Below are 288,358 nucleotides of genomic sequence, written 5' to 3'. Positions count from 1 at the left end.
ATTTTAAAGACAACAGTTTCTACCTGAAGACGCTGACTGTAACGCCAGCGAAACTATTGTCTTTAAAATATAACAAACGCGGTGAAAAAACCCGAATAGAATGGAAAGATCATATAAAAGTTTTGTTTTTCTAAATTTTAAATTCTCATTGCTAGTCCACATCTGCGACTATATAATACCTTGCGAGCCGCCTCGAGGGTGTTAAGCAGAGGGAGATCAAGCACCAGCAGTGGCGTTACTATGGGGGGATGAGGGGATAGACCCCCCCCCCCCAAAAAACTCAGAGAAATAAAGAAATTATTTAAAACCATTGACTAGTTTGGACATATAATAACTGCATTTCTTTAAAGCTAAAATTTTGCTCCCTAAACAATGTAAAATGAATTTCCATTAGGGATGGACGGATCCAGGAATTTTTTCGGATCCGGAATCGGATCGGATCCTTTATTTTCGGAACCGAATATTTCGAATCGGATATTTTCGGATCCAAATGCATTTTCAAATTCTTGCTATTAAACGAAGTAATTATCCAAGTTTATTCTGGGTACGTACAATCGAAGGAATGTTTTTTAGATTTTCATACACATTTTAATATTTTTATAAATTAAAAATCATTTTTATAGGCTTACAAGTTGTTTTTTTAAACATCTTTACATGCTCAGGACCTAAACTTTTACGCTTGGGTTTGGAAATGAAAATAGGAAAAATCTTCGGATAAACCACTGACCAGTGGCGTAGGACAAGAATCGCATGCGACGGCACATTCGAAGAGAGAATCGGAACTCTTTCCACCCTTATGGGGCGTTGCATTCACTGAAGCTATTATTCCAAATTTCGGATCCAGATCCGATGTCTTCCGCGACTTTGGATCCGATGTATCCGATGAAGGGCAATATTCGCGGATACATATTTGGATCCTAGGTATCCGATTCGAGGCATCCCTAATTTCCAGGCATGTCATTTTTTTATTTCCCGAAACCCCCGTTGCCTAGGGGGGATCGCCACATCAGGCCATGTCCTCCCCCCAAAGCATATTCCTAGTTACGCCACTCATCACCAGCATGCAAAACGATTCCCACATGCACACTACAAGGGCGTAGCCGGGATCAAAACCGGGGTGAGGGAGGCAAGCCGTGGTTGATCAAGTTGTAGGTACGATTTAAGCATGGAAAAGGTGAATGAAATCAACATTTTATGGAAAATGTAACAGCTCTTTATTAGTTTTTAAAATTATTTTCTAGAAAAAATGTTATTCTCCTTAAAGACATTTGCGATTTTTACTTCTGGGGGGGGAGGGCAGCTGCCCCTTGCTGGGTATGCCCATGGCACACTACGCGGTCATAAAAATGGTACGAATACTAACAAATTATACTTCCACATCCATCCAAATGCAAAACTGGCCAGCTACTCATGGTCCCAATATGCCTATGAATCTAGAACGTGGAAAACAAGCTGTTAGAAATACAAGGAAAAGTCAGAAACATGCTTTAAGGATTACATAAGATCAGTGGCGCAGCGCGGGGGGGGGGGGGGTTTGGGGGAAAACCCCCCCCCCCCCCCCCCAGAGCTCAGAGAAATTTTTGAGTTAAATATATTTTATTTAATTGGATTAATGTTGCTTATAGAATAGTGTGACGATTAACAAAATATCCCTCAGAAAGCCGTAAAACTCAATATTTTGACCCATTTATCTTAATTTCTTTCTGGCGGAGGGCCCCCGCACCTCCCGCTTACCCTGGCGGGTATACCACACCCCCAGGCACCCCAGTATTAGTTGCGCCTGAACCCCCCCCCCCCCCCAGCCTTAATTCCTAGCTACGCCCCTGCATAAGATAGTAGGTTAAACTACAAGTTAACTAATAGTACTCGTAATAATCTATCAGTAAGTCACAACGCTGCCGTTATAATCTCTTATCGATCGTGGAAAACGATATTCTGAATCTATCTGCCTTACAGTCTATCTCTCTTATTTTATTTCAATTATCCGAATGATGCTAGTCGTAAGGTTAATGTGCCCTGAAGTCAATTTCTTTGTTTATGGAGAGGATAGCGTGAATCATGAAAATAGTCAATGGCGCCCCAAGCTTTAGCCATCAAAATTCGATGCGAAAAATGGAGAAAGCGGGGGGTGGGGGGGGGGGGCAGCGGGGTTCGGAGTGAAGGACATCCCTCTCCACCTGGCTCGTTCCCGCCAAATTTTTTCCACCCAGTCGGCGAAAGGAGCGAATCTTTGACCTTCTGAAGGGGCTCGGAATCAAAAAAAAATTAATAGCCAGCGACTCCATTCGGCCCTACCGCAAAAGCTTGCGGGTAAATCGCACTACCAGCAGACGAATCTCAAATACGCGAAAGTGCGGCCCAATACTCCAGACGACTCCTGTCTCGGCTTTTCAATAATGGTCATTAAGCACCGATGGGATTTATGGGAAAAAAATTTGATACGTTCGTGCGGTAAGAGAGAAAGATTGTAGAACAGACAGATTCCGAATGTCAATTTTTCCACGATCAATAAGAGATTATAACGGCAGCAATAGAACTCGTAAACAGATTGCATGACTTGTAGTGTAGCCTAGTAACATATGTAAAAATTAATGCATGTTTCTTCATTCAATTATTATTTCTAACAGCATATAGTAGTTTAGCTTGTTAGTATACGGGACGTTTTTTGGACGGTGTGGTGTGCATGTGGGAGTCCAAATGCATGCTGCATGCTGGTGATTGATCACCCCCTGCCTAACGCCCTAGAGGTGGCTCGCAGGGTATTATGTAGATGTAGATGCGATCGGGTACAGGCGTACTTGACAAACTGAAAGGTACTTGAGCGAAGAACGAAATAAATGCTGAATCTAGGAATCGGATTCAGAGAGGACGTGTTCGCAGATGACATAATCATAATAAGTTTTATTACTTCCCAAAACAGATAAACAGTCTTCACAAATAAATTATAGGGATTAAATCCTACGGAAGTTTAAGGTAGCCCCTAAGAAATATATGTGGTGAGGTTACCATCCCTGAATTAGAGTTGCTTATTTCTTTTTCACAGAAAAGCTAAATCAATCATAGTTTTAATGCAATTTTACAATAGTTTTACAACCAACGTAATGGGATACAATAAATAAATAAAAAAATTCATATAATCAATACTACATGAAAGTTATGCTTCACTCTCCACCGTATTTTGGTAGATGAGATCACCAGAGGTAGATAAAGAATTAAATTGCAGAACAGAGAGATTAAAAATGTCGTTTTTTTCATAGGACTATCAGGGATGAAAGCAGATGTGTCATAAATGTAATTAACCGTTCACTCGCTAGGTCGACCAAAAGCGTGTTTTTTCTCTTTTCTTCCCTTTTCTGGGTTGGGCTTGTTGGTCCTTGTATTCTTTTTCGGCATGTAACTAGTTTGATGAGTTTGCACGGATATTTATCCACTTGATAATTTTGTATTTTTTGCATGGATGCTGTCAACTTGCTTGGAGAAATGCATAATGAGTGAGAGCTCACGCCATTTTTTAGCATGTGCATGTGCTACGACCATTTTTATTGGCGATAACGAAGACGTTGCATACTATATTGCATGCTGCTTGTTAGTACATGCTCACCCCCTATCAGACACCCCTGAGGCGGCTCGTAGAATATCATGTAAATATTATGGTGCACTTTATTCTCCTACACTTCTGTATACTTCCCGGTTTATCCTCATATACATCCATTTGATATTCATTGTCATTCACCAGCAGCAAATCTCATGGCTAGTACTCTTCTGGTGATTGGTCACCCCCTACCAAACCCCCTTCAGGTGGCTCGCTGAGTATTATGTAGATCTACATCATCTACGCCAGCATGACCGGTTCTAGACATTTTTGTAGTGTAAACAAACAACATTCTGCACTCCATCCCCTTCAAAAATAACCTGAGAGATATTTGGGATTCTCTCTGGGTGTATTGTAAAATAAATACAAATACTTAAGGAATAAGGGTCGAGACAGGGATGCCGACTTACAAAAAATGTTGGGGAGCCCAAACCGGGGATCCTGGCCCGGATTATTTTATAGGTAGTGAGATTTAAGTTTTTTAAGCATTTTAGAAGAGTCATATAATCAACATTAGAACCCTGATAATTCGTATCTCGATATCTGGACACTCCAGGGAAAATCAACAAGCCTGACACATTTTTTCCTCACACCCATAACGAATTTTTTAGGGTGCTCGGGCCCCCTCAGGCCCATGCAGGGGCGGAAACAGAAAACACTCAAGGGGGGGGGCGCAAAAGATATATTGAGTTGCCTTTACTTTTTATCGCGATATCGCAATAAAAAATAATCAAGTCACAGGCAGAGTAAAATAAAATTTTAATTGATGTAATTATACACATATATAAGACAATGCCATCTTATGATATAAAAAAGTCACAATCGTGGTTCTGCCATGTTTGCCAATACGGCCGGACCCGCAAGGGAGGGGCGCGCGCCCCCCGCGCCCCCCATCTGTATCCGCCACTGGGCCCATGGAGTCGGCGCCACTGTCGAGTTTTAAAAATCAGCGAGAAATTAATGCGTGCTTGCTCTTATGTATTGAATTGTGTAAATATTTTGTGGAGTAAATCAGCTCTAAATCTTTAATCTACTCGTTTGATTAGTATTGACATTGGAATGAGAGCTTAGGTGCCCCATTTTTCTTGGCGCCCTACGCGGTCGTGTACTCTGCTTAACACTTACCCCGGCCCTGGGCGCCATTTGCTATTTTTAGTTTTCACGTTAATTTCTCCATGTTCATAGAGATTGACCTCATTGCACATTAATTTCACGAGACTAGCATTAAATGAGATTAGAAAATGTAAAAGAGAACTTTTACATCTACAAGCCACCTCAGCAGGTGTGTGGTGGGGGGTGTTAGGAAACGAGCCGTTTGCTAATAAAATGGAAATGCTCTAATCAATAAAATATATTTTTTTCTGTAATCTACATCTACATCTACATAATACCCTGCGAGCCACCTCTAGGGTGTTTGGCAGGGGGGTGAATGATCAATCACCAGCATGCAGCATGCATTTGGAGTCCCGTAATAAAACGAAACTGACAACGAATCAACTCAGGTCAGTTAGAAAGATACTAATCATTATCCCATAATTACGGAAGATGGATGAAATCATCATCTACATCTACATAATACCCTTCGATCCACATATAGGGTATTTCGCAGGTGGTGATGAATCACCAGCATGCAGCTTGTAAGAGGAAAAGTACCCTTGAGCTGAATTCCCCAAAGGTTGCTTCCATCATAAGGACTTGGATCGAGTGAAGAACACTTTGTGGTGATATCCCTTCGTCCTGCTCCGTCCCTATCGCGACCTTCCACCTGTCCCTTTCCCCCAACTGTCCTCCTTTGAGCTCCCCTCACGCTCAGAGCATGGCAGTCCTAAATTCCCCGAAGAAAACCGAGAGTGGACGAGGACTCAACCTGTGATGCAACGGTTTGTTGCCGCGGGCGTAACTTTCTCTTCTCGGGGAAGAATGAAATGGGGGGTCGTGGACAAAGAGGATTACAGGGAAGTGGGAGGGGGGAGAAAGGCGGTTTGGGCAGAAGTAGACGGGGGGAAGATGAGAGACGTCGAGGAACATCGCCTCCATCGTGCCCACCACGTGTCCACCGGAGTGAGTGTCATGAGTTTAGTGGGCTGTTGCCCCCCATGCGGGAGAGGGACGGACGGTAGACAGGGCCACTTCAGGGCGCCACGCGGCTGAGTCCACCTCGCCCTCTGGCATGCAGCCCACCCAAGCAGGCACGTAGCCATCCACTTAGTGCCCTGAGGTCGGGTAATCTACATGTTCATCTAATCTACATCTAAATGAGGTGAGAGTCACTTCTGGCGTCCCTCAGGGTAGTGTCATAGGGCCACTCCTATTCCTTGTTTATATAAACGGCAATGGCGAAATAGTACACAGTAAGTTACGATTATTTGCAGACGACGAGGTAGTTTACAGAGAAATCCGTTCCAGCAAAGATATAGATGAACTAATGAATGACCTTGCTGCTATCCAAGCGTGGTGAGATGCATGGCAGTTAGAATTAAATTTGAAAAAATTCGTCGTAATGAATTTCTGGAAGAAGAATAGCTCCCTAAAACGTGGTGATATAATTCAGGGTACCCAATTAGAGACTGTTGAATCCGTGAAATATCTAGGAGTTAGGCTCGATAATGATCTATCGTGGGTGTAGATGTGGATACATAATACCCTACGAGTCACCTCTAGGGTGTTTGGCAGGGGGTGATCAATCACCAGCATGCAATTGGACTCCCACATGCACACCACAAGTTCCAAAACACGTCACGTATTCTAACAAATTATACTACCGTATGCTGTTAGAAATAATAATGAAATTAAGAAATATGCATTAAGTTTTATATAGGTTAGTTGGCTACACTACAAGTCATGCAATCTATTTATGAGTTCTATCGCTGCCGTTATAATCTCTTATCGATCGTGGAAAAAAAGACATTCTGAATCTGTCTGTTCTACAATCCTTCTCTCTTATTTTATTTATATTATCTGATCTTCCATTGTATGTTGGCGTCCGTAAGATATGGTTAACTTCGTTAGAAAAGACACTGCTCTTGAATTTATCAAAAAGGTTTAGTCTACTTTTCAATCTACGGTCCGACAGAGATTCCCATCCGAGTTTATCTAAGAGGTCAGTTACACTAACAAGACTATCGTAACGATTCACATACCTGGCAGCTCTTCTTTGCACGCGTTCTAACTCTGTTATCAAGCCTTTTTCATTAGGATCCCAAACACTGGCAGCGTATTCTAAATGTGGTCTAATGAGGGAAAGTAGCTAATTTCTCTCCCTTTGTCGTCGGACTTTCGTAATATTCTTTAGACAAAACCCATTTTACGATAACCTTGACCGGTTATTTCGAGAATATGTTTATTCCACGATAGATCATTATTGAGACTAACTCCTAAATATTTCACGGATTCAACAGTCTCTAATGGACAATCATTATCTTGCGCGCCGCTAGGCGCGTTCATTCAAATATGTTCGCGACAGAGAGGCAGGCCCAATTTTTATGGGAGGGTGAGGGCGAAGGGCACGTGACTTACTGAAAAACAACCGAAATGCGATAGGAGGAGCTTAGCCTTCGGGAGATGCAGACGCTTTCAGACATCCGTGGTGCACGCTTCGTGAGTAATACCCCGTTTACACCACGCACGTACCGACCACGATCGCAACAGGGTAGTTTCTTTCATCAAAGAAAACGAAATGCATTGATTGCGATTCGTTACCCACCATTAGTGTATTCATAATATACAAATTATTTGGTTTTTGAAATGCCAGTTTAGACGAATGGCAATGGTCAATTTTAACCGCATTTGAAAAAGGCCAGATTGGCGCACATGCGATGCCACTCCACGTGACGTCACAGGGACCTAGTTTCTATACATCTACATCTAGATCTACATGATACCCTGCAAGCCACCTCAAGGGTGTTTGGCAGGGGGTGACCAATCACCAACATGCAGCATGCAAGAGGACCGCCACATGCACACCGGTCGGTCATAGAAATATTACGCACACTAGAAAAATATACATGCTTATTCATAAAAAATTGCTATTGGTTAGTAATTCTTAGTGCAAATGTATGCAGGGTTAGAACTATGAAAAAACATGCAATGAGGGATCCTAGCGAGCGACGCCATTAATCCTATCAATTGAGACAACGTTGCTATCCTTAATAGTACGAGGGAAGAATGACATTTTAAATCTCTCTGTTTTGCAGTCTATTTCTTTTATTTAATTCTCATGATCACGTCTACTATAGTGTGATGGTAAACGAAGGATATGATTCACGGGCTTTTCCCAGCATTCATACTTAGCCGTCGTGTTTTCGCGCGCTTGAAATTTTTCTCTTTTCATTGAATCGCGAAAAATAGATATCGTTATTAAACAATCTAAAAGCGTGAAATGCGTACTCCAGGAGTAATAATCTTTCGATTTAGGCGATAAAAAAATAATAGGAAGCCACCCTATTCCGACCAGCGTCGAGCATAACCCTGCTGGGTAAGTTACCTTTACCCTAGAAATAGGTGTTCGTGCTTGTAGAGGTGTCAATCGAGGGGATACGTGATTTAAAGTCCATCGAAAATTATTTTCATGGTAGTTGGTGGTTAAAAATAAAATAAATTGATTTTTTTCTGACCCAAGAGAAACATCTCATATAGACTTACATATCCCATTTATTTCTATGAACCAGCCACCCGCTGAAACAAATATGGTTTCCTGAACATCGAATGCTTAAAATAAAAAAATAAAATGATTGCCAATTCCACCATATGCCTCGTGGTTTATCAAAATCCCATTATTTTCTTTAGCTTCGTTGCTATGATTTGATAGAAGGAATATCAATGTGATATGCAATGAGGTAAGCACCGCATAAAAACTCGTGATTTGTTCGTTCAATTGCTTTATTATTATTCACTTATCAGGAAAAACTATTTCAGTATACGAAAATTAACTCTCTTTTAAGAAAAAAATTCATAAAGAACATATAATACATAATTTGGATAAAAATGCTCTTAAAAAGATGAAACGAAAGTTTTTCAAGATGTGTCCCGTGGAGTGGGAACAGGATAGAAGGCAGATGAGCCGTGATTTGATTGGAGGTGGGCAATATAATTTAAGGCCATCAATTTTATTTCATTTATTTTTCTTGACGATCGTATAATGGTACCTCCAATAAGAGTGAAAACTCTCTTGAATGATTATACGAATCAAGCAAAACACGGACGAAAACTACACGATAGGCCAACACATGGATTAGAAACATGAGAGATAATTTCCATTTGAATAAGTGGGCAGGAAATTTGATTTTAAGTGCTCTTCAGCGTAATTGCTGGCTAGCTTTTGGAAAGAGATTCTAGCCAAACCATATTACGATTGACGTTAAAATTGCCCAAAATAAATATTCTTCAAATATTTATGTCGCTTTAGAAATTTTAAATCATTCCTTCAGACGTGTTTTTCTGTGTACAAGGTTCATAGCAGACATTACTCTTGTCCTCTATACAAATGTTATACTTCATCAGATATGGCCAAATTCAAGTTATATCGTAATTTTCGATACAAATAGCGAAATTCTAGAATTACATACCCTAAAATTAATGATTTTGAGGGATTTTTTTTCTTACCAGCGCAAATAACAGCCTTAAAATTTTCTTTTTTAATTTTTTTTCTTGGCTAAGTGGTTTTTGTTTTTCTAAGTTTTTTTCGCCTGTTAATGTAATATTATAATCTCTAATTTGAGGTATGTAAGATTTTGAATTTTGGTATGATTCATCATACAGGCTATCATAAAACATTCATATTTTGAGTACTCTTGTACTACGTTGCTTTGTGAGTGTTAATATCAATCAGAGTGTAATATTAAAATTTGCTTGATATTCCTGATATTAGAATTAAATGAATCTTTCATTGTGCACAACTCATCAGGTAATACCGATGAGTATGATTGAAATAGAGAGTGATGAAGTTTTTATCATTTTAAAGTTTTCTTCTCACCCAAATAACTCAGTAATTTTTATTTTAAAATTTTTTTTCGTGAATTAAATATAGCTTTGAACAAGTTTTCGCTCGGTTAACAGCTGATTATTACAGCCAGTTAAAATATCTTCGGGTGTGACCAAGTTTCCCCGTATTTAACTTCAGCATTTAAAATATTTTGAAATTGAAAAAGGTAGGATTTAAAAACATTTTCCAGAAGGAGGAAGGACAAATTTTGAAAGTATCACATTCACCTAATTCTTTAGGTCTTGGTTAACCTACCAAAGTGGTTAGTGATGCTTCTTGTCTCTGTGCTTCGTGGAAGCTACTACCACTACGTTACTGAATTCCGTAACCAGTAAAACCATGAAAAAAATATGTATCCTGTACTGTTCTCACTACTGGTATATTTAAACAAACCGATGAAAATTTCAAGCGTAAGATTTATAATTATTTCCCGTCAACGCCCTTAGTTAATGATCTTCTCATCATTTGACTATACGACAGGAAAATATTACTGATATTTAGGCAAACATCGATTTTTATGTGATCACTAACAGCAGGTATTTTAAAAAGAAAAATACTTTTTAAAATATTTGAATTCCATATTTGACCAAATATATTCAAATATGTATTTTTATCTTGATAATTTTGTGCAAAATAGAGTTGAATGTTCTAAAAAAAATATTGCTCGTTAGTCTGAAGTTCAAACAAGGTCAAAGATCAGACGTTGAACAATTTGAATGGGGAACTTGCATGAATTTTTTTTATTTCATAGGCGGACAGAAAATTATTTTCTGAATACAACAAAGAAAACCGCATGTAAATCTGAGTTTTCCTTCGCAAGATATTTAATGATAAATATAACGAATTTTAAAGCGCGGGAAAAACTCCCTCACCCCCCAAGCCACTGCCGACGAAGCCTCGATGACGTCAAAGGTGCCTAAACATCACGCGAAGCTATTGTTGTGATTGTTTTTAATAGTTGCCAGCAGTTGTGAGAGCTTCGTTTGTTAGACGTGTTGATTATTTTATATTTAAAGATAAATATCCGACGATAGAGGCTTGGAAGCCCTCGTTTTTTGCATTATTTATAATATTAATATCTGAGTAAGGGCATAAAATATAAAACTGGAGCAGTTAAACCAAAAATTTGATAATACCTAAATAACATCGTTGTAGGAGTCTGAGCCACGGCCATTGGAAGGGGGATACGTTAATTTAAGTTGATGTTATCGACGGCATATCATTCATTTAAGTATGTAATTAGAACGATTTTGATGTTTACTAATGTCCGCTTAGATTTTGTATACAATAAATTCATCCGTTTATTCGTAGGTACCGGAGAATTCGTCGTTTAGGACTGTCTGTGCTTGTATTATGGGGAGAATTCCAGTCAATGCAACTTTTGCTCGCTGATTGGAGACATCTAGGAACATTTTTGTGCCAAAATAGTGTTATTTTCAACGTGACATCTCCCGTTAAGCTACTGCTACTAATCACAGTGCCAGTGGTTGTAATGCACTAAGTTTGACAAGGTTGAAAAATATCGGCCAAGAGTTATCAGTGTTCCATCGTGATTGAATTGTAAAAAGTGCTATTACGCTATCGATAAATGTCTAACAGTAGTGTAAAAATTGTTAGTGGCATGCTAATCTCCGTTGTTCACCGTAGATATGACATTTCACGATCACGCTATTGAAATAAAAACTGTGTGTGAAGTTTGTTATTCCATTATTTCAACGAATAGTAGTGAGAAATGTCACCTGTGTCACTTGTGTGGGCTAATTTAAGGGTTTAAATCAGTGAATAAATAGTTGTATTCATCATAACGAGTTCTGTTATTGTAAGTTGTACGTGATGAATATAAGAATGTGATAGTGACATCCAGTTTTGATAAGAGTATTTGCCTATTTCCCACTATATTTTTATGGTATATGCTAGTATATTGTTTATGGATTTACCTATATTATTGAAATAGGTTGTAGCTTGTGTGTGTGTTGGCAGCGGAACCGATTCGCGATCTCACATGTGGATTGTGTGCAGACTGTTTTGCTGTGAATTCGTACCGTAGGATGGATAGGACTACCTTCTCCGTTAATCCGGCGTTGCCACATTCAACAGCACAGCTTACTCTAATGTCAACAGCACAGCTTACGATCGTTATCCTCCAGTATTACAAGTTTCTTTTACAACTCGATTTGCCGCCGACGTATAGCAATAATTTGTCTTAACAAATTCCATGAGGGTCGTGGCATCAATTTTTGGTGTCCTAAAAAAAGGCTGGTGTCCTAACACCCCATGCCACACGCCTTTTAGGCGGCTTGCGGGGTATTATGTAGACGTAGATGAATTTCAGGTGTACTATTCGAACGAGTGGCAACGTTATCATCCATTTTTCTGATAACCAAAACACACGAAGTGAAACGCTTGTACTTCATCATCCCGATGCCGCATTATTAATATCCCAAGTAATAATCTAGGCACAATAGCAATAGGAAAACTTGCCAAAGAATAACAGAACAAAATAAAGTGACGATGAGCGGCTAAATACTCCCTCAAAACAAATTTTACATCATGCGCTCAGCGTATTTCCCTACTCCCTACGGTTGTTTAGGCACCTATGAGGTCACGCCTGGCCTCGGCAACGCTCGGGTGTCTTCGCGCAGTGGTCGGCTCAGAGAAATTTTTCTCGATTTTAAATGCAATTTTTTTATTTCTTTTGATGCTGAATGGAGAAACTGAAGGTATTTTTGCGAGCTAATGTATCCATTTGACTTATTCAAAATAGTTTTTAGAGCAATCTACGACCCATGCAAGTTCCTCATTACAAATGGTCGAGGTGCATTATCTGGGGCCATTTCTCCAGTAGCCCTGAGATGGGTGTGGGACACCTTCGGAAGGATCGCTAACCCGCAACCCTTTCCACGACTGGCTTACCCTCGCTGGCGCCTCTCCGCGACCCTCACAGATAGGGGGCACCCTCCCGAAAACTGACTTCTCTGACTGCAATTTTGACTTTTTTTTACTAATAGGGTAGTTTCCTTCATCAAAGACAACGAAAGGCATTGATTACAATTCGTTAGCCACCATTAGTGTATTTCATATAGTTCATATTTGTATATAGTGTATAATATACAAATTATTTATCAATAATACTTTACATCGTCATAGTAACCACGATGATAAAAGCGTCGAGAGATCGTTTTGAATAGGATAGTTTCCTTCATCAAAGAAAACGAAAGGCATTGATTGCGATTCCTTACCCACTATTAATGTATTCATAATATACAAATTATTTGGTTTTAGAAATCCCAGTTTAGACGAATGGCAATTGTCAATTTTAATCGCATTTCAAAAAGGCCACATTGGAGCCCATGCGATGCCACTCCACGTGACGTCACAGGGACCTAGTTTCTATACGAGTAGATAGGACTTTTACATCGTCTGAGATTACCAATGCATGCATGAGGCACAGAGCTCAGGGAAACATCTCTTTATAATCAATCACCTATTAAAATTACCCTTGGTCGGAAGGTTTCCTTCGTTTGATAAGGTATTAATAATAATCCTTATTTAAGCCAAGCCCTACCTGCTAGCAGGGTATTATGCTACCTGCTAGCATCCTGCGTCGTATCAGCGCTAAAAGCCTCGCACCAAGGTCACCTCACTTGCCTGCAGCGGGAACCAGAACGACGTCACACGGGGTTTTCCCAGCATTCATTCTTAGCCGTCGCGTTTTGGAGCGCTTGATTTTGAAATTGAAAATTGATTGAAAATTTTCACTTTTCATTTAATGGCGAAAAATATGTATCGTCATTTAAAAATCTAAAAGCTTGAAATACGTACTCCAGGAGTAATAATCTTTCGATTTAGGCAATGAAAAATAATAGGAAACCACTCTATTTGTAATTAATCAAAAAAGTTGTGTTGCCACCAATCTTGCGATAAAGTAGGTTTTTTAAACTGTATTTCTGTGGTAAAAATTAACGGTTTATGAACTTCACTAAAAAACGTGGCTGTCTACCGCCGAAAAAATGGCACCAGCGCGCTTTAAAAAAACTATAATAACAGATTATATAGTTTTTATATTCCGTAAGAATCCACCTTTAGCTTCAGCATCTACTTCATTTGAAAGATTTTAAGAGAAAATTGAGGACTGACATATTTATGGAAATTTGATCACGTTTGAGCCTCTGTATCTCGGTAACGGGTAAGAATCGCGTCAAATCAGGTACATTTCCATAAAGTACAATCATTTTTGAGTTGACAGGCGAAATTTCAAATGTATAACTCTAAAAAAAAGGCCATTTTGAAATATTGTCCGGCTTCTTCCGCCCACCGTGCCGCGCTAAGCAATGGTTGCGTTAGCGGTGTATTTGACTCAAATCACGACAGGCATTACGTGAGCACTCCAGGTTAACCGATCGTATCTCCTCTTAGGGTTTGGGTAAATTAAATTTTCACCCTGCCGATGGTGTGATTTTTTGACCACCACCACCACCACCGACTGGTGGTCACGCCCTCCTATATTTAGGGCCATATTCCAGAACGTCACTCGAGTGTTGATTTCCCTCACTCGTCACTCCAACTGCACTCGGTCGCTACTTTGGTATTCCAAGATGTCACTCGAGTGACGTTGCTCCCTCGGACTGCCCTCGGAAACGAGTGACCTGTGTTGGACACTCCGAGTGATCACTCAAATGGAGTGAGCAAAATTCAAGATGTCTGCCGTTAGCACCTCGCATATTTAAAGCGGAATATTGGGAGTAAAGCGATATCCACCAACAAAATTTCATTCCAGTGATTTAAATAAAGCATGATTAAACAAATATAACTTAGTTTAGAGGCTTCAGCCGTTTTAATTAAGTTCAACTAACGTTCCTTCCGATACCCCATGGTGTCCACGGGTCCGTGATTTGGCATAATTTATAATCAGATAATAATTACCGATTTTATGAATGGAAATCTATGTGATATAGTAAATATATAATCCGGAAATACTAATCCAAATTTTGATACCATTTTACTTATGTTATCGGCTCATATTCGAAATAAATCGGAAACATTACGGAGACCTTACTGACTGGTTTTGATTCGGCTTGGGTTGCGATTTTTAAATCAACTTACAATGACCATATATACCTCTGTTAATAAAGTATGATGATATTAAAGTAATATAAAAGTATTTTGACCCCCTGCATGACATGTAATGCATCATTAATATTCCCCGAAGAAATATATTTTCAATTAACTTCTCGCGTCGAGGTTCAAATTTACCGCTCTTCACTGCCGCGAGTCTTCTATTAAAGTTTTGCTATTGTTTTCGTCAAGTAAACAGATCGTCGAACAGCCCAAGAGGAATCACATTTATCTTAAAATAGGTTTGCATAAAGTATCCTCAAAGACTTTCAGCTTTAAGGAATGTATTAAAATGTTACAGGTAATCATGAACTAAACTTTGTCAGTGTGAAATGAGCAGGTAATATGAATTCGTTCCAAATTGGCGTTTCTGTCATAGGAAGTTAGCTTGTCGACAAATTTTGAGTTCTCAATTCACTATTTCAAGTAATATAAGTGCATACAGAAGGACTGATTGCAGCTTAATCAACAGTGTTTGTGGTAATGTGATCGTGTGTTACTGAATATATTTTTGTGCAATGAAGCATTAGTTACTAAGTTTTTGTGTACTTGTGGCTAATATTTTCAAGTTTTGGACTAGTTTTAGGTTTCACGTTACTTTCTTTCATGTCATCAAGGTTTCAAAATGTAGTGATTATGATTACTGCTATTGTAACATACTGTGTGTAGCATTTGTCAGTGGACCTTCGAATATGCATTCCTTTTCTGATAGGAATTATCGTTTTTTAATACTCATGAATTTGTTTATAAATTGAGATAAATCATCGATGTGAAGAGAAGAATTTTGATGTTACAGGATAGTGTTTCTTTTCCTTGTTCCTTGCTCCTATTGGATCATAAATGTATACAATTTGTGTATCGTAGCATACAACGAGGAAACCTTATTAATTTTCAATGTCCATTGGGTATATGTGAACGAAAGTTGGATGGGTAAAAAGTTGGTTGGATCTCCACGATTTCGACGATTATTTGCAAGTTAATGGTAACGAAGCTCTTCCTCTTGAAAGTTGGCGAATAAGGGATCTTAATAACCATATGTAAATGTTCAACGACAGAAGTCCGCGCAAGATTTAGATTTCCTAAAAAAATGGTCAGAGTTTTCATCATCCCCATAGCTTCGACCCCACACCTTAGCATTCTTTAACTGCCAGTGCCAGTAGCAATTCAGACATTAGTGTTTCTACGATTTGTAGCCATTTGTTGTTTTTAACGTTGGTAAAATTATTAATTACTGGATACCACATTATGTTTGGTGGTGCATATGGCGTTAAAAATCTAGAAGAATTTTTATTTCACTTCACATGTCTTGTCCTAGGTTGTTTGTGGTGATTTATTCAGAATTATTCTACCAAAAAGATCAAAGTTTGTTAAGGTTAGTTTTTTTTTAAGGGTACCTATTTAAATACACGGGATATTTTCACTTATTCAGTAGACTTGAATCTATTGTGATATAATATAACCAGGTTATAGCATGCAGCTCACCCACCCTCTCATCCACTGGGTAGGTATGCCAGTTGGTTATTGAGAGTACAATTGACATTTACACAAATTTCACATTTTCCTAAGTATGTAGTAAATGTTCAGGAAAGCATTTAGAGTACCATTTTCTCTTTCACACCTTTTTTGATTATTTGAAACCTACATCGCTGTCTATGACGCTCCCTATAGTTCATATGAATTTGAAAATATATGCTCCAATTTATGTGTGTGTTACACTCACCAGTCTAAAATGATTTGTAAAACTTCCTACTAGTAAGTATTGAGCGTAGTAATACACCTATGATATTGCCTACCTTTACTTTCAGATGATCTGCTGAATAGAAATGTTTAATTTTTAAGTGTCCAGGGATTTTAACAGAGAAAAACATAGCAAAGCCAGAAATGAGTCAGAATTGGATTATAAAACCACTCACTTTATCAAGTTATATTACTGAAAGGAAATATATGACCTATTTTTGCAATTTTTGAACTAACTTCTTAATATTCCACTTCAATAATTCTTCAATTATTAAGCCTGCAAACTTCATGTCGTGTATTTATTCCATTAGAATATCTTGAAAATAAAGGTTATGTACAAGGAATTTATCTTTTTTTGCATGGATAGTAGGGTATTAGCTCATTAATTGATCTTATTATAGTTAGATTATTGTGCCAGAAGCTGTAAAGATTTGCTTAGATTATTTTGTAAGAATTGGTATCTTATGGCCCATTGATGACAATGTATAAATGTATATAAAACAATGTTTTCACTTTTCAAAGCTGTTGAGGTAATCACTCATCTACAAAAGAAATGTGAATGGACCTAGGTTGCTTTTTGAGGATTGCCATACCCATGAAATCCTTTTTGAAAATTGCGGACTGAAGTACATGTGATTGTCAGTGACCTTTGGAAAAATATTTCTTCAATCCTCGATTTAACTTAAGCTGATCGCATAATTTTAATAGATGAGATAGGCCACGAATCATTGATCTATGCAGGTGATAAACATTTTATAGTACAATTATGTATATTTTGTTTATTAGTTCCTTTGAAGAAATATTTTATAGTGAATAATAGCTATTTTAAGATCCACCCTGATGGTTCACTATCTCCAATTTAGAAAAAATATGAAAGAATTCAGTTAACCATGTTTCTTCCATTGTACTAATGATTGCTCCATTAAATATGACTGCATCAATATATTTTGTCCTCCTGATTGAGCATAGCTAGCTGATACAAAGTAGAGTTATCTGTTGCCCTGGCTAAAATGCAGCGAGGTCATAAAGGATTAACGTTGAGAAAGATAATATAGGAGTGGTTAGGATGAAAAAATAGTACATAGCAATTTATAGGTTCATTTTGTTGGATTACAAGTGTGACTGTACGTGCATGAGCAAGAGTGCACTTCAAGTATTATGGTTGCTAAAGGATGCATGATACTTAGATTTCTAAATCGTGGGTTTGTATATGCCGCAAAAGTCATAGCATAGCTCATAGTTGTTACTTTGATATTTACTCAAGCTAACTCAAATTGCCCCTTGGTCTTGTGAAAATCAGTTCCTTTCTTAGTAATAATATTCATGCCTAACATTAATTATGCAAATTTTTCTCCATAACTTATTTCTTTTCTGTGCTATTAAAATTTAAACTGCTCATTCAATTTTAATTATCACGTTGAAATAGAGCGTAAATAGTATGCTCAAAAGAATGCCATTAATTTGGTTTCCATAATTAGAGGGACTGGCTGTGATTTTTTGTAAATCGTAGACAGTATTTCTGATACAATAAATAGATTGGAAAATCAAGAGAATTTTATTTATTAAAAATGAATATTGCAATCAACATATTAAATCATCAGCTGCATAACTGGAGACAAAGTATAACTGAAAGAAAGACTGAACAGAAAGTAGAACTGGAGACTGAAGAACATTTATATAGAGATACAATTTATTTTTTTACCACATATTGTCTTACTACGTTACATTTTGCTGGATGTATTATTATATTCAGTAGTGCAAGGTGGTAAACCACACTCTGATCTCCTTTTTTCCCGGATAGCCTGTGAGGAAACATTCATAACAAAAGGTGATTTCCTTGTGTCTGTTCAATTTTTCCGCTTCTAATTAATTTTAACTAACCCACCTGATTTAGAGCATACTCCTCCATTTTATCTCTTAATTCGATTTCTTGTATTTTTTCCTGGTGAATCAATTTTTTATTTCCTATTTCAAGTTCAATTTTCTTAATATTTATATCCATTAGGGCTGCCTCTTTTCTCATCTTCAATATTTCCTCTTCACCTTCACATATAACCTTACATCTTTTTGTCCTGGCATCAAATTCAGAATTAACTATGGCTCTTTTAGTGGGTGGGTGGATGGTTGCTGGATGGTGTTCAGAGTTAGCATTGGCGTGTGGCTGAGGTGAAGTACAGGGTGGTAGTGGTGCTGGTGAGAGTATGGATGTAGGTGTGTCTGTATTTTTGCAAGAACTGGATGATGTTGATGGATGGATGGTGGTGGTGGCATTTGAGGGGGATGGAGCTCCTTCTTTGTTGATTCCAGCCATTGTAAAGATGTCAAGACAGAAGTGAAGGTAATACAAAATATTAATTAAATTAAAAAATGCAATAAAAATCAAAAACTTTTGAGAAAAGTACTTCAAGACTAAAAATATAGAAAATACAATTTGTTTATTGTATCTCACCACTACTATCATAATCTATATTGTCACTATCCCCAGTGTTTGGTATGTGGTAAGAAATGTATGGCACTGCCATCTCCAGCAAGGGATCAGTATTGGGGGGCTTGGTGTAAGGCCCTCCACCAGTGCCCATTCTTTCCTGTGCCTCCTTAGCTAAGGTGGCCTTCCTTCGGGCTTTAATGTTCTCCCATGCTTTTTTTAGCTGGGAGACTTCACGCTAAGGCAAAAACAAAAATTAATTCAATAGACATTCTTGTTATCATGTATTTGATAGCATACGATAAGAATTTAAATTAAGGAAAACGAATGTCTCATATCATAATTCACAGTCCATCAAATGCATAATAACTTAAGTGAGTGTTCAATAAGCACTAGGTATTCATCGTAATAATAATGTTTAACTGATCGTGACTTAACGTAGGTCATCCATCCAATTTCCATAATTATATCTCAAAGACTTAATTTCTATTTTCTTTTCGTCTCGGCTAATAGAATCTATTATAAAAGCATTAACAAACATACCCTATGGACGAAACTGTGCGCGTTGTATTCCTCTGCCAGCTTCATCCAGCCTTTTTTCTTCTCTGCAGACGTATGCGCGTCTGTTTTCTTATTTTCTATTATTGATTTATGCTTTAACACTAACGAAATCACCAAATCCTTCTCTTGGTCAGTAAACCTCGCGTTAGTCGACATTTTCATTTACGTTTATATTTGCCGCTGGTTATTATCGTTCGTCATTTTTGTTGTGTAAACACGTCATAGTAACTAGCAATCCCCAGTTACTTGTATCGATACTGACCCTCAAATGAGTGGAGTGTGAGTGTGTTCTTGGAATACCGATCAACAATCACACTCATTTCGAGAATGAGTGGTCACTCGAATGAGTACGAGTGATCACTCGGAGTGAGTGACGTTCTGGAATATGGGCCTTAATCCCGAGGGGGAGGCGATGGGGTGATCGGGGCGTGTGTATATTATGAGCGTAGAAACGGCCTTGAGAGAGTGGGGGGGGAAGGGGGAGCGGTGTCTATCCAAGCGGCGATGGGGTGGGGAAGAGATGTGGGCGGGGCGCTTTCGGGATTTGACTGGGGCGATCGGAGCTGGAGTCTCAATCCGCATGCGGAGAATCAGGAAGTGTGCTGTGGAGTGCATATGTCCCAAGAAGGTCCCTTCGAGGCTGTGCGACGAACGCTTCATTTGGCTTCCCATAGACATTTTCGATAAAATTTTACCTTAAGCCTGAATCACAGGTTCATTTGTTTCGTCCCTCTCAAGTGATCACTAGAGCGATCGATTTTCGCGACCTGAAAAGTGATCGCTCGAGTGATCATTTTTCTGAATCTTACGGTTCCATCCCGCTGCGCAGTGGGCTGAAATCGAAAAAAGCTGGACAAAACCACAAAAACGATTTTTTTGAGTGCGTAACTTGAAACTTTGCATAGTTGTTAATGCAGTAGTGCAGGGGTCTCCAAAATACGGCCCGCGGGCCGGATCCGGCCCGCGCACTCATTTCATGTAGCGCGCGATTCTCGCTCGTTTAACTCAGTGACACGCCGCTAGGAGCACTGCAGCGCTGTACTGCACGTCAAAGTCGCCTTCAACTGTTCGTAAATAAGAAATACGCCACCGGATACTTCAGTAGACGTTGCGTTGGTATCGAATACTTCAGTCATCGGCAAATTTGCTATCCGGCCCTCGGGGCGATTCGGAACTTGGAATGTGGCCCTCGTGGCCTAGTAAATTGGAGACCCCTGCAGTAGTGCATTTTTTTACGCAAACCGTTTTTCATAGGTTACTTTTATAAACAAATTAATTGACCTCAAAGTTGAACAAATTTCGCAAATATTGCCCGCATTGAATTTGTTTTTCGAAATTCGGCATGTTAAAACTATGACACACCTTCTGTAGTAATTCAATAAAAACAAAAATTTACAATATTATCATGCGTTTTATATTTGTTAGTTCTTGGCAACTTTCACGACTAAGTTGTGTTATTTGTAGCCGATACGATACAAAATGGCGGACCCTGTTTTTCGCCAAAATTTTGTGTTCATGTAGGATTATTAAAAAAGTATCACCGAGTTACCTCAAGATATTTACACCACATATACAACAAAACCTATAGACCATGATGCCTAAAGGAGAATTGCGACCACCAGCAACGCCGAAATTAAGATCGATTTTTCGAACGTGCAGCACAGGTCGGAGCTTGCTGCTGGCCACGGAGAATTCCGTGCTCGACGTACGTTGGAAAGTAGCTAAATCTTTTAGCTAGTGAATTGTGAATATGATGTGATGTATTTAGTTCCAATTTATTTGACATTTCAAGTAACCTGATTTCTTCACTTTCTTGCGACATTTATCGTCGATACGATACAAATTGTAGGCCTCTGCTTTTCGTCGAAATTTTGTGTTTGTTTGGGATTATTAGAAAAGGATCACCGAGTTACCTCGAGATGTTTACGCTAAAATTCACATCTAACGTTATAGAGTGTCCATCCAAATAAATCAACCACGACCGTTAGCATCAAGCAAAGCAAAATCGATGTTTTTGACGCGCGCGCAGTCCGCGGCAGTTCCCTGATGGCATGGAATGCCTTGATGCAGGCAATTTTTGTGAAATTTGTTCAACTTTGAGGCCAAGTAATTTGTTTAAAAAGTAACCTATGAAAAACTGTTTGCGTCAAAAATGTACCAATGTATTGACAGGTACTGTTCAAAGTTTCAAGTTCTGCACTAAAAAAAATCGTTTTTGAGGTTTTGTCCAGCTTTTTTCGATTTCAGCCCACTGTGCGCCGTCGCTTTTCGCATCATTTCCGATATCACAGCTCGTTGTCATAGGACCCGCATCGCATCGAAAATATGTAGCGTGTTTATGTTTACCAATGTCGTTTTCACGATTGTCAAACGTTGCGCTGCAATCGCTCCGTACGGGCATGCGTTCCGATTGGCTGACATAAGGTTTTAGCGACGGTTTTAGCGACGGAAAAAGCGACCGGACGAGAGTTGAAAAAAGTGATGGAATCCTCATCATTGGAGTGATCGCGAAAAACAATTGCGCGCGACGATCATTTGCGAGTGATGACTCGAGTGATCGCTACAGAGATCTCTCGAAAATGACGAAAAAATGATCGTGCGGCCCAATAACATTTATCCCCAAGTATCAATCTGGCATTTCTTTAAACTTCCTATCTATTTTTCTGTTCTGCGGTCAGTCTCAAATAGTTAAACTCGATAAGGTTATGTACAAATGAAGTAAATTTAATTTAAGTTCAATTTCATTGGATTCATTTACATTAGAATTTGTTATATATCGCTACTCTATATTAATTATTTATCAAATGTTCTTGTTATGTATCAAGAAAAGTTTTTTTACTCAAAAATATAAAGTATTACGATTGTTTTCTCAAGGCGATCCCACCGACACGAAAAAGCCTCTAGGGCCATTCAAAGCTCTAACCTTATTTTGTGTGCACGATTAAAATGTTAAATGAGCAAAAAAATATATTATTGTCATAAAATAATTTAATCTATCATGGGGGACGCGTCACTTCATCTCCGCCGGTCTTTTTTCGGTACAAATTATTTTTTTAAGCCAATCGTGGTCAAAGGTTTCGGGCATAGATAGAATTCAGAGACAAGATTTGTTAAAAATTTTACCATGAACATAGTAGTGTTACTGAATTAATTAGGAATTTAGAATGGGAAAGTCTAACTGATCGTAGGGAAAAATTTAGATTAAATCTTTTGCGGAAATTTCATGTGGACTAATTTTTGCATTGTGTGCACGATATTTTGAGAGAGCCTAGTAATTACGGAAGAAAATATATTTTCGATATTCTTTGGGAAATATTTATTTTAAATTCTTTAAATTCTTTGGAAAAGATTTAAGATGTCCTTTTTCTGCGTACAATAAGGGATCATAATGCGTGCGATAGTTTGGTTTTGGGATACATGTAATGGACAGGCAAAGACTCTGACTAAGTCAAATAGGCTCTGCATGACTATTTGATAACTTAATATACTTGTAGATACTAACTTTCTAAATGAATTTTTTAGCATGCTATAATTCATGCATGATTCGCTTACAACGCCAACTTTTCGTTTTCCATTTCAAACAAATAGTTTAATAAGCATGGTACCATGTTCGTATCCTTAGCACTCACTTAGTTTTCTCCTTTCATTTTCAATTATCTCATCCTTGATGGGTACATGGTTTTAGCTTCATCATAGTTCATCTTCATTAGATATTTCCTTTTGCATTTTCTACTTAACCTTCCTAACAATCTCCAACACAACTGCCTGATTCGAAGCGAATCATACTGCCTCTCTCAATTTCGCTACCAAGTTCAATACCTCCTATTTACTTTTGAGGCACTAGCATTAAAATGGGCGGACGAAAATGAACGACCCAGTCAACGTAGATTGTCGATAAATTTTTAAATAGAATTTTGACGTACTAAAGATCGAGAAGAATGGAATCAGTTTTAAAATATCGTAACTAGCATTACATGATAACTGTAGGACTGTGAAGAAAGGTTCGAAAATGAATATGAATCACCAAAGTGTCCTCCAAGAGAGACTTTGGTGATTTGAGAAAATAAATAATAGTAAGAAGGAAAATAATTATTTCTCATTTTTATGCTACATATTTTTATTTCGAGGTGGCAATCAACATTCTTAGGTGTAAAATTGAGGTAATTTGTCTTCATATAAAAATTAAAACAAATTAAATACTTTGTAAAATCCACTTCAAAATTTTTCTGCATTCGTTATATACTGCACACTGATATTCGTTATAAATAGGTATAGAAAAATTCCCTTGCCTGAAATGAAAAATGGCGTCGTCACAGCTGGTGATCTTAACGCCCGCCTATATTTTAGCTGCGCGACTCGTTCTAATAAGGATTGATGCTCATTTTTCAAATCCTGTTCAAATTCTGGATCAAAATTATTGCCACCTATAGATATTAGATCTATGGCATAACACCTTGGCTCTTATTAGCTACACCTCTGGCGGATCCAAGCTCCCTATTGGCTCGCCTGGGCTTCGATCTCACATCCCGTGATAAAGAAACGGAACGATAAATTTAAAAAAAAGATGAAAATAAGGATGCCCCCCGCCCTATCCAGATATGTATTTTCGGAGGCCTTGAATTCGGTCCAAATACGTGACTCCGGTGTCCAATCCAATCCTTCCCCTCCTCGCTGTATCCACGCAGCCTCCCATTGGACGAATCCTCGCGACGAAGGCCGCGGAAGGTGGACAACGCACCCGACCATCTCTCGAGAGAGAAAGCCTGCCTCTTCTTACACGGGCACAAAAAATGCCCAAATTCTTTCGCTCACGCTTCACTCTTGGCATCTTAGCATTCACCCTTTCAGGCCACAGAGAGGTGTGTTGGAGGGAGGCTCCAGGGTTTCCCTCAAAATTTCTTTAACAAAATAATTATCAAATAATTAATGAGAAAAAGAAAAGTAATGAATGCTACGTATTTTTATCTCGAGATAAAGGTGGCAATCAACATTCTCCGGAGTAGCATTGTGTTATTTCGCTCACAATAGGGTAGTTTCCTTCATCAAAGAAAACGAAATGTATTGATTGCGATTCCTTACCCACCTTTAGTGTATTCATAATATACAAATAATTTGGTTCTAGAAATACCAGTTTAGGCGAATGGCAATGGTCAATTATAACCGCAATTGAAAAAGACCAGATTGGCGCCCATGCCATGTCACTCCACGTGACGTCAAATGGACCTAATTCCTATACGAGTAGATAGTAGTTTTACATCGTCTGAGATTACCAATGCATGCATGAGGCACAGATCTCAGGGAAACGTCGTAATAATCGCCTATTAAAACCGCCTATGGTCGGAAAGTTTCCTTAATTTGATAAGGTATTAATAATCCTTATTTAAGCCAAGCAATACCTGCTAGCAGGGTACTCTGCTACCTGCTACCAGCCTGCATCGCATCAGCCGTCAAAGCCTCGCTCCAAGGTCACCTCACACGGCGACAGCTGGAACCAGAATGACGTCACACGGGTTTTTCCCTGCATTCATACTTAGCCGTCTCATTTTCGCGCGCTTGAAAATTTTCACTTTTTATTCAATCGCAAAAAATAGATATCGTCATTTAAAAATCTAAAAGCGTGAAATTCGTACTCAAGATGTAATAATCTTTTGATTTAGGCAATAAAAAATAATAGGAAACCACCCTATTCACTCTCAGCCTCTTAGCAATCACCCTTTCAGGCTTCAGAGGGGTGTGCGTAAGGGATGGTCCAGGATACCCCTCCAAAATGAGGAATGAGGATAATAACTAAAAATGAAGTACCGCGATCTTAATTAGTTAAATTTACATCTACGAGGTACGGTGCAAGCCTCCGCCTGGGTATATGTGGCAGGGGGTGATTCCACATCAGTCATGCAGCACTTTTGCTAGCCTTCGTCAGAAACGCGCTCTTTCGCCGGGCATAGTCCAAGCACTCACTACAACGATACGCAGTCAGACCTGAAACTAGAAGAGTGCTAAGGACACGAAAATGCTACCATGCAAATAAAACCACACTTTAGTAATAGAAAAATTCTTAGTACCGGATCAAATTTCAAAGTTTCTAATTTATTGAGAATTTCATCATCATCATGGAAGGCCAAAAATCCTAGGAATGCTTTGATGCAGTCCTTAGCCGAACTCTCTTGACTTTTTAAATTGAAGGCTACATAAAACTTTTTATGCTCACGCCTGTCTTCTCATGTATATCTTTGAAAACTTGTCTCGCATAACTCATTCGTGGCCTCCCTAACCACATCTTCCCGTTGACTGACGATAATACTTCATTAAACCATAACGCCGTATGATTTGGCCAATTTTTAATTTAATTCCCACTTCAAATACTTTTTTCCACCTTACAGACCGCTTTTATCATAATTAATTTTGAATTGTAACTTACGATTTAGGGGGAAATGCTGGCAAGCTGGGGAGCAAGGTCATCAAAAGATAGATTTAACCGGAGAAATTTTTAAGTAGTATTTGAAATATTTTTTCATGCCTTCGCTTTGTTGATAACCCAACTAATGAAGTGTGTGAGATAAATTTCAATTATTTATCCGCACTCCATTTTTTTTCAAGGTTTTGGTAGAATTAGCAATAAACGTAATAAATTCTTAATTTCAAACAATGCAATATCACGACCTCGATAATGTTTTAAATATTTATCAAGAACTTTGTAGGTCATAATCAGTGCTCTAATATTTCGATATGTTCTTACTGATTAGTATCCCAGCATGGAAAGCGATATCCGAAGTAGTTTTTGTGCTCTGGACTGAGTATCTGATGACTACAGTGTTTAATAATGACTTACGCTTATATGTTGCTCCCATTTGAATAATGAAACTTATTTGGATAACAACTAGCAGACATTGATGCGAGTGATAGGGCAATTTGCTGTAAACGTCGAGGAAATAAGTTGGCTCGGAGTAAGGTCAACCTAATCAAAGCTATCTGCTCAAATTAATGAGTACTAAATATGAGTGAAAAAATAATTTGTGGGCAATTCGAGAAAGCTGTTGAAGTTATTCGCATAGGTATTGGTTTCTTTGTGGAATATTTGAGTTTTCCTTTGGTAAAAAATGTATTCCTTATCCAGAAAATACCTCCCGGATATCGATCTAAGCAACTACAAGTTTTCTCGCTGATAATAAAATAGACGGAGGAATGCATTATCTAAATGAAAAAAATATTGTTTTTTTCAAGCCATTGAATATTTTTCCCGAAGAGAGAAAATATTTGTGCATTAAGATTGACCACAATTACAGTTATCACCGACTATTTGCATGCTGACTCTAATAGTATTTAAATCGATAGATTCGACTTTTATCTGGTGGAAATTCATGCTGGATGAAGATAGGCAACCTTTGCTGATTTTCGCAGAATTTTTTCCAGGTACCACGCGTATCGACGCTAACGCGTATTTCTCGGGCGGTCGAGAAAGTACTTGAAGAACTCGATAATAACGCCTTAGCGCCGAAACGCCTCGTACCAAATAAAAGAATCTGTGAAAATTTACTAAGGTCGATTATATTCTTAAAGTATTTTTTTTTTCTTTAGGGTTTGACCACATGTAGTGGTAGAACTTAAAGTGAACCAAGCGTTGGCGTTTATTCATCACATTCAGGACTTCGGGAGTGTGCATGACAGCGATCGGTTTTCATAATGAGCAGTTCGTAACACGATCAGGATTTGTTGTGTTCTAAATATTTCATCTCGACGGCGACGGCCCTCAGTTGACGGCTCCTGTCGTCGTCGACGTTTAAAAATATCAAGTACTTTCTCCAAATTCCGAACGCGTTGCTAACTACTCGGAATCTCCACTCGTATTTACAACCGATGGGAATATTTCCGATTAGTGTTAAGGAAACCCGCCTGGGGGGTTGTGTTTGAATCGCTGTGGAATTTATCCGAGCACGTAACCAAGGAGACACGTGGTACAATTACGAACGATTCGGGATTTTGGTGTGTTTGAATCTCTCGTAAAAATCTCACCCGGCAAAACCCTTCGTGATTACCTCAATCGGTGGCTATCTGTAGGGTTGATCCCGAAGGGCTGATCACGATGGATATCTATTAAACAACACCATATCTTTCTCAGGTCAGGGTTTTGACGTCATGGGGAAGCATAACTTTAACAAAGGTGAGTCAGTACAAAATAAAATATCATTGCAAAGTCCATCCGGGCTGTTGGCAATTTCAAGTTTTTCCATAAAATCTAAGTTAAGCTCTTTTTCAATACCATGTAAAATACCTATGTCAAAATTGCTAAAATGGTTGTTCAGGCAAAAATGATTTGCAAAACAAGATTTTCCGCCATTATATATAAAACTTCTTCTGTGTTCCTTCACTCTGTCTTTAAATCTTCTACCAGTCTGGCCAACATAACACAAACCACAGTCCTCACACTTTAATTTGTACACTCCACTTTTCTCCGTACAGTCATAATTGTCCTTAGAATTGAATAAAATCTTGTCAAGCGTCAATGGGTTATAAAATGAAATATTGTAATTATTTTTATTTTTAGAGAAGATATTCTGGATTTCATACGAAAGGTTTCTAATGAAAGGTAGTTTGACCCAGCGGGTAATTTTAGTCGGGACCATACACAGAGATGTCAGTAAATTTGTAGTTCTTTTGAAGCGCTAGCGTTTAAGCATCTTGTCCAAGCACAGGAGATTGAAGCCATTTCTTACTGCTATGGTTTCTTTAATTTTGAGTTCTTTATCGAAGTTGTGGACAGTCATAGGAATATTCATTAACCGGTGGATCATACACCTCAATGCAGCTACCTTATGCGTATGGTGATGAAATGAATCTACCGGAATAATAACATCAGTGAACGTTTTTTTTTCTGTATAGATCATGTTTACCACCTTTAATTGAAACATTTAAGTGTAAGAAATTGATATTTTCCCCACCATATTCAATCTTAAATTTAATCTTGTCGTGGATTGAACGATTTTATACGTCACTGCGCAACGTTGTTGACATACCGGTCTGTTTAGTGTAAATGCACTGACACAAAGGCGATTATTCTGAAACTTAAGCAGACGATAAATTCGTACAATTAATAAGGCAAAACAGTGAAAAGGGTGGCGAAGATCCCACGCGTAGTTAAGATTGCTTTTGCCACTACGTACCTAGAATTTGTACTTGTCCGCGACGCGCACTAATTTGAATAAGACGGAAATCATAATCGAAAATTACAAATTTTTCACATCTATCAAATTCGTGGAATGCTCTAGAATATTGTAACATATATGTACATGGTGAATCTCACATATCTTGGATATGTAATAGAACCTACCGTGAACTTAAATTAATATGTTTGTTCATAGCACGTGCACTGGAGATGAATCAATGAATCATTCATTCATTAAACAAATTGGTATGGCAGAATAAGAAAGTTTATGCGTCGGAAACCTTACTATAGTTCCATACTTAATGTGACCCGTATGCATAAATGCGCGAAAAACGACAGATATTTCTAAAGATATTTCCCTGCGTTTACTAATCTACCCCTAGAGTATCGCGAGACATTATTCAAGACACCATGATCGACAAATCTCTCGAAGTTAGCAAACCAAATATTTCATATAGGTACTCAAACATTTATTCTCATACAGCTTGTCATTTTCACATATGATACTTATTTTTAAGTAGAAATTAGGGGCATATTTGCTCAGTTTACGAGAATATCCTGAATAATATTCATGATTTCCACTGCAACATCTATGTTGGAAAAGTGTTGGAATTGCGAGAATTCGAGTTCGAAATTAGACCAGGGGCTATATTGCCGTCTAGCTTCCACGCCTTCTCGCATGTGTTCTAGCAATTCACCGCTTGACACGACGCAATTTTGATTGCACCTTCGTACGCACGTCAGATTGCGCAATGACTTTCCCCTTGTGAAACGGCCTTTAGTTTCTGGTCTGACCGTGTGTCGTTGTCCTGAGAATGGGCGGATTTAGGGGGTGGGCACGTGACTCACCCTCCCCCCCCCCCCCACACACGCTTAAACAATGGACAAGATTATTATTTGGTGATTGTTTTTCGGGTTCATTCCGCGTTGACTCACATATTGCGGACAAGATTTTTCAATACGGTTATAATAACGTTCGCTTTGTTTTGTGCATTACGGAGCTTCGATAATTTGAGTCAAAGTCAAGAAGACAGATTTGGTGGTCATTAATCAATCATTCGCTAGTCAGCGCTCGAAAAAAAGCATCATCCAAGTGGGAGATGGACTTTAAAATTGCCGTCATTACATAACATGTTACTTATTTATATTTTCATTTTAATAAATTTCATGTTACAATAATGAGTAAATTTGGTAAAGTAATTGTTGTATCCTGTTTTTAATCTCAAATTTGAGAAGACGGTTTGCCTGTCAAATCCTTGTGCCCCCGCCCCCAAAAAAATCCTGGATCCGCCCTTACATCTACATACTACCCTGCAATCCGCCTAAGATGCGTGTGGCAGGAGATGTTAGGACACCAGCCATTTACGCATAAAAAGGAAATGCTCTAACGAAATTACGATTAGCATTCACTACAGTCCTTTATGGTTCGCGGGAAAAACGAATTCCCATATCTATGCGATCGGCAGAACATCTCTCTTATTTTATCGCTTCTGCCGGACGTGGAAACAGAGTGGAGCGCTACTATTATCTTCTCCGTGTCGCTATTAAAGATATCCATTCTCCATTGTCCAAGCAATCCTAGCCTAGCGCGCAGCCTCCGAGTCCGAGTGGTTCTGAGTGTCCGGCGAACGAGTGCGTTTCTGATTAAGGCTAGGATGTGTGCTGCATGCCTGGTATGGAATCACCCCATGCCACACACCAAGATGGTGGCTTGCACGGCACCTCGAAGATGTAGATGTGCTAATTGAGCGAAGGATCATGCCCAGGATGCCGCACGCAAAAATGGCTGCTGCTCACTGGTAGAAGCTTTCATGGGCGTACCCAGCGAGGGGTAGGAGTGGGCAGCGATTGAACATTCGCTAGTCAGCGCTCACCTAGAAGCAAAAAGCGCAAACATCTTCAAGGAAAATAATATTTTTTCAAGCAAATGATTTTGAAAACTAATGAAGAGCTGTTACATTTTCCTCAAAATATTGATTTCATTCACCCTTTCCATGCTGAAATCTTACCTATTACTTGAACAACTATGGCTTGCCCCCCCCCCTATTTTGATTCTGGGTACGCCCTTGGGAGCTGTGTCTGACAGTGCCGCAGTGAGGGGGGTTTTTGGGGATAAACCCCCCCCCCCAGAGCTCAGAGAATTTTTTAAGTTTAATACATTTTACTTCTTTGGATCTGTATTACTTATCGAATAGAGTTAGGATTAATCAAATATCCCTCAGAAAGCCGTAAAAATCGCCATTTTTAACCATTATTCTTTAAAAAATTCTGGAGGAAGGCCCCCGCAACTCCTGCTTACCCTGGTGGGTATGCAATACCCACACACGCGTAAGTAATGGTTGCGCCTAAAACCCCCCCTAGCCTTAATTCTAAGCAGCGCCCCTGGTGTCTGAGGGATTACCAAGAGGAAAGCGACCTTTATGACGGCCACGTCTTCGTTGGAAGAACCAAATACTAAAAGGACATGAGAAATAGGGTAGTTTCCTTCATCAAAGAAAACGAAAGGCATTGATTGCGATTCGTTTCCCACCATTAGTGTATTCATAATATACAAATTATTTGGTTTTACAAATTCCAGTTGAAATTACACACCATATGCTTGCTATTGCTTGCTTGAAGTTTTATTAATAATTTCGATTAACAATTTATAAATTAATAATAATTATTGTTAAATAATTTTATGAGAAAAAGTTAATGACTTTTCTCAATAAACTATTCTAAATTTGCCGCCCCCTGAAATTAGCCGCCCGGGGCACGTGCCCCCTCTGCCCCGCCCTTGTTCCGGGCCTTTATCGACGTGTTTATGTGTTGAATGTCAGCTCAAACGTGTTTAAATTCCCTTATTTTCCTCGGCACTTGTGGAATGCAAGGCCCACGCATGAAATGCAAAAAAGATGCAAATTGTCTTTTGGCCAACCTTTCAAGAGAGAGATGGTCCACTGAGAGATAGAGAGAGGAAAACGCAGAAGACCTTGAAGTCACCGAAAGGCTTTCCAGAATGAAGCAATAAACCAATACCTGCGTGATTGCACCCATGGTAAATCCTCAGCAGTCTCAAAGATATTTCCCATTTTTCGGGAAGTGGAGGACCTTTCGGGAATATCTTACACGGAGTATCGGAAAATTACTCGGCGGAACATCGTGATACAGCGGAATTGTGATTGTGCCGAGAGCCTGCGTTAAAATGAAAATATAAACGACGTGGTTTTATTTCTGAAGGATTAATCTTACCTGGAGGGAGAGCTGAATAATTAAATTAAAATATCTCAAAATCATTGATTGATTGACTATGAGCTTGACTTTGTAAGTAAATAAACAAGACTTGATTTTATTTTTCGAGGAAAAAAATTTTGTTTGTTTGGAGAAATAACAATTTCATTATAGAGCCTCTAAATCAATAAATACCTCAGTTCACCCGACCTAATCGTAAATGAAAATAGTGGGCACTGTAAAGTTCGTCGAATGTCTAATGAAACTGACCCAGCTACCAGTTGATAACTCTTTATGTTCCAGCTATGCAACAGTCGCCATCAAGGTCATTGATTTATCAAGCCGTCGTTTATGTCTGTAGCTCTGTATTATAGACGAAATCTGGTTCACTATCGTTGAAATCCCTGGCACTTTAGAAAGTTTAAATACTTTGATACTCATTCACTTTTTCCTCAAAAATGTTCACAAAATTACCCCGGTCACAATGAAATATTTACCTTGGAATGGAATTGGAATAAATTGCTCTCCGTTAACAATCTGCACGTAATTTTATTTGATTCGTTTCATTTCGAGTATTCGGGGGTTGGGAAGCTCTTCAAATCTACGCCCGAGCGATATTTGCCAGGTTGATAAATGTCAATGGCTCACCTAAGATGCGTTGGCGAGCGTCCGCGTTCAAGGCATTTCGTAAGTGCCTGTTTGACCTTGCTCAGGTCGCCACCATTCGCCTGGAGAACTTCCCTCCACCGAAACGACCGCTGCAACAGAGAATCCGCCGCAACGCTGCTGGATGGCGCTACCTAGCGAGTTTAAAACTAACTCTTTAAAGATGGCCAGAGTGCGCACTTTTCAATTCTGAATCATGGCGATCATGGCAGTTGCCGGCTCTCAATAATGATAATAATAATTTATTTTGTCCAAGGATCTACAAGAAGATATAAGACACGTCAAAAAAAGGGAAGAAGGATATTCATACAATTTAGTAGATTAAAAACGTATAGTTGAAATGTTATGTACAAGTATGTATTTTCACATATAATATATTTTCAAAACATGAAAATGAAGCACTAGATTGTGGATCCCATCAGGTATTCCGTAACAGAATAAAGAATGCATTAGCTACATATTTCATGTTTTACGACGACTTAAATGGCTTCTACGAAGCCCAATTTCCGATGTCTTCAAATATATTTCGTATACTTTGTCGCTCTGGTTGCACAATGATTCTACGTCAAGTTTATGGCTTTGGTGCATTCCAATATGTACAATGTAGGCAAAAATTAATAAATATGTATTAACAGTGCCAAAAAGTGTATCTAGAGAAAGATCCCTGGATTTCTTTCCTCATATCATAATCTACCTAATTTTCTTTGAACAGCTAATTTGTATCGCAAGTGGTGATCCGCATCGCCTTTATGATGACAGCATCTGGATTCTCCATCCCAACCCTTTCCTACAATATCCTTACCTATGGAGGAGTCAGTGACTTTGCCAGGTGGAGGGTTTTCTGGGCAACAAGCCCCCTTGAGCTATTAAAAGAGGCAAAGGGAGGAACTCCGGACCCTTCTTTGCCCTGGGCTGTTTTCCATACACCCCGGAAGCAGTGGCGCTGCAAGGGGGATAAACCAACCCCCCCAGAGCACAGAGAATTTTTTATGTTTAATCCATTTTACTTAATTGGATTGATATTACCAATAGAATAGTGTAAGGATTAATACAATATCCCTCAGAAAGCCGTAAAATTCACAATTTTGGACCATTTATCTTAAAATTCCCCGATTTATTAATCTCACACATACCACTTATCCTGGTGGGTATTCCATACCCCCACACACCCCGGTATTAGTAGCATCTAAATCCCCCCTAGCCTTAATGCCTAGCTGCGCCCCTGCCCGGAAGAGCCCTGAAATCTCTGCAAACCCCCTCCCTATTTCAATGTGGCATTTTTAGTGTACCCCCTCCCCCAAAATTTCTGGTACCCCCCACAGAAATTCCTCCAAATTCCTCCGAACCTCCTCCGAACTTATCTGCAGAACTTAGCGCGAAAAGTCCTTAGCAAAGAAGGTTTTTCGAGCAAAGGATTTTCACGCAGAGGCCCTTCGGCTCAAAGGCTCGGAGACAAGTCTTGGAACTCTTGTCTCCAAACTCTGCCCTCCGAAATCAGACAACCGAATCAGCCTACCGAACCAGCCATACCTAGAGATCAAGACTTGTATAGGTAGTACGTCGGAGGAATACCTACTCCTTGGCAATCAAGGGGAAGTGGGCGCTGAGGCATAAGAATGCAGTTTGGAGTGAGAAGTACTCCACTTGTCCTATCACAATTCTCTCTCCCTCCAGCACCTCAACCCACTATGTCTTTCCCCTCCTTGAATTCCAATGACTTGCCTCTATAAACAGCTATCACACCACTTGGCTATGTCTCCAACCCAGGAGGTAGAGGAGAGAAAACCCAGTGGTACGCAGTTGATCAGAGACAGATCTAGTGACAGATGATCTGAGTTCCCTGTGTCTGGGGCTTACGTTCAGAATCTGGAAGATTTAAAGAGGTAACGCCACATCAAAATCCTGGCCACACTACTGTTACTGGATCCTAATCTTGGTGGTGGCGCCTCCATTCTGTTACTTTCCCCTTGTCCACCCTCCCCTCTCGAGGTGCATTCCATGCCTCCCACATTATTTCTTCTGTACATACATTAAACTGCAAAGATAATTGTGGACAGTCCTGTCTCACACCTCAACCAATGCTTCCCCACCCTGGCTCTCCATTCATTACCCTCACTTGAGAGGTCTGAGAGGCAGTGGCACATCTATGTGGGGCTAAGGATCTTGACTATATTTCCCCCATTGGGTCAAAACATAATCTAGATAAAATTGAAATTTTTGGTGGTTACCTCTTTCTACAAAAGTATTTATGTAGTTATATTTTATGGTAACTTTACTCACTATAATGAAATAAAATAGAAATTAGTTTTAAACTTAGGGCCTATTTTATAGGCTTCCGTACCAATAAAACCACCTACTACAAGTGCTTAGTTGTCATGGGCGTACCTAGCGAGGGGCAGCTATCCCCCTAGAAGCAAAAATCGCAAAAGTCTTTAACCAAAATCAGTCCTGAATTGAAACGAAAGTATTCAACAAATTTTCTTTAAACCCACGAAAAATTATATATATATTGTGACATACCAACCATATGTCTAGTATTTGTTTTTCTTTGTGCGATGACGCCAGCAGGGGATGATTGAATGTGTGATTGTGCGTGCCTGTATGAATGTGTGTGTGGGTAGTATAATGTCATGCCTTAGGCATCATGAATCTGTGATTCATAAATGTTTGCTCTGCGATATGCTGGTCAATGTGGACCGCTTGTTGATCCACTTGACCTGAGAGGTAAAGTGAAACCCCCTCTCACCACTAAAACCCCACCCCTAGTGCCTCATTCCCCTCCAACTGGGTATATATCCACGGAGAGAGAGAGAGAGAGCCTAGGGGGGAATCCTTGCTATGAATGCTTAGAGGAAGGCTTGCTAGAAATGCTAGCTGAGTCGAGGACGGAGAGAAAGGGAGAGTGTGGTGACGTGCATAATTGTCGTCATTCTGGGAGTCACCAGAGTACCGCCGGCGGAGGGTGGAACGTTCGATGGTACACCTGAAGCTGCGAGTGATTGCAGGCAATCGGCGGACGAGACCAACGCCCAGAGATCGGGAGGAGACAGCCCTCGATCCCGCCAACACTTGGGCCTGAGCCGTTGCCTCAATGATTGTTTCTACTGCTCCTGCTCCGACAGAAACCGTAAGAACGTCGCAGTTAGCAACCCGTCCCCCGTGCTTGTTCGCCATGACCCCTAATCACTTCCCAAATTGTGGAGCCAGAATTTTGGTTATCTCTCTCTGTCCCGGTGCACCGTATCCTTCAATAAACTATTGTTAGTGTCAGAAATATTACTCAGTGTGCTAACACAAGCAACATAAAGACTTGATTTGGGCATGTTCTGAACCTAGCCCACCATATTCTCTATAATATACACGAATTGTTCTTTTTTTTTTGGAGGGGAGGATAAATGAGTTATATCATTCCTGTATTATTGTTGCATTTTTGTTCACCTCATCTTCATCAGGGTAATTAATTTTGATAATTCTATAGCAATGGAGAGAGAAAACGAAAAATATAAGTAGGGATCTTATGGGGAAAGGTTATTTCAAATTTTCGATGGGACGCTGCCCATCTTTCTCAAGTGAGAAATATATACTATATATATCCTATAATCTCATAAATCCCTTGGCTTGCCCCCCCCTAGTAATGATCCCGGGTATGCCCTTGTTAGTAGTGTCAAAGAATAAGCCAAAAACCACTGTTTTTAAGTCTTGAAAATCCCAAATTTCCAAAATCTCCAAAACCCCCTTTTGACAGGAGAGGAATTCCCCAGATCTCCAGTTTGCCTCCCTCTTGGTCCAAGCCTAGATCCACCACTGCTGAGGGACATGCAGATTATTAATGAGTTGACTATCCCTCCAGTCACTTTGATTTTCTAAAGGATGCCCTTTAACTTCATGCAATTCACTCAATCAAAGGCTTTCTCAAAATTCAAAAAGGAAGCATACAAGTCTTTGTTATATTCTCGGTTCCTTTCCACCAGGGTCCTCATTACTGCTATGCAGTATTGAATATCAGCTGGAACAACATTCTGGCACCTCTCGGGAAAACTTGGTAATCAAAATTTAACTGGGTTCTATTAGTAGGTAAGTTCCGTATAAAAAATAAAAAGTTTAAAATATTAATCGTTTTTTATATTTGGTGAAATATGATTCAGCAATGTAACTTTAATCACAAGTTTTAAAAAATTGGAAGATTTAGGGGAAGAGCACTAATATTTGAAAATCATGTATGGATAAAATGCGTGGTAATGCATTCCGTTTAATCTTTGCTCGATAATCAAGAGGGATATCATTTCAGTTGTCCTTGGTAGCATTTGTAGTCCTGAAAGTGTTACATAATTTTCATTGTGCTGTGATTGCAGGAGTGCCACCCCCCACACCTTGAAGGGTTGATTAAGTAATAAACCCCAAAATGAACAACACATCCCCTACTTCCCAAAACATTTTGTGCACATTTATTTATGCTAATATTTGAAGAAGCTCTTTTTCCATTTTTACTGATATTTTACTAATAAACACAAAGAAAACCAAGATACTAGTTAGTAGCAGAAGAGAATAAGTTAATACGGAAGGCCTGTTTACACGATACTTTTAAACGCATGAGTTAATGTCTGTTCGCATGAATGATTTTTTTGAGCCAAAACAGAACATATACGAATGCATGAACTAAATAACAACAGGTTCTATTTTCTGCACTTGCATTTGCACAAGTTGGGTGGTTATACGGTACATTTTCGTGTTCATTTACATTTTCATGCATTTAGACATAAAATTGTAAAGGTTAATGTATATTGTCAACAGGTATTCATATTAAAGTAGGGAAACAAAACTGGTAGAGGTAGATGACTTCTGTTATTAAGGAAGTAGAATAACTAGCGATAGAAGATGCAAAAAAGAAATTATCAGCAGAATAGCCCAGAAAAGAAAGCATCCCACCGGAAGAAAGAATTGCTAATAGCAGGAAATTATAGAAGCATAGAAGAATATATATAACATAGAAGCAAGGAAACAATTTATCAGAACTATAGTATTATAATATTTGAAATATGCTTCAGTATGAAAGTGAGGCATGGACAATGACAGCAGCGGAGAAATCAAGGGTAGTGGACATCAAAATGTGGTGCTAGAGAAGAATAATGAGGATTAAATTTATTGATCGAGTAAGTAATGAGGAAGTCCTTAGAAGAGTAGGAGAGAAAAGAAGCCTCATGAAAACCTTAATAAGTAGATGGAACTACCTTGTAGACCATAGTTTGAGACATGATGACCTGAAGACAATTGTTGAGGTATATGTGGATAGCAAGAATGGAGAAGGAAGACCTCGAATGATATGTATGGAATGGTTAAAAAAAATATGCGAGAAAGAAGAAATTCATAGGTGTGAAAAGGTTAGCGGATAGGAAAATTGATTGGAGAGCTGCATCAAACCAATCTTAGGATTGCTGACCAGTGATGATGGTGACTGATATTTTTTTATATTCAAAATACCTCAGTAGCAGGGGAGGTGAAACTATCCCATTATCATGAGATAAAAGTTTCTTTTAACAATAAGTTATACGAGCAGGTAAGCAATAAAAACTGTATGCTCGCATAATAGGGTGCTTTCCTATTATTTTTTTATGGCCTAAATGGAAAGATTATTACTCCTGGAGTACGTATTTCGCGCTTTTAGATTTTTAATGACAATATCTATTTTTCGCGATTAAATGAAAAGTGAAAATTTTCCAGGAGACGGCTAAGTATGAATGCTGGGAAAAGCCCGTGTTACATCATTCTGGTTCCGGCTGCCACCGTGTGAGGCCACCTTGGTACTAGGCATAAATACTCTACACAGGATTCTCCACTCCCTTGGTTCCTGTGATTCCCACCGATCGCATCAAATAGCGGCGCTGATGTAGCGAGCCCCGGTTGTCACGCCCACAAGAGGCACGCTACGCGGCGACTTTGAATCCACGTTTCGCAACGCAGAGCTGTGAAGGGCAAAATTTGCTGGCGGAGCGGGAGCTCTCGTGGCGTCGACGCAACGCGGAGCTGTGAAGGCACCCTAATATGGCCGCGAGAGGCACGCTTTGCGGCGAATTTGAATCCATGTCTCAATCGTTCATTGCTAAGAAATAAAGTTCGTGTCAACTGTCCACGAAAATATAACTATCACCGTGAGTTTATGTAGTTTCCTGGTGGTGAAAATGTACGTAATCACAAAATCGGTACGCTAATTCACGTTGAGAGAAGGGAAGAATAAGTGGGTAAGGAAACGCTGTTAACTTTCCCTAGCCTGAATTAAGTTTGAGGGCCCATAGATATCAACCATGTCTTTAAACTTCCGACACCTATGTTTTAGAGAATTAAGAATGATTCCTGCGCAGCTCATAAAGAAGAGCACTCGTTGACATCATTACCAGACCACCTAGGCACACTTGGGGAAGGGTCAGATCCGGTATAAGGACCATAGCAAGAATTTTTATCATACAGACTGTCCCAAGGGTCGTGTGTCATTTTTGACCTGTAATTTTAGTAACTTTGCATGGAGCAATATTCATGAAAATTGTCACACTTATGGGGAAAGGTCCTAAGTTTTGTTAAGTGTAAGCAAAATTTTACAATTTTGACCTTTTGACCTCACAAAGTGGGTCCAAACCAAAAATTTGAATTTGCCTTATGGGGTTTCAATGTTAAAAAAATCGAGATAGACAAAAGTGTGAATTTCATTGACCAATATGTCAATTCTTAGGTTTTCGGACACGAGAAACCCGAAAATAACACTTTTATTTACGAATATTCAACCGTTGACCCAGTAAGGTCACCGTCAAGGTCATAAGGGTGGCAAAAGGAATAGCATACCAACAAAGGTGTCGATCCATGGGTTTTGTAGGGTGCCCAAGTCATTGGTATTGTCCAAATACCCGTATTAATCACTAATTGACCTCCGAGGGTCACCACGGGGGTCAAAGGTCATAGAGTTAAAAGTGGGGTAATCATAAAAACCAAGGGGTCAAACCATAGGTTTTGAAGGGTGCCAAAGTCGGTTAGGCTGTTCGTAGATCGGTATTGTTGATATTTTGACCTCCGAAGGTCACAATTGGGGTCAAAGGTCATAGAGTCAAACGTCGAGCCATCATGACAACCAAGGTGTCAAACCATAGGTTTTCAAGGGTGCCAAAGTCGGTTAGGCTGTTCGTACATCCGTATTGTTGATATTTTGACCTCCAAAGGTCATAATGGGGGTCAAGGGTAATAGAGTTAAATCGGCCCACCATGACAGCAAAAGAGTGTAACAATGTGTTTTAAAGGGTGCCCAAGTCAGTTTTGCTGTTTTTAAATCCATATTGTCGACTTTTTATTACCAGCGAGGGTCACAATGGGGTCAGAGGTCATAGAGGTATGTTTTGAAATAATAGGAAAACTAATGTCCCCAACCAAAGGTTGTTTTGTTGTTTGTTTCCTATTATTTCAAAACATGCCTCTATGACCTCTGACCCCATTGTGACCCTCGCTGGTAATAAAAAGTCGACAATATGGATTTGAAAACAGCAAAACTGACTTGGGCACCCTTTAAAACACATTGTTACACTCTTTTGCTGTCATGGTGGGCCGATTTAACTCTATGACCTTTGACCCCAATTGTGACCTTCGGAGGTCAAAATATCAACAATACGGATGTACGAACAGCCTAACCGACTTTGGCACCCTTGAAAACCTATGGTTTGACACCTTGGTTGTCATGATGGCTCGACGTTTGACTCTATGACCTTTGACCCCAATTGTGACCTTCGGAGGTCAAAATATCAACAATACCGATCTACGAACAGCCTAACCGACTTTGGCACCCTTCAAAACCTATGGTTTGACCCCTTGGTTTTTATGATTGCCCCACTTTTAACTCTATGACCTTTGACCCCCGTGGTGACCCTCGGAGGTCAATTAGTGAATAATACGGGTATTTGGACAATACCAATGACTTGGGCACCCTACAAAACCCATGGATCGACACCTTTGTTGGTATGCTATTCCTTTTGCCACCCTTATGACCTTGACGGTGGCCTTACTGGGTCAACGGTTGAATATTCGTAAATAAAAGTGTTATTTTCGGTTCTCTCGTGTCCGAAAACCTAAGAATTGACATATTGGTCAATGAAATTCACACTTTTGTCTATCTCGATTTTTTTAACATTGAAACCCCATAAGGCAAATTCAAATTTTTGGTTTGGACCCACTTTGTGAGGTCAAAAGGTCAAAATTGTAAAATTTTGCTTACACTTAACAAAACTTAGGACCTTTCCCCATAAGTGTGACAATTTTCATGAATATTGCTCCATGCAAAGTTACTAAAATTACAGGTCAAAAATGACAGACGACCCTTGGGACAGTCTGTATGATAAAAATTCTTGCTATGGTCCTGTATCCCCAACCGCTTATTTTCCCTCAGCTCCCAATCGTAGCCTGAGCTGCATCCGGGCACAAAACACCGAGATTTACCAATGATATTTCGTAAATATCTTACTGGTGGAGAAATACTTAAAAAAAACACCAAAATCGGTGAAATTCTCGGCTCACAGAGGATGATAACAGCCGCTCATTCATAAGCCGCCATTGACAACAAGCCAAATGAAAGGAATAGTAGTGTCGGTCGCGCCACAAGTGGCAAAAGTTGGAACTTGAATTAATGCGCGGGACCCGTGTTCAAATTATGACTGCTACCGCCACCTAGTGGGGCCTCCTTAGTAATGTAAACTCTATGGTACTAGGCTATGAGCGCCGCTACGATGAAGGCTGCTTAGCAGGTAGCAGAGTACCTTGCTAGCAGGTAGCGCTTGGCTTAAAATGAGGATTACCTATACATACAAACAAAGGAAACTTTCCGACCACAGGTAGTCTTAATAGGTGATTATTAAGAGATGTTTCCCTGAGCTCTGTGCCTTATGCATGCATTGGTAATCTCAGAGGATGTAAAACTCCTATCTACTCGTATAGAAACTAGGTCCCTATGACGTCACGTGGAGTGGCATCGCATGGGCGCCAAACTGGCCTTTTTCAAATGAGGTTAAAATTGACCATTAACATTCGTCTAAACTGGGATATTTAAAACCAAACAATTTGTATATTATGAATACACTAATGGTGGGTAACGAATCGTAATCAATGCCTTTCGATTTTTTTCGTTATTAAGGAAACTACCGTATTCTCCTCGGTACTCGGGCAAATCAGAATGGCGTTTAAAGACATTTGAAATGTACAATTTTCACATAAAACCCTGAAAATATTTAAACTTACGAATAAATAAATTACTCATGCATAATTATTGGTCCTCATTTAAACCTCTGAATCGTCAATTACTTCAAAATATTTACAAATGAATACAAACGTGAATCAGACGTCTAGTTCTACCAAGATATGATAAAATTATTGTTTTGAAGGTGTTTCTAACAAAATTGAATTCATTACGGATATATGATGCCACAAAAAATACTTAGAAGTATAATCATATAATCTAAAAAAACTTTTTTCCTGTATTATTTGATAACTTCATCGCAGAATCGCTAGTAGCAATTTAAAAAGCCTCCGTTTTCAAAGGACTAAAACAGCGCCATCTAACGATACTAACGTCAAATACAATGCAAATACGAAAGGCGCCAACCGCCAGCAGCGGCAATTCGAAAAAGAGATCGGTTGGCACCTTAGCGCTCACGAAAGGTACAAATATAACTTTCAATCCGGCAATGACGCTATAGCAGTAGGGGTTATATCTTCAAATTTGTGAGAACATCTATCATCATATTAAAGAACCTAAATTGCATGAAATTGAAACTTAAATGGTAAATTTAAATATTAATTTAAAATGATTTGAAGATTTTGCCAAAGATTTGCCACCCCAAAAATGGACCTGACTTGGAATGGACGCAACATGAAAATGAAATAGTGTGTCAAAACCATGTTTGGTGGTAAATTTATATATATAAGTGTGGAAATTATTGTGATGGTGTTTATATTTTATCATGGATGTATCACATTTCCACCACGTCAAATGTAAAAAATTTCATATATAATTTCCAGATTTATATGTGAGATTGCATAATAATTTTCTAATGCTTATTTATGTAGTGTCCATGGTCTTTGACTCTCAGTAAGACCAAGGTTTTAAGTTTTTTTTATAACCTGATATTTTCTGCAATACATACATTTTACTAAGCAATGTGCCATAACTCAGAATATTCAAGGACCTTACCTATATGTAGGTACCCTTTTTAAGGATTTACTCTTGTAAATTCACAGTAGCAATGGACAGTCCTGCTACGTTGCAGGCATGTAACGATGCGACCAACGTGAGGTTCCAGCAATGCCACAGGAGTGGCGGTCACATCACAGTGACGTGTCCATAACGTGGGAAGTTTCTGATAGGCAATAGACAGCTAAAGAAACACAAAACGTGCACAATGGCCGTATTTTTAAACGACACTCTTTCTCTTACTCTTCACCAGAGTGGGAAGAGTTACAGTTGTATCTCCAACTACTATTCACAGTCAAGAGTGTTCCAACAGCAAAACCAAACTCTTCCTCTTTGAAGTATAACTGAGTGTTGAGTGGATCACTGAAGTTCTCATATCTACGTCATACTTCCATGGCGTTTCGTGTGACATTTGCTACCCACAGTTCATTGCGCCAGGAGGACAGAAGACGGAAAATAAGAAGGACTGTACCGACTGTACTCATCAATCAAAATGGAGGACAACCGTATGGTATGCCTCACAAAGGAAGAGACGAAGTTGCTGGTTGACATTATAATTAAGCGTCAGGACGTGTTGGAGAGCAAGAAGATGGATGCACTATCAAAAGCAAAGGTGGCGATTAGATTACCTTCAACTTATCATGTGACTTCTTAGTTGGAAGTTTCCCAGACTCTACCTAACCAGGCATCCAGGAGATTTGATTGAAAACAAGTCTCTTTGACAAAGATAGGTTTACTTACCTTAGTTTAAAATCTTTTATTAGGAGGTATGCATAGAATCGAAGTTCTACTCACATTTTTCCTTGTCCTTCCCATGTTAAAAATACAATTCCAAATATGATTTATTTGTTTGTGTATTCTTGTGACTAAAGGCGGTGGAGCATAAATAGTAACCATAATGAAATCATAAATGCTGGGAATCTGAGATTGGATCCTGGCAGTATATTACTGTGTATATGTTGGGTGTTGCATATTTATATTGCTGATATTAAAAGGAAAAATAGGAATATGTCATCAGCATGTCACACTCTAGAAACAAAATTTTGAATAAGTGTTGTGGTCATTGTTGTGGTTGTTATTAGAGTATTCTACCAATTAAGGCTAGTTTCCATGGAGTACGTATGTAACAAGAATTCTGGGAGTATCCCCTTCCATCAAGCACTTCTCTCTTAACCTAGGGGAGGGCGCACAGCAAAATGTAACATTAGAAGGCTCAAGGGGTGCCATCGAAACCCCAAAGAAATTTTTTTTTCTCTTTCCTTGGAATGATATACATAAATATACTGTGTTCTTTTTTAAATAGATCCACCGAATTAAACTGATGTTAATAATTATTCTTATTAAATAAAGAAGAACCATGGGGTGATATACACCCTGCGTGCCCTTTCCCGGGTTAAATTCACAATAAGGCCAACTCTCTGTCATTCTATCTAAAAACCCTATTCTTTTTCTTCCTCTCCCTTGTTTACCTAACATTCTACCCTCTAGCACTATTTTCAACATCCCCTCCCCGCTAAGTACTTGCTCCATCCATTTCCTCCCGTCCTCCTTCCTTAGTGCCCACGTTTCCGCACTGTAGACAGCAACACTCCAGATCAAACTCTTCTCTAACCTTTTCTTTAAATTAATACATGGCGAACCTCTCAGGAGCTCCTTCCTGTTCATGAATGCCTCCTTTGCTAATGCAATTTTTTCCTGATGTCGTTACTACTATATCAGTTAACCTCTGATGTACTGCCTAAATAGTTGAACTGCTCAACCTGCTAAAGTTTTTCACCACCCACCTTTATCTTAAGTCTCACATTCCTCGCTCGTGATGCTTTACAAAACGGCATAACTTTGATCTTCTTGTGATTAATCCTCATCCCATACTCCTCGCAACGCTCGTATAACGCATCCACTAGAGCCTGAAGCCCCCTCGTTGACTGGCTAATCAACACGTGATCATCCGCGAATCTCAGTGATTCAAATATCATTCCTCCCACTTTTAATCCAGCTTCTAACTAATCCCATGGTTCCCTTACCATTCCATCAGCATGCACGTTAAAGAGCAGCAGCGATAGAGGACAGCCTTGCCTCACTCTTCAGCCAATGCTTGCCCACCCAGATTTTCCGTCCGCTACCCTCACTTGTGCAGTTTGGGCCTTTTACAGATTACAAGTGATTCGCCTATACCTCCAATTTACATCTATTTTCTTGAGAATATCCATTAACTTTACCCATTTCATTCTATCAAATGCTTTTTCAAAATCCACAAAGCAGGCATACATGTCCTGGTCATATTCTAGGTTCCTCTCCATCAGGGACCTCATTATCGCTATTGCGTCATGAGTTGACTCCTTTTTCTAAAACCAAATTGATCATCGCCCAAATATACCTGTTTGCCCTTGCCTCCATTCGTCTGTCCAATATCCTCAGTACCACTTTTACCGCATGCAGGGCCGGATTTACCCAAAGTTACACTATAGGCTTTTGAGAGCAATTGAGCGACCCTCCTCAATTGAGCCCCACCCCCTCCCCAATTTTTATGATAAAACACAGCCACTCGCATGAGGTAACAAAAGGCACCCCTAGGCACATGTCTATTTTGCCTTACGGTAAATCCGGCCCTGGCCACGTGTGATGTGAGGCTAATAGTCCTATAATATCCTTATTCAACAGCTTTATTTTTTTCATTAGAGGAATAAGAACTGTCTTCATGAAAACACCCCTCCTCATAGATCCTGCATACTAGCTGGAAAAACTTTTTCTTGCTAGCTCTCCCTAGATTCTTTTACACAAACTGATCTTTGCCCCTACTGACCAAACTCCTAGTGTTGGCCCTGTATGTATGTCTTCTCTCTCACATTCTTGATGCCCATAGTTACTACTCTTTCAAGGTCTTCCATTAGAATTCTTTGTGCCCACTTGTCTTTTTCACAGTTGTCATCATTCGTAATAATGAGGCCAATTAAGTTAAATTGATCACTCTGTAAAAATGTGTACCTATTCGTCAAATAAATCCTTGGTTACTCCTACCAAAGACCCCTTGCAAAGACACTTTCATAATGATACTAGAACCTTGAAGTATGAATTGCAGATGGAATCTCTCTCCCACTGATGTATATACTTAGTTTTTCAACTGATTATTCATCAATCTATCCCAGTTTGCTCTGCCAAATGCCATCTTGAAATCCAAAAAGAAGTGGATATACCTCTGCTGATTATAATGCAGATTCTTGCCAATGAGTTTTCATCGCCTCCTTGTAAACTCTTATCGTCATCATCCCAAAAATTCATTTTGTTGCTTCTTTTCAACGACTGTGATTAAAATAGGGTGGTTTTCTATTATTTTTTATTGCCTAAATCGAAAGATTATTACTCCTGGAGTACGTATTTCATGCTTTTAGATTTTAAATGACGATATATATTTTTTGCGATAAATGAAAAGTGAAAATTTTCTAGTGCGCAAAAATGCGACGGCTAAGTATGAATGCAGGGAAAACTCTTTGGCTTTGAGCACTGATACGATGCAGGATGCTAGCAGGTAGTAGAGTACCCTGCTAGCTGTTTATAGTGCTTGGCTTAAATAAGGATTATTAATACCTTATCAAACGAAGAAAACTTTCCTACCTTAGCCAGTTTTAATAGGCGATTATTAAGAGATGTTACCCTGAGCTATGTGCCTCATGCATGCATTGGTAATCTCAGACGATGTAAAACTCCTAACTACTCATATAGAAACTATGTCCCTGTGACGTCACGTGGAGTTGAATCGCATGGGTGCCAATCTTGCGTTTTTCAAATGAGAATAAAATTGACCATTGCCGCTCCTCTAAACAGGTATTTCTTAAACCAAATAATTTGTATATTATGAATACACCTAATGGTGGGCAACGAATCACAATCAATGCCTTTCGTTTTCTTTGATGAAGGAAACTAGGTACCCTATTATCTTCACCAGGCTGTCTATTACTCAGATAACTTAGGTCTTATGGATTGGATCAAGAATTAAGAATCCCATGCTTCCCAGATATGGTTTTATCATCTATTTAGTGAATTTGTTTTTTGAAACAGCATTGAAGTCCAAAAAAACCTCGTAAATAACCTTTTCAAATTACTCTTTCAAAAAAGCATCAGGTTCCCTTTTATCTTCTGACACTTTATTTTATTTATTTTTTATCTAATCTTTTTTCACTTATAGTATGTTGTAAATAAAGCAACTAATGAAAACATTATTTTATGATTGCAAAAAAACTTTGGTTTAGGTAATCTGAGTCTTTATTTATTACACCTTTCATTTACGCTTCACTAGTATTGTGAGAGTCCCCCAAGCTTGGGACCCTCTGCGATTGCTGACCAGCTGACCTGGCAAGACCGCCCCTGCCCATAGCACTCTAGCTAACAACCACATAGTGTATGCCAAATGATAAAAACATCCCTGAGTTTAGTATCTCATACCAAATATTATTAATTTAATTAGTATACCTTTTTCTAAATCAGATTGATTTCAGTGATTAGACTCATTCCAATTGTCAATGATTCAGTTTAAAAAAAATTCATTCCCCGACTTTTATTTCTCAATTAATTTTTTTGCCAAAAATTTTCAATTTTATAACCTAATTTATGGTACCATCCGTCGTTTTCTTTCTAATTTAACTTGACGTTGTATGTCTAAATATTTTACGCTCTATCAATTGATCTTACAATATTGTCTCTTCTTTACAATGAGAAAATCACATTAGAGATTACTATCAATTCAGAATTTTTCGTACCAGCTGGCACTAACATTATGCCAGAAAATATAAAATGGTATCAGTTGACGGCAGCCATGAACAGCTGGTAGTTATTATGGATCTTTTTAAGACATAGGTGGTCAAGCTGACGTCTATTGCGACAAAGTGAAGTTATAAGCCGTCTCAATTTTTCTCTCTCATCTTATACTTTTTCAAATTTTTTTGTCACTAATCCAGCAAAAATATGTGTGTAATTTTCATTTTTATTAATGGTGAATGTAATAGTCCAACAATTACTTAGTTTACGATAGATAATATGCCCACAGTTTACTAAAGCTAACGCTTAGGTTTTTTGAATGAGCCGCGCTAGTATGTAAACATATCGGCGAACGTCGTTCATCTGTTAGTCCACGGCCGTGTTGTGACAGGTGCGATAAGTCAGGAAGGAGAGGAGCGCACTTTAGTATTTCGATTTTATATTCTGGTAGAATGTTTCCGGAATGATTTAAGTACGACATGAATGCTGATGTAAATCAGGCAGATATTGAAGGACCTAATTAAAATGGAAACCCCGGCTGTCCTTCTTGACCAGTGGACCAAGTATATTTCTTCTGTAAGATAATGATTAGTGTTTTCCTTGTCGGTGTCTATTCTTGAATTATTTCTGGTTTCATAAATGTATTATTTATTTATTTTGAGGAGTACTGAGAGTTGTACTTTCCGGCGCATAATTGGCAAAAGTGGAGGTCAATTCATACATCTTCAACACCCGTTTGAGTCTATTATATTTAAAAATCAATGAAATCTTGGGACATACTACGGAATTTAATGTTCTTTACTGTCTATCGTCGATCTGAACTGTCGCTTGAAAAATGTGATCGTAAATTTTTGCTGTCTAATTAGTTAATTAAACGGTGTACGTCAGCGGCACCGTTGGTTCAGGGTGTGAAAACATTTTTTGTACCTCTTTTGCCTGTTATTGTAGGCAATTTTTATTTGAGAATAAGTTACTTAGTTAGTTTATTTTATTCCAGAACGACGAAAAGACGTTTCACAGTTTTATAAATGATTTTGTGTCATACTGGGAGTCGCAGTTAAATATCGAGTACCATGATCCCATCGCACTGCCTTCTTCATGGATGTGGAATCTCTCTTCGTCTGAAGTCAAATCGGACGATGGACCACACCTCTCAGCACTTCCCGATGAACTGCTTCCAGCCCTTGCGAAGTTCATCTTCTTAGCCAAGGATGAAACAGAAAAGGTTACATATGTGTTTGTTTTATAAATTCATGGGTGACTGATATGAACTTGAATTTTGCTTGTAGTTTCCGTTGATGTGTATGATGTTCGTTAAAAAACGTCATTGATATAGAGGTGCTGAATTATTGGCGAGAATATATGGAATTTTATTTTTAGTGTGTAAATAGCAATGATGGTTTATTTTTGACAAATATTTGGGTTTACAATGGCTTGAGTACGAATTAATGTGCATACTCAACACCCTAGGATGGACTGGATGTTGAAGGATTGAAAAAGCTGGAAAAGATTATCAGGTGTCTGATAATTATTTGCCGCAATTTTGATAATATACCATTCGTGGCCTCATGTGAATATGTCAGCTTAATTGTGGGAATAGCAGCAGCTGTCATACACCAGGTATGTTTCGGTCCTTGTTTTAAGTTGACCTTTTCTTTCACCTTAAGCTTAAGTCGTATGATGAGTCTGCGGTTATATAGACATTGGTCTTTCTGCCAGTATCTATAGATATATTAATATCTATCTAATGTATTTTTCTTTTTGCCAACATTGAAGGAATTGTTGTGCTCTAAGGATTTTATTCATTAATTAGAAATGGTAATGTGTCATAAAATCTTTAGGTTTGTGGTTGCAATGATGAATCCTCCTCCTAGAAAGAAAGATGAAATTAACCATTTCATGTCTTTTTCACATTTATGCTCTTGAATATCTATAAGTCTGATTTAAACATACTCTTGGCTTCAGGATGTTGATGTTTTTGAAATAAGGTGAAGGAGTTTAAGTTACTGTGGGACTGTTTCCTCACCTTCTGGTGAAAGAGAAATCTCCGTGTTAATACCACTTTTGCTTTAATCTCATTGTCCTTCATCACTGGCTTTGATCTTGGCAGTTACATGGAAGAAGGGACTTCACTGTCTCTGTAGTCTTGCCCCAGTGAAGGCGTTTAATTATTAATGAGCATAGTTGCCTCAACACCTAAAGCTTTCTTGATTTATTTTTCCATATCTTTATGTAACCTGGTGCCATTTGCAGAAATGTTACAGGAGTCTAGTAGTCTAGCACCAAAATTCCAGCAGTGGTAGGGGCCGGAAAAAATTACCATTCTATCCAGTGTAAATTGGGCACCCAAAATCCAGCGCTCTTAACATCTTTTTTTTAGTCACAGGATTGTAAAATATCAAGGCAATAAAATTAAGGCATAGCCCTCTTTGCCCCCCCATAGATCCACCACTGATTCCACCTACCATGTTGTGGATACTATTGCATTTTTTATATTTATAGTTTCTTCTGATAAAAATTGTCTCATCTGAGAGACAATTTGAAAATATCAAAAAGAAATTTATTATTGGATAAAATAAGTAGTTATTCTCTAACCATTTCAGCCTCCCTTTTCTCCCTTCAATTTAAGTTTTTCCAGGAAATTTTATTTGAGTGTTTTAGTTGCATTTTAATGGAGGAATACCTATCATTTTGGGAAACCTACAAGTTGGGTATTGTATTGTGGATCTACATTTGTCTTTATATAATTGGTCCTTCATGTTGACTCACTACTTGACAATTATTTAATGTTGTCATTAATTATTCCCCTAGGAATTATCCGAAGAAGGTGCAAATGAAGCTACAAAGGAACAACTCAGAGTGCCCAGGGCACAATTTTTATCCTGTTTCTGCTGCTTTCTGGAGTGCTTGTATGATCCGTATTTGACATGGAGAGATTTCATAAAGGGATCCCCACAGCCTGACCCTTGCAACCTCCCCCTTCACTCTGCTCTTCTTCATATGGAGGTGATTCCATTCATATATGGTAAGTAGGTGCATCAATATGGCTCTGAATGACTCGTCGCTCAATGCATTGATGTACACAATTTTGTGTGTCAAGCCCTAACAGCTTTGTTGGAACTCAATGTGACTCGTCTAAATGCATGAACCAAATGAGAAGATATATTTTACCGCAATTTACGCGGCAGGATTTGAAATATTACATATAGCGCAATGTTGTGCTATAGAGTAGGTTTGTGGCTCTCAACCGGCTGTGGCTTAACTGAAGTCCTTTATCCCTCGCGTTGCCATCCTTGATGGACCGCATAACATCTAGTACCATGAGCCTCGATACAATGGCCTTTTGAATCAAGGAACCTGGATAGCGTAGTGGTCTGCGCAGGCACAGTGGTCTGGGGTCTAGAAAGCCAAAGGTGCATTTCTCTGCCGTGCATGCGGCAGGATTTTAAATATTACAAATATAGCACAAATGAGAAGATGCTCTATTTTCTGGTCGTGCATTCTGATCAAGACGCACTAGTTTGATGGTTAGGCAGTTCACTTTCACATTCCTTCTTTCATTCATGCTTTCGTTCATATATTTGCCACCCTCAGTGGCTCCGGGGTAAAAGTCCCCAAATGCTAACCTAGAGGTCGCGGGTTCGAATCCCACCTGGATGGTTTGACCACCATCCAGGGCATGGATGTATGTGATTGTCAAACAAGTTAATTGTAAGAGAGGACCATCTAGTCCTAAATTTGCTTGTGAAATAAAGACGACATTATTATCATACTTGTGCATGTTGTGTGACCAGGCCCTATGCAATGAAATGGATTATTCTAGCCATGAAAATATTTCCTTAGTTACAAGATTCCGTAGTATGTATTTGTTAAAATAATCATCTCAAAAATGTTTACGAAATTGGATGTCGGAATAGCCAGCATTTTGGCAGTTAGCAAGTGGAATTGAGTATGAAAAATGTTAACTGTATTTTCAGTATCTTAGCTGGAGCTAAAATTTTCCAGGATATCTAATTTTCTGTATGAATACCTATTTTATGTATTACTTAGATGTTTCAAGGTTTTTTTCTCAATCTTTGCTATTCAATTGTTTGGGTGCATGTCACCCTTCATGGAGCCAATCATTGGTACTCTGCCCTTGTTGCTTTCTTAAAACTCTGTGAGGACTTGATAATTTGACTTCTTTCTTTTTCAGATTGTTTCCAAACATCCATGATGAAAAAGATGCCCTGGCTATGTAGTGATCTCATCCACATTCTTGGAGGAACAATATCTGCTGCTCAGGTAATGCAATCTTCTAATTTGTCTGCTGGAGAATTTAAGGATCTCTTCATTGAAGTGTTGATGAATAGTTTAAGTTATGGTGAATTTTTTTCTTTGTCTGGCTCATGATCACTTGGCTGTTCCACAATAATGCTTTCAAATCATTGTGTATAAATACGTAAACATTTGTTAAATTCAATTCAGAGTTAAGTAATGTGCTCAAATTTTGCATTGAAGACGATTAGGATGTTAACCTGATATTAAATTAGAATAGTGAATGTAACTTTTGCAAAAAATTCAAAACATTTTATCTTAATCCCAAGATTTCTGGTGTGTGCTATGGTGCTTTTGCAAAATTGTCAGGAGCACAATAGCTCTCCTTACATGATTCAATATTTATTAATTTTATTTCAATGTAATATATTAGTATTGTTTGAATTTATTACTGACATCACACTATGTCAAAAAAATTGTCAGTTAATATTTAAAAAAGAGGAAACCTCAGATAATAAAGGTATCTTTGAATTTATGAATATTTACCTTCACCTGTATTTGAGACATAATGTATTTTTTTCCTAAACTACTGCGAAGTCATCAAAAATCGCCCGGCAATATTAACACAGTACCTAGAAAATAGGATGGTACTCTTAAGGATTAACTCAAGGTTCACTTGAAATGTATTAGTTTCGGTGTTACTCAAGTAGAAAATTTGGTGTTAGGCATGAAGAAATACATTTGCTAGTTTCTTGGTGAAGTGCACCCAACCTTTTTCTATTGTGTCTACATTAAAGCAGTTGTGGAGCACAGAATTCTTAACTGCATCATGTGCTGGTATAAGCAGATATCCTCAGTTGTTTTCACTGTGGATCGTCTTATAATCCACTGCATACCCAATGGGGTTGCAGAGTGCAATATATCTTTCATATTTGGTATCCTATTGATTATACAACCCTAACTACACTATCCATTGGGAACCTTCCTAGGTGTACGAAATCAGGGCATGATTCCAGAGGTCACAGTTAATATAGCCAAGTAATGAGTAATAAGGCAAATTAGTGCAAAAATGACAAATGAAACTTAGGGATTTATAATCGGCAGATAAAATGAAGTTCTTATTTCTTAACGTTAAATGTAAAATTTCAAGTTTTATGCATCCTAAACAATCGAAACCTAAGTTTTTCTTCTCAATCGCTTTAAAATGGCGTGGAGGTGCTGTATCATGTGGTTTTGATTTTTGATATTTTTTTCTACTTAGAGTTAACATTACACCATTTAAAACAAAATTTTCGGAGTCCATCGATAATTATATTTACTCTGTTGTTGTTGTGAGGCCAAGATCATGTTGATAATGTACTCAGCTGTCGTCATGGTGATGCTCTTTAAAATTCTTTCGTGCACAGTGACTTCTGTGGCTGTTTAACTCTTTGCCATGAAATAAAAATCTCAGAACTAACGGTACTCTGGTATTGGTACTCCTACAAATCAAGATGAGAGCAAATTTCATCTGATCTTTGGACGATTTTACATAAGATTGAGATTGTCTGCATTGTGATTTATTTCTTTGGATTTACACTCAATATAATAGTTAATTAATAATTGATTTATAATTGTAACATATAATATTTAAGCAAGGAAAAAATTCTTTTTTTGTCATGCCTGATTAAGTCAAACCCTTGCTACATTTTTCTGGCATAGCATCTGTTGATCTTCAAACTCTCATGGTATAGGTTAACTATGAAATCTAACAATGGTGATGGTTATGCATAGTTGGTGCTAGTAATAGTTAAGATTTAAATGAAATTAAATGGAATTACTTAGGTGAAATAAATGCAATGAACAAGTTGAATGACAGAGGTTCCTTGAAAATATTTTGCTGTATGTTTCCAGTTACCTCAGGGTTAAAATAAAAGCTAAACCTTGACAAAATCTTTACAAAGGTTTTCTGAATCCTATGATTTGACCAACGAATAATGTAATAGAGTGTGTCAATGTATGAAAATATTTCTTTGCAATTTTCAGAGTGCAATAGAATGTGTAGATCCTATAGCAGTTGAAAGAAGGCAAAGTTTAGACAGTACAAGTCATTCCTTGTACACTGGGGTGAGTGAATTCGTAGGATTGCTTGGGATGATCTTGTAATTGGCTGCAAACTAAACTTAGTTGAAATTTATTAGCCAAATGCATGTTTTGCACCCGTCACATTGACCACACATATACATAGTTTTTTTTGATAGAATACTGATGCATACTCTATTGCCTGTTTATCTCAGTCCTGAAGAGTGGCATTTTGATTTTGTAGTGATAAATTAAAGAGAACTGCTATTTTTCATCTGTAGTGTTGCATTTTTGACTGGAAGACTTGTATAAACATTAAATGTTTGCTCATTTCTATATTTTTTACGCATAATATCCATTTCGTGCACATGCTTGACTGCTTTTTTATATTTCTTGACCTATGCTTGGCTTTTAGAATTACCTTGAAAATCAATGTCTTTACTTTTGTAAACCTTTAGTGGGAATGATTTTGGACCTGAAATAATTATGCCATCCTTAACTCTTAATTTAAATTTTTTATTGAATGTATTGCAGTCACAGAATGATGTATTTTGACACTTTTTTCTTCTCTTAATTTAGGCTTAACTTTTTGATGATATATTTGTGGTATTATCTCTAGTATAACAGAGTATAAAAGTTGAAATTGAGAGGAGACTGAGAGATATGTACATATCTTGTTTCTGTAATAGGCTACAAATAAAAATATTGATATTCATGTTTTGGGCCATGATATTTTATTATGTTTCTTATGCTCTGGCCCATTATTTTTGTTTCTCTATTAGTATTTGAGAAGGGTGATTTTTTTCAATGAGGTTTTTTTTTTACATAACCTTATTTCCTCCTGTTTGCGTCATATTTAGATATGTATTCTTATGGAGTTGTCACTTTCAATGGTATTTACTGTTTTCCTTATGGAGTCTTTTATATAAGTAATTTTTTTAACCCTTGTTTTTTTTAAGCTTTTTAAATACTTTATTCACTGGGTATTTCATTTTAACTAAAATACCAGGATATTTTCCATAACTATTTGCCGCTGACCTTCAACATACTAATAGAAACTTTTCTATTTTCTCGGTAGATGTCTGAATTATTTGTGATATTGGTGCCATTCTCCCTAGGCATGGTTTTTAATCCTTTTACATAATCTGGAAAAATATTTTATACATATTATGTGGTTTATGATTTTTACAAAATTATGCTTAAATAATGAACTGTATTCTTATAGATCTAAAGTCTATCAAGTACACATTTGGGGCATCACACATTGAAACATATGCTAAGGGAGATATGTATGTCTTAAACTGTTTCTTTATGCCCATCTGAATGAATTTCATCCTTTTAATTGGATGAATTATTATTTCTCTGAATGATACATAATTTTCATTTTTCAAGATTGTTTTAATTCATCATCTGCATTTTTGGTCCTAAACCTATCATGAGTATTTTTTATTTAGTAATAATTACCACATTATAATGTATCTCCACATGGTGTGAATTTCCAGTATCTTTGTTGTGGTAGTGAGGGCTCACAATTCTTCAATGTCTCTTATAGTGGTAACAAGGAATTATAAATATGGTGATATTAATTTTTTTTAAGCTATTGATTATTACTAAGCTTTATCGTATACTCCTCAACAGATTGAGGAAAGTACAATTTGGAATACTTAGGATTGTGGCCCGTATTTTGTGAATACCATTTTGGTGTCCATATATTGTAGCAGGTTAGATAAATGAGGATCTCATCCCACTAGGTCTTAATTAAATATTAACGTATGTTAATTGGCCTCAAGCAAGTTCTCTCGGCACTTATTTTCCTGTAGTGGTTATCTATGTCTTCTCTTGTCAAGAAGCCTATAAAAATCTTCTCTCATGCATTAAATGTAGCATTTTCAAAGACTTATATCTAAATTTGATCATCAGATATGTCCCAAAAAACTAAGGGAAAAATTTGAAAAGCCTTAGGTTAACAAAAAGAGCTGCAAATCTGGAAATAATAAAATATTTGAGAAAATATTTCTGCATGTGAAGTAAGTGGCAAGCAAGCATCATGTGGCCCAAATTATATCTAGTTGGTCGTTAGTATATTCTATTTTTCTAGTTGGTTGGGACAGGTGTTTGCTTTTTGACTTGAAATGCCTCTATTTATTTTCCTTGGCTTTGCGTTATCAATTCATATTTTCATAATCGTGTCTTTTCGTATGTTAATTTGAAGCAACCCTGTTTTTGGATATTTTTGCCTGCATACATTGTAATTTTATTTTGATTGATAGGATCATTGAGTGTTAACCTTATTTTTTCCAGTTGATTTATTTAAACCATGCATAATTTTTTTATTTCTTTCATTTCGTCTCAGAGACTTATACATTATAATTGAATTAATAATTGACGGTGTTTATTTTAGTTTAAAATTTAAAGATCTAAATGGATTTCTTCAGATTATTATGGATTTTGAATGCCTTAAATCCCTGAACACTTCTCTGTATTTTTTTATCTTTCATTGTGGCAGTATATTCTGTTTTATTTTTAAGTAAATTAGAAAGTAAAATAGTTTTTTCTTGTATTTGAATACTTTATTGCAACTATGTATAACAATATTTTTGAAATGCATGATGAGATAGTTGTAAATATCACTGTAAATAATTTTTCAAATTATTTTGCTCTCCTCATTCATAGAATAATTCTGTAGTTGAACCCCCATGAGTAAAGTGTTATTCTATTTTTTCAGCACAATGGATTACGTGCAATATGTCCAGCAACGATTAACATTTTAATGGATGTCATAGCTAATGCTGATGCTGATGAGTCTGTATGTGCTGTGGCATTTAAGTGTTTCATCATTATGGCTCATGTTCTTCAAAAATCACCTCCGGAAGAGGTTAGTGCTCTTCATACATAATTCATTTCATTAGGTATATCTGCTTTGCTGTACATCAGGTCGCTTGATAAAACTTCCCATTACCTCCAGCACCTTTTCTCTACATTTTATCACTGTTTCAAAGTACCGTATTCCTCCGAATATAGTCCCCCTCTGAATATAGTCCACCCCCCCCCCTAATTTAGAGGCTTCAGTTTTGGGAAAAGTTAAAAAAAATGCGTTTGAATATTGTCCCCCCCCCCCTTTACTTTTACCATGGGCATTTTTGGAAAAAAGGGGGGACTATATTCAGACATATACGGTACCTTTGTTTGTTTGGAGATGTACTTAAATAGAGAATTTTATTAAATTGAATGAAAAGTATTCTCAAAATTCTGTGTTTGAATTCTTTCTGCATTTAAAGGTCCATGTTATTCAATCCTTCTCTGAATGATAGAACTAACAGGTAACTGAACTAGGATTTCGATTCAATTTTTATTCATTTTTTTTACAGAGACAAGTTGAATTGGGAATGATATTGCAGCTCTACCATACCACTATCAACACTCTTTGTACACAGATGAAGACTTATGAAAAACCAAAAATTTTATTTATTTCAATTTCTACGTTAGGTTCCTTACTAGATGTGTCTGATAGAGTTCATAGTCCTTTGCAAGATTCCCTCATCAATAGTGGTTTTCCAGAACTCATCGTTTCTGTGCTAGAAGAAAATAAAGTAAGTTGAAGTAATATTTATGCTGCTATCGCCATATCAGGTGTTTATTCACCTCATTGTGGCTTTTTAAAATGTGGGGCAAATATGGTAATTGTGGTAATAAATATTAGGGGATGCTGAATTCATGCTTGTGTCTTGAAAATATTTCATTATTGGTTATTATTATGCTATTCCCTCTTGAGTGACAATGATTATTTATTTTTTACAATTCAACTTCTATATTATCCTGAAGGATCTAAAGGAAAAGCTTGGTGATTATGAAACTTCTTTTCTAGGAATTTTCTTCGTCTGCTCAACAAAAATTAGCTGTGATAAGTGTTAATTCTTTGACTAAGTTGCTCTCAGGAAATGTCAGAGGAAAGGTTGGTATCAGTTGAATTTATATTTTTGAGTAGTTGGATGTACCCTGTAATAGAATTTAAAGAAGTTAATGCAATCATTGAATAATGCAATTATGTATATTCACTTCTTAATTTTGCCATTATTCCTCATAATTATTTTCTACCTATAACATTATGATTTTCATGACATCTTTATTTACCTCTTAAAAATATATTTCTCTGTTGTATCTCTGATGATTTCAGGAGAAATTTTCAAAAGCTGGAGGCTATGACCAATTATTTAATGCATTACTATCGATTGGGAAGCCGAGTGATGATCTTTTGAAAGCTCTCTTCCTAATGGCAGTTGATGGAAGACTCCAGAATTATCTGCAGGTGACTACTTATTTGTTGACGGCAGAGTTTTGGCTTTCAAAGAAGCTGTAATAATTGTAAATATATGTGAAGAAAATGAACACAATACATTCCTTGTGGCATCTTGAACTAATTCAATTTCAACGAAGTAAATACTAATACAAATAGACTTGTAGAAAAATTGCTGCATAAAGTTTTTTTCTAATGCCCTATTTTTTATGAAATTATCCATCGCATTTATTTCTAAAATACGAAGAATTGAGTTAGCATTGAGAAGTTTATGTCCTTTAGTATTCATAATTACTCTTTTAGAATCAAAATTCTTTGAAAAAGTTATTGTTCTCGTAAAAAATCTGTTAAAGTGATAAGTTGGATCAGCACAAAATGATAGGCTTTGGAGTTCTTTGCAACATGAAATAATGCAATTATAAGAATCAGTGACAATGAGTGGAGGAAGATAATTATGGAATGGTTATTATTGCCATATTTGTGTCCCTGTAAGTTTAAAAAAATATATATTTTCTTACTTTTCTTGCAGAACATTGAAGTGGTCATGTTTTTACTCCAGAACCTGAATGTAGTCGAAGCTTCCAGACAAAAGAAAGTTTGTTCTTCCCTTCACCAAATTTGCATTTCTCATTTTTTAAGGTAAGCTAATGGTCGTTCAAAAGCATGCTAATGAAACTGCCAAAGGCTGTTTCTGGTCAAAAGAGCAATATTGGTGTCCTTTGCATTTTTAATTTTTACTTATATTATGTATTGGGATAAATAAATGCTGATGAACCTTTACATTGTATTGCCATTAGCAAAGAGAAGGCTTGCAGGAATGGAGTGATCAGTGGAATTTGCAAAGCTCTCTCGTGCCATGCTGATGTATTGAGCCAGGAAGCTGCTGTGGAACTGGTAGCATTTTTAGAGGATCTTCTGCAGCATACTGTTACACCTCTTGAATTGAAAAAATTGTTCTACCTTCTTCGACCCGGTGAAAGTAATTCAGACCAGTTGGTGAGTTTGTATTTTATGGTCCTCATTCTTATAACCAAGTGATGTATTTCATGCAAAAGATCCACAGAGAAAAAATCATCCGCCTTGACCGGGATTCGAACGATTTCCGGTTGAGTGCTTTAGCATTTCAAGCTACCAAGGCATCATTCTTCCCTGTGGATATTTTTGGACACTACCGGACTAGGTGTTCCTGGACTGCTGAGCACCTTGTCTGGTATTGTCCAAAAATATCCACAGGGAAGAATGATGCCTTGGTAGCTTGACTGGCTAAAGCACTCGACCGGAAATCGGGGGATCCGGGTTCGAATCGCGGTCAAGGCGGATGATTTTTTCTCTGTGGATCTTTCGCACGATTGTGCATTGCAGGTGACTCCCATATAAGTTATCACCGTAGCTAGTCCCGGTATACTTTAAACTGATGTATTTCATGTTCAAGATTGATTTTTGATATTTTTTTTCTACAGTTTCCATATAGAAGTCATGTGCTTCAGGCTTTATATTCAGCTGCTAGGAAAGGAAACCATATAGATTGCAACTGCTACTTGGATGTGCAGTCGGACACAGGTAATCATGACGTGCATGTACATCACTCGAGAATTTGTTTTGTGTTCACTTTTCAAATGCTAAGAATTTTGGTGAAAGGCAAGAGAAATGTGGTACATACATAGTTGTTATTTCAGGATTTTTAGTATTGCTCTAAGGTGGCCTGAAAGTTGTGTGTATGGATGCATTGTGACTGCAGCTGATATGATATGGCTAATCACCCTTTGAAATTGTTTGCCTTTTATGATTAAAAGTTTTTATTAGGGATGGTCGGATCGGATACCTCGGATCCCAATATCCGCGGATACTGCCCTTCATCGGATACATCGGATCCAAAGTCGTAGAAGACATCAGATCTGGATCCGAAATTTTAAATAATAGCTTCAGTGAATGCAATGGCCCCATAAGGGTGGAAAGAGTTCCGATTCTATCTTCGAATGCGCTGTCGCATGTGATTCATTGTCCTACTCATGAACCGTTTTGTTTAAAAGCTCTCGCATAGGTTACGCAGGAGAATTTCAGCCGTGGAAAATAAAAAAAGGCAAAATACGACTGGCACATAGTGTGACTCTTCCCAAGAGATTGACCAATCATTGGGGGAATCTCAGCGTCAGGAATTTGAAAATGCATTTGGATCCGAAAATATCCGATCCGAAAGATCCGGATCCGAAAATCAAGGATCCGAAAAAAATCCTGGATCCATCCATCCGTAGTTTGTATCTTTGCAGGGCAGATCAAGTCCTGCCTATAAATTGTGTTTAAGTTACATATAATCACTGGAAAATACTGTGTGAAAAATGGAAGAAAAAAATGTGAATCAGTTTATTTGCAGTGGGTTCATACCCTGTGTAAATATTGTTTCATTAACATGCAAATCTTATTTCAGATGGCATTGCAGTACCGGGCATTAAGAAGTGGCCAGGGATTGGGAATTGCTTGGCATTTCATGCATGGGTGCGCTTAGAGGCTCAAGAGAATAATGGATCTAGTACAAAATCAGGCAGGCGTCAGCTTTTCAGGTAAGGTCTTTGCTTTTGATTCGAGTTTTATGCTTGCGACTATTGAGGCATTTCATTTCTTTAAACATGTATGTTCCCTTTCAGTTTTTACACCAGTGGTGGCTCTGGCTTTGAAATCTTCTTCGCCAGCAGTGGTGATTTGACAGTTGCCGTCAGTTCAAACAAGTATTACTCCGCTGCGACTGTGTCTGACATTCCCCTAACTGATGGCCAGTGGCATAGCCTTTACATTTGTCACATGGCTGCCAGGTAATTGCTTTAAAAAAAATATTTTTTTACTGCAAATGGATTTGTTATTTATTTGTAGTCTGATTAGATACAAAGTTTTATTATGTTGTAACAACTGGCATTCTTTTATTTTTCTTTAGGAGACCCTTTGGCCAAAACCACTTGACAGTTTCCATTGATGGAACACAGCGATTGAGTGCATGCTTAAAGTTCCCTTCATTAACAGATGTGAGTACAGGAATCTCAATTTATTTCCTTAAATTGAGTTACATATTTTATACTGGTCAAAGTGCATTCTGCAAAAGGTGCCTTCTACTTGAAATCACTTGCAGTATAGATATAAGGCTGGTAATAATAATAAATTTTATTGATCCTAGGACTTATCAACATAAAGTGAAGGACAAGTCCAATACATAATAAATGTACATACAAAGTTAAACTCTTCTCTGAGATTAGATTCCTCAATAAACCTATTCATGCTATAGTATTATTTATTTACCAGGAAAATTTTCAAATTTGACTTTAATGATACCCTCATAGGGCCATTTTTAATGCTTAGAGGCAAAGAGTTTCATTTCTTTGTTGCCATCTGATAGGGGCTTTTATTGTTCATGGCAGTGCAGTAGCCATGAATGACTATCTCCACTGTGGTGAGCGGTACGACCATGCACTCGCAAATTGGTGGTTAAGTCTGTTATATTATCTTTAACCCTTTCACTGCTATGAACGTACCTGGTATGTACGCACAGCAGACTGCTGTGAACGTACTTTTTCCTCCTCCCTGCCATGCACTTTTGCCGAAGCACTCTGAAAGGTTGCTAATCCGGGACCCTATCCTCGACGAGCTCACCCACACTGGCCCCTCTCTTCGACCCTCCGAGCGGGTGGCCTCCCTCCCAAAAAGTGACCGCTCTGACTGCAATTTGAAAATCAATCAATCAATCCGATCATCAAAAAATGATTGTTTTCATCGCACTCCTGCCAATCAAGCAATCAAGTACATCTTTGAACCGTGTTTCTGTGATGAAAAATAATGATGAAACGAAAATGAAAAGGAGACTTCGTTGATTTCCACAGATTTATTTCGTCTGTACGACATGTTTCGAACCATAGAGGTCATTATATGAACGATAAATATATATATATATATACATAAAATAGAGGTCAGAATATGGACCATAGAGGTCAGTTGATAATGACCTCTATGGTTCGAAACATGTCGTACGGACAAAATAAATCTGTGGAAATCAACGAAGTCTCCTTTTCATTTTCGTGTATTAATTTCCACATAGTTGAGCCTAATACAATTGGACGAAAAATAATGGTTTTGTTAACTTTGCTAAAGTGGCCATTTTCTATTGGTCCGTAGCCACGTTTTTAGCAAAGTTAATAAAATCGATATTTTTCATCGCATAAACACGGTTCAAAGACATACTTGATTGCTTGATTGGCAGGAGTGCGATGCAAGCAATCATTTTTTGATGATCAGATTCATTGATTGATTTTCAAATTGCAGTCAGAGCGGTCACTTTTCGGGAGGGAGGCTGGTATGGTCGATGAGAAGGTCCTGCGAGGGTGAGCTCGTCGAGGAATGTGTCCCGGATTAGCGACCCTGTGGAGGGTATACCACGCCCATTATTGAAGTACCTGCTCAATGGGCCCACGAAACGCATTTTAACCTTTTCGCCACATGTGAGGAGAAGGTTTTCGGAGATTGAACAGCAGCGAAAGGGTTAAAATACATTCTTTGGTGATATATATACAAAGAAGGTAACTTAACCCTTTGTCAGGCCATTATTGGAATAGTTTAGTTCAGGTGCAATGTGCCTGACAGTCACAGATGTGAAAAAAACATTATTAACGCTTAGCATCAGCTCAGTGGTACACCTCTAAAGTTTAAAGCACCAGTATTAGCGCAGTCGAACACTTCCATTACTTGGAAGTTTCCAGGGGGATCTTTACCTCATTTCTTATTTTTCTCATGTGCATTGAAAAACTCAACGAAAGCCTGTGGACATTCCCCAGGAAATAATTCCATAAGACAAAATGTTGAAGCAAATGTGTGTAAATGCATGCTCTAATTTACATAATTCACTTGCTAATAGAGTGGAGAAAAATGATTACCTATGTATTTCTTTATTGATTATTTACAGCTTGTGAAAGATGATAAATTTGTTTTCTTAACTTTGATTGTTGTAATTTTTATATTATTTTGTGAGTCTTTGTTAATGTGTAAACACTGATGTATAAATTTGAAATTTCATGTGATAGCCATACATCTACTGTCATATTGGATCCATTGTGCAGAGGTCAGGTGTGGTTGGTGGAAAGAAAGTCTCAGGGAAAGGGGAAAATAAGGATGAAAAGGAAAGCGATGCACATGTGCTTCCCAAGGCTATATATTCATCACTCACATATTTGGTAAGTTTTTATTTTCCTATGAAGTTATTCTCAATGTTATTTTACCAAGTTGTTCTGTTTAATGTTTGATTTTAGTGAGCTGTCATTTTTACAATCCACAGCTTATGGCGTGAAAAAGTAGACCCAGGTCTGACAATTTGAAAAAAATCAAATCCTCCCAAGCATTTAAAGATTTATTAGTGTGGTAGTATTTGCCTATGGAGTCATTGCAAAGGGTAGAGATTTTTATTGATCAGAATGACTCTATTCTGGAGGACCAGCCTTTGTTCAATAGACATAAAATCATGTCATCGTATGACACACACTCACTTGACATGGTGCACAGTATGCATGTCCCTACGTTGCTTTTCTCCATCCTTCCTCCATTGCTCATTGGCTTTGTCTCATGCCAATTGCTGCTTGTTCTCCTGCTCATGGAGGATTGGTTAGGGAATGGGGGAGGGTTTCGAAGATAGTGTGATCAAGCAATCTACTACGTGTGTTAAGTGAGTGCCTTGTACCCGATGGGTGTCGTCAGGGGAGGCATTTTGCCATGCTCACACTCTTGCTATTCAGTTGTGTTCATTATGTATCTGTATTGAATATGTTCCTATTTATGTAAAATAATGCAGTAAATTTTGAAAACTCCGATGCAATTCCTCTCTCTCTCAAATGCATACTTAATACTTTCCAAGTAGTAAGTGTTCGTGGCCATTATTATATTGTATTATGCTCATTGCAGGTAATCTGAGTCAATAAAATAAGGGCCATATTTCAACTTCCTAATAGATGACGCTGGAGTTTCAGGCTCGAATCTGGGCTAAGCTGAATGATTTTTTCTTGGTGAATTTGATATTTGGTGTAAATATCCTTCAATTTTCCTTCAATCAGACCAATATCCGACACCGTGGTCCTCACCTCCAAAATTCTTCTCACTCTGAAGTACTGTCTGCCCTATCATAGGTCCCACTATCCTCCCGTAGGAATTTTCATGATATTTCCTTCATTTACAATGCATTAAATGGCAAGTTCCGATCCTCAGAAATGCTGCCTTTCTTTTCACTCCACATTCCCACCAACTTCCTCCGTAATAACCACCTACTACACCAACCTAAATTTGGTCTTTCTCTCTCTCAGAGATCACTTTTTTACAGACTCCCTACCTCTTTCAATGCCATTTCAACTACTCACCCTTCCCTGGATCTTTCATTACCCATCAGATTATTCAAGAAGCAGCTTCGAAAAGACATCTACTGAATCCCTTTTTTTTCTTTTTTATATCCTTTTCATAGTTTTTTTATAGTTTATATTTGTTAAAGCTGCAGATTTTATGTTGTGTATTCAATGTAAAGGCCATTTTAGCTGTTTTTGAATACATAATTCAATAAATAAATAATTAAATTACATGATATCCTCACAATTTCTCAATAATCAATAAAGAATAGCTCTTGATGCACTGAATTTTTGAGGCCTTTACTTTGTAGAATTCCATTTTATGGTTGGAAGAAAATTACTTTGCTTTTCTACAAAACACACACTTTATTGCCGAGTGTTTTGTAGAAAAGCAAAGTAATTTTCTTCCAACCATATCCATAATAGCTCTTGATATTTGATGGGTACTTAAATATATTTCCTGATAGAGTATGTATTTATGTTGTTGTATCAAGTGGCATCTTCAATATCACAGGTTCCGGGATTGATGCAAGGGCCAATTGGGTCCCTCCATCCTCAACAAGATCCACCTCACGTGAAGAGTGTTCCAGCTGGAGCTCAAGATTCTGTGTGGGGCCCGCCAACATGTTTGAAGGGGCATCTTGGCCAAGTTGCGCTGTTTCACGATTGTCTATCAAATCACCAGATCAAGATGTTGCATTCATCTGGTGAGTTGTCTTGAGATGTTCAGTAGAGTTGGGAAACAAATTACCTATTAGGTGGCGGGATTATGTAAAATGAAAGATTGATTTTATGAGTGCTGTCATGGAATAATGAATCACGTGCTTTGTGGTGTGCCTGTATATCTTGACGTGTATGTTATAAATGGAATAGAAAACCCTCAATAACTCCACATAAAAGTTATGGAAAAAACCGATAATGGGTTGTTTTTCATGTTTGGGGACGAAAGAGATAGAACACGGAAGTTTATGTAATTTTTTGTACTTAAAAAGATAAAGAGGAAGAATAAAGAAAGTAAACGAAACTGTAAATAGTGATAAGATAATTAATTCTATCGCTACAATATGATAATCTTAAGGTGTTAGATAAAACCATTTATTTCACAGTCATTCTTACTTTCTAGTTTTATTTAATTGCCTTGCCATCTGGGGATTTGATTTGATTTGTTTCTTATGCATACCTGGCCCAGATGAGGCCACAATCCAGCCCCCTCTTCCTATAGGCCAAGGCTCTCTTTGCAAAGATATCAGTATGGAAATAAAGAAATACAGGCATCAGTAAAAAATTAATAACTTGGATGAAAGGGCTATATTTGCATTTGCTAACTTTTTAAGTTGATTTTACAGACAAAATCTTTCATTTTGTGGGAGTTTTTGTGACTGGCACACGCAACCTCTATCAAAATTGTAAGATGATTTGCTGCTTTTATTTGGTTTCAAACATTTTTCACGGAATTACTTATGTTTTCCTATTTGTCCCTATGATTTGCATTCAACTGGGCAAAATCATTCTCCAGCTTGCTGTTAGGTGTTACCTTGCAACTGGGTGGAAAGTGATTGAACTCTCCATGTGGCACTGTGCTGTCAAACTTTGCTCTTCTTTCCTAATGAGAGCTGCTGAAAATGACCCATAGAAACTCTATGAGCAGGGATGAGCTGGCCTCAGAAATGACTAGCCTAATGAAATGCCATATCTGTCTTCAATGGAGGGGATTAACACATTCGATGCAGACCCGATTTTTATTAAAGTTATCAAAATCGGCCGTTAAAATATGAGAGAAAAACAGAGGAAGGTTTCCACGCCATAACTTCTGTTCAAACGCTGCTTTTTACAAACAGCTCACATGGTTCAAAAGAGGGAAGCTTGCTGGAGGCCTTACGCACGATCGGAAGACCCGGACGTGGATATTAATTACGTATGGATGCGGAGAAAGGGCTCCCGGCCCAACCAGCTGAGCACGTCAATTGACATGCTATGTATCTCGGCTTGGGATGGGACGACGGTAATTTACTTGCTCCGGACTGAATATGTTAATGGGGGTGGGCACTGTGTGCAGAAATTCCACCAAAAGAGATTCTCGGAAACAGGCAAATCCATGGCTTGTTTTTAATCTTTTTAGGCCATTTCTTTGGCAACAAATGGATTAATTGCCCTTGCACCTTTACTTTAAATAGTTATCTGACCTCTCCTTAAGTCTCCTCAATACTTTTCAATTTGGTTTAGTCATCAGCAAATGACTGAACACTTTGCCACTGAATGTGTGGAGACCTTAGTTTTGTGTATGTTTTTTTGAACTTATCGATCATTTTGCAGGGCCAGACTATTGGGCTGTTAATGCAGTGGATGACACAATGGAGCTCACAGACTTTACCAACAGGCTAGTTTTGTGCTATTCTCCTAGTGCTTGCTGGAAACACAACTGTCCAGACCTTGCCCCTGGTGGGAAACACAATGGCCACGTTGAAGGAACCTTATGCTGCACCCAAACTGTAAAGGTAAGCATTTTACACTCACAGTCAGTGATTAGTCTTCAGCCTGAATCACAAGATCCTTTTGTCCATCTTTTTCAAAATGATTGCTGAAAAATGACTGTTTTAGGTGGACAGTGTAGCATGAAGTTGATGACAGTTTCTGTGGCATTGCAACAAATGTTTGGTTGGGTTTCTAGATTTCATCTGTGTTAGCTCCTTGCTGCAATGAAGCAAATGCGGAGAACACTGGAAAACCTTCTTAGTTATGCAGCATATATTGTTTACCATAGATATTAATTTTTAAAGGAAGAGATGTTATTATTTTTTCAAATAATTTCGGGAATATTTTCTTCTATTGGTATCTCATTTTGCATCCTCCTGTTTTTTGTACCATTTTCATTTGGCCCTGTTTATTTATGACTCCCTATGCATACAGTTTTCTGCCTTTTATCTCTTTTGCATTATATGTATATGTATACATTTTTGGGGGTCCTTAGAAATAAGTTGAAGGGAATTTCACTGTATCTTTATGCATGTCAATTCAGAAACAGAATATCATCGTTTGTGTATTTGGTTCATAATTTTATTCACGTGAGATGCATTCATCTGTTTTTAGGATGCCCTCAATGGAATTGGTGGTGTATTGGTCTTGCACCCATTGCTTGAAAATGCAGTGGTGAATCTGGATAAAAATCTAGATGAGAATATCCCTCCAACTCCTTCGCCTCGACTTTCTCAGGAGAAAGACAAAGCTGGTTCTGAAGAATTTGATGGTTGGGAAGTTCTGCCACATAGTTCATTTTCTGGTATTGCATGTTTTTCGTACCCTTTATTAGCATGTAGGTTACTTTTTTGACGAAAGAGATTATTTATTTGTTTATTTTATGTTCTCCCAGTATATTTTGGAAAACATTTGTCCATGAAAGATTATAATTGGCCAGAAAAAAGTACCTAACATCTCTCTTACGATATGAGTCTATAAAAAATAATTGTAATAAAATTGCACTAATGGCAAGGTTACAATGTACTTAAAACAATACAAATTAAACTTCAATTACTTCATTATGTGAGATATGTATCCTTATACCTACTCTATTATGATATGTTGACGTAGATGTAGTTAATAGTTGTAGCTACTGTCAAATAGTGAATATTTTCAGAAGAATGGAGCCCATCGTCATAGAATTTGTTGGGGATTTTTCATTTTGTTGACATACCACTTACCCTCTTCCTGACTTTTCTTGGATATTACACTATTACTTATATCACTGCTTTTAAGTAATAGTGTAATATCCAAGAAACATATAATGGAATACCACAAAGTTAATAATGAATCAGTGAATTTTATTTTTTTAATCATTTATTTTTTTTCTCTTCCTGAGATCTCGCAATAACCTTGGAGAATGTATTCCTATGTGATTAGTGTTTATGAATAGCAGTCAAAGTATAGAATTCTAATTTCTTTCATGAATTTTGGTTTATGAGTGAGGGCATGAAATAAGTTTATGAATATCTGTTAAAGACATCAAATTCATGATGAACTACGTTGACACTCTAGTGCAGATTCGTTGCCTACCCAAGTTAGTAAACAGAAGTGTTTTCTAAGTGTAGTATTCTTTGCCCAACCTGGACCTTGAGTTTCATTTGACTTTATTACTGTGCATACATCTCATTAAGTTTGGAATATTTCAATTGAGTATTTCTCATTTTTCAGACTGGAAGCTTGAACAAAACCCTGTTTCGGGGTATCTGACTCTTCTACGAAACATCATCACCCGAAGTGCTCTTAATCAGGAGAGTGTTCTGAAAAGTAACTCTTTAGCCATCATTGGATATCTTTTGATTAAGGTATTGACAGTGTTTGGAAAAAATAATAAGCATCAGGGACTTGATATTTTGAGTTTAGCTTAGTCTGGTGTTACAAGTTGCAGGCTGAAGCCATTTTCTTGTGTTCAATTTATACAAGAATATTATTTAACCTTTGAAAATCCTGTATGTGATAATTTTGTCTCGTAATTTTGTACTCTAGTAGGGTAATATTGAATTCATGTTTCCTTGTTAAGTTATTTATTTATGGAGTTGAAGTTTTATAAATTTGTATTGCCCGAAATTGTCAGTAGCATTATATTATGTAGTGTTAATGCCAAACTCTTTCCAGATAAAGAAATACCAGAAAAATATATTTTTGTCCGTTTCTCTCATAAAATGGCTATGAGCTTCAAAATATCACGCTTAACAATATCTTTCCATCTGTATGAAATTTGGTTATTCTGAGTGTTTTCTCTGATACCTAATATGTATTTACTTAATAACTCTCATAGTTGCATAATCATTTTTCCACAGACCAAGGCAGAGCTGATAGATGTAAATGTGCTGATGGCAGTACAACTGTTGGTAGAAATGGCTCATGATTCACATTCTGGGAAAGGAAATCCTGGACCCTTATTGCAAGCCATTCATCGGCATCTCTTGTTTGATTTTCGTATATGGTCGAGGTCACAATTCCAAATACGCATAGGTATGTATAATGCCAATCACTTCTTCTTCTGCACCATCTGAGTCACATAAAATATTTCATTCACAGAGTAACCAGTTCCTTCACTTTTGTGAAATATTTTAACCTAAAATTTTTTGCAACCTTTTGAATCTTACCCTTCAAGGGTTCTTGTGCCCATGTGAGCACAGCTGCAATTGTCTTTAGAAATGGTTGTTGAATCTAAATAACATTTTGTAGAATGTAATACCCCCACTTTAATTGTTGGTGATATATTGATCATTTCCATTCTATGGCAATAGAAAATTAATTCACTCATAGTCAATGGTATGGAGCAATGTGTCATTATAGATTCAGCCCTTTGGAAAAGAGAGTAATATTTTAAAAGTATCTTTGAGAAGTACACCAGACTCCAGATTATCCGGGTTGGGGATTATCCGTGCATGATTTTCTCTCTCACTCAATTTTTTCCATGTTCTTTATTTAAAAAAATAAAATCGGACACAAAATCATCGGAATTACTACATTAATGCAAGGATACACCGGGCTTATTATTTCTTTTAGAATCCCCTTCGTAAAACGGAAGTGATCACGCACTAACTGCATTCACGGGAGTACTGTGTTTCTATTTTCCAAGCTTCGCAGTGCGCGATCGCACTCTATGATCACCGATACACGTCCCGCAGCAGTTGCAACCTGGGTAACTTGTGCGAGGTGCAACTGTGTGGCGTGGTGCCTGACAGTGTAGTTTCCAACGTCGAGCAGTGGTTTTGAAGCATTTGTGCAAACCACTTTACTGTACACGCGATCACACAGCCATGGATGTGTGGTTTGCAAAACCAGGTCTTACATGAAGCATTAATAATACAAGCACAACCATGTTATTGCCGCTAAAAACAAAAGATCATGAACTGGCAAAGAAAGCTCTCGTTGAGGCCAGGAAGTACTCTAAAATAACGGAATAATGCATAAATAAAAATATATTGTTTGTTTTGGGTAAATTATGAACGTTGCAAGACATTTAAGTGAAAGTTTGGGTTATCCGTGTTTTCCAATTATTCGTGCCGTCTCTCCCTCCCCATCATTAATTAGCCCATTGGGATAATGGGGAGTCTACTGCGCCAAGTGTTTCTTGTGTGCTATCTGTAATTACTGCTTATCCTTATTTGAATTTCAAATTTTGAATCTATGGCCACCTTGTGTATTCTTAATGTTAATTAAATGAATGTCTTTCTCTGGCACCCCTCTTGAAACAGGCCACTTGCAGTATGTGTCTACAGTTGTGAAAGAAGACAGACGCTACTTCCGAAAGAATTACGGTGTTCAGTTTCTCCTCGATGTGATTCGAAGGCATTACAATTCGGAAAGTATGGTGGACACCAGTGAAGATGGAGTACTCTTATGCGCTGAAGATCTTTTTACAGTGAGGCGTGCTCTTCTTGGCCTAATAAAGTATTTCATGCAGAAGGATGTCAATGTGAGAGAAGTGTATTACCTCCTAGGATTTCTTGTATCTGTTCGAGATGAATCTCTGGTAAGTCTTCATAACATCTTTTTGTGGTTTCAACGTGACTACGCCATTAAAAGCGGACAAAACACCTTTTTTTGTGCATGCTATTATTAAAAAAATGCTACTTTCAAGGGTAAAATACGTGGGTAGTAATTTTAATCCATTAATGAAAGTATAAGTATACTTCCCAGATAGCACAAAGTAAGAGAGTTATCCATTTCTTATGGTTTTCTTATGGAAAAATTTGATAAGCAGCTTATCGTAAGCTAAGGGGCTTATATAAGGCAAGGGTAAGATTCTAGGGAAGAATAAGTAAGAAATGCCATCAAATATCCTCAGGCAACGTAAGCCGCTTCTGTTGGAGTGGCAAAGGCGGCTGAACAGCGTACTACACATGCTACGCGGCTCATCCCGACATGAATTTAAAGCCTACCGGTGAAATTGAGCGAGTCTTTATAAGATTTTAACAACTGATAACAAATTTTCCCGTAAATAGAAAAAAATTAACAACTGCAAGCGACCAGCTGGTGAAGATATAAAGCATAATACAAGCACTTTATCCTTGTAGCGGAAAGAAAAAAAATTAACTCCAGGGAGAACCGATTTTATGACCTACGGATCCGTAGCTCTGTATGCTATCTACTACTACACGGCAATTGATGAGTGCAAGAGGCGTAGTTACCACTTTAAAATCCAATTATGTAGAATACCTTTGCTGGTATGTGCATGAAAAACTGAAATTATTCAAAGTCCACACAATATAACATGAATTTTAATTTATGGCCTGATAACGCGATGAATACGATATGTTTATTAGAGATTCCTTCCGGCATTTTTATATTATTCTATGTTGCTATTCGTGTGAAATTATGTGTTTTTCTTACGACCGTCATTTCGCCATCAGTTCATAAATGTGAATGATTTTCAAATTATGGCTGTATGATGTTATTTCTACTCGTTTTATAGAAGTGTCATGAATGGAAAAATTATTCTCATACCTTAATGAATACTCTAAAACGATGGAATAAAAACAGCATCTACGGAGGTGCTCAAAGTTCGGCCTCTATTTTGTCATTACTCTGGATGTTTGTCGGCCTGGCCGTAAGAAACCCATAACAAGCTTACTTGATAAGTGCCTTCATAATTTCTTCCTTTCACCTCATCTCAATGACTTAAAATGTGCTGGCTGGGTTGTTCTACTGTTTAGTCAAGGAATGCATGTTTAAATGTACACTTTGTCTCTGCTGTATTTACTGACTATAAGTTTATGTTCATCACATATTTTGACTTCAGTGATTGGTGAAATAGGCCAATAAATTAATTATGTTGTAGTAGGCAGGTTGTGCAGATACGGTGGCTATATCATTGCCAATTTGTTGTGCACTGTATGTTATGTGATTTTGGGCTGACATTACTTTACTCTTATTACATTTTATCTATGTTTTTTCTGGGTATATTAGTATGATAATTAATTAAAATCTGTAGAATTTGATATTGATTTCCATAGCATAAAACTTGGATAGCTGAATTTTATCAAATGAAGAATTTTACCTTTCATATACATATGGGAGAAGAATAGAATAATATCATATCTACCTTCTTTATTTGAAATAACTACCATAATTGCCATCTGTTGGTTATATTATTTAGTACCTAGTACATTTAAGTACCCAGTACCATAATCTATTTCAAAGAAGGAATGACTGGCATTTTTTTAAACTTATGTTTTAAACTATTTGTTTAAGGTTTCTGACTGCTTGGATATGCTGATTTCAATTGTGGGAAACAAAAAGTGTAGAGACCAAATATTTCTACTTCTTTACGAAAGACATGCTGCTGACATTTTGTATGGCCTTATTGTGGATAAAATATATTCCATGGAGCTTAAGCAGAAAGTTTTGAGGGTAAGAAATATATGTACTTCACATTAAAGTGAAGTTTCAATGTTTTTGTTTAAGATGTTTCATGTGGAAGAAAAGCCATATCGTAATCTTGCCTCATAATGAAGGATATATTGTTTGCCTCATAATTGAAATTTCCCTCAATGAAATGAGTTTTTACATGTAAGAACCTGACCTGACGAATCAATTTTCAAATTTGGATTAGCCTTGAAACTTGCTGGCAGACATCCTTTTCTAAAAAAAACATTGGCTTTGATATTAGCATGGCTAGCAGATTGGATCGGTGGTATCATTTCATCGAAAGTAATGTATTGTAGGCTGAACCTGATATAAATTGATCTATATTTACATTAATGGAGTAAATATCTCAAAGCTGTAAAAATGTGGGAATAGCCATTTAAATCATCCAACATGTAGTTATTTATTTCCTCACTCAGTCTACATTCAGGATATTTATGTCACCTGTATCGTATTGTAGCCATCACTGTTTTGTTTTCTCCTGGAGAAAAGAGGGCAATCAATTTGGAGAAGAATGGCAATGGAAGAATCAAAGTTTAAAATATAACTTGCAATGCATATTGGCTCACATCAAAATATCCCATCATCTAGCTATGCGCAATCCTTTTTTTCTGCTTCCAAATTGTCATTTAAAAATTCAGCTCGACTTAAGTTATGAAAAAGTGGTTGAGTCGAGTAAGGTTTTTTCTTGTCTATAAAAGTCTTTTATATTATCTCAAGGCACAAATTATTTTATGATTAAGCATGATTTTAATTTCTTAATTGTGAACTGTGCACTTTTTTCCAATGCCGTTATAAAGATATATTTTTAATTTGAATTTTTTGCTTACCTTATGTTAAAATAGTTACTCATCAGAGGACATTCTCATGTAAATTATAAACATGTATATGTTAACATGGTATTTCTTATTCGAATAATTTCATGTTTTCACTCATCAGTTTATGATAATTATGAATTAATTGGTATTATTTTTTTTCCTTAGGTAATGTCAGTGCTCCTTAGGACAGATAGAGTTAGAGAGAGAAATAAACGACACCTCCGTCTTCAAGATATGGGACCAAATCATGGCAACTCTTCCACTGTTGGCTTATACCCTGGCCTAGTCAGCCTTTGGCAAGATCAAGGCTCCCTCACTCCGTCCATGGAGGTTGTCATGATGTTAATGGATCAAATGCTTTCCACTGGTATGTCTATTAAAGTATGCACACCAACTGTATTGTAGTTCATCCCCTCTTTATTTAGAGTATCCCTCACAGAATTCTGTAATAACAAATAGCGTAGTTTCCTTCATCAAAGAAAACGAAATGCACGATTGTGATTCCTTACCCACCATTAGTGTATTCATAATATACAAATCATTTGGTTTTAGAAATCCCAGTTCAGGGGATTGGCAATGGTTTATTTTAACCTCATTTAAAAAGGCCAGATTGACACCCATGCAATGCCGCTCCACGTGACGTCACAGGGACCTAGTTTCTATACGAGTAGATAGGAGTTTTACATCGTCTGAGATTACCAATGCATGCATGAGGCACAGAGCACAGGGTCTCTTAATAATCACCTATTAAAACTGCCTACCTTTTGATAAGGTATTAATAATCCTTTTTTAAGCCAAGCGCTACCTGCTAGCAGCCTGCATCACAGCGGCGCACACATCCTCGCCCCAAGGTCACCTCACACGGCAACAGCGGTAACCAGAATGACATCAAATGGGGTTTTCCCAGCATTCATACTTAGCCGTCATGTTTTCACGTGCTTGAAAATTTTCACTTTTCATTTAATCGCGAAAAATAGATATCGTCATTAAAAAATCTAAAAGCGTGAAATACGTACTCCAGGAGTAATAATCTTTTGATTTAGGCAATAAAAAAATAATGGGAAACCACCCTAATGTTGATAAACAGCATTCAGGTGCCTTTTTGATGAACCATGAAAGAATAATCATAATGCTAATGAGAGGAGGAGAGCTGTAAAACTGTGATCTCAGCTGTTGTCTTCATGATATTTCTCCATGGAAATTTTCTTTTTTAAAAGCTGTATTTTCTCTGTGCAGATTGAGAAAAAGTCTTGCCTGTTGAATTATCAGCATCTATGAACGATTACTCGAAAACTTGATTATGCCATTCCTTCGCTAAAAGTCAATCTTTTTTTGTTTATCATGCAATAAGCTATCCTTGAATTATTTTTTATCCTTGCATACTGTCATCTGCCAGTTTCTATGTTTTCGAATCCAAGAATAATTAAAAAAGAAAATAAGAGAAGTAGGAAAAGAAAATTTTCTCTTAAAAGATTTCTGTGATATAGTTTTATTTTTTGGTAAGTGTCCTCAATAGTCAGTATATTTCAGAATTAATTTAAAATCATATTTTACATAGAAACAGGCAAAATACAGAACACATTGATTCACCCCTGTTTGTTTTATCATGTTACCTTACTTTTGCAAAAGTATGTATTATTGTTATAGCTAGTTCAAAAATTGAGTGGAAATGGTCCTTTTCAGTAGTGCCATTTAAAGTGTAGCAATTAGGTGAAGCAACATTTCATTGTTCTTGAGCTTTGGTTTTGCTTACATTTAATTTTTTCAGCGACAAATTTCAATTCAAGTATTAATTTTGTGTGTGCTCTGTATTTAAATAGAATTTGCAGAATATAATTTTTTTGCAATCAATTGATCAAGTAATTTTTGAAGCTACATGAGGCTCATTGATTAGAAAATCTGGTATTATAAAATTAGCATTGACTATCATTCCTTTGCCTCGAAACTTTTTCTACCTCTTCTCAGGTTATTCTCAATGAATGTGTTCCATTAAATCTCTTGCAGATTCTCCTGGAGGTTATGCCGGCTGCCTTTCCCTTCTCTCTGTTTTGTCTTTACATGAAGATCTCAGTATCAGGATAGAAGCTGCTAGGAAGACGCTGACAACTATATTTATGGTACCTGCAGCCGCCAAGAATTTTGCTATGCAGGTAATGTAGCATTTGACTTGCGTTTATGCCATTGATGTGGTTATGGGCATCGGAAATTATTTTATAAATTATGGGTAATTTTTTCTCACATTGTCCTCTTTCTTGTCAATTTCTGTGGGCGATAAGAGTACTTCTATCGAACACTTATTAAATGTGACAAGGTTTGTGTGGTGGCTAATATATAGGGTAAACATCATAATTTCACATTTCGATTCTCTCGAGTTTTTGTTGCGAATGTTTGAGTACTGTTTCATTGAAGTCTCCTCCTTGTCAAATGGTCTTTAAGATTCTTTTTCAATTGACTGTAATGTCAGGTTACTCATCCATTCTTCTCCCTGTGTGGTTCTCTATAAGTATGTACATATTCTTTTTCGTGCAGAAGAACTCCTCTCCCAGTTGGTAGCTGCAGCCAGTATCATGCCGATAATCTTAGCCCAGTGGAATGTTTCTCTGAATGCATTTTCTAGGTGTTCGTCTTTCAAAAATTGCCATTATGAATACCATTTCATAAACACTGTGAGGGACGCATCGAAAGAAATCCAACTGCATCACAGCTGCAACTGCCAAGCGTCTGCCTATATTTATGTAAATTCAAAGCCATTTGATACTTTCTATGATTTTAATTCCAGTTTGAAGGAATGGAAGGGAAAAAATTCTGTGCCTATAGATTTTATACCTCATAAATACCTGCATTATACAGTGAGTCCTCTTTTAACATCACTTACCATTCCTGAAAAATGTGATGATAAACGAAATGACATTAATCGAAACATAATATCCCATAAGAAACAATGTAAAAAGTGAATATCGGCTCCTAGACCTCACAATTCGTGCGCGAAAAAATTATAGCGCATCATATCTGGGGCATTTTTTACGATGTGAATGCCAAACTACGGCATAAATACAAGTTCCTGTCTTCATCGACGACAATAGCAGCAGTGACGTAAATCCTTCTCCATTTTTGTATCTTTCCGCATTTGCTTTTTGGCTTCGCTATGGTGGTCGACCGGGCGAGCATCACCTGGGCATCATCTTTGCTGAAACATCGTCGCAGTTACGGGAACCAAAATTATTGTGAACATGGTGAAAAAAGTGGGGACAAAAATTCCGAAGTCTACACGGAAAAATGTCTTGAAATCACTTTTTAGGTTCCTGAAAACCATTATGTCAAGTAAAACCTTGCGCACCTACCTAAGAATTCATTTAGCAGAAATTTGCTAAAACCTTAATAACAATTAGCAATAAACACACCGTTTTACACTTTGTATAGACTGACTGTATTACCACCCACAAAACGAACAACCTGCAATGCCTGCCGCTTCGCATTTTTTCTCATGCGAAATTTAAAAGACTTGAAGTTATCGCAAAGCGAAGGTGCGATAAACGAATGACGATCTCAAAATTTTCGTGACGTTATCGTGAAATGGCGTTAAACGGTGGTGACGTAGAACGAGGACTCACTGTATGTGTCAAATTGCAAATTTGAGTCACTATGTCTGACCCCAATGTTCAATGAGTAGATATTTTCTATTTTTCTCTGGGCTATTGTGACAATCCCTGCACAGAGTGTTTGACTGTTTACTCGTATATATTTGCTCAGAATCTTGGCATTCTTCATTTTTTGCCTATTGCAGGTTGGTTGGCAGGAATGTATATCACGACTCTTGATTCGGAAACCAATCAATGGAGCCACAGATGGAGGGGATGAACTTGGGGCTGACTTAATGTCATTTGGGGAAGACCATGATAAGGATGAGGACTCAGCAGGAGCAGAAAAGGACGACATAATTGCTGTGGAGGTGGACGATGAGTATGAGGTGCCTCTGTCGTCACTTCCCAGGCTGGCAAATTCAGTGACTGACGCTGCCTACTACATTGAAAATGAGGTTAAAGGTAATTTTTATGGATTCCGTTTCCCACTGTATTCCAATCCTGATGTGGATTGCATCTGGGTTATGCAGTAAGTTAAGTAACACTTCCTTTGAATGTATGGCTCGTATGTGAAAAATATAATTCACTTGTCATTAAAATACCATAGAAAATGCAGTAGACGGTGAGTATGTACATATTCCCTTTTATTTTGTATGTGTGTAATTTTCTCTGTCTCATGATAATAACCTGTTTTGCATGTAGGATGGCTCAGCGTGATGGAAAGAATTGTGTGTCAATTTTTTATATTTTCTTTTTCCACTCAAAATAATAAATATTTAAAAATTTTTAATATTTTGAATGTTATTTTGTCACTATGCATGCAATCATATTTTAAATTTATTTATTTTAAACGTCACTGAATTAAAATACATCATTGATTTTGATATTCTGGTTATAATCTTGTGTGTGCATGCGTGTTTGTATTGCAGAGGTTGCAGGGAATGTTACAAGTGCTGTTGCTGATAATATTTACTCAGCTGCAGATAATATCTCTTCTGCTGTTGCATCCGCTTATTCTGTGATCCGTCAGAAGACTTTGGACATGCAGGTAATTGAATGTTAAATTTGATCTTGGGCATTCATTTCATTTAAAGAAACATTATTTTTGTGCAGGTTTCAGTTAAACTACCTCTTTAGGGTTATCTCAAATTAAAATGTTTCTGAAGTTCCCAGTTCCTTTTCCTTGGTTAGTACAGTAAAATCTCATTACATTGTTATGGAGGGCACGAAAATTTGGGCAATTTGATGTATGGAGGTACACTATGGAGAGGTTTAAGTGATATGCACCATTTTTTCATATCCTTTGGAAATGAAAGGCACTACTGTCTTTTACACCATTATTTCTATGCATTTAAATAAGCATGCATGCATGAGTGAACATATATTTTTTATTTAATGATAACAGAAACCAAGTGGTATCGCATAATCTTTACCATGATTCAAGAGAAAATGATGTGATCTCTCTTAATTCAACAGTAACTTAAAATGATTAGGATAGTTGGATATCTTTTTTCTTATTTACTGTTAGGTATGCTCTAATATGGCACAAAATGGCCATAACTAATGGTTAGCGTGAAAATGACAGCATATTAAAGATGTAAAAGAAAAAAATAAGCGTGAAACATTTATTGCTGAAAATGTCATTCCAAGTACGTAATTGCGGCTGCATCACCGGTCTCTAGTTGCCTCGGTACACTTTGCGGAGGTAGTTTGGCAGTCTCGGGGATGTCTCCTTGGTATGATAAGTGGAGGTTTTATGAGATAAGGAGGTTAACCCCGAAGAGGTTTGCCTTTAAATTTCTGATGGGACTGTAGGGGTGGTATGAAGTATGGAGGTTTATGATGTAAAGAGGTTCACTACATAGAGGTTTTACTGTATTGTTATCCCAAAGCAGATGGGAAAAAGTGAACAAGAGGCTTCATACTTTTAGGTTGAGAGTATTCAAGTATTCACATAGAAACATCATGCCTGAAACGGGTGGATTTGGGGGGGTGGGGTTGGGGTCATGACTCCTCCAAATTTTATCAAAAAGTATTACCTAATTTTATTAGTTTAATAGTTTTTGTATCCTTAAATGCCTAAAATTGTTCAATTTTATGTTTTTATCACATTGAGTGCCATGCTGTTTTCCTTCCGCGACTTCCCCATCAGGCTGCTCATGCAAGTACCGTGGTACAGCAATGCAAAGCACAATACTGGTAAATTAGAATTTACTCGATGGAAATTTTTAAATGTATTAGGGCCATCGTTTCATATCATAGTGGAAGGTATTTCTGTTTGAAAGGGAAAGCTTATATTGGCATTCATCCAACACATGAGGTGCCTCACCTGTTTTGTTTGTTTATCGTTTGGCCTGCTAGAAATAGGATTACATTGAACTCGACCTTGGGCCAGGACGAAAATATTGGAAATCGTTCTATGAAGAAAATCTGGCACAGAGTGTCGGAAAATAGCACGAAATTTGACCAAACAGGTTATAACATTTTGTGACACTTGAGAGCGACAACCATTTTTATTTTTACCTTGTTTTAATAAAATCCATCAAAGTTTTCGTAAGAAATCTTCAATTTTTACCTTTATTATCATATTTTATACTACTACTATACAAAGTAGTTTTCTAAAGATGGCGAGTTGCACAAATTCCTGGCCTCACTTGGAGAGGGGGTATCAGTGCTCCATTGTTACTGAGCTCTTTGTAATGAAGAAGACACTACTCATGAACTGTTTGGAATATATTGAGAAAAACATTTACATATTTTCAGTTTTCTTCTGCATTTTCCTCGCAGGGACCACTATCTCCTCGATCCTCATCCCCACGGTTCTTCCAAAGGAGCCCATTTAGTCTTTCATCTTTTCGTGGTGACTTTGATGGTGTCAGCCTTGAGAAAAGGTAATTATTTTTGGTGTGATATTATTTCTTGTATCTCATGAATGATGAAGAATGTCGATGTGATACGATGCCATTTTTAAATGCAGGTCCCAGTCGTGCAGTAGTGAAGAAGAGGAGGAAAGTAGTGCCGTGTTTGAGTCGCGTGACAGCACTGCTGGAGACACTGTCAGTCTGGCCTCTGCACTTAGTATTTCTAATGACACTGGAGTAGTTTCAGAAGACGATAAGGGCACAGAAGGAAGCACAAAAACGGAGGAGTTAGAGGGAACAGCGATGGATGATGAAGCCGTGAGGTTGGTAGTTTTCCGTTACACATGTATGTATCAATAAATTGGGACTGTGACTGAGAAGAGTTATGTCTCAGAAATATCCTGCATTGTATGGCTGTTAAAGTTCCAGTCTGGCAATGCCAAGAATTTTGTAATACAGCTTAATAATTATGTTATTACTGTAGTTCATCTTATTTCGGTGATATTTTTATGATTTCCTGCATTTGCCTGTTGCGTTGGATATTGGAGTTCCCTGAGCTGTAATTTAAGTCTCAAGCTGAGAAGGTACATGGTTTATTACATCAAGTATAACATATGGTGAATTTACTCCAGTTTCCAATCCTTTCAAAATGATAATTGAATTAACAATATGGATTAATTTTTTGGTTTTCTCTGTTTTTGGTGATTTTAAAATAAAAATGTTGCTTCCTCATTAGGAAATCTCTGTAGCTTACAGTTGGCACAGCTTATTATTTTTAATAAAATGTAGATTATTCTTTTTTTATTGATTTTGATAATGGATATGGCTTCAGGTAATGATTGTGTTTGTGAATGTGGGCAGTAACATGAAACAAGAAGCTGCAGTTAAGTCAGCATTTCTGTAACTTGGTTAAATATATTTTTTTTCTGTCCGTCAAACAGTAAACCATGACATGGCCTTTATAGAATGTATCTCAGGTTGTGGTACTATTTGAAGTATAGTATGTGGATGCCAAAGAGGAAGTTGCTTCATTCATAAAAAGTGATATTATTATTTTGGAATTCCATTGATATTGTTTGGTCAATTGTAGTTACTTCTGACAAAATTATTTTTGCTCGCAGAGGTGCCACCTTCTTTGCATTTTGACAGTATGTAATGGACTAATGGCATCTATGCCAATTTAGCTATTAGCCTTAGTTTCACTTACTTAAAAAGGAATTATAAAATAATTTATTTAGGCATCATATTTACTGTTTTTTACTCTTGGCTGCAAATCATGTTTGTAATGCAACAATGTGTCTATGGGTTTGTATTTTTTCAGAATTCTGAAGGAGCTAGATGAAGAAAAAGTTGGTGACAAGGAGGATGAGCTCTGCTATCTAGTTGTGAATATTCTTTTCACAATTCTTTGGAGAGGGGTTGAAGGGTCTGGGAAGGATGCATGGAAGGTAAAGAGGGCAATATCAGACTTATGCTCTTATTTATGTCCAGTCACTATAGTTTTTCTAACTAGTTGGGGAATGTTTTAGAAGGAATTTGAGGCACATTTAAGATATGCGTTGTAATGGACTCAACTGTGTGTAATACTATATTTATTTTAATTTTCTGGATCCATTACACTTTCACATTTTGTGCTACATATAACTCTCTTAGCTGATAGTATGTAATATGTATTCCTTACAACAAGTACCCCAGCATACATTTTGTAAATGTACCTATGTGTCTAGACTCTATGCTATCTTTAAGAATTGGAAATGGAATTATAATTTAATAGTAACAATTATATCCAAACACATGGTGAAATAACCACCATAATAAGGATGCCTTGTTTTTCCTTTTTTGCCTGAGAGCAAATTTTGAAAGTTAATCCAGGTTAAAATTAAGGATGTTAATTTAAAAAAAAAAATGCTTTGTTATTATTGTTGACAAAACACTGCGCAGTGGCCTGGAAAGCCAAAGGTCTGTGGTTCGATTCCCGGTCCAGGGGAATTTTTTCTCATGGCAATTCTTGTATATTTCACCGCTGTTCACGCGGCAGGGTTTGAAATATTACACATACCGCTTTGCGCGGCTTTAGCGCAGGTTTGAGGCTCTCAACCGGTTGTGGCTTCCTTGAAGTCCTTTCTCTCTCGCGTTGCCATCCTTGATGGACCGCGAGGGCCTAACACCCAGTACCATGAGCCTCGCTATAATGGCCATGAGAATTAAAGAACCTGGATAGCGTAGTGGTCTGCGCAATGGCCCGGAAAGCCAAAGGTCCGTGGTTCGATTCCCGGTCCAGGGGAATTTTTTCTCATGGCAATTCTTGTATACATGGTGAAATAATTTTTTGCCTTAAAGTTGTCAAGGATTTTTAATTTTGAAAGGATTTATGAATTGTAAGGTGAATATTTTGGAAACTCTCTGTTATTTACCTAATTATATATTATTTTCTATAATAATTGTATAGGTTTGTTTGTGAGCATTTACTTAAAATTTTGTAATTTACTTAAAATTTTTGGTTGAATCGTGGTCCCTAAATTTGTGTGATATGATGACCTTCTTTGTTATTCTGTATTTGATGTCTGTACCGGTTGCTTTAATTTTACAGATATTTTCTGGTGGTAATAAGGATGCCTTGTTTTTCATTTTTTGCCTGAGAGCAAATTTTGAAAGTTAATCCAGGTTAAAATTAAGGATGTTAATTTTAAAAAATATGCCTTATTATTATTGTTGACAAAACACTTCAAAATTGTCTTTTTTCAGTTACAGTAACCATATTATTAAGTTAAGAAATATGTACCAGTAATGAGGAATATGTATTGGCATTAATAATCTAAATTTGCTAGTTGTAGACCAATTTTTTTTGTCTATTAGATGACTTAATATTGTGTCCCTTATAGTCTGCCTTTTAAGCATAAGGTAATCAAGTTCCCTCATTCTCCTTTTCTTTCATTTTTTAAAGAAAATTATCCAATGAGGGCATGTTTTCTTTCAACTCATTGATGCCAAGACATAAAATTTGAGAAACAAATTATAATAAAGGGAGACTTTCTATTGTGGGTTGACCGCTTCGTACAATGAAGACTTCATAAATCATTGCGTTAAGCCTTATAAATGAACAAATGAGTGTGGCTACAATGTGGTTATTATGTCAATATTTGTAATAACTGATTTATGTTTACCTAAACTAATGGTAATTCTGACTGAAAAAGTGACAATTTCAGTGTTTTTTGTGTTGAATTTTCTAGATTATCAGGCAAAAAATCTTACAAGATATTGATTGATTTAGAATAAAGTCGCATCTGCTGATATTACGTGAATGGACAACTTTTTCCCAGAGTTATGATTCATTTTGAGATATGAGTTGCAAAAGAAGTGACAAAACAAGCTTTGTAATAGTTAAGTTTTAGTATATCCATCCGATGCATATTGCCAGTGGTGAAAGGTAAATCCTCTGTTATCCCTTGGCTGTATTCTAGGAGCGTGGACAGGTACTCTCCTGCATCAACCTTGTGGGCCTCAACAATGAGCTTCTTTCCTCTCATTTGGAACTTCGCCGAAGTATTTTGGAATTGGCCCTGACAGCGTCATTGTCTGATCTCCGAAGTGTCTCAGTTGGGAGTGGACAGCCTGGGAGTGCATCTGGAGATTCGGTTGGTGGATCACAGAGCAGCGCCAGTGCACAGAAGAAGACTGAAGCAGCCAAAGAGAACGCTGCTTTCCTGATGTATTGGGTGTATGACCTTGTGGTTCTAGACCCAAATGAGGACGGGAGCAAGAAGGCATCGATCAAGGTATGCTGTGTTCAAAACTGATTTCTCATGATTGAAGACCGAAGTTAATTTTCCATTGTAAATTTTGAATTGCCATCCTTACCTTATGTTATGTATGTGGCCACTCAAACCCTAAAAGGGTTTTTGGCCTTGCCAAAAGCTGTTCGCTATCGGTCTTGTTTCTGCATTGTTTCTCCATTGTTTCATTTAACAGGGTTCCCACTCAACCGTGAAAACCTTAAAACCATATTATTATGTGATTGTTATGTGATCAATATTTCTGCCAAAAATGGCTTATCTACAAACCGTGAATTTGACGACATCTAGACCGTGAAAACCTTAAAAAAACTGTGACTTTTATATTTTAGTTAGAGTGTTTAACCTTTGAATACCTTTTTTCACTTGATCCCTCCGTGTAGTATTGGGTGCCCCAGTGATTGTCTATTGCTATTCTATCATGTTGAATTAGGTTTTAATTAGGTTATTTGGCATTCATGAATTTTTTATGTATTGGAATTGTTTTAAATCATTTTATTTATTGGAATTATTTTTCCTTCTAGCTGCTGAATGGTGTTCTTGGTCATCTAGAAATTTTACTCGTGTTCCAAGATGGGGCACGTGATGAATGGACTGAGATGGCAAAAATTACCTTGGGTATGTATTTCTATTATTCATAAAAACTTTCCTCTAAATGTATTTACTCTGTGAAAATAGCTATCTAAAGCAATCCTGGTAATATTACTCGTTTCCTCAGGTATTTTACTCACATGTGCTGCCAGTGATGATCTTGAGATCTGTGCAATGGCAACAGCTAAACTTCATGCTTTGGTACAGACTAGAACATTGAATAATCCTGATGAAGGTGGATTCATCCTCTATTCAATTAATAAAATTCTCTGCAAAGACATTGAACGTAAGTATTGTGATGGGAGGTAATCATATTATCATAAGTATTCACCTTGTGCAATTTTTTCTGCCAGAATATAACCCATGTCATGTATCTACAATCTGGATTTTCAAGCTCAAAATCATTAAAGCTTTGCTGTGTAAGTCCATAACAATCCATGCGTTAAGTTCTTTTCTGGGTTTATTTTCAAACGGGTTGATTCTTAGAAAAAATATGTTTTTTAACATTTAAGCAAATGATTTTATCTGAAAACGGAAACATTAATTGTCTCTCAAGTACCTATATCTCAAGGATTGTCATTAATTTAAAGTGCCTCTAATTTAAAGTATGCTCTCAAGCTGTGTTGCAACCACGGCGATAGAGTAGGTGGGAGTCAGAGGTGTGCTGACCCTCCCTGTCTCTCTTGCTATTGGCAGAAATTATCTTTATTGAACAAGTCACAGTTACAGGGGTAGATGGCGATGCATATTTTGTGGAAGGTTGTGACAGGTAACATATTCACTGACAAAAATTTCTGTGGTCGTCAGATTTTTTATTAAGTGACCCAGGTTTTATTAAACTCTGTCATTATTAACCTTGGTCATGACACAGTTTCTTGATACTTGATAAAAATGTGTGGAACATGCAAATGTTTGTCTGTGATTATGTTACCGGTCACTGCTAAATGCTTGCAAAGCTGTGATAAAGAGGAAAGACTTGTTCCATTATTTTGATAGTATGTGACTAGACCAAATATGAGAAACACTCTTATACTGTTATATATATTTTAAATTAATTGTGGCCATCAACCTCCATATAAGTGGGGTAGTGTGGCTTGTATTTCCCCTGTAAACATTTCTGGACTTCCCACCTATCTAAAGGAGAGAGCTTAGCAGTTTTAAATAACATCCAGATATTATTAAATTAAAGAAAATATTAAATAACATATTTTGGAAAAGTTTTGAAATATTTAAGCTCGTCCTCTATTGTAATTGCTAGAACCTGATGGTTCTTACTCATACTTCTTATTAGAAAATATTGACATTATTGTAAGGTAGTGAAAGTTACCTGCCAATCTTTCAGGAAATTGTCAAGATCGCTACTCCTTCCTCATACCAGTGGTGAAGGCTCTCCTTGAAAAACTCTCTCCGGCATTGCAGCTCAAGAACCTTTTGCCGGAACTGCCTAAGACTCAAGCCGGGCCAGTGTTCTATGAGGAATTCCGAAGTTATTGCCAGAGTGAAGAGTGGACATCGTTCGTGGAAAACACGGTAGGAATGACTTTATTTTTTCAAAGTATTTGGCTGCTGTTGGTCAGGTGTATTTATTTGACAAACGAGTGTATCATTCACACCCTATTAGATTGTGATTACTGTTTTCTTGGTTTTCAAAAATTATTTAATGGCTTGTTTGTTGTTTGATTTCCAAAAACTGATGAAAATATTGAAATATAAGTTTACTGAATGGGGAACCATGGGGAACACAGGCGCAGCTAGGAATTAATGCTGGGGGGGGGGGGGAGTTTAGGTGCAACTAATACCGGGGTGTGTGGGGTATGGAATACTCACCAGGATAAGCGGTAGGTGTGAGATCGATAAATTGTGGAATTTTAAGATAAATGGTTCAAATTGGTGAGTTTTACGGCTTTTTAAGGGATATTTTATTAATCCTTACCCTATTCTATTTGTAATATCAATCCAATTAAGTAAAATGGATTAAAATTAAAAATTTCTTTGAGCTCTGGGGGGGGAGGTTTATCTCCCAAAACCCCCCCCTCGCTGCGCCACTGCTGGGGAAAAGTGCATTGCTGGTTGGGGGTTGTTGAGATATCATCGTTTCTTTCACTGCAAACTTTCAAGTCACAGATGACATAACAGCCAAAGAAGTTATGAGGCAGGATATAGAATATTTTCCGCTTATAGGATTTAATGGATAATTATTTCATTCACTGCCTTTCCTAAGTAACCATAGGCTCTACAAAGCTTTCCTTTGACGGTGCAGTGGATCCCAGTCAGTGGTTTATTGTCCAGAAGTGATCTGCAGGCTCTCAGGAATATCTACTGGTCAGATAAATGGTTGCCGAAGTCATAAAAAAGATGATAGTTGAATAGGGCTAATACATGTTAGTCATGGGAAATTCTTTATCACTTTCATTTAATAACTGTTTCAGTTTGTTTTATATTTATTCATTTTCTTTTTCTGTAGGTTTTGTTGTTATTTGTCCCTCATATTTGACCAAAATCTCAAAAACTAAAGAAGGGAAAGATTTCATTTGACTGCTTTAGGTAATTACCTTTTAATTGGGAAATTCAGAGAGGAAGAGAGGAAGGGTTTTTGGGAGTTTGTCGGAGCTGAAAGTGGCATTAATTTAAGGCTGAATCATCCACAGACTTCTACAGGCTGGGAACCAATACCATAGCAAGGTCCGTTGATGCCTCCTAATTTTTAGAAGGAGCTACGTCTTTCAATAAATTTTGATTTTAATTTGAACGCAGTGGTGAAAAATTGAGCAATTTTTTTTCACGGATTATTTAGTTAGCTATCTGCTTTCCAAATCTATGAGGGAAATTGCTATTTTTCGTCAGAGTGAATCACCATGTGGTGTTTGAATAAATATGCACAGCTATACTTACACAATAATTTATTGCATAGACATGGGAAAATGTATCACAGGTAAAAAAATAAAATATTTACAGTCAGGAGGATAGGAATACTTAAAATGGTTAAATATTTTCTAGTCTTTTTATGCAGTTCAGTCAAACACTTTGACATGATGGTCTAAGCCAGTCATCTCTTAGGATAGGTAAATATAGCTTGGATTTTCTGGGCATAAAAAAACTTCTCAATATCACCTTTTTATAAAAGATGATGCATAATATATAAAAATATAAATTATGTTTAGTCTGTCATTAGGAGCACGGATGCACTGTGAATTTATTTACTGCCGTCGTATGATGACCGGTGGTTTGATGGGTAGGAAACTTGGGTGAATCTATCGTCACCAGCACTCAGTGTTTTGCTGATTGCATCGACTTGGTCAAAGGAAGTGTGAGATTCAAATGTTGGAATGGATGCTGATACTGAAACGGAGTGCGTTGCTGATGAATCGTAATAGTTGGGGGACAGTACGTGGCTCTCTGCTCCTTGTTGACTCTTTCTTGTGTTGCGCTGCGCTCCACCGCTGCTAGGGAACTGGACCACTTGCGAGGCCCCTTGCGTGCTTTGCGTTTGCCCATTTTCGGAGTAGGGAACAAATCCAAATGATTGGGAGGCTGGTGCTTGGAAATTTTGTGTCGAGCTTATTGTTTTGGCGTAATTAGAGGAAGCTGCCGGTTGCTGTCCACTACTCCCATGCTCAATGTATGAGAAAGAAACGGCTGGAGAGCCGCTGGAAACTGCAAATGCATGTGGCGTAGCTGGAGAATTACTGTAGGATGATGTCTGCAATCCACTGTGGGCTTCAGATGCAGGTTTACTTGCGATGCCATAGCTGGCATGAGCTAGCTGTGAGGAGGACGTTTGGTGGGAACTTGTACCTGGTGCGACGGCATGGAAACTTGATGACACAGGGGCTGCAAAGTAATCAGAGTGCTCGTTGTGCTCTGTTGTGGATGCATAACTGTTGTAAGTGGGCTTGGAGTGGTAAGATGGCTTTTCTCGTGTACCCTTGATAACTTGTGCATTGTCGGATATTGTGGACGGGAAGGAAACAGTAGAGGCAGAAGCTGTGTTCTTGGTTGGGCGTCTCACGGGTGCGTAATCCTGTTGGTATCCACTGTTGTACTTGGTTTTTGTGGCGTAGGGAGGATAAGGCTTCATGTGCATGGAGTCGGGCCTGTGATACTTTGGTGGGCCAGGCCTACCAACTGGAGCATACTTGTAAGGTGGCCTGCGGGATCCCATTTCGTGTTTTGGAAATGGGGCATAGTGGCTCTTGTGTGTTGCAAAGGATCCCTGTATGGTACGCTTTGGTGGCTGACCGAAGTGGTATTGGGAGGCTGGCGGAGACTTGCGTGGGCGCTGCAGTGGCCTATAGTTGGGGCTGTAGTATTGCCGTCTTGAGGGTGGTGGCCTGTGTCCATGATGAGGTCCCATCATGTGCATTGGCTTAACTGGAGGGTCACGTCGCATCCGGAAGGCCATTGATGGTGGTACTGGCCTTCCATACATCGGCCTCATTTGGACTGATTCAACTTCTTCAGTGAGTGCTTGGAGTGTTATGAGAAACACTCCTAGCATTATTGTCTGCATTGAAAGAAAAAAAAAGAGTATTAGTGGTGATATTTGTGACATCTTTTGCCTCTAAACTTTAGAAGCAAAGGCTCTTTTATAATTTAAGGAGGGGTCAATTACACACCCAACCTGCATTGGTTGAAAAGGCCACCCAAATGGGATTCAAATATGTGACGTTGAGGTCAGTAGGCCACCAAACCCAACTGTAACCCAAGCTGACTAGGTATTGTGTGCAATTTATTTGGTCTACTACATGTGTCGAGATAAATAGTATGAAGTAGATTTAGAATTTTCAATTTTAGCACAAATAATGTCACTCTTCAATTACTCAGGCCATAAGGTTAATTTGATGTAAAAGAGTTTTTCTCAATCAAATGATGAATATGTTTAATCCAAAGAGAAAAAATCATTCGCCTTGACTGGGATTTGAGCCCAGATCTCCCAATTTCTGGATGAGTGCCTTAGTCAGTTACTTTGTAAAGTTATCACCATGGCTAGTTCCAGTACACTTATATTATGCTTACTCCTTTGATTTTTACCATTCCCTCAGTGCTTTCATGAGTGTGTAATTGTAAGACTTTTTCTTACTATATCAGAAGCTCTGAAGAGTGAATGCAAAATATTGGTTTATCATTTTGTAGGGTAATTGTTATTTACTGGGAAAACTAAAAATGACAATTCAAAATTTGATCATCATACATTTGTGCCTGTGTAAATATAATGCATTTTATATTGAATCAAAGACATAGCATACAGTTTATAATGAACAACCCCCTTATCTAAGAAAACATGTCAGCCATAGAGTGGCTTAGGTGATGATAAAATATATTTTACGGATTGATTAAAAGTGGTTCACTACCCCTGGTGAGAGGATGCCTCTAATGAGTATTTCCAATCATCTTTAGAGGGCTTGACAGTTTGATGGTCATGAGGAAAAGGTATGCCATTGAAGGAATAAGTTAAGGAAGGGTGAGAGAGAGCATCATCAAAGGAGGACAAAATCTTTCCGAAAAATTGATTAGTGTCTTCCATCATATTATTGTTGTCTGGTATGCATCTGAAAGCCATGAAATTCATTGAATCAGCTATATTTTTAAATTTTATCAAGCTGAAATTGAAATTCATGTTAGCTACTGGCAGAAATATGAAATGTGACTTAATTGCATACCCTGTGTATCAAAAAATGGAGTATCACTGTGTTGGTGTCTGCAACGAGAAAAAATTGGGGGGCTGAAGCCTTCAAGACCCCACCCCTGGCTCTGCATGACTCTTGCTATGGAAGTCAACCTTTTCATTAATCCTTCATGATATCCCTACTCAGTATCTACGGAAAAATCTGTGGAATATCCTTAATTAAAGAATATTCTTTCATTTCTGTAGGAACAGCAACGCGCTAATGGTTGCCCACGTTGCCTTTATGATGGCAATGGGATTCTTCCATCCCAAACCATACCTTTCCTATCCCTGCCCTGGAGGCATCATCGAGCTTCTGTCGCGAAGCGCTTCTTTTCCCGTTTTCCTTCCTTTCCACCCCCCTCCTGCGGAGTATGGGTGTAAAAGTCTCAGACTTGGTTCTCGAACCTCAGGAGTGTAACCCCACAAGTCCACCCTGGGTACTCATTCCTATGTCCCTGCTCCAATGCCCTTATCTCTAGTTAACATCACACTGCAAGTCCTGTTTTGGAAGGACTTAATGAAGACCTCAATGTGTTTTACTGCAACAAATATATCCTGAATAATTAAATGTCCTTGAGCTATACTGGAAGTTCAGTGAAAAAAAGCCCCTTGATCATAGTTCATATCTACATGACAGTGGAACTAACATTTATTCCTATTACTAGGCTATCACCGTAATTCAAAATAAAAACGGCCAAAATTTTTATGTTCGAAAAATTTGGTATTCCTCCTCGTTTAAATTTTAATTTACCCCAAGCTTCTTGATTCGCATTTGAAAATTTCAGTTTATTCGTATTAAAAAAATATTATTTCTCATTTTGGAATAGTGAATTTGAATATTTTGTATTTTTTGTGAACAATAAGTGGAGTTCACTTAAAAAAATTTGGCCAGTAAAGTAATTACAATATACCATTACTTAAATCGCAGTTTTTGCGCAAATTTTAAGGACGAACTTACTGCGACTATTAAGTGATCCGTTTATGTAGGTCATGACATTGCCCTATTTTTCTCTCTCCAATAACCTCCCTTTTCTTTGCGGTCGCTCCGTATTGTGATCCTTGGCGATTTATTGACAGTGCCAGTTACCTTGGCATTGCTCGCTCTCTTCGGGTAGTTGACCGTGACATTGGCACCCTGAGGAAACTTCAATGCCTGTCCGGTTGTTCAAAGTCTGACATTGACATCCAGTGGAAACTTCAATGCCTGCCCAGCTATTCTAAGTCTGACATTGTCACTTTGGGGGGACTTCAACGCCTGACCGGCTATTCGAAGTCTTACGCGACAGTATTTAACGTAGATTCCAAATGCTGACACCGAATCCTTACTTACGAAGGAATACAAACGTCATTTTTCATGCTATCTCTTGTGCAATCCAATCGAATTTTAACCCTTATCATCTCTCTAGTGTAATGCAATCGATTCCGATTTTGATGTTCTAATTGAAATGATAAAACCCGCATAAATCTATTTGGTCAATTTATGTGATCGAATCTCGAAGCCGCATTTTCGATACCATTCGACCTATTTTTAAACCTCCGTCGCATCTTGATAAGTAATACCTCTGCTATGCGATTTAACAATGACCTATTTTTCAAAATCATGTTTTGCAATCTTTGTGGAACCAAATTTTTCTCGTTTTTTTTGGCTTTCTGTATCGTAATTTATGCAATTTTTGTATTAATCGGGAAATTAAGCCATAATTCACTGCAGTGTTACTATCAGAGTTTCTTTCCCTCGCATTTGCTTCAATATGAAGCACCGCCATGCACTGTGGTGTTATCCATTCAATGAGGCTCGATATAAATTAGGCGTGGAAACAATGCCTGGGTGAACTGAGAAGCGAACCAGAACGGTGACTTGTCGACCTAGTAACTTAAAGGTCGCGGGTTCAAATTCCATCCCTGCATGGATCTGGTGTTTGTTTTAGGATTCACGTATTCAGTGACGCTGTCGCACATATTCCGTAGTCCCTTTCTCTTACCGTTATATGCTGAAAATTTTCCTAACGCCTGTGTAGCGTCTAATTTGAACCCTGTTTCTGTAATTCACGTTTTTCCTGTGTTATAAATGATACGGCCAAATCAAAGTGAAACGCCCTGAGTTCATCATTGTCAGGTATTCATGAAGATCAATTGCATATTACGTAGCTCTCCATCCACATGTATCGATCGCCACCCTATCATTCCATGTTTTCCCTGGATATTTATTTATATGATAATTTTTTGTTGATATTTTTCCCTCTATTACTTTCCGTTAACTACTTTTATCTTTGTGAATTGAAAAATACAACGTTTTCAAAATTATATTGCAGTTGAAATGTCGAAAAATGTCTAAGTATTAGGTTATTCGCTCGAAAACGGAAAATTTTTTGGTCTACTAAAAAATAGTAAGTGAGGTTGCCAAGCGGTACCTTTTTCTGGGATCTAGCGGTATTATGAATTTTTTTCTTCCCCATTTCACATAACGGTATATAGTCCACTAAAACAATTTTGATAAGTTTTCGGCCAGCATTTTAAGTTTTAGTGGCAGGACATTGAGTGATTTAAAAATTTATCAGCTAGTATTTTTTTCGACTTTGACTATCAAAACCACGCATAAATTGTATCGTGGAGATCGAAAATTACCAATTATCCACACGCGAAGCTGTGGGAAACTAAATCACCTACGCCTTGCGGTGGGAGATTAATACAGCGCCTCTAGGATGTCTTACAGTTTTTTACGCGCGTAATCGGTGCAACTTTCCTAAAACGCCGTCAGAAAAAGGGGGTGCTTGTCTCACTCTACAATTCCTCCCAGTTTTCGCATTTTCATTATAATATCTTAACCCATTTATGGCCCGATTATGCATGCAATGAAATAAAATAGAAAAAGCTTAACTTTAACGGAGAATAATGACGCGTACGAAATTAGAGGCACTCTTCAAAATTAAAAAGTTTTATGGCACTTAGTGTTTTATTATTTTTTTAATGGATAAAAAAATCAACCGTTGAAAAATTACCTCGTGATAATACGAACGCAATAAGCTATCGACCTACCCTATGCCGCAGAGTGTGTTATTTTTCTTAAGAATCTTGCACCCTTTCTATTTAAAAGCCAAATTGGATGCACCTTCTTATAACTGTCTATATTTCTGTTTTTGGTGAAGAAATTGAATTTTTGATTAGGCGAAAAGTAGAGGGTCCGAAAGAAAAACTGAAAAAAAATTTTTTCTTTTGATGCATTTATAACAGTAATGGTGATCGAGTTATACGGGTGAATTCAGTATTTTTTCTTCTCTTATTGGCCAAGGTATTCGTCATTGAGAAGTTATCCTTGCAGTAAAGCCGAGATCATCCTTTATTGTCACCAGTAAATTGGCAACTTTTCCTTCGACTGATCAATCAGTGGAATTGGAAGTATACTTGAAGGAAACTCAAGTTACTGTTTCATTTTATAAATTCAACTTCCACATAGTTGATAAAAGGTACAGTTTCCGGCGTAATTATGAATAAATTGTTAATATTCAACAAAATGAAATCACTGTCAAATTTCCACATTATATTTTGACGGACCTAAATTTCCGCAAATAATATCATTTTCAGACCTTGGGAATTGCATTATGTGCTGAAACTTATGTAGGTAGAAATAGAAGAATGTAGAAACAAGACAAGATGACTTTGTCGTGCTAAATATCCACATTGTTGAGCCTAAAACTATTGAACGTATCCTTCGATGTCCCGTACTCACCCTCATCGTTAATGATCCCATGTTCGTTCCTCGCGTGGAGCACTGTCGCACCGTTTTCTTTTGAGGGGATGTTTCACACCACACACGAAAAGGTTTGTTTTTTTGTTGTTCCGAAGGAGCACTCGACCCTCTGTAGCGCAGAGGGTACCGCGACCGTACAGTCACACTCGCCCCGGGAGATCAGATGAGCTGCACCCCTCTAGAGGCCGCCTCAGTCGCCGCAGTAGACCTTCACCTTGGCGCTCTCCGAACGCGATATGCACTCCCCCTCTCACAGTCACCCCGACGAAAGAAAGAACACCTCCAGACTTTCCTCTCCGACACTCAATGACCGTTTACCGCTTTTCTTCCGCAGTCCACGAGCCTTAAAGGGGCAGAGACGCCCTCGATTCGTTCAAGGAGCCTCTTCCCCCCCCTACCGCTGTCTTTCGGTCCTTGCCCCTCCTCCTGTGTCTTCCCGAGTTGGTGTGCGTGTCTGCCGTGTGCTTTAGGCACTGAAAGCATTTCGTGTGTGTGTGTTGTGTGGAGCGAGTCTGGAGGGGAGGCTGTGGTTCTGATTGGACGACGTGGGTGTGAGGTGGAGAGGAATCGGGTCAGGAGCGGAGAGTCGAATGCTTAGGGATCACGACCTATCTTACGGAAAAAGTATACGTTACAGACCCACAGTGAATCCTCATTTATCATCTCTACTTACTCCAGGGGCGCAGCTAGGAATTAAGGCTGGGGGGGGGGGGGGGGGGGCAACTAATACCAGGGTGTGTGGGGTATGGAATACCCACCAGGATAAGCGGAAGGTGCGAGATTAATCAATTGCGGAATTTTAAGATAAACGGTTCAAAATGGTGAGTTTTACGGCTTTCTGAGGGATATTTTATTAATCCTTACCCTATTCTATTAGTAATATCATTACAATTAAGTAAAAGTGGATTAAACTTAAAAAAAAACTCTGAGCTCTGGGGGGGTGGGTTTAACCCCCAAAACCCCCGCTCGCTGCGCCACTGACGTACTCTTCTCAGCACTTCCCTCCCAAAAGGCCTCCATTCCATAAATATAATGTTGCATTTTCATAGGAAAACGTCGAGTTCTATCTACATTTCATTATTTATTTTATTTATTTAAATATATTTAAATCATTTTCACGTACAGCCGTGTTGCCTACTTATAGTGAAAATTTTAACAAAACATGAATTAGAAAAATACAATGAGTACAAAATTTGAGAAATAAGATACCAGTGGAGAGAGGAAATCATTCAATTAACTGATAGTTGGGACTAAGCTTGTACAATGAAAATCTTGCATGACAAGTAAAAGGGATCAGTAGAGGGAGTTAGTGAGTTTAGAAGGGAAGAGAGGTGAGCCCTTTGTTTAAGGAGATACTGGGAAGAATAGGCGGATGGAATGGGGGGAGTGAGCGGGTGGAATGAGTGGTTATCCTAAAATTCAGCAGAGAAAGAAGTTATTATACTTTATTATTGGTATAAAATTATATTTTACTCGACACTTTTGGGGCTTAATTCATCCTTGTATAAAGGTACTTGAAGCTCAATAAAGACCTCGATGAAAAACTAAGTGGTAAATATATACTGTCTCGGTAATAAAGTCTTTTTCCATTACATTGTGTCGGTCCTTTCTCCACCACCACCGGCTGTCTTTTCGTTTTCGTGTTCAATCTGTGGCGTATGCGCACTGAAAGCATTTCTCCTGCGCGGAGTATGTCTGGAGGGGGGGCTGAGGTTATGGTTGGTTGACGTGCGGAGGATATTCGGGAAGAATCAGGTCAGGAGTGGGGAGATTCGAGTACTGAGGCATCGTGGGGTGATCTCGACCTATCTTACGCAAAAAGTACACATTAAAGACAAAGGCCCTCAGTGAATACTAAATCATGAATTACTCCTCTAAATAATTTCCTCCAAAAGGCTTCCATTTTCTAAAGATTTTGTCATTATTTTATAGGAATGTATTGAGTTCTAGGGATCGGGTTGGTGTGGTGGCTAGAGTGTTGGCTTCCCACCCCGTGGGTCCGGGTTCAAATCCCGGCGGTGGCAGAGAATTTTCTGAGATTGCCCGATCCCGGCTTGAATGTTGTGTGGAGGACATTTAAAGCGGAATTATCCGTCCGTCGGATGGGACGTTAAGCCGTGGTCCCCTTGGTGCCTTTCGTTAAGAGCAGGCTAATGCCGACGCCGGGTTTCTCTCCACCCTTCCTTCCATGTCCTTCCTTCATTGCACAAATGAACTCAGCTGTCGGTCGCCTCCTCCAAATACCATGCCTATACCATTGAGTTCCACCAACATTTCTTTCAATTTCACTAAACACCTTTAGGACTTCATTCACTATTGTATAAAGTTACCGAAGTTCTAGATGAAATACAACGCATCAAATATACTTTGTCACGGTAATAAAACATTCCACATCTCGGGTAGCAAAGAAACATCCTTAGTCGATCATTATTTTCATCAGTGCCTGTAACCTTTTCACTGAAACTTTTAACCTTCGATTTCCTTGATATTCGGCCTTATTATGGATACCAGGCGTTATTCTAGCGTCTCTTTAAATTTAACTTGATACCTATAGGACTTCATTCACTAATGGATAAAGTTACTCGAAGTTCCCTAAAGACCAATTTAAAAAACGTAACAGATATGATGTATCGCGATGGCGAAACCTTCCATTACCTTCTTTCGGTCTTTGCCACGCTCCTCCTGTGACTTTTATTTTTCGTGTGCATATATATGCAGAATAAATCGTTAGAGCAAATTCGTTAATTTGAAGTTCTGGTGGAAGGCAAATAATAATATGTGAGCGGTGTTTTAACTTCGGCGTAAAGTAACCATTAGTTCCCTTGAGAATTCTACGAAATACAATGCAACGGATATTATTTCACGCCAATAAATCGTAGGATGAACGTTGGATATTTTATTCATGGAACGATGACGGAATCTCAAAGAAGTCGAAGCACTCATTCATATCAGTATAATCAACTGCAAATGAAATTTTTACCTGGCGATAAAGTGTATCGTTGAGTCGACTGGAATTTGCCAAGGCCTTTGAGCGATATTCATCGGCCTTCATGGGGTTTTGTTAGGACCACGGCTCACCATAGCTAAATGGACAAAGTTATTTCCACCTGCGCATCGGTGGAGAAATCCAATGTTTCACTTGTAACGTATCTTTTAGAGAAAAATATGGAATTCTCAAACAGTTGATTACCCTAATACCTCACCGTTTAAAAGTCGGCTTCGTAGGCCCGTCGACGATGCTGATTTTTCATTTCTTCTCGATCTTCTGGCTGGAGTGGTGTTTGTGGTTTTTGGTACTCGAGTGATGTAATCGCTGGAAAAAACTATTTTCCGACATTGATTCTCTGTGAATGCTCATCTTTACTAGTTTTTATGTACTTGAATATATTTAAAATTATTTTTAATTGTATTACATTACCATCATCCATAAGTAGCCATTGAGGTGGACACATTTTTTGTACTTATCGTTATGAAGATATGAGGTTATGTATTCGCCTTAATTTTTGAGTGTGTATTTTAATGTGATGTATCCCCATAAAATGTATTTTTTATAAATTGAATAAATTACAATGGAATGCTATTAATTAGAAAATTTGTTCAGTAAGAATTGAATATTCAGGAATTTCTTAATTTTATAAACTCCTACTATGCATTAATGGATAAACTTTTGGAAAATTGAATCCTTGCAAAACTAAATTATTGTGATGTAGTAAATCCCGCGTAAATAGCGGTGCTCAGTCAGAATGTAGTGTTAATATTTTTCCAATTTGAAAGCTCGAAGAATTTCGAAATATGGTGTGAGTTAGCAGAGGAGAGGCGTCGCATTGATTTCCTCAAAATATCCGTATGCATTTTAAATGAAATAATGCATGCTTTTTACACTCCACGATGACAGGAATATATTTGCACCCTTTGCGGGCTATAATTGTGGGCTCTGATGGTAATAGAAGTGATAAAAATTCACTGTCTATTTATCACTTCCATTACCATTACCATCACCTGAGCATATACTTATAAAATGGCGTTTTTAATGATAGAACTCAATTATTTCATTTATTAAGAGGAAATAACAATATCTACATTTTTAAATCGAGCAATAGTTAATTCCTCGAATTCAAGTAATACCTGTGCATCACTCCGTATCAAAATATTAAGCAGCTTTTAAGCTAAGGCCTAACGAGTTCCTTCATTGTCGAGCACTTGGTTTCCTGGTAACATTTCAACCACAGGCATTGCTCAACTCTGTGTATATCGCTTCCATTACCATCTCAGGCATTAATAAATATATTGTTTATTCACTCCAGTGAATATTTGAGGTATTTTATTTTTTATTTTTTTACGATCATACACTCGTAAATACTTATTAGTAAAATCTCGAGATTTACAATTGCTTTGGTTCACGTTTCTTGCCAGCGTTTCGCGGTGTGACTTGTGTGTCATCTTCAAAGATGAAGCGGTAGGTTGTCGGGTATTTACACATTCACCGGTGTGATAATATCAATACCCTACAGCTCTCCGAGAAGAACTGCTCCGACCCTGAGATCGAGTCGTATAACTTATCTTTGGCAAACGTGGATTACCGTACCCGATGAAAAGACCGAGGATATATTTATTAAAGTCGAGCGCCGGGAAAGTGCAAGTGATCATCATTATTCCTTCGTTAATTTTCATCTGTGCAAGTGGACGATCCTAATGCACTGCGTTCGCCTTAAGATAGCCTACTGCTGCCTCGGCTAAAATAGTCGCTGCAAGCGACCAATTCCCATTCCTTGGCCATGGTTCTCTCATATTTTACATCAAATCCTAAGGTGAGGACACACTTTTACAGTAATTACGAGGTAATGTTCATTTTAGATTTGAAATTGAGGAAAAGTAGACCTAAAACTAATATTTTCTCCAGTTTTTTAACATGGTTTGTTGCGGTTTCTATCCCAGAGATGATTTCACGCTGTTGCTGCAAACATTTATCTTTTACTAGCAGGCCGCCCGGCGTTGCTCGGGAAGGATAGTAAACAGAGAAGTTTGAAACTTCGAGCTTGGATTTCATGAATTACCTCTTTGAGCGTGGCAAGAGGTGTGCCTATCCGTCAGGATATCCAACCGCAGAGGTTATACCTTGACGTAACAACGGTAATGAGAAAATTTCGCAAAGAACGCGTCGGGCGCTACTGAAAATAGTACTACGGGGTCCGAGAGCATGAGATGCACCTATGTACTTACTTTGGTCGCAATCCGTGCAGCCGTATGGAAATGCATAGCGGACAAACAAACAGACACCCTTTTTTTATGTTTTGATATCGTGGAGGGTAAACAGCATGCATTATTTATAGCATGAATTAAAATCACAATTTTTAAAATGCCTGCGGAAGTTTGGAGATTTTTCACCGATGTTTGCTCAGTAGTATCGTCAAAGCGCTAAGAATGCTTCAGAAAAAATATATATTTCACGTCTTCAGCTGCATGAATTAAAATCGCAATTTTTAAAATGCCTGCGGGTGTTTGGAGATTTTTCACCGATGTTTGCTCAGTAGTATCGTCAAAGCACTAAGAATGCTTCAGAAAAATTATATATTTCACGTCTTCAGCTGCGATTACTTCGGAGAGATGTATTTTTGGCCGAGGAGGTTTACCACATTAACAGCCCCATGCCGCTTACACGTGCGTCAGTCAGTCCGTGGAGTTGCGTGTTGACGCAGAAGAAGAGTGGAAAGAATGTTCGGCTCATTTGGTGCCGGCAAGGAAAGGCTGGAGAGAAGATATCGGCGTAGTGGGTGGGTTGAGGGAAGTGGCCGGAAGGCCCTGTGGGAGGAGAATGTGGTTTCAGGGAGTGGGGGAGATGCTTTTTATTTTCTCCGTGTGGGGAGGTTGTACAGTTTGTAGGGGAGGGGATGGAGGAGAGAGGGGTAGATGGTTCAAGAATGGAGTAGATCGGGAAACGGTCCACGCGGCCCACATTTTCACTGCTTGGGTGACTGGGCTCTGGATGTTGAGGAATGGAATATACATTCTCCCCACCCCATTCCTAGCTGCATCAGCTCGATGGATTGAATACTAGATTCCCACGCGGACGTCCTGGTAGGTCTGCACAATACGTTGGAAAATATCATGATATTAAAATTTTGAGCATTGCCGGTGGTTGAACATTTTCTAGGAAACCATGTACTTGACTATGAAGGTAATCGGTAGCAGTGGCGTAACTATGGGGGGGGGGGGATGAGAGGATGTATTTCTCCCCCCCTCAAAGCCTCAGAGAAATCAAAAAAATACTTTAAAATCTTGTCTGGATTTGATGTATAATAACTGCATCTGCTTAAAGTTGAATTTTACTGGCCAAAATGATGTAAAATGTATATTCAGGCACGTTATATTTCAAAATTGTTCATGCCCTCCCTGTTTCCTAGGGGGCTAGCCCCTCACTAACCTCTCATTCCCCCCAAAGCATATTCCTAGTTAGGCCACTGATCGGTGGACCGTTGCTTGAAAGTTGGCTATGCTTTGGCATGGAGTGATGTACAGGTATTGCTTGAATATGCGAACTTTACTTCTGATCGAATAAAATGTTGTTATTATTATTATTAAACAAATTGTGTCAACTCGAAAATGTGGTGGGGTGGTAACGTACATAAAGTCCAAAATACAAAATATAAAATGCTAAGTATGAAAATACAAAGAGGACCACACGATGCAATTTTTTCAGCCTCGTCATGATAAGAGTGTTAATTAAGAAGGGCTCTAATATTTCCCTGGGAAAACCATTCCAGTCTTATTTCCTCTGATGTAGGAAGGAAAATATTATCGGTTTTGTGAGCTGCCTCGGAGGCCTATGTTAAATTATCTCTTAAAAATCGAAAGCACAGAATGGTTATAACTAGGGATGGACGGATCCAGGATTTTTTTCGGATCCGGATTCGGATCGGATCCTTGATTTTCGGAGCCGGATCTTTCGGATCGGATATTTTCGGGTCCAAATGCATTTTCCCGCAATTAAACGAAGTAATTATTCAAGTTTATTCTGGGTACGTACAATCGAAGGAATGCTTTTTCGATTTTCATACACATTTTAATATTTTTATAAATTAAAAATCATTTTTATAGGCTTTCAAGTTGTTTTGTTTAAACATATTTACATGCTCAGGACCTAAACTATAACGCTTGGGTTTGGAAATGAAAATAGGAAAAATCTTCGGATAAACCACTGACCAGTGGCGTAGGACAAGAATCGCATGCGACGGCACATTCGAAGAGAGAATCGGAACTATTTCCACCCTTATGGCATGGTTGCATTCACTGAAGCTATTATTTAAAATTTCGGATTCAGATCCGATGTGTTCCGTGACTTTGGATCCGATGTATCCATTGAAGGGCAATATCCGCGGTTTTTCGGATTCGAGGTATCCGATCCGACCATCCCTAGTTATAACATTTAAACCGCCATTTTCAAAGTTTATGCTCAGGTAGCTGGTGTAACTTCTGTAAATGTTAATCAGAGCATTCGATTTCGATGCCGTACCTTAGATTTCTATTTTCAGTTATGTGAGTCGTTGAAACCAGGTGGTACTATTGTAACAGTTAATATAAATTCGCCGCTAAATACTGATAGGTATTCGTTCCCGAGATACGATCGTAATTAACGGTTGAATTTTATTTTTTATCTATCTAATGAACGTGTTCATTTTTCAATCCTGGAAGAAGCCGAAGATGAAACCATCGATATATCTGTTTTTGTCTTTTTTACTCTAGGAAATGTGTGTTCAGAGGAAGTGGCTCTTTTTCTGGTGGTGCTGTCCGCATTTTTTTCTTTTCCCTTTGTGGTCTAGGTCCAGTTATTTGTCTGGCGAGTGCGCACAAGTGAGCTAGGCCATTGTATTCAGGTGGCGAGCAGTTGTCACTTCGATTTTACGCTTTAGCCGGAGCTTGGAAATGATGCGTTCGCGTAAGGCACAATCTCTTTTCACTACTGTTGGTTGTTCCCAAGTCTTTTTATAGGGTGGTTACCTATTATTTTTTATTGCCTAAATCGAAAGATATACGCATACCTTGAGTACGCATTTCACGCTTTTAGATTGTTTATTGACGATATCTATTTTTCGCGATTAAATGAAAAGTGAAAAATTCCAAGCGCGCGAAAACGCGACGGCTAAGTATGAATGCTGGGAAAAGTCCGTGTTACGTCATTCTGTTTCCCGCTGTCGCCGTGTGAGGTGGCCTTGGGGCGAGGATGTGTGCGCCGCTGCGATGCAGGCTGCTAGCAGGTAGCGTTTGGCTTAAATAAGGATTATTAATACCTTATCAAAAGAAGGAAACTTTCCGATCATAGGCAGTTTTAATAGGTGATTATTAAGAGATGTTTCCCTGAGTTCTGTGCCTCGTGCATGCATTGGTAATCTCAGACGATGTAAAACTCCTATCTACTCGTATAGAAACTAGGTCCCTGTGAAGTCACGTGAAGTGGCATCGCATGGGCGCCAATGTGGCCTTCTTCAAATGCAGTTAAAATTGACCATTGCCATTCGTCTAAACTAGGATTTCTAAAACCAAATAATTTGTATTATATGAATAGACTAATTGTGGGTAACGAATCGCAATCAATGCCTTTCGTTTTTTTTGATGAAGGTAACTACCCTATTGCTTGCGTTCTCATTTTTTTTTATTGTCGGCCGGTCGAATTTCGCTCCTTTAATGGCTTCCACGTGCATCGGGAGGAGTCTGACATGGTGATCCTGTGGATGACCTTAGCTCGGAGAGATTCATTTTTGGTCCAGGTGTGGATGAAGGAAATCAATTATCTCTGAAAGTGGATGGTTCTGTAATTTTTCAGATGACGACTGCGACTTATTAAACATTTTTTTAGATGGAAAAGGGAGTGGATTTAGTGAGGACAATGACTGTCGCTTTTCAAATTTGGGGCGAGTGACGGGATACCCCCTTAAATTATTCCTGAATTCTCGCAGGTTTTCCTCGTTTCCTTGAGTGTGATATGATATTAATTTTTCGTGAAGTGTTATCTATTTGTAGTTAAATCGTAGCTTTGTGATCGCTTATTCTTAGACCTCAATTTTCAATCGTTAGTAAATGTATTATGCCTTGGTATAGGCCCGTTAGAGAAACATATTTGTAATAGTTCATTGGAAATAAAAATTTGAAAAAGGCGTCCTCTGTTGAGCTGTACTTATTGTACTTTTATGTATCTCCTGGTTTGTCCATGTGCCCGTCTTATGCTGTTTTAAGCTTGCTAATGAAAAACTAGATTTTCGGGGTTAACATTCTTGTCGCATAACCTTTCTATGTGACAGATACTTTCATATCCAATCCATTATTTAATCGTACGATCATAATCGGTAATTCTTAGAACTCTTTCTTTTAATCGTTAGTGACCCTCAGTCAGACCAGAAACTAGGAGAGTGCTAAGGACACCAATATGCTACCATGCAAATGAAACTAATGGGTAGTAGTAATCGAAAAGTTAGCCTAGTAAGTGATTCAACCATCAGTTATGGCATGTCAAGATTCATGCAGATAGTATTTACTAATGTAATAAGTTGCTAACTACACATGAAAAGCCTGTTTTAGCAAGTTTTAGTGAAGTTATCCTAGGGCTAAACTATCGTAAGTATTATGGTCCCTTAATGTACGCAGAAAAAACGACATCCTAGATATTTCTGTTCTACTATCTATTTCCCTAATCATATCCATGTGATTGTTTCTTTTGGCGCCCACGAACCTGAAAATTCTATTGCCTGGAACGTTAATTACCAAACTTGCGCCGTTTCATTCATCTATTGCTCGGTTGTATGGGTGCATCTCCGCGCGTCCGATTGTGCTGGGAATTCCTCCATCCGGTTGGAGACGTCCACTGGTTGGAGTCGCAGTGACTCGCACAAACGGCCGTGGCGTGCCCCCAACCGGGCTAATGGCATCTCATCGCATTCCTCGGATGAGATGCAGTGTGGGTCGGAGGGAAAGAGGTAAAGAGTTGTCGTCGTCGGCACCCGCTTGCGAGTTAATGCGCCGCTCGCGTCGCCTCTTAAAAACGATTCGCGCTCGGTCAGTCTTATTGCGTGACGTATTGCTTCAAGATGGAAACTTATGCTTAAAATTTTGAAGATTTATAAAGTGGACTCTTTTCAGGCATTGCATATTGTAGTATTTCGAGAAAGCGACCGACAGCTGAGGTTATTCGCGCCATGTAGGAATGGTATCGAAGGAGGGGTTGGAAGAAACCTGGCGTCAGCATTAGCCTGCTCTTAAATAAAAGCGCCAAGGGAACCACAGCTTATCGTCACATCCGACGGACTGAGTGTTACTCTTGAAATGTCCTCCACACGACATTCAAGCAGGAATAGGGCAATCTCTGAGAATTCTCTGTCTCCCCCGGGATTTGAAGCCGAATCCACGGGGTGGGAAGCTCACTTTCTAACCACCACACTGATTCGAACCTCACCCTTCTCAGGATTCCCTTGTATCTCACATCGAAATAAAAATTAACTCATTGTCAGTATTTTATTAAGTGTGACGTTTTCTTGCTTGAAATACAAGCTAAGCTCATCGCCGTCTGATGGTAAAGTAAATAAATCGCACGTTTCCCAAAATCAGTTATCCCCCTCCCATCAGCCCGTGGCCACAGCTTCTGACGCTTTTCTCCCTTGAGAGGCCACCCAACAGGCCAAAGCCATTAGCTTGGTAAGAAGATATCAAGTTACAGGAGGGTAAAAGAATCGTGTTCGACCCCTCCACCTTTCTCGTCAACTGACTTTTTTCAGCTTATCTGCCTCAACGGTCACCAATTCTGGAGGTCAATTGCTATGAAGGCCGTTTTACACGGGGCACGTAATTTTACAATCTCGCGTGTGCTCGAAAAGGCGGGGTAAAAATTGCGTCGTGTAAAGCGGTGAATTGCTAGAACACATGCGAGAATGCATAGAAGTGAGGTTGAGGTTGCAAATAGGGTGGTATCTTATTTTTAATGGCGTAAATCGAAAGATAATTACTCCTGGAGTACGTATTTCACGCTTTTAGATTTTTAAATGACTATATCTATTTTTCGCGATTAAATGAAAAGTGAACATTTTCAAGCGCGCGAAAACGCGACGGATAAGTATGAATGCTGGGAAAAGCTCGTGTGACGTCTGGCAGCTACTGTGTGAGGCCATCTGGTTGCGAGGCTATGAACGCCGCTACGATGCAGGCGGCTTGCTGCCAAGCACGGAGGTAGCGTAGAGTACCCTGCTAGCAGGTAGCGCTTGGCTGAAATAAGTATTATTAATACCCTATCAAACGAAGGTAACTTTCCGACCTTAGGCAATTTTAATAGGTGATTATTAAGAGATGTTTCCCTGAGCTCTGTGCCTCGTGCATGCATTGGCAATCTCAGACGATGTAAAACTCCTATCTACTCGTATAGAAACTAGGTCCCTGTGAAGTCACGTGGAGTGGAATCGCATGCACGCCAATCTGGACTTTTTCAAATGCGTTTAAAATTGACCATTGCCATTCGTATGAACTGGGATTTATAAAACCAAATAATTAGTATATTATGAATGCACTAATGGTGGGTAACGAAACGCAATCAATGCCTTTCGTTTTCTTTGATGAAGGAAACTACCCTATTAGCCCCTGTTCTTATTTCTTTCGTGCACTCGCGCAATTCCACGATGTGGAGAGAAATTACATCCACATAATATCCGGCGAGCCACCTCTAGGGTGTTTTGCAGGGAGTTATCAATCACCAATGTATGAAATATTATAGCAATTTATATAGCGTGAAGGTTATTTGGTCTACCTTCACGCTCGGGATATTAAATATTCTAGTATTAAGATTAAATGTCAGCTATTTGCTTACAGCCAGCGTTAAGCAGATCTTAAACGAATCAGGGTGGGAGTCGCTGGAGAATCGGGGGCTGCGTTTTAAGCTTGTAGATATATTTATTTATTTCATACACCACCGAAAACAGCTCTGTTCGGCCTTTACATCGGGGCTGATAATATTTAACAATCACAAACATCCATGCCCTGGATAAGGGTAACTTACCCAGGCGGGACTCGAACCCGCGACCTTCGGTTTGGCAGGCGAGGACTTTACCCCGCCGCCACCGATTGTAGAGCGATACAGAGAAAATCGTATTAGAACCCTTAAACTGTATTAAATATGACCATATTAGAAGCCATTTTATTTCCAGGTCCTACCAAACAGTAAATTAAGAGAAATGTTTTGCCGAGTGGATAGAGGGAATTAGTTTTTCCTCCGATCAATAAAGGACTTGAATAAATGCTTGATGGACCTTCGTACGCGTTTTTCATTTTTTTGTGTGCAGTTGGTGTCCTATCACCACCCTCCACTCACCTATTGAGGTGGCTCTCGGGGTAGTTTTTGGATGGATTTCTTCTTTTTATTTCTTTATATTTTTATCCACACATCGGATTAGAGCCACGTTTGGGCCTTTTATATCTGAGTTTATATTTTATATATATAGCATTTTAACGCAAAGCACCCGCACACTCATGCTCTGAATGCGAAACTCACCTGTACTGGACTCGATCCCCCGACATATTGGTTGTCTGTCAAGGAATTTACCCTGCTGCCACCTTATTTTCAGATGAAATCTTAAATTTTGCACTAAGTTCTTAAAAATCTGAATACAGTCACCCGATAGGAAAATTATATGGCATCGCGTTTTGTTCAAGGGTCGACGGACATTAAAAAAAAGGCTTGCGGATACTAGGAAAGAACATACCTTCTTTCTCGACCGCCTGATTGACCCAATAAAATGTCACAAGAGCAAGAAATTTTTCAATAAAACATTCAGGTCACCTGAGGACAAACGGAATTCCTTTTTGCTTTGCAATTTAATTTGAAAACTGAGGAAGTGATAGTTTTGTTGCTTCTTGCGCCACAAAGTTTTGCCGTGTACTCATGGTGGTGGTATTTAGTGGCAGGGGCGCAGCTAAGAATTAATTAGGGGGGTTTTAGGCGCAAGTAATACTTAGGAGTTTGGGGGTATTGCATACCCGCCAGGGTAATCGGGATTTGCGGGGGCCCTCCTCCGGAAAATTTTAAGAATAATGGTTCAAAATGCGTGTTTCAGGCTTTCTGAGGGATATTTGATTAATCCTTACACTATGCTATAAGTAATACCGATCCAATTAAGTAAAATGGATTAAAATTAAAAATTTCTTTGAGCTCTGGGGGGAGCTCTCAAATTATCCTCCAAAACCCCCCCGTCGCTGCGCCACTGTTTGGTGGAGGCGACCGACAGCTGAGGTCATTTTCTCCCTAAGAGAAGAGTATGGAGTGAGGATAGGAGAGAAACCCGGCGTCTTCATTAGTCTGCTCTTGACGAAAAGCGCCAGGGGGACCGTGGCTTAACGTCCCATCCGACGGACGGAGTAATGCGCTTGAAATGTCCTCCACGCAACATTCAAGCAGGGATCGGGCCACGAATGTTGGGGATCCTCAAGTCTGCCTTTAAATGTGTTGGCGCTCACTCCGCATTTGAATGGGTTTACGAAAGTTAACGCCGCATACGTCGATGGGGGACAAGGTGTGGTAATTTAACACAACACAAATGGTAATTTACCCACTTTTAAGGCAAAACTCAACAAACGACCACGGTTTCAACACATAGTGTCATTTTCAAGTGCAACGTGTTGAAATCATGGTCGGTTATTGAGTTTTGTATGAAAAGTGTGCAAATTTCCACGTGTGATCTTTTATAATGGATATATCGAACTTCCACAAAATCGAGCCTGATTTCAACGGAAAATAAGGTATAATTATGGTTTTTAACAGAAATTTTTATATTTGTTCATGTGACGCATCAAATATATAACTTAACAATCCTATTCCTCACAATTACAAATATCATAATGCAAAATATGGGAAGAAAGTGGATCGCATTGCACACATCGCCGCGCCGCGGACATTTTTGAAAACCGATTAAAATGCGACCGAAGTGACAGCAGAAAGCAGTCATCTATGGGATGGAATTGGCAGGGTTCCCACTCAACCGTGAAAACCTTAAAACCGTGGATAAGCCGTGAATTTCGTCTACCGTGAAAAATCTGGAAATAGCCGTGAATTTCGTCATAAAACCTTAGAAATCTCTCAAACTTGATTGTGGAACTACGATAGACAGATTAAAAGAAAAATCGATGTTTCGATCATGTTTCAAGGCCGAGTCACGTGCAGATACGGTCCACGCATTTTTCTGCACACGTGTATTCGAAGCGCAATTATTAATTGGTCCGTGTGCCGTGACAGCGCATTGACCTTAAGCCTGCTATTGGAAGGCATTAACCCTGGCAAAAAATCAGGCACTTCTTCAATTCCCTGCCACCTTGCTCTCTCCATTTTCCCACTCACGCCCTTTAGCCGGATCTGAATTTTTTTTTTTTTTTAAATTTTGCTAACTATAGGTGACGTGGATGGCACTTTCATTGCTGCGTTTGCATTCAAGGCATCTGTTGCGTTTGTTACATTTTTAGTTAACGTGCGGCCGATGACTGTTACGTGATCAATATATCTGCCTAAAATGCCTTATCGACAAACCGTGAATTTGATGACATTTATACCGTGAAAATCTGGAAAAAACCGTGAATTTTATAATGTAGTTAGAGTGGGAACCCTGATTGGGCTTCCTCTATGCAGTCCCATTGTATCGGGCAATCTATGATAATAATTCTCTCTTACGGCCGGGCGTTGGAACTCGCCGTATACTCTTGCCTGCGCGTTTCTGTTGTGGAGGGAGCATTGCGTTCCGCACGAAGAGTTCTGAGGGGGGGGGGGGGTGGGGGGGCACTTGCTTCCCGCCACCCCGTGCGTTTTCGCTGCTCGCATTCCACTTTCGAAGCCTCGCCCCTCTCTCCTTATCCTTCCACTCCCACCGCCAGAGGGCACTGCAGCCACGCTGCTGCTCCCGCCGCCGCCTCGGAAAAGTCCCTCATCCCTCTCTCTCTCTCTCATCGGCTCTGTTTCTGTCGAACGAGGCCACCTGCGCCAGGGGAGGGGGAAAAAGAAGAGAAAAAACAGTGTAATGAATGGGACCAACTCTCGCTTCCTCGGAGTTTTTCGGCGTTCTTCCGCCGCGGAAGGAAGGAGCGCGTTTCCTTGGAGGAGTTTTACATTCCACAACTTCCCCCTCTTCCTCGAAAGTGACTGAGTTTGGACTCATCTCCATGCGAAATCCCGTCCGTTTGAATTAGGCCATCCGTTTGGGGTTTAAGTGAATTCGTCTCTCATTGTAGACTTAAAAATAGACGTCGTTGTATTCGAATACGTTAACATTTATTTTTGAATCTATGATCTATCTGAGGGGTCTTCAACCTTTTTTAATGCAAGGGCCAAAAATCGATCCACATCGCCTGGAGGCCCAAAATGTCACTTTACCACCGCATCAAAAAAATTAAAAAAATGTACCATTTCGCAGTGCAATAACATTTCCTGGATAAAAAGTTCAGTCAATCAATACGATTTTTGACAGTTTATTTTTGATTAGTGTTTCGATATTTAGTTCATGATGCAATATTTTCCTTAGTCTATAGGGGCCGGAAGAAATAAGCCGACGGGGCGCATGCGGCCCGGGGGCCGCGGGTTGGAGACCTTTGATCTATCTATTCAATGAAGGAAACTCATTGATTTAATCGTCACTCATTGTTACTCTCGATGTTCTCAGGCTCAATGAGGTTGAGTCTAGCATATCAATTTAATTACTCACTCCGTGTTTTAACTCGAAGGTTGGTGTGGATAGGTGAGAGCAGTGGCGCCGACTCCATGGGGCCTGATAGAGCCCCAACGTCCTCAAAAATTCGCTATGGGGGTGAGGAAAAGATATGTCAGGCTTGTCGATTTTTCCCCGGAGTGTCAAGTTATCGAGAGTCGAGTTTTCAGGGTTATAATGTTGATTATATAACTCTTCTAAAATGCTAAAAAAAAAACTTAAAAAATTACTTTTTATAAAATTTCCCGGGGTTAGACCCCGGTTGCTTTTTAAGTCGGCACTCCTGGGTGAGGGTAGATTGGCCCGCCGCAAAGCAGCCATCGTGGGAGTGCGGAGGCATCAGTTATCATCAATGCTTGGAAACGTGAATCTCCCGCAACACAGAAGAGTGCATCTTCATAAGACCATAATCCGGCCCATCATTTCATACGCAGCACCAGCATGGATTGGTCTTGCAAGCAAATCTGCTCAGCATATCCTGGAAGTAGCAGAGAGAAAATCGCTTCGGGTTGCCCTTTGTCTCGGATGGACACCGCGTAATGACGCCCTATGGCCGTTAGCGCGGATGGAGCCGCTGGAGAAGACTCTTCGTTCCCAGACACAGAAATTTTTCCAGGAGGTCGCGAAGTCAAAGTTTCCAGAGCTGCGACGGATAGCAGAATTCCCTGTCCGGCCCTGGGACAAATACAGAAGACCCTGCGTCGGAACCGGACAAACAGAAGATCTTCCTCCGAAGGAAAAAAAGAACGCGGTCCCGTAACGGGATTTACGGCCTCAACACAGGAGGCTTTTAGAGGGAATAAGTCCCTTGGCAATTTGGAACCCGAAGCGAATCATAATCTGAAGAGTCCAGGAACGCTGAGCAGATTAATACCAATATAAGATTGGTATGAAGTACCGAGCGTCAGGGTAGATTGGGTGAACTCAGATTTAGCCACAGTTGTTCGAATATCACACAATCAGGGTAGGATGGAAAACGTATCAGAGTAGGATGGCCAGTTCCGAACCCTGGGCCGCGCGTCGCACAAGGAGGATATCGTTTGGGGGTGTCCGAAAGCTTCACCTGGGATGTGAACCCAAGAGCCTTCGGTCAGTAGCCAAGCGCAGTTAAGTGCGGCTAAACGCAGTTGTAGTCAATAATGCTGATATCTGCTTGAAAGAGTTCTAGTTCTGACTTCGAATATAAGCGGAGAGAGTCTATAATAGTCTCAAATAGTCTAAAATAGCTTCGGGGTCGGGATGCGCCAGCAACGCTGCCCGAGTCAGACTGGTCTTGCATGCATCAAATGCCTGCTGTGCTTCCGTAGTCCTCTCAATTGGTGCCTGCCCTTTTAAATTTGGCCTTTTCAGTAGCTCAGTCATTGGCGCTTGGATGGCTGCTGCGTTTGGAATAAATCGGCGATAAAAATTGATCATCCCCAAGAATCGCCGAAGTTGCTTCACTGTTCCAGGCAACGGAAAAGATGATAGCGCTTTTACTTTGTCTTCCATTGGCTTGATGCCTTCCTTGGAAATGGCATAGCCTAAAAAATTAATAGCAGGCTTTCCGAAAATACATTTGGCGGGATTAATCAGAATGCCTTCCTTCTTCAATCGCTCGAACAATTCCCTCAGGTACTCTTCATGCTGCTGCTCTGAATCGGATGCTACCAAAATATCATCGATGTAGACGTAGCAGAAGTTCAAACCGCGGATTGTTTCGTCCATAAAGCGCTGGAATGTTTGTGCAGCATTCCTTAAACCAAAACCCATGAAAGGAAACTCGTACAAACCAAATGGGGTTGTTATTGCTGTCTTGGCGATGTCCTCTTGAGCGACCGGAATTTGATTGTAGGCACGTACCAAGTCAATTTTTGAAAATACTGCCTTCCCAAAAAGGGAGTTGGCTACGTCTTCTATGTGCGGGACTGGGTAGCGGTCCGGAATAGTCCTGGCGTTGAGGGCTCTATAATCTCCACATGGCCGCCATTCCACCCCTCTCTTTGGCACCATATGCAAGGGCGAACTCCAGTTGCTTTGCGATGGGCGTGCGACTCCCATCTTTATCATTGCTTCGAACTCCTTTTTTGCTGCTTTCAAACGGTCGGGTGCTAGTCGTCTGGGCTTGGAGCACACGGGTGGGCCTGGCGTTGTCCTTATATAATGCTCCGTGGTGTGCTTGGGTGACGAAAAAACTCCTATCGGTCGAGTAATTTCCGGAAACTCCTTCAATAATCGGTGGTACATATAGCTGCCCGTTACTACTTTTATCTGCCCCACCGTGCCTTGTGCCGGGTGACCGGGAGTAGAAAGAGAGGTAATGTTATCCAAAAGTCGCCTATTTTTAATGTCGACGATTAGACCGTAAAAACTTAAGAAGTCTGCTCCGCCTATAGGTCTGTCGACGTCTGCAATAACAAAATTCCACACAAAAACGCGCCTAAGGCCAAAATCTAAGTTAAGCGTCACGAAACCGTAAGTTGCGATCCGTGACCCATTGGCAGCACTTAGCTCGTACGAAGTCTTAAAACGGGGACCCTTAATGCGCCTCCGCGGATAGACGCAGAGATCGGCACCTGTGTCTATCAAGAATTGTTCCTTTGTTCTTGCGTCGGTCATGAAGAGGCGGCCTTTAATGGGGCTGTGCTCGCTAGCCGCTATAAACGAGGGCCCTGGTCGTTTTCCTGAGAATACGAACAAGGAGATGAGCATTTCCTAGCCTTCGAACCAAAACGCCAGTGATACCAACAGAGGCCCTTGTTCCTTTCCTCCGGATCTCGTTTTCGCGAAAGAGAACGCGATCTGCTTCGGCGTGGCTTCCTGGTGTCGGTCGTCAGGGCTGCCAGCTGCTTCGCCAGGTCGTCAATTTTCTTCTCAAGCGTTGCGATACGGGGCCCGTCTTGTAGGCTAGCGACATGGTGCTCAGGGGTGACCTCATGTACCTTGTCTGCCAACAGAGCTATCTTTTCAAGTTCTTCGTCACCTTGGGTTGCCAGTATTGCTTGCATGGATGCTGGTAAGCGACCTAACCAGAGGGTCTTTAAAAAAGTATTTGGCACTGCAGGGCCGGCAGTGGTCCGTAATTGCCTCAAAAATTGTGAAGGTGTCCGGTCCCCCATCTCCTCGCGCTCTAACAATTGTCGGATTCTTTGCTCTTGCGAGGCCGAAAGTCTTCGAATGAGTTCAGATTTTACCCTATCGTACTTTCCCTCGGAGGGCGGATCGGTAATGATGTCCTCCACTTCTAGGGCGTATCTATTCTCTAGGTGTGAGACAACATACCAGAACTTCGTGTCGTCTTGCGTGATCCCGCGCAGTCGGAATTGTCCCTCCAGTTGCGCAAACCACAGGGCTGGTTTTTCAGGCCAAAAAGGTGGGACTCGAACGGCGACTCGGTCCAGCATGCTTCCTGCGGGGGCTGATTCGGCTCCAATAGCAGTCCCAGGGTCCAGCATCACGTCGGGGTCACCAATGTAAAGGTCGGCTGCCAGGCTATGTTGCAAGCAAACAATACTCTTCCAATGTACGATTTTTATTATGTACAAAAATCGGTTTACACTTGAGGTGGCACAGTTCTCTCTAGCACAGCGTTCTGCTAGCACCTTCTCTTATATTTCTGCCTCTCGCAGTGGCTTCTCCGCTGGTCTTATATACGCTGGATATACTGCTTTTGGTTCGATGCGGCAGCCTCGCCGCGTTGACTGGGCTCGCCTGGTTGCCCGCGCTGATCAGCGTCGGTGCGTTGTAGTTCCTGTTTGACTCGCCACATTACGATGCTACCCTGATATAATTCTCAAGCAAGGATGGTTATTTTTCCGGGTAATTAATTTTCTATCGCTAAAGGGATACTAAAACAAAGTCCTTCGATTCGGAAGGCTGTAGTATTGATTCACACCCTCATCCAAAACCCGCCTTACGTTTGTGAACGACGAATTGCCGTGTAGAGTTCAAGGCTTGCCCTTCGTTTTCTTTTCTGGGTAATAACCTGGGCGGAGAAAGAAACGTGTATCAGGTGATGCATCTGTGAAAAAAATTGTCGAACGCGTAACCTATTTCAACGAAGTATATTTTCGACGGACTTAGTCTCGTGCCCATTTTTTTTCTTTCCGGGGAAAATAAGGGCTTTCTGTGTCTGCGGAAGATGACGCTTCGGTTGCGTCATGCCGTTTTGAATCGGAGAAAATTGGTGAACGCGTGTATAATAGGGTGGTTTCCTGTTATTTTTATTGTCTAAATTGAAAGATTATTACTCCTGGAGTACGTATTTCACGCTTTCATATTTTTAAATGACGATATCTATTTTTAGCGATTAAATGAAAAGTGAAAAATTTCAAGCGCGCGAAAACGCGACGGCTAAGTATGAATGCTGGAAAAACGCCGTGTGACGTCATTCTGGCTGCCGCTCCCGACGTAAGAGGCGACCTTGGGGCGAGGATGTGTGCGCCGCTGCGATGCAGGCTGCTAGCAGGTAGCAGAGTACCCTGCTAGCAGGTAGCGCTTGGCTTAAATAAGGATCATCAATACCTTATCAAACGAAGGAAACTTTCCGACCATACGCAGTTTTAATAGGTGATTATTAAGACATGTTTCCCTGAGCTCTGTGCCTCATGCATGCATTGGTAATCTCAGACGATGTAAAGCTCCTATCTAATCGTATAGAAACTAGGTCCCTGTGACGTCACGTGGAGTGGCATCGCATTGGCGCCAATCTGGCCTTTTTCAAATGCGGTTAAAGTTGACCATTGCCATTCGTCTGAACTTGGATTTCTAAAGCCAAATAATTTATATATTATGATTACGCTAATGGTGGGTAACGAATCGCAATCAATGTCTTTCGTTTTCTTTGATGAAGGAAACTACCTTATCAATATTTTCTGAGAGGGTGGCTCTTACAGAATTTAAATCCAAATCAAAAGGATCGAAAAGGTTCTTGTCCTTAACATTTTGTATGGTTAGAATTTGTGCTGGTACATTGGTCCTAAGAGAAAATGCTTAAAATATGATTGTGGATTGGTTAAAGAGATGGGAATGTCGCGACTAGACGGTATTTGCTATTTGTCTAAGACTCCTTGCACACGCATCTATTTTGGACGGTTGGAAAAAAATCAGCCGTCCTCATTACAATAGTGAACCGTTGGATGGCATGGGAGGACCGACCACGCACCGGTACCGATAAAAAGTCTGCTGATCACGACAAGCAAGCAATTGATCGTTTGACCGGTTAAATCCCACGCATGTGCAAGTAGAGCTCCACCGATTAAGTATCGGCGGGTTTTTTTTTACCGGCCGTGCAAAATTGGTGCGTGTGCAAGGGGCCTAAGGTAATCATCGAGAAGCATTGTGTGGGTGCACGTACGATGATAATTTATACGTACCAATGTTTAAGTGCGCGAGTTGCCGGAGTGTGGAATTCTTTAAGCTATTTTGCATCTACACTCGATCACTTTCTTCGTGGTGGGAAACCCAGTTTTCTTGATGATATATTATCCTAATTAATTTATGCTGCGAGATTTTTCATATCTTTTTGTCTCTCATCTTTTCTCATATGGGTAAAAGTGTTCGTTTTGGCTGTGAAATGGCAAGTGATGTTTTTACTGTCTGTCATGACGTAAGGTTCAAATTTCTATCTATGGCGTCTAATTTCCTAAATATTTCTTTACCTTGGGGGGGTTTTCTTCTTCGAAATTTAAACTCGCGATGGCTTTAATATTTTTTTTCAATCTAAGCATACTTGATCAGATGAGAATATATTGGTATTGCTCTTGCGAAAAATCCACAGAGAAAAAATCATTCGCCTTGACCGTGGCTAGTCCCGGTATACTTAAACTTGATATTGCTTGTTAGAGAGAAACTAAAGCCATCCCTGAAACCATCGCGGAAAATGATTACGGGAAACGGTCATTTTTCCGCCATAATTGGAGCAATCGCTTGAGCTATCCCTTGGAAGGGACGGAAAGATGATAGTGAGATTCAGCCTTGATATAATATCGAAAAATGCCCATTTATCCCCTTTTCTAAAGATGTTATTTCCCAAGAATGAGTGCCGGCGTCATTGAGAGGTCATGTTTGTACATTTCTTCACGCTATCTCACGTTTCAATCTAATTCATAAGCACCTTTTTTCACGTCAATATTCGAACACTTTCTCTCTTCACGTCCACACACTTCTATGCTCTCTTTTGCGCCGTCCAAAATTGTAATCTCATTTTATCATCCTCACTCTCCACTACGTGAGATCTTCATTTAGGGATTTTGGGTGTCTTTCCTCCGTTAATTTTTTCTGTGACCGGATTTCCTTCAGCGACTTCCTTTTACTTATTTCGTCGATTTAGTTTCCTTCATTTTGCTCCCCGTGGTTTCTTTTTCGTTGCACAAAATTTTAGCTGCCAAAATTATGAATGATCTCTCTATTTAACAGAATAATTGATATCGTCTTTTTTAAATCTTTAAACATCAATGATTTTTTTGTCTGTAGTTCGTAACGATATTGGCGAAAATCGTCACTCATCCCGAGTACTTCAGTTTTATTTATTTTACCGCCACAAACAGCACAAAGCCTTTTACATTGGTTGTTTTCCACGTATAAATAACAGATTAAAGATTACGCTATAAATAAAAACAAATAGAAATCATAATTTTTGAACATAAGAAGGGGGATTATAGATTTGACAGTGGCGAATTGTTCAGGAGGTTTTTTGGGAGGATTTTTTCCTATTTTTTATGTTAGGTACACTATTAATGCTAAAAAACAACGCTTGCCAGTGTAATGAGCTACTTTTTAGCTGGTTTGCAGCATCTACCTCCAAGTTCATTTGCATTTAGGAGGATTTATTTGTGATGGGCGAAGAGGCCAATTACGTTGAGTGTTTGCAGTACACCCAATAATTTACCTAGCTCTTTTACTAATCTCGGGACTTCATTGTTTTATCAATTTTTTCCTCGGCTGAGGGAAAGTTTAAAAGGCTAGGTCTCTGGTGATGATGATTCTGAAAATAATATCGTCACTACTGCCATTGTTTTTCGTTTCGCACATAGCCCTGATTTACAGAATGATTCGCGCAATCAAATTTTGTCCTTACATTTACAAATTTCTTACTGTTTCTCAAAGAACTAAAGAATGTCATAGCCACAGTTTTGCCGCGGTTGATTTTCAGAAAACATAATTAACAGTCACTTATGCCTGTGACGTGAGAGCTCTTGCATAGCTCATGGGTCAAAATGAGTAGGAATGTGTTTAAATGATGACTCCAGTGGACTCCCTCAATTTCTCACTGAGTAGAATTAAAGTTTAAATTACTTACACAGTCTGCAGTGAACTCTAAAATTTTGTGCTCACACCCAAAGATGCTGGGTGACAATCGGGTTTTATAAAATGGCCAATTTTTATCGATTTTTCGCCAAATTTAGGATTTTTTTACTTATTTCACTTTCTAAACAATACTAGGTGTAGAAAAAAGCGCTGCCATCATAATTAAAATGATGGTACATATTCACTTATCTTAAAAAGGGGGTGGTACCTACATAAGTTATTTCGGCTTCAGTAACATACCACAATTGATGACCGAATCAACAATTGGCTTAGCGACATGAAAGAAAGTAAGAATAGATGTGTTCACTTTCGGGTACCGTCAGAAGAAAATAAATTATCTCGAGCTGAGAAAATGATTTTTCATGTATACACTTCGGAATAACGAGGAAATAATGTCTTTTATACAAACACCATGACCCGACCCAATTCAAAACCCAACCCACTCCAGCATAACCCGACCCGTCCACACCGAAATTTAGGTATTAATTCGCTCGGATTTTATATCATTTAGAGGGACTAATTATATAATAAAATATATATAAGTAGTATAAAATAGTGTCAAATCACTTAGCTGCTTAGCTGATTCGATCGTCTGTTATCATCTGTTATGGACGCCGATGTAAGTGATATACTATTCTATTTATTTAAATATGTCTAACTTCCTCCAATTGAAGCCGGAATCTGTTGAACGTATTCGATACACCATTCCCTCGTATTCTCTCATTTAAAGATGAGTGCCATGTACAATGAAATTAATTGTTATCGCAGAGTTTTCGTTAGTACCTAAGGCTGTTTAGAATGTTAAATAAGTGCAAAATTCTAAATTTGATAAAAATCAGGTAAACATTGGCCATTCGATTGAACTCCGGGAAAATGCCGGAACGACGAAGCTAAGAAGGATATGAGGAAAATGGGAGCACAGTTGGATATGGCAGGCGACCGTACAATGTGGAGACGCTTGGTTGGTGAGGCCAAAGACCTAGGTTTTCAGCGGCCACGGGAGTAAGTAAGAGGACGCAAGTATTCGTGTAACATAATGCGTGGTCTTTAGATCAGAGCATTATGTTGAGTGCGCGTGTGAATCGCTGCGTGCGCATATTTTCCACCACCTTGGAGGGTGATGCTTCAAGAAGTGTGCCAATGTGTAGGATGTTCAGTGGGTTTCATGGCTCAGTAGTGTGATGCATGTTTGTGAAAGTAGATGTACGAGGATCCTGATATATTGTTCCTTTCGAGGTTGTTCACGACTTTGAGTCATACCTACTCTCATGCGTCATGCTTTTAGTTAGCTATAGAAATCCCTTTTACGCTAAGATTTGGAAAAGTAATATCTCCAGGTTTATTATGTGAACGGGGTGAGGTATAAACTATCGCATAAAAGACTATATATTTTCCTTGCGAGATTTCGCGAACCTTTAAATGGAACACTTTTTCTAGTGAAATTTTATGAGAGTTTCTCTCCTGAGAACGATTTTTCTGATACTTTTCCAATGTTGCTGCAGTAGGGGAAAACCTTAGGTGCGAGAAAAATTGGAAATGTAGAAACAATATGGGAGTAATTTAACTGTCGTTATTTTTCACCATTTATATTGCGGTATGTCTTTGTCGAGCAAGGAATAGTGTTTACACCAATGAAATGATCCAGAATGATGCTGTAAGTTTTCATATCATCTAAGTCGGTACCTTACATTGTTGTTATTGACACTTTTGTATTCCACGGCGACGACGACGAGTGTCAGATTTGACCGGGTTATAAACGCGTAGATGGTCCAGCTGCGGTTGAGTATGTATATACCACCTCTTCAGCGGCGATAATTGTACGCGAAGTGCGTACGCGGACAATTTTGACGATACAAGTGTAAAGGGACCAGTATAGCCTTTCCAGTGTTAGTGAAGGCACTTTTGTATTCAATTGTAGTAGTAGGTGGTAAATCATTAAATATTGTCGCATCAACGTTTTGAAGTTCGCCATTCATCCCTAATAATTGTTATATTTGGTCATAGTGGTAATAAGAACAAACCTCCTAATGGCCAAACAATCAGTTGATTGAGGAAATGCATATTGCTACAGAAACTCTGTTTGCTGAATATTTTTTTTTAATTCCCTACTCTTAAAATTCAACTATTGATCTAATGTAAGTCGGAGGGATAGAAATTGTCACAAATTCGTGAATAAATATAGTTTGAAAAATGAAGTAACTAATCGTGTCCTTAATTTGAATACTTTATATCCAATGAGAACCTAAGCAACAAAAAGAGAATTTTTTGGTTTTATGAAAGTACTTTTTAATATAAAAAATGTATTTTTAAAAGGCATACAAAACTATGTGGAAACTTGAGGAAGTATTTCATTGTTAAAATGTTTGCGAAATCAGTCTTTGAATAACCTCATCCGATATGCCCGAAATTGTTTCAAATATGACGCGCGGAGTAAAAATTATCTCATAAATACTTCCCTTGACTGGGTTTGTGACTTTAATGTGGTTATTATGAGCTTTCATTGCCCAAACAAGAATTGCCACTCTTTATTATCCCACTGAATTTTAATTCGCATGGACATGCATTTGCAGCATTTTTATTGATTCCTCTTAAGTCTGTAGAGTGATATTTTTCACGGTTACTTGTTCACTCAGGGCTTCAACCCTCTAATAAGTGAACTGAAGGAGAAAAACAAAACGACAGAAGCAATTGAATATGGAATTAACGTAATCGAGCAAAAAGAGTTAGATGATGATAAAAAATAGGTGGAGGGATTATAGGGAAGAAGTGATAAGTGTAGGTGAACAAAGGGCATAGCCGGATAAGGAGGTGAAAAGTCCCCCCTCCCGGATTTTTCCCGTACTTTGGGTGTGCGATTTGGGATCAAATAGGACAAACATCCCAATATTTCCAGCCCGCTAGATGCCCACCAGGGCCGGCTAGATCGAAAAAACGATTTTCTACCTTTTTTAAATATCTCGGTCAAGAATGCATATTTTTTAATGCGGTTTGCAGCATTTGAAACCTTATTTAATGGCACATACTTCCAATTGTTTTCAAGAACTTCGAGCGGGGCAAGAAGATATGGCGTCGATTTGAAAATTTCTAATGCATGTTTTCATAAAACTTTCTTGAGAGGGCCAAAAAGAAAAAACGTTTTCTGGAGGTGTTTTTTAATACCTTTCGGCTGGCGTATTGAAAACATAACTTTTAGGTGGTGGAACATCGCGAAAAATGCGATTGAAAATATGCAATTTTGGCCATTTGGCTCTATGCTCTTGGCATATGCATTTGGCCCTCCATAACAACCATTTTTAGTTGTTATAGTATTCTACCATTTAAAGTGCTCACCACAGGGACAGAATTGTATGGATACTGGTGCCGAAAATGGTTTCAGGGCCTCCGAAAACTGCCGGAATATAAGAATATCGATTAAGAAAATGAGCTCGATTTGAGTTTTCCCCGCGTTGTATCTACGCGCAAGTGTTGTTTCATTTGTGGATATATCGCTACAAATTATCTCCATCCTGTTCCCGTAGAAGCTAGATTTCAGGTGAGAGGTGGTTGATCATTTCTTTCAAACATGTGGTCTGTAAAGGTTATCTACATGATAAGCGGTTTTTACCTATGAAATTCCCACTTTCCGTATCCACTGCATAAGTATTTCCTTGCATGTTTCTAAAATTCGTCTAAAATTCAACGGCGAAACTTAGTGAGTTCCATTTTCTAGAGAACTGATTGTCCGCGAACTTTTACTGGTTTGTCATGGGACCAAGTAACAGAGTTACTTAGTTTGTTAACGTCGAAGAGAAATTCGGATATTAGGTCAGTCACTGCTGTCATAGGTTATTAGGTCAGTCACACATATCAAGGGCTGATAGTTTTTCTTTTCAAGCTCCAAACCGGAAACATGAACAGTACTAGTTCCTCTTTGTAAACCATTCCCTATTTTTACCCTTGATGGGTTGTGATTGTTATGCCCGGACTCTTTTTGGCCAATCAAAATGATGCCGATTCTCTAAAATCAATCTTGCAATCGGCATATCCAGTGAAAATTTCATGAAAAAGGGTAACATTTTGTAATTCTTCGTTAAAACTTTCGCGGGTGCTCGTCATTATGATTAAAAACTTTTGGGCTATGTCGCCGCGTCAATTCTTGGGTGGCGCCAACGTTTCCCGATCGATGCTGGTCGCTTTTTCAAGGGATTATGAAGAGATGGGAATTAATGATCTTTTAAAGGTTTTAAACAGAGACTCGTCAGAGAAGCCATTGAAATATCCAAAGAAGATAAGAATAATTTCAACAGAGACACCGGCATTAAAATTAGCCGTACTTGGCAACCAGTAATAAGAAAAAACAAGCAGCAACCAACTCCCCCAACCTCCGGCTCCCCTCCCCCCACCACCTGACGCAGATACCTATATTAAAGATCATTAATTCCAATCTCTTCACAATCCCTTGAAAAAGCGACCAGCATCGGTCGGGAAACGTTGGGGCCACCCAAGAATTGACGCGGCGACATAGCCCAAAAGTTTTTAATCATAATGGTAACATTTTGGTTCACGACCCTATGGAGTTTCGTCAGAATTTCATGCAAATGCTCAAAGTTTAGCGTTCTACCTTTTTTTTTTGCGCCGAGAGTAGGGCATCATGCTCACGAGCATAATATGATTCTCCTCGAAATGAACGAATTTGTATGGGAGCGGGCAAATGAGTGAGTAAGTTTAAAGGGCATAGCCGAATAAGAGTGAAAAGTCCCCCCTCCGGGATTTTTCTCGGACTTGGAGCATAGGATTTGGGATCAAAAAGGACTTAACCTCCCCACACTTCCAGCCCGCTAGAGGCCCACCAGGGCCGGCTAGTCGAAATTTCGATTTCCACTGTTTTCTTTAAATATCTCGGGATAGAAAGCATATTTTTTAACGCAGTTTGATGGCTTTCTTAATGGAGCAGATGCCCAATTTTTTTCACAACTTTTCAGTGGCGTAAGGAGAAATGGCGTCGATTTGAAAATTTCAAACGCCAGTTTTCATAGAATATTTTTCAACAGGGCCGCAAAGAAAAAAATATGTTTCGATGGAGTACTTTAATACCTTTCGGCTAATGTAATGAAAAAGGAACATTTAGGTGGTGGAACACCGCGAAAAACAATAAAATGTGCGATTTTGGCCATTTTTTGCTGTTTGGTATCCGTTCATTCCGTGGGCGTATTTAATTTAGGTATTTTATTTTATTTGTTTTATTTTAGTATCAAATCACCGAATACTGCTTCCATAGGTCATTTTATATCGGGATATTTAACAATTTTAACAATGAAACGTACACGAGCAACCATGCTCTGGAATGGGGAAACTTACTCGGGCGGGACTCGAACCCACGACCAAATGTTACTGCGCCGCCACCGAGGCCGACTAATTTTAGGACAGACGCACAAACACCCATGTCTTGAGAGGCTGTGAAACAACTCGTGCGGGACTCGAACCCACGACCTCAGGATGGAAGACGAGGTTTTTACCCCCGCTGCCACCGAAGCCGTAAGTCATGGTAATATCACGCAAATGTGAGTGGTCCGTTCACCTGGGAAAATGTATAGCTACGCTCCACAGCGTTTTCGCTGTAATTGCGAGGAATGCTCTCTTTTTAAATGCCTGCCGTGATTTAAGTTGACTGCCGCTCCTGAGAAATTTTCCCATGCTACGCTCAATATATTCCCGCTTCGGGGTCAGTGCGTGCGAGACGAAAGAGGGCTCTCGAAGACACCAGTGTTTAGTTCTCAATTTGCTCTTTCAATTACCTCTTGTTAAACTGGTGTAATTCCTTTAAAATGATGCACCCTCGGGCTGTCTACTTCTTTCTATTCCCGCTAGGGGTCGCAGTCCCTAACTAGTCACCTCAAAGTCACTTATCGTAGTTTAAAAGTCGTTTAATGTGTGTAACTTGTTTCCATAGAATGTGGTTGATATCGTGTAAGTTATTTTTCTATTTGACCGCTTATGCTTTTAAATCAGTGTTGTCACCATGAGTTTTGGCTGTTTAATACAATTTAACTTCCATAACCGATGATCGTAGGCTTTCCCGCCTTATAGAATAGTGGAAGGTTACATGGGATTTCCGCCGGGTCAGATTCTCCAACTCCATCTCAGCCCGTGTAACGTTCCACAATTCCATAACCGATGTTCCGCAAAATTTATCCCCGTCGTCTGTGCTGTAAAATTTCTCAAAGTAATGAGAATATGAAACCAACCATACAAAAATTCAGGCAAAGGCTTCAATAAGAAAGTACTTTGATAGTGCAAGTAGATTAGTGCCGTAGAGGCTACTGGGTCCGTATGCTTAAAGTGCGATTCACACTTCAAAAAGAACCTTTTCTTGTCATGGGACCTATATTAGCATAATTAAAGAGGAGGGATTTAGTACAGATTTTCTTATATTAGATAAACAGTTTGTTAAAATCTTGCATAAACATTGAATATGTGCGTGTTTAAGATTTGTTTCCTTTATTTCCCGAGTGAAGTTGTATGTTTAAGAAAGTTGGTTTGTTTTTTTCTGTTAAAATTTTCTTATATTTAATGAAATATCCTTAAAAAATTTGAGAAATGCATGTAAAAACCTAAAAACAGGCCTCTTTCCTGGTAGAGCTCCTAACGTCCAAATATATTTATAAATATTGCATTTTGGAAGAATGAATTATAAATATTATTTGTATATTTTGAAAACTATCATTGTTTTGCAATTGTGATTATACTAAAGTTTCAATGCTTATTGCGCCGTTGTTTTTTAAGTATAAGATTAGAAACAGCAAAAATTATTTTTCGTTTTATCTACCTACTTCTTGCAGTCTCTATATACAGGCTATTCGCTGTTGTGTTTCCAAACGGTATTGTAATGATAAAGAAAGTTATCGAAGAATGTCAATGGTATATCTATTATAGGTGAATGAAATTCTGTTGATGGATATATCATTAACTTTGAGGAAGCCTAGCAACCGGAATTGAATTTTTTGTAGTTTTATGTCGTATTGTTTTTAGAGAAACAGCTTTAGCATGTCAGTTTCCAAGAAAATTAGATCTTTCCATTCATTAATTTATAGAATTAAATAAGAGTTGTAATTTTTTACCATTTTTTGTATCCACTTTAAATTTGATTTGCTGGTACGTAAGAAAATTGAAATCGAATCAATTGTATTATCTGCTTAGTGTGGACTGAGGCGGCACCTTTGCTCTTCCGCTTCGCTGTTGGCAAGGACGAAGTGAGGCGTTGGCGGAATGGAAACTTTTTTTCTTGTTGCAAAAGCTGCTCTAACGGTTCCTCTTAGATAGCAAACGTCAGAAATCAGAGCGCCGTTCCGAGGTGCGTGCGAAAAAGATATGAAACACATTCCAAGTTAGTGTGTTTATTTGCGTGACACGGAGGGCTGAAAATAGGATATTTTCCAGGTAGAATATTCGCCTACATTGGGCTTGGGGCTCTCCTTTTTCTTTTGAGAGAGTTTGGAAAGTTTTTTCCTATGGTTTTTATATCCATTTAACTCCATGCGAATCATATACTGTATTTAATAAAGGGATACCTGCACTTAATACTGAAAGAGCCCTCTACCCTCTTTTGCGAATTAGTTCTTAATTAGAGTTTTAGTTAGTGATTGGACGTTCGCATGAGATTAGTTTTCTCCGTTTTAGTGCGATTTTCTTCCGAATGTACCCATCCACCGGCAACTCCTGTTAAGTTCCTAGTGATGAGCTATTGGCAAGCATCATATATTAGAAAACAATTTCGTTTAGTTGTTACCAGTTACTTAATGTAATAAGAGGCTTATGATTACCTTTTTAAATTCAATGGAAGATTGTTTTGAATGGCTTTTAACAAGATTGAAAGTTCCTTTCTTCGGAAAAAAGCTTAAAATTATTTTTTGTCGACCATTTTTATCGGAGAAAAACGCGAGTCGTTGTATAACTGTGGTCTTTCGTTGATTCTCTTCACAGCCGCCACGTAATCATTTTGTTAAATATCTTGTATGATATATGGCACGACGTGGTGAAAGTTACTGATATTTGTTTATAATGGCTTCCGGGTGCAGCTGCGTGTTGCGCTTTGTCGTGCAAGCTTTCGCGACCGTTGCAGGACGCATCATCAGGCATCGCCTGATGATGCGTCCTGCAACGGTCGCGAAAGCTTGCACGACAAAGCGCAACACGCAGCTGCACCCGGAAGCCATTATCAACGATGCCCCTCGCTGCGAAAACCTACGTTCAATGATATTTGTTTAATATGACATTGCAATGTTTCCACTGAATTTATTTTCGCACGACTTTTCGTTGTTACAACATTTTCAAGCAAAATGTAACAGCGGAACGGGTCGTGAGAACATTAAGCAAATCAGTGGAAATATTGCAATGTCTTATTCAACTGATACTATGCCGAATGTTTTTTTCGCCGATAAATCAGGAATATTATATTTTATGTTGTGTTTTAAAACGCGTTTGAGTATGTTTATGTTTTTTCTTTTGGTGTCAATCGGGATTGACGTATTTATTCTTTTTTAGAGAGAAATTTAAATTTGTTTCAGTGGTTGAAATATCCAATTAAGAGTATTTAAATTTAAGCCAAAAGAGAAAAAAGATACGTTTAGAAATTCCATAAGACAGTCACACCAGCATTTTTTCCGCCCCTCCGATTGATAGCTCCAGGGATAGGTATCCGGGAACCAAAAGAGTGATCGCTCGACACATCATTTTCTGAATCACACGATCATTCCCACAGTCCCTTTATCCATCGCTTATTCCTTCACTCTCCGTACTTGCAACTCGTTTAATTAAATGTCAATCGTGGCGTTACAATCGCTTTTAGCGGCCGTGCGTTCTGATTGGCTTAAAGATGTTAACAGCGATGGTTTCAGCGACGGAAAAAGGGACGTGCCGAATGATGGAAAAAGGGGTGAATCCCTGGAGCCATCGCGATAAATGATTGCGTGGAACGGTCATTTTTCTGCCTTCATTATTGCGATCCCTGGATATATTTCTGGGAAGGGATGGAAAATATGATCGTGTGATTCAGGCTTTACCTCTTAGTATACCCATCAGAGTTAGATTAATCGAAGTAACCATATTCATTTGTACTGCATTCTCTGTAAAAACAAAGCCGCAAGATTTTTTATAATGTTTACTCCGATGTTAAAACATAATTTTTTCAATCAAGATCATTTATTTAATTTATTTATTTCAATTACCCCCGAAAACAGCACAATGAGGCCTTTAAAACGGGAATTTAAACAATCAACAACAGACGATCACAAACACCCTTGCCCTAGAAAGTACAACCTATCCAGGCGGGACTCGAACCCGCGACCTTCGATTTGGTAGGCGAGGACTTATCCCCATCGCCACCGAGGCCGACAATCATGTAAATTACGTACTGAGTTAAAGGCACCAACTTAAGGGCACATAAGATCATCGTTTGTGCTAAAAAACACTTTGTGTACACTTACTGCGAGATCCAACCATCTACTATTGAAGGAAGTCAGAAAAAATTGTGGGGAAATACATTATATATGAGTCAGTAATAACTTGGCTACAAGCCGCAGAATGCGAACAAGTGTGAGAAAGTAAGCATCGCCCTTCTTGTAATTCCTTCGCGGGAACTTTAGCTGTATTTGCTATACCACTTACATCGCTGCATTTTTAATAGTACAGACTGAGGCATTGTGTTCACATTCGAGCGATGTTGGATAGTTGTTATTTATGGACTACTTTGCACTTTCGGTGTTTAATTTTGCCCGAGGGTGACATAGTTAAAATTAAATGCATGTCAGAATACTCAAGGTGTCTGAGTAGTAGCCAGAAGCCTATACCAGCATTGAAACTCTCAACTTCGGTAATCTGGGAAATGGAAAAAAATAGTAAAAGAAATGGTTTTAAACCAATTTTTTTTAATAGAGACACTTCTCCTTCCTCGTGAGAGTTGAATTTGATTTAAAGAAAATTTCCGCTCGAAATAACGTGGCAAAAATCGCGATGGTATCATTTGCGTTTTCGTATTCTACCAGTCAAAGCCACCAGTTCCGTCAAGCGATCTCGAATTTTGCCATTTCGATCTTTGCTGTCATGCGCACTTCCCGATTATCGCTGTTATTTTTTTTATTATTTCGAACGATCGAAGGCGTCACCCGGGGTTTGAACCCGATACTTTTCCCCTTCAGTTGCTCAGCCCTGCTCTTAACTCATTTTAAATCAATGTTGCCGCTCAGTAGCTTCAAAAATGTGTACATTTCAGCTCTATTCAGTAAAGATTTAAACTAAGTGTTTTTATGTGATTTAAAGTTTAATAGCGAAATATATAGCTGCCACAATTCTTATGATTGAGTAGAAAAATGTCACATTTTTAAAATGAGAAGTTTTGAAATTTAATTTCTCCAAGAAGCTGCACTGGGTTAACTAGGATACCACGATCCCACCATTTTCCTTTGTTGACGACTCTGTAAAAAAATCTTATCTGGGCGGATTTTCTTCGCAGCTGTTTTCCTGCAAGGGGATGAATGGCTCGCACTACGAGTGAGTGTAAGGAGTTGGTGTTTCAGCGGTGGAGCTTGACTTAGCCGGTTAAAGAGGTCACCTGTAATCAGCGACCGGCCCCTTCTCGGTAAACGCCTTGTGTCACGCATTCCAATCCGCATCGTCATTGGGCCAGGGCGGAGAAAACGGGGAATCTGCCTCCGTGTGTGTCGCTTAAAAAAAACAAATCTTCCACTTTCCTGCGAATGAAACGGTGGTGTAGTCAGCAGGTTGATAAACAGGCGGATGTAAATAAATGTTCTCGCGAGCTGAAAGGGTGTCTATAGATCCGGAAGATGCGGGAATCATCCATGAGTTCGCAATGCCAGGAAGTGATCATGGATTACGATTGAATTCCTCGTAAAAGTTGATTGTTAAAAAAAATCATCATTGCGGGATGGAACAGTCCTTATATCTCCTTCAAAGAAATCAGGTAGACCATGGAATTGATCGTATCGTTTAATTGATGTTGAACATACGATTGATTCATCGTCACGTAAATTAGTAAATGGGTGGCCTAGGTTAAATGAGATTAATTATAACGTCATTCTTTTTCCAGTAAAACGAAAAATTCAATTATAAGGGAAGATTTGTTTATTAACTTTCCATTTATTTACCTATTTTATTATTACTAGTTAAATAAGGCAGCAATATTTCCTCTGAATTAATTGTCAAAGGACGCGTTTAGTCGTTATCATATTTTAGGAGTCGTAACAACGAAATTTGTTGTAACGACGAAACGCATTGTGCGAAATATTGCTGTCTAACGTAACTATTATTGATAACGTCCACAACATCGTGCTACATATCATACAAGGTATTCAATTGCTGTTTATATAAAGTTACATGTTAAGTCAAGAAAATTAATGCCCTATAAAGTTGCTGAATATCACTTTGGCTCATGAAATATCGTTATTTCATATATACATGAACTACTTTCACATTGGCTTTAATTCACTAGGGTTGAATTAGCCGAACCAAACCTCGACAGAAATTAAAATCAAACAGAGGCGGTGCGCAAATGGACTTAATTATTCACGACTTGGGTATAGTCTGAAAATATCAACGTGTAATGAAATTGGAGTTGTAATTTCCAAGTTGTGAAACGCGGTTCCTTACAACTTGTATTACCTAGTTTGATTTTATTATTTTGATTTATTGGCTGGCAGCTTTTGAAAACTCTGCCGTAAACACTTAGAAAATTCGGGAAAACTCTGAAAAGTACGCGAGATTATGGTATTTTGATCTTTGTGGGCACGTTTTATCTACATTTACATACTGCTCCTCAAGCCACCTCAATGGGCGTGTGGCGGTGGTGTTGTGACACCAGCCGTGAACAAATAAAAAGTAAATGCTCAAACGAAGTTTCGCGCAGCATTCGTTAAGGTGTTTTATAATTCGGGGGAAAATCTGATTCGCATAACTAATTGTTCGGCAAAATGAATTCATCGTTTCTATGGGGCATCTACGACTAAATCTACATACTACCTCGCAAGCCACCTAAAAGGCGTGTGGCAGGGGGTGTTAGGAGTTAGGACACCAGCCATTTGCACATACAAGGAAATGCTCTAACGAAATTACGACTGGCATTTATTAAAGTCCTTTATGGTTCGGGGAAAAGGAATTCGCGTACCTATCCGTTCGGCAAAACATCTCTCTTAATTTATCGCTTCTATCGGGCCGGGAAATATAGTGTGGCTCTAATATTATGCTCTCCGTGTCGCTCTTAAAGATATCTATTCTCAATTTTTCTAACAAGTCTAGCGCGCAGCCGCCGAGTCTCCAGCGGCTCTCAGCCTAATTCGCTTAACATCTTGGTAACCCCGTTAGTATGCCCGTCGCAGTTTTTGGCGAACCGGGCAGCCTTCCTTTGTATTTTATTCAGAAAATGGACCTGGAAATGTAGTGGGTTTCTTATATGATGTTCTGCGTGACTCTTTGAAAGATATGTATTCTCAAGTGCTCAAGTAACCTTAGCCCAGCGCGCAGCCTCCTAGTCTAACAGCTCCCAAGTTCTCCCGAGTCTCTAGCGGCTCCCAAGAGCGCTTACTGATACTGCTTGTGGATCAGCTTTCCCCTGCAGCATCCCAGCCTCTGCGGGCGATGACAATATTTGTTTCCAGCTACGCATGAGCAACGGGACATCGGGTGATTCATTGGTGTTGTCCGAGGGTGGGGAGTCACCTGTGTCTGCCTACGCACTGCGAAGAGAAAAGAGTTCCATATCCGCATTCGAAAAGAATTATTCGTTTCGAATCTCGCCCGGTCTTCTTCTTGCTCGCGATATGTCTCGTACGATGCAGTGGTACATTCTTAGGTGTGGTACTTATTCTTAAGCCGTGAATTTCTGTTCATTTTCATTGAAAATGATTTTACTTTCCTGTGCCTCTTGTTTAGGAGCGTGGTATCATGTTTTTGCGATAAAAAGTGCATCGTTTCCATTATTTCAGGGTAGTTAGAATGGAAATATATACTGCAGCGTAGAGCAAAGTATAGGCTAATTTTCTTTACTAATTCGTAGAAGTTTTTTTTCCCAGACGACGTGAAAAATACCCTTCGTTTAACGTCGTACTATGGTATACGTGATCACGAGAAAAAATAAAAGAAATGGACCGCAGGACTAAAGATTAATGTCATTTTTCCTCTTAATATCAAGGTGTCTCCTTGTACATAGCAACGGTATCTCGATTAATACAATTAATGGCGTCTCTCGCTCTGATGACTCATCGTATGTTTTTATTTTTCGATTGTTTCAACCTTGCATTGATTTCCTATAGGAGTTACTAACCGTTGACTAGTTTTTACGTTGCATGAGTGTGCATGTGTTTTTGTTATTATGCGTAATATTTTTATAACCGTGGGGTGTTCATGTCTTTCATGCTGCACTCCGATTATTGGTCAACCCCTGCCAAATACCCTTTAGATGGATCGCAGGGTATTATGTGAAGGTTGATGGATACTTTGCGTTCCGTTCTATTTATTCAAGAATAGGTTTTCGTGATTATGGCATTTCATTCATTTGTGGTTAGATGAGTCAAAGTAATGACAAATTTTTCTTATTAATAGGTTGCATTACAAATTAGTAGAACTATTGCTGGACTTCTTCGCAATTCCAGCTATGCTTTGATCATATCGAACTGAATACCGTTGAAATATACGCATGGAGACTTTGCTTTGCTTTTTCTTGGGTGCTTTAAGGGTTCATTGGTGTTAGTTCTTCAAACTCTGAATGATAGCCTTTATCGTAACTGTCGACTGGGTTGTATATTATTCATTTCATCCTAGAATTCCTGGCGTTATTTATTTTCTTCAGTGATTTTATGTAGGGATGGACGGATCCAGGATTTTTTTCGGATCCGGATTCGGATCGGATCCTTGATTTTCGGAGCCGGATCTTTCGGATCGGATATTTTCGGATCCAAATGCATTTTCAAATTCCTGACGCAGAGATTCCCCCGATGATTGTTCAATCTCTTGGGAAGAGTCACACTATGTACCAGTCGTATTTTGCCTTTTTTATTTTCCACGGCTGAAATTCTCCTACGTAACCTCTACGAGAGCTTTCAAACAAAACGGTTCGTGAGTGGGACAAGAATCTCATGCGACGGCGCATTCGAAGAGGGAAATGGAACTCTTTCCACCCTTATGGGGCAGCATTCACTGAAGTTATTATTTAAAATTTCGGATCCAGATCCGATGTCTTCCGCAAGTTTGGATCCGATGTATCCGATGAAGGGCAATATCCGCGGATATTTGGATCCGCGGTATCCGATCCGACCATCCCTAATTTTAAGATTACTTTGTAAACCACTCCCTTTAATCTTGAATGTCTGTCTATGCAATTCTTCGCGATACATCGAAACCTTGTGGGAGTTAAGTCCTCTGGCGTAAGGAAGTTAGCTGGACTTTAAATTTGTTAATCAACTGCTATTTTAGCTAGTGACCTTTAATTCTTAGGCTGTTACTGTTCTGCGATAGTCGCATGGGATTTCATGGTCGAAAAAAAGGCCTCTAATGAGTTACCTTGTTGGCTTGTCTCATTTCGCCCATTAGCTGCCTAAATTGGAAGAAGAACCGTTAAGAGGTTTCAAATTCATCAGGCTGTCGTCTATTGTTTCCTGACATCCACGTTAGCGATGACTATAGCTCTTTGTGACCTTATTTTGCGGTTAATAGCCCATAGTGTTCACGACATCCGCTTTTCCCATGAAATGCAAAAATTGGTGTTTTCTTTCGATATTCTATCCCAGTCATTTTTACTTTTTTTTGGGTTTGCCAGCCATGAAATTGACATCGCATACTAGCTCATTTAAGTTTTTACCTCTTAAAGGTTTATATTGCTAGCATTATCTCCTGTGGAAGTCTCTTTGACTCTCGACAACTGTAGAGTTCATATGTATACGCGTGCCTAATGTGTAGTATTCTAAAAAAAACTCATTACTGTTTATTTGAACTTATAGGAAATTTGTTGATGGTATAACATATTGTTTTAGACTTACTTACGACGCTACGAAGGCTTACTGTACCTACGTTTTAATACACCCCTAATACGCACAATAAACCCCTTTTAGTCGTCTGTATAGTAAGGTAAGCAGCTTAGGATGAAAGCAATGGGAAACAAAAAACATTAATAATTGAGAAGGTAACGAATTAAATAACATTCTGGTGAAAATTTCATGACTTGGGGCTCTTACTTTTGGAGGATTTATACAAGTTACAATGAGGTTCAGCTATAAAATAATAATTAGACGCACGTGATGTGCATTACATTTATGCAACACTATGTGAATACATTATACATAATACATGCATGAAACAAAGGATGAGGGGTCGGGTTACCGTCGTGGGATACGTTACTTTTTGGAGCTCTTTAACTCATTTTTTTTTATCAATTTACAGATTTAAAATCATAGTAAATTCACTGCAATTGACTAATATACTTTTTTAATGGCAATGAGTAATATACACGTTAGGAATCGGGCAAGGGTTGATGCATCCCTTTCAAGAATGGCGCCTTGAATTTTGTCCCAACGCTATTGAATTTGACTATGCCTCCTCCAGCCGATGCCATACACAGTATGCGAAGCTCTTCGTCATTACATCGTGTTTTCTTCATTGAGTAAATGGCTTAGCAATTATATTTTGAGAGGATTACGCGTGACAGAACATGTGAAATGAAGGATGAACATAAACTCTGTGGCGTAACTATGGGGGTGATAAGGGGATCGAACCCCCTCCCCCCAAACCTCGGAGAAATATAAAAAAATATTTAAAACTGTTGGCTAGTTTTGACTTTTAATAACTTTATCTGCTTAAAGTTCAATTTTTATTGTCAAAATGATGTAAAATGTATTTCCTGGCATGTCATTTTTCAAACATTTCCCGGACCCCCGTTACCTGGGAGGAGGGTTTCCACCCCAGGCCACCCTCCCACCCCCAAAGCATATTCCTAGTTACACCACTGAACAAGCTTTGTGATTCCACGGATTTTTTTTTACAATTTTTGACAATTTTTTACTTAGGTTGTCTTTTTTACTAAGGTTTTTCCGAGGTTACAGAAATTACAAAGTTTTTAAAATCTTCATTCAGCATGAATTTCCACCAAGTGAAAGCCGAATCTATCGATTTCATGTAAAATGAACTCCATTTTCGTTATGGTCATCAGTTTTCATATTCACATTCGTAGAAATTCCTCTGAAGCGGTGGAAACGTTTTACAGTCTTGGGATCGTCGCCATCGCGCTGCGTATCACAGTGGTTCAAAATCGGAAAAAGCTGGTCGAAAGTCATTTTTTCAACTTTTTTGGAGGAATTTTTGAAGGTACTATTCGTATTCTACACTATCTGATCTATGATACTGGCTAGTATTACGACTATTTTGTGGCTCATTGTAGTTTGTATAAATGGTCAAACATGAGTCATCCGGGATAAAAACGCCTGACGCGTAAAATCACTCATTTTTAGAGAAGTTCACCTTCATATAAAGAAGGTTTCAGACAATTTATGAACTTAAAAAAAATACAGAGCATAAATTGGTACCTTCGTGTACAACTACTGGTGATTTCTTGTATTTCCATAGTTTTACAGTTGGAAATAAAAATGTTTAAACTTTATGCTATTTTTACTTGAATTTTTAAATATAAATAGCAAAATCGTTTTGGGCACCTCCGAGCCCCCCGGAAATTTTGACGCGAATTGAAAGTATATAGTCTACAGAGTCTATATCAAAAGAAAAATCTTGCTACTATTTGCTACTTTGGCCTCTAGATGGTTTTATGTTGAACGGTACAATGCGCTCCGGCGACAGCCGCCAGGCCGACCGGGCGGCGCGCCGCCCGGTGGCGGTATTGCTAGCACGAGAAGTTTTCCGAGGAAAGGTGCCAGGTTTATTTCATGTTATAGTGCTACTTGGTTTGCAATACGGGATCTATTTATAATAGATTTTTCATTCCTTTAGTGCGTTTAGGGCTTTCCAGTAGCCCCAGCGTATGATATTTAGTGAGGCTCGACATTCATCAGAAATAATCTTTAGGACAGCAATAGTGACGAATATAATCGAACTTATGGCCTGTGCAACATATGTTTCAAGAATTTATGGATTTTTAACTTTCACAATATCCAGAATACCCTTTCGTCGTCACCCGTTGGGAAAGGGGACTCTTCAAATGTATTTCATAGCACGCTAATTCACTGGAAGCCGCCGCACGGTCGATAATGATTATTATTGCCAAAAAAAAGGGTAGCGCCCGGCCGCAGTTTTCTTGCTCTTCAACGAGGTTTACCTGATCTCATATTTGTCCTTTAAGTTTGCTAAAGTGGAAGCTAAAGTGTTTAAAGTGTGCTAGGAATATTTTTCTCTCTGACTACCCTCAATGTCGCCGCATACCATCTACCAATATGGAATGGTCAACTAAGGAGGAATTCAGATACGGAAGGGACCCAAGGCCGAAAAAAATAAAACCACCAAAGGAACGTAGGCGTGAAAAAATCCTAACCCTAAGAGTCAAACCTCGTAATTAAGATATAAGATCCTGGCAGGTCTTCGAGGTTCCGAGAACCAATGAGTGGCAATGCCTGGACGGTCCATGCCTTCTCTATCATTGCCACGATGAAAGAGAAAGGAAACGATGAGCCAGAAAAGCAGATGATAATGATGCACAAAGAAAAGCATTCAGCGCCCCCCACACAGAACGCACAATCGCTAAGAAAGTACATAAATCGGGGCGTGAGTGGAAGAATATCTTCCATGAGCGTCCGTCAGACGCTGCTCAGAGCAAGCATCCTGGCATCAGCTGGAAAAATATTCGAAAAATACGAGCATACAAACAAAGGCAATTAAGAAGCGCAGAAAGAAAGCAGGCAGATATGTCTCGCCCGCGCACGCTCGAGGCATGGCATTCAGAGGACTCAGACGGTGCATCGCATTCGCTGAGAGAAGGACCACGGGCATTTAAAGTCACGCCTAAGGCGTTAACAACGCATTTGCTATAGTCACAAATTCATGAGTGAGGACAAAGTTTGAGGGTGTGCGAGTTCTTTAGAGATATCCTTCGTGAATTTTTCGCTTTGAGTAATATTGAGTTCAGTCGGAAATTAGTCGAACTACGTGATCGATGGAAGGGATAAAAGGGACGAACATAAATATCTTTATTTATGTGATATCCCATAGCCTTAGTCACAATATTCAGTAATTTAATTAAACTGGAAAAAAAATATTAAGAGAAAAAGTTAGAATGCCTAAATATTTGCTTTCAATCCTTGTACTTACCTCACCAAACAACTTGAAGGTCACTGATGCGACTTTCATTTACGCCTTGAGGGCATTGACCATATTGTATTTATTTTGAATTGTTAAGCAAATTCATTAAAAAAATTAAAGTATCGTAGATTATGTATAAAAAATTTAACTTAGGCTGAACAGATAAAAATTGTATACGAACACAAATTACCGTTGCTTTAAAAACGGTCAACTTTAATTGTTTACATAATTTATAAATAATATTAAATTTAACAAATAACAGTCACAGATATGAAGAAATACCTCGATGTATTTGATGCGTATCAATCTTCACCTTGAATGAATAATTGAATACAATATCTATTTTTAATATTTAATTGTTTAAATAATAGGCCATTTAAAAACAATAATATCAAAGATACAACAAAAATAACTTCAAATTCGTATTCAGCGGACAAAATTCTTCTAAATAGCTTCTTCATAATACAACAGTGACTACGAATAAGAGCGGTAATAATTTCGACCACCTTTTTTCGATTTTGAACCACTGTGCGTATACTCTCATACGCTCGTGTGTGTCGACGGACGCTGGACGGGAAACCTGTTGTCGCTCCGGTCGCTGGAATTTGTTTTACCACGTGGGTTCAGTGTGTCAAGGACATCTTGCTCTTCCGCATAAGCGGGTGAACGAATCCAACACTCGCATTTCACCGTTCCGTTTTCTGCCTCCGTGTGTGGAGGCTGCGATAGCGCTGTGTATGACCAGAATGTGCTTCACTCTCTTACTCTTTGATTCAACCCATTGGTTGGTTCGGATAGATGAGGGTAGAGCTCACCCCAGACTAAACTACATATAGGCGCGTTCATCAAGGGTAATATCCGTTAGGGGGCGAAAAAATTGTGCAATTTACTGTCTGAAGGGGTTCCTGGACTTAACGGAATATGTAATGCTCGAAAATTGGAGTTTTTCTACCGTGGAAAATATCAGTGAAAGAATAAATTAAAAAATCGGTATAATTTTCTATAGCATCGCTTTTTTCATAAATGAATTTAGGGATACTGTTGACATCCGGTGATAAAAGATCAGTATTTGTCGCCATTAAGTGATGCCTTCAATTTTGGGTTTCAGACTGCGTTAAGGCACGGGAAAAACTTAAGTTTCATGTCTCTTTTTCCTCGATGTTAAAGAAAAAATTAACGATATAATGTTTTCAAGAATATAACATTCACTAATTTTGAGAGCCTGACGAGATGTCCGGCAGAGGGGAGGAAACTCACAATTGACGCGGAAGAAACCCAAAAATAGCACCTTTACATAAAGACGTCATTTTTGTCAACCTCAATTGCTTCTCTCTAAAGTACCGTATCTCCATTGAGGAAAATCGTGCTGTGCGATTGATACCCGGCGTCGTTTGATCACTTGCTCAGCTGGAAACAAGAGAAAGGTCCATCCGGTCCTCGCCAGAACCTTCTCTGGCCGACCTGTCCAGCTGCCCTTAACGGCGCAAAGGTCTTGTCGCCTCCCCCAATTAACCGTCCAAACATTGAAGCTGGCGAAGGCTCGTTGCTGGTTATTTATTCTCGTCCCAGCCAATCTCACAGTGAAAACGAATTCCCTCGAGGAGTCGTCATCCCTTCTCTTCCGCCTCCGCGGCCATTTCCACCCTTCGCTTGGAGTAAATAACCTCGCGGCATCCTTCTCTTTATCGGACCCTCTCACGCCCACGTTGCTGTTATTCTCCCCTTCTCTTGGTCGCTCCGGTGAGATCCGGCAGGTTCCAGATGGGAGGGAAGACAATTCGCTGAGTCATTTAATATTGTTGCCTCCTCTCCAGGAATCTGGTCGATTCAGTCGGGGTGCTTCGACATTGTTGGCTCGCCCCTACCCTCTGACTTGGTGACTCACCACCACCGAAGCTTTTAAATGAGAGTTGCGTGTTTGAAATAGGAAACACCTGCACGTCCCCCTATTATTAGTTAAATAGATTTATTTTTCTTCTCGTCAATTATATAATAATGAATAACGTCTGGGATTATAGGTCCGATAATGGATTGTAAAATTGTTTGCAAGAAAATGTTTCGATGTGTTTCTTTTATCTTCTTCAGGGCTATGCGTCATAATGGTCACAATAAATTAATACACGAAGGCATGTAAGATTATAATTATTAGTATTTTTGTGAGAGCAATAAGTGTATTCACGGAAGTGGAAAGTCATCTCAAATCATCATTCAAATTTAAACATCTCCTGACGGACTGTGAAACATATCGGGACGCACGCTTGAGTGATAATCTCGGGGAATAGTAGCTGAAGTTCTGGGAGACAACCTCGAACACGTCAATCGACTAATCTGGTTTTTACGCTCAACTGACCTATTTAATATAATGTGATTGCTACTATTTTTAATTTTATATATTTTTTAAGACCAGTCTTGTTTTATAAGTATCGCTTATTTATCAGTATGTGGTATATAATGGCCTTAGTCACCGACGCAATCTATAAAATAAATTCTACTATCAATCAATTATATGGTTATATTTTGATTAATTCTGTTGATTTTTTAGTAATACAATATAAAAAATATTTATTACGAAATGTTTTAATAAATTACATTGTAAATTTTCTACCGTTTCTGTCTCCTTTCCTTGTAGTAGCTCCTTCTTCTTCTTTTGTTAAAAACATTTTGTTCATTAAAATTTTCAATGAACTTTGTTGTAAACAAATTTTTTGTTGTGACTATAAACCATTCTCGTTTCTTGAAGTGATCACAACGCCACCATCGTTTTTTAGTGGCCATTTTTTGAACTGATCTCCGTATTTAATGTTATATTCTGAATAGCAATAAAGGTTCAGGTAAAATCATAATGAAGGTGTTTTAGTATTGCATTGTCATCTGGTTCTGAGTTATCCTAAAGATTTCAGCTTGTTAGCTAATCGGAAAGTGGGTTTAAATTGAGTTGCAAGATGACGAACAACAAAGCGATTTTATAAAAACGGTAGAAAATAGCACACGTCATCCTTCATAATTTCTTATCAATATTTTGATCACATATGCCACTTTATTACTTTTACTTCGGAACCTATTATCGCCATATACAGCAACTATGGAATGGGTTTGGCGCAGCTCTCTATCCTTTATCCTCCCATCTTTTGGCTCACTTCATTGTCACTGATCTCCCATTCAATGTTTTTAATGGCTCACTCTTCTCCACGATCCTGAGCTTTGGTTTATTGGTGATAGTTAATTTTTTCGTTCAAAAATGTTTTTTTTATGGTGTGTGTACCATCTCTTGAAATCAAATTTCAGACCGTTTGTATTTCGCCCTATTGGTGTGATTAGGTTCTAGAAGCCGCGGACTTGTTATTGTTTTTAGTTTATTGAATCCACCCTCTAGCCTCTCTTTTGTTTATGGGGTAAGGAAGAAGGATTCTTGCGTTAATTGATTTCTAGATTTACCGAGAATCTGTTTCGTTTGAACCCTTTTTTGCATAGATATCAAGAATGGTCGCGTTACTTGATGGTTGTGCTACATTCAGAAACGGTTATTTTGAACAATTGGTCGCGTCAACATTAATTTTCATCATGCTTCATTCGTAGTATTTATAATATTGTGAACACATTCAATATTAAGGTTAATGTTTCAGTCGAGTATTGTAATGTTTATGATGGCGAAGCTAAGCATAAATATCATTTGGAATTTGTTGAAAGATATATGGTGAACTTATTACGTATAGATTGGTCATCTCATCGAATCTCGAGACACAATAAATAGTACTGTTTTCTACATTGTTGAATCCCTTAATTTTACGGCGGCAAAGTAATCGCAGTAGGAATTACAAAAATGTACATTTTTTCGTATATATTTGAAGTATAATTGCTTTTTGTATGACTTTATTGAGGACCGGTTCTTGACGTTTGAAATTATTGGTTGGATGTGAGTACAGTTCCTATTTCTTTGAAACTTGCAAGACAATCATATAGCTTAGCAATCATGAGGTTGCGTAGGATTTTTCACCATTCCAATATCGGTGGACCACTTCCCGTAAGTTACGTGACAAGCACTTTCGCAATCTTGCCTTTTTTGGCATATCTCATTTCCTTGCAACCCCAAAACATGAGCCGTAATGTTTTTTTTTATATTACGTGTCGTACAATCAGGGATGTATTGTCTAAGATGATGGGCAAAAGATGAGATCCGCGAGTACCCGCTGGATTATTTGGCACTCATTTAGGTTCCCCCTAAATGGTCTCTCAAACGCCGAAAAATAATTTTCTTGTGTTTGGTGTGCTGTGTGAAATTATTTTTAAGTTCATATTGTCCCTCGTTCCGTCCGCAATTGGGCGGAATTCGTGTGAGCTACTGATAGGCCGGACATTTCATAATTATCACGGAAAGAAAAGTGGACTGTATGAAACAGAAACAGAAAAAAGATAATGGGCGTGCACGAGAGCACTGAGTGACTCACCCCAGGTCTCCAGGCTAGAAGCTCCACCGTCAGACGTCTGGATGAAAATGGTGATACCGTTTCGTCGGTTGCTCCGTGAGTGAGTCCGGGTTCGTCGCCTCATGGTCCCAGGAAAGCAATACATATCAACGAAATATTCCGACAGGTGTCTGGATAAGGGGCAAGTCCCCCACTGCCCTCTTTAGGCCAAAAAGTGAAATAGACTTAGGGCGCGAAGACCAAACAAGATTCTTGTCAGAGACGTATTTCACAGATCCGTATGGAAAAAATTCGCAAATGTTTTTTTTTCTTAAAAATTTCTTTTTGTTGTACTTCCTTGGTATTAGAATTTTATACTTTCGTATTCAAATTTGAATTGAAGCCTTTATTTTACCCTCCATCGATTTTTTTACCAGTTTAAATGATGCATGGACCGAAAGATATCTCATTTTTCATCGCGTTTCGTTACTATTGGAGAGTTCGATTATATTTTTTCATCCTGCGAGTTTTCACCGTGTGAATTCTGAAGTATCTTTTTTTGTTTCTTAGCCTTATCTTAAGTGTATTCCGTATCTTATTGCAAAATTAAGTTTTTGATCTTCCGCTGTACATCGAATTTGTCTCTGTCTTTATCGCTGAACCCCTCAGCCAATTGCGTGGAAAGGGTTACTCAGATGCTGTACGAATTAGGATGGGAGCCACCTGAGACTCGGAGGCTGCACGCTATGACTAGGATTTCTTGGGAACACTTAGTGATATATATCTTTCAGAGGGAAACGGAGAACATCGTATGAGAACCCCACCATATTTCCAGCTCCGACAGTGACGATAAATTTAGAGACATTTTGCCAAAAGGATAGGTTTGGGGATTCATTTTTCCCCGAACAATGAAAGACTTTAGTACCTAAATGCCAATCGTAACTTCGTTAAAGCATTTCCTTTTTATTTGATGGCTGGCTGGCGTCGTAACACCCCTCGCCACACGCTTATTGAAGTGCCTTGCGGGGTCGCATGTACTTAGATGTAACCCTTCTAGCAAATTGTGCCTTACTCACTTGTGCAGATTCATGCCTTTTTTGGGCGTGTAACACTAAAACATTTATGGTGGGAAATGTATTTTTTTCCCCCCACGGTTCGCGTAAGATTAGCAATCAGTGATGTATTGTGTGCGGTCGTCAGAGCGATAAATAATGAAGCCCGCAAGATTCTCGGTGCCCATTCCAGTTGTCCTTACATGGTCTCTCGTTCAAGCGCCCAAAAGAAATATTTTCCCACGGTCCCGAGATGCGACCAGGCATACAGCATCGAAGCGTGACCTGGCTCTGGCCATTGTGGTGCTCCCATGTAACTTTTTTTCCTCCCGGCATAGTTTTTTTTCGAAACTGTAAGCGAGCGAGGAAGGAAGGGTTGGTGGGAACCTTAAGGTGAAGTTCACTTGGTTACGGACGTATATATTAGTGCCGACGAGACGCTACCTTAGTCACGTGCCTAGTGATGAATTCCTTTTTCGGCCCTATGTTTCCGATAGAAAGCTTTCTTATATCTTATTTGTTTGACTCCTTATTTGAGCAGAATGGTCATTTTTCACGTTAGACCGTGGGTGGCTACTCTGCTGACATTTAAAGACTTCTGCTGAGGACTGAAAATCATGTCAATGTAAATGCTGTGTGATTCATTCATAGGTTTTTATTATCGTGTGGGCACCTTTGATAAACTATTTGTATGGTTATTTTTATTTTTACTTCATGTGGTTAGAGCTAACTTTCCAATGTTTTCCTCATTAATTTTTCCATAGCCATGTTTATATATTAAACGTGTATTTAATTTTAATCCAACGTCATTTTAAATTATGTCGTATTAGTAATAACTATTGACGTCCTGATGTGATCAACTAGATATCGCTAATTCCATCTTTTAATAAAAGACACGGTCTCAGGCGTTACTTTGTGGAATTACTTCGTTATAGAATAAAATTAAATAACTTCGTTTTATTCCACACTTTATATTTAATAGCACGACCCGGGTTTCAGCATCTAATGCTTGCATCTGATACCTGATGCAAGCATTAGATGCCGAAACCCGGGTCGTGCTATTTAAAATAAAGTGTGGAATAAAACGAAGTTATTTAATTTTATTCTATCTTTTAAATGTATCGTCGTTCATTGAAAAAATTCAATTTTGAGTCATATTTTCATATATTTTTAATGCTGATGCTAGAGGCATGAAGGTCTCAGATTTGGTGAATTACGAGATATCTCACAAGGAAGTCCTTCAAGTGTCACCCCCAGATCTAGATCAAATTTTCTATGTGATCAAAAATGCCTACATGCATACCCATGGAGGTGTAGTTTTGGTTGCAGCTGCTAACGCACAATACTTTTCGAGATAATGTCGACGGAAAGTACCAAGAAAACGCCCAACTAACCCTCATTACGACAATACAACGTCACTGCTCTTCGTCGTAGCCTCGGAGTGTAAGGGTCTATTGTTGCGCTGCGGTTTGCATACATTTTGGCATTTCCTGGTACACTCCGTCGCTAATTTCTCAAAAGGTTCTGAGTATCTGCGGCTGAAACAAAAACTACACCTCCAGGGGGGGGGGGGGGGGGGGTCCAAAACCAGGAGGGGAAAATTTTTGAAAAACGGGGAACTAAGTGGTCTTTTAACTAATTTTAACACTTTACATTATCGAAAAAACTTAATTTGTTAAAGAAACGTTATGTAAATTCCTGATTTTTCAATATTTTGTTTTCTTTTATGAAGGAAAATAATTGTGTTTATATATTTCGAGGGGGAGGGGAGACCGGACCACCCGAACTCCCCCCTGGCTACGCCACTGGTTGTGAATACAGTAGTAGTATTTAAATTTAGGGTTCGTCGACGGCTAGGTCATGTCGCACCACTACTGTGTCATTTTATTCCAAAACTCATGTAGAAAGTGATTCACTGCATATGATGCCTTCGTACAAAGAGTGAGCATAATTAGATTTTATTAAAAATATTTATTTCTCTGGGGAACTGAAATGCATAATTTAAGTTGGTAGGGTGGTCTCCTATAAGGGGTTCTAGGTCTCCCCCTAGATTAATCCGTCTCTGCGCCTCGCGGTACTTCACACAATCTATCAGGATACGTCCCATATTTAACGGGCACCAACAATCATCACATTGGGGAGGTTCTTCTCTTCTGTAAAGAGATACGCATGGGTCAAAGGGCGGTTGTGAATACATCGCCCGTGGTGTGACGTTTTCATTGAATCCACGATAGATTCCGAAAGACTTCTGTATTTTATGTGACCTATATGGGAATTAAGTATCTAGCGTTTTTGTCGTCCAGATGGCTCCGTACTGCGCTAAGTCTCCGCACAGCTGAGGCAGCGTCGCGACGCGTCCGGCTCATCGGCATCGACACTGACCCATTGAGGAAGGTCGGACATCGTGATGCTGGGTTGCGGTACAAATCTGCAAATTGGTTATATAGGAAAACTCGCTCATAACGATCTCGTATTTAACGATATCGTGTCTATAACGAGGCGAGTTCTCCGTCCCTTGGACTTCCCATGATCGTCAATGTTAATTTCTAGGGATGGACGGATCCAGGATTTTTTTCGGATCCGGATTCGTATCGGATCCTTGATTTTCGGAGCCGGATCTTCCGGATCGGATATTTTCGTATCCAAATGCATTTTCAAATTCCTGACGCTGAGATTACCCCGATGATTGTTCAATCTCTTGGGAAGAGTCACACTATGTGCCAGTCGTATTTTGCCTTTTTTATTTTCCACGGCTGAAATTCTCATACGTAACCTCTGCGAGAGCTTTCAAACAAAACGGTTCATGTGTAGGAGAAGAATCGCATGCGACGACGCATTCGAAGATAGAATCGGAACTCTTTCCACCCTTATTGCATTGCGTTGCATTCACTGAAGCTATTATTCCAAATTTCGGATCCAGATCCGATGTCTTCCGCGACTTTGGATCCGATGTATCCGATGAAGGGCAATATCCGCGGATGTTTGGATCCGGCCATCCCTATTAATTCCTAATCTAACTGGTACGGATGCTGCGGAATCCCCGCTACTGCGAACTTTTCTTTGGTCTCCTAGAGAATTATTTCCCTTTTTCTAAAGGAATTACGGAAATCTTCGTAACTCAACCGTTCCTTACCGTATCATCGGTTGTTCTCACGTATGGCCATTACCACGTAGCTCTACTGTTTATCTTAAAATCCTTTCCTTTACCGCCGTTTGATGGAAAGGATGGGACGATGGTTAATTGTTACGGATCTGCTGCTTAAATAAATACTGTTTATGGAATATTAGCGGACAATCCTATGATGTATCGAGGAAAATCCTATGTCATATATATAACAAATGATTTTGCTCTGTGAATATATTTTTTATGGATTATAGAAAATGTCTTCAATCATCTGTTTAAAAGCGTATCATACCCACTATCTTGTTACAATGGTTTGTTTTATAAATAGCTGCTTGTAAACGTATAGTCGGTCAAGTAGTTCCGGATGATTTTGGAAATCGATAATATGTAAATGATGCATATCCCGTTTGACAAATATGAATTTTAGCGCTCGATTTAACATTTAAATATCGATTTTCAAATGTTCTTCGGTCTTTCTTGGCCATTTTAGCAATCTAAAATGTGATTTCATGTTAAAATATTAACTAAACGTCTAAGATAAGTAAAGGAATGTAAAAATGGGTCTTATTTCGACGCCACGATATTTTAAAAATAATTACGACTACATGTCGGTAGTTGTAAATCCATAAAAATCCGTATGATGGACATCCTGTTTGAAAAATACTATTTTTTAACGCTTGATATATTATGTAAGAGTGAAAGTACGCCGAGTTGAATGTAGTCATAATGTATTTAGAAAATATCGTGGCGACGAAATAAGACTTAGTTTTACACTTCTCTTCTTGTCCCCGGCGTTTAGTTTGTTTTTTGGAAAGTCGTCCGCTCATATGATTTTCACCGACCGAAGAAAATCGAATTTCTACATCCCACAGATAAGCAAAAAAATTACTCGACGTTTAAGGTTTGAAAGTGCTCCTTTAAGCATTTTTTTCGCCATCGGTATCCTATCAAGGAATGCGTGTATATATTTGTAAGGATAAATGTGGTATGCATTTAATGAAGTTTGTGTGTTAGAACTGAACTTAATATTAGCATCAGGCTCAACAATGTTTAAGTTGATTTTCAAAATAGAAACATTAACTTTGTTTTCGTCCAAAAATGTAATGCCTTGGTACAACATGTTTCGATGCATTGATTCCATCATCTAGTGCAAAGATAGAACAATTTTGTCCTTTAATGGTGTTAACGAATGGAAGTAATTTGTAAATATTTGTACGTGATTAATGACGCTCAGTGAAAACCATCTCTCGTGGCTCTTAATCAAAATATAATTGGAACTGGGTCGATAATATTTTGTGACTTTATAGGGGTCTATTAGCATCCGAACTTGTCTACGTCTCATGTTACATTCGTGAACCAAGGTTTATCTGTACCTATAATGCTTCTTCTTCTCCTCGGTTATTCTTTCCCATGTGGCGTCTCTTTCCATGTATCCCGCTCTCACCCTGTCTCTATTTTTTAACTCAACGCCCATTGGTTAAGCGTCGTGTGAGCTGAATAACGGTATGCCCTGATGGGAACATTAGAGGCGGTCTCCCCGCCGACTAACTTGGAGAATGATAGGCAGACGGCGTAGCCGGCGACTCGCTGACCTCCTCCTGACCACTGGTAACAAGTTTGTAGAGGGCGCCACAACCTTGGAAATTTCGACGGGCTAGGAGAAGCCACGTATGTAAATACTGTTCGTTCGTTGGATGTGTTCGTCGCTTGTGAGACTCTAATTCAGTGCCTACTACATTTAAGAGACTTCTCCCAAGTGAAGTCAACTTTTTAAGGAGAGATATCGTGGAGCAACCTATCGAATGATAAAAAAGATATCGTATTATCGTATATTAACAGCTTGTAGCACGTATTTTGATTGCTTCACAATCAACATCAGTACCTGATAATGATTGTGTAGCTATCGAAACACGTGTTGTAAGCTGTTAATATAAAATTAATGGACATAACATAAAATATCTTATCACACGGTTGAGGATAGGGCACAGCCCTTTGACCCATACGTATCTCGTTACAGAAGAGGAAGAACCTCCCCAATGTGATGATTGTAGGTGCCCGTCAAATATGGGACATATCCTGATAGATTGTGTTATGTACCGCGACGCGCGAAGACGGATTAATGTAGGAGGAGACCTAGAAGCCCTTATAGGAGACCACCCTACCAACTTAAACTATACATTTCAGTTCCTCAAAAAAATAAATCTTTTTAATAAAATCTAATTATGCTCACTCTTTGTACGAACACATCATATGCAGTGGCTCTCTTTCTTCATAAGTTTTGGAATTAAATGGCACAGCAGTGATGCGAAATGACTTAAAGCCGTCGAGGCACCCTAATTTTAAATACTGCTACTACTAAATATCTTTGTTTATCATCTCCCAAGTGCTTGCGATAGCTTTTCAGTCAAAGGTTGAACTACATTCTTATAACTACAGGCGTTGTTGTCAAATTGGCCCTTTGAGTAAATTCATGCGAGCTTAGCACCGACAGTGCACTTGGCCGTTCAGTACCAAAAGTGGAGGACAGAATTGAAGCTGCAACATCAGTTTTATCATATGAATCGCTAAAATGATTGGCTTTAATAGAATTAATAGATGGATGAAGCTTCTTCTTATCGAGCATCAAGTTTAATATGGCAAAAATTTCAATCAAAGTAAAGATCAGGAACAAAATTCTATAGTTAATTAGATCCATCATACCTATTACGTGACTAAGGATTGTACAATTTCAATTTTAACCATATGCGCAGAAATTTTAGTCAGTTTCATATCTTAGAAAGTGCTCTGCTTAGTCTATGAAAAGCATACTTTTCTGCTGGAAAAATAATTCTTAAATTATTCTCAAGTATTTACATCAATTTATTCCTTTTTATCCACTGACCCAACTTTCTAATTTATTAAAAATAATGGATACCCGCAGATATTGTGATGATCTGCCATCAGTCATTCGATCGTTTCACTAACTCGAGCCCAATGGTTATTTTCCTTCTTTGACTCCCCATCAATCATGTTGTAAGTTGTTCTGATGGATTGGTGAGTCTAAGATTCTTTCGATTCATTGAGAATCACAAGAACGAAGAGATTGAATCAATTGATTGAATCGCCCCAATGGCTTGATTCATAAAGATCGAATCTTTTATTAGAACAACTTTGCCCATCTCTGATCAGTACTGCACTTGGTCGCTTTTTTTTACTAGCTTCCCATATTGTCTTTCTCCCCTTCTTGCCTCCAGTGACCTTTCACATCAATATATTTGCCCCGTGGAGACGTATCCTTTTCCACCTCTTTCTTAGTTCAGGCTTTTTATTTGTTTATTATTATTTTTTCTTCGGAATAGAGGTCAAGACGTTCCTTCTTTATCGCTCCCAAATGGACGGCCGTGAACGTGGTAATGCCGCGGTTTTTTCCTCGAAATATTTAGTGGCATTCCTCGAATATTTTCGCCAACGCAGCCGTCTAGCTGCGCGAGTTACACAGGGGAAGAATGCTTCGAGTTATATCGCAGGGTTGTGATCGGTTAATGGGTTCAGAAAATGTGACTTCTGAAGTTATGGCCCAAATTTCACTGGGGCATCATTTTCCCTAGTGAAAAATGGAAAGGTAAACAGTCTTGATGGGATTTCATTATGGATGCCGCATCGTCAATTTTTAAAACAGTAACTTTTTATCTCACGTGGTATTATGTATACGTCAATAATATTATTTTGTCGTGAATAATATAAATATATTTAATAGGCTCTTGTAAACCTTTTTGGAGCCAATATAAATACATAGGAACTCAGACTGTAAAAAATTACATAAAAATCATTAAACTCTCGGTATAAATTTGGTAAACGGGAACACAAATATAGCTAATTCTTATGCCAATTCAAAAATCTAATTTCATAATAAACATATGAAAACAAATATTTTTAAGATTTCCAATATCATTTAGCTGATGAACAATGAAAGTGTATTGTATTTTTAGGAGTGACTGTTATTTAAACGACTTTGAGAAGAGTAAAGGGAATTAGAAGGAGGTTGTAAATGAACAGAAAAAGAGTGATTCTCAAAGTGTGCTTTCTTCCATTTTGCTTTACTAGTAAGTCTATTGGATTCCGTGGCTGGCATCGAAAGGTATCGAGCAATTGTTGCCATCGACAGACACAACTCTCTTTCCGCTTGCGCCTGTGCTGTTATAGGCATTATACACAATTTTACGAAGAGGTGAATACCGGGTTGCGGTGATTGAGTTGGTGTTCCTTCTCTTTTGGCCACCGACTTATTGGGAAGGTCTCTTTTGAAAAATGAAAGACGGTATCTTAAATTTACAATTGGATTTTTAGAGATCTGCCAGCAATTGCAATATCATATACATATGGCACATTATAATGAACAGAGACATTCACAAAAGACGATGCATTCAAGTCATATCTATTGTCAGCTGGCAAATAGGCTACATACAAATTAGAAATACATGAAACAATTGGAGCATCTGCAAAAATATTTGAAAACATATTATATTTATCACCGGTAAGGAAATAATCTTCAGATAACAAACATTTTTTTAAACTTTAGAAAATATTTAAGGTATGGTGCAATTTTTAACGTATTTTCTATTACACACATCATGGTGGACAATACTAAATACGCAGTGGCTGATCCATGGGAGGGGGGAGCCAAGGGGGCTATACCCCCCCCCATTGTATATCCAATTTACACTAGATAGAGTGGTATTTTGTTTGGACCCCCATCACTGCTGGGAGGTTACCCTCTACTTAAACCACCCCTTGTCCCTATCCTGTATCCGCCACTGTAAATACGTTCAATACGTAAACGCTGTCGTTGTGCAGCGATTGAAGTCTCCTCCAAATTCCAGTCAAGCAGGAATAGGGCGATCTTTGAAAGTTCCCCGCCAACACCGGGATTTGAAACCGGCTCCACTTCAACCCTCGCTGCGATAACTTCAGAGAGATCCATTAATTCTGAACGTTTGAAAAAAAAATACTCCAGCACACAAGCCAATTATATAATCACCGATACAAATTTCGATGAAGAACCAGCCCTTGCTTATTTCCCCACGATATTCGGAAAGCTTTAGCGTCATCGGCGCGAGTGGCCTATTCCAATTCCGTGCGTGGTGGGTGACAAAAAAAAAACTACTGGCAAAGCGGGAAATCCCCTATTGTAATACTCGTGGATAATAGCATAAGTGAGGCTCCTGGTTTTTTTCTTGATCATATTATTTCTTGCAATTTTTTAATATGACGGTAAGGACGAATAAAATATTTGCATAGGGCTTTGCGGTGTTGTGCAGATTCAGCAGAGAGGCAAATGGATATGCACTTCGTGTATCCATTTTTGTAGACCTGAAGAAGCCAGGTGCAATACCAGCAAAACATTGTCTACACGCTTAAACTTCTTCGCATAGAAGTAGTAGGGTACGAACGGGTCATCTTCTATATTATTTCTACTGTATAGATACCTTTTTCTCAACTTATACGCAACCAAACTCTACAAATGAGGTACCAAAATGCACACTATTTATCAGAGAACATGCGACGGCATATCTTACTTCCTAAATATTGCTATTGTTTCCTAAAATTGGTTTTTAAATAATAAAAAAAATTGAAAAAAAACCGGTAAATATTCCTGACATTAACGGCGCACAAACTGATACATTTGTTCATTTGCAACAATATCTCGCATTCTGTAAATAACTTTTATCAAAATGCGGCTAATTCCACATTCAAGTCTGTTGAGTTGATACGTAAGTATGAGTCATCATGTGCGTGTAACAGAGGATATTGTTATTACTTCCAATGTTGTGTTTAAGGAGGTCCTCTGACCTCAATTTGTACATGAACATTCCAATTACATTTGTACATAAGACCCTGCCTTTTTTTTCTACATTTTAAAATTAGAAACGCGCCTATCCCTCTGTGGACCTGCATTGAAAAGAGCGGGGGAAGCCCGCTGGGAGCGGGCGCAGCACACTTGTTGTCCCAAAAACGTTCATTTTCTGCAGGAAAAATTTATGAAAATATAATTTTTGTTTATATAAAAACCAAGATGATGTAATTACAATTTGTCATTCATACAAGCTAATGAATTATGTGACAGAGATCGTTAGTAATATTGAGACTGTTTTTTTAATTTTTTCTTTTGTGTTGTCTACGGACTTCATATATATGTCCACAGACACGGCAGAAGAGGAATATTATGCGTTTACTCGTGTGAGAAAGTTTTTTTAAATTTTTAACTGCACATTCTGTAACTAGTTATAGTGTATCATCATGTCCGTTACCATATGTTATATTCGTGGAATCCAGAGTTCAGGGACATGACTTCCACGGATATGATGCCCACGGACATGACGATCTCCACTAAGTTGATTCACAGTGGGGTCTGAAAATAGGTTAAAACTCTGTCCTTACTACATTGAACTTCTATCTTATAGCCGTAAAAGACATCTCCATTGTAATTAGCAAAAGTGCAGAGTTATCTCTTTTTACTTGTCCATGGACATGACTGATGACCTTGGCCCTTTGAACAAACAACAAAAATTTTTCTTCCAGCTTTAAGGTATTCATTGAACCAAGCATTAACTCAGTCCCCCTTTTTCCCGTGTGTCCACGGATATTGCTTTTTTTGGGTAGGACAAAGGTTTTTTCATTTTGTATTAAATATTATAAAATAAAAGCAACCCAAAAAGGCTACTTTGGAATGTGTATATTGTTGTAACTTGCTTAATGATAAGTTTTATAACAAATTATTTAGTAAATATTGTTAAAACAGTAAACAACTCTTCGAAAATCTACATTGGACTATCCACGGACATGAAAAATCATTCTGTGGACATTAAATTTGGGAAATATGATTTTTTAAATTCACTAATTCGTCACGAAATGTAATGCAGGGGTAGGTACATAAAATAAGAAGCCAGTTTTGTTTTAATTTTATTGTTTTTTTTATGGCAGCCCACGGACATAATTTTGTACAATTTTGAGAGAATGACCCAAACATTAGCCCATGTCTTGAAAAAATCAAAACGTTAAACGAAAATTACTCCAGCATACAAACCAATTAAATCATCACCAATACAAATTGATATTCGGAAAGCTTTGGCGTCATCGGCGCGAGTGGCTTATTCCAATTACGTGCGCTGTGGGTGACAAAAAATCTACTGGCAAGCGGGAATATTCTCTATTGTTGTACTCGTGGATAATAACATTAGTGAGGCTCCTGGTTTTGTTCTTGATCATATTATTTCTTGTAATTCGTTAATATGACGGTAAGAGCGAATGAAATCCTTGCATAGGGCTTCGCGGCGTTGTGCGGATTCACCTGAGGGGCTTAGGGATGTACACCTCGTGTATCCATTTTTGCAGACCTGAAAAAGCTAGCTGCAGTGCCGGCGAAACTGTTGAACAGTTGTCTACACGCGTTGTATATCCCGTAAACTTCACCGCTAAATAGCAGTAGGGTACGAACAAGCCGAAGTCTTGAAAAAATCGTAACTTTACAAACTCTAAAAATCGTGTGACAATGCTAAAACATGAAGCGACGATTATTTTTATTCGCGGTAGTCGAGGAGCCCCACGCGCAAGTAAGAGGTGTCCTCAAATTATCGTCCCTTTTGACCAAGTTTTCTCTCCGATCTCACATCCGTATGGCGGCCGAGTAAGGGGCATGAATAATTCCCATTCTCGTCCGCTGAGGGGTTCGAACCGTGAAACGCGAGCATGGCACGAGATGCTGCGATGACCGCAACATCCCTCGCATCTCCGCCGCAATTTGTGGCGGAATCCTTTGTCATTCGCCTTGGCTCCGTCGTTCAGCGGAACTCATGCCTCTAACCTGTTACGTGCCCACCCATTTCGTCGCTAATGCGTGCGGGGCACGTGCTTGGTTTGACCCGACGGCTTTTCTTTGGCGTTCGGAACGATTCGCGCGGGTTCAGATGCTGTAATTGGACGTGGTGAATTTGTTATGGTGGAAAGAGGAAATAGGGTACACAATTCTAACTGCGAGGGAGTCACGGGCACTCTAACTTACTTAAGCCTGAATCACACGGCCTGACTGCACCAAGTATGTACCGTCCATTCCGCTGCTTACGATAGAACTTGGACCCGGAATGAAATATGTTGCGGTAATGATAAGCGTGAAAAAGAAATAACTAAATCGTCGAACTAAAGTCCAATTTAGATATTCCTGTGATTCTGTCGTAGTCTTTCATTGCTCTCCGGAAGAATGAATTGTTGAACCTCTCCTTTCTTGAAACTATTTATATCTCCGTGATTTATTGGTCAGCGTCCTATCTACTGCAGCTCGTAGGGGGTCCAAAAATATCCGTAACTTCGTCCCCAAGTATTTGGCCCTTATTTAAAATATTAATTCCAAGATATAAATGATACGAAGTTCAGACATTGGTGTCTATAATAACTGTTTTAGTAGATTGGTAACACTTTTTTAGTTAAAATATCGGCATTGGAAGTATCTTACCGTTATCTGCTAGCTAATTGGCTAATACTATCTCCTGAGGATAGAATATTCTGCGAGCGTTGGTACTTCAAATCTGGTCTAACGAGGGAAAATTAAACAGCAGTTCAAACGAGGGAAAATAAGGCAGCAGAAATATGAAAAAAAATTTAAATACCAATCGGTCCCCAATCGGGAGAAAGAAGACTGGAATGATTTAACTTAGGAAATATTGGAGGTCTTCTCAATAAATTCTCAGATTTTTATGACGAGGCTTAAATAAATTGAATTTTGAGGACTTTTTTGTATTTAGAATTTTATATTTTGTGTTTTGGACATTATATATTTTTGTGCTGCATGATACCAACCGACCACATGGTCGATTTCTATCACTTTGTTTAATAATAAATTTTACAAAAATCTTATTGATTAATGCTAGGATCGCATACCTATTATACCAGCGTGAAATCTTTTATAACGAGGGAAAATTATTCGGAAGCAGGCGTATAGTAATATATTTTATATCACTCCTCAACAGCATAGTAGGACCTGTGTATCTACAAATGGGGTGTGGATAATAGGGAACTGGTGCTGAAGCTTTCCCGGAGTTATAATAGGGTGGTTTCCTATTATTTTTCTATTGCCTAAATCGAAAGATTATTACTCCTGGAGTGCGCATTTCACGCTCTTAGAGTTTTAAATGACGATATCTATTTTTCTCGATTAAACGAAAAGTGAACATTTTCAATCGCGCGAAAACGCGACGGCTAAGTAGAAATGATGGGAAAAGCCCGTGTGACGTATTTCTGGTTCAAGCTATCGCCGTGTGAGGTGTCCTTGGGGCGAGGCTTTGAGTGCTGCTACGACGCAGGCTGCTTGCAGGTAGCAGAGTACCCCGCTAGCAGGTAGCGCTTGGCTTAAATAAGAATTATGATTACCCTATCAAACGAAGGAAACTTTCCGACCTTAGGCAATTTTAATAGGTGATTATTAAGAGATATTTCCCTGAGCTCTGTGCCTCATGCGTGCACTGGTAATCTCAGACAATGTAAAACTCCTATAGAAACTAGGTCCCTGTGACGTCACGTGGAGTGGAATCGCATGGGCGCCAACCTGGCCTTTTTCAAATGAGGTTAAAAATGACCATTGCTATTCGTCTAAACTGGGATTTTTAAAACCTAATAATTTGTATATTATGAATACACTAATGGTGGGCAACGAATCGCAATCAATGCCTTTCGTTTTCTTTGATGAAGGAAACTACCCTATTATAGAATTAATGCCGAAATGGCCCCAAAGTATGTTTGAAACCTTTTCTCCCATCTATTGTCGAGAAAAGGTCGTGAGTGGAAGCTCAGGAGTGCATTAACTGGAATTATCGTATCATAGGAAGGGCTCGTCGTTCTTTTATCTTATGAACCGAGTGAAAATCCTTCTCCTCGCCGTCAGGTATTGCGGTCGCTTAGCCTCAAGCTCTTCGAGAGCACCCGCGGGCAAATAACACCGGCTCTTAATACCAGCAGGTGTTCTTTCATCCTCCTTCTCTCTCATCTTCATCCTCTCAACCTTTCTCAGGAACATTTTTCCGCTCAATAATGAATGAAAAATGTTGCTTTTTTTATGACCACTCCTAAGCTCTTTTGTCTTGTGTCTTCAAGCGCAATGGAAGCTTACAAGTCGGGTGAAAGCTACCATTGTCTTGGGTGTCAGGTCTGCCCAAGATCCTGCCTTTCGAATTTCGCGCATACATTTTTGCACGGTTGGTACAAGTGTGAAATCTGTCGCTGTAGTGGTATTTAGTGTTATCCGATGGGTAGATACACAACGGATGCGGCATTTAGTTGCGGACATTTACCCATCCCCTCTAAAGGCACGTGGCAGATGTTGTTAGGACACCAGCCATTTAATATAAAAAGCAAATGCTCTAATAAAATTAGGACTAGCATTTATTAAAGTCCTTTATGGTTCGGGGGAAACGAATTCGCATATCTATCCGTTCGGCAAAATATCTTTCTTAATTTAATATGTAGCTTTTGTCGGACCTGGAAATATAGTGGGGCTCTAATATTATCTTCTCCGTGTCGCTCCTAAAGATATCTATTTTCAATTGCTCAAGCAATCTAAGCCTAGCGCGCGTCCTCAGAGTCTCTAGCGGCTCCCAGCCTAATCTCCTCTGTAGTAATAAATATAATACCCACATTTGCAACCCGCTTCGCTTTACCTCACCTCTTTTTTTTTCAAATGGTTAGTCCATAACGTTACGATTATCCTTCGAGGAGCGAATTCCGGGTTAATAGAATAGTTTAATTCTATCTACGTACCTGAGGAAATAAGGTGTTTACCAGTTTTTTATGCTCGGTTTTTAACTTTAGTGGTATACTGTTTTTGGAGAGCATTCCCTCAATCTATTCGCAATCATCAGAAAATGTGTTGCAAGTTTAGGCCCCACTTTACCTCTTCTTCTACGTATCACCGCATACCATCTCCGAATAGGCGTCAAGGGCTTGCTAAACCCAACGTGCTCATCAGAAACTGCACGAACGCTGTCTTTTTCTTTTAAATATATCATCTGAGGTTGTCGGATTCATATCTCCAACAAGGCTAACAGAGTACAGGTACCTCGGTCGGTTATTTTTTGAATTTGGTATTAAGTGTTCATGTAGATTTAAGTAAATTGTTGATGGAGACTTTCGCTGGGTGGTGCAGCATGCGTAGCAAGGTTTTCGGGTTGACCTCCGCGTCGTTTCATCTTCATGACGAAGGTTTCGCCGGCGTTGCAGCTGGCGTCTTCAGGTTCGAAATGTTTGATGCAGGTTTTGCCCGTCTTATATAGGCCTAGGTTTGGGCTAGGTGCGTTCTGATTGGTCCCAAGGAAGATGAAACGACGCGTAGGTCAACCCGAGAACCTTGCTACGCATCAAGTAAATTGTTTTTAATTTCATTACGAAACCCATCTCCATATCTGATCTTGAAGGGCCTGGCCGCAAATACCTACATTTTCACGTAAAATTTTTATCGATGAGAAATAAATGTTCTGATTTTTAGTAATATACCTCGTCGAAGATCAATTGACTATCTGAAAAAGATGAATGTAGCTGGGCGGCACCTATCTTGTGAGCAGTGGGTAGCCTCTCTTGCCAATAATGCTGTGCAGGGTACGTTAACGCGCGCATATCCATTGTCTCGCGAATTTTTTTGAGACCGGAAAAACAATGAAATAAAAATAAAAAAATTTGCTGTCGTTTTTGGTGTCGTGTGTTTACAAGTTCACGGGTGGGTTGCATTTAAAGCCCGCTAGCCTTTAGGAATGCTTCATGATCTCTTGGTTCTGAGTGTGGTGATTAGTGGCGGAAACGTTTAGAAAGTTAAAGAAATTGGCTCTGTTGGGAGGAGTGGCGCGTATCAATTGTTTTTTTTTTCAATCGCTTGTAATGATTATAGGTGTGAGGAGTTTTCGAAACCTATTTATTAGACGCTATTTTTATTTATTATGAGGAGCCGCTCCTTCAATTCAATGGTTTCAATTACGCGATTGGCGAAGTTACCGAAGGTGATCAATCAAACCTTAGAGCATCAAGGGCCCGTCTTGTTTTTGCTCGCTTTGGCGCTTCCGAGAGCGGTTCATCATCTCCTCTTGGCCCGCATCCGCTGTCCGCGGCTTGAAATTCATCTTTTCAATTTGGTTTTGGCCTCATATTTAATGCTAGACTAAGATACAGGGAATATCTTGACAGCGAGAAAGCTATCTTAAGCGATCTCTACCTTCTTTATAAGTTTGATATTGATTACAATTATTATGAGGCCTGCGAAAGCCATTTAGGTTTTTATGGTCTAGAAAAATATCTTGTGAACCTGTTGTTTTTTAAAATGGTAATTTAATGCGTGACCAGGCTATTTAAACATAATGTAGCTTAGCGATTTTTTTAGATTGAACCGTAAGAGGTTTTATTTTAGGATTAGGTGTAGCTTTCATGAATTTTGGGGGTAAACACGAAAAAATACTCCCGAATATGGAAGGTTTAGTCTTTCTTTGGTTTGGAAATATCCTGCTGAACCGATATATTTGCTGTCTTAACTTATTTTCATGCTGCCAAGTCTTGATTCCGATTGGCGGTTAAGATTGCGATTTTTTCACTCTTAGAGGGAAAGTCATATTTGTGTAAATTGTTTCGCCGTCATCAATTATAGTTTGCAATACAAAGACAAGCTTCACGCAACCTTTCACTCAATAATCTTATTAGCTAATCGTTTTACTCGTGAATAATTAATGTATTTAACATCATCACTTAGTCCATTCGAGGTTAGTTCAGAATGTAATGGGAATACGATGGTTTCCTGTTTCTTTTTTATTGCCTGAATCGAAGGATTTATACTCCCGGAGCCCGAATTTCACGCTTTTAGATTTTTAAATGACGATATCTATTCAAGCGCGCGAAAACGCGACGGCTAAGGATGAATGCTGGGTAAAGTGACGTCATTATGGTTCCGGCCTCCGCTGTGTGAGGCCACCTTGGTGAGAGGCTATGAGCGCCGCTAAGTTGCCGGGTGCTAGCAGGTAGCAGGGTACCCTGCTAGGAGGTAGCGCTTAGCTTAAATAAGGATTATTAATACCCTATCAAACGAAAAAAACATTCCGACCATTGGCAATTTTAATAGGTGATTATTAAGACATGTTTCCCTGAGCTCTGTGCCTCATGTATGCATTGGTAATCTCAGACGATGCAAAACTCCTATCTACTCGTAAAAAAAACTAGGTCCCTGTGACGTCACGTCACAGTGGCATCGCATGGGCTCCGATCTGGCCTTTTTCAAATGGGGTTAAAAATGACCATTGCCATTTGTTTAAACTGAGATTTCTAAAACAAAATAATTTGCATATTATGCATACTCTAATGGTGGGTAACGAATCGCAATCAATGCCTTTCTTTTTCTTTGATGAAGGAAACTAACCTATTTTAGTTTTTGAAAAAAATATTTATTGAATTCGTCTTCATTAATGTTGTCGCATTTAAAAGATAGGTATCCCTATTGGATATTCTTTAGATTAGGTGTTCGTAGCCATTTCTTCCACTTTTTTATCGGTTGTTGATGTCAGGTGCGTCCGGCATCTTCAACGTCTTCACGGCCATCTTGGAAACTCTTTTGCCACTCGTAATTTTAACCATAGTGGGCTCACTATAAAGGCTGTTTTACACGGGGCACGGAATTGCACTGGTTAGAGCTGCATTAATTTCTAAAATGGCGTGGAATTGCGCGAATGCGTGAACGAAATTAGAAAAGGGGCTATTTTGCCATCTCACGTCCACGCATTCTCGCACGCGTTCTTGCAATTCGCCGCTTTACACAACGCAATTTTTATTGTGCCTTTGCACGAAAGTCAGATTGCGCAATTCCGTGTACCGTGTAAAATGGCCTTAAGCATTTGTTAACATTTCACTCTCTTTGTTACAGTTTATTTGCTGATTATTCTTTGCTTTTACATTCTGTGATCCATTTCTTTTGTTAAACTAAAATCGCCGAGATCACAAAAACGCGTCTAACCTCTGCGGCTGCCACAGGCAAATAAACAATGAATAGAGCTCACCATTATATTTCACTTCTGTGGCATGTATCTAGATATATGTATGTATCAAGTTTTTACTATGCCAGTTGTCTGCAATTTGCGCAGTCACACTTAAGGGTCTATCTCAGTCGTGCCAAGTATAGCCAACAGGGATGAGGTTTTGTGTGTTCGTCGCGGAATCTCTGCACGCGCATTTTAAGGCCGTTTCACGCGGGGCACGGAATTGCGCAGGTTAGAGCTGAATTAATTTAAAAAATGGCGTGTAATTGCGCGAATGCATGAACGAAATTAGAACGGGCTATTTTGCCGTTTCGCATCCACGCATTCTCGCATGTGTTCTAGCAATTCACCGCTTTACACGGCGCAATTTTGATTGCGCCTTCGCACGTACGTCAGATTGCGCAATTCCGTGTACCGTGTAAAACGGCCCTTAAACTTGGCCCCAGCGCTCTAGCTCGACATTGCGTAAAGTTTTGGACAAAATAACGTGCGAAAACGGACCAAAAACAGCCTGCCCACAAAACGGGAGGCAAAAAGTGGCAAGGCAAAATTAATTCCCATTTACCCACCGCAGTGGTTCTCTTTTGCACAACTTAAGGATCCAGCAACAGGTGTAGCACTATGAAAGGCAACAGCGCCACAACGATAGGCGACAAGTTAACGACCGATAGCGCAGCAGAGTCAACCTGGCTGTGGAACGGGCAGGTTGGCACTGCTAGCACCAATAGAATAAAAACATATTCACGTATGGACTCACCAAACCCGCGGAGTTTCCAAATTTTCGTTAATTTCTGAATACACCCAAATTCCACCAAAAGAAGATCTTATGTTATTAACTATTGCTATAAAATAGTTATAATATCATTCAGTACATCAATGTATGAGGTTTTTGGCAAATTATAAGTTATTCTACCTCTATTGAAACAATAGTACTCATTACTAGGATTTTGTTATTCTTAATTAAAAATTTATATTGTACTTATAACATCTCGGAAAATTTTCATCATTCAAATTAGGACATTGACATTTATTCATACTCTCTGTTAATGGCATTCTTCATACCAAGTTTTGAGAAAAATCGGAGAATTCTGATATGAAATTTCGACTCCCAACTTTTCTCTCGACTGAAAGTTCTTCCTAAATGATAAATTTTCTGCTATAAGGCTCTAATCGTCGTAAAGCCTACTGGGACCGTATTCCTAAAATGTGCCTCACGCTGTTCAAAAGATCCTTCTTGTTCATGAGACCTAAATTATATAATAAAATACCAAACAAAATTAAAGGAGACATTTTGTACAATTTTTCTTTGATTAGCTAGAAATTGGATAATATTTATATATCCCCCCTAGTTATTCCTCTGCCGTTATTCCCTATTACCTTCCTTTAGCGATTGTTTTCACCAGACCACCGTCTCTCATTGTTGGGTTTGACTAAGCTGTCCCGTCTTCATCTCAAGGTTTTCAATATACATATATTCTCTCCAACTACCCTTAAGACTTCTATTTAATTCACTCTATTTAATCCATTTGATCTTCATAATGCATCTCAAACACATTTTATTTCGAACGTTTACATCTTGGCTTCACAATAAATTGTCCATGAATATGTATTGCGAGATTTAGATGGAGGGTTGCTATTAATTTTCAAAGACCAAAGAATAGCAATATATGTGGATATTTTGATGTAACTATTACAGTTAGAGAAATATCCGAAAACTTGACCTTTATAACTCAGTTGCTCTCCAATTCTGGAGACACGGATGGTTTCACGGTCGTTTAAGTAGACGTCAGCCTAGTTAATTCGCTGAAGGCTGCCCCTTTTTCGCCAGGCTTACTTTTAGTTCTTCTTCTGGGCACTATAAGCATCAATCTTGATCGTTCATAACCTCGCCAGCGCAGCGTGGTCGTTGAATGTGGAGATGCATTTTCGTCGACTTTCCGTGGCCTTATTTTCCCCCGTGAAGCATCGAACCTTAGCATTTGGTTTCGTTTCCCCTTTGGAATGTGGACTCCGCATGCATCCATTTCCATAATGGCAATTGTGTTGCATGGACATCACTATTAGGTTAATTCGTATTCCTGAACCTAGGGTGTAACTTATAATAATGATAGTGGATAATTTATAATAATGTAACATTATAATAATTTTTTTCTTATAAAATACTACGGATTCACACAATATTTATTATCATTATTGGAAATTAAGTGCCCTAATAGTGCCTAACAGCCCTTTTGGGGTAGTACCTTTTGGTACCCCAAAAGGCCTGTTTTTGGGGTACCCCAGGTTTTTCATGCTTTTGCGGGAATGTTGCATGCATTATTTATTATATATAAGAATATCTTAGGAGGAAAAAAAACTTTCTTTCACATACAGCTTGACTCTGTTAACAAAATCAGAAATTAAAAATCTTAACGAAATTCATTTTCAATGGTAGATATTTACCAATGCTTAGCTAATCTAACAAAAATTGTAAAAAACGTCTCCTCTTTAATTTAATTTGGTAGTTATATAGTTTAGGTCTCATGAACAAAAAGCATCTTTTGAAAAGCGTGAAGCACACTTTAGGAATACGTTCCCAGTAGCCTCTACGACGATTGGTGCCTTACATCAGAAAATATATCAATGAGGAAGAACTCTCAGTCTAGTGAAAGGTTGGAAGTCGAAATTTCATTTCAGAGCTATCACCGATTCATCTAAGTTCTACGATATTTCTCGAAACGTAGTATGAAGAGTGCCATTAACAGAGAGTATGAATAAATGTCAATTTTCTAATTTGAGTGATGAAAATTTTCCAAGTTATTCTAATTACTAAATAAATTTTTCATTGTAGAATAACAAACCTTAGAAATGAGTAATTATTGTTTCAATGAAGGAAAAATAACAACTTTTACTTTACTGGAAACCTCGTGAATGGTATCATAACTATTTTATAGCAATAGCTACTAATACTAGATCTTCTTTTGGAGGAATTAAACCTCACGGCCATTCAGCACGAATTTTGACCTACGAAATCTTACTACGAAACAAATCGTGGTAAGTGTATTTAAATCACGTTGTATCTGATTAAAGCCTTTAAGCATTCAGAATAAAGCATTCAAAGTGGTACTAGGTACCAATTTGAATGCGTTATTTCCGTATCTTTTATATTGCAAAGGTAAGGTTTATTTTCTAGCTGAACGGAGATTTTCAATCTGTCTCTCAGTGTTTTTTTCATAGCTATCAGAGAAATAATTATCTGGTACAATTATATTCCTGTATAATATGTCTAAAGAAACAGGTAAAACCAAACCAATAACGAGAAGTTACCATTGGCTCATCACGTGGAGTTGTCTCTTTCAAGTTCGGACATATTTTATGAGCGTATAGAAGTACGTTTAAAAATTGCTTCGTCTGCAACTTATTTAGGCGCAAATTATGTAGGCTTTGGTGGTGGAAGTGAGATACTTTGTTCGCAAACGCGGTATCATTGTTGTGAATTCGAGTAGTAGCTGGCGGTGGATGACCTCTGATGGCTGATCGTTCTTTGGTTGCCCAGGAAATGCCTTCGCTGGTATCTCGGCCACGATGGCCCATCGTCCATGTTTGTCCCGCATACCTCTCGACTCTCTTGCTTACGTAATGACCCGCGGTCCGCCGTCGGCCCATGGATCTCTCAGAAAAATGTCTCGCCCCGGCCCCCTCCATCCGCTAGCATCTTTCCCTTTCCGCCTGCGTAGTAAGAATATCCGACCATGTCTCCCCTCTTGCAATGTTCTCGCTTGAAGTGTCACTAATGCACGAAGGATTTTTCGTTTGCATGTAAATTCCCATCTACATCTACGAAATACCCTGCGAGCCATATCTAGTGTGTTTGGCAGGGGGTGACCAATCACCAGCATTCGCCACAAAATAGGATCCCTTCATGAACACCACACGGTCGTAAAAATATTACGCATAAAGTAAAAAAAATCGAGCACATTCATGGAACGGAAATACTTGCCAACACTTAGTAATTCCTATGGCAAATCCATGCTAGGTCTGAACTGTGGAAAAATAAAAACATGCAATGAGTCGTCTTAGCGAGTGATGTCATTTATTTTATTGATCGAGATTGCTATCCTTAATAGTGCGGCTAAGGAGCGACATTTTGAATCTCTCTGTTTTGCGGTCTATTTCCTTTATTTTCTTCTCGCGACACGATGGTAAACGAAGGATATTTTTCACGTCGGATGAGAAAAAAATCTTATGCGAATTAGCTTAGTAAATTTAGCGTATACGTAGCTCTAGGCTGTTGTAAAGATTGCCATTCTAACTCATCCAACATATTGGGAAAGTTTTCCTTCGGCCACGTAAATGATGCATTGCAGGGCCCACATTTTGGTCCCAACATCAAAGCGTCTTTCACGATGAGCCATGAGGAGTTTGCACGGGATCGCGCTGCGCATGCGCGATTCTAAACAAGTCGCTTAAAACCATGTCACGAATGGTCTGCTCGGGTGAAAATGTAGACCTCCTGACGTCATTGGTTCGGGTTGGTGTTTGGACCACCTGCCTCAGTTGTAAACCGTGTAAAGATGCGTAAGTTTTTACCTATTTGGTCGAAGAAAAGTCCAAAATATGACTCTGTAATTGTACTTCATCGAATAACGATCAAGAATGATCTTCGCATGCTTTTTTCTTGGGAAATGTCATTTGAAAATCAGGATGTTAGCATGTACAGACTTAGTACTGTAAACGTAAGCATGAGCTTAAGGGATGCTGGTCTAACTACGTGGAAACTTTTAAAACACGTAAAATATAAATGTGTTTATTAAAAACCTAATTTGAAGTTTCTATACCGTAAGAATTATGGCAAAATAAAATGCAGCCACGCCACCGGGCTGCTCTTTGAGTTATTAGCGAAGGAGTGCTGCAATTTAAAGCGAAGTCACGTTGGTTGCATGGAAATATGGCTAAGGCCCGCCCACAAGTGTTAGAAAATCCTTCCTGTATAAGCGTTGAGCTTTCCTGATTCTGTGTACCCTTAATTTATTTTTAAAGATCAATGGATTCTGCTAATGAAGTCGAAACTTATTTCTACAAAATAAATGGGAAGTATGTTTTTTAAATTATTCACTCTTGTAAGAACCTCCTTTTAATGATTTTCAGCGTATAATTATATAAATATATCTATTAGCGAAGATAACATCTTGGTGGCATTAATTGTATTGTTAAAATATGTTCTCTTATTGTCTATCACTCATTGAAAAGTTTCCACTTCATCAGTAATTCATGAAGGTTGCCCCAATACTTCCAGGTCATTAATAAATCCATCCTCTTTCCGAAGCATTTACAATTGATTTAACGAGTTGTTTTCGAAAGTTGTTTATTTTAAACCAACAGTTGAGACTGTTAAAGTTTTTTTTTAATAGACAAAAGCTTTTTCGTCGAAAAAGAGGGAGGCAGTGTCACAGCTTATGTAAGGAGTTAGGGATGGAAACCATGGAGATTATATAGAACCATGAAAAGGTTATGTGGGGTCTACAAAGGGTTTATAAAAAGAGTGAGGAAATAGGTAAAAAGCTAGACTCACATCACTACATAGGAAGGGATGATCACAAATTCAAAATTAACTTCAAGAAGCAGAAAACGGAAATTTTAAATGAATCCTTCCTTTGTAGAGAAATGAAAGCGTTGAATGACCTAGATGAAGAAGTTTTTAAAATCTTCCCAGCAAATATTAAAATTGTTGAGGGTAAATGTTCCTCAATTCTTGGTTAATGTCATTGTGGTTCGTTCTGGAGCGTAGGATATCGATTCATTTGATTCAAATTTCGTGTTTTAGTAGTATGAATTCGTATTTGTGTATTTTTGTATCCTATAGGTTTTTTATGTTCCTTTTCTTTGATATTACGAAGGCAAGGTTTTCATTCTTATATTATATAACCACTCGGCGATAAGCTACTTGTATCAATGTGTATTGGATAAATAAATTTCAATTAAAAAGCGAAGTAGAAGCGACCTCCCCGCTGTGATAACTGTGATTGCCATCTTACTGAGAGACACGTTCTGGAGTAATGCACAAAATACTCTCTTGAACGTAGGAAACAAGTTGGAAACCAAGGTATACGAACCGTTCTGGGTAATATCTATAATGATCTACATAATATCAATAATGTAATACAATAAATCATCAACATAGGCATAGTTTAATTCTTGTGACTTCATACAATAGGAGACCCCTTTTTATCGAAAGCGCTTACTAGAAATCAATAGGCTTCCTTAATGTAAAGGAACTATGAGCGGTGTAAATGACCCTGTTGTCGACGCACCCCTAAAAAACCCATCTCTACTATTACTAATACTCAAAAAAATGAAATGCGTACTCCTTTTAATGTGATTTCGCGACGGGCTTCCATTTATTTTGGAAACGAGGGCTCGTTAATTTTTCTTTCGAGAATTTGTTTATTTTTCATTCATTTTTTTGGACTCTCACACTTCCGTTTCCCACCTGCTCGCACCCCATCGCGATGGGCCTTCCGTGTTGAAGTGGATAAGTTACATTTTTTCGGAATAATGTTATCACTCATCTTAAGAGACGCTCCAAGCTTATTCTCACGAAATGAGAGATACGGGTTGGGAAGTGGCGGGTGGCGTATGGTGCTTTGGCCGAGCGAGCTGCTCTGGTTTACTTTTGGTTTTGTTTTCCTCCCATTTCTGTGTTTCTGTTCCCTGATAGCGATCAATATTCCTTGCCCCATTTGTCCCACCGCGGCAATTAACTCGCTCGGCATGCGTCGATTCTGTTTCTTCTTCTGGTCTTGGGCGTTCTTGTTAAAGTCATGGTGGTACGTCACCGTGATTCTGTAGTTTTGGGAATTACCTCTGCCATGTTCCATTTCGTCCATGGTTCTAATAGGGTGGTTTCCTATTATTTTTTTATTGCCTAAATTGAAAGATTATTACTCCTGGAGTACGTATTTCAGGCTCTTACATTTTTTAATGACGATATCTATTTTTCGCGATTAAATGAAAAGTGAATAATTTCAAGCGCGCGAAAACGCGACGGCTAAGTACGAATGCTGGGAAAACCCCGCGTGACGTCATTCTGGTTCCCGCTGTCGCCGTGAGTTGACCTTGGGGCGAGGCATTGAGCGCTGATACGATGCAGGCTGCTAGAAGGTAGCAGAGTACCCTGCTAGCAGGTAGCGCTTGGCTTAAATAAGGATTATCAATACCTTATCAAACGAAGAAAACTTTCCGACTTTTGGCAATTTTAATAGGTGATTATTAAGAGATCTTTCCCTGAGCTCTGTGCCTCATGCATGCATTGGTAATCTCAAACGATGTAAAACTCCTATCTACTAGTATAGAAACTAGGTCCCTGTGACGTCACGTGGAGTGGAATCGCATGGGCGCCAATCTGGACTTTTTCAAATGCGTTTAAAATTGATCATTGCCATTCGCCTGAACTGGGATTTCTAAAACCAATTAATATGTATATTATGAATACTCTAATGGTGGGTAACGAATCGCAATCAATGCCTTTCGTTTTCTTTGATGAAGGAAACTACCCTATTGTATTGGAGAGACGGGAAAACTTGGATTTTTCCGAGATTTTAGTATTTATTCGTAGGCCACTCGACGTTGCTCGGGATAATAGTAACCAGAGATGTAATAATAATATAATAATAATGATTTATTGCTTTCTAATATAATTACATTTTTTATGTTACATATCAACATTGATTGTGAAAAAAGGGAAGCTTAAGGTGGCTTCCAAGAAAAAGCTGTGCTGAGACCTCCTTCACAAATGTAAACAAGCACCACTTACTTTTTCATATATCCTATGCCTATAAATTTTTAGCAATTTATACAATTATAAAAGATAATTTATAAATCTATGTAAAGTGGGAAACTTGGAACTTGGATTTCATGATCATGCAGGCTTTTTACGTTTTCCCTTTGAGCGTGTCAATAGGTGTGCCTACTTGGTAGGATGCACAACCACAGAAGTTGTATGACGTGACGGAACAAAACAGTTATGAGGAAGTAATGCTGAGGACGTGTACGACGCTACCGAAAGCATCACTACGGGGTCCGATAGAATGAGGTGCACCTATGTGCTAACTAAGGTTGTAATGATTGCCGCCGTATAGAAATACATGGCGGACAGACAAACAGGCACTCTCTTTTACATACATACGAGGGAGGTTTTTTCCAACCTCCGATAGCTCAGCAAAAACACTATTCAAGCAACAGGCGGGTACTGCGTAGGTAGGGAAATTGCGCGTCCTCCGAACCACACTCTCAAGTAATTTCTTACCGCAAATTGCTAGTTTAAGGTTAGTAGCAATCTTAATAACTACACTGCCTCAATTGATTTTCCCGCCAAGCGTGCACTGCGGAGAGAGACAGCCAGAAAACTCACCGAATGGCTTCAGCATTGACATGTCTTGACCTTTATGCCGATAAAAGAGAATTTTTCTTAAATGCAATGTGGCTATAGTGTGAAAACGTGTGAAAAATCACGTCCATTCTCTGTGATTAGTTGTGATTCGGTCTTTTAAGACTTGTGTTACGTGTTGTACCATACGGTGCGAAACCTAATAGTTACGGTTTCCAAACCTTCGACTATTGAGCCATGTTGCTTTCTTCTCATTATAATCATCTGTTCACGTCTTTCAAGCATGGCGTGTTAATGCAAGAAGTAATTTACATTTCCGGTCATCACGAATGCTAATTTTTTGATTGGAGCCACCAGGCTAATTTACTCGAGCAAGTTCATCAAAATGTATGCTCTTATATCATGCATGGATCCAAATTGTTGGGTGCGAAGGTCAGTGTGAACTTAATGTCTTGTATGGTTCCAGCTTTCATATTTGTATAATTTTATTAGTTTTTAAGGGATCCTACATGCAATCATTTGTTACATAGTTTCTAACCTATTGTTTGGATTATTATGAAATGAGTACCTATGACAGGTAAACAAGTCTTCAAAACGATAGAAGACAGCAGGATCACCATTACTTATCAATATCCATGCACATAATCTTATTTTATTATATCTCCATGATGTGAAGAGGATTTACCATTTACAGGATTCCACACTTGCATTCAATCAAGAGAGATTAACCGATGGTATATATTATAAATAACAGAGAATTAAACTAAAAATAAATTTATGAAACCTCCTGATTATGAAATTTGCTTAGGAAAACAAATTTTTCAAAAAGAAATAGTTGAATAATTTTCTTTTGAAACTATTTACAGATTACCATCATTTTATATCTTCCGGGAGTGTATGCAAAATCCTTATGTAGTAATTATGTAAGATTTATTATACATTTCAGTGTTGTGTTGCGGTATCTGTTGGTCAATATGCTGGGAGCGTGTTGAGCGACTTTCAATATACTTTTTAAATGTGAATGAGTTGATAATGTACTAGGGACGGCTTTATTTGAACGTTTTAAAGACAGAAACTAGAGAAAAAGGACAAATAGAGGCGTCTTTCTCTGACTTTGAGCTTTTTAGCTTTCTGTACGTATCAGTTACGTGATCCCATTGCTTAAGATCACACGCAAGTCTCAGACAAGTATTCATTGTAATCTGCAGTTTGGTATCTGTTTCTTTAATAATATTACCTAGTAAACCACAGCAATAATTAAAATCTCGGAAAATAATCCCATATACGATTGTTTTTCATATTTTTGTTGGCAATGGACACTTTGTGTTGTGTAAATAATAAACGCTTTATGGAACATTGTAGCATGCATTTTGTGCAGGCAATAATTATTATAAATGTTTGTAAAAATATTATTTTCCTTTCGTCTCGGATGCCTCTTGTTTCTTAGCCACCAGTCTCAATCTCTTCGTAAGAAGCAGCAGCAATTTTCCATGAACGGTGTCTTAGCTTGGGGAAATCGAGTGGAGCTCTTCAAACTGTTAGTTCCCCCATAATTGCCCATCTATCACGGAGACCTTCTCTCCGTCGGAGTCCCTCCTCGAGCAAGCAGTCATGGCGACCGTGCACTTGAACTCTAAATGCGCCCCCTGTCGGCGGTGGGCGAAGCATTCTCTCCCCCGGCAGCTTTCGCTGTGATCGTCCTTGCGCCGGCGAGAGCGTGACCTTGTTGTGCGGTGCGCTGGGTGGCCCCCATCCTGTTCTGCTTCGCACTCATCATCCCTTTCATCTCTAGATTATTCTCCCGTGAGCTTCGTGTTTTTTTTTCTGCGTTCCCCTTCCCCGCGCAGCCCGAGTGGCTGTAACTCGAGAGTGAGCCTGTATACCAGGGCCCTTGGGTGCTTGAAAAGTCCGAAGTGAGAGAATGGATTGCAGTGCAACTATTTTGTTAGAGGTTAACATTTTTCCTGTAACAACTGCCTTAGAAATACATGGCTATCTTAAAAGAGTTTTGGAACATGGTTCCTTTCGTTGAAAAATGACAAAAATATCCACATTTCAGACCCGTTTTGTACCCATTTCATGTTGTTTATGTTTTGTACTCATCATTTCATGTTTTGTACTCATTTCATGTACAGGGTTGACACAAAAAAATTCCTAACATATCATGTTCATAAGCTGTCGCAAAAAGAGGTGCTGAACATAGTTTTAAATGAAAACAGGATTAATTACACTCTATGTTTTTTATTTTTCATAGTCGATCGACAAATGTACAAACGATACTCAACCTATGTTCACATAATAGTTATCATGTCTCCGGTAATGGCTCTCATTGCTTGATTAATCTAGTCCATTGAGTGGTTTAAGTCACGAAATTTTGGCTTGTAGACAACGCTTTTGATGTCAGGGAAAATACATGTCATGACACCCGAATCAAAATAACTTCCGCGCCGTGCTTTTGGCTGGCTGAGGCCTTTGGTACGGAAAAATACGGTTTATTTGCTTTTTGAAATACGTTATTTCGATGTAAATACATTTTACTTGTTATAATGGGAACATATAGATTCTTCTAGCATCGCACGGAATTGTTTATACTTTTTCGCAAAATATTTGTTGTTCTCATACCTCTTTCACTTGATGTGCCAGTTTGGATTCGTCACCATGTTTTGAATTTTAATTAATTTGATCTAAATTAAATGTACAAGTTTGTGCTTTATTTGTAGTTCTTGTGCAATTTACGTTGCTCTCGTACCTCTTTTGCTTGATGAGCTGTTTTGGATTCGTCTCCATATTTTGACTTAAATTTGACTGAAATTAAATTTACAAGCTGGTGCTTTGTTCGTAGTTTTTGTGCAGAAATCCGAAGAAAATAATTTTATTAAAAAATAAATGCATATTTTATTTAAGCTTACTATTAAAAATGCTGTGCAGTGATCGAGTAGAGAGTGCGAGGAAGTAGGGGATAATGTGATTTCAGTCAGGGAAAGAAATTTTAAAGTCAGTAAAAATTGCTGTCGGCAATCCTGTAGCAACCCTGTTGAATAAATGTCAAGGGTTCTAATGATATACAAGTTCCGATTTTGTACAGAACAGTAAGATAAAAGTTAGAGGAGGCTACTTACGAGTAAACAGCAAAAAATTCGGTCACGTCAAATCATTTATGAAAATCATCAGTTGAGCAAATATCAATTGCGAAAAATTTTCTGTCCCATTAATTAGAAAATGTATGAATAGCAGAGAGAAATTGGAAGTAGGATCCAAATCGTGGCGATATAAATGCTGAATGCGAGAGAGTTACTGTATTTATAAAAACGAGTTACTCTATTTCGGCTAAACTTTACTTAATTTAGAGGCCAGGAAAAGGAAAAAAACTCATTTAATGTATTTCTAAATGTAATGTGGAGAAGTTTTATTCGCAACGTTGACGACTTGATTATTTTTAATTTAGAATAAGAGACTTTGACGAATTGATTATTTTTAATCTAGAAAAAGTAGGAAATTCAACTCAACTAAGGCCGGCATTGGTGGCGGCGAGGTGAATTATTTGCATCCTAAACCGAAGGTCGCGGGTTTGAATCTCGCCTGTCTAGGTTGCCCCTATCCAGGGCATGGATGTTTGTTAGAGTCCGTCGTTGTTGATTTTTAGAATCTCCTGATGTCAAGGCCTTATAATACTAGTTTTCGGGGAGGTGAAGATTAAAAAAATAGCTTAGGTTTTCTGAAAAACAGAGAGGCAACAACAGAAGCGAGCGGCTGGAAGCTACTGTCAGCTTGTACGGAGGTAGGGGGAGAGCTTTTTTTTGGCTTTACGATATCTTCAGATGAAAATACTCGAAATTTCGTGCAATAGTAATGCCTCAAACGCCACTTATAGCTGTGGGAGTCATTAATCGCGTAAGATCCGTTTCGGGCCGTGTGAAAATGACGACAAAAAGGTATTATTTTTAGTGTTTCCTCCTGAGCGCACAAAATTTTTTTCTATTCTTTTGGGTAAGAGGTCTCCCTTTGCTCAAGAAGCAATTTGTTAGATACCACAGTCATCCATCACCATCATCCGTCCCATACGTACCTTCTGTTTCCGTTGTTGTTGCATTTTACCCGTAATTTGTGCTTCGTGGTTCTCCCTCCGTTCAGAGATTTCTTTTTTTAAGCACGGTGTACATTTTGGGAAAAGGGTTGGATTGTTACGTCGTACCGTAATTTTCCTTACGTTTTTCTACGTAAAAGTCAATTCTTTCTGTGCCTCTGGTGAGGTCCCTCAGGTCTTAATAATAGCCTCCCCGGAAATTGGTGTCATTGCCGTGATATGAAAGTTATGAAGGAAGTGGGTTTGTGGCTTTAGCTGTGTTTGTCCAATCATGTCGTTTTCTACTGCATCACAATTTTATTTCCATTGCTAATGCCCTTAGAACGTCAGCTCTGTTTTGAAGGGCATGCCTATACAATGTTTAGTGTACAAACTCCTCGCTCGAGACTGAAAAACGTTGATTTTTAAAACGTAGCTAGTGAATTATACGAAAGTGATGTGTGTTTTATCGATCATACAGGTAGGTATTGGAATTATTTTCCCCCCACACAAAAACGGACTTAAAAGCAATTCCTGGTCGAACGGGCAGTCGAATTTCCCTTAACGCACTCGTAATTTTTTGCTATCTACTGTCGTCCCCGCGACCTACCGCTACTAACCTATTGAGGTGCGGCTTTCGGGATAATAGGTGTTCCGTTGATATTATGTATCATGATTTTACCCCTCAACATCAGTGGATAATGTATGTGATGACAGAATATTTTAAACAATATCTAGCGAAACTTTTACTTGCGAACTCCTCTCATTTATGCGAACCTCCGACTTAGAAACGGTTTTGTTTTTTCCGACATAAAGATATTCTCGTGTGTGCAAACTCTCCCACTTAAGAACAGTGACTTCTTTTTGGGAAAATTTTTCTTCAGCGACTCTTTTGTTGGCACAAATGACTGGTACGTTTTCTTCCCATATTCTGAATTGAAATGCTTTTTCCTTAAAGTAGAGTCAATGGATGGATAGGGAATTAACGGCAGTTATGGCAGTGAAAATTGTCAAATCAGCAAAGATAAACCACACGAAATTTAAATGAATTTCTGAGGAAATTTAAGCCATTTCATGTTCATTCATCTGCCTTGAAAATTTTTCTCTACTCGAGGATCGAATTGTCGGCCCAAATGGACTCTCTGACCCGGTGGACGACCCGAGAAAATTTCTTAAAGTAAACTCTCCTGTAACATTACCATATTTTTCTGAATTTTTTTTCTGATTGATTCTTCAATTTTTAAAATTATGTTTAACATGAAAAATATTTATTTCATTTCTACTGAGGGATATTTGAGTGGTAAAGCCAATAAGGAAAAAATGACTGGCCACCTCTAACATAAGGACACCTCTCACATAAGGGAAACATTTTTCTTAACATTTACGTTCCCCTAGTGAGTGGTTTCTCTGCATTCATGAAGTATTTATTTTGGCCGGTTCATTCATGAGGGAAACTCCTTGCAGTTCGTCAAAACTGTCAAGGCCTTTTTAATATCCCAATTTCATTTTCTATTTACTCTGTCTGCTGAGCTCACTTCCTCCAGGCATTGATCCCTTTGTTCTTCCGATAAATAGGTTTATAACCATGATACTTTCCAATCCGTCAACTGCATCGTATTTCTACCCAACTTCTCTAATTTTATAAACTCGCTTTGTTGTTTGTCATCTTGTCCGGGTCAAATCTTGCAACTCATTTCAACACACTTTTCCGATTAGCAATCTAGCTCAAATTTTCAGGATAACTCAGAGCCACATGACAGCGCAATAGTCTAACACTTTCATTGTGATTTTATCTGCATCTCGATTGTTATTCAGAATTTAAAATTAAATATGGAGATTAGTTTAATTAATGGCCACCAAAATCCGATGACAGCGCAGCGATCATTTGAAGGAACGAGAATAATTGTCATAACAACACATTTGTTTGCACAAAAAGTACAGTGAAAGATTGATTTAATGAGAACTTGTATTGTTTTTAGTTCACGATAGAAACTTCGTTTTTTTATAAAATATTTTTAATTTGTATTATTATTGTTAATTTTATTATTGTTTATATTTATCATTAGCGGGAGGTAGCTTATGAAGGAATCGTTATGTTAGAGTTCAAAGAAAAGCCTAGTGAAGAGTCTGATTTGTAGTGAAGCGCTTTACCACTTCGGAAGGAGGACGAGATAATACTGGAGGCATTTGAGATGTGAGTCTGGAAATGAATGGAGGAGTTGAAGTGGGCGGAGAGGAGGAGGAACAAAGAAGTGCTGGATATGGTGGGTGAGGAGAGACAGCTTCTAGGTGAGATAAGGAGGAGACACTGGGTGGAGAGGAGGAACAACGAAGTGCTGGACATGGTGGGTGAGGAGAGACAGCTTCTAGGTGAGGTACGGAGGAGACTGGGCGGAGAGGAGGAGGAACAACGAAGTGCTGGACATGGTGGGTGAGGAGAGACAGCTTCTAGGTGAGATACGGAGGAGACAGTGGGCGGAGAGGAGGAGGAACAACGAAGTGCTGGACATGGTGGGTGAGGAGAGACAGCTTCTAGGTGAGATACGGAGGAGACAGAAAGAAGGGATGGAGCGGGATGTTGAAAACAGTGTTAGAGGATAGAATGTTAGGTAAACGAGGGGAAGTGGGAAAGAATAGGATTTTTAGATAGAATGGAAGGGATTGCGACTTGCTATGAATTGAAGAAAAAAGTCCATCATAGGCTGCCGGAATACTTCCTGAATACTCCATGGAAACTTACCTTAATCGGTAGAATACTTTAATAAAAATAGTGTTACTTTAAAAAAATAGTGTTTCGGCCTTACCGGGATTTTAAGGAGGAAGTCCATGGAGGGAGGGAAGACTGTCAGAATGCTTCGTAAATACACCATGGGAATATACCCTAATCGGTAACATATTTAAATTATGATCATCGTTGAATATCCTGTGTAAATATCAAAACGTATGCATTGCTACCTAGCCACTTTAAAATGGCACCTTTGCTGTGTGTGGTGTAATTTATTCAAAATAAAAATGAAAATTTCCCTCATCCGAAACAGCTCTCCTTCCCCCCCCTGCACCAGTTCGCCGCCCTCCCCGCGAGGGTCGCTGTGGTCGCGGCTAAAGAGGGAGAAATCATCTCAACAGCTGCGTGACCGAATTACTCTCAGACTCGAAAATGTGGCACATGAGCCGCTGAAATTCCGGCGCGGCGACGGGGAATGCCGGCGGGCCGCACCACTCACGGGACTCCCTTTCTCCTTTCAACGTGCCGGTTCCGCCGAATGCACCCTCCTTCCACCCCTCCCTCCCTCTTTCATCCCCCAACAAACGGCCCTCAATGCGCGCTCACTCTCTCTCTCGCCGAACGTACACAACTCTCTTTACTGCCGTATGGCATCGTCCTTCTGCTGTTAAGTCCCGTTTGGTCTTCCAGTTGAGGTCTTTAAAAATACATTTTTTTAACTTCGAAACGAAAGCACTTCATCTACATAATACCCCGATGTTTTAAAGGGGCCAATGAACAATTGAGAATGGATTGAGCGATACAGAGAACATAATATTGGAGCCACACTATATTTCCAGGTCCGATAGAAGTGATAAATTGAGAGAGATGTTTTTCCGAACGGATAGATATGGGAATTCGTTTTTCCCCCGAACCATAAAGGACTTTAATAAACGATAGGCCCGAACTTCGTTAGAGCACTTCATTTTTTTTAGCTGTAAACGGCTGGTGCCCTAACACCCCCTGCCACACGCCTTTTAGGCGGCTTGCGGGGTATTGTGTAGATGTAGATTTATGCGTGGCTCCTTAAATTGCGTGATGTGCTTTCTGCTCTCAGAGTCAGCTCACCAAGACGCATATAGCAGACACAGCGCACGATTTCGTGATGCTTGTCGCATCACTGATGCGGATGTGACGAGCACTGAAAATGCCCGCCACGCTTTTACGGGGTCTGTAATTGTTGGGAGTGTCAATTCTTTCTTTGCATTAACTATCCCTCGGGTGTTAATGAATGCACTGCCGAAAGAAACTTGACGAGACCGTAACCTTTGGAGTCAAGGTGAAGCAGTTCTGCAATTAAATGGGACATTACATAATAAAATTATATGGAAATGACGTTGATCTCCGATCAAGTAAGCTGCTGAAAGTGAGGTAAATTATTAGCCGAAAGTTGCCATCGTGCTGCTTGATTAGGTGGTTCTATAAATTTAAATTTTTTGTTCGGCCTAGGGTATTTATATTATGTTTTCGTCTTCCTTTGTCAGTTATGTTCAGAAAATGGACATTATGTTGCTGTGCGTTTTGCCATTTGGTATTTGAGGGATTTGATACCTTTGAGGCATTATGATAATATTTATTTAGTTTTGTAAAATGAGCTTAGCATATTATATCCTGCCTTGGGAATGTAATTGTGGTAATATTTATTGCGTATTTAAATTTTTTTTTCTTAACTTTTTAGACATTAGAGTTCAAGAATATGCTCTTTTGATCAGGCATAAGAGTGGTGTTGAGTATAATATTAATAAGAGAGACGGTGTAAAACAAACCTCTGGCTAACCAGAGGTGAACTTTCCAGGTTCATTCCGAGTGTGAAAATTCTACTTCTGGGAGAACTCACTCCCAGTGTTCATTGTTCATCATGAGACTGAGGCACCTCACTCCTTCACATGCCACATTGTGGCATTAGCTCAGCTGCAATGATACAGTGCACATCTTCAAACTAAAAAGAACTATAAAACATATATTCGCTGGATGTATTATTTTATCCCAGTTTAGGCCTGATGATGGGAGTTCGAAACGTCAGCAAAATATTATATTAATAAAATATTCTGTAAAAAATTTCTATAAAATATTCTACATAAAATATTATTCATTTTTGAGATGGAACTACAGTTATGATAAAATAATGATATTCGTCTTATACTGCTCGTCACGAAAGACAGAGTATGCGGGAGTGATGGTTCTCTTAATGTGAAACTAGACACTCGGCGAGAATACGAGAGATGACAAAGCGAATGCATTTTCGCGCTTAAATTCGAGGATAATAATTAGGCAAAGGAACGAAGTCGCTCCTCAAAGAAAAACGCTGCTGAACTTGAGAAAATTGGTTAGTTTGAAGTCGCCATGGTGCTACTAAATCAGATCCATTGGCTGTCGCTTAATGATTATTGCATTTAATAATATAATTTTTCAGATGATGTACTTTGGTACTGGATACTTTTGAGTGGCAGTAAAAATCTTATAGTCGTGATTATAATTGATGCATATATGTTACTGCTTTGAATTACGTGCTTATTAAATTAGTGTGGGCCTAATGACATGTGTCATAAGCCTATTGCTGCCGAGTAGTCGTGAAATGTATCTCTTTAATATTTCACTGCTATGTTTTATATTTTCACAAGAATATCCGTTGAATAATTTTTCGAAGAATTTCAATTTACTAATATTCTTACAGCAATAAATTATTTCTTAAAATCATGTGTGTAATCGTTTAATTTGATATCATTCGTTAATTAATATTCCTACTTCATTTCTATTTCCAGGTAAGTGCTTGCTCGAGCCTCAATTTGCGAGTAAGGATTTCCTCCGCTTGGGGGTCCGTAAAATAGTATGTGAGTAAAATCAAATGGCTAATGAAGTGGTTAAAAAAAAGAGATAATGATGAGTGTAAAATATAAAGTGTTTGGTCTCTGCATTTTGGGCCACCTGGTACCTCGAGGATTTTGTTTGAGGGTGTCCGAAGGCTTCTCCCGGGATATGAACCCGGAACCCTTCAATAAAGAGCCTAGCGCTCTGCCAAACAGGCTGCCATGCTCCCCAATAAATTAGTAATACTAAACATTTACTTTGAGTGCTATCCACCGTGTAACAAGAAAGATTATTCATTCCTTTACCCTATGTATTATGCCCCTCGTTATGGGAGCCAAAAATGTAAAATGTATTATTACAAATTAATAAGCGAAATGCCGCACGTTGTGGATAAACATGTAACACGAAAAACTATTGATTCTTTTACTTGGAAAGTAACCACGATTGCGATATCTTCTCTTACCTTTTATTTTAATTACTTTGCCCCAGTTTGCTCGACGGAAAAGAAAATACATGAAACATTGCAGGTTTAGAGTTACGTTTGCAATTTACTTGACAAAATCAAATATTCAATTTACTGACAATTTAAATAATCAAAATAATTCCTTATACCCTTAGGTCATGACCAAATGTATATCATAATTTCGACACAAATTTGGTACATGAATAATTATTCCTTCTTTTAAGTATATTGTCTAATTATTTGCCACACTTCATCACTTAAACTTTTCACAAAATCCAATTACTTGATACAAAGGGATACCTGTCACAAAATTAATTATTGGCCAGTTAAAACCTCATGCCTTATGGCTTCTTGAATATGAAATTAAAAGTTTATAATTACAACTCAATTATTGGACGACACAGGTTGATTTGTCCCTCTGTGGTGTGGAAAATCCTCTCAGCCTACGTGGTGTTCGTCCTCAGCTTTTAGGGTCTCGTCTTGTTGTAAAATCTCCCGTTCCCCTCCTTAATTCCAGCTCCTTTTACAATTCTCCTTTTCTACGTGGGCTATTTCTCGCACGATGCCACACTCTGGAAGTTCCCTCCACCAAAAACTTGCGTGCTCTCTCTTTGCACGTACGTGCACTCCGACACTTTGATATGCAATGCCCCTCGCGCTCGGCATTCACTCCTGAGGCCTATTGTTTACTCTCAAAATCCACAATATGGTGGGTCCCTTATGGTTATTGTAAACCATGGGGCGGTAAAAGAAAAATGGCGAGGCCAGCGTTTTGTTACAACCACAATCTGGTTCAGAGACAAAGTGGTGTGTGACGCCACTGAAGATCCTGTGTAAGCCAGCATACTTTTCTTCGTTAATGTTCAAATCCACTATTGCTTACTCTTGATGGCCAGACTATAACTTTCCCCAGTTCCCGTGGTGGTGCAAGGTCGGTATATTGAGGGAGTGAAGGGCTTTAAATTGAGCCCCGGGCGTTGTTCCCTCCGGCAGTCTCTCGCCTCCTGCCACACGTTCCCGTCAAGTTACTTTTCCACCCAGGCTCAGAAATTAATTAGAGCCGAACGGATTTTAAAACTAGCTTCATCACAGCAGAAAATTTATGATATTCCATCCGAAGTGTATAAAATGCGTAGACCCCCTTTGAAAATCACTGTCGGTATAACCGAATTGATGACGGTAATCGATTGATTAATCTAATTTTAAGTTTTTTCGTTGGAATAATTATTTTTGTTGGAAAAAATGCACTAACTAGTTGTGAGATTATGAACAGTTCTGAATGAAGCTCTTTCAATTAAAAAATCAACTCAGAAATACAAAACCAGTTTAATGAAATAAAACAACGCGTTTTCACTTTTGGCCTACTAATCTCTGGCCTCTTCTGGATGATAATTTTCTTCTTCTACCTTATAATATTCATTTTGCGGCTTCTGTGATGAACTAGCATGGGTTAAAAAAACCTCGCTGAATATTTTCCATGTTGTCATCTGAATCGTCGACAATACTTAAGAAATTATATCGATGACACTTAATTGATTCATTCAGTGATAGATGATCAATTAATGATTCCCTTGACGAAGCTGTATCTTTAGCGCCAAGTATCCGAATTAGTAGAAAATAAAACCAATCGTGGAGCCGAAATGGATTTGCAGCCATTCAATCCGTAAAACGGATGTACTTTTGCTTCAGGGTTTCCTCTGATAAAATTATGGACCATTAGTTATGTGGAGCTTTATAATTTGAATATTTTCGATTTATTTTTCATTTAAAGCGTAAGAAAATATTTGTAATGCTAATTTGATTTAACTTTTACGATCCTTTGCAGAAAATGACAAAATATCAACACTAATTCTGTGAATGAATTTAGCAGTCTTTATTTTCTCAATATGCCAAGTATCAGGCAAGAAAAAGGTGTGCTAAAAGATTTTTATAGTCATCCTAGCCAAAATAATTGCTTTAAATGATTATTCCTTGCGGATGATTTATCTAGTCGTGTCTTGTAGTGTGATTTTTATAAGAGGTGCGAGAAGAAATTTCCGTACAGAAGTGTAAAATTAATCCTAAGCAGTTGTTGCAAAATAAATTTAAGTGATCAAGGATGTGTAAGCTAATCATTAAATTACTCTTTGGAAATAGTTTTTTGATTTTTTTTCAGGCATGGAAACTTAGTGGTAAAGTTTTAAGCTGGGATATTATGTTGTGATCTGTTAGCAGTCCATTTCATTAAGTCTTATTTCGATTGGTGACATAAGTTTATTCTCTAGATGGTCTCTCTTCTGGGAAACCTTGAACTTCGAGGAATTTTATTGTGACTAACAAGTCGCGTAAAAATGGAAGTCACACGGCACTAGGTCGGCATTGCACGGCGGGTGATCGAAAACGTCCCATTGAAATTGCTCAAAGAGCAGTTGGAATGCATTAGCACTTAGATGACAGGCGTTTTATTGGATCAGAACACTTCCTAAAGTCAGCTTGCCACTTCTTTTGCTTTGAATGGGGAAGGGCGTAGTGTTTCACACTGAACAGCTGCATTAACGCAAAACATCTCTTTTATCGGCATAGAGGTCAAGACATTTCAATGCTGAAGCCATTGGGCGAGTTTTATAGCTGTCTCTCCGCAGTGCACACTTGGCGGGAGAATCAATTGAGGTAATGTAGTCAATGAGATTGCCACTAACCTTAAACTAACAACTTACGGTCAGTAATCACTTGAGCGTGTGGTACGGAGGACGCGCAATTGCCCTACCTGCGCAGTGCGGGCCGGTCGCTTGTATGGTGTTTTAGATGAGCGAGAGGAGGTTTAAAAAAACCACCCTCGCATCATGATGTACCTATGGTTAATATCCAACTACACGAATCAGTATTTATATTTTTGAGCAAAACTTTTCTGTAAAATATGTATATACATCATCAAACAGTCTCTAAAATTGCGAAAATAATCAGATAAGATGTGGGAATTCAGTTTGACCTATCAGAGCATTATTTTGGTTTCTCTTTTCGCGAGAAAGTGTCCTACCGCATCTAATCCATCACAATAGGGTGAACCTAAAGTTAATATTCCACTGCACGAATCAATTTTTTTGTATTTTTTAAACGGTGCTCTTCGATAAAATACATATCATCACGTAGTATCTAAAATTGTGAGAATGCCCAGGAAAGGTCTGGGAATTAAGTTTGATGGCGATTTTGTGTTTTCTCTTTTCGCGAGAAAGTGTCCTGTCGCATCTATTCCATCACAATAGGATTTTGGAAACTTAGTTTCTACACCGCTTGGCAATCCTAGGAGTGGTCATCGGTGGTGATTTTCGTCTCGGATATTGATTGGAAGGCGTCGCGTCCCTGTCCACCAAAAGAAGCCTTATTCTGTATGCATCGCCAGTGCACCCCGAAACGCGGTCTCCTTTTTTCTCCGCCTTTCGTCAACTCTTAATCGCCCGCGTTCGCCCTGAGCTGACTTTCACCCTTTGGCGCCCTCTGTAGTCACCTCATGCTCCCGGGGCGCTATAATGTCTGGCTCTCGTTTCCATCGTGAAATTAACCCGGGTCGTTTACTATTGCTTTCTCGCTGACACTCTCCGACTTTCGGAGTTCACCACCTTTCTCCTCTCCCCCCAACCCCACTGTGGATCCTGCCCATACCCTCAATACACCCGTATAATTTCCTTGTGTACTTACTGTTTAAAACTTAAGGTATTACAAAAGATACAGAAAGAAATCGAGTTGTATGCTTACTTCAATTTCCAAACTCTACAACACGTGGCGTAAATAGTTCTCTGCTTTACATCCAGGTTATATCCTCTATGTACTTCCATGACTTGAATGACTTATTCATCGTCATCAGGTCACAGAGCATTCCATTAACCTCGAGCATGCCTTAAAATTAAAAAGAAGAACTTTGTGCTTTCACATAAATATTTATTCATAACTTTACGACCATGGTTTCAACGTTAGACGTCATCATCAGGTAACGTCTAAAGTTGGAACCATGGTCGTAAAGTTGTGAATAAATATTAATGTGAAAGCACAAAGTTCTTCTTTTTAATTTTAATAGTGAATCTATCACAAAGTTACGCCTCAAATAATCAATTCGATCATGCCGTTCAATGGAAAGAAACAGCACTTTTGGGTCAGCACTTACGAAGCAGGCAATCGAGATCCATCGCGAGAGCAAGAATTTTGATGGAGAGTTGTAGGCCACCCGACATTGCTCGGGAAGGATAGTAACCAGAGAAAAAGGAAACTTGGAACTTGGAATTCACGGCCACGCAGCAATATTGTTTGGTAAAGGAACAAAGCAGGTATCGTGACCGTATATATGTACATACGTGATGAACCCCAACCCACCCCCGTAATGTGTCCCACGGTTGACTGAAAATTGAAATAAGACGGTGAGCGGAAGACGCTGAACAGCAAAAAATGGAAAAAAAAAAGATTTCGGTATACTGCGCACTGCTTATACCCCGGCCCACAACATTAATCGTTATGTGTGTCCGTGCGTGCGTAGACCAAAAACGTTGCGTTTATGCATATCCCAGTAAAAAGATTCGCACCGTGAGGATTAAGTGAACCCGGGACCTTTCGATCGGCAGCAGAGCTCTCATCCTACTATCCACCACGCTTCCCATTTTCGAGTAAATTATTGATGAAAAGGGCCGTCAGGATACGTCATCTAAAATTTTAGTGACCCTGGAGTATAGCATATTCAATGCTTAGAATCCTGCAGAATAACTAGCGATGGGAGAAGCAAGAAAGAAATTTTAGCCCAACCGACATAATAGCCCAGCTGAAGACAGCGTTCCACCAAAAGAAATATCTAGTGACAGCAGAAAATTTCGAAATAGGAGTAAGGAAACAGTTTATTCGGACACACATTTTGAGTGTGCTTCTGTACGGAAGCAAGGCGTGGGCAATGGCAGCAGTGGAGAAATCAAGGTTAGAGACCCTCGAAATGTGATGAGGATCAAATGGATGGACCGAGTAAGTACTGAGGAAGTCCTAAGGAGAAGAGGAGAGAAGAGAGAAGCCTCATGAAAACCGTAATAAGAAGACAGGACTACCTTAAAGACCATATCTTGAGGCATGATGGCCTAATGAAGACAGTCTTCGTGGAAAAAGTAGTGGCCTTCGAAATGTGGTGCTACATATGAATGATGAGGATCAAATGAATCGACCGAGTTAGTAATGAGTAATTCCTAAGTAGAGTAGGAGAGAAGAGAGAAGCCTCATGAAAAACTTGAAAAGAAGACGGAACAACCTTATAGGCCACATCTTGAGACATGATGGCCTGATGAAGACAATCGTCGAGGGACAAGCGGAAGGCAAGAACGGAAAAGGAAAACCTCGGACAAAATATGTGGAACGGGTAAAGAAGGATGTGAAGGAGAAGAAGTGCGTAGGTGAGAAAAGATTAGCTGATAGGAGAATTGAGTGGAGAGCTGCGTCAAACCAATCTTAAGGCCGTTTTACACGGGGCAGGGAATTGCGCAGGTTAGAGCTGCATTAATTTCTAAAATGGCGTGGAATTGCGCGAATGCATGAACGAAATTAGAACAGGGGCTATTTTTCCGTCTCGCATCAACGCATTCTCGCATGTGTTCTAGCAATTCACCTCTGTACACGACGCAATTTTGATTGCGCCTTCGCACGTATGTCAGATTGCGCAATTCCGTGTACCGTGTAAAACGGCCTTTAGGATTGTTGACCAGTGATGACGATGGCAGTACAGTGAAGAAAGATCTGATGATTTCCTGGCGAATAGACTGGATAATGTTTTCTCGGCTTTCCCGCCGGGTGATAGTGCCCGTTTATTCCAACACGTCGGACCTCGACGAACTTGTCAGGGAATGATCATTCCCTGATGGCGAGGAACGCGTAGGACCTCGAAACGTTGGAGAAAATGGACTCTCTAACCCGTCTGGAAACCCGAGAAAACCTTACTCACGCTCAAGTATAAAGTCGTGATTGAAAAATATATTCATTGGCTAATGTGGTATCTACGTATTCTTATTTAACATGTATCGATCGAAGAATGTCTCTTTATAAAGCAATATACACTTTATTTATTGGGAGAAGAAAGTGCGTATTTTTTTCTTATGGCGTTGTCATGGCGCAGCGTCCTTAATATTCACATCGTTTTAATGTTTCTTTTTCCTCAGCCATCTCCCTTGGTGTTCGTCCTCAAAGAGATTTAATTGAGGTCAAGGATAACCGGATCGGTGCAGAACTTTTTGAAATTGAAGTTCCTACCAGCAGGAATGAAGCTCGGGTTCAGCTTTTATAATATGCCAATTTTTTTCAGCCCATTCAAAGTCATTCATTCGACGACTCTTTCCTTCCGATTCCTGCTTTTCCCAGCTGCTGGATGTATGCAAAGGAATACACTCGTGTCGTAATATTTGGGTGAAAAGTGAAGGGTGAAAACTCTTAACCAATTGGTGTCGAAAACTGAGAGCGATGGAAATGTTGTTCCACATATAGGAACTTAAGTTGTTGGGAAGACATGCTCGCCTTTTTTGTGAAGAAATGATCTCTCTTTCATGGAAAGAAAAGTTCCAAGTCCAGCTTTTTATTATTTTGTACCGGGCGTCTGCTGAAACGCGAGAAAAATTTGAATGGGCAAAGTATCTGTCGAGAGATTTCAATATTTAGTACTTCAGCTCAGTTTGCGCTCTTTTATGGACTGTAATATCGTTTTCTAGACACTAATTTGAATTGCTTAGTCATCAACGGTTATTTTATTACGCTTAATTCTGTTTCAAAACATATTCTGCTTAGAAAAGCGAATGTTTTTGGTAGAACCTATTCCGTACTGTATTTAAGAGTACATATTCACTTATTTGGTATGATATGTGACACGATGCGGTGGAAGTTACTAATATTAGTTTAATAAGAGATAGTAATATTTACAATGACTTTATTTTTGCAATACACATTCCGTTGTTTCAACAACTCTTGAGAAATGAGAATGCTGTTGTTACTACGGAGTGTGCAGTGCAAAAGTAGAAAATTCAGTGGAAGTATTCCAATGCCTTGTTTAACACATTTGCTTCCTTTAATGCGGTAATTACAGTGAATTTGGCTTTCTTTTCCTTCAGATAAGAAAAATGAACCACCTAAAAAACATTTAAATCAGCCTTCGACAGTTAAAATCTTCATCCTTTTTACATTTTTGAAAATTTAACTTGCCTAATTGCAATGGCGTATTTATATCCTTTTTCTTTCTGTTTTATTTCTCTTAATATGCTTAAATATATTTCCTCATGCCTTATTGTAACATTTCCATTGATTTTAATTTGGCTCGTTCGGAAGATTAGTTTTTGATTATTACAATTAATTTTTTTAGTTGTTTTATTTCTTTCTTTCTTTTAGTTATTTTATAAATCTCACGCTTTCGGACATAACATTTTAGGTAGAGAAATAACTATTTGTGGCCAGGGAGCAGTGAATTTGAGATTTAGTGTGTGCATGGAAACCGTTGCCCGGGAAAATGAGACTACAGATGTCCCAATGGATTGACTGAAGTTTAGAAAGATTGGATGTGTACGACCCAGGTGGCGCGAAACTTCATTAATAGGTGTACAGTGTACCTACACTGCATTTAAATTCTTCTAATTATATTTATGTCTTGTCATTTTTATCAATTTATGCTCATTTCTCTCCTTTTATATCCATTTTTGTCCTTTAATTAGACATTTATCGACTTGCGCGCACCGTTTCTCAACGTAACATAGTGTGCTTACCCCAAAAAGCGACCTTATGAAATGTTAATCAACCATTGTATTAATTAAATTTGGGATTCTTTTGTTCGAGTGTTTTTGGTGGCAACTTTTAATTAGATTTTAATTCCGTATTATAGTTGTATACATGGGTGATGCTTACCTGAAACGAAAGTGATGAGTCTAACCTTTAACCTTGACAATATCAATCTTAATTGGAAATTAATGCTTTTAAAGTCTCTTTTCCTTATTTGTTTAGTAATGGGCCCATCAGGCTCTTAATTACACCGATTATTATGTTGGGTGCGGACTGAGGTACAAAGTATATAATTCATGTAAGTTTGAAATTGTGATCTTGTTGTTACATTTTACAAAATGCTTGTTAACAGCAATGGGCTCCCTTTGTTAATTTTCAGCGTTTGAATTCGAAAATGCGAATTTTTTTCAGAGTCTTATGCAGTTTATTGCAATTGATTAGAAGAAGTTTCGTGGGCTACTAGTATCTGCGTGCCATTTTGATACGAACTCAATTCGTGATAAAAATGACCTCTCGGCACTTTACCAAGCTACGTTTTAGCTTGGCAAAGTGATACAGATTTGAAATGAAAACCATCTTGTAATATAATACAGGGTCTTCTGTCACCCTGTACGGCTTTAAAAAGTAATGCTTCTAAAGTTTACTCAATTTTGTGCATTTCACTACCGTGAATATGCTCTTCAACGTCGAAGGATATCAATAAAACAATATCCCTCCTGTAATGGAAAAAGTCGTATTTTACCTTTGGGTTGGATTTTACAGTCGCGATAGAACCTAATTAATTTTAAAAGTCATCGTATATCGTGTCATAAAAACTAATGTTTTCCTTGGTGTCATATTAGCTTAATTGGAGTTACGAAGCCGTGTAATTATTCGTCGCGACTGCATGGTCATTCAAGGAATCGAATTAATTTTCCGTTTTAAGAATATGTGTGTAGCCTTTTTTGAGAAATGATAGCTGTATGAATTTGAGTAAAGGTTAGCGTCATTACTTAACAATCTACCTTCGCAAAAGAGTCAGCTATTTTATCTTTTTATAATTTATTCCGGCGACATAATTGAATACGCATTGCTCTGAGAAGCTGCAGTCGTTTCAGGTGTCTCGAAAAGATTGGCCTTTGCTTTGATCACCGAAGGATAACTATGGATTACATCTCATGATAGAATTTACGTTGGCTAAAGAGTCATTCTTTTTAAAATTATACTTCCGGTAATTGGTTGGTGCTCTTGCTGTAGACAGTGGATACGAAACCCTAGGGCGGGCTCGCAGGGTACACTCCTGGGCCGATGTCTGAAGCTTATCGCCTCTGCACCACAGAAGGGGGAGGACAGGAAGGAGAAAGGAAGGAGGCGCCGCCGCGATAGGAGCCCGACGACGCCTCCTGGGACGGGATAGGGAAGGAAGAGATGGGACGAGGAATCCCGCACCGTCACTAAGGCGGGCGGGTCCTACCATCAGCGAAACCTAGAAAACCATTTCTGTGCCGGCGATTTTAGAGGATTATTCTATGAGGAAGAATAATCCAACGATCACATCGCTAGATTGCCATACCACGCCATACCACGTTGAATACACCGGTTCTCTTGCTCTAGACTGTGATTTTGAGGAGTATCGCTTTCGGATCAGAGTGAACATTCATGGCTTAAGCTTTGTTGATGAATCCATCACGAATACTTATTGCCATAATGAATTGTTTTTGTTATAATAGTGAAACCTTCCGCATGTTCTTTTCTTCGTTTTCGCTGAGTCATTCGTCGAAAATCGACGCATTCATGGGGAGTTGAGCGCTCAGAGCACACAACTGTGAAATTTCCCCCTGAATGCGACCGCTACGACGCGGCTCATTGTGAGCGCCCCGTCATCGAAAATCTTCTAATTGGCTCTTCATCAAATTTTGGATTTTTTTAACATAAGCTAGGCTCGTTAATTTAATTTATTGGATAGCACTGCTGATAGAAATCCCGGTGGAGGTTGTGAAAGAAGACCAGCGCTCTCTACCTAAAATGAATTTAAAGATTTTACCTGATATTTCAGGCGATCTCGGAGCGGTTTCTTTTGTTTACGTGTTTACCACTCCGATAATGGCGCTGAAGAGGGAGGGCGAACAGTAATGTAGGACGATCATGAACATCATGAACACCCAGGCCTTGGATTGTGGCATCCTATTCAGGTGGGACTAGAATCCGCGACCTTCTCTTTAACGGGCCGTGTCTTACCCCGCCGCTACCGGCCGCTACTTGCCTGAGCAATCATCGCTGATTGGCAGGAGCCTAAATGTTTGCTCCAGGGGCCAATTGTGTGTTGCTTGATGATTCGGAAACCCTTACGTAGCGCCAACTCAACTTTTTCCACTCAAGGAGGCTGAGAATGTGCTGGTTAAACACATTCCGTGCTCATGACATAACATCTACGTCATGGCGGCCGCTTGGGAATGACAGAGTACGTGTTATCCAAAATTGGGAACAACACCATCGTAAAAATACCAGTAGAGCTCGTAATATTTACTATAGTGCAACAAAAATTAGAAAATTATATCAATGAGTATCATTTTCTGACTAACAAATTCATTTTAGCTGTATCTAGATGTTGCTAAGAGCTTTTTATTTTCACAATATTACGAGGCTTAATTGGGTTTCCTCCAAAATACTAATGAGATTGCAAAAAATAACGGATGTATTAAGACGTGTATTGCGGGAAAGTATCACCAATGAGGCAGGAAAAAACGTGCAACAATAATATAATTTCAAATTTATGAAATGATATGGTCATTGAAAAAAAAAGAGGGAAAACATGGTTCCAGCGTCAAATATCATGTGTTCCATTTGTTAAAGTCAAATTGAAAAATATTAAATTTTTTCAAGCTTTCAGTCGCGGAGAGTTGTCTCTCAAGATATGGTGAGCACGAAATGTGTTAAGGTCCGAGGTGGAGCGAGAGCTCTTAGCGCTCACTTGCCCTGAATGCGCCCAACGTTTTCGTTTTACTCATGATATTACCATATGTTTGAGGCCGCTCTCTTCTCTAATGCATGTGTTACACCAGATCTTTAATTATCCATTGATTTGGCTTCCTATATTATTTCAGGTGTGATACTTTTGAGACGGACACGTTGCGACGCGTCGTAAATACCTGCGAAAAAATTTCAATGACTGGCTGTAGTTCTCAGTGGCGTATTCCAACTCCATATTTGGATAAGGAACTTGAGCCCTACCCCCACAGATAATCAGGCCATCATTTTGATTGAGCAACTTTTCTCCTTATACCATATGCCATCATTTTCTTCGTCTTGTTTCTTTATGTGAGAGTTGACGTGTTAATACCGAAAATCCTCTCTTTTTCGTTCTATGCCTAGTGTTGAGTTAGGGAGTTTTTGGAGGTGGTAATTGATAGTTTTTATGTGCCTCGGCTTGCCTACTAACATTTCTTCCGTCCCTAATGAGCTTTTTCATGCATTTTTATTTGCAATGCTGTTTGTTACCGAATTTAAAGCATTGATGTTCGTTAGTATGTTCAAAATGAGGGTATCTATTTCAACCACGGTGTCTGGGTGAATACATTACCTAAAACCTTATCAGTCTGCCTTAGCAATATCGATTATTGAGGGCGCTACTACGTAATATTTGTGAATATTTTTATGATTTCCTCATTTATTCATTGTAACTGGTTTCATCGCAGAGGTGACATGGATATTTGGAAGTGTCACCCTAGTTAATGTCGATTATTTATTTAATCAGTTACAATTGCTGAGTTTTTATAATTCGTAGGAATGGAAGAAATAAATACTTGGCTATTTCACCTGGTGATTTATTGTGATCGACCACGGTTTCGTTACAGCGTAACATTATCAAGGATTGCTAGTTACAATTATCAATGAGGGCTAATTTCTTCAAGTACTACGATAAAGGATTTGCACAAAGTTACGCCCGCTACTGTTAATTATTTTTACAATTCATTCTGAAAGTTCGCCAGCCATAAAGCTATTACAAAGAAGCGACGGAGCTCTCTTTGCGCATTGCGTGTTATAATTTGTGAAGCCACCAATGCAAGTCTTCTCGAATACATATCGCTACACCGTATTTTCTCGTGATTTCCGCTAGGTCCCTTCAGGAAGCATGCGGATTAATTTCTCCAGGCTCCCGTTTCTTCTTATCAACTAACCCAAATTAAAATGGACACGTCAGCGGTAGCAGACACTGCTCCTATCTATTTTGTTGATTTGTGAGTGGATAAATGTCGTCACGCTGGTTAGGCGTGCGTTCACGGTTCAATTTCTCTAATTTGGCCACTGAGCCTCTCTCATAATTGGAACGCCATCTTCGTCATCCAAGTGGAATGAGTTCAGATTTCGCTATGCCACGTGGATATTCGGTGTTTGGTTGTATGTATTACACCGGTGTATTTTTCCAGTCCTCGGATAGATGATGCCTTATCTTTCTCTCAGCTTTTTGAACGAAATTCTGTAGATCCGGATATTAAGGGGAAGAGGAAGTAAAAGAGACTGTAGAACAGAGAGATAATAGATGTCGTTCTTTCCCAGGACTGTCAGTGAAAGTAACAAATATTCCATCAATTTAATTGATCGCTGCTTTCGCTAGGTCGACAAAATACTTGTATTTTTTTTCCCCAATTCTGGTTTTGATTTTTTGGTCTTTATTTTCCATTTCGGCATAATGCTAGTTTTATTCAGCTGCATGGATATTTAATCCACTTAATAATTTTGTATTTTTTGCATGATCGTTGTCAACTTGCGTGGTCGATGAGAACTCACTCCGCCTGCTGACATGTGCACGTGTTATGACCTTTTTTTTTTACAACGGATACAGCTCAAGAACGAAAGCTAACGTAAACGAAAGGAAAGTGGATAAATATAAAATGGGAGGCCTAATTTTAAGATCATAGTTTGGTGCGGCTGTGAAGAGACTTTCGGATGCATAAAGTATCTGGATTTGATAATGTTCCAGCAGAACTAATTACCAATGCTGGGAAAAATACGTTGAACCAGCTGTACAAAATCATGAGTAAAATGTATTCCACATGTGAGACACCTAAGGACTTCGGACGATTATAATCCTTTTGCTCAAGAGGAAAAGGGCGTAGAACTGTGAAGATTTAAGGACCACAAGCCTGGCAACACATGCGTCGAAGATACTGTCTAGGGTCATCTATAGAAGAATTGTACGAAGAGCAGGAGGGTACTTTGATGAGGACCAATTTGAATTGAGAAAAAGCAAAGGCAGTAGGGAAGCAATATTGGCCCTTAGGCTGCTGATAGAGAAGAGAATGGAAAATAACAAGCCAACCTTCGTAGACTTAAGGCCTGGCTACACGGCACATTTACACGTAAAAGTTAATGTACGTTTGCGTGAATGATATTGATGCATGCAATGCATGACCCAAATTATAATAGGTTCTATTTTCTGTGCATGCTTTCGCACAGGTTGGGTGGTTACACGGTGCATTTTGGCGTTCAATTACGCGTTCATACATTTAGACATTAACTCGTACGTGTTAATCTATCGTGTAACCAGGCCTTTAAAGTTCGGCAACGTGGATTGGAACAATGGAGAAGAGGTGAATTGAATGAATTTATCACCTGTTTAATTTGCGGTGTAAGGTCCGATATTATTTAGATGAATGCGATTTTTTTTGTCGAATGCCAACTCATTAAAGCATGTGTCGTGATAGTGCTAACAGTGAAGAAGTTCGTTGTTATTTTATAGCATCTTTTATCACAAGTGCGATGTCGAAACGGACCTTCGAAGAGAGTGAGGCTAGTGAATTGGTAATTCGCACGGCGTGAATTTTAGTGCCTTTATTAGATGAATTAATTGTTGCAAAAACATTAAGGTAACTACAATGAAGCTCCAGATCCTAAATTACCAGACCTGGCCAGATTCCTTTTTATCGCCGATATTTTTGAGGCCGCTCGTTTTTACCGTTGGTACATACGTTTTTATACATTAGGACAGACGTAATTATCTGCTCAGTGTTTTCCTATTCTCCATATTCTCCACCTCAGAACCAAAATACCTTATATATATGTTAGAACACAAACCATAGTACCGCACTATGAACACTAGAAGCACGTCGTCCGACCTTTATTGCCCCACCCACAGAACCACCAAATACCACTCCACCTCCAAATATACCTCGTAAGCTCAACAAAATTATGGAATTCCCTCCCCTTCAACTTAAATAATATTTCAAATGTGCAGTCCTCCAAATCAAAACTTCATTCTCATCTTCCCGCAAAACATAATTCAATAATAGATAATTCATAGTCATGTAATCCAAACTATAATACCCAATAGAATTTGCGACGGTTTCCTCTTTTTTTCTCATCCATTTTTTGGTTTGTTATTCAATAAATGCTATAAAATGATAAAATGTTATAAAGTATCACATTTTTTATTTATTATTATGCTAAAAATACCTTATTAAATGACATATTTACGTTTTCATGTTTCGATTAAATTCAACTTGATAAACCGAAACTGAATTATCTACTGTAATATGCTATTTTATTAATGTTTATATGTAATTCACTTATAATTAATATGTTATCAACTGTATTATGTATGTACTTTGCTCACCACTTATGTACAATTTGTGCTCTTAGGGGTATTATACCCATAGCAAATAAATAATATTATTATAATACTAATATTTATACGTTATTGACCTGACGAGGTCATATTGGCCTAGCATATCGATTTACGTGGCTACCTTTATTGTAGCGTGAATTCTTATCACTGGCGAATGCATTATGCTTTCGTTGCAAACTTCAATTTCCCTTGCGTCTTACATTATAGCGTCAATCCATGGTACAGTTGAATGAATTACGTTTTCAACTTTCACGAATATATTACGAAAACCACAGAACTCGTTTGAGCACAATTTAAGGACATATAAAATAACCGTTTGATTTTTGTAAGCAAATACTTCGTGGACTATAACTAAGGTTACTTTTTAATCTATCATGCCACGATTCCACAAAGTGAACTCGCTTACAATGGGATGCTCTCATAAAATTAAAATGTTAATTTTTTTACATGTCTAGATAAGTAAGTTAAAGTTATAAATATTTGCTGAATAACATTCTTGTTGCTACAGAGCTTCAAAGTTCGCGAAAATCACTGAATTCTTTCGCGCTACCAGAACGCCCTGTGACGTCAGAATGCGAGCAAGCAGATTAATTCCATGGCAATAACAAACGGTAACGACGATAACAAACAGCTACGACGACACTGATTCATTACTTGAAGGATGTGTCAAAAACAATTGTGAACAGTGTTAAAGATTTTACGGTGTACGTATCGCGTAATGGCTGACTCCGACTTCGTAAAGGTGTATTCTGGGAACATTCTGAAGGTAGATTAATTCATGGTCGCTTATTTCTTCAACGGCAATAAGGTTTTCTACATTTTCAGTTATTATGTATACATATTTCATATGACTGATGATGAAATTAACATGTATTGCAGTGAAAAAATAAATTTTACTGAGAAAAAAGTACTGAGAGATACATAGGTTTTTCTAACCCTAGGACAAATAGTCTACTGGCACCACGTAAAATTGTTGTTTACTGGACTCTGACGTCACACTCAGCCAACATGGCGATGGGTCGTTTGGAGCGAAGGATCACTGTACAATTTTCAAAGTGGAATTTTACGAATAATACGTAGGTTAGAGAAGAACTGCTTTCACTATAATTTTCAGTGTAGAGGATATTTTTTATCGCATAATCATCTATTTTCAGTGGAATTCCCACTTGATTTCATGTAAAATAACGCTGATATGTTCGCTTGGGCATGTGCTCTTCGTTTAACGGCGTAACCGTTTCCAGTGATGTTAATTCCGCTTGGATACATTGCATTTCATTTATCCTGCCCACTTCACGATCCGCTACGGGTCGCGCGGGTGGTGAGGACGGGTTGTAAGTCACGGAGAGAGTGGGGGGGGGAGGGGGAGATGCAACAGTCACCGTAGGAGACGCAGAGGGGAGGAGGGGGGGAAAGGACATCTGGCGAATGCTGAATCTCTTCCCGTGGCGGTCCGGCCGCCGTGGCACTTCGTCCGCAGATTCTAGGTCATGCGCCCGGCGCCTTTACGTCCCCCTCAGCGCTACACTTCTTCCCACTCCCCGATGCTCCTTCGATGCGGAGGGCGGCGTGTGTATTATATGCGGCCGTGGCGGAGGGGGACTCCGGTTGAAAGTTCCGGTCAGCGAGCGCGAGGCTTGCGAAGGACGAGCGGAGGAGGGGTGAAGGTTAAGGGCGGGTGGGCCGAAAGTGTGGGGGTGTTTTGGGTGGCAATACCCAGAAGAAAGATCCGAGGTTTTCCCGGCGTATGATGATGTTGAAGTTGTTTCGGGTTTCCCACCGGGTGAGGTTCTCCATCTCTGCCGACGTTTCGATAGCCGTAGAAAAATACATTAATCCCAGTGGGTATTTTTTTTACAAATCACCACACTAAATGCATAAATGCGCTAATAAAACATCAAAAGAGCCTGACGCAATGTAGTGTAGTGATCACTTGAATAAAACACGCGGTACCTTGTGAAGTAAAATAGAAACCCCTAACCCGTTATTTTGATGGTTGTTGGTCTTTTAAGGTATTCAGGTGGTATAACTTCATTTCTATGCGAAAAAATTAAATTATATTTTCATAGAATACGTACCATCATCATCAAATGTCAACAATCATAACATTGGTTTAATGCAGCTCTCCATTCCTCTCTCTTTATCCGCTACTCATTTGATAGCGATGTATTTCCTCTCTTTAACATCATTTATAACCAGTCCTAAGTAACTCATTCGGGGCCGTCCCTTGCCCTTTTTCCCTTCAATTGCTCATCTACCATTGTTTTCATCAGGCCATCATGCCTTCTAATCTACATCTGCATAATACCCCGCAAGCCGCATAAAAGGTGTGTGGCAGGGGGTGTTAGGACACCAGTCGTTTACAGCAAAAAAAAAAAAATGAAGTGCTCTAACGAAGTTGGGACTATCGTTTATTAAAGTCCTTTATGGTTCGGGGGAAAAACGAATTCCCATATCTATCCGTGCGGCAAAACGTGTCTCTTAATTTATCGCTTCTATCGGACCTGGAAATATAGTGTGGCTCTAATATTATGTTCTCTGTGTCGCTCTTTAAGATATCCATTCTCAATTGTTCAAGCAATCTAAGTAATATGGCCAATCTCTCAATATATAATATCTCAATTATGTGGCCAACAAAGATTCTCCTTAAAGTTTTTAGAAGACCTCTCCTTTCTCCCTCTCTTCTTAGCACTTCCTCAACACTTACACAGTCGAACCATTTTATATTCATGATTCTTCAGTAGCACTATATTTCGAAGGTTCCCCTCCTGACCTCTTTGCATGTGCCAATTTTCATGCCTGGCCCCCGTGGAGAAACATGCGCCGTATTTAGCATCTAATGAATTGTTTCCTCAATTTTTTAAATACCTATATATTCAGATTTAAGGAGATTCTTTTTCTGCGCAAAGCCCTCCTCGCCTGTGCTATTCCACTCGCTAGTTCTTAGTTTTTTGGCCCACCCTTATGTTAAGGCGGATTCAGAAATCTCACCCCCCTCACTCCCATCCCCCTTAACTGCGTTCATTTGATGCTCCTTTTTTTCCTGCCGCCAGAGATCTGCTCCAGCGCTGTATGTTCCGGTCAGCGGTCAAAGAGTCTGGGCCGAGGCCCGCTTAGGGTGACTGTGGGAGGGGGTGAATAACACGAAAGAGATGCAGAGGGGGTGCGTTATTTTGATGGGTAGTCCGCTGGTCGCCAATTTGCCGGGGTGGTTGTGGTGAGCAGGAGTCCCAAAGAGGACGGGAGATCAAAGGCCGACCGCCAGAACATGTTCCGTACCGCGTTTGGAAAAAATAGTAGCGTGTTCGCGTCGACCCCAGGACGTGATGGGCTGCCGAACGTCCTCTTCCCGATAAGGATCTTTTTATACCACGCATTAACCCATCCCGCGTCGGAAAAATTGGGGAAATCGTCTTCCACGTCACTCCGATTTGAAGCCTTGGCTTCATTCGCGTCTAAAAATTAATAGCTCACAAAGCCTCAATTTGAAGAAACAAAGAGCTGGTTATGGAGAAACTAGAATAAAAGTGTCGTATCGTGGCAGGAGTGAAGGAAGGTGCGAGAGGGAAGGGTGAAATGGATCGGTCAAAATTTGAGAAAGAATGAGGAGTTTGCGGGAAACAGAATTCCCTGGAAATGTACATGTGGAATGAAAGAGAATGGGGGGAGACCGAGGAGAAGACGGGGGAACTGTCTCGAGAATGATATGACGGAGGAGGGTTTAGCTGGAAGGAACACCCGGGATGGAATGACTTGGAGGCGACTAGATAGGAAAAGCGGGAATAGCTGCTGAGAAAAAAGAAGAACTGTCAATGGAATAGGGTAGTTTCCTTCATCAAAGAAACCGAAAGGCATTGATTGCGATTTGTTACCCACCATTACTGTATTCATAATATACAAATTATTTCGTTTTAGAAATAGCGGTTTAGACGAATGGCAATGGTCCATTTTTATCCTCATTTGAAAAGGGCCAGATTGGTGCCCATGCGATGCCACTCTACGTGACGTCACAGGGACCTAGTTTCTATAGGAGAAGATAGGAGTTATACATCGTCTGAGATTACCAATGCATGCATGAGGCGCAGAGCTCAGGGAAACATGTCTTAATAATCACCTATTAAAACTGGCTAAGGTCGGAAAGTTTTCTTCGTTTGATAAGGTATTAATAAACCTTTTTTAAGCCAAGCGCTACCAGACAGCAAGGTACTCAGCTACCCTCTAGCATCCTGCGTCCTATCAGCGCTCAGAGCCTCGATCAAGGTCACCTCACAAGGCGGGAGGGGGAACCAGAAATGCGTCACACGGAGAGATTTCCTTACCCGTCGCGTTTTCGCGCGCTTGAAAATTTTCACTTTTCATTTAATCGCGAAAAATAGATATCGTCATTTAAAAATCTAAAAGCGTGAAATACGTACTCCAGGAGTAATAATCTTCCGATATAGGCAATAAAAAAATAATAGGAAACCACCCTATTCAGCAATTATTTAGATTATCCGGAAGCGAATAAAATTAGGAAATATCATCAAACGCTGCCCTATGAGGATATTAAGGCGTCAGCTCCTCAACATGCTTGTATGAAATACTAATCAGGGCCGCAAAATTCTGACGTTTGTCGGGCTAGAACAATATTTTCCTCCAATTCGATACACTCCCGAGTGATAGTAAGCAGAAAGTAGTTCTTGACGGAATTAGCTATAATGTAATAAAAGTGACATCAGGTGTCTCACAAGGAAGTGTAATCGCCCCTCTTTTGTTCATAATATACATAAATGAGGTAAAAGAAGCTCTCGAATTTGCCGTAAATTACGTTTATTTTCTGACGATGCTGTCATTTATCGCAAAAGTAGTGATCATTCTGTGTTTGAAATTCTATCGTCAGATTTAAACAAAGTTCATTTTTGTAGCCAAGAGTGAGGACTAGAAGTTAATCGAAGCAAATTCACGACGGTACATTTCTTGCGTTGGTTGTCCTACTATCCCCATGTATATACGTCAACATAAAGGCGACAGATTAAGTGAAATATCTGGGAGTTACGATAACTTCGAACCTATCGTGGGGAACACACATAAGAAATTCTTATGGCAGAAAACTGAAGAGGCAAGGATTGCGTGTTGTGGGAAGGTTGAGGGATGAAAAAGTAAAACAGGTTCTATTACGCACTCGTCCGGCCACACCTTGAATATGCAGCATGCATTTGGGATGCAGCGCAGAAAGACTTATCCTTTATATTAATAAAATAATAAGGAAAGTCGTTGTTGTGAAAGTTGATAAAGAAAGTACTTCAGGGTAGTTACTAATTTAACTAAGTATCATAACTAATTTAACATACTAATTTAGCGGACTGCAAGAGGACCGGATCCTGAAAACATTTTCAATGAAAGGAGTTATCGTACAGCGTACATAAATTGGAATTGAAAATTCTGCTATACTTGTTTTTCGTTTGACTAATTTGCTAGCTGCATCTATATACTACCCCGCAAACTGCCAAAATGGAGGTGTTACGACAGCAGCCGTTAACAAATAAAAAGGAAATGCCCTAACGAAGTTCCGGCTAGGTTTTAATGGAGTCCTTACTGTTTGGGGGGGGGGGTCGAATTCCCATGCCTAACCGTCCGGAAAAACATCTCTTAATTTTTCGTTTCTATCGGGCCTGGAAATATAGTGGGGTTCTCATTTGATGTTCTCCGTGTCGCTGTGAAAGATATCTATTCTCGCGCTATTTCCCGCGTTTGCTGACATCTTTTTACACTTGGTAAATGGTGCCTTGGTTAACTTAAAATAGGGTGGTTTCCTATAATTTTTTTATTACCTAAATTGATAGATTTTTACTCCTGGAGTACGAATTTCACGCTGTTAGATTTTCGGATGACGATATTTATTTTTCGCGATAAACGAAAAGTGAAAAATTTCAAACGCGCGAAAACGCGACGGCTAAGTACGAATGCTGGGAAAACTCCGCGTGACGTATTTCTGGTTCCAGCTGTCGCCGTGTGAGGTGGCCTTGGGGCGAGGCTTGAGCGCTGATACGACGGAGGATGCTAGCAGGTAGTAGAGTACCCAGCTAGCAGGTAGCGCTTGGCTTAAATAAGGATTATTAATACCTTATCAAACGAAGGAAACTTTCCGAACTTAGGCAGTTTTAATTGGTGGTTACTAAGACATGTTTCCTTCAGCTCTGTTCCTCATGCATGCATTGGTCATCTCAGACGATGTAAAACTCCTACCTACTCATATAGAAACTAGGTCCCTGTGATGTCACGTGGAGTGGCATCGCATGGGCGCCAATATGGCCTTTTTCGAATGCGGTTAAAATTGAGCCTTGCCATTCGTCTAAACTGGGGTTTCTAAAACGAAATAATTTGTATATTATGAATACACTAATGGCTGGTAACTAATCGCAATAAATGCATCTCGTTTTCTTTGATCAAGGAAACTACCCTAATTTGTTTGTTGATTTAAAACCGTACTCGGATGTTTCTTGACTGTATGTAATTCCCAGAGAAACTTGACAATATATTTAGCTGCAATAATTTCATGTTTGTCGAGGGTCTAGATGGAAGATGGAACTTTATGGTCCTAATCTTGGCCAATAAAGACGTATTATTATTATTATTCTCAGTTGATAAATTGAATGGAAGAAGCGGATACTTTGTGGAGATCCATCATAAGATATGAAGTGATACTACTTTGCACTTTTCCACATAAAACTTTATTTCGCCTCAGTCAACATCTTTCACTGCACTACAGCATTATCAAGACTAACAAAAAGATTAACCATTCCAGAATAAGTAGTCTCGTACAAATTTGCACATTCACAAAAAATGGGAAGGTGGGGGTGTAAAGTGGGTGGAAGTAAGCGCTGACAATATTTGGGATGAGGTTCCTTGATAGACAAACCCTGTTAAAATGAATGCTCATCATAGCGATTCAGTATTTTACGGTTAACTTCTTGTGTAACTTTGCTTGCACAGCTCTGCTGGCTGATTTGATAAATCAAAGTACAGAATCGCTATGATGAGTTTTTGACGTATAGCGCAGCTTTCCTTTGTACATATTTTATGAAGTTCACAGATTAAGTCTTTCTGCGTCGGGTAAATCGCTTGCTACTCTGGTGAGCTATTTTCCTCTCCCACTATTTTCCTATTGTCCTGCAAAGGGCAACATCATTCAACCTGTTCCACGGCGGGGTAATCCATTTCGTGTTTTCGGGGAGCAAAGCCGGTTCTCCCGAGTCACTTTGTCCGTGAAATTCTCGGCAGCATATGGAACGCGAGCTGAAAATTTTAATGCCCCGAAAGGCGCTCCAGTTAAGCGCAAAAGGCGCCGGGTGCGATGAAAGTTTTAGATCTTCCCTGCTACTTTTCACGCCGAGAAGTCTTCCCCCGTAAGCGACTTCATATATACGGTGCAATGGGACTACCGTGTGCTTTGAATGTCCTTTTATTTATTGCTTCCTCGGTGAAAATAATAAACGCGGTGAGGAGAAAATGAAAAAAATGATTGATCGGCGTTGGCGACCAAAAGAGAAAATTTGTCAAAATATCGCTCATGTTTAACGATATGACTTTCACAATATTAGCGAGCAGAATATTTAGAGCGTTTTTCGACTCTCTTAACGACCAGTGGCATTCAATTCGCAGTCTCATTGAAGAAGTTAGTTATCTATGTGTAATCTTATCGAGTGATCAATCCATCAATTGGAGGCGAAAATAATTGCTAATAATAACTTTTACTGCTTGAATGATTATGTTATGACTTCTATTAGATCTAAAAATGCACGCAATACGAATTAGCGAATTGTTGAAAGAATTCTCGCCATGTGTTGGTGAGTACTCGAAATATTCCGTTACAACGAATCCATAGGTACACTCTATACTTACATATTTCATGTGCCGGCATGTCTAACGCTGCACCACTTCTCTGTAGTAGCCATATTTTGAATGCCGTAATTGACTAATTATGCAAATTCAAGGTCTATGCCCTTGCGCAGGACTATCATAGCACGGAGATCAATATACGTTCTACTCTTCCGTAAACGGATTTTAGACGTTGGAAACTACTTTTGTAGAAATGTAACTTGTGCAGTCTTCCCATTCCTAATTTTGCAATATACCTAAATTTATACTGCATTCGTCATCTCATTATGATAATAACGGAGATAATGAATCGTGAAATTTATCTTATTTAAAATATACTAACGGTCTAGGTAGATTATTTGGGCAATTTTTCAGTAGTCATCTGACAGAATGGGAACCCTTTTTCCAGGCAATCTGCTGTTTATTTCTTTGGTTCTGTAAGAACTCGTGATTTTTCTTCTCATTATGCTTTACATGTCATAGTGTAAAATAATTTTACTTTTTTCAGCTTTTTTGTTGAAAAATACGATTTTTTTATATTTAAAATTATTTTCTGAGCTTTTCTCACGCGTATTGAAATGTTTGTGAAAAGTTTGCGTTATGTATTTTAACGAGGTTTTTGGCTGTGGAAAATTAATAGCAATATGCTATGTAATAATAATAGATAGATAATGTAGAGATGATGCTTGCAGTGGAAATAAAGTATAATATGGATCGGCTATGTAGATTATTCGACTGACCCGTGATAACACGTCAACAAATTTTTTTATAGAATTGTCATATGGTCCTGCAGTCAACCGTTGTACCGAATGTTAGATAGATCCTCCTTTGGCGAAGTTGGACCTTGATTTCGTTGGTATGGGTGAAGATGATAAAAAAACAAATAGGCTTAACGCCTCATGGTGTGAATCTTCACTGCAATTGCTCGCCCGAAGCACCTTTTTGGTGCGGTGGTTAACCGTGCGGAACGAGTAGTTTGTTGTTTTTTTGCCTACCAATCGTTCTTTCATATGTCATCAGAGAAAGCATGCTAAGGACCTTTAAAAACCATTACATTGCAAGAATGAGCTTCGGTAAATGGATCTTTAATTCTCGAAGACAGCAGAATCATTTATCGAATGAGGCCATGGGTATCATATTTTACAATTTTGTATTCCGTTTCCATTATTTCATCCCCTCCATTTTTAAACTGACTAAATGATTCAGAGAATGCACCAATTAATCGGAGGCGCATGGATGCATTGAAATAAATAGGTCATTGTGGACTCTATTGCACAAGTTGAAAAGTTTTTCCCATGCTCAAGTCATACATATTTTTCTAAAAAAAGTTTACTCTCACAAAATCATTTTCTTGTGCGGAATGGATATAGTTTGTCCATTATTTGTCAAAAAGGCATTCAATCCCCTGTGTGTCAGACAATCCTTTGTGTCAATGGATTCAATAATAATAGTTTTTACACACACTATTTATTAAAAAACCTTCGAATTTTCAGGTCATTATCAAGAGGTGAAATAACTTCTTTTACCTCTTTATTGTGACCTTGGTTCTTTTACCTCTTCATTATGGCCAAAAAATATTGAAACCGGTAGGGTTTTTTAAAAATAAATACTGTATGGAATTTTCAAAAAAATTATAATATTTTTTTGTAAGAGAGTTCTTTTTTAGATGCCTAAATGTTGTGTGGAGTATATATATTCTTATACTCCACACAACATTTAGGCATCTATCATGTCACCATTCCATGAATCTATCATGTCACCATTCCACGAAATCAACTGACAAACCAATGATTTGAACCTTTTGTGTGCTGTGTTTGCTCTTTGATTAAGAATCACATTTCTATGTGTCACATGAATTTCCTTAACACACTTCTATTCAAGTTGACGGGTATGATTAAGACAATTTGCGTAAAGTTGAGGGACAAACGACTCATTCGTCATCTGTATATGACCCAGACAACGCAAGTGGCAGAATCGGGTTGGGCATTTATTGATTTAAATGTGAGACAGGGCTGTAATCCCTAACTTTTTCTCTTTTGAGGAGATGGCAAAAGAGGCGTGGGATGAGTTATAGCCAGCATTTGAAGTAGGGGGATGAAGTTTAACCCTTTATAACCCAATGTTGCTTCTACGCAACTTCAAAAATGTTTAAAATTTCAGCTCTATTTAGGAGATATCTAAACTAAATATTATTTTGTAGTGTAAATTTTAATGACGAAATATTTAGCTTCCAAGATAATTACCATTGAGGGTAAAATTTTCAAGATTTCAAAATGAAAAATCTTGGAATTTGATTTCTCCCAGAAACAGCTCTGGGCTAGAAAGGGTTAAATCAGTGAAGGTCTTGGGTGATCAAAAGTTGATCAACCAGTAAGCGAGAGGGCCAGAGACTATAGGGAATGCAGTTGAGTTACAGTGGGAGGAATATGGCATTAGGATTAACCACAAATAGCAAAGTTATTCGATTTTGTAACGCATCACGGCTGGGAACGTGAGGCTCCATATGTTACAAGTATGTGGTCACAAATTTAAGCAAGTGGAGCGATTCAACTATTTGGGCAGCGCTTTGGATACAATTATACAGAGATCAGGATGAGAATTACTTCAGCAAAGGAGATTTTCATAAACAAGAAAGAGCTGATGAGAGAATCGTTATGTCAGAGCTTATAGAAAAGGCTGGTGGAGAGTCTGATTTAAAATGTAGCGCTTTACGGTGCGGAAACTTGGACACATAGGAAGTAGGACAAAAAATGACCGTAGACCTTCGAGATGTAGGCGTGGAGGAGAATGGAGAAGGCTCAATTCGCAGGCAGGAAGAGGAACGAGGAAGTGCTAGGATTGTACGACATAAAGTCCAAATCAAAAAGTCCAAACGTAGAACGTAGTTTTTCTTTGTTCCCATTATAGAAAACAGTTGAAAAAAATTAGAAGAGCGATTTTAAACGTGCCATCTAATTGGCATATACTTGATTTGAAAATTATTCTGAGATTCTCACGTGTAGAAAAAACCAAAATCCTGCCACAATTTGAGTTGTAATCGTCATCTTCGTAAGAATCGTAGATAAGAAATTTGTCGCCAGTAATGGTCTTTGTAATCCTGTCAGGTATGCTTTCAAGGTCGTCAATGGAAGTAGGATTCGCCGGTAACTCCTTTGTACGTTCCCGCTGAATAACTTTTCTTAAATTATGTTTGTCTGGTAAATGCGCTAGCACTGCAGCACTTGCATTGACTGCGACCCTCATCACTGCCGCTGGTGGACGGTCAGCATGTTCGTTAACTTCCGTTTTAATAGCACCAAGTATGCGTAAAGCTTCCGCTTCTTCAGGATTTGGTGCATGATTGTGAGAAGCATGTCCACCTCCTTTATGAAGGTAGGTTGCGAAAATATTATAGCGTTGCTAGGGATATTTTTAAATAGTTTAAATAGTTCTAAAAATAATAGATTTTCTAAAAATATTTGTGGATCTAATACATTTGGACTTTTCGGTTTTGGACTTCTTGGTTTGGACTTTACGGTCTTCCTACGAGTGCTAGTAATGGTGGGCCAGGAGAGATTACTTCTTGACAAAACACGAGTGAGAAAGAAGGTTTAGCGGGGAGGGGATGTTGAAATTAGTGTAGTGGGGAAGAGTGCTGGGTAAGCAAGGGAGAGGAGGGAAGAGAATAGAACTTGTTGATAAAGTGAATGGGAGTAGACCTTATTTTGAACTGAAGAGAGAGGTCCAATCTGTGCTGCCTCAGCTAACTAGCAGAACTCTCCATATATACCTAGCTTAATTGGTTGAGCACTTAAATGATAAATGATTGCTACTTCTTATTACAAGGGTAACTGTAGGTTGGCTAAGGTGTCATATCGTGAGTGGTGTTCCATCGGAATGTGGAAATTAGCCTATATTTAATTTAAAATCCGGATTCATATCAGGAAATGCAACATGCGTGGGTTAACGCGTCAGGTGTTCCATCTGTTCACGTTACACTTTCCTTGTTTCTTCGGGAGACCGTATTGAATGCATTTTTAAATCGGTTAATTATCCACCGACTGTCACCCTTCTGGTCGGTAGCAGTTGGTCGCCGCCATTTCCTCGGCCCCGGCCAGATATTCCCTTCGAGCGGTGCAGTTGGCGGACATCTGTGTCTGATTCTGAGCTGGAGAGAGCTTGCGAGAGAGGGGAAAAACTTGTGGGTAATGATAAATTTTGATTTCTTGTTTTCCTCGTGTCGTGTCGGAGAAATTCTCGGGGTGTTTTATTTGTAATTTTTTCCACATCTGCGTTGTAAATGGGGGTGGGAATGAAATTCGCGGAGATGGTATCGTACGTCCACACCTGGTAAGCGGCTTTTTTCCGCATTGTCGAGGTCACTTCTCTCGCACTCTGACCCGGTCGCGGAGATTAAGTACCCGTCGTGCATGTTCTCTAGTTTCTCTCCTGTGTTTTCCGGCTTAGTCAATGATTTTCGGATGATCACCCCCCCCCCCCTCCGTCGTGATGTACCCGGAATGGCCAAATAATTCGTCTAATAACAGGTTTCCTTTTCTGCAATTAGGGTCACGATGAGATTTCCCGTGCATTCATGGTGACTTTTATAGAACGAATGAATTTTTGAGCCGGATATTTCTCTTTAATGGCGACTTTTTCTTTAGGTGATTTCAATTTTTGTCAGTATTAAAATTTGGGAGTTTTTTTGAAGGTATTATCTGGTGGACAGAAGCCTAAATATTATGAGGAGTGTATACTTAGCAGGTTGTACATTTATTATTACTAGAGATTTGATCATTATGCCTTTCATGTTTGACAGTATATCTTATTTAATGTAGAAAATACAGATTTTTATGTAGATATATCACATAAATATTTGTAAAGTGTTTTTTTTTGTAAATAGTGTAGTTGACTTCTGCTCACAATAGTTCGGACGTGTAATCAGGTCCTAATATACCTAAATCTACAAGTTAATGTCAAATCATCCAATGTTATAAAATCCAGCTGAAAACATCACATTTTTCAAGGCGATTTAGGTCATGTGACATATTAACTTTCCTGTGATACTTTAATTATTGGTGAAATGTTGTTGTTAATTAAATTACTTCCATCCCTCCCCGTTAAAAATAGTGTTTTAAATAAAATCATGCGTGCATCCACGACAGCCTTGTGGTTTTTATTTATCACACTTCCCAGGAAGTAGAATAACCACATAATCATCTTTGGCGGAGCTGGGATTTGAAAAGTGGCAGAGGATCTGCCATTAGTAAATTTGAATTTATCATGCTTGATACCTGGAGGAAATAATGTTTGTGTTCAGAAAAGGACAAGTAGTTTGTAAGGACTGTTTTAACATCAATTTTTTAAATGAACTGGTTCTTCAAAGAGTTTCTACCAATTTCGCAATCACATAGAGAAGCAGTGTTGGCCATAATGGTGACTTGATCATCATCTCATGTTTTAGCGTTTGTTCGCGCTTTCTTTCACTTTCGTTGAAGACATTAGATTTTTCAAGTGGTTAACTTGAAGACACTGGCCTTTATTCATTGTTTCCTTCTCCACTTACTTTTTGAAAGAGCCTTTTCCCTCTACGTATTCCTAACTTTCACTTGAACCTCACTAGGATGAGCTGAATGTGTTCAACTGCCGTAGTGCGTCCAATCTTTTTCGGTTGCTTCCCGAAAAAGCAGTCAAGCTTGAATCCTGCTCAAGTGCTCCGAGATTTCACTTCGCTCCGTTTTCAGCTTTCATTCATTTAATTGAGGGATTTCCACTTTGGTCGAATGTTTGGCTGTTCAAAGGTTCGCTCTTGTTTGCTTCTTGCATAAAGCCATATTTTTGTCGCTGGCAGTATCTTTATGAAGAAATGCTTGCGCAAGGTAATGGCATTGTTTCGCGACTTCGTTTGTTGTGGCATCCGAAAGCGTGATAAATACAGGAAGGAAATTATTGTGGAAATATTTACAGTCAACCGCAAGGGTATTGTGCTAGTTGTGTCACTCAGCAACAATAGGGGGAAATCTAGAATTCAGAGGTGGATTTGAAAACCAAATGGCAGAAATATTCTCTAAAATCTTATGTTTCTCTGCTTTGAGTAATTGACGCACGTTTTCGGGGGTTATCATTAGAGATGAATGTGAAATGTTTAGTGTATTATAATAAACTCTTCTTCAGTGTGACGCACGCTATGACGTGTTAGCTTTAGGTGGGGGTAGGATGTTTTGTTTTTAGGCTGGGTGAGCCAAGATTCCGGAGCATAATCGCCCCCATTAACGTCAATTTGTTGGGTATGAAACGTGTGTACTTTTTAACTCCACTCTTTTTTGTTTAGATTTTCTTGTAATATCGGGGTAAATCGTAGTCGGCTGTCTAATAAAATATTAAATCAAAAAAGGTAGATAATTTAGTAAATTTCTTAAAATAAATTGTGATTTCGTCGATTGGTACCGCACTCTTCGAACTTGAGCGTGGGAATACATGTTTTGTTTGGAAAAGTCTTTGTCATGGAGTCACTATAATGAAAAATTACCTAGCAGAAACCTGAAATTTAATTTCTGTAAACTGTGGCACTATTCCTTAGTTTTTATCACTTTTGTTGTCATGCATTTTGAATAAATACAACCCATGCCACGCCCTGATAGACATTTCCTTCCTTGTATTATTTCATTCAATTTGAAATTTACATTCTTATTTGCATTTTTTATTTCAGCCTTTTGGGTTTAGAACAAGGTGATCACTCCTAGATTTTGACGAATTTCTGAGAATATAAAGGCACGAAATTCTAACCCATGAATCCATTGTAATTTGGTTCAGTGACGATATCTGTCATTCAATTAAAATAGGTTCTTCATGAGGTTAACTGAGTATCATGGAACGAATATGGAGTCTAATATGTCATTGTGTCCTCATTTCGGAGAGAAGTTGCTTGGATTTGTTGAATGTCAGCACATGTGCATTCAAAGGGATAACTTTTTCTTAGTCATGCAAAACTAGTAATTTATTGACGAGATGTGAACTGCTCTAAGTAAACATAATTCCTAGTTTATTTTTTTAAGCAAAGGTATTCATGCCTGTAATCAAATAAGTGTTTGTTTTGTATATAGTAATATAATTGTCGGTTTGGTTTTGGTTTTAGTTATTTATCTGAGGACTGAAAGCTCATATTAGATCTAAAAATTTCTCTTTTTTTAGCCTCTTTGGCTCAGTAATGTATCTTTGATTATGATTTGTAGACCTCGTCAAATTTTGAAAGCCGAAGATTTTTTTTTTACATTAAAACGTTCGTGACGAGACATAAAATGATATCCCTTAAACCTACCATTAAACTATTTCCAACTCTGCTGATATTTCGCATATAACATGGCATGCATGCAGATGACTTTCATTTCTGCCCGGACAGCGGAAAACCATTATAATAGCTAACATTAAAGTCCGAAATAGCGCCCGGAATCCTGAAGTGTGTAATCATTTTCTAATTTAATCATCTTACTGATGTAGGGAAAATGAAAGTTTGAATCTTAAGACAACTGGGAAGACACGTCTGCAGGATTTTCGCGGTGTAGAGAACACAAGTTTTTATTCGGTTAATTCAGGTACATCATCTTTCACGGAGAACAAAGAAATAATCATTAAATTGGTGATAAGTTTGTAGTGTTAAACGAAATAAGGATTAGAAAATTGATTTTCATGTACTTTTTGTTCGATTGGGATATAAATAAAAATAATGGGCTGAAATAATAGCAGTTATTTTTTTATTTTGCTTTTTATGTTTTGTATTTTTATATTTTTGTGCTGAATGTTACCACCCGATCAAATGGTAAACTTGTAAAGGTTTAAAAAACAATAATAACCACCTCTCAAATGTATTTCTATGAACACCATGTTCACATTTTCAGTTTAATTTATGTTGTTTGCCTACCGGATGGGCTCTGGCCTACTTTCTCGTTGCTGCAGTATTTAGCTTCCAACCTTTGTGGAGCCTTATAACTTATCGAAAAAAAGTCATTTAATTGGTGTTAACTGTGCTGTGTATATGTATGACCGGTAATAATCCATTGCTTGCTAAATTTTCAAAATGAATTATTTTTGATTTTTCGTTTTATTAGTTGATACTTGGGAGTATCTTTGTTGGGGATTGAATTGGTCTCGAAAATTGTTTAACACAAATCGAAGGTATTATTGAACAGGAATTTTATTCTTGCGGTTTTGAGATTAAAGTGTATCATCCATGAATGAAATCAGCTCCTATCTAACATCCCCCTAATGCCACCCATATTACTTCACTTCTCGTCTCTGAATTTAGTTACTATATACAATGAGGGTCAATGACAAAAATATATCGTTTTCCCTTGCATGTGCTCTGTGCAGCATTGATTCGCGCTTTCCGGCTTATCTGGATATTTTCTACTTTCTCGTTGCTGCGGTATTTTAGCTTCAACCTTTGTGGAGCCATGTAATTTATTTAAAAAATCATAAAATTGGTGATAACTGTGCTGTGTGAAAATAAATAAGTTTTTTGCAAATTGATTTGCATGTACTTTTTAGTTAGGATGAAAAGGCTTTTTCGCCTCTCCTCTTAGCAGTATGCACTGTTATAATATACTAAAATGTTTTATGTAAAAAGCGATAATTTGTGAAAAGAAGTAGACAATACTATCGTTGTAGAGGCTACTGAGTCCGTATGCGATTCACGATTCTTAACGATTTTCAAAAGATCCTTATTACTGATGGGACCTAATTCAAATATTGAACTACCAAACAAAAATTAAGACTGGAAATTTTGTACAACCTTTCGTTGATTTTTTAAGCAACGGATAATGTTTTGCATAAGCATTGAAACTGTACTTCGTTACTATTTTTTCTTTTTATTTTGTTGCCGGAGTCAAGTTGTATGCCAAAGAAAATTTGTTTTTTTTTTTCTGTGAAAAGATTCTTGCATACAATGAAATGTCTTTGCATCATTTAAGCAAAACCTGTAAAAACCCGTTGGTACCCTTAAACAAGACTATTGCATAGGACGAATGGTCCCCACATGCAAAGCAATTAGCCTACCCTGGCGTAGAGGAAGCCCACGGCAAGCGATGGATAGTTGGTTGAGCGTGTTTGATGCCACCGTGGAGTTGCCGCCGGGGCGCGCATTCCAAGCGAAGGCAGCAGGGGAGTTGAGGGAGTTCGCCAGCTCTCGGCGCAGTGATTGACTGGGTCACCTCTGCTGGACCTACTACCCTCTGGGGAACTCACGACTCCATTCCCTATGCACGGGTAGGTCGCGACCGCTAACTGCGTTCGAGGTAGCAATGCGAATTATTTAGATTACGCCGACGCATGTGCCGTGAAAGGCGTAGTTTATCGGAATCCCTCAAAATAATAGTATATTCATCTTGTAAAAATACACGCTAATCGCTTTTCAACTTTCGCTGCAACGTGCTCACCGGTTAAGCTACGATTTTCCCAGGAAATAGTCCTCTTACCCCAAAGTTATGAGTATTTATCAATCTTGTCTAACCGGAAGATGCCGGCTGCACACCGGTGAAACTGTTGTCCAGGAAGATGGACACTCGTGGTGGATATCCCGTGAACCTCTCCGCTGAAGAATATACCAATGGTTATATTTTTGAGATTGTTGGTGAGGTGTTTGAGTTGGTGCGTCGTTCTAAGCATTTAGGAGAAAAATGAGCGCTAGAGTAGAAAATATGGCACGAAAAAGTGGATGTGTTTATGAAAATATTGAACGACGAGATATTGGTGGTGTAAAAGACGATCAAATTATTAACTAAGCATTTCTATTCATTTTTTAGTGATAATTGCAGAACTACCAAAATGCGATATTTAGAACTGCCGCAATAATTGATATTGAGTACATGTCGTGGAGTAGGTTAAATATTTAATTATTTTTTACTTAAGCCTGTTTGAATCTCCACCTGAAAAGAGATAAATGTAAAGTGTTAATTTTTAAGGAATGACGTTATTGATGAAAAATCATCTGAATAAAATAATTCAGTAACTTTCTCGTGCCTAAGTATTTTTCGAAGGAAGGAACAAATCGAAGGAAGTTAATCTTATTTTACTCCGAGGACCTCCTACGTGCTGCTGGGCGCCCTGCATTCGAAAGGAAACTCGAATGCTAATGAGCGGAGAAGAGGCACACACGTCGGTGGTGAAATATTCAGCTTCCCTGGGGCAGCAGCGTGCCAACCAACGCGACCACCACGCACATTCCATCGCCATCGTTTTCTCCGCTCCGAATCTGTCACGAGATAGGCCGCTGCGGCCCACGGCTGTAGGGTACAATCCTAAGAATGCAGGGTTGGGTTTGAATTGCGTGTGGTAGGCCCATTCATCGTTCTTTTGGAATCTGTCGCGATTGGATTATATTGGATTAGCATAGTTAGGGTACATATGGCGACCAGAATCGTGATAAGATAAAAAGTTCATCGTTTACAATATGTTATGCGAGTTAAGATGGGAGTATTTACTGGAGCTTGCAGTAGAGTAGAGGCTAAATTTACTTATCAAATTCGGAGGAGATTTTTTTCAGACGACGTGAAATATATCCCTCGTTGACGTATTCCATGTTTTTATTTTCGAGTCATTTGTTCTAACCTTACATGGATTTGCTATGAAAATTACTAACCGTTGCCAAGTTTTGCCTTTGTGTGATTGTTGATGTATTTTTTTGTTATGATGATTAGTATTTTAATGACCGTGTGGTGTGCATGTGGTGGTCTTCTTGCATTCTACATGCTGGCGATAGATCACCCCTCGCCAAACATCCTAGAGGTGGCTCGTAAAGTATTATGTAGACTAAAACTACTTCCTTCAAATGACTGAAGGGCAGTGTTTATCAGTGAATCAAGAATGACACTGTTAATCGATTTTTTAAACTCGTGAACCCGTTTTTTTCAATGTAATTCGTTTATGCCATGAAAGGCGTTTAAGAGATTCGATGACCTTTGACACTATGAATTCTTCTGTTTTTAAATAGATTTGAAACGTAAGATAAACTTTTCGCTGAATGAGGAGTGAGATTTGCTTAAAAAATTACAGTGAACTTAAAAAAAAACCTGCTCTACGCCCCTCTGAATTTGATCGTCTCTCTTCCTTAAATGCATAGTGCTCTAACTTGATCCCTACTTTTAACTAACATAAGAATCAAAGAGTTTTTAGGGGAATTTTTGTGCCTATGCCGCCGCGAACTAAACTAACTTAAACCAAATTTATTGGTTCAGTGTGGTACTTACGAAACTATTTATTCGGAGAGACATACATTTTTCATTGGTTTACGGCCAAATATAATGAGCAAGTAGTTATTATTTAAATTGTCATTTAAAATTTTCTTTATGATTGTCTACTGATCATGCCATGAAGTATTGATGCCAAGATCAAAATTATCGAGAGAATGGGGAATTTTCACATTTTTTGAAAACTGTCAAAATGTAGTGAACCCCTGGGAAAAAATATCTACCGGGGGAAATTTCAATACTAGCGTTAGTTTTCAAGATATTAAAGGTCAAAGTGGAGGAGTGGGGGGAGCGAACGGAAGTAGTGTGTCCAAGAGGAGTGACGTCATTTCTCCCCAAACAGAGTTGCTAACGTCCGAGGCGTGGAGCTTCGAGATTGTTGCGGTATACGTACGCCAGGAAGATGGTATGTTTACCTACGTGGAGTGCTGTTTATAATATCGAATAATAAATATTGCGTGGTGCCTATGCGTTCAAATACATCTCGAAATTCTAATAAAGCATTCGTCCTTATGTCGAATAATAAAGCGAGAAGAAAGAAGTGGGTTAAGGCGATGAAGAGGAAGAACGATCTGTCGACGAAAACGACGGGATTTGTTCGTGAAGATCACTTTACCTTAAGTAATTACGACAGAATTATGCTGAGAAATGACTTGAGCGTGTGGTGCGGAGGACGTGCAGTTGCCCTGTTCGCGCAGTACCCGCCTGTCGCTTGCATGCTGTTTTTGCTGAGTTATCGTAGGTTGACGGCCCTCGTAGTACCCGATGTCTTATAATTATTGTATGTTTTGAATTCGTCAATGATTAGTCATGATAAGAATACTTAAAGGGTGCATGCAGTAGGCTACCCTCCCTCTCTCCGAAATCAATTGATTCACTTGCATAGTATTCCAACTTAACTCCCTCGAAACCATATTTGATACCTAGAAGTGTATAATTTGTAAGAAACTCACTGATGCATAGTCACTACCTCCTCCAATCAACTGACTTACTATAGGAGGAAATACAACCTGAGGAAGTGGTGGAAAGTCGTGGTCAGGAAAAGTCATGCCAATTGAAACCAGAATCAAAAATTGTTGGTGTTCAGAAAAGAAACCTGTTTTCGCCAATGCTGCTACTTCTCCTATGAATATGATAAGTGACTGACATGGAATCAGACAGGGAGATATGTAGCCAAAGGTCAAGTATATTGTGTTTTTCTTGGAAAAAAGGCAGCATTGTATTTAAGAGTAGATTGTGAAAATTATTTTATTGTCGATATGCTATCAGGAAAGACTGGGTTACCTGTTATTGCTATGTTCAGGAAAATTAGACTCAACAAATCCTTTCATATTTTAGCCTAGAAGATCTCAACGTCTCACCCTCGACAGCGGCACGATATTTCTCTGCTTCCATTATTCCAGTGGCTAGTCTTTTGAAAAATCTAGTTTTTTTGGGTTGACAAAAATAAGATGTTGCTTATAATGCCAATTCCCTTTCCTGCTCGCCTTCACATGTAGAGTCAACTATTGATTGTTTAGAAATAGAAATTGAAAAGCCAGGTAACCCAATTTGGCAAAGTTTAACCTGAATTGGAGCATAAAAAAATAGATCAGTACTCACTGCAGTGAGTGACATTTTCTATTGTATGGATCAGTTCTTTTTACTGCGATCAGTATAACAAATTGCGCTTAGTTTATTACGCTGCGTTAGGTAAAAAGTTAAAAAGTGAATTGCGAAGGAAACTCCAAATCCGTTTTTTACAGTACTAATCAGTGCATTATACTGCTGATAGTGAAGAAAAATAGAAATAATGTTTTTTCAAACGCAATTATTTCAAAAGGAATCATTTTTAACATTACTATAAAATCAATGAATTGTTTATAGCTCAAATATTTCTATCTAAACTCAATCAAAAAAAATAAATCGTATGATTCTTCTTTAGAAAATTTCATTTCGAGGGGTAATGGTGGCCGGGCAATAGATAGTGTCATTCGCATAGACTGGATTTCTTGAGCAAATTCTAAAAGGCTGTGGGGTAAAAGTAGATCGCGCGTTCAAACTAACTGTTCACTCATTCAGTGGTAAAATTTGAGAGTTAATTAGACCACCAAGAGTTTCCAAGAATGTAGAGAGCTCTCAAGATGAAGTTAAGCTAACTAAGCAAATAGAAAGCTTTAGGACCCATGTGGAGAGAGTAATAAGAAAGGTCAGGAAATACAAGTTGCTTGTCCTTCATTCCTGCATTCACAACCGTTTGGTGCAAGAAAGCAGGATTAGAGGATAGCTTTAAAAGACAATCACTTCTACCATAACGATATTCGGGCTCAGCCTCAATGATGGGGAAATTTTTTAGGAAGCGACGGAAAATACTTTTAATGTTTCGTTTATAACCTTTTTTTTAAATAAATATGTATTTTTCATTTAAAAAACAGCAAGAGACTAGTTGCGCGCCTAATACTATTTTACATAAATGATTGAATTTTGTCATACGTTTGCTAAATAGCTTATAATTATTTTGCAGGCATCTAATAGAAGTTTCATAGCTTACATTAAAAGCTGTATTATCTTATGCTTATGCCTATCGTTAAGCAGCCACTATAAAAGCGGCTACAAAAGTTCATACCCTGTCAAAACCTGTACACACTTCAGACAGTATGCATACAGAACACACCTTAAAACTGTACATAGTATGATGTGCATAATGTGTACAGAAAAATTACCTTAAATCTGTGCACAGAAAGCATTTCACAACATACTGAATCAAAAAGCTGATATCATACAGAAAGCAAAAAATCATAACTTGTACCATGTAAACTATATTTGCACTAACTAGATGCATCAACATTTCATGCAGAAATTTTCAACGGAGGCCGAGTAGCTACTACTGTATTCGTAAAAGCTGGTCCAGTAATTCCAAAATAAACTAGAAAAACTTACCGCAAAGCCTTCACTTCTCTAAATTCTGCAGCCAAAAAGTCTGGGTTTCTTTTAAAATATAATGCCATCATTATGGAATTCACCTCTGGGAGATTATCGCAACAGCCTTTTCACGAAACCGTCTTCCATTTCGCATATATTCGATATATTCTTGTTCTACGAATACAGAAAATGGATAAAATATACTTGACGAGACTAAATAACGTCATAAAATGTCTGAGAGAAAACACGGATTAAAAAAATACCGAAATATTCACTTACTCAACGACTGCTTCATTGTAGCTTCTGCGGCCGTACATGCAAAACGAAAACGCCGTAGGGAGAAATGACGTCACCAACAATCAGAGCCAACTTCGCGTTTGCAGACGCATTTCACTGTTTTAAATGAATTTCATGATAAAATCAATGGTTTACGAGAAGTTTGATTGATGAAAATGGATTCCTGGGGAAAATTGCTATAAGAATCATATATATTATTTCGATGAAAAAAATTTCATGCAACTTCCCCATTAAGCATTTTGAATCGTATGCGCTGCAAACAGTCCAACAACAATGGTTTAAAATTTTGATGCACTATTTTTATCGAAGAGATGATTACTGTTTGCTGCAAACTTAACGAAGTTGTCGTAATAATTCCATTTTATTGATACAAACTTGGTGAAGTTATTCGTGTCATCAGCATTTTTTTAACAGCGTCGTTTTATATGAGTTCAACTTACTGTTTACTTACGGTGCACCTGAAATATTTTTTCTGCAAGCGTCAGAGGAACTGAATGGAGTATTCAAACTGAGAAGTTGTATGCTTTTTCAGAAAATTTTAATGCCTTATTTTTGTATAGGTAGATTTTTTCTCCCATTTCATCGCTCAATTATCTTCAATGGTAATCTCGTACGTGTAAAAGTGATCCGACAAATTATCAGGCAAAGTGATCCGAATTTTTTTCTGAAAGCGTGAGACTTGGTATGTCTCGTGGTCGGGAATGTCCGCACTTCCTTCGCAGCCTTTGGTTAAAATCCTCGTTTTTCTCTTTTCCTCCCATTAACATTCCAATCGCATTCCTCAGATCTCTCTCCTATGCTTCCCTCTCCTGTGAAGTTAGCCTTGTTAGTTACTAACCTCTGTAGGTCGACATTTACGGCTAGCCGAGGAGTATGGACTTGAAATTATTAGGGTAATCTTGATTTCTGACCGCAAATAGGTTTTATGTCGTATGGGTTTGATCCAGAGTGTCTTGGGGAGGGATTGCCTTGAGCTCGAGCAGCGTTATTGCTTTCTTAGTTTTAAGGTCTTTTATTCATTTTATCGCCCTTGTTTTTACTTTCAATATTAACTCCAACCAGTGGCGTAACTATGGGGGGAATGAGGGGGATAGATCCCCCCCCCAAAGCCTCAGAGAAATAAAAATAATATTCAAAACTATTGTCTAATTTTGACATATGGTAAATTTTAACGTAAAATTTTAATGAAACCCAAATTTTAAGTGCCAAAATTATGTAAAATGTATTTTCAGGTATGGTATTTTTACAAAGTTTTCCCAAATGGGGTGGGGTGGGGGGGAGGAGGCCGCCCTTCACCATCCCCCCCACCCAAAGCATATTCCTAGTTACGCCACTGACTCCAACAAATACGCTCATTCAAATTATTATTTTTTCTTTTTAGTATATATGCCTCTCATTTAAGAGTAAATGGTTTCTTGGATAAGACCTACACTCTAAGAAACTCATTTGCTAATTCGCTCATTTAAATGGCTCTCAATGGTCATTTTGCTCCGGAGTTTAAACGTCGATTTGTTGGCTTATAAATAAGTTAACGGAACTTATGATATCCCAATCGGTAAGTAACATCAATCTAAAATATTGAAAGTTATCCTAAGATACTGGTTTTGGCTGTATTGTGTTTAGTTATGGTTCATACGTAACAGTCCTGTTTGTTAAGCGGAGCACGTAATATAGCTTGCATTTAATTCAATTATTTCTCCGTTTATCTACCGTCCGTCGTTATATCCTAAATGTCTTTGCTGTTGACCGACTATTTGCTAAAACCTCACAGGTAAGCTGAGAGTGCCTATTTACAAATTTTTATTTCGAAATCGAAAACAAAGCGTTTCCTGAACTCAGGCCATATTATTTCGTTTTCAGTTGAGCACCTGTTGTTCGAAGGCCAGTTTTCATAGAAAGTGCGATCTTTTGTGATAGATTAAATTATAGAGGCAGGCACTACACTGCACTTTCTTAAATCCGGACATTTGGGTTAGAAAGGCTAGTTCCTTCAGGAACGTGTTTTGGGATGCCTTCCATCTGCCTAGAAAGTTCTGGTGTCCAGATGCTCCCTGTAAAAAATGCATTTATCTCAAGCGATACACTTTGGAAATCGTATGTGGACCAATTTAAAATTGAATCTGCTTTTTATTTCACTTGATATTAAGTACTCCATTAACGTCTAAATAATGTCTTGGTTAGTTATGATATTCAGGTTCATAATTTTTTTGTCGGATTCTCGAATTTTTCAGTGACAATGTTTAACCTTAAATGAGTAAAATGCATACATTCTTGATTTATTTTTCATCTTCTGATCTTCTGGAAAGGAAATGATTAATGTTTTTGTGTATTATCGTGGTAAATATTTATTCACTTAAGAGCTCTGAATTCAGTTTTCAATGGCGTCATCTGTTTACTTTTTTAAAAACATAGTCCATCTATTCAACGGTGTTCTGCGAGATGTTGTGGAACATAATGATACAATGATAAATGAAGAGCAAACTTAGTGCATGTCCACAGTAATTTTATTTGGTACGACGCGTTTCAGCGACCTTACTTCGCTATCATCAGGTACAAAATGCCATATTTTCGTCAAGAAGTCATATATGACATATATTGAATGACATTGAGTTCCTGAGTCATTCCCCGCTGTTAGCCCTCCCCCCTCTCAAACCTTCAACCGAACCCCAAATCCTTGCGTATCCCAACCACCTCCCCACCCCCTTCCCCCATCCTTTACCCTCCAAACCCTCTCCCACTTCCGCCGACTCATAAATATGCCCCTCCCATTTGCATGATTGTATATATATATGACTTCTTGACGAAAATATGGCATTTTGTACCTGATGATAGCGAAGTAAGGTCGCTGAAACGCGTCGTACCAAATAAAATTACTGTGGACATGCACTAAGTTTGCTCTTCATTTATCATAGTCCATCTAAATCGCATTGAAACTTCGCTGATAAATCCGTAGAATTTACTCTTAATTTTAACTTTTAATGATTTATTTCTCATTTTTACATCTAGAATACGGTAATAATTTGACGTAGTGCTGATAAATAGCATACAGAAATATTTAGAATGGAAAACAAATCGCTTTCCCGAGCATTGGCTTAGTTAGGTGTACTCGATCACCCGGTGAAAAATCCTAGAAACCCCTCTCATTCGACGTGTTTCATATTACCTGTGATATATTTTTAAAAGTCTCCTCTCGTTTAAATTTTGTAACGCAATACCATTATCTTCTTGTCATTTTTTACGCTTTAAGTTTCAATGCCCCAAAACTTATACCGCATTGTGAGCTACTGAACTAAATTGGGCATGGTGTTTTGACCTAGAAAATCGGAACTGGTCGCCGCTATACTTCGGCTCCTGGAAATAAAAACTGTGAGTCAGTCCTTCAGTGCGGCTCCCTATTCTCGTCGTGCATCAGTGACTGTTCTTTCCAAATCGTTTCCTTTCACGAAATAAGTTCTTTCCCAGACGTGCATTTTCCACGTTATGGCCTTTCTGTGATCACCTGTGCTTTTTCTTATTATATCGTCCTTTCTTCGTTTCGATGCGTTTTACTGATATCGTTTTGTCGATTCGGTAATTTTTGTATTGGTTCTGCTGTAGTTGGTTTTAATAATGCTGTTTAAACTAAAATAATAAATGGCTGTACTTACTTCTTTTAGTGTCAACTTTTCGTAATTACATTATCATCGGTATAATAAGATTATTCGTGTGAATGTGTTGGTAACACTTACATATAACTTGCTGTGTCTCATATGATTTAAGGTTATTTTCTTAAGTAGTGGGCAAGAGTGGTCATGTATCATATTCAGTAAACGATCTTTAAGTTGGTTTGACCTAGCTCTTCGCTCTCTATTGCTTTAATTTATTCTTTTCATGCTAGCGTATTTCTTTCTCTGTGCAAGCTTTATCCCTCGATGCATACATTTCATAAAATGCTTTCATTGGTCGCTTTTTGCGTCCTTTTCTGCTTAGACGATTGTCTCCATGTCATCAAGGCAATGGTTAAAAAGGAGCAATGTTAAGCTGCAGTTTTGGAGTGCTTTTGCTATACTTACGATAATAATGCTCTCTAAAAATCTGAAAATATTGCCAACAAATACCGTATAGATACGTGCAAAAGTTGTGAAATAATGATTTTCATATAATATATCTATTTTTAGCGTATGTCGCGCAATTACTGCGTTGGTATTCAATGATAGCATGTGGTGTAACTATGGGGGGATGAGGGGATAGATCCCCCCGCAAAGCCTCAAGAGAAATTAAAAAATATTTAAAACCATTACATATTTTTGACGTATAATAATCTGCGTATAGTTAAATTTTTAGTGCCAAAATGATTTAAAATGAAACTGCAGGTATGTCATTTTTCAAAATATTTCCCGGACTCCCTGTTGCGTGGCGGAGGGTAGCCACTACAGTCCATCCCATTCCCCCCAAAGCGTATTTGTATTTTCGCCACTGATAGCAAGTGTGCTCTTCTGTGACCTCTCACTACCCGCTCCTCACAGCGAGAGATATTGCGTATGTTTCCGCTCAAACGTGATCTTTTGTTGTGTCCTACTATCTGCTCTCTACGCAAATGAATGAATGGTGAAGACAGTATACCTCCTAAGGCTGCGTCAATGTCCGCCAGGGCTCGTGTGGATGAGTTGCCAGAATGGATTCAAAGTGGACCCTCGAGGCTCTTCGATTTCCTTGCGTGTTCTCATGAGTGATGGCATTGGTTGCGCGAATATTTTTTTTCATGATTATCTTGCTGAATTGGTGAAAAAACTTTTTTATTTATTATGAAAGAGGTTTTCCAGTCATTCCTCACGCTGCATCAGTAGAATCCGGCCTCGGTAGCGGCGAGGTGAGACCGAACAGGCGTTGGTAGAGAATTTTCAGAGACAGCCTTTGAGTGTTGTATGGAGGACATTTCAAGTGCAGCACTCCGTCCATCGGATAGGACGTAGAGCCCTAGTCCCCTTGGCGCCTTTCGTAAAGAGCAGGGTGATGCCAACGCTGGGTTTTTCTCCAGCCTTCTTTACTTACCCTTCCCTTACGGTACAAATGACCTCAGCTGTCGGTCGCCTCTTCCAAATTCCATACCATACGAAGGTCGTGCCCAACGGGTAACTCTTGTAAGAAAAAACGTATTTTTCTCCTAATACCATGCTATACCCAGCGGTGGCTGAGATTTTTAAGGTCCATGGTCTTTTTGAGTAGTTCTCCGTCTGTCGAAAGGTTCGTTAAGCCGTTAAGAGAAAAGATATAGTTCCTGGAGTAATTCGGTGGAAATATTTGATATTTAACTCAATGAAAGTACTTGTCTATTTCTACACTTATTTATTTTAACGACCCAGATTTCGGCACATAATGCCATTTACTCGTCTTTGCAGGGAAATTATATACATTCCCAGAATAAATATCGATATTGTTGGACCAAAATAACTGATATGTAGATCCCCTAAAAATGGCATTATGTGCCGAAACCGTGGTCGGTAGAAGTAAGTGTATAAACGAGCAAGTACTGCCGTTATGTTAAGGGAAGGCTAATACTGACGCTGGATTTTTGCCTGTCGCCGCCACTTCTTTAATTACCCTTTACAATACTATCGGGCTAGACCGATGCTCGGTATATTATCGCTTATGCTAGCAGCTTTCATTTTCCCCGTCCACTAAAAACTAGACTTCAATATCCCTTGAATTTTTATTATTTAAAATGAGTTAATATGATGATAGCCCATTCTTATGGGCCTCCTAATAATGGCATAATGTTAAAACAAAAATGTGAAAACTTCCCGTTCTGTGACTCGTCTGTAATTGTCTGACTGGGTGACCACTAAATCTGAATCGCCGTGCGCTTCGCTTCGTTCATTACGGGACTCGGAGCATTGTTCCTGCATTCATAACTCTTTTCCAGTTGTGCACCGTTTAAAACGATTTCCCATGAGCGCGGGTCAAGAGTGGGGATGAGAAACGTCCCGTGCATCGAGCAACAGAGACCAAGTCGTTTCGACGACCTCGAAAAACCTAGCGTTGGGCCACCGTCCGACTGCGATTCGGAGGAGAAAATTTCATTTTCATGCAAAGTATCATTGTATGCTGATCTTATTTTCCCGCATCGACTCTTCGGTTAACGATTGAATGTATATGTTTTTCTTTCTTTGAAAATTATATTTAAATATCTCTGAATAACAATGGGATCTAATGACGATGTGATGTTGCTTGTGCACGGAAGTTATGATCTGGCCAACTAAGCTGTCCGTAGGGTTCTTCTTCCTAGGGTTTTTAGAATACTTTCTCTTTCCTTCTATTCTAAGTACTTTCTCATTAATTACATGGTAGATTGTTGTTATTTTGATCGCACTTCAGTTTCTCCACCATTTGAACTTTTCTCTCTTGATTTCTCTGTTGCTGTTTACGTCGAAGCCTCTCCCTCTTAGAGAAACAAAATAGGGAAATAAAATTATAAATAGCTGGGTATGTGTTAAACCCTCCATAAAACAAACACAATAAAGATTTTCAATGAATACTAAGCCCTTTATCCTGGCTTACAAAAGAATAATTGGGAAAAAGAGGAGTATTTTAAAAGCCTTATGGAGGTGACGAGCCAGCGTAGTTGGCCACAACAGGAGACACCTGATGTATGCAATCGTAGAAGGACAGGTGAACGGTAAGAACATCTTCATTATCTCTATTAGTTCATTGTAGTAATAAAATGAAAAACTTTGTTTTATTTCACCAATTTATTAAAAGGTATTACTAGTTTCGACACAGCGGCGTCAGCATCAGGTACCTACCTGTGGTAGTATTTGTTGAAGACGTCGCTGTGTCGAAATTAGTAATTCGATTAAATAAAATGATGGAATAAAACTAAGTTTTTCATTTTATTATTAAGATGTCTCTATTAGGGCGCGGTTGAGATTCAAAGGTCCCCTTTACCATCCAACCCCTGGTTAGCGTCATCGCTTACATATATATAAAGGTAACATATACAATAGAAAAATATACAATTACAATATTCACGAATAGTGAAATGTCAAACCAGATCAACAAGATATTTAGGATGAAAGTTTGAAATTTCACTTGTGTATGTGGACGTTTTGTGTAAATGAGATTTCTGTTTGTGGGAATAAACATGAGGAAAAGGGAGTAATATCCTTTTGCGAAAAAACCCTCTGCAGGAAAACACTCACCCTCGTGCAACGCCCAAAAAAAATTCTCGAAGTGCAAGGTAGCTCAGAGAAAGGAACTGGTCCCCATAACCTGAATGTGATTTATTCATCCGTCTGTCCCTTAATTCTTGGTGGGCTCAACCCTCGCCTATCCAAACCAAACTTCGGGTGGAATAACTAAGTGAGCATTTTGATTTTTAAGGTAGTTATTTTAAATAAATAGTACGGAACGATTGAAATTGATTAATTTTGCGGTCATTATTGCACGTCACCAATGGAATGAAAATATGTTTAAGTATAAGAATACTTTTCAATGAAATAAAATGAAATTGACTAAAATCATCACTTTGCGAGTGTTTTAGACCCCGAATGAATTTCATGGTACAGGTTATTAAGGATGTACAGGCCGTTTTACACGGGGGACGTACTTGCACAATCTGACGTGTGTACGAAGGCGCAGTCATAATTTCGTCGTGTAAATCGTTAAATTGCTAGAACACATGCGAGAAAGCGTGGACGTTAGATGGAAAAATGCCTCTATTCTAATTTCGTGTATGCATTCGCGCAATTCCACGCCATTTTAGAAATTAATGCAGTTCTAACCTGCGCAATTCCGTGCCCCTTGTAAAACGGCCTTCAAAGAGTGTACTCCTTGACCGTCGTTCGGGTGTAATCACTGAATGCAGAAATGCTAGTTTGAAAAAGCGACCCTCGAGCGCGCAAAAGGCTCGCCGCCTCCTATCCACGTGCATTCACGGCGTGTCGTATCTCCTCACGTGGCATCGCATTCGGCGACCCTTATAAAAAAGGCGACAAGTCGCGGGGGAAGGATTGGGGGGGGGTGAGAGATGTTATTTTTATATAAGTAGGTGGCGTTCCTCTAAGCCGAAATTCCTCGACGCCCTTTAATATCACACCTGTCTCCACCCAACCCCACTCCCTATCCCTCCCGTCTTTGGCATTCTGCGGCGGGAATCATCCTCCTCTCCTATCTCGAACACAATTTCCCAGCATTCCTGTTCGCCCGCTCGTCCTTTTCTCCTCCCGAAACTCGCCCATGATTGAGCGCTAGACCAGCTAGAGAAGAAGAAGAAGAAGGAGGAGGAGGAGAAGGCACCACTCCCCACGTCTTGACCACTACCGCCACCGCATTCCGCTGCAACATTCCACTTGGAGTGGGTTGGGTCGGTGGCGGGAAGGAGAATTCTGTTTTGGAGGAAAAAAATTGACAAATGGAATGATAAACGCATGCCACCGTGCGGATGTTCCTTGAGTTATAAAAGAGAGGGAAAAAGACCCGCGGGAGAGTGCACGTGCTGTGTTGTGCGTTCCCATCGTGATAAAAGAGGCGCTTTCTCACCTGTGTTTCTTAGAAAGACCGAACTTATCGCATCGCTTCGTGTCTGTGTGTAAGAACACCCTTCGTATGTCTGATTAGGCTCCTGGATCTAAGTGATGAAGAGGAGTGAAAATGAAAGCGGCTTTCTCTGATGGTTATATCCCTCGTTATTGTCATGTGTTACACGCGTGAAGTGATGATTTTTGCCAATTTGATGTGATTAAATTGAAAAGTATTCTTGTGTTTAAACATATTTTCATTCCGTAGATGGCGTGTATAATGACTGCAAAATTGATCACTTACTATGCTTCCGTACTATTTGTTTGAAATAATTACCTTAAAAATCAAAATGCTCACTCGGTGACTCAACCTGAAGTTAAGTTAGGATAGGTGAGGGTCGAGCTCACCATGAATTATTGTGGAAAATGAAAGAATTAACTTTGTTTGGTTCACTTATATATTTGAAAAAACGACCTGGGTTTCATAGCATAAGTAAATGTACATATGTACGCAACTAGGAATATGCTATGGGGGGGATGAAGGGGCTTTGGGGGTGAGGGGGTTTAGTGGGGGCAACCCCCCAAGGAAACGGGGAGTTAAGGAAACATTTAGAAAAATAGCATGCCTGAAAATGCATTTTACATCACTTTGGAGGTTAAAATTTAACTTTAAGCACATGCAGTTATTGTGTTTAAAATCCAGACAAAATTTTAAAATAATTTTTTGATTACTCTGAAGCTTTGGGGGGGATACACCCCCTCATCTCCCCTCATAGTTTCGCCACTGTACGCATGTAATTTTGTAACATAACATACGTATGTAAAAATGTTATGGAAGTCGGGTCATACTTTTTCCAATATATATTAGTGAACCTAACAAAGTTTCCATAAGGGAAAGGTTTCTTACAGTTAAGTCTGAATTCATCAGTTATATAATTTTCATTCTTTTGGTAACGTTTATAATGACTGCAAAATTGATCGATTGCTATGGTTCCGTACTCTTTATTTAAAATATCAAGCTGTACTAGCATAACGCTCATTCAGTGATTCAACCCGAAGTTTAGTTCTGATAGGTGAGGGTAGAGCTCACCCCGGACTAGGCCACAAGCGTGTGAATATCACACATTCAGGGTCGGGGGCCGGTTCCTTTCCATGGGCCACCTCGCACCACGAGAATTATGATTTAGGGTGCACGAAGACTTCACCAGGAGTCAAGGATATTGAATTTGAAGTATGGGGGCTCCGGGCAATTTATTTTTCAGCACGCTCGGTTTTTCGGCGCTACACCATCATCGATGAAAACGAATAGTTTGAGTTCAAAAATCCTGTAAAATCTGTATTTCTTTTTTTATATCGTTCGTGTTTCCCCTCAGGTTTGAGGCGTAGTGTAACCCTAAACCATGTGGCTGTGTATCTTGCTATATTGATAGATACAAGGGGGAAGGTTATTTTTTGGTGCAAAAATAGTCACGAGTTCCGCATCGAAAGACATGCACGTCAGCCTTGTTGTGGAAAATCTTTAGGTAAAAATTGACTCGAGTACGGGTTTAAAAATTGTTCTGTTTAGAGGAAATTTCAAAGCCGATCATTTCAAGTAATTTTTATGGTGACTATGACTGTAGGCTAATTTTATTGTGACTAAGCGGTGCATTCATTTGATGCTTAATGTAATGATTACATTTAAAATATTAAATTGAAGCGATACTTTCCATGTTTAACTTATATCTACATGATATCTTTTAGCTAACTCCTGAAGGATTACCTTATCCCTAGTTAATAATTGCTGTTGTAGTTGGTCAGTGGCGTTTTGGCTTTGCGAGATGCCGGTATCGTAGACGGCTTCCTTTTCGTTGAGCAGGATTTAAGTGATTTCATTTTTCGTAAACTCTACCGCGTTTTTATGATTGTAAATCAAAATTTAAATGCATTGCAATGGAGGGCCAGTTGGGGAACAGAGGGCAGTAATGCTTCTTTTCCTGCCGGAAGGGAGTCATAAAGTCAGTCAACAGGTTTTCTCGTCTACCTTTTTTATGCCGCACTCAGAGATCGCCGTTGCCCAGAAACGGGATGAGGAATTTTGGCTGTGGGGATAATGAGAGTTGTAAGTTCTGAGTGAAAATGTAGTGATTTGATTTAATGACTTTATGATTTGAGAGGTAATTGGCCTGCGTGCGTCAGAACCATTCAGAACCATATTGAAGGTGTTTCTTTCAATCTTCAGCTGCCGCTAGTTTCAGCGGCCGGCTGAAAGCAAAGTTGAATACATTTGTATCAATAGCTCTGTGATAATTGATAAACTAGTTACAGTGATATTGCTTTTGCTCTGTGATAATAATTAGTAAACTTGAATTCTGCATTTGATATTTCAAACTGGGTGACGAGTACTGTCGTGTTTTAATAACTATAAACTGGATTTTTGTTGCCTCTCGTTGCTTCATAATCCTTGAAAACTTTTGCTCGTCTTTTTTTATTCTATTTTTAATGCCTCGTCTAAGAGTTAATGTGGATATGAATTTTATTTTGATGAAAAATCAATGGAACTTTATATTGAAAATATGTGAATATTGCTAACCTAAAAAATAGTAACATTTAGTGCTTATTTATTTATATTTTGAAGTGGAGGCCCTATTGTTAGAAATATTTCAATGCGTGTTTCATTTGTAATTTGCTCATTTTATGAATTAATGAAATCGATTTGAAATCATATCAAGTATTTCGTGTTTCCCTTGAAATATATTGTGGAGATCGGTGAATGGATAAGTGATGCAGGGCGATGCAACTCTGCATTTTTTTTTAACTTATTAAAAATGTTTTGGTTAATCTTTATTCCCCAATTTTCAAATAGTTTGGTACGTAGGCTACAATTATCTCTCTTAAAGACTTTTTGTACGCATTAGGAAACTTTCATTAAAAATATTTCTAGTAATTTAATGTACGGAAGGTTGATATTACTATTTCTACAGCAAAATAAAATGTTCCATTAGTACTTGCTGCGTATGCTTATTACTATCTAAAGATGGAAGTATTGTGGTATGGGATAGCGTGCCAAGATATCGTGTGATAGATGCTATGCGTCACGGTGACCGAAATTTGATGCTTAGTGGTCAGCACTTACATTTTCCTATCGAACAAATAGCCGAATCGTGACCTATTTCTGAAATGGGATGTATTTTGGAGTCTTGTAAGTGACGTCAATGAGGCTTTTTCAAGATGTTCCCATGTCTATTGTTTTCTGTCACGTTTACAATTCCAATTCATATTCGATCCGTGGATCGTTTGTATGTGTGTCAGAACGTGAAGAATGCCCCTAATGAGCCATGATAGAAGTTTTTGGGAATGGTATTCTTTCCACTTTTTCTGAAGAGATTCTTGAACAACATTGTGTTAGAAATTTTCTGATTTTTTTCGATAGATTTAGCTTGGAAAACGTTTTTATAAGTTAATGTCTCAGTTGTTTTTATTTATTTCGCTAGCTATCATCATTCGAAATCAATGCATGTAATGGTTGAAACTAGCAATGCTTATTACTGTGTTTTTCATGTCTCCAAAGTTCTATCATGCGAACTATTTTTTTATAATTTTTATTTTTTTATGAACTCGCTTTGTTGTTTGTCATCTTGTCCGGGTCAAATCTTGCAACTCAATTTTAACCCATTTTATGATTAGCTGTCTAGCTGAAATTTTCAAGATAACTCAGACCCAGATGACAATATGATTCTAAAATTCTTGTTATTATTTTAGATGTTTCTAGATTGTTTTTCAGAATTTAAAATTCAATACGAAGATTAATCCAAAAAATGTCCTCTTAAATCCGGCGGCGCTGCGATAATTTAAAGGAAGGAGATTGATATATTGTCATGACAACAAATTTGTTTTCCAGTTGAGTGCTATAGTGGAACTTGCCCCCAACGTTTTTCGTTGTATATTAAGCAAATAATTTAGAGAGACTGTCAGAGGTATAAGAAATTTTTTTGTCTTCCTTGAAAATAGATTCCAGACCTTTGAAAATAGATTCCTCTCCCTCAAATTTGAAAACTTTACCTCATTACTTCCTCGGATGAAAATGTTCATATTTGAGATAAAGAAAATGTACACTAGGGTTTACAATACATGCAATACATATTTAAGGTAACGGCGAAATTTACAAATATGTGATACGAATTACAAGCAGGGTACCTTAAAAATCTGATTGTATTATCTACAACGGCCATGACTTAGAAGAAGTGGTGTTATGAGGTGGTGTACCAATGCAAAAATGGATTATGAAATGTCCATTGTTTTAACCTTTTCCAATTATCCTGTCAGAAAACCCGCTGTTTTTCTTTTGACGATCGTTATAAGAAATTCATTTAATATTTATTTTTAGACTTACTGCTAACGGGAAACAACGCCAGCATAAATATCTTAAATGCTTGTTTACTGGAAAGCGTCCGATTTAAGTTTTTCAGTTTTTATTTGGAACATGGCCGAATGCGCATTTAGTGATTACCCGCTCTCCTCTCTGTATTTACTAGCTCTGATCCAGGATTCTGGATTAGTGTGCTAACGCAGATATTTTTGCTGGTGTTGAAAACTAAGGGGTCATGGAGGTTACGCTTGGGAAATGTACATTATCCCCGTGCGTCGCTTCGACTGGAATCATGCCTCCTTTTTCAGGCAGTGTAGCGAATAATCGGCCTGTCGCCTTGCCCTTTCCGCTAACCCTTCTCGCGGGCGTAATCGGAGTTAATTTATCGGCTGGTCGACCTCCTGCGTGGCTGTGTCAGTGTCACGTAAGAAGGTCAATGGCTGCCGAAGCTTTCCTCGAGGCTCTCTCCCCCCTCATCCGCCTGGCCGAATGGTCCGCATGGCTTGCTTCGGAGAGTGAATCACGGCTCGCGGGCTTTCATCCATGGCGTTACAATGTATGGTGTGATGCGCAGTGGACACTTCGCAATCAGTAAAGCTCACTACGGACTAGTAATCGCAATTAATTAAATGTAGGGATGGTCGGATCGGATACCTCGGATCCAAATATCCGCGGGTATTGCCCTTCATCGGATACATCGGATCCAAAGTCGCGGAAGAAATCGGATCCCGATCCGAAATTTTAAATAATAGCTTCAGTGAATGCAACGCGCTATAAGGGTGGAAAGAGTTCCGATTCTATCTTCGAATGCGCCGTCGCATATGATTCTTGTCCTACTCATGAACCGTTTTGTTTGAAAGCTCTCGCAGAGGTTACGTAGGAGAATTTCAGCCGTGAAAAATAAAAATAGCAAAATACGACTGGCACACAGTGTGACTCTTCCCAAGAGATTGAACAATCATCGGGGGAATCTCAGCGTCAGGAATTTGAAAATGCATTGGGATCCGAAAATATCCGATCCGAAAGATCCGGCTCCGAAAATCAAGGATCCGATCTAAATCCGGATCCGGAAAAAAATCCTGGATCCGTCCATGCCTGATTAAATGTATTCACACATGATTTCACGATAGGAAAATTTTATTTGTAATTTCAAAACGTACGTTTTCTGGCCGCATTTCATCCTCAAAATTTTAGCAACAAGTACAAAACATGGCAAGTGGCACAATATTCCATAAAATTTAGTTATTTATATGTTATGTGAAGGATTAAAAAAAACAAATTCTTGTCCAAAAGTTCTATTTTGGAGGTAAATCCATTTTCTTATTTATAGTCGCTATGTGGAAATGTTGTTACTCGGTAAAATAGTAATCGACTAATGTAAAATGTCACAGAAAAGCATAAGGGAAAAAATGAAAAAGGTTGGGCTAAAAAATTCTAGAATTATATTTTCAAGGGGCACCCTCATAGTGGTGGCAAAAACTATGACGGGAAATTTTGTTCCAACTTTACTGTACATTCTTTGAATTAAATGCTACCATAGGAAATTCAGCTAATTTGTAGTAAAAGTTGCATTAATACCAGTAACTGGTGGATTGCAATTATATAAGCAAGGTTTTGCCTCTTTAATTGGACAGGTATATTGGCAAAACTGACACTAAACACTATTTTGTAGGTTGTGACTGTATCACTAGATCCGTTACTGCCGAAAACTCATGGAAAAAAACTGTTGAACATCCAGAGTGAAAGTATCCATTCATAAGGCATAGGATAATTGACGATGGACGATTTAAAATTTCCTCTGTGTTTTTATGTACTATCCTTGTATGTTTAAAGACTCTCGTTTTATTTAAGACTCTTGAAAGATTACCTGCATTCTTCGAAAAAGCATTTAATTGCAATATGAACAATTATTTTTTACTTTTGAGTTCGCTTTTTAGCGCTTATGAAATAATATGATTCAAATTTATTTTTTTTACTCTAATGTTCAATTTTTCTAAATGATAATGGCAAATATACATTTTCATTCCAACTTCGCGTTGAACAAAAGCGTTTACTTTTATTGGTTAGCATTTATTTTATTAGCATGAATGAAATAATGTGATTCAAATTTATTGTCTCTTTTTAACATCATTTTGACTGAATAATAATAAATAAATAAATATATCATTCCAACTGTACGATAAACAAAAGCGTTTACTTAATTTTTATTTATTCTATTAGCGTTTACGAAGTATTATGTTTCAAATTTATTTTCTTACTTTTAAGATCATTTTTACTAAATGATAATTACAAATGTATCTTTTCACTCCAACGGTGCGTTGAATAAAAGCGTTTACTTAAAAAAAATATTAATTTTATTTTGCATGCCAACAAATGCTCGGCAAATAAATGGCATGGAAACCTAATCCAACCATAGGAATCTTATTGTCGGCGCCGGCCATTGGATTGCACGCATGAGTAGAGTTAGGGGTGGTGAGTTGGGGAAGGGAGAGGAGGGTTCGGTGACCGGCATGGGCGCCCAACTGGGGATGGCTCTCCTCTCGTCTGATGGTGTGTCTGTGGAAAGGGGTTGAGAAACCACTGGTGACCTTAGCCGGTTATTGAGAACGAGTGGCTGGGGGATGAATTTAAATATAAAATATCGCACGCGAAAGAGGGTCCCCGTAATGAAAGTAACAGAGTGCTGCGCAGGACGGCCAGATTCATGATGAGCTGTTACGTTTTCAATATATTACGCGAGTTAGGGTGGGACTCTTTACCGGAGCGTACAGCGTAGTATAGGCTAAATTAAAAAAGTTCGAAAAAAAAGTTTTTTTACGTTGTAAATTTGGGGGAGACTTTTTTCGAACGACGTAAAACATACCCTTTGTGTACCATTGTAGTATGGCAGACGTGGTGACGTTAAGAAATTAATTGAAATATGCTGCAAAATAGAGAGATTTGAAATATCATTCTTTCCTTGTACCATCAGGGATTGCAACGGTGTCTCGATCAAGAAAGTTAATGGCGTCACTCGCTAGGACGACTAATTGCATTTTTTGTTTCTATCGCTTCAGCCTTGCATGGAAATGCAATGAGAATTGCTAACCGTTGGCATATTTTGCTCTTGCTCGAATTTAGATGTATATTCTTTTATTATGCGTAATATTTTTTATGACAGTGTGCATATGCATGCTGCTTGCAAGTGATTGGTCCCCTGCCAAACACCCTATTATTACGTGGCTATCATGTGGGCGTAGAGAATTTATTTTTCTTAATTTTGATAAACATTCAGATCCTCTTTACTCTCATTAATGCTGAATGCACAGCATATCCTATATCCATGTTGAAACCAAAATCAGCCTCTGATTCTAGAAACACCAGAACTGACCCTTCCTACCTTCTGGCTCCTTCACCTTGGTCAAATGCTAATCATAAATCTTTTCATATCCCTATTTATACTCTCTTGAATTTCCTGTCTTTATCTATAAAACAACCCCCCTCTCTACTCCCAAAGAAAAGCTACTTAATTACTAATACAGTAAGCACCTGCGCCAATAAATTAAACTTATATTTATGGTATGTTATCACAAATTATCTGGGATTTGTTGTCTGATTTTTCTCTTCCTCCTGATTATTACTATTATTTTCATTGTGTACTTATTGCACTTCTAATTTGGTGTAGGTATTCATTTTGCTTCCTATTGCCCGGAGAATTATTTCATTTGCATTTTTATTGTGTGAGCAGAAATTTTTATGTGTATTTTTATTTGCTCTAATGTGGAAATCCAGATCATAAACACATGTAATTCATTCATATCTTCTGTTAGAAATTTGGTGCACTTTTCCTTTCAAAATACATGGTAGACAGCCATGTTGACAAGTCCCAGACTCGCTTTAGCCTTGCTTCACGTGGTGACCGGAATTTACGAAATTCAATTGTTTGGAGTTCACGTTGTGTATGGCTCTTTTTGTTGATTCATTTTCGCCGCCGAATATAGTGGTTTACGGTTTCGATTACCTCTATGTACCACCCAGCTTCTCACAGTTGGAGTTCATTCATAGTACTTAACTTTGTTTAATCTATGATTGTTGATGATAGTCCGTATATTGTGATAAGAAAGGTCGATTGATTGTTCAGCGCACTTAGAAGTGATTATGTTCTATTGATAGAATTTAATAATACCTTGGTGTAAATACACTTATACCCTTTCTAGAGATTTAACTGTTTAGGGTAATATTTGGTAGCATCATTTTTGGTGAATGATGAGATATTTTTAGAGCGTTTAAAAAATTGTGTCGCAATCCCATGAAAATGATGATACAGGCGTCTTTTTGATTTATTGGAAAATACTCGTGGTTCCCTATTTAAGAAGGTAGAATATAAACTGGATGCTGATCATAAAGGGTACTGACATCATCAGTATATATGTATTGTTTTCCTGCGGTGACCATAAACATAGCGTATAAGTAATTAATGGTACCTAGTTTGAACCTTGGTACCCATGGGAGTGTATTGTAATTGAGATATGAAGCCTCGAGGGCTTCCTTGGGGCAGGATGCACGGCCTTAGCATATGGGGTGGGATATCCGCATCCTCTCCAATACATTTTAGACATGACCGAATTGTGAACTGGTCAGGGCATCCGGTCCCGGGCTCCTCCGACCTCAGTTTCATTCTCCCCGACCACAAGGCCGTCGGGTTGGTTGAGGGAGAGCGCTGTTTCCACCCAACGGTAACGACAACGGTAACCAGCGTTGATGAAAAACTGATGAAGGAATGAATGAATGATTTATTCATTGTCCTTGGGCTGTACCCCTTAAAAATAAAGAAAATTATACATTTTTGAGCAACATAAATAGAAAAAATCAACAATTTGTTACAAACGTTGTTGAAAAGTAAATATAAATCATTACAATTTTCGCTATTAAAATGATGAATGAAAAGTATTTTAGAAATAATTTAACAAAAGTGATTTGTTTACTTTTTTCAAAAGTTAACAGATGAAGAACTGAACTAATGTACTATTAAGTATTAATTATAAAAAAAACAACTGCTAAGAGCAATCACTTCAATATGCAAAATAATATCAACATTTAGGTGTCAGAAATTATGATATTTATTCTTAAAATTAGATACAGGATAATAATATTTTATTTATTTGAGATGATCGTTGTGCTATGACGAGGAAAATAAAGATACCTAGGTTCACATCGAGTGCACGTGTCGCTATTTCACGGACAACATGTCGGATAATTTTCAGGGGATTTTTCCTTTAATAAGCAGCACAATCAGAATCCAAGAAAATATCTCCTTTGGGTTATAAATTCGAGCCATATAAGTTCACTGTAGTTTCATCGAAGTTTAAGAATAAACCTGATGCATGGATGAGAGCACGGTTTAGTGTGGTGTTATCTTCTTCATTTAAGACTGAACGAGCAACTGACAATGTCGCAGCGAACTTAAGAATGACTCAATGGTCGATACGCGTCCTACGGTATGCAATATAGTGGTGGAAAAGTGCCAATTGCTTTTTTCTTAACTCATGATGTACTTCCACAATAACTCTCCTGCCTCAGTAATTTTTAATTGGAGTTACAATTTTTTGTTTATAATTTAAAAGGGAAAAGTACCCTATTTCCAACACTGATTCACGTTGAAACTTGGCTATGGTATAAAAAAATGATGATATTAAAATATATTAGTGTTTTTGCTCAAGAGTCTTATTAGCCTTAGTTTTCGAGATAAAGAATTTTAATCCGTAAAGCATTGTACATGATCCTAACAATAAATCTCTCAGCTCTTTAGGGCTGGGATACCGTGGGTATGGACGTTTAGGCGTGGAAGCGGCACTGAAAATTAAAGAACGAAAAAAAATTAAATTTAAGGAACGATGCATGTGCTCATAAATGTAGCTAGTTTAATATTTGTCCCGGGAAATGGTTTCATTAGCCACACTTTCGAATTATTAATTATTTTATTATTTCGAAAATTAATTCGTTGCTTTCAACTGTCTTTATTCCATTCAGTAGGCGGCATCCATTCGAGTAATAAGCCTCATGGATTCCCCTTTAAAGCGAAAGTCATCTTATAATTCGAAAGCGAAAAAAACAGTTTAGCCATTTCCCAAAATTATGTGATTGTTAATGGGGAGAAATTGATACACTTAAATGTAATTTAATTTCAAGACTTCTCATTTCGTTACAGCCATATACTTGTCGCCATATACGCATCACTTCACCTCTTCAGATCGTGGAGGGACATAGTTTAATTTGAAATTAATGAGCTGTATACCATGGAAGTTCTAAGTAATAGAAGATGTAAGACTAAATCAGATTTTGCCGGTTTTATTTTATGGAGTAGATTTTTTCATGCTCCAAGAAATGAAGCACTCGGTAATTCTACTCAAAAATTGGATTTCGTACCCTTGGTGGTGACGAATGAATGAATGAATTTATTGGAAAATAACTAAGTTATTCCTTTCAGGTTGACACTTGAAGTTTTCTGTTGAGCAGTTCTGTGGGCTACATGAAATATATATTGATAAAAATTCTCTTTGTTTTAGCAGTGACAAAAACGAAGAGGCAAGTGTCAATCGCTATCTTCCTTGCTATGATTTCGCTCCTTAAGGAATAGATAGTAATGATAATGCAAAATTATATTTCTCTTCGCATTATTTGAACTAGAAAATTAGTGGACAAATTAACGAAATAAAACGGGAAGGTGTGCAGTGATGCCTTATTATTTCAATAGAATTTATAACTATGTTATGAAGTTTTCCCGGGGTAAATATTGGCAAGAAATAACGAACATGAATATGGAAGCATGTTACATAAATGTGATTACATAAAGAAATTACATTTGCACATTGACTCTCCCTGTACCAAATCATAATTCCACTTATTGATTTACCTACCGGTTATTTTCTAAGTTGTTGGCATGAGGCTTTGGAAAATTTTTCTTCTAAATGAATTTAGCTCGTTGTATGTTCCATTGTATTACATAAGAATGTAACATAACACAGCAAAAGGCGTCGTGCGTTGAATTCATTGACTGGAAACATTTTGCTATGTCTAATTTAGAGGAATTAAGAATTTCCAACTTATCCTTGCCACGAATTATGCAAGATTTTCCTAAGTATGTCTGTATTATCTTTCATATTCCTTGTATTTGTTACCTGGTAGTGGAGGTTAGTGTCATAGCTGTTCCATTCGTTGTGAGAGCTTCAAATGGCATCCAAAGCTGTGTCAATGCAAAACGGTTTATCTGAGGCTGAGCGTTCTATCGCCTTATTCTTTTCTGCGTGCCGGCGAAAAGTGGGTCATGAAACTTTCAATTGTTGACTGTCTTCTTTTCCGGAATAATTGGAGCGTGGGCTTTATTAAAGCAATTATATTTTTAATATCAGAGGGAAGGATGTTTAATTGACGTGGAAGATGTGCATTAGTTGCTCTCTCGCATTAACAACAGGAGACTGTAGGGTTGTAAAAATATACGATCCAGCTTTTATTTTCTGCTTTATAATCGGAAGAGTAACTATTTTGGGCAGCTCTCTTCGTGAGGGAATTTACGGAAAAAATAACTTTCGGGTCGAAACTATTACTTATCTTAGTCCTGCGTTCAAATATATTCGACATTATTTTAGGTGAGTATTCGTAAGAGGAAAGTCTAGTTTTATAGATTTTTCCGAGTTAGTTTTACGTTATTTGAATCATGTTATGGGAATTCGTAATTGTTCCGAAATTGTAGATAAGATGCTGGCTCGTCATACCTGTGCTAAAATGTACCAACCATGGAAACTGTTGATAAAAAATAGTTCAAGTCTACAGGAAGGCTCCTTAAGTATGTCAATTCTTGAAGAGGTACCGTAAATGATTTACTTCAAAAAGAGTTTTAAGAAAGACAGTCGGGAAAGAATTAGTGACACATGTTTCCGTAATTTCTAGGAGTATAAAATATTATCCGTAATATTCCTGACCTATCAGTACTAGCCACGAACAGAATACATACATACAACACCCTATCCAAAAAATCCTCGCCGTTTTTTCTGTCATAATTTCTTGGCAAGCTGTGGGAATGAAATAGCCATCCTATGAATGGCCTCCATACTATCCCATCAAATCAGTATTTGGACTGAAACGCGGAATTTGGAAATTAAAATTAATTTCATCTGGATTTCAGTGTTATTCTGGAAGCATTAATATCTGAATGAAATATTCAGTGTGAAATGATCGATTAGTTTTGGGCTTATTGGGTGTTAATTGATGGTTCATCAATTAGTTGCTTAACAAAGTGCCTATTTCAAAGTCAAAGAATTTACTATCAAGATGGGTGCTAAGATGATGAAAATTTTCCTTTGTGTGCTTTTAAGAAAGTTTGTTTGTATTTCAAAGGAGCTGAAATAATATCGGGTCAAAATGGCTCTGCTGATACTTATCTTCTACTTGAGTGAGAACTGCTCCGCAGAATTGTCGATGGTGTTCTACTTCGAGTTAATCCTTAAACCGCCTATTTCACTTTGACTTATCAAACCTGACTAGCAGTATTACGTAAGAGATGCATTTGGAGTTTACCATCGACGAATGTTGTTATTGGATTCGTCTCTTTTCATCTGCCAGAGATCTTACTTTAGCTAATTGCAATGCCTATATACGTTTCTGTAATGGAAGGTGAGGAGGGACATGGAATATTTCGGACGGGGTTATTGTTATGGATGTTACGGCATGCCGTAACATCCATAACAAGCGCGGTAGTCTTGTAACACATATCATAGTATCACGTAGTCTGCGTCAAAATTGTTTTTGCAGCCGTTGAAATGCAGTGGTGCTCTAAAAATAATGATATTTGCTGTCGTTGAAAAGCCACCTTGTAGAATTTAGCTATTTTATTAAAATCAAATACTAAATACTAGCGGATTTTATGGTGAAGTTGCAAGTATACTGGCCCAAGATGATCTGTGAAAATGATACTTTTCTTGCCTGGTACGAAAATTAATTTAATATTATAGTTCTACTTTATATGGTGAAACCAGCTCACTCATGGAACCACAGCTCAGGTTCAAATCCATTGATTAGAGTGATCGGAAACCTCACTGTAGGAATGATACCGAAGAATGGTGATTATGCACAAAAACTTCTTCCCACACGCTTAGTTAATTTTAAAGCAACTTGAATATTTAAAAAAATTTTGATGCTTGAGAAATGTTGTATGTGATGTTTTCATGAAGATGAGAAGATTTTTTTTCCATGATTGAATTTACATATTCGTCTTTTTTTCCTCTCTAGGTCCGTGGCCTTCACGATGGATATCGAGAGACCCTTGCAGAGGGACTGACTGATACCATGAACACGTACTGGGCGGAATGCTATGAAGCTTCGAAGCTGTCCAGCAATAAACGGATCAAGGAAGTGGCCGAGAGCCGGGTGCGCTTCGAGGTAAGGTTCGGAATTTTGAACAAAAATACACCGTCATTTTCTTTCCTAGAATTATTCTCTCTCATGATCCTCATCATCCCGCTAATTTTTTCATAATCACGTATTTCTTCTCTTTTACATCCTTGATGACCTGTACTGTGTAACTCATTGGGGGTCGTCCTTTGCCCTTCTTCCCTTCCACCTGTCCTTCTGTCATTGTTTTCATCTGGTCATTATGTCTCATAATGTGGCCAAATAAGTCGTCCCGTCTTCTCCTGAAGGTTTTTAAAAGACTACTCTTTTCTCCCATTCATCTTAGTTCTTCCTCATAACTTACTCAGTCTATCGATTTTATCTTCATCATTCTTCGCTACTATTTCATTAATTTTGAAGTGCCTTGTCCAAATTTTACCACCTACGAAACAAATGTCCACTTTCAGTTTAAAAAATCATTTATCATGCTCTTGTTCATTCCTAAATTTCTTATGGTATAATCTGCTGGGGCAGTGCATACATGAGCTGAGCACATTGAAGTATGCACTCGTTTTGCAAAAAAAAGAATTCGGGTAATATTGTCTAAAAATTATTATGAGCACTTATTTTCTTTGTTTGTGGCCCTAAAATTGTTTCCACTAAGGCATTTGTATTTTTTCAAAGTGCTTAAATGGTTTTTTTTTGCTAGAAGTGGAAACATGCCGAGTGGAGGTGATAAATATAAATATAATTTAAGGAGTGAGTCATTTGTGGTATCAAACACACCTAAGTTAACATTATATATATACGCTTGTTTCTTCACATCGGGCCAAAGTTATTTCATTCACTGCCTGTCAGAATAAAAATAATAAATCCTAAAATGTAATGTTAAGACTTGCCAAAGACTGGCTTTTCTCGCATGAAATAATTGAACATTTACTTTGATGTTGTATCTTTAAAACACTCATGTATTATTTACTGCATTATTATTTTTTTATTGGCATACACTTTGTTATTTGATGGTGGCTCAATTCTGTTCCTATGGCCTTGGAGACCACCTAAAGTTCCTTCTCTTGTTTTTTTTTGTATTCAGATGTAAAAACAAAATGTCGGGGTAAATAAATTATTATAATTATTATTATTATTAATATAATTCTTCCACAATTGACTTCTCTGCATCTGCCAACGTTCAAACCTCACCGACAAATAAGGAAGCAATCATTTTGAAAAAGTAATTCAATCTAAAATTTGTTTTTGTGGCCCAACATTCTTAGAATTTAGCAATTCGCTTATGTGTCAAATGACATATAGCGAATGGACGTGGCTTTTTTTCCTCATTCCACCATAGGTGATTCTACTTCCGAAGTGCCAGTAATATTTAATGTTAGCAAAAAAATTCTGACTTACAATTGCTTTCTTTATTTACAAAAATGAGACTCACGACTATCAGTCCATTCTAAATTAACATTATTTTACCTCCACTTCGTTAATTTCAAAATTGAAAAAGGTTTATAGTGCATCAAAGTTCACTTTGAAGTATCTTTTTCACACTTTTTATTTAATATTTGGAAAAAGCTTATCTAGTATTGCAATTGATAATTTTATAATGCTGTCTCATTTTCACTGCCGTAGTACTTTTATTCATTCATATTTTGACTATCCCATAACGTTTTCACTTCAATTAAATATGTAGTTTGAAGATGCATGATTCATTCTATTACATAAAAATTAAAAATATCGATTGTAGGTCGTGTTTGGGTCATTAAAAAATCATTCTTGTCAAACGTTTCGGAATGTTATAAATTATATATTCTGGGCTTAGAATTTTTTATCTGAGTTCTTCATTATTGCTACTTCATGTTTGAATGAATTTGCCAACATACTTTTACTATATACTAACTATATATACTTATAGTAAGTAGTATAAATACAATAATGGAACTAAGAAAACATTAGCGGGATAACTCAAGAGACCGTGAAAAATACTTAAAAATTAAGAAATGGATAATGATAACATTATGTTTTATGATTTTAATATATATGTAAATCAAGAGGTTGAGAAAAAAGGTAATGGATTCATTTTTACAGTAGTCATTTGCAGTGTTTATTTCTTAAAGCAGTTTAAGAAGTAAATTGATCTCCTTATACTGATGGGAGACTTTGGTTGCCTAGTGGCTGGAGTGCTTGGCTGCTCCCTGGTTCAAGTCTTCGCTCCGTGGAACTTCTCTGTTTTCATTATTGTATTATTCGACCGAGTAAGTAACGAGAAAGTACTGAGTAATAGTGGGAGAAAAAAGAGGCCTTCTGAAAACCTTGAAGATAAGACGGGACAACTTAGTTGGCTACATTTTGAGGCACGATGGCCTGATGAAGACAATAGGATAGTTTCCTTCATCAAAGAAAACGAAAGACATTGATTGTGATTCGTTACCCACCATTAGTGTATATACATTTTATTTGGTTTAAGAAATCCCAGTTTAGACGATTGGCAATGGTCAATTTTGACCGCATTTGAAAACGGCCATATTGGCGCGCATGCGATGCCACTCCACGTGACGTCACAGGGACCTAGCTTCTATACGAGCAGATAGCAGTTTTACATCGTTTGACATTTCCAACGCATGCACGAGGCACAGAGCTCAGGGAAACCTCTGTTAATAATCACCTATTAAAACTGGCTATGGTCGGAAAGTTTCGTTCGCTTGATGAGGTATTAATAATCCTTATTTAAGCCAAGCGCTACCTGCTAGCAGGATACTCTGCTAACTGCTAGCAGCCTGAATCGCAGCGGCGTATACATCCTCGCTCCAAGGTCACCTCACACGGCGACAGCGGGAACCAGAATGACGTCACACGAGGTTTTCCCAGCATTCATACTTACAATTAGCCGTCGCGTTTTCGCGCGCTTGAAAATTTTCACTTTTTATTTAATCGCGAAAAATAGATGTCGTCATTTAAAAATCTAAAAGCGTGAAATACGTACTCCATGAGTAATAATATTTCGATTTAGGCAATAAAAAATAATTGGAGGAACCCAATTGCAAGAGGATAGGAGGAGGACAGGAAGGGACGGCCCAGAATGAGTTACATAGGGCAGGTTGTAAAAGATGTAAAAGGGAAGAAATACGTCGCTATGAAAGGGGTAGCGGATAGGAGAGCGGAATAGAAAGCTACGTCAAACTAATCTTAGGATTGTTGACTTATAATTATAATTAATTGTGTAAGTACTTTTCCGCTGAAATTTAATATTGCTACAACATGTTTCATCGGAAGGTCGCAAGGGGCAATATCAGGTTGTATACTAAAGTAAATGTACGAGATGATTCCGCTCAGCGGTGAAACATATGTATGACCAGTATTAAAGTTTAGTGAAAATGTACTGATATGATTGAGTATTGAACATAAATATCTTAATTAGAGGTTTATTATTTCAATTTGAAATCTTTGGAAAATTAGTTTTTCTAAATGTTTCTAATTAGTTTTTCTTCATTGCCAGTGCTGCATCTCCAGAGTGTAGTGAAGACTTCGTCCATCGTCCCTTGGCGTTAAAATCATTACATAGTTGATATTCAGCTGTTTCATGGTGCCAGAACGCGCCGAATCGTCGTTCCGGCACTGTTTAACAAAAGACATAATAGTCAAATAACACTTTCACTAATTTTGTTTCCTCGAAATTTCTGATGAATGCATTCGTAACTAAAACAAAAATTTTGTAATAAAATAACTTGTAATAAAGAACACACCATAATATTTCACTCCCAAAAAAAGTTAAGGGAAGTGCGTTCCGGCGCTGCTAATTTTGCCATGACTTCACAGTTTATATTGGATTTAAAATGAAGCTTGCGTCCTTGGGTTCATGCATCCATTTTACAAAATTCTCCCTAGTTCTGTGTCTTCCTTTGCAAAATGGATAATCATTTTTGATTGAAGGACTGCAATAAAATATTAGTATTTAATTTTAATACTCAAGTTTCAATCAAACATATAAGTGATGTTGAAGACTCTTTTTGAATTGGGCAGTTATTCTATCGCTAATGCTGGACAGTGTAAGCCAGATATAATTGTATTTACATATCGTAGCATTATTTAGTGGGTGTTGTTGGTAGTATTTTTCGTTTGGATTGTCATTATGTATATATTTATCTGATTTTTTTCGTTCCGTAGTTAACTTATTAGAAAGTACTTATCAGAATCGTGATATAAACATTACTTATCAAAAGCGATGGGTAGAAATGTCATTCCATGCACATTGAAGTAACTACCCTGAAAATGTCTTCGATTTTATGTTCTTACAAAAGGCGGTCTTGTGTTTTCTGGATGACTAAATAGTTTCCTCTTTCTCCGGCAGAGCGCGGTCAGCTCAAATGATACCACTTGTACCGCGCGGCGTTCTTGGCCATCACGCTCTCTGCCGAGAATTTCTCGAAATACCTAGAGCTGCGGATTTCCGGAGTGTTTTTCGCTGTGCTCGTAATCCACATGTTGAAGGCATGGATTGCTGTCAATGCGCTGTTATTGCTATTTCTAACAGTTCAGAAGTATCGCAGTCACTGTTTTTACTTTATGATTAAAAGACGCTGTCAAATAATTTTTTCACTACTCATTTATTAACGCAAAAGCGTCGGTCTTTGGGGTAACAATTAATTAAGCATTTTAATCATGCTGACGCGCCGAAAATTTCTTCGCAATTTTAGAACAGTACGCAAATTTAACCGTGTGAGGTTTCAATGCTTTGAAGATAAATTAATCTCAATGTCTGAGTTTCTTAAGTCTCTAATAAATCTGGAATCATATGATTATTATTATCGTACCGTGTCCTTTAGCAAATTTTAATTGCGTTTGCGTTAACACCGTGAATACTACTTTATACTTCGTTTAATTCCGTAAAAACTATTTATGACTCATTTACATATAAGCAGTATAAATTGAATTTAAGAGAAATAAACGTCGATTCCAACATGCTTATTCTTATATTTCTAGTTAATCGAGCGAAGTAGTCTGCTGGTTGGCATGGGAAATAATTTTGTAGGAGTCGTGTTGAAAGTCATTGTGTGTGGTTTATTGGTTATCTCCTCCACATGACACATTATTATACTGTACGATATTCTACTTGCCATACACATTTACACTCAGCTTAAAATTAGCCGACTCAAATTACGACGTTTCTTCATCAACTAGAAGATCATCATGGCAAAACTAGCTTTCTTCGGCTCAAGCTGCGTGGAATTTTCAAGGAGCAAATACATTTAAAAATAAATTAAGTATTTATAAGTGTATTGAGTGTAATTTACTGGCATGAAGTGAGTTTTTGACGCCCCAAGATCTATCCATTACTTTAATCGAAAGTGTCCTTCGAATTAGATTTTTTATAATTACACTGATTATTTTGCGTGTGTTGGCATGTATGCGATGTTTATTTGTTTCACGTGATGCATGTTTTCCAGGGACAGATAATGGATTACTACAGGTCGAGACAGATTGAAGACATCGCAAGATTCAGCAACCTGCTCAATCAGGAGAAGAACCATGACCTCCTCGTGGGCAGGAAGTGGCACCATCTCAAGCACAACCTCATCAGTCTGAGGGGAGCTTGGCGTGAAAGGTAGGAATGCACTCATTTGTTTGCCTTATGATACCGTTCAACGCTATGACTTGAGCGCTCTCGCTGATGACATTGGTCGGATAGGTGAATCAATCGCGAGAGTTATTAAAGCTCTCGCCTCTCAGCGGTCGCAGCGGAATGGGCGCACTATCTTCTATTTCCCGTCGCTAGAATGGATTTATGTGAGAAAAAACACTTTCGTTTTTTTTTCTTCCTTCCTCCGAGTAATTGAGAATCCAGTACACAGCCTCGTTAACTCACCTGACGTCTTCTGTTGTTTTGAGCACGATTTTATCTTTTTTTTCATCATGAAATATAATTGTAAACTCCACACTTATTTAAATGTTATCCAGCCCGGGGTTCGGCAGCTTAGTGCAATTTTCTATTTGAAAATTTCATCGAATGTTTTCAAATTTGCTGGTGATGCAAAATTTGTGCTGGGTCATCCACTGGTATGTGAAATCTAATTTTCACTTTTTTTCATTTATCTTAAACTCACCGATAACAGCACATTACATCAGGGTATTCTAACAACGACATCAATGGACATTAACAAGCACCCACCCACCTTGTAAGTTAACTCGTTCATGATAGGACCAGTTTCGATAATCTGGATAATTTTTGAGAGTGTTGGTACAACGATATTTTTATTAATTGTTTTTTTTATTCACCATTAAATAATGGTTCCGCTAATCGACCTGAGAACCTAAACATATAATGGTTCTTGGTGCTATTTGTTGGCGAGCTGCAATAGTTTTCCGTCTTTTATTTGATGAACTTAGTTTTAATTAGATCATACTGTTATTAATGACTCTGTTCATACTGTTCTGTAATAAATAATGCTTTCTTGGAAATAGATTCATTACCCCTTGACAGTCAGGTGATGTCGACTAATTATCAGGGGGCAATTTATTTCTCAAATAGTTTGTGGTACTAGCCACTTCTTCAAAATTAAAACACCATCTTTTCAGCTAAATTGATCTTTTGAGGTAGAGACAATTGAAAGTAGATGATATATTTAAGAAACTATTTCTGCACACCTGTTAGATCGATCCCATTTATGCAGCGTCGAGTTATTTTATACGTATTGGTATGAAATAAAATATGGAAAAGGTTGCCACTCGGCCTCAGAGCTCTGGATCAAAATAAGTAAATAGTGGTAAATGCCAAATCGGTGTTGTTGAGCTGACTCCTTTAGAGCATGTTGACTCGCAGACTGTAAATTCCCCAGATTAAATCTAATATTGGTCAAAGATTTTGTTTCGAGTTGCCTATCTATCACTATAATGGAATTTAATTTCGAGAAAGATATTTTGATAAATTGCCAATGCATGTCTGAGACGCATGCTTCTGATTACGTTGCACCAGTTCCAGGAGTTCGGTGATAGTTGATGAGTATAAAGTTTTAAAATATTCAAAATCTGTTCTATATTCTGATCTACACATTCATTGGCGATTTATGTTTCTGTCTGCTTAAACACCATCAAACAGCGTTAAGTTACATTAATTGTGGTGCTGTAAATGATCTCTCCCCATAAAAATATTATTTCATTATTCCAAAGATCTTTGCAAACATTTGTAAGGATAGTTTTTTGAAATTTGCTCATTCAGTGTTACTTTTACTTTCCTCGTATTGCTTTATTTTCTGAAATTATGTTTGAAATCGGTCATTTGCTAACGAAGTTCTGCGCTAGTCATTGACCTGTGCATGCATTTGAGGCTAATGGCGACTGAGGCCGTCATGGCGGACGAATTTTGGCAGTGCGAAGCAGACCCACATTAGATACTTCTCGCTCGCGTCTCAATCGAGTATCTCGACTATCGAGAATCATGTTCATAGCATCATAAAGCGTTAAAATCTTTGAATTACCGCTAAAAATGCCCCATCTCACTGTCAACCCAGCAGCGTTGACAAGTCTGATAGGCGTTTTCCATTTGCAATACTTATAGACATTAATTGCCATTGTATAGAGACGATCAAAAGACACTGGCCTACTTCATGATTGGCTTGATGGCCATGCGAAAAAGGGCGAAAATCAAAAAGTTAATTCCCTTTATAAAATCCCTAAATCACATAATCTTACCCGCGCGGTATCCCGAAAAGATTTTTTACCAAAAGGTAATGAGTTAATGAAATGAACTTTGCGCGAACAGGTCAGGGCGTTTCCCTTCCCGCCGCGGGGGGTCGCTGCCGAAGTTGGTATGGATTATAACACGATCGAGCGAGAAGGGTCTCATTAGGGTTTGCTTTGGACTACTGCTCAGTCGACATTAACCTCATTTAACATTTCCTTACTTGTATATGGCTTGTAAAAATATATAATATACACGGTGGAGAATTTTTTTGTCTCGAAATTTTATCCCTGAATAGCTGATGCCAGTGGGAACTACCATTACTAATGATGTTTTGGTCGAAAACATTTTTTAAATTACAGAAACTTTGAGCTAAGTGCTCCCTATTGGCCACGAGTTTACCCTGTTGCCGGGTACTCAGCACAACTCAGGACTACGAATGCTTTGACTAACGGAGAACGCGATGTATCCATTTTATCCATGGATAAATCTGTGGAATATTTTTTTGATAAAAAATTCCTCCATTGCAGTAGGAATATACAGGGTGTCCCATTTATCTTGACCACCCGAAATAACTTTTTGTCCAGATACAAATTCAAAAATGTTTCAAGCAAATGTTCATTAGCCGTTAAGGGGACATTAATCAGCATGATTGCCTTCCTTGTAGCTTTGTTATTTACAAAGATATGAACAGAAAGAGTTATAGGAGAGGAAATGAATTGCCGAATAAATAATATAGGATGCCATTTAAAAAAGACATACCGCTGTTCATATCTTTGTAAATAACAAAGCTACAAGGAAAGCAATCATGCTGATTATGTCCCCCTGACGGCTAATGAAAATTGCTTGACACATTTTTGAATTTGCAACTGGGCAAAAAGTTATTTCGGGTGGTCAAGATAAATGGGACACCGTGTATAATCATGGTTTCGCTAGTGGTAGCTACGTCGCCCTAATGACGTAGGGTTTCCCCATCCCATCATCCCTTCCGTCCCTGTCCATACGCTGGAGGCGTCGTCGGGCGGCGTTTCCTTTCCTTTTTTTTCCTTCCTCTTTACACCCCTCCCGAGGATAACCGGGCGAATAAGTTTTTGGTTCTTGGTTCCCGGCCCTCGTGGTTGTATCCTGTAGAGGCCCACCCTTGGCCTCCATCCGCTGGCATCAGCTATCCAGGGTTAAACTTTTCTGACACAATTTTCTCCACCCTGTATTTAAGGCAGTAAATTATTAGTTTTCAAGGTGATTTGGAGCTACGTATGCAGCGAAAGAGAAGAGGCTAGGACAACCATTAAACTATGAAAACAAAAACTTGGAGAGATGAAAGAATTTTGTTTCCCAGGAAGGAAGGCTAATCACCAAAGATTGACGTAGCAAGAAAGCAATAGTCAGTAGAAGAGGGATTTTATAAAAAAAGAATTATCTTCTTACAGCTGAGAATACAAGCATAGAAGTGAGGAACCAATTCATCAGATGCTACATATGGAGCATGTTTTTCTATGAGAGCGAGGCTTGGCCGTTGACAGCAGCAGAGAAGCTAAGAGTGGAAGCTTTCGAAATGTGGTGCTACGGAAGAATGATGGAGATAATATGGATTGACCGTGTAAGTAACGAGGAAGTGCTAAGAAGAGTGGGAGAAAATAGAAGTCTTCTGAAAAAATTAAGCAGAAGACGGGACAACTTAGTTGGCCACATTATGAGGCATGATGGCCGGATGAAAATAATCTTAGGAGGACAGGTGGAAGGGAAGAAGGGCAAGGGACGGCCCCGAATGGGTTGCATCTAACAGGTTATTTAGGATGTAGAAGAGAAGAAATACGTCACTATGTAAAGGTTAGTGGATAAGAGAGCGGAATGGGGAGTTGCGTCAAACCAATCTTAGGATTGTTGATGGAGCTCTCTTTTGGAGGCTGCTATTTTTCATGCCATAGCAGCTACAGGTTTTCAGATATGCAGCTACGTGTTTAAGCCAAAAAATGTTGAAAAAGTACATTGTAGATCTCATTGTGGCTAATTTTTCATTTACTTGAATCATCCTTGAGTTATTGTGTGCAGTTGCAGTAGTACTAGTTTTTAAGGTTGCGTCGACACCTACGGTCGTTTTTTGCTATCCTAGGATCAGGCCTAGCAATATTGTTTTCTGAAATTTTTATATTTTTTCACTAAATGTGTGAAGTAGGCAATAGAAAATTTATTAAAAATGATTGAAATACATTCAACTACATACAATACCTTTGGCGATTTTTGTTAAATATTCTCTTTCTTCTCCATCTGATTGTAGCAAGTGTCATGTTTAAGATCATTCCTTTCTTTTTCATTTTGGTTTTTTGGCAAAATTTATTTTTTCCCGCTTATAATTCACTCCTCACACATGGAACTGAATCAAATCACATCATTGGAGCTGAATTAAAAAGGTTTTCCCGCTTATCTATGGCCTCGCACATGGGGATATGTGTGGGCGAGGGAAATGACTGCAGTTTTTAATACATTGCGGCGACTTTCGTTATCGCGCATCGATCATAATTTTTACTTTCTCTGCAAAGCTCGTGTGGCCCTCGAGGGTGCAATTCCTTCTGCGTGCCGGAATCGCTCCCAGACCCTCTCTCTTGCTTGCGAGCCATTTCATGTGCTTCTAGATCTTATCTCGCCGTTATTTTATGTGAATCAAACCCGATGACGCGATGGCCCGTTTTTTTATTGACTACATTTTGGGGAAAGGAGGTGTTCTGATTTTTTTATTGAGTATCTGTGCTATATATCTGTGCTGGAAAAATTGTGCGGAAGTGTATGACTTATTGTTTCGTACATATACCCTTTGATCATTTCGGAGATTCCAACGTCTGATAGGGAATTTCAACGTCTGTAACTCATTACCGTGTGGATTCTTGTTATATCGGCTCTTGGTGCCTTCTTGGTTTATGGCTCATCCCCTCAAATGTATCGCCTAATTCATTTTGGCTGTTTCCCGGTGCTGAAAAAAGGTGCCCCAGAAAGTTCAGCGTTATTACTTTGGGGCTATGTGTTCCTGGATTTTCATCGTTATTCATTCTCCGCGATTGCGCACGATTTTCTTTCGATAATTTTTTCATGTTAGTTGTAAGTGTTACAACACGTATTTAATCGTATTGGAATTCAGCATCGCCTCAGTATTTTTTTATCATAATTTTAGTAGAGATCAGATTTGTTCCAGTAAGTTGATCTTCTCGTATAGGTAAAATCATAATTCTTCTGAATAAATGCGAGCAGAAAGCTTTTTTTAGTTTTTTGTGGTAGCTCATCTTATTTGACGTATACATTACTGTTATCATAAATAATAGGTTATTGCTCTCCTTTTGTAGTGAGTACGTGGAAGAACTAACAAGAACGTAGGTATGACCCTGATTAGCAGTAATAACAAATTGATATGATTAATTTACTTTTGGGATAAATTATTTGAACAGTGATGTAATGTAAGTAATGTTTTAGTGGGATAATATGCGAATAAATTCCACCGTATTGACGTGCGCCGAACTGACTTCAATGTACCTGATGGGCTCTGAGATGTAATTTAGTTAACAACGCAGACCTTAGATGATTACAATTAAAAATAAGTTTGCAAATCGACCATTTTGTCGGGTGGTAACATAGATTGGTTTTACCCAAGTTAATGCACGACGTTGAAATGGAAAAAAAACATAATCATGGCGAAAAAAATAAACAGTAATACAATATAAACACTACCCTAAGCATAGTATATATACAACAATGAGGAAGACCCTTACAAATAAATAGTATTTTTCCCTCTCATGAAGGTCTCTAGGTTACGTGTGGAAGGTTTGGTTGAACGTTCCAACTGGAAAGCCGGAAAGAATATTTCACAGAATTTGATAGATGTTTCGGAGGGTCTATTTTGTGCTCGTGATCTTTTCTTGACAGGTTCTCCTGCTCTTGAAATCTATTTGTGATGTCTATCCACGCAGGATCACCATTGATGTTTATTTTTTGAAGATTTAATGATTAAGATTTAATGTTTGAAGGAAAACACTTCGTATGGAGTAAAATTTTCAAATCCTGCCGCGTGAACGGCGGTGAAATATTCATGAATTGCCATGAGAAAATATTCCCCTGGACCGGGAATCGAACCACGGGCCTTTGGCTTTTCGGGCCTATGCGCAGACCACTACGCTATCCATGGCAATTGTACCGAGGCTCATGGCATGGCTCATGGCTCAAAAGAGAATTAATGAACCTGGGTAGCGTAGAGGTCTGAGCATTGGCCCGAAAAGCCAAAGGTCCGTGGTTCGATTCGCAGTCCAGGGGAATTTTTTCTCATGGCAATTCATGAATACTTTGTATGGGTTTTCAATTAGTGCGTGGTTCCATAAGTATACAAGACACGGTCTCTGGTGTTACTTTGTGGAATTTCTTCATCATAGAATAAAATAAAAATAAAATTACTTGGTTTTATTCCACACTTTATTTTAAATAGCGCGACCCGGGTTTCAGCATCTAATTGACGTGATGGTAGCATTAGATGCTGAATCCCGGGTCGTGCTATTTAAAATAGAGTGTGGAATAAAACAAAGTAATTTTATTTTTATTTATTCTATGATTCCATAAGTAATTGAATCGGTGGATCCCCTTCGCTTCTTCTTCCCACATTTCACTCTCAGGATCCCGTAATGCGGCTAATAGGAGCTTTTTCTCGAGTGCTCTTTGCTGGGGTCCCGCCCTATCATTGTTTTGCGTCGTCGCATTGAGGTTCACCGACCATCACTTGGCGGGCTGCTCCGTCTGCGTTGCACAACTGCTTGCTGGCGGAGAGCCACGCCCTACTCGACCGCCTTCCCCCTCCAATCCCCCCTCCCGCCTCCACCTGCTGCTTCTCTTCTGTCTCCACTAACCTATCCTCTCACCCCGTTATATACCTGGAATCTGGGTCCTTTCTCTCTCTATTTTTACCAGTAACCTCCTTGCCGCATATTGCCACCAACGATCGAGTTTTTTTTTGTTGGTAGAATCGACTTTTGTGTTGCGATTAATGAGATGTGAAAATATTTCAGGGGTGTATGTTGGTATGTTGTGGCTGTGCATTGTGTTTTCCTCTCACTAAGGGCTCCCGTGACTAATTGGGGTGACTAATTAATTGGTAAAAAACGTTTTCAAAGCACGTAATACATACAATGTTCGTAATAAATTGTATACGTATCCAATCAAAAAATCCCCCTGTAAAAGACAGTTCATCTACATGGGACCTAAGGTATAAAACTGGATACCAGGGAATTTAAAGGTCGATAATTATAATGAAAATAAATTCCTGCAATGTTCAGCTGGGTGGCTACTAACTCAGCTATTTTAGATAAATTATTGAATATCATCGAATAAAGTTTTTTGCCTTGATGACGATGGACAACTCGTTCATCGAAACGTCGGCCGAGATGGAGTTGGAGAACCTGACCCGGTGGAATGCCCGAATAACCTTCCACGATTGTTTTGTTAAAGTCTTTTTTTATAACACAGCGAAGCAAAAAAATGAGCAGCTGTGATTTCTGAGAAGGTTGGCCCGCCTCAGACGGGCTATCTAAAGCTTCCCATGGTTTAGGTTAAAAAACTTTTATTCCATTTCTTGTGAGCATTGTTTTTGGGAAGTAATAAAATTTTATTATTTTATTTATTTTTATTTATTTCCATTACCCCATAAACAGCACATTTACGGCCTTTACAATAGGGAATTAACAATTAACAATGATGGACATTCACACACGCCCATGCCCTGGATAAGGGAAACTTACCCAGGCGGGACTCGACTATATAATAATAATTAGATTCTCTTACAAAAAACGAACTTTACTGTCTAATTTATCCATTGAAACATTTTTTAAGTTGTCAGTAGATTAATTCTAATACATGAATATTAAATTGACGAAGTAAATTTATCTAATTTTTATGAGCGATAAGTTCAGGATATATTTTACAAATGGTCAGTGAAAATATCATATAATTTACGTATAATGATCTAATTGTATTTTGAAGAAAATTTCTTTTTCGAATAAGTATATAGACAAGAAATCGTCCTACTGCGGCTTGAATAAAGAATATCTATCAATTAAGACCATGGGAGCTGCTAGGATAGTACCGGATTGCACTTAGGAAATGACAGTGTGTGGTTCCCCGTGTGAGAAGCTTCGAAGTTGCTGTTTTACCGATATTTTAGTGATGAAATCATATTCATAGCCCTGAATGATAGGGCAGATTTATTGATGCGATGAAATATTTTCCGTTGACAAAGAGACACTTTATAGCACTATGAATTATAGAGTATGTGGTGGTAGAAGCATCTGGAATTTGTGGATACAAATCAAGTCTCCGTGAGAGCAGAATTATTAGGTTGAGTGTAATGTCGCTCTTTAGTTGGGCCCACGCGGAACAGCGTGCTGGGCAACTTTTTCCTGCTAGCGTAAAGGTCGTGCGTTGAAGTCACGGATTGGCTATCCCACTGTTTACTAATTGGGTAGGTTATGGAATTATTTCCTGCTTAGCGTTGAAGATGTGTTTCTTCTGGGGGAAGTGGTTTTGTGCTGTTGACAAAGTCAATTGAGGATGGCAATTAGCCTCACAATTTTAAGCTGCTTTCGCAGTTGTCTCTTTGTCCTTTTCCCACGGTATTAAATGGGAATTAGGCCAGTGTGTGAATCGATCATTCTTTCAGGAAAAATTCATGAAAGCCAACTTAGGTAACATTGGCCCAGTGACATAAAAACATTCAAAGTTCTGTATTGTGCCATTAACATTACGCTATCGACTTTGTTCTTGCATCAGTCGTCAGGTGGCAGAATTGGCTTCACTCCTGAATTAGTATGGATTTTAGTTCCATAGAATAGAAGGAATTTTGGGCTTCAATTTGTGGCAGTGGGCAGAGAACCAGTTGATGATGATTCATTCATAGCCCTAATGAAGGTGTAAAAACATAGCTGAACATTGGGAAAAAAATTGCGTTTAATTGTTTAAGGCCTGCACTCCAAGACACTTATTAACGTTGAAAACTGAGGTCAAGGGAAAGAAAAAAACTCAATATCCACAACGCAACATCTGATTCCCCAATACGGTAGTTTCCTTCATCAAAGAAAACGAAAGGCATTGATTGCGGTTCGTTACCCACCATTAGTGTATTCATAATATACAATTTATTTGGTTCTAGAAATCCCAGTTTAGACGAATGTCAATGGTCAATTTTAACCGCATTTGAAAGCGGCCAGGTTGGCGCCGATGCGATGCCTATGGTCGGTAAGTTTCCTTCGTTTGATGAGGTATTAATAATCCTTATTTATGCCAAGCGCTACCTGCTATGTATCAGTGCTCAAAGCCTCGTCCCAAGGTCACCTCACTCGGCGACAGCTGGAACCAGAAATAAGTCACACGGGCTTTTCTCAGCATTCCTACATAATCGTCGCGTTTTCGCGCTGAGAAAAGCCCGATTATGTAGGAAAATGGGTATCGTCATTTAAAAATCTAAAAGCGTGAAATAAGTACTCCAGGAGTAATAATCTTTCGCTTTAGGCAGTAAAAAAATAATAGGAAACCACCCTATTGTAGCGATGTTTTGATCGGTCCCAATTTTAGTTGCCCCTGTTGACGACTTACCAATATCAAATTGCTCACGGGGGAAAGTCCATGGATTTTCTTCACGCGTGGCTTCTCTCCAACCCAACGAGGATGACCAGACGATCGACACGCGATACGCCGATGCATAACACGCGCTCGGGACTTTTCCCCAGCCGTCAGTTGCGTAACCCGCTTATCCGAGTTATTCCGCAGTCTCCCTCGGCGGCCACCTCGCCCCTACTCTCATTTCTTTCCACGCCTTGTCTCCTCCACGCCCTCCGCCACGCCACTGCCTCTCTCTCTCTCTATATGGTGCTGCGTGCCAAAGAAAACGCTTCCCAACTCTTACTTCTCGGCATCACGTAGGCTTTGGAAAAAGTCGCGGTCTGACGTGCTTCGGCTCCCATTCTCTCTCCTTCTCTCCTTAGCACTTTCTTCTTTCTCATCTTTCCCTTCCCGGTATCTCAACCGTCGCACGCATGCACGCACGCCTTTGGCTCTGCTCCCTGACAGGTCTTCGAGGAGCTCTTAATCGCCACTGAGGCGAGGCTTGAAACATGCGTGTACGCTAGGAGATTTCTTAGTGCGAGGTGAGTTCGGAAAATGTGGAAACTAAAATTCTGAATTGCAGAAAGGTTTCTCGGGTTTTCCACCGGCTGATGTCGTCCATGTCTCCCGACGTTTCGATCAGCGACTTTCTGATCATCCTCAGGGTATCTTCCGAATGCCGTTCTTAGTAATTTTTCCAGTATATACACACCCCATTCGTGGTCAGGTGTAACTTGACTGGTTCTCGCTTGTTGTTCTTTTCCCGCCATTTCCGCCATTTTCCGTCGTACAAAAAAAACTTTCTTTTAACTGTATATCAATTGTTATTCATACTTTAAAATTTATCATCGAAATAAGTTCAAAAATGGCCACCAAAATCCGACGGGGGCACTGCGATCATTTTAAGGATTGATAATGATACGGTTATTACAACAAATTTGTTTACGCCAAAGTTAATTGACGAATTGATTGAAAACATTACTTTTACTCTATTTAGTTTTTTTATAAAAACGATGTTTTTTTATAAAAAATCAGTTTTATTAATTTCTTTGATTAATATTTTTGACCGAAGGTGCTATCGAGTTAAGATTTTGTTAAGATTTTCAGTATAAAAATTCCTCAGTATGCAAATACCACTGTACTTTCTCTGCTCAGGCAAAAGGTGAGTCGTATTTAGTATTTAAGTCCTCGAGAACGCCATCCGTCTTCGCTTTGCGTTACTCTTTTGTTTGGCCTCTGTTGACCCCATCGCTCCGAGCCCACCGCAATCTAGATCGACGCCCAGGTTTAACCCTTTTCGAAGAGGTCGCTTGCCATGTATAATGCTCGCGAATAACTCTCCCTCCAACCGTAAGCCGTGGCGGACTGAGCTGGCAATGCCTGTCACTTGTGTCTAATATGGTTGCCTCTTTGCTCACTCGCGATCCAATTGTCACCCTGAGATCCATGACTTCATTTACAACCTCTCGTAATAGGTCTTGTGTGCTTTTCGACGTGATACAAAAGGCGATTAGGAATTTAATATTCTGCTCATTGACCCATCACAATCAATTTTGATTGATTGTTTTATATTTTCCGGGTACGAGGCTTGTGATCATCGTGTAATGGCTAAATGGAATAAGGAAAATAATTCGGAAACTGTGCGGAATTCTCCGCACCTGCGTGGCATGATGAACGAAATACATTTAATCAGTAGGGGACACCCGTAAAAATTCAAAGTGTGTTACATTAACCAACGAAATAGTTTTTTTGCATTAAGTGCATGATTTTGTCAACTGATAATATCAGGAAGGTAATTATAAAAAATGGTGGGCATATGGGGCTTTAAAATTTGCCCTTCCATTAAAATACCTATTGCTGAATGCATAAGAAAGCGATATTATGTTTCAAAGTAATTATTGTGATGTCTTGGGTATTTTTTTATTTAATAAAAACGATTGTAATGGAATGTGAAGGGCATTAGTATTTTAAAGAACCAAGCATTTTTTTAGGTGGGATACTTTTCAGAAAATATGAGTTCTTATGGGCTGGACTGCAATATATCACATTGAAATAAATACATGCATTTTTCCACGATTATACAATTTATTACGACCTTGGTTTCAATGATACTGCATCATATTCAAAGGTAAGTGACATTGTGTAAGATGATGTAGCAACCTTGAAAGTTCGTAATACATTTTAATATTGTTGAAAATTGCAAGTTTTAATTTCAATATGGAAAATTTCCATATCATCATGCTTTAATCTTCGAATTTTATTCATAATGCTATGAAGACGTGTACTTATTTAATTGTATAACTTACAATAAAAATACCCATATTGCTAGAAGTCAATTTCATGGTTTTTATTCAGGCATGTCCTGTATATCGTGTTCCATGTCCTACGTTTTGGAGTGTCCCTGCCACTTTAAGCTCTTATGATATCCGTTCACCCGGCCCACGAGGTATATGGGCATTGTTATAGATTTAAGAACACGATTGGATGATAGTGAAGGGGCGATGACTCGTATTTCTCAGTCTTCAGTGTTCACGGCCGTCTTGAGTGGCTTAAATGGTGGAGGCTCGTTCGCAGCGGGGTGTGATTCACGCGCTGCCTGCCTTAAATTCGTGTCGATGGCCGCAGACTTCGGCCTCTTTAGATCTCTTCTTTCGATTCTGTTTACCGTTGCGGACTGGGATAGAGTCACGAAAATTTCCTAATAAGGCGAACTGAAGGGTTGGTAGGACTTTTACATTGGGGGAAACAGTCGATGCTGCCGTTATAAATTAAATCTCCAATCATCATTCCTTCATCCGTATGCTGTGCCACTCAACTCCTTTCAACGTATCTATCTATCACGTAGCATTTTCTCCATTCAGTGAATCATTAGATGATGATTTTCTTTTCTTCTACGAGTAGCGGTGACACGCTGGAAGAATTAATGACTCATTTTTAATCAGCCTCGTAGCTCTCTCGTAAGTGAAAAGCAATGCTGTAAATAGTGAAGCGCGATGAATCGGCTATACACGCACATTTTTAATTAATGCCATTTTTTTCAACACATCCGTTTTTTATTCTTTAATTGACGATATTTGTTAGGTTGTTGGCACGACCATGGATTTCATGGGCTTTTATTTGTGCATTCATATGTTAATCTTTACACTATGCATTTAAAAAATATTTTCTTTTAAATGAAATAGAATTCACCTCTGAAACGTTCGTATGTTTTGTATTCATATCCACAATTTTAATGCCATTGCTTCGAATGTTTCTTGGCTTTCAGTGCAGGATTTAGGGTATATCTATTTTTCCATTCATGGAAATTAGGCTTGGACCCCAATAAGCCTTCGAGTGTTACAGCTACGATTAAATCTTAGGTTGTTCTTATGCGTGAGATATTAAGGGGTTTATGTCTAGATGTAGTCTCATAGATGAATAAATTTGTCTTAATTTTGGATTTGGCTTTCGTCTCGAAGTGTTTTTTGTTTGTTAGTTTCGTTTCTCCTATCTTGTGCAAAAGGCAATCATTATACCCGCACGATTTTATCTTTGTACGTATTTACTATCCCTTAAATAAAATATAGCGGACTTTAAAACGGGGGTTCCAACTTTAGCAATGCGCAACGCAAACACCCTGCAGGAAGGCAACCTACTCAGGCTGAGTCCGAATCCACGACCTCACGTTTGGCAGACCCCACCGCCACCGCGCCCCTTCCTGATTAATTAGCGTAATGGATAGCGATTGTAAAACATAGACCGTGATTTAAATGTACTTTTGTAACTCTCCCTATAGTTACGTCGATTTCAAATTATATTTCAGCACGGCTGTCATTCATCTGTCTTCTTCGTAGTTCTATTCCTCAATCTGCGATTTTTTTTAATTTTCGTAGTTAATAATAAGGGTCAAACAAAGGCCATATTTTCATCAAAGATTTCTTCGGTTTTAAGTTATATTTTAGCTGAGCTGTCAGTAGTTGACCTTTCTTCTTCTTGGTTATCTTCCTTAAACTGCTATTCTGGATTCTTCAAATTAATTAGAAGGGTCAAATAAAGGCCATATTTTTGTATAAAATGAATTTTGTCGAAGAATTCTTCGGTTTTTCGTTATATTTCAGCACGGCTGTGACTAGTTCACCTCTATTCTTCGTGGTTAACTTCCTTAATTTGTGATTTTTTTTATTTTTGTAATTAATGATAAGGGTCAAATATAGGTCATATTTTCGTATAAAATCAATTTCGTCGAAGATTGATGCGCGGTCGATTTCGCTCGGTCGGTTTTCATCAGCCGTGTGAGACCTCGCCCAGTTAAAAATAATGTTCAGGGGAGACCCACTTAATCAGTTGAGCGGAAAAAAACGGGCGGTCCGTCCCGCACCTGTTACACCACCACTCGCCCAAGTCTTTGCGTCCTCTGTCCAGCCGTTTCCAACCTGTGACACGCACCTCCCTGTCGTATCGCCAATGCTCCGACCTTTGGATCTTCTGCGTGCGATCGGCGTCCTCCACGACTAAGTGCACTCTGTTGCGGGGCATTCACACTAGAATGCCCAGCTGGGTCAATTTAACCCAATGCAAAATATTTATGTTGATTCTTTTGAAACGAAGAAAAATTTAGGCTCATATTTCATGAATTTTAATTATTTCGTTTGGTTTACCACCGTGCAAAGGTAAGGCCTGATGTTATTATTATTATTTTTTCTATTTTTTCTCATCACTTATACCTGCCATGCCCGGATGGCTCATTTTGACCTAGACTATCAAATCCATTTGAAGCCTTTCTAATGTTCCATTGCATTCAATGTAACTGTGTGTTTTATACTGATTTTTCGTCAAAATGTTACTGTAATTAGCTTTTAACCTGATTCCATTGAAATTCATTGCACCTCCCGAACCCATCAGAGGAAAAGTGATAGCCATAAGTATTTTGAATAAAATATGCAAATCGTCGACATCGCAACATCTGATCATATTGGGTCAAATTGACCTACTATAGCATAATAGGGTGTAAGCATTGTTCGGGCATGCTATTGTTAATGCTTTCGCGCACTGCCTGAAAGTCCCTAAACTCAGTGCGGATGCTCGTGGCATGATGGCATTGGATGGAAATGGATTTGAAAAGCGATGGGTAGTATCGAATGGGCTGTTGCTTTACATATCCTCGTATTTTTTTTTAGCTTTCTAAGGATGTCTTCCCGGGCTCCTCATTAGTACAATTGTAATTTTATCTACGTTACCAAATTATGGAGGAAAATTAGAGGTATGTATGCGCAAAAATGAGAGACACGTAGGATAGATATTTACAAAAATGTGAAGATTTTATTTATTGGTGAGAGGAGCTACCCTAATGATAGTACTGGGTTGATTGACCAGCCCTGGAGTTCTTTTAAATATTTCAATAAATTAATTAGGAAATATGTAAGTCACATACATTTTTTCTATGATTATGTGTGTTTTTTCCACGTAATATAACTTCATACCCGCTTTTACGTATTTCGTATCTATCCTGTATACCCGTTGAAGTTAGTGTATGCATTTTCTTTTTCCATATGCGTGGCTGTCCAGCTTTATGCTTCACAATAATTTTTCATGAGCACTTGAAATGAGTTTCTTTTCATTTTTATTTCTCCGATACTAAGATTCTATGGCTTCCGTATGTCGCTACAATTCTCGTTGTGTAATCGGAAAACGGATCATGAAATCAAATTTGTTTTAATTCATTCCTGTGCTTTCCTACGTATTGAATTCCCACATTATTCCCACACACACATTCGTATAATTGCTTGCACATAATCGTGGAAATCCTTTTTTCCGATTTCTTCGTTCATTTTGTCAGGGGCGGGTTTTGAAGGACGTCCTGTTGCCTCGTGTGTCCTTAAGGCCCTCATAGCGTGTGCAGGTGTAACCGAAGGCTGGTGATCCCAAGGGCAGCCTTTTTTCGGTCCTGGATTTGGGTCAATCTATTTCGGGGCGTGGTCCACGAACAATCTCCCAACGCTGTATTTGAGATGAACCTGTTGAAGGTTGCTTTTTCAAATGGTAGTCGGTCGGTCATTTAAGAGTTCAAGTTATCCGTGAACTAACTTAAATAAAAATAAGTCTGTTGTCATAGCATTTCAGGGGCATTTTTAAAAATATAAACGAAAAGAATTATAAAAATAATGTCCAAGTTAAATATTTTCTTCTTTTTTACATTGTAATTCAAGGCAAAGTATATGTTATTCTCGTATTTATTTTCTAAGCTAATTCATTTCTTATTTGCATGATTTAGTTTCAATTGTAATTTTTTATCCTAGTCACTCTCAACCTTACACTTGTAGGCGGTGACCTTTACAGTGAGCGTATTCACTTCTATATGGTTTACGGTTATCATTCAGGGTATTTCCATCGTCTACTAAATTGCAGGTTGATTTCAACGTATTTTCCGTATTTTTATGGCTGTTTTTCGTGTAGAAAGGGTCCATTTTTATTTTTTTTCCGCAAGACTTTATCATACAGACTCGGCCATTAAAAGCCTATCTTAAACCTTTCTTTTTTTTTACTCCAGCCACTCCTTGCAGCGTTTCATCCATTTTTCTGTGAGCTGCAATTTTAGAAAGTTTCTTACACTACGCACATAGTTGACCATGGTTGATGATTCTATAGTCACTCTAATTTCAAACTTGCGTCTGACCTTCAACTTCCTAACCGTGTTCTGTCACTCTCCATTCGAAAATAATATTGAATTGTCAATTTTATAAACCTCTTTTAAATGATAATATTATTTCTTCGAAGTTTTGTGATGATAACTATGTTTGCCTAACGTCACAATATTTAAATAATGTACTTTCATAGCGTAGAAAATCTGTAGAAAATAATACCCAATAATTTGCTCCGACAAATGATGCATTTGAGAATGACCACTCTTGATATAGGCCAAATAAAAATTTTATATGCAGAAGAAAAATTGTGAAAAAGATTATGTATCATATTTCAAGATATAAAAATTCATGTAACTAAAGAAAAAATGTGTACTTTAAGTGAAATACATCTATTTTATTTAATACCCAAAAACTGGTTATACCTAAAACTTAACCCCTAGCAACAAATTTGTATACAATTCACCAAAAAAGTAGACCTAATGAGGTGGGTAATAATTTTTATTTAATTAATAAAAATGATGGGTAGCTATGAAATGTATAAGATTAATTTCCATCAATAAACAAATCCAAATCATTTGCAATAAATTATGACAAAATTCTTGTCTCTTCTTTTTATTAAAATAATTTCGAATGCATTTTGTTTTTTTAAATTTTATTATTGTGAAAACACATTGTCATAACTTTTCAATTTTTTTTCCTTTTCTGTATCAAAATTGTCCTCTCGTAGTCATTCTTATCCCTGATGAAGGTGTTTGTATATACCGAGATGTTGGCAAAAATTTTCATTTAAAATTCTTCTAGACCTATTCTCCAGGTCCACTGAATCAACGCTATCAAGGTATGTTCAATCAACTTTGTATATTTTGTATTTCATTCTTGTCCAAAATTATATTTTTTTAAAATCTTTATTTAAAATTGCCTGGAGGCCTTTTTCTGCTTATTCGTGTTTTTATTCCATTTTTGGCCCTGATGATGGTAAATACAATTGCCGAAATGTCAGCCAGTGAACTTTTTTTTATTCGTTTTTGATAATTTTATTTGATCTTAAATTAATAGTTGGAGATATGACTCGTGAACGGTCATACCTTTGACTCACTAAAAAAAGCGGTGAATGCGTAATCTACCAATCTGTGGTAGATTACGTATAGGTATATGGTTCAAAAATTTGGTTTAACTGACTGAGCCGACTTCATTTACTCCAGATTTATAGCTCGCAATGTCGCTCAAGTTCGCAATGTCAGTCTTGTGTATTCTTATATCAAATGAAAGGAAAAATTCATAAAGTTCTATTAATTATTAATACAATTTTATGAATTTTAATGATAAGTAGCATTGATATAAGTAGAATTTTAATAATAATAATAATTAAAATTCTATTAATTGCAAGAAAATAGAATGTTCAAGGCTTTCTTTTTGCGAATACTTCCAAGTGTCGATGTGTAAATACTTAGAGACCTTATGTTGTGATAGATCATGCCTATGATTCAATGAATTGTGAATTGAGAATTTTATCATTTAAATGATTTCTCATAATATTCGTACAGCCTCCTTGTTCTCCGTAATTCCATGCAATATGTTGGAGCTAATGTTCACAATTTTTTAAATATATTTTTTCATATATTAATAGAGGAGAAGGTCCAAATATGGGCTAGCTTTTGATTTTTTAATATAGTGGGCACATTTTTGGACATATGGGGAATTTAAACATTGAGGCGTAGCTTTGACTCGTATCCATCAATTCTGGAAATTTTCAGAAATAAAAAATCACAGTTTCACAAAAAAATGCTATATTTAAAAAAAATTGCAAAAACTTGCATTTTGAAAATGAGGTCTAAATATGGGCTACCCCTAATTTTTTCGAAAATCTTAATAAGAAACAGTAATGACAGTAAAATTCACATAAAAACAGTACAATATGAGCATAAAATGTAAATTCACTTACAAAAATCACATTTATACACATCTCTCTCGCAACCAGCACATTCATTGTGAGCCCACCCATGGCATATAACACTTGTACCCATTCTTCACCATTTTTGTCTTCGGAAAACAATCCTTGGCAAAACAGACAGGAAGCATCATCTGGTTGAGTAGTTTTGGTGGGTTGTGGTATCTCCAATTCCGAATCGGAGTCATCCAGGGGTGGCTGTTTCTTATCCTCTGAGTCGGAGGAACTCGGCGAAGGAGGACATTTTTTTTTCTTCTTGCTCTTTGAAATTTGACTTTTTTGCTCTTTCTTCCTTTTTCCCACCCCATCAGCAGTAAACACAAGCTTTCTTTTCGTCACTTTGGAGTGGTCCAAGCACCGTTGTAGCTCCTCACGGTAAGGTGTTCCAGTAACCAGTGATGCTTTAGCTGACTTTCGACCTCGGTTTGATTTTTTCTTTTTAAGAGTGCTGATAGGAGCAATATCAAATGGGGAAACACGCTTCGAAGTAGTTGAGAATGTTTGGTTCTTGTGAGAGGTTGATGGGAGAGCTATCTGGTCTCTATGAGGAGTGGATGATGCAACTGCCTGGTTTCCATCAGAGGAGGATGGAACTCCTTCCTTGTCTGCATTAGGAGAGGAGGGAACTACAGCTACTTCAGTATTTACAGCTGTTGATATATTCGATTGTTCTGCATCTCGAATATGGAGAGTAAACCTCTGTGGTAGAGTTGATGGCTCTGAACTGCAAGATTTTTCTGCATCTTGCTGAGCCTCAAGATAATCTGCATCGGTGAAAATACTTTTGTTCATAGGAAAGATGCCGGATTCTCGGAAACCACTAGCAGCAATGGCACCAGTCTGAACACGAAGATAGGCATTTTTAAAAAGCTCCATAACTTCGTACGGGGAGACAGGAAGTCCTGTACGTTTCATGTAAAGTCTCGCTTCTTCACTGTAATATGTTTTAAGGGGCCCCATGAACGTTTTGTCGAGGGGTTGGAGCTTGTGTGTCGAGTGAGGAGGGAGTGAGATCATTACGACATTATTTGCTTTGGCAAGATCAATGGCACCCGGATTGCGAACATGGCTGTAGTGGCCATCTAAAATAAGGAGAACTGGGGAAGTAGAAGTTGGCTTTACGCTGTCAATGAAATGATTCATCCATTCTTCAAAAAGGTTACTTTGAACCCATCCTGAAGGATGGGCTCGACCTATTGTTCCAATTGGGGCATTCTTCATTAGAGTTTGTGTCATGTTGGTCCTGGGGAATATAACCATGGGAGGGACAAAATTTCCTGATGCGCTCATGCAGCTTATGATCGTAATTGTCGCTCCCCTTTCAGCAGATGTTAGAGCAGCAATCTGTTTTTTCCCTTTCCTTGAAATTACATAGGGATTCTTACTTTGGACAATAGAAAGACCGGTTTCATCCACATGGAAAACGCGATCGCCTGTGAAACCATATTTTTCATAAGCCTCATCTAGCAAGTTGAAAAAATGGTCAACATTCTCCTTATTGAATCCCAAAGCGCGAGCATAAGATGTACCGCATGGTTTACGAAGAGATAGTCTATCACTGTGACGGTTAAGAAAAAGATCCACCCAGCTCCTTCCTGCTTCCTCGTTTTTGAACGGAATTTCAATTCCATTCCGCTCAGCCAAGGAAAACGCAATGCGCTTTAAATCTTTCAGAGTACAACCAAAAAATGACTTTTCCATCACTAGCAGGTATGAAACGAGCTCTTCTTCTAACTCAGGCCCTAAATAACTGGGTCGACCTAGTTTAATGTTACAGGCACTTACGGGAGTCAAGTCAGTTCTTTTACTCAAGGATTGCAAAGTTGTTCGTGGTACACCGAATACTTTAGCAGCTTTGAGGGTTCCCATCTTCTTCTCTCGCACTGCCACAATAGCCTGTTCCATTTTATCCTTGTCCCATGACTTCCTTATACCTTTGGGCACATACTTGGGTTTCTTTCTTGGCATGCTACAAAAAGGAAAGGGGAAAAATGCGATGGTGGTTGGCGTAACTTGGTGAAACTCCTTCATGATGCACAAAGGTTAAGAAAAGACTTCGCTGTTTCACAAAATAAAACATATTTGCGACCGGTTTCGATACAGCGTATCATCATCTGGCAATTACAAGTATCAGTACATAGAATTTATACCCTTGAAGGCGTTAGAGGGGCGGTAGAGTGGAGGTGGAGAAAGGGGGGAACTTCGGAGTACCTACTATTGGATGCAATTAGTTTGATTGTGTTTAGCTCCTTCATCCTGTTGTAATTCGACAATGGAATCAATCATAGTCTGTGAAGATTACAATGTATTGCTGATAGTTTGTGAGAGCCACTGTGGTGTCGCCACTTCTCTCACAAACTATCAGCAATACATTGTAATCTTCACCAACTATGATTGATTCCATTGTAGAATTACAACAGGATGAAGGAGCTAAACAGAATCAAACTAATTGCATCCAATAGTAGGTACTCCGAAGTTCCCCCCTTTCTCTACCTCCACTCTACCGCCCCTCTAACGCCTTCAAGGGCATAAATTCTATGTACTGATACTTGTAATTGCCAGATGATGATACGTTCTATCGAAACCGGTCGCAAATATATTTTATTTTGTGAAACAGCGAAGTCTTTTCTTAACCTTTGTGCATCAGAAAGGGGAAAAATTTATTTCCAGAACATTCAACTAGGTATATAAATGCTGAGTTAATGATTGAAAGCCAATAAAACTTTAGCAATGCTGTTCCTTTAGTTCATTAAATGGCATAATAACAATTACTTAAATAAATAGTAGCTACATTGTAATTAGGCACATATTTTTTAGGTTAATTGAAACGATGTCTGGTCCAAATATGGGCTACTCCGGAGAGGTAGCCCGTTTTTAGACCAAACCACATTTTACAAAATAATCACGGCGGCCATTACCGGTATGACGTAGAAGGATGAACGAAGCATTGAAACCGTTCACCAACTCAACGTAAACACAACCCTGCTGCCAAATATCATTTATAGCTTACTGGCTAATGGTAAAAAAATATATTGTACATACCTGCTAAAAGTTTGATGGTAGAAAAACACGACAATCGACGATTTTTTACGCACAGCTTCTGAGCACGTTGACTAATGGCCGCAAACTCTTCGTTGCTGTTCAGTAGGACCTAGGGGACCTAGGTCATGCCATTCCCGACAGGGTGCGACACCCTGCGGCTTCACAACAGAGACTAGCCCGTATTTAGACCCTAGCCTGAATTTGGACCTTCTCCTCTACTAAATTTAATGTTTAAAATCTTATTATATAATTACCGGAAGAGATGGTCGTCAAGAATATATTTACGGGCACATTAACAGGTATGGATGTGTTAATGAGAGATGTATTTTGTGAATGAGTTTGTCTTGGGTTTTCCGCCATGTAAGAGTATCCGTTTTCTCCTAAGTTTCGTGGTCCAACACGTTCCTCGTCATCGGGGAATGTCGAGGAACTCAGAAAGTTGGAGAAAATGGACATTCTCACCCGGTAAACCACACCCGAGAAAGCCTTATTTAGTCTTTTTGCCAAGGAAGCACCTTGTCTTTCCCCTGAGAATTATTGTGTTTTGAAAGATTATACCTCTGAGTCTCTGAATTAGTGTATGTATTGCGAATCCTACCCTTCGAAGAGATCTCTCAATTTCAGCCTCGCAGATTGCCATGTTCTCCATAATTCACTGCAGTATGTTGGACCAACAGTTCACTGTGTCAGTCTTTCGTATATATATTTATTCGTCTCCAGGGGAGGGTAACCTGTTCGCCCATTTTCTCCGCTGGCCTATTCCGGTGCGCGCAATTTTTCTTCTCTGCCATATCATCACGTCTCCATTACGAGCCTCTCGCGAAGAGCAGCCTCTTGTTTTCGTTCCCGTGGTCCTCTCCCTGTGGGAATGCTATTGTGCAACCCGTGAAAGATGGCTGGCGAGTGGGAATTGGGATATTCGTGTGCGCGGGCTCCTTTAAATGGAATTCCTATTAGCTTTTTGACTCGGCCCGTCTCCACGGTTTTTCTCACGCATGGTTCCTCTCTTATCTCGATTGGGTATCTATAATAGGTTTTCCCCAGGAAGACTTAGCGTCTCTGGGCTTGTGGGAAGGTGTGCGGGGATCTTTCGAAGCGTTTTGGTTCATGCGGAGGATGGGATTATTTATTTCTCGGTTCTATTCCGTCATTTCGGTGGGGTCAAAAGATCGAGGCAGGGCTTAAGGTGGGGGGGGAGGGGTCGTGTGTAAAGTATGTTGCCAATTTTGGGAGGTTGCCTAGACAACTTCTGTGGGGAACATGGGGAAGGGGGTGGTTCGGTCTGTTTTACGTCTACGAGGTACCGTGCAAGCCACGTCCTGGGTGTGTGGTACGGGGCGATTCCACTACAGGCATGCAGCACTAATTCTAGCCTTAATCAGAAACGCAATTGTTCACCGGACGTAGGCCAAGCACTCATGAAAACGACACGCGTTCTGAGCAGAATCCAGCGGAACGCTAAGGACAAGAACATGCTACCATGCAAATAAAACTACTAGTTAGTAATATAAAAGCGAAAAGTTAGCCTCGTAAGTGATTCATGCGTGAGTTATAGCATGCCCAAAAATAATACAGATTCTATTTACAATTATAATAGCATATTAGCTACACATGCAGAGCCTATTTTAACTATCTCTAACCAAGGTATCCGAGAGATAAACTATCTCATTTATTACTGTCGCTTGTTGTGCGTGAAGAAAACGACATCTTAAAGCTATTGGATCTGAATTTTCCTAATCTTATCCATGTGATCGTTTCTACTATAATAATGAGGCTCTCTCAAAATATTTGAAACATCAGGCAAAAAGGATTCGTCTTAAAATTGCCGCATAAGATTTATTTTAATCTGTTTAATGCAGTTTTTACAGCAGCTGAGCAGCTGTAGCTTGGTTCTGTATCTTCAGCGTGCCTTGTGGGTACGAGTATTTCAAATGACCCTTTGTATCCATGTACCCGAATGAGTTCTTTGGTAGGTATTGAGAATATTCCTTGAACGCGTCCTCTCGGGACGCTGATTCAAAATTTCGCGGATTCGTCACCCTTCTTCGCCGAACGCGATACTATGGTTTTTCGATGTTTCGTTGAGAGAATGAATGGACCTTTGGGAAAATACTAAGTTGAATAGCCCATGTGATCAGTTTCAAATAGGCTTTGCTGGGTGCAATTTGACAGTGGAACATATTTTTCTTTATTGAATATGTATTTCATTATTTTACTATCGTAGTGACTGTATTGAAACTACATTTTATCTACGTGTGCCTAGGATGATATTTGTAATGAAAGAATCATTTGGCTTAGCCGGAATTCGAACCTGGATCTCCTAATTGCCGGTCAGGTATTTTACCACTTACACTATCAAGCCATCAATCGGGAGATCCGGTTTCGGATCTCGGCTAAGCCTATTTTTTTCATGGAAAATTTCATCCTATGTGTGTATTACTTTGCACCAGTTTTCATGACTGCGCAAAAAGGTAGTTGTTTTATGCAGTGCTTCACATTTAATCTGGATGAAAATAAAATATGAGCTAATGTCAAATCCGCCGCATGAATTGCAAGGCAATTGAAATGAATCGCCGGTGGAAAATATTTTCCTGTCCCAGGACTATTGTGCCACTTGCCTGTGCGTTTACGTTCGAGCCCTTGCATAGTCATTTATATCGTGGAAATTTTCACGGAGGTTACTAATATATGGTAATTGTGGCGTCTTCGTGGTCCATCAAGGATGGCAACACTGAGCTAAGGCTTCAAGGAAAAGAAGACCAATCCTTAAAGTAAGTTTTTTATTATTTTTTAATATCATGACATTGGTGAGGTGACCATTAAAAAGTCATATTCACACAAGTTGCCTTGTCTGACTTCTATTAAGGCTTTAATCCGCAAATTAATCAATTAGTAGTTAGTGTGGTTAGGTGCTACGTCCTCTTATTTTATTGTGGCATATTTTCATGACGCTCCCTTAGTTTTTTTTTCTCTCAAAAGACATTTTCGCTATTGGTATAGTTCAGCATGTTTATTCCAAGGCGTGTCATGCATCACCCCACCCGAGAACATAGAAATATTTTCATTTGCAGAAAATTTCGCGTTAAAGGAAAACATTTTTTTAACGGCAATCTGTGAAGGAATATGTTTCGAAATTGACGCCGAAATGTCGAGTTCTTTTGCTGTATAACGCCTGGAAGAGTAAGAAAAAAAGGTTATTTCATTTTCAACAGTGCAGAAACAAAAAGTGGGTTGTAGGACTGTGAACGCGTGCCAATTTCTTTCCTGCGGTAAGTCAATGCCACTAGAAATGTGGCCGTCCGTAAATCGTGCGTTACGAGTCTTCTTGCTCAAAAGGTTCGGACAGGTAGGTATGAAGTAATCATGGATGCGGACTTAAATTAGGCTTTTCAAGTGCTGTGAGCTTTCGTGTTTTCCACCCTTGACCTTCGGAACACGATTTATGCTTTGTGTTTCTGCAGACAGCGGGACTTGTGATCGCAGAGGGGATTCTTCGGTTGGCGCCGTGGAAATATTCCCACGATGAAATGGCTGACCCATATGAGCCCCCATTGTTTTTCTCTGTCTGAGGGTCTGTCTTCAGGCCATCGTTGAGCATCCAATTTTTTATGATGCAAAGATTGGCGGAGTTATGAAAGTGCCTGGGCGAAAACCTCTTCTAAAGAAATTTTTGAGGGACCAGGATTATTGTAATTATTTGAGATTTGTTTGCTGCTACCTAACGAGCAGAATTGGTAGTTTTATGTCAAAATGGTACGCTAAAAAAATTAAATCCGAGCATCCGAAATGAGAAAAAGTGATGTCATCGTTATTGTTATGAAATATTTTTGGACCCTTATATTTGGCTCGTTTAGCATCTGAAAGAAAACCATTTTAGAAAAGCAAGTAAGAGAAAACCATGCAAAGTACACTCCGGATAAAACACTGCATATTTTTCGATTTGCGCAAATTGAAACCTTTAAATATTTTTTATTGTTGCATATCTAGAGTGTATGAAAAAATCTTTTATTTCGCGTTTTATCATTCCGTTTTAGTCCATTTTAGTTCACTCTATGAACGATGAACTATTACATAGATGTCTCTCGTCAAAACATGGTATATACAAACTTTTTAAGGCTTCATTCTAAATTTCTTGTGATTATTACATTTATTAAAAGTATTAGTGAATGTTTGTGTTTAGAGTTTTGAGTGCTATCAGTCGTCTCGTTACCGTCTTTGTACCATTTGCTAAACGCAGTAAAGATGGTTAGGCATGTACATGGAATAGAGGAGGAATTCGATGAAAATGTTTCACTGCTAGTGTTTGGTATTGCATTTCGCGAGAGGAGTGGGTAGCCTTAGTCGTAAATTAAATTATTCTTGAATCGATCAAGATAAACTGCAACGGCCCTCGCATTCTCTGTGGCCTTTATTGAGGAGGAGGAATGAACTCTGGTGCAACGGCTATTTCCACTTGGCCTTCAGTGAGAGGGAGCGGAGAGTCATTGAATTGCAGCAATTACCCGTGCTTCGTATACACTCCATGCTTCCGAACAATTCTAATTTTAATCCATACATTCCTCAACATATCAGAGGGTGTGAAACGGCTGACCCGGTGGCGAAGCCAGGATTTTGAAATGGTGGGGTTTGCGGGAGATTTCGGTGCTCTTCCGGGGTGAATGGAAAACATGGAGCAAAAGGGAGCCCTTCCTCGGAAAATTTGGGATTTCGATGTTGAAAACGTGATTTTTAGGACTCAAATACTGCAATTTAGTACGAGTATTTGTTAAAAGTTATTTATTGAGGGCATCTTTATCGTTTTTGGCGCCTCTTTTAAAGACACAAGGGGGGTTGTAATCCGGAAACCCCCGTCCCCCCTGGCTGCACCACTGGGCTCACCCATACGTCTTTCGTATTGGTTCTTATTATTTATAACTCTACTGCATGCGTTAAAGTTTTCTCAACATTGTTTCCTTGTGCAATCTCTCTAATAAAGCTATGCTTCTATTGGATTTGGGTCTTTCCGAACGGATACAATTGGTGACTTTTCCAAATGTCATGATGTCAAATAGTTATGCTTCAAGGGTTCACCTTAATTTTTCATATAAGTCGTTCACCCTCCATTTAATATTTATTTGTAATCGAGAGAAGGATGAAAAATGATAGACTTTTTAAAAGTTTAATTTTGACGTTTGATCACCGTGATTGGCCGAATAACAATAATGGATGCCATAATATATGATTGGACTAAAAATACTGTAGTGAATATAGTCAAGAAATACCGAAGTGAAGTATCTGGGTGCTGCGATAACTTTGAACCTATTATATTGAAGAATCAACTTGAAATTATGAAAGTGAACTTGTTTATTTTCGTTGCTATGTAATGTCAAGGATGTAAATTTTTTTATTTAATCGTGCTATTAACAATAAAAAACGGAACACTGAATCAATCGGTGTTAACTTTAAATCCCTTTGTCGGGTAGGCGAGTGGATTTTACACATATCATAATATGTGAAGGCATTTGAACCTATCAAATTAATGAGGAGCACATTATATAATTGTTTCAGAGCTCCGAAGAAGCAAGGATTCGTCAACCGTGCTGAAGAAAGATTTTCGGGGGAAAAATTAAGAGAGTGGCGCTAATTCGCCCTAGTTCAGGCACACCTCTTATATGCAGCGAGCATGTGGGATCCGATGCAGAGAGACTAAGCTGCACGATTCGTTGAAAATTGCTACGGGCCTATAGGAATCAAGAAAGCAATTGAGAATAGGTATCTTTCAAGAGCGACACGGAGAACATCGCATTAGACCTCGATTGGTGGTGTTTTGACATTTTTTTGCAACGAATCACTATTGTAAAACGTATGTTACAACCTTGAAATACATAGGGTATGTACATATATACGTTAGAACTTGTCAACATTTGCCTGCATCATATGCATAAAAATTCACTTATGAGACCATGCTGAGGTAAATTTTTCTAATTTAAGATACTGTCAAATATTGAAAAGCCTGTATTCTATAGTTCCTTAACATTTAAAAGTGACTGTTTTAGTTTCAAACGGTGAATGTTTTATTTTAAAAATCGGTCGAGCGGCAATGTATCGTCTTCTTGATAGCGAAAAGCATCTCCTTAGAAAGTAAAACATTTTCAATGCCGTATTCGAAATACAAGACTGCATGAAACAAGTAACTTTGTACGCAGTCGCGCAGGTGGTACACATCGGTTGCTTAGTTATATTCACCAAGGATAAAATTCGTCGTTGAAAAGCATTTCGCTTAGCCAGGATTGGAAGCCAGATCTCCCAATTCCCGGTGAGGTATGCTATCAGTCGCATCTTCAAACCAATCATCTTCCTAGGCGAATCTCAGAATCAGAATCCCAGATAACCCGTCCGTCCGTACGTGGTATTTGTAAAACGTCCGGCGCGGAGTAGCGACAAAGTAGGTTCTATTTTCCGACAATAACTTACTTTGTAAGAACGGCGTCCGTCGTTACTGGTGTTACTGGTGGCATTTGTGGCCGAAAAATGAGAGATCCGGGTTCGAATCCCGACTTAGGCAAATATTTTTTTCATAGCGAATTCCATCTTTGTTTTAATGTAATTTTACACCCATGCACGTGACTGCGTAGAAAGTTCCCTGTTTTTTGCAGTACTTTATTTCGAATATCCACCGAGAATGCAATTCGTCTCGTAAAAATCAATTGGGTTGGCCGGGATTCGAACTTGTATCTCCCATTTAACGGTCACGTATGCTACAAGTTACACCACCGAACTATCCATTTCTAAGGCGATTCTCAAACTAGGTTTACCGAACAAGTTGTTGACGTCTCAAGTCCAACCTGTGGCAATGGAGGCGGAGGTCATGCTTATTAAGCCACAGTCGGAGAGGTGGATATCTTGTTCGGTAAACCCAGCCGGAGATTAGCCTTGGAAGAAATGGCTTTCTGATGAAACTGATTGCATACCTGACGGGCATATGGGAGATCTGGGTTCGAATCCCGGGTGAGTCAATCGTTTTTTTCCATGGCGAACTCCATCCTAAGTGTGTGTGCACGAAATTCGACAGGTGGCTTGTGCAGTATCAGCGAAACCTTTGAGGGGGCTATATATCAAAACTAGACAATAGTTTAAAATATTTTTTCATTTTCCTGAGGCTTAATGGGGGAACCCAGTGCTGTAGTTGGGCCTGTACGGCGTACCCCCTAAAATCCAACTTCGTCAAAAGCTTACCGATTAAAATACCTTCGCGGCCGGATGTATAATACATGTTCAGCTGTTGGAATTTTTGGTGAGTACCGCCTAAATTGTTTTCCAACTGCAGCACTCGGGGGACCTATCCCCTCGTCCCCCCTTTAGTTACGACGCTTTAGGGGGGGATCTATCCCTTCATCCCCCGCCACTGGTGTAATGTATATTTAACTGATTGCTGAGCTTCAAAGTATTTAGAAACTATGTTCAAATTAAGTGTATCAGGTGTAACAATCAGTGAACAATAAATTGTATCATAATTATTATGAGCCTAGAATCCGATCCATGCTAGGAGGAAAATATTTGGTACACGTAACACAGGCAGACACACTGCCGAGAAGTCTATATGCGTCTTAGTCAAGTGTTTGATCGGTATGGATGCGAGACGTGGGTGTTGGTGGATATTATTCCGATGTGTGTGGGCGGGGTGCAGCTAAGATCTCGCGGACGGAGCGGTGGGTCCGATGGGTGGGTCTCCCGGCAGGTGGGCGAGTAAATCACAAGACTCCATCATATGACCGGCGAGGGAGTTCCAGACCGGGAGAGAATGAATAAAAAAACTAGTCCGGCGACTTTTTTCTTACTTTCCTTGCGCAATCGAATGCTTTTTGATTCCCCCGCTCTGAGTTTATGCCGCGCCGTATCGGGGCCACGGGAGTTGTATTTTTTTTCCTCCTCCTCCCTCGCCTGTCTTTATAGATCGCACATCACCCCACGGACCCATTTGTGTTCGTTATAACCCCCATCCCTCCCCAACGATATCTGTTAGCCTCCTCCTCCTCCTTTCTCCACTCTAATACCAGCGTTCGAAACACGCCCATGTGGGCCTCATTCGCACATCAATCGTTCGTTCTTAACTTGCGCTCCCTATTTTTCCCGAACAATATTTCCCCCGTGGACCGCAAGATCTCATTTCACCTCGCGCCGGGTTGAAAGCGCCCCCTGGGGCGGGAGACTTGAACGCCCGGGTCCGCAGTGATTGCGGTTCCGAGGCGTTGAGAGATTATTTGAGTGAGAGGTCGGTCGTGGTTGTATACTGCTCGCCCGGGTTTGTTGCGATCACTTCTAGGCAGTGTATGTGTGTGTGTTACGTGTACCAAATATTTTCCTCCTCGCATGGATCAGATTCTAGACTCATAATAATTATGATATAAATTATTGTTCACTGATTGTTACACCTGATCACCTGATTTGAACATTGTTTCTAAATACTTTGAAGCTCAGCAATCAGTTACATATACATTCCACCAGTGGCTTAACTACGGGGGGGGGGGGGGGGGGGGACGAGGGGATAGGTCCCCCCAGTGCTGTAGTTGGAAAAAATTTTAGGCGATACTCACAAAAAATTCCAACAGCTGAACATGTATTATACATCCGGCCGCGAAGGCATTTTAATCGGTACGCTTATAACGAGTTTGGATTTAAGGGGGTACGCCGTACCGGCCCAACTACAGCATTGGGTTCCCCCCCTTTGGCCTCAGAGAAATGAAAAAAATATTTAAAACTATTGTCTAGTTTTGATTACTGCATCTGCTTAAAGACACATTTTAAGCGCCGAAACGATGTTAAATGTATTTCCAGGCATGTAAGTTTTGAAAAATGTTCTCGAACCTCCCGTTGCCTGGGGTGGGGGTCGCCCCACACGAACCCCCATTCCGTCCCAAAGCATATTCCTAGTTACGCCTCTGCATTCCTACAAAACGTACATTTTCCATTTAAGAATGCAATATTACACAATCAGTTAAATATCTTAATATTGCAATAAATTAAAATCGATTTGCAAGTGAAAATATACAAAAATGAGATAACCAAATATTTTTTACTTAAGAATGATATTAATTGATTTTTCTTTCTACGCTCTGTCTCATCTTTGGAACTAAATTGCCATATTAATTACGGTGTAATGTCTAAGTATAGAAATAAATTGAAAATCATTAACAAATGAAAATATACAACAAAGGGAGGCAGGTTGCCTTCATAAGTAGTTGGCGATTTTTGCCGTTGCATGAATGTGGAAGTATAATTTGTTAGCATGCGTAGCATTCTATGACCGTGTGGTTTGCATGTGGGAATCGTCTTGCACGCTGCAAGCTGGTGATTGATCATCCCCTGCCAAACACCCTAGAGGTGGTTCGCAGGTTATTGTGTAGATTTAAATTGTGTGAGGGAATTTATGGTGTATGGGGAAGTGAGTAATGAGGAAGTTCTAAGAAGAATGGGAGAATAGAAGAGTTTTCTAAAAACCTTAAGGTGAATACGGTACAACTAAGCTGGCCACATTATGACACATGATGGCAGAAGGACAAGTGGAAGAAAATAGGGTAAGGGACGGTCCCGAATGTGTACATTGGCCGTAAAGGATGTGAAAGAGTGGAAATACGAAACTATGAAAAGACTAGCAGGTAGGCTTGGAGAACTGCGTCAAACCAAACTTAGGATTGTTTACTTATGATGAGGGTGGTCCAAGCAGTTAGGCAATGCTATTTTCTAGTTCTTTCTCCACCTTTGTCTATAATGCCGATTCATTAATATATTTTTGGAAGAAGGGACGAAATTGTTTACTAAATGGGAATAGCGGAATTCAATGTCTGCTATGGAACTGAAATTATCTAGTGCCGATGGAGTGGTTTTTGCCACAATTAGCCATGCCAGTTCATTCCCTCCCGTGGTATGCAATCTGCCTTCCTATTCTTCAGTCGTCTGCTTGCGAATTTATGGCAGAGATGCGGTTGCCTCTCTATCGTTCTGGAAAAGGTTTTATTTTCAAGTTGTCCAGACCATTTGCAAGACGCGAGGCAAGATCCTTGACATTTAAATAAAACTTTCAGATCTGCGCATCGAAAGCATTTCTTTTGGTGGTTCCACAATTTTATGAAGTTTATCTTACACAGCGAGGTTTGTTTAGCCTTATGTTTCCTCAATTTATTTTTATCCTCGGAAATAGAATGAAAATGAATTCGTCGGCGCACTTGGAAAACATGTAGTTAAAAGCTACTAATAAATGGAAAATATTTCTATTGCTAACATTATTTACGTGCAACACCGAAGTATTTTTTAGGGCTCATTGTCGTTGAACTTTTAGCGCATACTATGGGAGTGCTTAAAAGTCCCGCTATAACATTGTCTTCTCCACCGGTTTTTTTGCATTATAAATTAGTATTTAGTTTGCTAGGCAGCGCTTGATAAAAATAAAGGTATCTTAAGTCATCTGTCGCACGTTGGAAGAGTAAAAAAAATGGAAATGATATCCATTCCACTCGTTAATATGCAAATCGCACTTCAACTGTTTTCTCTGGTGTCGCGAGGATGGGTTAGCGTCAATGCATTTGGCTTTGAAATCCCGTCAGAACTACTTATGATTATTTGTCATCATGGCCTATTAGCTACTCCAAGGTCAAAATTCTTAGATTAAGACTCATCTCGTCTGCGGTACGTTTTTTAAATAATTTCTTTCTTGTTTTTCTTTTACAGAAGCGTGCTATTGACAATGATTTTCATTAATTTCACTGAAAATTTGTTTTATGTATATGCAGTATCACTTTTTTTCTATATTTTTACATTGAATCAAAAATAGTTTAAAGGAAGCTTCCATGTGAAAAAAATGGAAAAAACCAGACTTTGCATGGGCACAAAAACTTTCCTCGGAAGGATAAAAAACTTTTTTTTAAATAATGTGGAATGGAGGCTTGTGTAAAAGAAAAAGTAGAAGAAAATAATGAAAAATATACTGTAGACGAGAATCGATCTTGAGATTTTATCATATAAACCGAGCACCGCAACCACTCCACTTTTTCACATGCCCACAAACTGTTCTGAAGATAAAATTTTACTTGAAAATTTTAAAATTCATTTTTTAAAGTATTGGTCATGTGTATGAGCTTCGTATTTATTAATTGAGTTTATTTAAATATATTTTGATCTTAAATTTCAGCAGTTAAACCATTTACAATCGCCGCGTAGCGTATCCCTTGCTGGCTGATACGTATATTGAAATGTATCCTAGCGACTGGAGCGCCACTATTTACGGCGATCGGTGTGAATCTATGTAATCGCGAGAGACCTGTATTCAGTATTTACGAATAAAGAGTTTGAGTGAAATCAGTTTGCATACCACCGTGTTTGGGCTGGCATTAGCGCACTTGCTTCCCTTGAGACATCTTTTTATTTACAAGGTTTTACGTCGATTTTTCATGAGGAGTGGAAATACGGGGTTATTATTATACAACCGTCCTTCCTTCACCCTACGAAGATCACGTATTAGGTACTTTACCAAGGACTAACCTTACGCTGTATAAACGTTGTTTCTTGTTTATAGGCCCAAAAGTGTACAACTTATTACCTGATTCATGTCTGAAAGCAAAAAATAATAACGTAATTATGCAAAATATGTATATGTCTTGGTTGTTTTGAATGCAAAGTATGGAGGATATTTTTCTTTGATATAATACCATGTAATACATGTACGTACTTACTTCAATTCAAATGTTGTGCTTAAAATGTCTATATGTCAGTATGACCATATGTAAATGATGGTAGCCAAAAAACAGGTTGTCCTTAATGGCTACCTAAAGTTACTCCGTCTTATGTAATTAATTCTATTCTGTACTTTTTATTTTTTGGAGTAATAAAAAATTATTATTATTATTATTATTACAAATTTCCCGTAGAGTTTCTGGGATGTTGAATTAAGTAACTGTGACGCTGTGTATCAATTCGGAGTCAAAGCACTCTCTCTCTTTCTCTCTATGCTATGGTCGGGATGACACAATTCCCGATCGGACATTCGAGCGCTTCGCGTTTTTTCGGTGATTTGTAGGCGCCATTGCGCCAGCGCTGCTGCTGCCACCTGTCGTCCGTCCCCGTAACTGTGGACGTCGTCGCGAACGTGAATAAATGTCCGATGACTGCGTGCGGTCTGGGCCAGGTTACTTTCTCCACCGAGACCGGTCAACAGCACTCTAAAGTGCCGTTCGTTAGTCGATCGTCTTCCTTTCTCCGACCGATTCTTCTTTCCTCACGGGGTGCGCCCGGGCTAATGGAGTCCGCGGTGAATATTAAAAATTGAATGATGGCCGGCTCCGCACATCGCCGTGATACCTTTGCTGTTCGGCCGCGGCGTGGCGCCACCAGTCCATTTTAGGATATGCCTCGTTCGCATTACGATTGTCCGAGCGATCGTCCTAACGATAGTTGGCCGAATTAGCCGTGTGAATGCATGTCATGACAATGGTTCACGTAGTTCTGAACGTTGCCACTTTACATTGATTAGGCGCTGGGAGACCGGAAACGGAAGTGACAAGTGAAAGACGAAAAGCTCATGAAGCTCTAATTTTTCATGGATTCCTAGGAAGGAAGAATATGGGTGGAAGAAAAATTATTCGGTAAATGCACGTTGAACACCGTGATATCTTGTCCCTGCATTCCTCAACAGCTTTACTAACCGTCTATTTCCCGTTCACTTAAGATGTCAGCACTAGAGGGCAGCACAGGTTTAAACCACCGTCATCTGAAACCACGATAGATCCGACAATCGCTGGAACAATCGTAATGTTAATTAGGCACTACTAACACACGGATTCTATGTGAATTACGGGGTTACGTTATATTTTCGTAATATTAATCAGCCACTTTAACAAAGGCAGTCACTGTCTACTAAATTAAAGGGCCAATCGAATACCTAAAAATCATTCATTATTTTGCTGGGGCTAAAAAATAAAAAGTCGACATGATACACCGATGTGAAGTAACCATGGACGGGCACACGATGAAATCCCTAATTTACCGCAATTAACATCACTGTATGTTATTCATTGCGTACACAAAGGATGAAAATGTATTTCCATGGGATAAGCGTCGAATTCCATGAGGTACTCACTATCGTTTTCACTAATATGTAGATACTCACGAGTCCACATTTACTAATGGGGCCGAGAAGATACTTTTTCTTTTTGTAAAAGAGCTTCCTTAGCAATACAACCGATACAAATGGCTTAAGAAAAAGTCAATTTGATTTTTTATATCTACCTATTGCTTGCGTAAATACTAACTTACTTATTGATTCGACGTAAACTTTGGTTGCGTGAACACTTAGAATGAGGATATTTATGAATTGGAGCATTTTGAGATTTTCAAATTGTATTAATATTGTAAATTATTATGTATTATGCACATAAATTGTTATATTAATTGTACCTTGTTACCTTTATGATTAAAGTCATAAATTGTTCATAAAAGGACCTAGGATAAAAGAGAAAGTCCTTGAAAAGAAATTTGATGAGTAGTTTTCGTTTAATGGGCACAAGAGTTAGTGATTGAAAGTAATCGACAGGTGTCGATTGAGGCGAGAGTGTTCCGAAACGTGCGGCACTAGTGCTTGGAAGGAAGGGGGTCATTTGCCGACAGGGGTCCAGGCGAATGCTAAGTCGTTCTGGATCAACTCCCGCGTGGGAGTGCCGCAAGCCGTTAGTGTCTTGTTTGGATATTTCATTCCCCAGAAGCGCCCACTCAAGTCAATGCTGGGGCTAATTTATTGACCGTGTTTATACTCCGGCAACATTCCCTCCAATGCAAGAGCTAAAGAAATTGAGCCTTGTTTGCAGCATGTGTTCCATTTGTTGAATGTCATATCTCCTGTCATGGCATGCACCGACTTCAATTTTTGCTAGCCTCAGCTTTGAGTTTTCGCAATTTTATCCGCTCCTTTTTTTATTGTCTGATTCCTTCGTACGTATTCGCAAAGAAATGGTTTAAGAAAACAAATGTGATGGAAAATTTCCCGGCGAATTACTTGCGTGAAACGTACTTGGGAATTTACACCGGTTTCAGTCGTTGTGTATCACGAACGTTTTAACGGACGACTCGCCCATTGTCATCAGGGCGAATGAATAAGTTTGAATGAACAATAAACGGGAAGATGTAAGATGAAACGGGGAGGTGAGATGGTAGATGAAACTTTAAACACTCACAACAATCTGGCCACTCCTTATTGGCCGGAAAGATGTAGGAAATTATTAAGCAAGTTAAAAGGTTAAAGTTATAAATTGTATGCATATGTTTGTATAGATTTATATTTTGTATTTCCTTTTTTTCTGTATTTTTTGTGCGTTTATTGAGTCTTCCTGTAGTGTTATTTTGTCAAATGCTTTTTATTGAATTGTTATGCACTTGTAAATTATGTCATGGGCCAAATGGCCCACGATAATAAATTAATTTAATATAATTGTGATAGAACTCTTCACTTTAATCCGAATTCACGTAAATTGGTTTAAGCTTAGTAACCATCACCATTCATTTTCTCATTTTCATGGCGATCATTTGAATTTCATCGTCGCGCCCTTTCACGCCGCAGAATTGAAATATTTTAATAGAAATATTGAAGTATTTAATAATTGAGGGGGTGCGAAGACGAGGAGAATAAGCGATTGTATTTTTTTTAAAGTTAGGTACAGAAATTAGGTAAAGAAAACAAACGAGATCAACAAGATATTTGGCGGTGCATTTGATTTTCCACTCGATGTCAGCACAGAGGTTATTGTACCCCTTGACCACCAATTTTTTCTATTTTTATTCATTCAAATTCTGTACCAAACTCTGTTTAGAAAAAAATCACTCGTACTCCTTCGCCTCTCATCCCATGAATTGATCTTTACCCCTTCCACTTCGATTAGTGTTCTGAACATCGTGTTCCTATTCTCCATTTATTTTTCTGTGGTTCTCTTTTAAATGGTAGGTAATGAAATGATATGTTGTAATTTGTGATCATCGTAGAACCGTCGTAGAATAAAATTTGATTGTTAAACGTGGAGAAGGCAGGTATCGCTACTCGAGTAAAATCATTTTAATCCTTCCAATGCATCATGTTTCATTAAATATGAATTATTTATGCATACTATGAATATTTTAACATTGTTAATTTTTCAAAATAATTATATTGTTCCTTAAAATAGTGCCAATCTTATGAAAATCCGTTGACGAGATACACTTGTCATTGCGCGGTTTGGCATCGCAAGTTCATGACGAGCTAGACTCGCCATTACAGCGCAAAGGGTTTAAGGCTTAGGACTTTCAAAGCACTGCAGAAACAAGTGACTTTGCGATGATGACTGTCACTTGTTCCTGCAGTGCTTTGAAATCCGTCGTCGCAGGCCAGCGACAAAATAAGGGTTTTTCACCCCGACAGTGGCTTAGTAAGCACGACCCTCGCCACATGTGCCACAGTGTGGACTTGTGACGCCAACATCTTGTTCGGTGAAAACCCATCCCGAAGTTTACTCTGAGAAAATGGCTTGGTGGTGTGACTGGTTAACACGCCTAACCGGCAATCGGGAGATCCGGGTTCGAATCCCGGCTAAGTCAAATATTTTTTTCATGGCGAACTTCATCCTTTGGTGTACTCAGGACTTTGTTGGACACAATTCTCAGAAGAATGAAATAAATAAGAAGAAGAAGAAGAAGAAGAAGAAGAAGAAGAAGAAGAAGAAGCAGCTTTCATTTTTTTAGAAGCCTTTATTTTTTTGGCGAACTCAATAGAGGCGAATCGAAGCCGCACTCCGCTCGGAGCGGCGCATCAGTTCTTTCATTTCGTATTTACAGTGGGAGAGAATGGGGATGGCTTTGAACGAGGGTGGGTTTGGGGGATGATGTGCTCAATGGAAGGCGATCTTGCTGATGGACGGCGCGGCGTAAGAGATCGCGGGTGCGGCGAACTTGGCCACGGGTGCGGCGAAGGAGATAGGGGCGGCGGCGGCGTACGACACTGGCACGGCGACCTTGGCGACGGCTGCGGCGGGCTGCCGGTGCACGATGGCGTTGAATCCGTTGACGTGGTCGGCGACGTACTCGACGGTCCTCCTGGTGCCGTCGGGCTCAACCAGGCTGTAGCTGCCGTGGACGACGTCTCCGTTCCTGGACTCCTGGGCGCTCTTCTGGTCTCCGGTGTGGGCGTCCGACACTCCGTAAGAGTACTCGTATTGCGGGTGTGGGTTGTGGTAGTCGACGTTGGCGGCGACGACGGTTTTGGCGACGGGTGCGGCTGCGAAGGTCAAGGGGGCGATGGCGGGTGCGGAGAGGTATCCTGCGCTGGCTGCGGCCACGAGGGCGGCGAAGATGAGGACCTGGGGACGAATAAGCTCTTATAAAAAATTTTTTTTTATAAACCAGCCTTTATATTTAGATTACAGGGGATGAGCAACGTTTATATATGACACAAAGCAAAAAAACTCAGTGACCCCGAAAAACCAAAAGTGACGTATTAAAAAAGTCACTATATTTATTAAATTTTCAGTGAATGGTAAGCCCCCTATGTTTCAAAATGCCACCCCTATGCTTTTAAATGCCTACCCCTATGTTAAAAATGCCACCCCCCTATGTTAAAAATGCCACCCCGTACGTTTTATGTAACGGTAAAACAATATTCAAACATTTACAAAACCTTACAATTGTTAATAAATATATGAAGATCATAATTAGCTAATTTTATGGTGGATAACTTTTACTGTGGTCGCAAAACACGAAAATCGACCATTTGGAACTTCTTAGATCAAAAACATGTTTTGGGGGGCTATAGGTTGACTGGGGGGTGGTTAAAGGGGGAGAAAAAGGGGGGTTGGAGAGAAAAAGTTATATTTTCATGTATTGTCATCGGAAATGAAGAAGTGTGCAAAATTTCAGCGTTTTTGCTTCACAGGAAGTAAGTCAAATTTGAGTTACAAGATTTGTACCAGACAAACAGACAAACAAACAGACAGGTTGGTGAGTTGATATAAAGGCTGGAAAAAAGATGTTGGAATAATGGATTTTGTAATCGGCCAAAGTAAAAGATACAGTGTCCGGCGTGATGCGGTGTAAATCTTTGATATTCAGCTTATTAAAACAACTTGTCTGTTTCCACACTCTTTTATTTTCACCGACCATGGTTTCGGCAACTTGTGCCATTGTCACCTTGACAATGGCACAAGTTTCCGAAGCCATGGTCGGTGAAAATAAAAGAGTGTGGAAACAGACAAGTTGTTTTAATAAGCCGGCCAAAGTAAGTTTTTCTCGGATATCAGACAATTACTTACACCACTTATTTTTTATCAGAGCGCCACCCGGGTTTCAATGAATTATCATCATCTTCAGGCGCAAATTATGATTTGTTTATCTTATTATTGTTACCTTGTTACTTGATGAATTTTAAAACGGACGCCAGAATAGGGGAAAAGGATGGGAAGAGATATTCATTTGTAAGAGTACTGGACAGTACATCCTTATCCCCTTATTCGGGCTTCCGTTTTAAAATTTATCAAGTAACGAGGTAACAAAAATAAGATAAACAAATCACAATTTGCGCCTGAAGATGATGATAATTCATTGAAACCCGGGTCGCACTCTGATAAAAAATAAGTGGTGTAAGTAATTGTCTGATATCCAGGAAAACTTATTATGGAATACCACAAAGGAAATCAAGAGTTAGTGAATTTTGATCGGCCAAAGTGTTTACAAGGTAGAGAAAAACTGTGTCACAAAATTTAACCTTGGATAGCTGATACCAAATTTGTTTATATCGATGTTTAGCTTGAGAACGCTCCATATTTTAACTACAGAAACTTTGTGCAAAGCGCTTGTCCGCTAATTTTCCCTGTTGCCAGATGCTCTGGATAACCTATGACCTCGAATGCTTTCCCCTTCGGAGATCGCAATGTCTGCAAGGCTTCCCGCGAGGGCAAACTCGCGGCCAATCTGAGCGCGTGGCTCTACGTTTTCGTTGTTTAAATATGATGCGTTTTCCACGAAAACATGCGCGATCGACTTTCCACTCAAATAGACCAATTTGCGCAGCTCTGCATTACGCTATGGACCTACCGTCACTCTACCTCCTTATTCGGAGTGTTTGAAATTCAGAGTCTAAAGGCCTATTAGGGATATGTACTGTCATCAACGATCTGAGGCAGATTTCGGGTTTAAATTTTACTTGTCAAGAATGTTATCCGTACAATTTTCTTTCTCAGCTGGCTACCTACGCTAGGATATCTCCAACTTTTTTTTGCAGTTTTTCGCTAGGAGTTTTTTCTCAATTCTCAAGACGCAATTGTTTGACTTCCCCGTGACCAGATCTAGGAAATTCATTACCACGTAATGGTTTAGGGGAAGGATTTTTCCTGGAGTAAATTATCCTCTCCTACGGACGGCTTTCTTTCATTAACCGATAAGCAATTTTTCCAAGACTTATTAAAAGGTAGTGCGTCTCGTTGTCAGCGTCACTACAGCCTTTCGAGGGTCGTAGCAGTACATTCAGGGCTGGTCTTTTCATCGCATACTTAGATCGTAACTGATATTCGATGACTAATATGCTACCGATGACCCATTGGAATATTTTGATCTCTCTTTGAAGGCTCTATCCTCCCATTTTCGGAGTTCAGTCCTCCCACACTTCCAGCCAAGTGATGATGCTAATATGTTCTGAATTCACGGTGTCCAGCGACCGGGAAAATCGGGAATAATGCGTGAATAATAAATCCCTGGAATTATCCGTGAATTATTCATGACTTTTTGCTCCTTCCGGGAATTTCAAAATCTTTCGTTTCAAATTCATTTCATGTAAAATTTTGTGAGTTCAATGCCCATTTTCTGTCCTAAAATGTGATTTTCGTTATGTTGAGTTGCGTAGCTGAGTAGAATTTTTACAGCCGCATCGAAACGTGGAATGTCAGACAAGACAAAAGAATCGAAATTTATAGCAGTCTTGACTCGGGGAATATTAAAAAAAAAAACACGAAGTATAGAATGCCAGGTGACGTCAACATCCACTTACATTATGTAATGAAGTAGCGTCTTGGCTTGCATTGAATAAATTTAAATGTTTAATACAATGTGAGCGAACTAACCTATTCGTTATCATTTTAAATACATGAATATAATAGTATCTAAAAGGATTGAACTAATTTTGGGTGTTTTAAAATTCTTATCCATCGTAGTAATCACGTAAGATTAACCAGGAATTATGAATGAATTTTTCTGCTTTGCTGGAGACCCTGGAATTTCATGTTCATGGTCTACCTTCATCATCACGGTCTGGATTACGTAAATAGAATGGTGGTAGAGTGCTCCCTCTAAACATCATTAACCCTGAAAATCTACTCCCGGAAGAAAACTGATGAATATCCATCTAATACAATCACTTTAAGTCAACACCTGCAGTCACTAATGGATAACGTGCGCTTGTTCGGGAAAATGTAAGTTAATATGCACCTAAATCCACTGAAAAAGACTACTTATTGTTTGTAGCTGATAACTTTAGTATCCTTGGCATCATAGGATGCTGGAGAATAGTTGGTTAAAATATCGCACTTGGAATAAAGGGGACGACGCATACGAGTGACAAAGCCACACGTTTTAGCAAATGGCAAATTTAAGTCGAAACGTGGGCTTTCGCAGCGAGAATCATTAGTATCGTAGGTTTTTGGGAGCAGCTGCGTATCGCGGTTTGTCAAGCGAACATTCGTGGCCACCGCGTGTCGCATCATTCATCGCCTGATGATGAGTCCTGCAGTACCCTCGAAAGGTCACTAGACAAACCGTAATATGCAGCTGCTCTCGAAAGCCTCCGACAGTAACAAATTTAAGTCTTCATGCAAATAAAAATCGAGGTCTTATGGTATTTTCTTTGAGTGAATGTGGACTGTAACTTATTGGGAAGACATAGAATATTCAGCAGCCGTAGGTTGCTTGAAAAAGTCTATCTAGTTCAGAATGACTGCTGACAAAGAAATAATTAATTCTGTTTGGTTGAGTGACGGCGGAATGTGGGAAAAAAGGTGGGATGTGCGAAAGGTTCGGATGCTCGTAAGAACAGTGCTAAATGTCCTAATCAAGTTGGTTTTTGCTTTCAATCTATATCCATTTTTGTACTATTACTGTTTGTTTTGGCAAAAATGAGTCATTAAATGAATATAATTTTGAGATATGAAGTGAAACACTTTTCACTTTCCACATGAAAATTTATTGAACTACAGTCGATATGTTTCGCTGCACTGCAGCATTACCAAGACTGTATCTCAAGAAAGTACCTGCCTCATCCATCCAATTCATCGAATATAATTTTTTTGTCAACGAAGAAAGGCTATGAACTACCGACTTTCGAAGTCATCGCGTAAACATTTCAGTTAATGAATGAACTTTTCTCTTGATGGCGCATGGGTAAGAAAATCTAATCTTGGATGTCTTAGATGTTCTTACCCGCGCGCAACCCGAGAAAAGTTTATTCATTCTATTCGCCCGGACAGTGTTAAGTCATACTTCGGTTAATTTTTGATCTATTAATCCTGCAAATTTTGTCTTTCGTAATGTTGCATTTATTACTAATTGTATGGTAGTAATGATTAGTAATGTAAGCTGTTCCTGAGTATCTTGCCTGTTTCGTTATTTTTTTCCGAATTAATCTTTCCAAGGGATACCCTCTATTTCAGTCTTTCAACTCTCGTGCATGGTAGCTGATTGTCGTTAAGGATTTAGGTTAAGGAAACTTAATTTTATTGTTTCGAGTACTGTGAATCGCATTGATGACAGTTTTGTGTCAAATCAATCCCTTCCGGTATAATTTCGTCCAATACGTCTTTTTCGATAAGATGTAATATATTTTTTCCAGTATCATGACTATATCAGTCATTTTCAAACGTTTGGCGTCTATTATTCGCACAAAAACCGTGGTTGTGACGTTTCGAGTAACTTAAGAAGGTAATGGACTTTGACAATGTACGGTTACAATTATGTTGTGTATAGTTACATAATGTATACATTTAGTTACATAATGTATAGTTACAATATTGTTGTTGTTTAGTTGCGCAGTGTAAATATCGAAGTTAGCAAGTTCTTCCATTTAATTCGGTAATATTATTTTATATAATTAATAACAAAATAATATACGTAGCCTTCAAGAATTATCACATTAAGGTAATGGCTGTGTATGCCACGGCTGAAACTTGCCAAATATTATGGTGGAAGTCCCCAATAACCTTCCGCGATTGAATAGGCCGGGAAAGCCTGCGATCATTCTAATCAAGTATTATGGAATCGGCCTTTTATTCACTGTCATGCTACTCGATATATGAAGAGAAAGTGAATTTTCACTGACCCTTGATATTTTTTATTAATCTACGATGTTCCTTTCTGTAAATCCTTATCACACATTTTACACCACTTAGACTGTTCACACCAGTGTTTGATAGTTGCGAACTGGTAGTTCTGAGAAAAATCATGACTACGAATTCTTATAAAACGTTAAAGAAGTCTTATAGACTAAGTTCAACAGATTCAGGCTTCAATTGGTGGAAGTTAGACATATTTAAGTAAATGAAAGGTCGTAGCACTTTTCCACAAGAATTTTTAATGCGTACAACTGAGCCATCATCTGGTACAAGACCAGATGATGGCTCAGTGAGCCGAAACGCGTTGTACGCAGTAAAAATTCTTGTGGAAAAGTGCTACGATCTTTCATTTACTTAAATAAGTCTTATAGACGTTGATCACCAATTTTTATATGATTTTAATTTGGTAGTTTCAGGAAGAGTTGAAATTATAGTCGAAGTAATGTCGCCTGATATGTATTCTTTTCTAAGAGAAAGAATTAATTTTTTCCGCTCTCCTTTGTTTTCTTTGCTACATCTTAGTTTTTTTGACCGATTTTGAAATAAACACTTAGACTTTTTCACGATTATGAAATTTATTCCGACCTAGGTGTCGATTTTACTACATCATCTTCAGGGTACAAAATTGTGCATTTACCATCATTCGCAATCGTTCATTGACAGTGGCACAAAAACAACCATTTTGTACCTTGAACATTATTTAGTCACATCGTAGCCTAGATCGCTATAAATTTCATAATCGTGGAAAAAATATTGTGTATTTGAATATGAAAAAATTCCACTCCATCATGCTTGGATGTTTGGATTTTATGTATAGACCGCGTAGCAGTCCTATTCAAGTCGAGGGACCGCCTTTCTTTCTCGACTGATGGGTTTATTGCGTGGGGGAAGGGAGCTGTGAGTGGCACGTGCTAATCCTGTTCCGCGTCGTGTTGGCGAATTATAGCGGAGATGCGCCTTCGCTTTCATTTCGGCTCAATAACGCTTCCTTCTTGCCTGCGAACCCGACGTCACTGACGTCACTACGCTCAGTTGTTTGGAAAAATAATATTTCGAACGGGCTGCTTGGATTCGATTTCTGAATAGAAATTTTCATTGACTTGATTTAATGGAGAAAGAAAGGATAAATTTTGTTGGGCTCACTACAATATTTGAAAAAGCACGATATAACATTACTATATTATTTATTAATATAACGATATTTCATAAGATATTTACGTAGTCAGGTTTACACCATGTTATGAAACCCGGTTGATGCCTTTTTCAAATATATTAGTGGACCTAATAAAGTTAATTCTTTTATTTTCCATGATGGAAATGTAAACTCTCAAGTAATCGGTTAGGCTTAATTGTAATTGACATTGGCATTAATGATGTGTTTTTTCATGAGTAATACGGGTGTAATGCAAACAATGGGATCACTTGCTAATATCCGATATCGGAATTCATGGTTTGGTATGGAATGGTACTTGGAGGAAGCGGCCGACTGATGAAGCCATTTGCGACACGAGAGAAGGGTGAGGGGGAAGGGAGGGTGGAGAGAAACCCTGCTCCTAACGTAGGACGCCTAGTGGACTACGACCAAATGTCCCATCCGACGGACGGAGTGATTTACTTCAAATGCCTTCCACAAAGCACTCAAGTTGGGAAATCTTAGAAAACTCTCTGCCGCCGCCGGGGGTGGAACCTGGGCCTATGGAGTTATCTGTCTGCCATCTATGTATCACTCTATCCGCCACACCAACCCGAACCACTTCGGAAATCATTAAAAGATTTCGTTAGATGGAAGGGAACGGTAAGTTACGAAGGAGGAACAAATCTTCCTCGTTGAAACCTTCTCTCAGTAGGAGAAGGAACAAGAGACTTAGTATTTCACGTGATATATTTATTTACACGACCATGGTTTCAACGTAAGACGTCATCCATCCTTGGGCCTCTTGATGTGATGGACCTCTGTAGGGTTCACCTAATGATTACGTCTTACGTTGAAACCATGGTTGTGTAAATAAACATATCATCTGAAAGCACAAAGTTTATTTTGCATTCTCCAAAATGAATCGCTTTCACAAAGTTACGCCTAGAACCATCAATTTCTCTCATGAGTTTAACATTTAGAAACGTGAAATGTGCCAGCAATTAATAATGGGAATCGTTCACTACAGATTTAAAAGAGGCTTGTTTGTTTCACAGTGAATATTTATTAACAACGACCATGGTTTCCATGCTGTTCGATCATTATCAATATGAAGGCGATATTATAATATATGTGAATATTGAAACAGTATTGAAAGCATAGGTGGTGCTAGCAAATGTTCAAAATGGAACGTACGAAGTGAATTTTATTTCCCCATATCGTGGCCCCACAAAGTTCAGCCGGAAATCTTATGCAGTAGTTAGAAGTTGTTATGATTGGGCATGATTGTTATGATACGGATGTACATTTATCATCTTAAATCGTAGCTATGCATAAAACTGGATTATGTGGGTAACTTGGACGCCTAATTTATATTTTATGAGGGTGAATGTAATATATGGAAGTATCTTACTTGAAATACTGTTGTGGCAATGACGAATTAACGCTTAGAAATATGCTTTTCGATTTAGCAGAGTCAAATTTTAAAGAGACGCCTATCAATTGTTACATAGAGAGTAAGTCTATCGCTTTGGAACCTCACAAAATTTTCGCCTGACAAAAAAAGCTCAAGGTTCAATAATCCCTTATTGAAATAAGCCATTGCCTATTGAATAGATTGAAGAATTCTTTTTTATTGTGGACGATGTGCAACGTGGTAAAATGAACCTATGGGTACAACACTTCGATTGTACAACCTGAATCTGGGTCCTTACCATCCACTAAAGGATGTGACTATGTCATTATCAACATTGATAATGACATAGTGTACTGTCGAAACCTGGTTCGGTTATGAAAACTTCTGTGGAACATACAAAAGTGTATCTATATTACGTTTCCTGCTGTTCACTTGTTCTACGAGTTAAATCATCTGGTCATTACAAGTCTGAAATTGAGGTTGGAGGATTCGGGTACAGATCGCGGTAGACTCAAATATTTTCATGCGAATTTTATCCTTCGGTAAAAAATATCGTCACTCTCATCTGCGCGATTACTTGCGAAGTTCTTGTATTATGCAGTACTGTTGGCCTTAACAATTTGTGTACTGCAGGTGTAATATTACGCCATCCGTCTTTTGAGAAATCGAAGTTTTCCATTTAAAAAAAAAGTGGTATAATCCTCTAAATAAACAAATGAAAAAATTATTATCCAAATTCATTCTTTAAATGACTCCAAACACTTATTCCTCGTATCTAAGGTTGGTTGGTAAGAAAAATCACGAAAGTGTTTAAAATGGCCAGCACTGGGGTAGATATATACACTACTAAGGTCACTACGGTAAGTGTAAATTTTCCCCGGTGCCTACACTATTGGTATTCTAAAACTCCTGCAACGCACCCATTAGACGGCTCGTGAATTAGTATGTGGATGTACTTCATGATGTACAGAAGTACTTGTCGAAGCCCTCTTCCTTGGCTCAATTCGGAATCTCTCGGATCGCAGAGCTCTTAGCGAGTGACACTTACCTTGAGTGCCATTGCTGAAATGACTCCTGCTTGAAGTGGCCTGTTCTGGGAGTAATCAGTACTGATGCTCAGCTTGCTGTCCACAGTAGCTTTATATACGTCCTTCTGCATGGGTAGCGTTGACCCCGATGGCCGAAGGTGTAATGCCTCTGGTCCTGCTTTGGTGTGCTGCACATGGCTGCATCCTAGTTTTCTCTGTGCACTCAAGTCCTTCCCTGTGTTGCCCGTGTTACAGCTTAGGCATCGCTCCCTCATCCCATCGCAGGGATTCCCTTCTTTATCTGTCTTTGCTTCTGCGACCCGCGCGCCGGTCGCTTTGCCCAAAAATGCAAATCACCTGTACAAACCAGACGGACAGTCCAGTGCTCCAAACGCATTCCGCCGAGTGAGGCGGTGTTTTTTTTTCTTTGCTCACTTTTGTTTGTACTGTATCGCTCGCACTAATCTTCTCCCTGTTTCTGTACAGCTGAACTTAAAGTTATTTTAAAGCTAAGACTTTGCTCAAAGCATAAGGGGTGTGAAGCATTAATCACAAACAATTTCCTATTTTATTGCAATTTAATGTTTAGAAAATGTCTAAGGATTCGGGATAAAGGTGATGAATGGCTTATAAAAGGGAAGTGCTGAGCATTAAATTCATTCTGCGGCGGTATCTCTTTTAAATTTGTCATTATTCAGAAGAATAAGTTGTGTTTTATGAATGTAATAAATTGATAATTTATCAATTTAGTATATTGATGATTTCATAATTTAGAAATGTAATAATTGATATTTTTTCTTAATAGTATCAAGTTTTCATCTGTAATCTGTAATAATAAGAATGTATTAAATTGATAATTTAATAATTTATCAATTTAATGAATTGATGATTTCATAATTTAGAAATATAAGTAATTGATAATTTATATTAATAGTATCAAGTTTTCATTCTTAAAAGACATATTATTAGTATTTAAAAAAAAAGAGATAGGTTCTATTATGATAACAGCTGAAACAGTTAGTTATGAGCTTATATCATAGGTCTGATGTGCCTATATAGTGTAAATTGAATGATGATGATCGGCCAACTTCGCGTTTATGACGTCTATGGTTATGCAAGCTATGATGTTTGGGCATATCATATGGGAAGGACCAAAAATTAATGGATTCTTTGATAGTTTATCTTTAGAATTTGCCGGCAGTGAATCGATGTCATTTTATTGAAAATCGCAGAATTCGAAGATTCGTTCTCATTCCCATCTGTATCTGTCTTTGCTCAGCAGTTCGTATTGGCCAAAAACGCGAATCACCTGTCTGCTCAGACAGTTCAATACCTCACAGTGTCTTCCTTTCATTGCGGTTGGATTTTTCTATTTGTAAATTTTTTTCGGTGATCACTTACTGTGGAATGTCGTGTTGGAAATACTTTTTTATGCTTCAAATGTTACACCACGAAACGGAAAGCTCCGTAAGGGATAAAAGGGATACATTTACACA

General features: G+C 38.7%; 4 protein-coding genes across 4 annotated transcripts; 1 reads left to right on the top strand and 3 right to left on the bottom strand.

Annotated features, from left to right (window-relative positions):
* Nucleotides 1–16,314: 16,314 nt before the first annotated feature.
* Nucleotides 16,315–19,795, bottom strand: LOC124165883 (myb/SANT-like DNA-binding domain-containing protein 3). Its single transcript, XM_046543424.1, has 4 exons — nt 19,393–19,795; nt 18,874–19,087; nt 18,310–18,716; nt 16,315–18,226 (listed from the first exon to the last, which is right to left on the bottom strand). Exons 1-4 carry the CDS (start codon nt 19,570–19,572, stop codon nt 18,146–18,148), a joined length of 882 nt encoding a protein of 293 aa, XP_046399380.1. The 5' UTR covers nt 19,573–19,795; the 3' UTR covers nt 16,315–18,145.
* Nucleotides 19,796–47,810: 28,015 nt separating this feature from the next.
* Nucleotides 47,811–244,162, top strand: LOC124165711 (neurobeachin-like protein 2). The gene is made up of 37 exons (XM_046543198.1): nt 47,811–47,987; nt 48,409–48,636; nt 48,882–49,031; nt 50,223–50,436; nt 51,607–51,695; nt 56,455–56,604; nt 57,098–57,319; nt 57,595–57,681; nt 57,904–58,035; nt 58,553–58,662; nt 58,821–59,019; nt 59,484–59,583; nt 60,449–60,581; nt 60,666–60,830; nt 60,950–61,037; nt 63,081–63,230; nt 64,897–65,089; nt 66,696–66,877; nt 67,470–67,659; nt 68,568–68,701; nt 69,197–69,371; nt 70,604–70,881; nt 72,603–72,761; nt 73,760–73,961; nt 75,599–75,744; nt 77,379–77,637; nt 78,105–78,223; nt 79,963–80,066; nt 80,153–80,359; nt 81,358–81,484; nt 83,498–83,812; nt 84,352–84,445; nt 84,546–84,704; nt 85,761–85,948; nt 234,917–235,066; nt 240,463–240,620; nt 243,925–244,162. The coding sequence occupies exons 1-37, from the start codon at nt 47,937–47,939 to the stop codon at nt 243,971–243,973; spliced, it is 5,856 nt and encodes a 1,951-aa protein (XP_046399154.1). The 5' UTR covers nt 47,811–47,936; the 3' UTR covers nt 243,974–244,162.
* On the bottom strand, nt 87,302–94,285 carry LOC124165713 (velvet complex subunit B-like). Its single transcript, XM_046543199.1, has 2 exons — nt 93,814–94,285; nt 87,302–88,922 (listed from the first exon to the last, which is right to left on the bottom strand). Exons 1-2 carry the CDS (start codon nt 93,832–93,834, stop codon nt 87,612–87,614), a joined length of 1,332 nt encoding a protein of 443 aa, XP_046399155.1. The 5' UTR covers nt 93,835–94,285; the 3' UTR covers nt 87,302–87,611.
* Nucleotides 244,163–277,686: 33,524 nt separating the features above from the next.
* LOC124165587 (larval cuticle protein A2B-like) lies at nt 277,687–287,108 on the bottom strand. The gene is made up of 2 exons (XM_046543046.1): nt 286,883–287,108; nt 277,687–278,275 (listed from the first exon to the last, which is right to left on the bottom strand). Exons 1-2 carry the CDS (start codon nt 286,991–286,993, stop codon nt 277,808–277,810), a joined length of 579 nt encoding a protein of 192 aa, XP_046399002.1. The 5' UTR covers nt 286,994–287,108; the 3' UTR covers nt 277,687–277,807.
* Between the last annotated feature and the right edge of the window lie 1,250 nt (nt 287,109–288,358).

This window comes from Ischnura elegans, chromosome 9 (assembly GCF_921293095.1).
Source record: "Ischnura elegans chromosome 9, ioIscEleg1.1, whole genome shotgun sequence".
Taxonomy (NCBI): Eukaryota; Metazoa; Arthropoda; class Insecta; order Odonata; family Coenagrionidae; genus Ischnura; species Ischnura elegans.
This window is presented reverse-complemented; position numbering and strand designations above follow the sequence as displayed.

What these genes read in the sequence shown, in the direction of transcription:
- LOC124165711 (XM_046543198.1), top strand. Translation starts at nt 47,937, where the DNA reads ATGGAAACCCCGGCTGTCCTTCTTGACCAGTGGACCAAGTATATTTCT. An exon ending in TGCATTTCTCATTTTTTAAG is followed by an intron (nt 58,663 to 58,820) that starts GTAAGCTAATGG and finishes TATTGCCATTAG; the next exon opens with CAAAGAGAAGGCTTGCAGGA. An exon ending in CATTGAAAATGAGGTTAAAG is followed by an intron (nt 77,638 to 78,104) that starts GTAATTTTTATG and finishes TTTGTATTGCAG; the next exon opens with AGGTTGCAGGGAATGTTACA.
- LOC124165713 (XM_046543199.1), bottom strand. Translation starts at nt 93,834, where the DNA reads ATGGGATCATTAACGATGAGG. An exon ending in TGGGATCATTAACGATGAGG is followed by an intron (nt 88,923 to 93,813) that starts GTGAGTACGGGA and finishes CTTTCAATGCAG; the next exon opens with ACAATAATGCTAGGAGTGTT.
- LOC124165587 (XM_046543046.1), bottom strand. Translation starts at nt 286,993, where the DNA reads ATGCAGAAGGACGTATATAAAGCTACTGTGGACAGCAAGCTGAGCATC. An exon ending in TTTCAGCAATGGCACTCAAG is followed by an intron (nt 278,276 to 286,882) that starts GTAAGTGTCACT and finishes ATTCGTCCCCAG; the next exon opens with GTCCTCATCTTCGCCGCCCT.
- LOC124165883 (XM_046543424.1), bottom strand. Translation starts at nt 19,572, where the DNA reads ATGAAAATGTCGACTAACGCGAGGTTTACTGACCAAGAGAAGGATTTG. An exon ending in CGCACAGTTTCGTCCATAGG is followed by an intron (nt 19,088 to 19,392) that starts GTATGTTTGTTA and finishes TTTTTGCCTTAG; the next exon opens with CGTGAAGTCTCCCAGCTAAA. An exon ending in AGGAGTATGCTCTAAATCAG is followed by an intron (nt 18,227 to 18,309) that starts GTGGGTTAGTTA and finishes GTTTCCTCACAG; the next exon opens with GCTATCCGGGAAAAAAGGAG.